Source organism: Ranitomeya imitator, chromosome 5 (genome assembly GCF_032444005.1).
Source record: "Ranitomeya imitator isolate aRanImi1 chromosome 5, aRanImi1.pri, whole genome shotgun sequence".
NCBI lineage: Eukaryota > Metazoa > Chordata > Amphibia > Anura > Dendrobatidae > Ranitomeya > Ranitomeya imitator.
The window spans coordinates 457,022,821-457,311,178 of NC_091286.1; the positions used below are offsets into that span (position 1 = coordinate 457,022,821).

General features: G+C 43.7%; 4 protein-coding genes across 6 annotated transcripts; 2 read left to right on the plus strand and 2 right to left on the minus strand.

Annotated features, from left to right (window-relative positions):
* Positions 1 to 40,059: 40,059 nt before the first annotated feature.
* Positions 40,060 to 194,479, plus strand: CCDC39 (coiled-coil domain 39 molecular ruler complex subunit). 2 transcript variants are annotated; one of them, XM_069727254.1, is made up of 20 exons: positions 40,060 to 40,373; positions 45,844 to 45,963; positions 55,281 to 55,427; positions 66,593 to 66,751; positions 66,991 to 67,083; positions 67,905 to 68,033; positions 75,540 to 75,731; positions 90,315 to 90,418; positions 90,743 to 90,875; positions 93,178 to 93,372; positions 133,718 to 133,882; positions 134,215 to 134,352; positions 135,050 to 135,258; positions 135,531 to 135,654; positions 136,335 to 136,494; positions 149,234 to 149,340; positions 153,897 to 154,037; positions 163,013 to 163,192; positions 171,572 to 171,654; positions 194,326 to 194,479. In XM_069727254.1, the coding sequence occupies exons 1-20, from the start codon at positions 40,284 to 40,286 to the stop codon at positions 194,477 to 194,479; spliced, it is 2,823 nt and encodes a 940-aa protein (XP_069583355.1). In that variant the 5' UTR covers positions 40,060 to 40,283. The 2 variants fall into 2 exon arrangements, with proteins under 2 accessions (XP_069583355.1, XP_069583356.1); XM_069727255.1 differs by lacking the exons at positions 163,013 to 163,192; positions 171,572 to 171,654; positions 194,326 to 194,479 and adding an exon at positions 162,291 to 162,324.
* A 1,204-nt stretch (positions 194,480 to 195,683) lies between these two features.
* Positions 195,684 to 231,760, minus strand: TTC14 (tetratricopeptide repeat domain 14). Of its 2 annotated transcripts, XM_069727256.1 has the most exons (12): positions 231,543 to 231,760; positions 225,692 to 225,816; positions 224,821 to 225,020; positions 224,647 to 224,731; positions 222,518 to 222,647; positions 219,830 to 219,982; positions 211,493 to 211,564; positions 211,285 to 211,404; positions 210,652 to 210,774; positions 200,303 to 200,420; positions 198,956 to 199,065; positions 195,684 to 196,885 (listed from the first exon to the last, which is right to left on the minus strand). In XM_069727256.1, the coding sequence occupies exons 1-12, from the start codon at positions 231,674 to 231,676 to the stop codon at positions 196,114 to 196,116; spliced, it is 2,142 nt and encodes a 713-aa protein (XP_069583357.1). In that variant the 5' UTR covers positions 231,677 to 231,760; the 3' UTR covers positions 195,684 to 196,113. The 2 variants fall into 2 exon arrangements, with proteins under 2 accessions (XP_069583357.1, XP_069583358.1); XM_069727257.1 differs by lacking the exon at positions 195,684 to 196,885 and having other exon boundaries at positions 198,956 to 199,048; positions 231,543 to 231,757.
* Positions 206,147 to 207,677, plus strand: LOC138638176 (uncharacterized). The gene is made up of 6 exons (XM_069727259.1): positions 206,147 to 206,337; positions 206,420 to 206,494; positions 206,622 to 206,729; positions 206,820 to 207,021; positions 207,115 to 207,274; positions 207,380 to 207,677. Exons 1-6 carry the CDS (start codon positions 206,293 to 206,295, stop codon positions 207,654 to 207,656), a joined length of 867 nt encoding a protein of 288 aa, XP_069583360.1. The 5' UTR covers positions 206,147 to 206,292; the 3' UTR covers positions 207,657 to 207,677.
* Positions 208,619 to 210,347, minus strand: LOC138638175 (uncharacterized). Its single transcript, XM_069727258.1, has 2 exons — positions 209,849 to 210,347; positions 208,619 to 209,528 (listed from the first exon to the last, which is right to left on the minus strand). Exons 1-2 carry the CDS (start codon positions 210,202 to 210,204, stop codon positions 208,646 to 208,648), a joined length of 1,239 nt encoding a protein of 412 aa, XP_069583359.1. The 5' UTR covers positions 210,205 to 210,347; the 3' UTR covers positions 208,619 to 208,645.
* Positions 231,761 to 288,358: the final 56,598 nt, after the last annotated feature.

Sequence of the window (288,358 nt, forward strand, 5' to 3'; positions counted from 1 at the left end):
CAGAACGGGGGCGCAGGATGGCAGCAGCACATGACAGAATGGGGGCGCAAGATGGGAGCAGCACATGACAGAACAGGGGCGCAGGATGGGAGCAGCACATGACAGAATGGGGGCGCAAGATGGGAGCAGCACATGACAGAACGGGGGCACATGATGGCAGCAGCACATGACAGAACGGGCGCAGGATGGGAGCAGCACATGACAGAACGGGGGCGCAGGATGGGAGCAGCACATGACAGAACGGGGGCGCAGGATGGCAGCAGCACATGACAGAACGGGCGCAGGATGGGAGCAGCACATGACAGAACAGGGGCGCAGGATGGGAGCAGCACATGACAGAACAGGGGCGCCGGATGGGAGCAGCACATGACAGAACGGGCGCAGGATGGGAGCAGCACAGGACAGAACAGGGGCGCAGGATGGGAGCAGCACATGAAAGAAAGGGGGCACAAGATGGGAGCAGCATATGACAGAACGGGGGCGCAGGATGGGAACAGCACATGACAGAACGGGCGCACGATGGCAGCAGCACATAACAAAACGGGCGCAGGATGGGAGCAGCACATGACAGAATGGGCGCAGGATGGGAGCAGCACATGACAGAATGGGGGCGCCGGATGGGAGCAGCACATGACAGAACGGGGGCGTAGGATGGCAGCAGCACATGACAGAACGGGTGCAGGATGGGAGCAGCACATGACAGAACAGGGGAGCAGGATGGGAGCAGCACATGAAAGAACGGGGGCACAGGATGGGAGCAGCACATGACAGAACGGGGGCACAGGATGGGAGCAGTACATGACAGGATGGGAGCAGCAAATGACAGAATGGAGGCGCAGGATGGGTGCAGAACATGTCAGAATGGAGGCGCAGGATGGGTGCAGCACATGTCACAATGGGGGCGCAGGATGGGAGCAGCACATGACAGAATGGGGGCGCAGGATGGGTGCAACACATGACAGAATGGGGGCGCAAGATGGGTGCAGAACATGTCAGAATGGAGGCACAGGATGGGTGCAGAACATGTCAGAATGGGGGTGCAGGATGGGAGCAGCACATGTCACAATGGGGGCGCAGGATGGAAGCAGCACATGACAGAATGGGGCGCAGGATGGGTGCAACACATGACAGAATGGAGGCGCAAGATGGGTGCAACACATGGCAGGATGGGGGCGCAGGATGGGTGCAGCACATGACAGGATGGGGACGCTGGATGGAGCAGCACATGTCAGAATGGGGGTGCAGGATGGGAGCAGCACATGTCAGAATGGGGGTGCAGGATGGGTGCAGCACATGTCAGGATGGGGACGCAGGATGGAGCAGCTCATGACAGGATGGGGACGCAGGATGGAGCAGCACATACCAGGATGGAGACCATATACCAATATAGATGCTAGCCACCCGGGCGTAGAACGGGTTCAATAGCTAGTATATATATATATATATATATATATATATATATATACATATATATATATATATATATATATATATATATATATATTTAGTGGAAAAAAGGAACAGCACAACATTAGTACTTATCTTCAGGTGCAGGGCCTCAAGCAACCAGTCCAGCGATTGCACCAAGTTTACAGATACCCAAAAAAGAGGCAGCACTCCATAGTTATAGTGAAAAAATGTGGAAGGTTTAATCGACCCACATAGCCGGGCGACGTTTCAGCTCCATCTGAGCCTTTATCAAGCAGTGAGTAACCATTCCAAGTGTCTATTTATACAGTTAGGTCCATATATATTTGGACAGAGACAACATTTTTCTAATTTTGGTTATAGACATCACCACAATGAATTTTAAACAAAACAATTCAGATGCAGTTGAAGTTCAGACTTTCAGCTTTCATTTGAGGGTATCCACATTAAAATTGAATGAAGGCTTTAGGAGTTTCAGCTCCTTAACATGTGCCACCCTGTTTTTAAAGGGACCAAAAGTAATTGGACAGATTCAATAATTTTAAATAAAATGTTCATTTCTAGTACTTGGTTGAAAACCCTTTGTTGGCAATGACTGCCTGAAATCTTGAACACAAGGACATCACCAGACGCTGTGTTTCCTCATTTTTGACGCTCTGCCAGGCCTTCACTGCGGTGGTTTTCAGTTGCTGTTTGTTTGTGGGCCTTTCTGTCTGAAGTTTAGTCTTTAACAAGTGAAATGCATGCTCAATTGGGTGGAGATCAGGTGACTGACTTGGCCAATCAAGAATATTGCACTTCTTTGCTTTAATAAACTCCTGGGTTGCTTTGGCTTTATGTTTTGGGTCATTGTCCATCTGTAGTATGAAACGACGACCAATCAGTTTGGCTGCATTTGGCTGGATCTGAGCACACAGTATGTCTCTGAATACCTCAGAATTCATTCGGCTGCTTCTGTCCTGTGTCACGCCATCAATAAACACTAGTGACAGAGTGCCACCGGCAGCCATGCATGCCCAAGCCATCACACTGCCTCCACCGTGTTTTACAGATGATGTGGTATGCTTTGGATCATGAGCTGTACCACGCCTTCACCATACTTTTCTCTTTCCATCATTCTGGTAGAGGTTGATCTTGGTTTCATCTGTCCAAAGAATGTTCTTCCAGAACTGTGCTGGCTTTTTTAGATGTTTTTTAGCAAAGTCCAGTCTAGCCTTTTTATTCTTGATGCTTATGAGTGGCTTGCACCGTTCAGTGAACCCTCTGTATTTACTTTCATGCAGTCTTCTCTTTATGGTAGATTTGGATATTGATACGCCGACCCCCTGGAGAGTGTTGTTCACTTGGTTGGCTGTTGTGAAGGGGTTTCTCTTCACCATGGAGATTATTCTGCGATCATCCACCACTGTTGCCTTCCGTGGGCGCCCAGGTCTTTTTGCATTGATGAGTTCCCCAGTGCTTTCTTTCTTTCTCAGTATGTATCAAACTGTAGATTTTGCCATTCCTAATATTGTAGCAATTTCTCGGATGGGTTTTTTTCTGTTTTCGCAGCTTAAGGATGGCTTGTTTCACCTGCATGGAGAGCTCCTTTGACCTCATGTTTACTTCACAGCAAAACCTTCCAAATGCAAGCACCACACTTCAAATCAACTCCAAACCTTTTATCTGCTTAATTGAGAATGAAATAACGAAGGGATTGCCCACACGTGTCCATGAAATAGCCTTGGAGTCAATTGTCCAATTACTTTTGGTCCCTTTAAAAACAGGATGGCACGTGTTAAGGAGCTGATACTCCTAAACCCTTCATCCAATTTTAATGTGGATATCCTCAAATGAAAGCTGAACGTCTGAACTTCAACTGCATCTGAATTGTTTTGTTTAAAATTCATTGTGGTAATGTCTATAACCAAAATTAGAAAAATGTTGTCTCTGTCCAAATATATATGGACCTAACTGTATGTGTCTCAACACATGTTACATCATAATTTACATTCAATTAGTGCTCATTATAACTTATACATTATTCATTATTCATTTATATTTGCATCCAGTGCTCATATATAAGGTGCCTTGTGCTTTTGTGCATTAAAACCGAACTACATATTACCCAGCAGACTATCCTGATTTAGTACCCGCGGTCATAATAAAGGTAGATATCTTAATAATAATTGTGTTATGATTATATTACTCTGCACTCACCCCTATCTCCCATGTGGGCTCATGGAGGACGACATGCCTGCAATCGGCGTTCTCTGCCGCTCACTGCACATGTCACAGACGCATCATCATAGTGTATCGCCATATTGGCCAATGGGGTGCTCCGTGTGGCATTTTTCACACTACGCATGCACAGTAGCGCCAAAAACCGCCATATTGGTAGTGGCTTATCATTCACTTATTGTTTATGTCACCAACACTTGTATGTATTTGCATTCGCCGTAGCGCAAAGCAGACACATAATACTGGGGTACTCATTTGTTCATTTTACCTGCGCCTGCTCAGTAGCACATAAGGGGGCCATGTTAATTTAAACTTAGCCTATTAATGTAGATTGCTGTCTGGCTACACAAAGTACACAAAACCGAAACAAGGCGGATCTAACACCGAATCAAATAGGGAGTATGTATCCTTTCATGTTTGATATAGATCTTTAAAGACCATATACATTCTTTTAAGGACTTAAATGGACTATTTAAGATGCATAAATGTACCTTGGCTCCACGGACGACTCCTTATCAAAAACAGCCCCCGTGAGCCAATAGAGTCACTCTGCCCCTCAGTTGTCCCTCCGGACCAAAGTGTTGCAGCCATGACATCTATATGGTATTTGCACCATTGTCCTGGTCCACTTATCTCATATACTAAAGACACTTAACACTTCAGTGGTTTTTACTATTTATTTTACTTCGATGAAAAATCCACCCTGGTCATAGGCACTACAATAGCCAAACAGCAAAGAATACATAGAATACTTGTATATTTTTTAAAGGTGACAGAAAAATGAGAATAAGCAGTGATGAATTGAGATCTTTGTCCTCCATGATGCCACATTCTGTCCAGGTGAGCTTTTTCAGGAATTGACATCTGATGGGTAAAAATAAGATAAAAATTACAGATATGAAGTATCCAACATATCTCTCTTAAAATATCCGGGCCCCAATTATACAAAAAGGAAAAAGGTAAGTACATACCCCCCTATAACACCGTATGAATATTAAAATCCACATTTAATCCTTTTGGTTTGAGTGTTTTCAACTCATAGATCCATTTGAGCTCCCTCTTTTTTAAGATCTGTTCCCTATTACCTCCCCTCCTCTGGACTGGGACCACATCAATAATCCTACATTTCAGATCTTTCTCCTGATGGTTACATTCCACAAAATGTTTGGGGACTGGGAGGTCCATTCTTTTCTTTCTGATGGTATACCTATGTTGATTCATCTGCACTTTGAATGCACATATTGTCTCCCCAATATACCAAAGATTACATGGACAGGTTAAAAGGTATACCACATGGTCTGTATCACATGTCAGGAACTCTTTTATCTGGTAAACTTTACCTGTTTCTGGGTGTTCAAAGGTGGGGCCCTTTAACATATGGGTACAATTGACACAGGACAAACAGGGAAAACAACCCCTTTTCTTTTTGCCCGTTAGTGTCAATTGTTGGTTTCTTATTAGGCCACATTCACACGTTCCTTTTTGTCCCGCGGGTTTTCCGGCAGCGGATTTGATAAATCTGCAGGGCAAACCCGCTGCGGTTATCCCTGCAGATTTATCTCGGTTTGTCCTGCGGGTTCCGCTGCGGGATTTACCCCTACTATTGATGCTGCATATGCAGCAATATGCAGCATCAATAGTAATGTTAAAAATAATAAAATCATGATGATATACTCACCCTCTGACGTCCCGATCTCCTGGGCGCTGCAGGCGGCGGTCCGGTTCCAAAGATGCTGTGCGACCAGGACCTTCGGTGACATCACGGTCACGTGACCGCGACGTCACCGAAGGTCCTGGTCGCATAGCAAACCTGAGACCGGACGGCCGCGTAGACTTCCGAGGGTGAGTATAACATGATTTTTTATTTTAATTCTTTTTTTTTAATACAAATATGGTTCCCGGGGCCTGGAGGAGAGTCTCCTCTCCTCCACCCCAGGTATAACCCGCACATTATCCGCTTACTTCCCGCATGGTGGGCACAGCCCCATGCGGGAAGTAAGCGGATCAATGCATTTCTATTGGTGCAGAATCGCTGCGATTCTGCACAAAGAAGTGACATGGTCCTTCTTTTTTTCCGCAGCAATTCTGCGCGGTTTTTTTCGTGTTTTTCCGCATCATGTGCACTGCTTGTTTCTGTTTTCCATAGGGTAACATTGTACTGTACCCTGCATGGAAAACAGCTGCGGACCCGCAGCGGCAAAATTGCCGCGGTTCCGCAGTAAAAACCGCATAGTGTGAACATGGCCTTAGAGGCCCAATGTCTGATTTTACTAGGTAGTCCCCTATATTTTTGCTTCTTTTGTAGGAGTAAAGTGGTGGCATTGAAAATTCACCTATTTCTGGGTGGCACCTACCAAGCATACCCCAATGCTTTGAGATAATCTTACTCACCTCCCTACTTTCTTCTACATATGTACTCACAAAAGGGACGCAGTTGATTCATTTTTTATCCTTCGTAGCTTTCATGATTAGTGCCTTTCTCTCTTTTTTACATTTTCTTTAACCGACCTCAAAAGCTTTCTAGGGTACCCTCTCTCTGTAAATTTTCTTATTAGTGACTCCAATGCTTCATCCACATCCTCCTCTTTTTTGACTATTCATCGCACCCTCAACAACTGACTCAGTGGTATTGACTCGATCATTTTATGTGGATGTTGACTGTCATATACTAATAAATTGTTTCTATCTGTCTTTTTGACATAGAGTTTTGTAATCAACTCATTGTTCTCTTGTAGGACCAATACATCAAGGAATTGCATTTCTTTAGTTGAAGATACTAATGTGAATTTTATAGTCTCATCTATGATATTGAGGTATTGATGAAATTCATTCAACATATCATTTGTACCAGTCCATAGGAGGAAGACGTCGTCTATGTACCTCCACCACACCTTGACATACTGGAAGTGGTGGGATACATAGACGAAGCCCTCCTCCAGGACCTCCATAACTAGATTCGCATACGAAGGGGCCATATTGGCCCCCATTGACGTACCTCTCTTTTGAGTATAAAATGTATCACCAAATAGAAAATAATTTTTTTTCAGAATTATTTCCAGTAATTTTAGTACAAAAGTATTTCCCTCCTCCATATATCCAGCTGATTCCAATTTATTTTTTATGGCATTTAAACCTCTCTCGTGATCGATAGAAGTGTACAGAGAGGTTACGTCAAAAGACGCCATAATCACCTCTCCGTCTAATTCTATCGCTTCTAGTTTTCTTAGAAAGTCCGTTGTATCTTTTATATATGATTTTGCCTGCTTCACAATGGGGTTGAAAATTCTGTCCAAAAATATGCCCATTTTATTAAAAATTGAGCCCACCCCCGAAATTATAGGGCGCCCTGGTGGGTTATCTAACCCCTTGTGAATTTTAGGAATCATATATAACATTGGTGTCGTTGAAAAGTCCAGCCATAAATATTCATACAATTGTTGGTCTATAGTGTACATTCCCAATGCTTCTTTGAGACAAATCTCAATCTCTTTACTGATATTAAACTTTGGATCTCCATCCATTTTACAATATACTTCCGTATCAGCTAATTGTCTGTATACTTCTGTCATATACATACACCTGTCCATGACGACGACAGCACCCCCTTTATCAGCGGGTTTGATGATGATGTCGCCGTCATGGACAAGCTCCTGCAAAGCCAAAAATTCATCCTTGAGAATATTCGGGTGTCTATATGTTCCCACAGTGTTATTTCTTAATTTTTCAACCTCCATTGTGACCACTTTCTCAAATGCATCTATAGCTGCCGAATTTACAGATGGGACAAAACTACTTTTATTACTAAATTCCATAGCCCCCATGTCAAATTCACTAGTTCTATTTTTAGTGATCATATCCTTTTTATAAAACCATTCTTTCAATCTTATTGTTCTGAAGAAACGCGCTAGGTCAAATTGCAGACCAAACCAATCCATGTGTGAGCATGGACTAAATGACAGTCCTTTGCCAAGTACAGATACCTGCATATCAGTTAGTTCTTTGCAAGAAATGTTCACTATGAGTTCTGCTTCCATTTCCTGAGATTCGGTTGTCTCTATGCTTGTTGTTGTGGTTTGCTTCTCTCGGCTTTTAAGTCCTTAAAAGAATGTAGATAACCCAAGATACTAAACTCCCCCAAGGAAGAAGCTAAACGCGAAATGCGCGTCGGGGTCCGTGCTGCTACAACAGGTCATGTATTGCTGTTCTATTTTAAGCCCTCTCTTTACTAGCTACATTATGCACTATTGCTGATACTGGCGGCGAATATTGCTCTGTCACATGGCACTTTATTTCGCTTTGGTCCCGGTTTGAGGATAGCGTGGTCCCTTGCATATTTGCACCTTATTTATAAATATGGGTTATACATAAAATTATAACTATTGTCACTAGGCACTTTATTTATACTTTATTCAGGACCTGCGCTGCCCACTTTGGGTTCATATATATTTCTCCAGCGTCCATTGAGTGATGATGGTAATGATTTATATTATGTAATACTAGATTTTGACTCTGTGGAATTGTGTGACATTTTTTTTTCTCATTTAATGCACCTGTGAGTTTGGATATTCTTGATATGTACTATACTATGTATTTAGGATAGAACTTATTGCTCCAGGTGCTGACACATTTGATGGTAATATATATGGATATAACTATTACTTCTTGGTAGCTATTATTATTTAAAGCTATAAAGGCTCTTGTTTGTACTGAGGACATGACTCTGTAGAGGCAGCTTTTTGTATTGTTTTTCTCCGTTTTGTTTGTATTGATGTTATAAATAAAGCTTACTATTTTAATCTCTTATTCGGCATATGCTTCCGTGGTTTGTAGGAGTATACTTAAAAGAATGTATATGGTCTTTAAAGATCTATATCAAACATGAAAGGATACATACTCCCTATTTGATTCGGTGTTAGATCCGCCTTGTTTCGGTTTTGTGTACTTTGTGTAGCCAGACAGCAATCTACATTAATAGGCTAAGTTTAAATTAACATGGCCCCCTTATGTGCTACTGAGCAGGCGCAGGTAAAATGAACAAATGAGTACCCCAGTATTATGTGTCTGCTTTGCGCTACGGCGCGTGCATTGATAATACATACAAGTGTTGGTGACATAAACAATAAGTGAATGATAAGCCACTACCAATATGGCGTTTTTTGGCGCTACTGCGCATGCGCGGTGTGAAAAATGCCACACGGAGCGCCCCATTGGTCAATATGGCGTTACACTATGATGATGCGTCTGTGACATGCGCAGTGAGCGGCAGAGAACGCCGACTTGCAGGCATGTCGTCCTCCATGAGCCCACATGGGAGATAGGGGTGAGTGCAGAGTAATATAATCATAACACAATTATTATTACGATATCTACCTTTATTATGACCGCGAGTATTAAATCAGGATAGTCTGCTGGGTAATATGTAGTTCGGTTTTAATGCACATAAGCACAAGGCACCTTATATATGAGCACTGGATGCAAATATAAATGAATAATGTATAAGTTATAATGAGCACTAATTGAATGTAAATTATGATGTAACGTGTTGAGACACATATAAATAGACACTTGGAATGGTTACTCACTGCTTGATAAAGGCTCAGATGGAGCTGAAACGTCGCCCGGCTATGTGAGTCGATTAAACCTTCCACATTTTTTCACTATAACTATGGAGTGCTGCCTCTTTTTTGGGTATCTATCTATCTATCTATCTATCTATCTATCTATCTATCTATCTATCTATCTATCTATCTATCTATATATATATATATATATATATATTTAGGAATTTTTTTTTTTGCACATCTAAATATTTTTTTTTACTTTATAACGTTGTCCCAGGGGGGAACATCACACTATAGGGTCAGGCCGCCGATCTGACACCTTACAGAGCACTGTGTTCGATCAGCGATCTGACAAGCAGGGTTGCAGGCTTCCCGGCGCCTGCTCTGAGCAGGCGCTTGTAAGCCACCTCCCTGCAGGACCCGGAAGTAGCCCCACGGCCATTTTGGATCCGGGGCCTGCAAGGAGGAGACGCTCGGTACAAGATTATACACAGGTGCTGTAATACCAAATAAGACAGACAGCCTCCTACAATCAGGGATTGGCCGCTTGGCACACCAGTGCAAATAAATAATCTGCAGCAGTGTTCACACAGAGGATACACAGCATCTGGATCATAGTCTATTAGTAACTCCCTATGGCGGGCTGCCCAGTGCTAACTGTAATGCGTCCTGTATGAACAAAGGCCACAACTTACAAAGCCATCAGGGCCCAACTGCACCTCAAAAAGTAAAAGTAAAAAAAGTGCAAATGAACATATCAAAATATTTGTTGTTATTATTTAATATTATGGCCACAATATGTAAGCTGTCAACCCACTTCACGGGTTTTTTCCTCCTTTTTTCCTCCTGTTGTGGTTTTTGCTGTTAGAGTAGGACTGGCAATCGTGAGGACCCGTGACATGGTTTGCCAGCTTACGGATGTCTCCCAAATGCTCCCCCACCCTCCTCCTAAACTCCCGGATGGTCTTTCCCACATATGACATGCCACAGCTGCATTTTGCTTTATATATGACTCTCTGGGTAAGCACCGCTTTGGGCAATTCCTGTGCACCCAGTTATGCCAACTTGTTCCTGGGCTGAGCGGTGGGAGGATACCATCGTTTTTTTCAGATACATTATTATATATGAGAAATAATAATTTGCCGGGATTAGCGTCTATATAGTTAAATGGACAGTGACTGTGGGATTTTTGAAGCATCCGTTCCAAGATGCGGTCCATGCGTTCCAAACAGGGCCGCCATCAGGGCATTACTGCCCTGACTGGCATATGGGGCCCGGTGGGCAGAGGGGGCCCGCATCGGGCCCCGTCTCATCTGCTCCCCGGGCCCCTACCGGCAGGCTAAACCGGGCCCTTAGCGGCGAGGCGGCAACGCTATTGACGTGCGGGTGCGGGCCCGCGCGTCAATAGTTAACAGCAGCCAGCCAATCGGAGGCTGGCAGCTGATGTCAACAGCAGCGCACACGTTGCCTGCGTCTGATGTCGGTGTCAGTTGCCGGCAAGTGCGCGCTTCAGCTGAGTGGAGGGAGCTTCGTCTTCACTGAAGGAGCACGGCCAGGTAAGAAGGACTTTTGTTATTATTATTGAGAGCGGTGATCCGGGGGGCCCGGGGCAGAATGCTGGACACACTGGAGGTAGAATGCTGGAGACACTGAGGGCAGAATGTGGGACACACTGGGGGTAGAATGCTGGAGACACTGGAGGCATAATGTTGGACACACTGGGGGCAGAATGCTGGACACACTGGGGGCAGAATGCTGGACACACTGGGGGTAGAATGCTGGAGCACCGGGGGCAGAATGCTGGAGCACTGGGGGCAGAATGCTGAAGCACTGGTGGCAGAATGCTGGACACACTGGGGGCAGAATACTGGAGACATTGGTGCAGAATGCTGGAGACACTGGGGCAGAATGCTGGAGACAAGGTGGGGCAGAATACTGGAGACACTGGGGGTAGAATGCTGGAGACACTGAGGCAGAATGCTGGAGACACTGGGGGCAGAATGCTGGAGACACTGGGAGCAGAATGCTTGAGACACAGGGGGGGTTGAATGCTGGAGACACTGAGGCAGAATGCTGGACACACTGGGGGCAGGACTGGAGACAGTGGGGCAGAATGCTGGACACACTGGGGGCAGAATGCTGGACACACTGGGGGCAGGACTGGAGACACTGGGGGCAGAATGCTGGATACACTGGGGCAGAATGCTGGAGACACTGGGGCCAGAATGCTGGAGCACTGGGGGCAGAATGCTGGAAACACTGGGGCAGAGATGCTGGAGACACTGGGGGCAGAGATGATGGGGACACTGGGGGAAGAATGCTGGAGACACTGGGGGTAGAATGCTGGAGACACTGAGGGCAGAATAATGGAGACACTGGGGGCAAAATGTTGGAGCACTGGGGGCAGAAGGCTGGACACACTGGGGGCAGAGATGCTGGAGACACTGGGGCCAGAGATGCTGGAGCACTGGGGGCAGAATGCTGGAGACACTGGGGGTAGAATGCTGGAGACACTGAGGGTAGAATGCTGGAGAAACTGAGGGCAGAATGCTGGACACACTGGGGGTAGAATGCTGGAGACACTAGGGGCAGAATGCTGGAGACACTGGGGGCAGAATGCTGGACACACTGAGACAGAATGCTGGAGCACTGGGAGCAGAATGCTGGAGACACTGGGGGTAGAATGCTGGGGACACTGGGCTGGGGGTAGAATGCTGGACACACTGGGGGCAGAATGCTCGACACACTGGGGGCAGAATGCTGGAGATACAGGGGCAGAATGCTGGACACACTGGGGGCAGAATGCTGGACAAACTGGGGGCAGAATGCTGGAAACACTGGGGCTAGAATGCTGGAGACACTGGGGCAGAATGGTGGACACACTGGGGGCAGGACTGGAGACACTGGGGGCAGAATGCTGGAGACACTGGGGGCAGAATGCTGGAGACACTGGGGGCAGAATGCTGGACACACTTGGGGCAGGACTGGAGACACTGGTGGCAGAATGCTGGACACACTGCGGCAGGATGCTGGAGACACTGGGGGCAGAATGCTGGAGCACTGGGGGCAGAATGCTGGACACACTGGGGGAAGAGATGCTGGAGAGACCTGGGGTAGAATGCTGGAGACACTGAGGGCAGAATGCTGGAGAGACCTGGGGTAGAATGCCTGAGACACTGAGGGCAGAATGCTGGAGCACTGGGGGCAGAATGCTGGACACACGGAGGCAGAATGCTGGACACTCTGGGGGTAGGACTGGAGACACTGGGGGCAGAATGCTGGAGACACTGGGGGCATAATGTTGGACACACTGGGGGCAGGACTGGAGACACTGAGGGCAGAATGCTGGACACACTGGGGCAAAATGCTGGACACACTGGGGGCAGAGATGCTGGAGACACTGGGGGCAGAGATGCTGGACACACGGAGGTAGAATGCTGTAGACACTGGGGGCAGAATGCTGGAGACACTGGGGACAGAATGCTGGAGTGCTGGGGGCAGAATGCTGGAGACACTGGGGGTAGAATGCTGGAGACACTTGGAGCAGAATGCTGGACACACTGGGGGCAGAATGCTGGAGCACTGGGGGCAGAATGCTGGAGCACTGGGGGCAGAATGCTGGACATTCCGAGGGCAGGACTGGAGACACTGGGGACAAAATGCTGAGGACACTGGGGGCAGAATGTTGGACACACTGGGGGCAGGACTAGAGACCCTGGCGGCAGAATGCTGGACACACTGGGGCAGAATGCTGGAGACACTGGGGGCAGAATGCTGGAGCACTGGGGGCAGAATGCTGGACACACTAGAGGCAGAGATGCTGGAGACACTGGGGGCAGAGATGCTGGAGACACTGCGGGCAGAATGCTGGAGACACTGGGGGTAGAATGCTGGAGACACTGGGGGTAGAATGCTGGAGACACTGGGGGCAGAATGATGGAGACACTGGGGGTAGTGTTATGAACAGGTAATTCAGAACCACAATGGACCTTGAAGTTCAGAGCACACAAAGTGACCTGACAATTACCAAAAACATAGGACGAGCTCTGAGACGCGGGAACTCTGCTGACCGCAATCCCTAATCCTATCCAACCACACTAGAGGTAGCCGTGGAGCGCTCCTGACCAGTCCTATGCACCTCGAGCACAGCCTGAGAAACTAGCTAGCCCTAAGAAAGAAAAATAAGCCTAGCTTGCCTCAGAGAAATACCCCAAAGGAAAAGGCAGCCCCCCACATATAATGACTGTGAGTTGAGATGAAAATACAAACGCAGAGATGAAATAGATTTAGCAAAGTGAGGCCCAACTTACTGAACAGACCGAAGATAGGAAAGATTGCTTTGCGGTCAACACAAAACCCTACAAACAACCACGCAGAGGGGGCAAAAAGACCCTCCGCACCGACTAACGGTACGGAGGTGCTCCCTCTGCGTCCCAGAGCTTCCAGCAAGCAAGAAAAACCAATATAGCAAGCTGGACAGAAAAAATAGCAAACAAAAATAACACAAGCAAAACTTAGCTTATGCAGGAAGACAGGCCACAGGAACGATCCAGGAGAAAGCAAGACCAATACTAGAACATTGACTGGAGGCCAGGATCAAAGCACTAGGTGGAGTTAAATAGAGCAGCACCTAACGACTTAACCTCATCACCTGAGGAAGGAAACTCAGAAGCCGCAGTACCACTCTCATCCACCAAAGGAAGCTCATAGACAGAACCAGCCGAAGTACCACTCACGACCACAGGAGGGAGCTTGGCCACAGAATTCACAACAGTACCCCCCCCCCTTGAGGAGGGGTCACCGAACCCTCACCAGAGCCCCCAGGCCGACCAGGATGAGCCACATGAAAGGCACGAACCAGATCGGCAGCATGGACATCAGAGGCAAAGACCCAGGAATAATCTTCCTGACCATAACCTTTCCACTTAACCAGATACTGGAGTTTCCGTCTCGAAACACGAGAATCCAAAATCTTCTCCACTATATACTCCAACTCCCCTTCAACCAAAACTGGAGCAGGAGGATCAATAGATGGAACCACAGGTGCCACGTATCTCCGCAACAATGACCTATGGAACACGTTATAGATGGAAAAAGAAGCTGGAAGAGTCAAACGAAAAGACACAGGATTAAGAACCTCAGAAATCCTATATGGACCAATGAAACGAGGCTTAAACTTAGGAGAGGAAACCTTCATAGGAATATAACGAGATGACAACCAAACCAAATCCCCAACACGAAGTCGGGGACCCACACAGCGCCTGCGGTTAACAAAACGTTGAGCCTTCTCCTGGGACAAAGTAAAATTGTCCACCACATGAGTCCAAATCTGCTGCAACCTATCCACCACAGTATCCACACCAGGACAGTCCGAAGACTCAACCTGCCCTGAAGAGAAACGAGGGTGGAACCCAGAATTGCAGAAAAACGGCGAAACCAAAGTAGCCGAGCTGGCCCGATTATTAAGGGCGAACTTAGCCAAAGGCAAAAAGGACACCCAATCATCCTGATCAGCAGAAACAAAACATCTCAGATATGTTTCCAAGGTCTGATTGGTTCGTTCAGTCTGGCCATTTGTCTGAGGATGGAAAGCCGAGGAAAAAGACAAATCAATGCCCATCCTAGCACAAAAGGCTCGCCAAAACCTCGAAACAAACTGGGAACCTCTGTCAGAAACGATGTTCTCTGGAATGCCATGTAAACGAACCACATGCTGGAAAAACAATGGCACCAAATCAGAGTAGGAAGGCAATTTAGACAAGGGCACCAAATGGACTATCTTAGAGAAGCGATCACAAACCACCCAAATGACCGACATTCTTTGAGAGACGGGGAGATCCGAAATAAAATCCATAGAGATATGTGTCCAAGGCCTCTTCGGGACAGGCAAGGGCAAAAGCAACCCACTGGCACGAGAACAGCAGGGCTTAGCCCGAGCACAAATCCCACAGGACTGCACGAAAGAACGCACATCCCGCGACAGAGACGACCACCAAAAGGATTTAGCCACCAAATCTCTGGTACCAAAGATTCCAGGATGACCAGCCAACACCGAACAATGAACCTCAGAGATAACTTTATTCGTCCACCTATCAGGGACAAACAGTTTCTCCGCTGGGCAACGGTCAGGTCTATTAGCCTGAAATTTTTGCAGCACCCGCCGCAAATCAGGGGAGATGGCAGACAAAATTACCCCCTCTTTGAGAACACCCGCCGGCTCAGGCAAACCCGGAGAATCGGGCACAAAACTCCTAGACAGGGCATCCGCCTTCACATTTTTAGAGCCCGGAAGGTACGAAACCACAAAGTCAAAACGGGAGAAAAACAGCGACCAACGAGCCTGTCTAGGATTCAACCGTTTGGCAGACTCGAGATAAGTCAAGTTCTTGTGATCAGTCAAGACCACCACGCGATGCTTAGCTCCTTCAAGCCAATGACGCCACTCCTCGAATGCCCACTTCATGGCTAGCAACTCTCGATTGCTAACATCATAATTTCGCTCAGCAGGCGAAAATTTCCTGGAAAAGAAGGCGCATGGTTTCATCACCAAGCAATCAGAACTTCTCTGCGACAAAACAGCCCCTGCTCCAATTTCAGAAGCATCAACCTCGACCTGGAACGGAAGCGAAACATCTGGTTGGCACAACACAGGGGCAGAAGAAAAACGACGCTTCAACTCCTGAAAAGCTTCCACAGCAGCAGAAGACCAATTGACCACATCAGCACCCTTCTTAGTTAAATCAGTCAACGGTTTAGCAATACTAGAAAAATTATTGATGAAGCGACGATAAAAATTAGCAAAGCCCAGGAACTTCTGCAGACTCTTCAGAGATGTTGGCTGAGTCCAATCATAAATGGCCTGAACTTTAACAGGGTCCATCTCGATAGTAGAAGGAGAAAAAATGAACCCCAAAAATGAAACCTTCTGAACACCAAAGAGACACTTTGACCCCTTCACAAACAAAGAATTAGCACGCAGGACCTGGAACACCATTCTGACCTGCTTCACATGAGACTCCCAATCATCCGAGAAGACCAAAATATCATCCAAGTATACAATCAGGAATTTATCCAGGTACTCTCGGAAGATGTCATGCATAAAGGACTGAAACACTGATGGAGCATTAGAAAGCCCGAATGGCATAACCAGGTACTCAAAATGGCCTTTGGGCGTATTAAATGCTGTTTTCCATTCATCGCCCCGTTTAATACGCACAAGATTATATGCACCACGAAGATCTATCTTGGTGAACCAACTAGCCCCCTTAATCCGAGCAAACAAATCAGACAGCAGCGGCAAGGGGTACTGAAATTTGACCGTAATTTTATTTAGAAGGCGGTAATCAATACAAGGTCTCAGCGAACCATCCTTCTTGGCCACAAAAAAGAGCCCCGCTCCCAATGGCGACGATGACGGGCGAATATGACCCTTCTCCAAAGACTCCTTCACGTAACTCCGCATAGCGGCGTGCTCAGGTACAGATAAATTAAACAGTCGACCCTTAGGAAACTTACTACCAGGAATCAAATCGATATCACAATCACAATCCCTATGCGGAGGTAGGGCATTGGACTTGGGCTCATCGAATACATCCCGGTAATCAGACAAGAACTCTGGGACCTCAGAAGGGGTGGATGATGAGATAGACAGAAATAGAACATCACCATGACAACCCCAGCTGGACACAGACATCGATTTCCAATCTAATACTGGGTCATGGACTTGTAGCCATGGCAACCCCAACACGACCACATCATGCAGATTATGCAACACCAGAAAGCGAATATCCTCCTGGTGCGCAGGAGCCATGCACATGGTCAGCTGGGTCCAATACTGAGGCTTATTCTTGGCCAAAGGCGTAGCATCAATTCCTCTCAATGGAATAGGACACTGCAAGGGCTCCAAGACAAACCCACAGCGCCTAGCAAACTCCAAGTCCATCAAATTCAGGGCAGCTCCTGAATCCACAAATGCCATGACAGAATAGGAAGACAAAGAGCAGATCAAAGTAACGGACAAAAGAAATTTCGACTGTACCGTACCAATGGTGGCAGACCTAGCGAACCGCTTAGTGCGCTTAGGACAATCGGAGATAGCATGAGTGGAATCACCACAGTAGAAACACAGCCCATTCTGATGTCTGTGTTCTTGCCTTTCAGCTCTGGTCAAAGTCCTATCGCACTGCATAGGCTCAGGTTTATGCTCAGATAATACCGCCAAATGGTGCACAGATTTACGCTCACGCAAGCGTCGACCGATCTGAATGGCCAAAGACATAGACTCATTCAGACCAGCAGGCATAGGAAATCCCACCATGACATCCTTAAGGGCTTCAGAGAGACCCTTTCTGAAAATAGCTGCCAGCGCACATTCATTCCATTGAGTGAGCACGGACCACTTTCTAAACTTCTGACAATAAATCTCTATCTCATCCTAACCCTGACACAGAGCCAGCAAATTTTTCTCTGCCTGATCCACTGAATTAGGTTCATCGTACAGCAATCCGAGCGCCAGAAAAAACGCATCAATATTACATAATGCAGGATCTCCTGGCGCAAGGGAAAATGCCCAGTCTTGAGGGTCGCCACGTAATAAAGAAATAATGATCTTAACTTGTTGAACTGGGTCACCAGAGGAGCGGGGTTTCAAAGCCAGAAAAAGTTTACAATTATTTTTAAAATTCAAAAACTTAGCTCTATCTCCAGAAAATAACTCAGGAATAGGAATTTTAGGTTCTAACATAGGATTCTGAACCACTAAATCTTGAATATTCTGTACATTTATAGCGAGATTATCCATCAAAGAGAACAGACCCTGAATGTCCATGTCCACACCTGTGATCTGAACCACCCTGATGTAAAGGGGAAAAGAAAGACAGAACACAGTGCAAAGAAAAAAAAATGGTCTCAGAACTTCTCTTTTCCCTCTATTGAGAAGCATTAGTACTTTGGGCCTCCAGTACTGTTATGAACAGGTAATTCAGAACCACAATGGACCTTGAAGTTCAGAGCACACAAAGTGACCTGACAATTACCAAAAACATAGGACGAACTCTGAGACGTGGGAACTCTGCTGACCGCAATCCCTAATCCTATCCAACCACACATATAAAAATAAAGATTATTATTATTATTATTAGAGGTAGCCGTGGAGCGCTCCTGACCAGTCCTATGCACCTCGAGCACAGCCTGAGAAACTAGCTAGCCCTAAGAAAGAAAAATAAGCCTAGCTTGCCTCAGAGAAATACCCCAAAGGAAAAGGCAGCCCCCCACATATAATGACTGTGAGTTGAGATGAAAATACAAACGCAGAGATGAAATAGATTTAGCAAAGTGAGGCCCAACTTACTGAACAGACCGAAGATAGGAAAGATTGCTTTGCGGTCAACACAAAACCCTACAAACAACCACGCAGAGGGGGCAAAAAGACCCTCCGCACCGACTAACGGTACGGAGGTGCTCCCTCTGCGTCCCAGAGCTTCCAGCAAGCAAGAAAAACCAATATAGCAAGCTGGACAGAAAAAATAGCAAACAAAAATAACACAAGCAAAACTTAGCTTATGCAGGAAGACAGGCCACAGGAACGATCCAGGAGAAAGCAAGACCAATACTAGAACATTGACTGGAGGCCAGGATCAAAGCACTAGGTGGAGTTAAATAGAGCAGCACCTAACGACTTAACCTCATCACCTGAGGAAGGAAACTCAGAAGCCGCAGTACCACTCTCATCCACCAAAGGAAGCTCATAGACAGAACCAGCCGAAGTACCACTCACGACCACAGGAGGGAGCTTGGCCACAGAATTCACAACAGGGTAGATTGCTGGACACACTGGGGGCAGAATGTTGGACACACTGGGGGCAGAATGCTGGAGCACTGGGGTCAGAATGCAGGAGCACTGGGGGCAGAATGCTGGACACACTGGGGGCAGAATGCTGGAGACACTGGGGGTAGAATGCTGGACACACTGGGAGCAGAATGCTGGACACACTAGGGGCAGAATGCTGGACACACTGGGGGCAGAATGCTGGACACATTGGGGGAAGAATGCTGGACACACTGGGAGCAGAAAGCTGGAGCGCTGAGTGCAAAATGCTGGACACACTGGGGGCAGAATGCTGGACACTTTGGGGGTAGGACTGGAGACACTGGGGCAGAATGCTGGACACACTGGGGGCAGGACTGGAGACACTGGGGGCAGAATGCTGGGCACACTGGGGCAGAATGCTGGAGACACTGTGGGTCAGAATGCTGGAGCACTGGGGGCAGAATGCTGGACACACTGGAAGCAGAGATGCTGGAGACACTGGGGGCAGAGATGCTGGAGACACTGGGAGCAGAATGCTGTAGACACTTGGGGCAGAATTCTGGAGACACTGAGGGCAGAATGCTGGACACACTGAGGGTAGAATGCTGGAGACACGGGGGGCAGAATGCTGGAGACACTGGGGACAGAATGCTGGAGTACTGGGGGCAGAATGCTGGAGACACTGGGGGTAGAATGCTGGAGACACTGGGAGCAGAATGCTGGACACACTGGGGGAAGAATGCTGGAGCACTGGGGGCAGAATGCTGGAGCACTGGGGACAGAATGCTGGACACACTGGGCACAGAATGCTGGAGATACTGGGGCAGGATGCTGGACACTCTGGAGGCAGAATGCTGGACACACTGGGGGCAGAATGCTGGACACACAGGGGGCAGAATGCTGGAGCACTGGGGCAGAATGTTGGACACACTGGAGGCAGAATGCTGGAGCACTGAGTGCAGAATGCTGGACACACTGAGGCAGAATGCTGGACATACTGGGGCAGAATGCTGGACACACTGAGACAGAATGCTGGACACACTGGGGGCAGGACTGGAGAAACTGGGGCAGAATGCTGGACACACTGGGGCAGGACTGGAGACAGGTGGGGCAAGAATGGAGATACGGGGAATGATTGGAGACACGAGGCAGAATGAAAGACATGGGGGCAGGACTGGTTCATGGGGCAGGATGGATACGAAGGAGACAGATGGGTCAGGATGGGGAGATCATATGGGGCAGGATGGGGAGATCATATGGGGCAGGATGGAAACTCATGAGGGCAGGATTGGAGAACATATGGCTGACGCCAGGAATGAGACACACGGGGGCCAGGATGGGGAATATTATTACCATAGGGGCTAATTAAGAAATATTGCTGCAGTCATGTATTTATTTTATTTTTTGAGGATACTGATTTAAATGAGGGGGCAGGCCTGTTACTGTGTAGAGTGACACTATGTTGCCTCTTTTTCTTCATGTGGTGTAATGTAGAAATTGGGAAAAATTAAGTAATGTGTTCAGCAAGCGGAGCTCGAGATAACTGTTATTTCCTGCAGAGACAAGTCCTGGCTGGAAAAAGTGATGGCGGTCTGTGCTGGATGAAAGATGAAGGATTTCACCTAGAGATGTCACTGGTGAGTCAGCGTGTTAGCTATATGCTGTATACTATATACAGAGCTCCTGCGTATAATATCACCAGTGATCACTGTATTACCTATACATTATATACAGAGCTCCTTTGTATAATACCACCGGTGATCACTGTATTACCTGTACACAGACACTGCATACTAAGTACCGATCTCCTGCGTATAATGGCACTTATAGTGATAGTATTGTATGTTTTTTTATTAATGATCAGTAATGTAGTATTCAGTCACTATGTGGTGGTATTTGTCCCTTGCATGTGCTATTTGGTCACTTTGTGGTGGTAATATGTGGTCTGGTCATGGTGCGGTGGTATTTGCTCCTTGTATGGGATATTATTCGATCACTGTGGCGGTAATATGTGGTCTAGTCATGGTGCGGTGGTATTTGTTCCATGTATGTGCTATTTGGTCACTATGTGGTGGTAATATGGTGTCTGGTCATGTTGCGGTGGTATTTGTTCCTTGTATGTGATATTATTCGGACATTGGTGGTATTATGTGGTCTGGTCATGGTGTTTTGGTATTTGTTCCCTGTATTTGATATTATTCGTTCACTGTGGTGGTAATATGTGGTCTGGACACAGTGTAGTGGTATTTGTTCGTTGTATGTGATATTATTGGTCATTTTAAAAATTGAAAAATAAATAAAAATATACCTAGATTGTATTGCATATTTTAACAAATATTTAGTAGGTTACAGTAGAGTAGGGCCCGGCCAAAAGTTTCTACCGTGTTATGGTGGCAGCTTAAAATTTTTTTGCCCAAATCCAAAGCTGCCGGCTATATGTGTGATCTGGTGATGGGAACTGTAAATGTGTGATAGGTGAGAATTGGAGTTTTTCCAAGAGAGAGCGGTGGGGCTGTGGACAGTTGGAGGGGTGGAGGCGGGGCTGGGGTTGAGCCTGGGTGGAGTCTCAATGGGGACTTGAAAATTTTGCCAGTATGGGCCCTGGTTCTGAATACCGGATGGGAGGTAAGAGCTCCAAGAATTCTGTTCGGTTTGTTACCGGAAGTGAGGGAAGCACTTTGACATGGAAGCGCGGCAGGATCCTCTGTTGAGAGGGGATGTTTGCGTGTCATTGTTGAAACGTAGGGTGCCGGAAGTGAGGGAATCATTTGGTTTCGGCAGTGCCATGTGGAGGTGAGCACTTTTGATTAAACAGTGGAGATGACTTCAGAAACCGGGGCAATTAGGGATAGGGAATGTTAAATATTAATTAATTGAATTATTCTTATTCTCAATTCTGTACTAAGCATATTGCTTCTTGCTGACACTATCAAAAGCTATTTCTGTGTATGTAGCTCAGAGTATAAGTTAACACCATGTACAGAGAACACGTGATCTGTGGGGCATATAAATAACGTCTCTTATGAGGGTGGGGGGCCTTTTGTCACGTGGGGGTTGCCACCTCCTGCCTTCATCATTCATTCTCCATGGACATGAGACAAGTCACAAGAAGAAGCAACAGCTGATAGCCATAAACAGCTGATAGCCATGATGATTTCGGATTTCACACAGACGGTTTTACCATTCAGGACCTTTGGGAAAGATGAGTAACAAGACAAGCGCTGATATTTACACATGGACAATCTGTTCGTAACTCATCTATTTTTATGTTTTGCTGCAATGTGGTTTTTCTGTGGACAATTCAATAAACCACTATACTTTTTATGAGAATACCATGACATTTTTCTTTAAGAGTAAACACCTGGTGAATAGTCCTGATTAAATAAATGTGCAAAATAACCATTTTTAACATTGGCCAAGCCAGCCAGTTTTGATTTTTTGTGCTATTTTTGCGTGAATTTCCTTCTTCTTGCACATGGGGGAAGACAGAAGAGTTCCGCTAGATATTGTGCAAGTATTCAGGAATTTCACTTCAAAACTTCAAGTCACAAAGATCTCATACAAGAGCCTACGAATTACGGAGACTTTAACAGGTGTCAGATGGATTGACAAACACTAGCATTGGAAGTGCTGAAGACAGACGTGCTGAAAATAGCCGTGCTGAAGTCCAGAGTCCAGCGTTGTAAAGACAAGCTGAGATATTTCAAAGGAACTCAAGGTAAGAAATGGATTTGATTAATTCATATGCTAAATCAAGTCAGATAGAATTTGTAAGTTTGTATAAATCTAGCTTAAGGTACCGTCACACTAAGCGACGCTGCAGCGATACCGACAACGATCCGGATCGCTTCAGCGTCGCTGTTTGGTCGCTGGAGAGCTGTCACACAGACCGCTCTCCAGCGACCAACGATGCCGGTAACCAGGGTAAACATCGGGTTAGTAAGCGCGGCCCTGCGCTTAGTAACCCGATGTTTACCCTGGTTACCGGCAAAGACATCGCTGAATCGGTGTCACACACGCCGATTCAGCGATGTCAGCAGGAAGTCCAGCGACAAAATAAAGTGCTGGACTTTCTGCAGTGACCAACGATGTCACAGCAGGATTCTGATCGCTGCTGTGTGTGAAACTGAACGATATCGCTAGCCAGGACGCTGCAACGTCACGGATCACTAGCGATATCGTTTAGTGTGACGGTAACTTTAGAAATATTTTGGCTTAGTTTATTTGCAGAATGCAAGATAGCAAATTTAAAGTTAGATTCTAAGCTAATGTCTAGGAAAAAAGAAACAGAGCAACTGAAAAATATATTACATATGGTTAATGCATTTCAGGAGTTTGTTACAGAAAAGTCCAAAAAAGACTGTGTAGAAAGAATTTCTAAGGAAATGGAAATTAATGATGTTCCCAAGATTGACTGTAATGTGGAGAGTGAGGAAGATGAAGAGGTGACGCACGTGTCTGTTATAACCACCCAAGGTGACTTTGTGACTCATGATGAAAAACAAGATGGAGGAAGCGTAGGAGACATGTCAACTGACAAAGATGATCTACGAGGGACAGATGTATCATTGCCACCAAAAATAGAAGATGACTTATAGGCCCAATTCCAACCTAAATCTAGAAAGATCTTGCAAAGTTATGCAAAGTCATTCCTGCATATGATGATAAAATCCATGTGTGCAGAAATTCAGAGATATTTGAGAGTTTTGCTGATAAGTTTGATTTGGCTAATGAGCAGAAAAATAAATTGTTTAAAATGTGGCTACCAGTAACTTTTATCAGGAGATTTTCATTAAAAATGCAGAATGATGAGTTCCATGAAGACATGACTGATGTAGAAAGATTAAAAATGTTGATATTCTGTGGATTAAAAGAAAATTATCCAGATATTGATATTCTTCTAAAATTGAAGATTGGCCGGAAAGAATGTACTTTTACATTCATGTCCATTTTTTAAAGGGTTTACAAATTGGTCAGTACGAATTTGAATAAACAATCAATGATAAATTGTTTTGTAAGCAAATTTAAATTCTTAAATCCTGCATCTCGTGTTATTGCGTCACAAAAAGATTCTTTATTTGAATGTGCGCAATCCCTTGATTTTTCTAGAAAACACGAGAATCTTGAAAGGAAAATAAATCACACAAAGTTTTTTAAAACATGCAGACTTCAATCTTATCAAAAGCCAAAATCAAAATCTTCAAACCTGATCCAAAATCACATCTATGAAGTACGAAGAAAATTACATATTTGCTACAAACCCTATGAGTCCATTAAAGAAGTTGCTCTGAATGGGTTAAAAGCTGAAGGGCCAGATCTGTCTGTAAAGATGGCGGAAATTGACAGACAGAAGCAGGTGAGTATAGGGGGTGAGCTGAACACTCAATTATCACAGCAGCTCTTCAAAGGTCTCAAACTGACCTTATTAAATAGATGTTTTCAACAAATTATCGACAGAGAGTTGAATTTTGGTTTAGGAATTGGTTAAAAATGTAATTATATTATATGATGAGTTATACAATGTATTATTTATTAATATGTAATTATTTTATTCAATATAATTCTGCAGTTACATATATTAATATAATATACAGTAAATACTGTAGCATATTTGTATAAGTAGAGATTATATTAACTGTATTTTTATATGTATAGTGAAACAATTAAAATCTACTCCAGTAATAATATTTAGAATTACATTAAATACATTTATTAAATATATACATATGTATAACATATTTACATTATTTTGTTTTTAAATAAATATGAAATTAACCCTTATCTTTCATTTTCCCTTAGAATTTTACTTTCAAAGCAAGGATTGAACAAAAAAATAATTGTTTCATGAATTTATGTCTTATTCACACATGAAGTTATATTAACTGCATGATTTTTATATATTTAACACTTAAAATAAATAATATCTAACTAACAACATAAAATTTGTGTATTGTAAGTTTTTCTGTAACATTATGTTTTTTTTTCCACTGCATGGTGCATGGCATGTGACAGCTGTGAGTTAAGGATATCATATAGCCTTGTTTTAGTTTTAGAAACCTCAGCCTTTACATTCAAATGGATCTAGTTGCAGCCCTGTCCTATGTATAGGTTAGAATATTCAACTCGGGTTTCTTGTGAATGGGTCCGGTCCTAGCCATAGGTTAGAACATAGTGTAATTGTAGATAGTGTTAGATAATATTTAGGGAATATTCAAATAAATATTAGAATACTAAATTTAATAGTTACAATGCGCATTGATAATTAGGATACAATATTTTGGGTTAATATACCTGTGTTCTTATTCTTTGTATGTGAAATATGTAGTTTCAACTCCTATGTGTGTCACAGTCTGAGTGACAGATGACAGATGAGAGTATGAGCAGCTGCTGAGAGTGAACCTAATGCTAAGCGTGTAACGTAAGAGTGGAGCGTGGAATGTATGCACTGTTTGACAGAGGCCTTATGATTCATGCCATGTTGGAGAAAAAAAAACACTTGTGTTTATGAGAAAATAAGATTCAGTTAAATTATTAGAATATTAAGATATATTTAAATATTATTTACTCAACATACTGTATATTTCTTTAGTAATTATTATTTCTTGATTTAGTTAATAGTGAATAAGGGCAATCACACATCAATATGGTTTATCAAGAAAATCTACATTTAGAACATTTTTCCTAATGATAATTTTATGATATTCAGTGTTTTTTTAATAGTTACATAGATGAGTACATATCTTCAAACTAATATAAGTCATAAAGCTGATATGACAGTTATAAAAATAATTATTTTTCACTTGGGTTTTACAAATCAATTTTTTCATAAAATAATATTTTTTGATATTAAGGGGGAAATGTGTTTTTGATCTTGATCACATCATCACATTTCATCAATACCTCTTCTTCACACATTTTAATAAAGAAGAAATATTAATAAGATATTATTGGATATAATAACATTAAGTATTATAAAAGTCATTTTATTCTCTAATGAAGGATATTATATGCAAAGCTGCATAATTTCAATATTTTGGTAATCCAAGGTTATAATAACATCTAAATGATGAAAATATTAAGGAAATGTGTTACTGAGACATAACCTCAGCATTTGTCATCAACATATAAAGGCCTCATTTTTATTTTATTTTTAGTTTTATTCTCACTTTTATTTTTCATTTTTAATTTTTTCTTACTTCATTTTTATTCTTAATTTTTCATTTTTAATTCTTTCTTCAATTTTTATTCTTAATTTTATTTTTATCTCAAGAAGAAAAATCAATATTTAATAAAGTAATGTCTATACAAGAATATTGCTTTATTAAATATAATGATCATATGGTTTCATTATATAAGAAATGTTTCAATTCTTTCACTCATTTATTCATTCATTCATTCATTCATTCATTCATTCATTTATTTATTCATATATATTCTTATTTTGGTTCATGGCTATACATATTTACATATTATTGGTTTACTGAACATAAATTAATAAAGTTTTAATAATAAATATCAGCACTTGTTACATAAAAGACACACTGACATCTATGGGTTCAAAAAGAAATTACACCTATGACATAAAAAATGTCCTATCACATAAAGAATATGGTTAATAATGTATTATCATTTATTATCATTTTATTTTTCCAAATATAAATTCCATATCAAAATTTTGATAAAATAATTATATGGATAGTATTGATTGCCATGGTAAGCTATGATATTATAAGTTAGGGAAATTGCCAGATTTGGAATAGAATAGGGAATGAAGACTTCAATCAAGATACTGACGTTAAGTTAATAAAGATTTTTCATATTTTTAAATTCAATTGATTCTTAAAAGTTGCAAGAAGATAAAGCCGTTATCCAGAAGTTCCACAAGGTAACAATGCTATGATTTCTGAGTAATAATAGACTGTGTCTATTAATTTTTTCATAAAATAATATTTTTTGATATTAAGGGGGAAATGTGTTTTTGATCTTGATCACATCATCACATTTCATCAATACCTCTTCTTCACACATTTTAAAAAAGAAGAAATATTAATAAGATATTATTGGATATAATAACATAAAGTATTATAAATTCCATATCAATATTTTGATAAAATAATTATATGGATAGTATTGATTGCCATGGTAAGCTATGATATTATAAGTTAGGGAAATTACCAGATTTGGTATAGAATAGGGAATGAAGACTTCAATCAAGATACTGACGTTAAGTTAATAAAGATTTTTCATATTTTTAAATTCAATTGATTCTTAAAAGTTGCAAGAAGATAAAGCCGTTATCCAGAAGTTCCACAAGGTAACAATGCTATGATTTCTGAGTAATAATAGACTGTGTCAAATACAATTCATGTCACCACTCACAACTACAGCATCCATCACTGACAAATATGAGTACAGTATCAAAGATGAACTGTGTTATTACATTTTTATCACGTACCAGTGGTTTCCTATCACCTATCACCCAAGACTTCCATGAAAGCTGGTGAACAATCAGGTAATTGTCAGGACGCTACAACAACCCTGACATGTGTCCTGTGCACTAAGGACTGGTTATGGTGCTATGTTTAGCATGGAGGAGTCAATGTAACCCTTGCTGTGCTGATCAAAGACGTCACACCTGTTCCAAGACCAGAGAGGGCGATATGGAAGGATTCCAGATGATTTCCAAGGCGAGCCAATGTAAGTCCAGGTTTCTAAAAGTGACACTGCACAGATATTAAAGCTACATTTCATGTATGAACTTTGTTTTCTTATCAACATTTGAATTTATGGACTTTGATTGACACATGACACACAGTCTCTACATATCTACATGCTATCATCTATTTCAAAAGAATTATAATAAAGATTGTTTTAAAAGAACCAAAAAGAAGACATCAAGATGAAGACCAGATGACATCAGATGATATCAGACCTGAGATGCTTCAAGTAGATATAGGGAAGTATAATTATATATTTTATATGAATATTAGTCACGGCTTACCATAACATGAATTTACATATCATTATATTATTGAGAACATACAACAATATTATTATTGATATTATTATTATAAACATTAAATCATTTTGCCAAAGAAGAAGAAAAGAAGAAAGAAAATCTAATATGTTTAATTTGAGGGTTCCAATCAATGTCTGTCACCCTCAAAAGGGGGAATTGTTAAATATTAATTAATTGAATTATTCTTATTCTCAATTCTGTACTAAGCACATTGCTTCTTGCTGACACTATCAAAAGCTATACCAAAGCACGTCAATAGCGTTAAACTGCCGCAGCGCCGGTAGGGGCCCGGTGAGCAGATGAGACGCGGCCCGATGCGGGCCCCCTCTGCCCACCAGGCCCATACGCCAATCAGGGCAGTTATGCCCTGATAGCAGCGGTCAATCTGAGCGGTAGCCCAGGGCCCCCCCACACCACTGGGCCCTGGGCTACCGCACCAGATTGACCTCATTATAATCTGCCACGGCATGTGACCGCTGCAGCCAGTCACTCGGCTCAATAAAACATTTTTTTCTGCTGCATATGGATGGTGTAAAATTTGTTTTATTCCTGGCGCAATAAAGTAATTTTTTAAAAACTTTTTTCAGTAAAAATGAAAATAATTACTTACAGCAGACAGAACAACAGAATTCCTATAACTGTCATAGTTCGTATAATATTGTGCTGGGTGATTTGTGAAAAAAAAATGAAGCCTAATTTTCTTTGCATTATTGACTATATGAGTAAGGTCTCATGCAGCGGTATTTTATTTTCTGTTTCATACAGGGTAAAATATAAGATTGCAACTGAATATCAGGAGTAGGGCCATGAGCTTTCAATTTCATCTTTATCAGTCAGATAATACGAATCTGAGAAGATAATTGTGGCATTTATCGCTTTTGGTATTTTTGATAATATGTGCCACTATAGATCGATCTTAACTCCTTAATGACCTGTGTGTTACATTCATTTTCATCACAGGTCGCGAGCAGGGTGTATGGAGTGGACTCAGTATATACTGAGCAGATGCGGTCTGTCTCACACAGCCGCCATGTTCCTGTAACAGCAGTGTCTGGAGCAAGCTCCAGTCGCCACTGTGTAACTATGAGGAGATGGACTTACTGTCCATGTTCCCCTTTGAAAAACATGTGTACTGTATAATGTGAACTGAGATATGTGTTAATAGTGCTGTTCTCATGTTCTTTCGACAGTACGGAAAGTTAGAGTTAATGATTGGAACTAGCCCAGAGTGGGAGGGGATGAGGTGAAGGAACAGAGACAATTTCCTGTTAGGATGTCAGAGAGAGCGTCAAGAACAGACCTAAAGTCTAGATAATAAGCAGTGTTGCATGACGTGGGTGTCCCAAAGTGAGAAGAGACCAAGGCAGTAGTTTTGATCCTGTGTAAAGAGAGAAAGGTAAAGAGAGAAGTTATTGAAGGACAGAGTAATGTACCGGAGATGGGTACTGGGACAGTATGGCCCCCAGAAAGGTAACGGGCCAGGATGAGACAGCGCGTGAGATGAAGAGAGTGCCCTGAGTGGGCATTCAAAGGCATCGGTAGCAGAGAAGCTAAGGACCGGCCATATTAGCAAACTAGTTCCCTCGAAAGGAAAGAAGACGTGGAACCATGGGTTCAGAATGGAACTCTCACTACCTGGGCTGTACTACTGAGCTGGGTTGTGGAGAATGAAGGTGAAAAAGTGACGGCAGAGAACAAGTCTGTTAGGAGAAAGGAACTGAGACTGTGTGTCTAAATAACAGAAAAGCAGGTGTGTCCAGCGAGTGGTGAAGGTAAAAAAATAACTTTTAATGAAAATAAATTAAAAATATATCCATATACGAGGGTGTCCAGCACTCAGGACACACTGGCTATATAACCTAGTGACTACGCGTTTCGACCTGGTGGTCTTAGTCATGATCTGCATTAGAAGCAAGGTATTACAATTAAGATCAAAACTGAAAAAGAACCTGTAGCGCTCACACTAAATTACAACTGCAGCAAACAGTATAGCGGTACCACCCGCCCGCAAATAAATCAATAAATCTGGTATAAATAAAAAGAAACTGTCTGCGCTGAAAAACCACTAGAGGACCATGAAAGCTGCCAGATAGGTAAATAGATCTAGCCAAAAAATGAAAAAAATAACAAAGAATGAAACCGTATTAACATAAGAGAACAACCTAATACCGCCAAATATATAAAAACAAATAGTAAAAAATATATATTACATCACTACCTGAAGGAATAATCCAAGGAAGATGTGGATTTCTTCAGTGTAGTAAGCTAGAGTCGCCCACGAAGGGGTAAGGCAAAGTCAGTGCCCGATGTAAACTGTGCAGGGAACGATGATGCGGCGTCTTCCAATGTCCTTCACACTTGCGGTACCCATTTTTTGGCTAGATCTATTTACCTATCTGGCAGCTTTCATGGTCCTCTAGTGGTTTTTCAGCGCAGACAGTTTCTTTTTATTTATACCAAAGGTATTACAATTAAGTAGTTTCCTCTGGGACTTTCATTGGTGGATATTTGTTTGGTGATCACACAAGAGGTCAAGATAAAAGACATGGTGAGCTGATTTTTTTTTCTCTACTGTGTGTGAAAATACTCCATATTGTGAAGGAAATGTTAATCAAGCTGTGCAGCTGCTTCTTGTTGTACATAATCCCCACCAAGTTGTCATTCAATAAAAAGTTTATTTTTGACTGGTTGTCTCCATCATTGAAATGTCCAACATCTGGTCCTGGCCAATCCAAGTCATTGGTAGCATGCGGCCTGCAGGGGTGTAGAGCCCTCACAGCACAAGTCCACACACCCAGCCAGGACCCCCAACTTCATGTAACGTGTCGGGGGTAAGAGATGAGTACCTCGCCCACGGCTACTGCCCTGCGCCACGTTACATAACCTTTCAGATTCCGTTGACAATCAATGCCCTGACATGTAAATGGGCAATTGCCGTTGCATTGTACTCTTGTAATCCAGTATCTACTATATAATTGTCTAAGGGTCACTTCCGTCTTTCTGTCCTTCTGTCTTTCTGTCTGTCATGGATATTCATTGGTCGCGGCCTCTGTCTGTCATGGAATCCAAGTCGCTGATTGGTCTCAGCAACTGCCTGTCATGGCTGCCGCGACCAATCAGCGTCGGCCACAGTCCGATTAATCCCTCCTTACTCCCTTGCAGTCAGCGCCCGCTCCATACTCCCCGGAGTCACCACTCACACAGGGTTAATGCCAGCGGTAACCGACCGCGTTATGCCGTGGGTAACTCACTCCGTTACCGCCGCCATTAACCCTGTGTGACCAAGTTTTTACTATTGATGCTGCCTATGCAGCGTCAATAGTAAAAAGATCTAATGTTAAAAATAATAAAAAAATAAAAAATCATCATATTCTCACCCTCTGGCGCCTTTCTCGATCTTCGCGACGTTCCGGTGCTAAGGATGGTATGCGACAAGGACCTTCCATGATGTCACGGTCATGTGACCACGACGTCATCACAGGTCCTGCGCGCCTGCGCGAAAAGGACCTTCTATAACGTCACGGTCATGTGACAGCGACGTCATCACAGGTCCTGCGCGCCTACGCGAGAAGGACCTGCCATGACGTCACGGTCATGTGACCGCGACGTCATCACACCCTGGGACCGGAAGCTGGCGACAGAACTACAATGGGCCCTCGGATTGGAAGGTGAGTATATACAGTGGGGCAAAAAAGTATTTAGTCAGTCAGCAATAGTGCAAGTTCCACCACTTAAAAAGATGAGAGGCATCTGTAATTTACATCATAGGTAGACCTCAACTATGGGAGACAAACTGAGAAAAAAAATCCAGAAAATCACATTGTCTGTTTTTTTATCATTTTTTTTGCATATTATGGTGGAAAATAAGTATTTGGTCAGAAACAAACAATCAAGATTTCTGGCTCTCACAGACCTGTAACTTCTTCTTTAAGAGTCTCCTCTTTCCTCCACTCATTACCTGTAGTAATGGCACCTGTTTAAACTTGTTATCAGTATAAAAAGACACCTGTGCACACCCTCAAACAGTCTGACTCCAAACTCCACTATGGTGAAGACCAAAGAGCTGTCAAAGGACACCAGAAACAAAATTGTAGCCCTGCACCAGGCTGGGAAGACTGAATCTGCAATAGCCAACCAGCTTGGAGTGAAGAAATCAACAGTGGGAGCAATAATTAGAAAATGGAAGACATACAAGACCACTCATAATCGCCCTCGATCTGGGGCTCCACGCAAAATCCCACCCCGTGGGGTCAGAATGATCACAAGAACGGTGAGCAAAAATCCCAGAACCACGCAGGGGGACCTAGTGAATGAACTGCAGAGAGCTGGGACCAATGTAACAAGGCCTACCATAAGTAACACACTACGCCACCATGGACTCAGATCCTGCAGTGCCAGACGTGTCCCACTGCTTAAGCCAGTACATGTCCGGGCCCGTCTGAAGTTTGCTAGAGAGCATTTGGATGATCCAGAGGAGTTTTGGGAGAATGTCCTATGGTCTGATGAAACCAAACTGGAACTGTTTGGTAGAAACACAACTTGGCGTGTTTGGAGGAAAAAGAATACTGAGTTGCATCCATCAAACACCATACCTACTGTAAAGCATGGTGGTGGAAACATCATGCTTTGGGGCTGTTTCTCTGCAAAGGGGCCAGGACGACTGATCCGGGTACATGAAAGAATGAATGGGGCCATGTATCGTGAGATTTTGAGTGCAAATCTCCTTCCATCAGCAAGGGCATTGAAGATGAAATGTGGCTGGGTCTTTCAACATGACAATGATCCAAAGCACACCGCCAGGGCAACGAAGGAGTGGCTTCGTAAGAAGTATTTCAAGGTCCTGGAGTGGCCTAGCCAGTCTCCAGATCTCAACCCTATAGAAAACCTTTGGAGGGAGTTGAAAGTCCGTGTTGCCAAGCGAAAAGCCAAAAACATCACTGCTCTAGAGGAGATCTGCATGGAGGAATGGGCCAACATACAAACAACAGTGTGTGGCAACCTTGTGAAGACTTACAGAAAACGTTTGACCTCTGTCGTTACCAACAAAGGATATATTACAAAGTATTGAGATGAAATTTTGTTTCTGACCAAATACTTATTTTCCACCATAATATGCAAATAAAATGTTAAAAAAACAGACAATGTGATTTTCTGGATTTTTTTTTCTCAGTTTGTCTCCCATAGTTGAGGTCTACCTATGATGTAAATTACAGACGCCTCTCATCTTTTTAAGTGGTGGAACTTGCACTATTGCTGACTGACTAAATACTTTTTTGCCCCACTGTATTTATTTTTTTTAACCTGTGACATACGTGGCTAGGCAATATACTATGTAGATGGGAAATATACTACGTGACTTGCCAATATACTACCTGGCTGGGATATACTACGTGGCTCTGTGCTGTATACTACGTCGCTGTGCAATATACTACATGGCTCTGTGCTGTATACTACGTCGCTGTGCAATATACTACATCACTGTGCAATATACTACGTGGCTCTGTGCTGTATACTACATCACTGGGCAATATACTACGTGGCTGGGCAATATGCTCTGTGCTGGGCAATATACTAAGTGACTGGGCAATATACTACGTGGCTGGGCAATATACTACGTGGCTGAGCAATGTACTACGTGGCCTGTGCAATACACTATGTTACTGGGCAATATACTACGTGACTGGGCAATATACTACGTGGCCTGTGCAATATACTACGTGACTGGGCAATATACTACGTGACTGGGCAATATACTATGTGACTGGGCAATATACTACGCGGGCTGTGCAATATACTTCATGGCTGGGCAATATACTACGTGACTGGGCAATATACTATGTGGCCTGTGCAATATACTACGTGGCTGGGCAATATACTACGTAGCTGAGCAATATACTATGTGGCCTGTGCAATATACTATGTTACTGGGCAATATACTACATGACTGGGCAATATACTACGTGGCCTGTGCAATATACTACGTGGCTGGACAATATACTACGTGACTGGGCAATATACTACGTGGCCTGTGCAATATACTATGTGACTGGGCAAAATACTATGTGACTGGGCAATATACTACGTGACTGGGCAGTATACTACGTGACTGGGCAATATACTATGTGGGCTGTGCAATATACTACGTGGCTCTGTGCTGTATACTACGTCGCTGGGCAATATACTACATGGCTGGGCAATATACTACGTCGCTGGGCAATATACTACATGGCTGGGCAATATACTACGAGGACATGCATATTTCAGAATACCCGATGCGTTAGAATCGGGCCAACACCTAGTATAGAATAAGTGACAAGCAATTGCATATTCCTGTCTGATAGGGGGCTAAGAAATAAAGTCAAAATTTTAAATACATTTTTTTAAAATAAATATCTAAAACTATAAATGTCTTCCTATACACACGTTCAAAAATTAATTAAAAAATAAACATATTTGTTATATCCGTGTCCGTGAAAGCCTGATCTATCAAAATATTAAATTATTTAGACCGCACGTTTAAACGCTGAAAAGAAAAATAAATTGGAACCCCAGAATTGTCCTTTTTTGATCACCGCATTGATACCAAAAGTATAAGGGGAAATAATGCAGCGCCCCAGAGTCCTGGTCGTTGCAGTAATGTCGCTCTGCCGCTAAGGGGAGTGATGTTATTTCTGATTGCACTAAAGGAGTTCACCTGACCAGGTATCACAAGCACACATTACACTTCACACTCTGGCCACTAGGGGGAGCAAAAGGCACTATGTATTAGGCCACTCCTCACACTGGTAAAACTAGGGGTCAGATAGGAAGTTAGGACAGAACGCAGCCTGGGAGAGTCCAGGGAGGACCTGTCAGGGGTGGGTTCCTGACAGAGGCTTAGCAGAACGAATAGAAAGCAACAGAACCGCGCCTGCACTACCTTGCGGCGGTATCCCAAGAAAGGACACGAAGAGAAGGATATTGTGGAAAGTGAGAAACGAGATCAAAGCACAAAGGTGAGCCAGTAGGAGTCGTGCCCCGAGAACGGCAACATCCTACTGAGGCGCGAAGCCGGTGACCGGAACACCGAGGAAGTAACTGACTCTATGCCTTACTTCAAATACCGTACAAAACACGGCACTCTACTGGATGGTGAGATATGGTGCTCAAGTAGGGTCTCCAACCCGTCAATCAATGTATACAATAAACTTGGCACTCAAATTGGTTGTAAGGTGAAATTAATTGTCTTTATTGCACGTCCCAGATACAGTTTCAACAGTTAAACATTTTCGGTCCCACTGGACCTTCTTCAGAACAATTTCCAATTTATCTGATGCAAAATACCAAAAACAAAAGGCATATGGAACAATATTTTAGTCTCTGTCTGGTTACACAATATCACATATTAGGTGTAAAAATTAAAAATAACAAAAGATATGTCTACATAGAAAAACAATGAAACAAATAAAATAAAATAAGGAGAGAAATATCAAAAAATATAAAAAAAAGTATATACAATATACGATGATTATGCGGATGCTACCACAGCCTATGATTAACTCCAAGGACTATACATTTACTGCAGATTTGACATAGAAAAATTTGGATATAGTATACTCTGCTATAAAGAGCCCCTATGAGAAAAGGATATATGTTCAAAGGTCTTTCTTTTTGCCCAGCATACAAGTTCAATTTTTTTTAACTTAATCTGGACCTCCAGAGATTCTTCCACAGTCTAAGACTTCCAGGGTATTCCTGATTCTGTGGTCAGTCATAATGACTCGGCCCCTTTACAACTTAGTAAACTAGGTTTACGGACACCTAGTACATTCATGCCACCCAAAAACTATCCCCCTATCGAGACGTTCATTTCTCTGGTTGAAAAAGATATCAAGACATTTAACCGCGAGGTCAATTTAGGGAAGTTCCACCATCAAACTAACTTAACACAACAAGAGAAATTGGCTCTGGATAAATTATCCACCGATAAACACTGACCATAAAACCTGCCGACAAGGGCGGCGCCATCGTTGTGATGGACAGTACATATTACATGTCCGAAATAATAAGACAATTAAATGACACTCAGGTTTATGAATCTATCCCTCACAATCCAACAAACAGTATAGCTTCTAAAATCAAGTTAGTTGTTAATCATCACTTTGAAGAGGGCACCATAGACAAAAAATTTAGAAATTATCTCATTAAAACCGACCCTATAACACCAATCTTTTATGTACTTCTAAAGATACATAAAAATCTGCATAAACCACCGGGACGTCCCATAGTTTCATCAACTGATTCCATTCTCTCACCTCTAGCCATTACACTAGAAAGAATTTTGACACCATTTACCAAACAAACAAGACAGTGTCGACAACACAGTGTCGACAATACAGTGTCGACAACATCAGTTTCCTTGACACTAGAGTTTGTAAAAATACGGATGGCAGGCTTTCCATTGACCTTCATACCAAACCCACCGACAGAAACAGTCTTCTTCAGTACACTAGCTTTCATCCTACGGCAATAAAAAAATCTATCCCAATATCTCAATTTCAGAGGGTCAAAAGGATAGTTACTGATAATGATACTAGAAACCAGAGACTGAACGAAATGGAGGAGAAATTCTCCAATAGGGGTTATCCCAACAGCCTTTTAACACAAGCCAAACACTCATCCCCTAAGCCCAAAAATTTGGTCCCACGAATTCCATTCGTGAATACTTACTATCCATTTTCAAGACGGGTTCAGGCCTCAATCCACCGTCATTGGAACATTCTAAGCAAGAGCTATCCTAGAGTTCCAGAATTTCAGCAACCTTTCCTGTCTTGTTACCGGCGCCCAACCAACATTAAGGACAAGTTGGTGAGGGCAGATGTAGGTTCTGACCTTCGAGTACCTAGACAGACTTTTCTACGCACTCAAAAACAGGGAACTTTTCCCTGTTTAAACTGTCTGCAGTGTAATAATGTCCAGAAGGGAAACAAGGTCTTCCATCTGCACACTGGAAAAGGCATTCCTATATGAGGCTTCTTCACTTGTGATTCCTCGTATGTAATCTACATCATTAAATGCCCCTGCGGCCTGGCATACGTCGGAGAAACTACTCAAGCCATACGTGATCGTGTATCACAACATAAATCGAACATACGGTGTAACAGGGACCATCTTCTCCTCCCACACCATTTCCGTACTATGGGCCATAGCGTTGCCCAATTACGCTATCAGGTATTGGAACATATCGACCAAGGGAGAAGGGGACAGAGCAGGACAAGGCTGCTCAAGAAACGTGAGGCCTATTGGATTTTCACTCTACAGACTTTGGAACCGAAAGGCCTTAATAGGGATTTTGATACATCTAGTTTCCTCTAAGTTGTACCTTTATATTATGCTTGAACATGTGGTTGACATTTGTTTAATAGGATATGTCATAATTAATCCTGTTTTCTTTATCCTTTTAGAATCGCTAAATCCTCTCCCTTCTTTATGCTTCTCTCGTGGCACCCTCCACTCTTCACGGTATAGTATATAGGACGCCACTCAGTAGACTATTACTGAAGGTTTCTACCCTTAACCTTCTGCTTACATCTTCATAGCACGCACATATATTCCCTTAGCCTTGTTTAAGCACCTTATATCTCTATATTGCGCTCCAGCACGCTACACAGACAGCAGACACATATACAACGCTCCTGCGTCTCATTTTAGAGAAAAAGTACAACGCTCCAACGTTTCGCTTAATAGCGATATCTAACGTCTCATTTTAGAGCAAACTACAACGCTAGAGCGTCTCGCTTTGACCGCACTTAAATCCGGAAGTAATACCCGGGCATTCAGCGCGTCCCTCACTGGTGATCCAGCGCCACGCAGATCAGAGCTCCTCATCCTGGTAAGTCGGGCTGGTCCCCTCATGCAGCGTCCTTAGATAGCGGTCTTATCTGACACGGTGGTCAGGCATTTAACTTATTGTCTGCTTCCTTATCACGCAGATTATGGGCCACAGACTCCATTAGCGGCTTAGTTCGCCTAGAGCCCCTTCGTTTTCCCATTTATTGGTAAGCCCCCTGTCAACCCTCTTTTAAGGACATTTATCCCATATGCTGCATTATTTTCACCACTACTCACATTCTCCCTCTGGTAATTTTTTACATTTTACAGCATTGCTCCACAGTTTCTCGCTAGAAGGTGATTTTTCCTTCCACATGTTTTAATCAGCTAGCCAGGTGATTCAATATTTAGCATTCATCATGTCTCTTCATCTTCACCACACACTTTAATCCACAGCTTCAGTTTTATCTCATACCATTTAGCACCACTACCAGGTACTAATATTCTATTTTCCAGGTATAGGTTTAGTCTGTGTTTAGATCTCAACACCCTATATGCTTTATATCCCTAGGCACGTTATACCATGCACTAAGTTTATCAGGCTATAAAGATGAATAAATATTGTCACTTCATTTCTGATCCACGTGGGAGCTCCACCCCTCACCTATGAACATATATCCTTTTCTCATAGGGGCTCTTTATAGCAGAGTATACTATATCCAAATTTTTCTATGTCAGATCTGCAGTAAATGTATAGTCCGTGGAGTTAATCGTAGACTGCGGTAGCATCCGCATAATCATCATATATTGTATATACCTTTTTTGATATTTTTTGATATTTCTCTCCTTATTTTATTTTGTTTGTTTTTCTATGTAGACATATCTTTTGTTATTTTTATTTTTTTACACCTAATATGTGATATTGTGTAACCAGACAGAGACTAAAATATTGTTCCATATGCCTTTTTGTTTTTGGTATTTTGCATCAGATAAATTGGAAATTGTTCTGAAGAAGGTCCAGTGGGACCGAAAACGTTTAACTGTTGAAACTGTATCTGGGACGTGTAATAAAGACAATTAGATTCACCTTTCAACCAATTTGAGTGCCAAATTTATTGTATACATTACTTCAAATACCGCAGGACAGTTGATTATAGGTTGGCTGTCTACCATACATCACCTAAGAAGACATAGAGGCAAGCGTGGAGAGGGGCGTCTCTAGGGTCCCAGAATAGCTCCGAGCTTTCCCGTCATACGCGTGCGTCCTATCCAGATAAACTTGAGGGGACGGAGAGAGAGAGAAAGAACGAGAACAGAAGTTGTGAGGACTATCTCGAATGCTCAGTAGGGAAGAACTACAACACACAGGCGCTAGTGGTAGGCATTGATTTCCACCTGCAAAGGGATCTCTGGATGTGCCTTCGGACCGGCCGGTCTCAGACAGCCCTGTTAACAGTGCTCTGGATTGCGGATCCCGAAGTCTACAGTAAAAGGTAAAGAGACTGCAACCCTGTGTCCTCGTTATTAACTGCGCCTCACACCATCACCACCTACACTACTGGGAAGCCCTGGGGATATACTTCACCTGTGGGAAGGTATACCATATAGCTGCCATCACACCACCCCAGTGGACCCCAGGCAGCGTCAGTCACCCTGACCGAATACCACAGGTGGCGTCACGAAACCTTAGCCGACTTTCATCACCCCTTTCATTGGACGCCCCTTAGCAGGGTCACGGACCGGGTCCAGCCACCGTGACAACCCTAGAACTGAGACAGAGAGGACCGGTACCGAGTAACCCGCGGCCCTGTGTCTGGGGGCGCTCCAATAACACATAGTATATACCCCAAAAATCATTTCACCCCCTTTGAAATTTTTTAGCCCATTTAGTACACAATATGGCAAAATAAATGGTGACAACAAAAAGAACAACTTGTCTTCCATAAAACACCTCCTCATATAGCGGTCACCGAAAAAATATATAAGTTTTGGCTCCTTTAAGATGAGGAAAAAAAAACAAAAAAGGAAAAATCGCCAGATCTTGAAAGGGTTAAAGTATTTATTATTATTATTATTAATAACATTAATACTGTGATAAAGTAAACAAATGTTATAATTATAATTAATAATAATAATCACAGTAATTCTGAACTATAATACTAATAATGTAATAATCACATAAGGGGCAGTCCCGGAGTGCGGAGACACCCAGTGATATCTCCCCGTGATCTGCAGGGTCCTGCTGGAATAATGCCGGGTGTGACCGGAGCCGCGCTGCCCGGCGGCCGCTGACAACCTCCCGCTTCCTGGAGACCGCGCCGGTTGCTAGGGGCGCTGAGCACAACACACTGCAGCCGGAGGACAGGCCCGAGCTCCAGCACCACAGCCGCGTCCTCGTAGCCTTCTCTCCGTGCTCTGGTCTCTGCTGCTGGGGAAAATGAGCCGGGAGGTGCTGGCTGAGCTGCGCTGGGCCGACGGCTTCGCTATACCGGTGGCCAATACCGAGAATAAAGCGCTGGAGGATGAGGTGAGGACGGACAGTGTGTGCCATCTGTATGTGCCACCTGTGTGTGTGTCATCTGTGTGTGCCACCTCTGTGTGTGTGCCACCTGTGTGTGCGCCATCTGTGTGCGCCATCTGTGTGTGTGCGCCACCTGTCAGTGCCACCTGTCTGTGCCACCTGTGTGTGTGTGTTCCGTGTGTGTGTGCCACCTGTATGTGTGCCATCTGTGTGTGTGCCATCTGTGTGTGTGCCATCTGTGTGTGCCACCTTTGCATGCCATCCTTGTGTGTATCATCTGTGAGTGTGCCATCTGTGTATGCCATCTGTGTGTATGCCATCTGTGTGTGTGCCATCTGTGTGTGTGCCATCTGTGTGTGCCACCTTTGCATGCCATCCTTGTGTGTATCATCTGTGAGTGTGCCATCTGTGTATGCCATCTGTGTATGCCATCTGTGTGTGCCACCTTTGCGTGCCATCCTTGTGTGCCATCCTTGTGTGCCATCTGTGTGTGTGTGCCATCTGTGTGTGTGTGCCATCTGTGTGTGCCATCTGTGTGTGTGCCACCTGTATGTGCCACCTGTGTGTGCCATCTGTGTGTGTGTCACCTGTATGTGTGCCATCTGTGTGTATGCCATCTGTGTGTGTGCCACCTGTGTGTGCCATCTGTGTGTGCCATCTGTCTGTGCCATCCTTGTGTGTATCATCTGTGAGTGTGCCATCTGTGTATGCCATCTGTGTGTGCCACCTTTGCATGCCATCCGTGCCATCTGTGTATCATCTCTGTGTGTGCCATCTGTGTGTGTGTCACCTGAGTGTGCCAGCTGTGTGTGTCAGCTGTGTGCGCTATCCGCTGTTTGTGCTACCCACTGTGTGCCATCTGTGTGTGCCAGCTGTGTGCGGTATCCTGTTTGTGCTATCCTCTGTTTGTGCTACTCGCTGTGTGCCATCTGTGTGTGCCAGCTGTGTGCGGTATCCTGTTTGTGCTATCCTCTGTTTGTGCTACTCGCTGTGTGCCATCTGTGTGTGCCATCACTGTGTGCCATCACTGTGTGCTAGTTATTATTTCATATATTTCAAAACCAGGCCTATTCAATTGACTCTTCCCATAATCATAAGCAAAAACCAAAAAAGAAAATGTAGGAAGCAGATGTCAAAAATATCAAAATATATTTATTACATAAATGTACAAAAAGAAAAAGAAAAAAGTTCATACATATATAACCTAAATCATAATAAACAATACATACTGTCCTCAGCAAGATACACATGCAATATAGGACTGTGCGCATACGGCCATGCAAGGCACCCTTACTATGTCTCCAAAAACAGTCTCGAAGAAAGCACAGAAAAAATCAGAAACTGATAACTCACTCTGGATATACATGACAATGGGTCATATGTAATGGGCAAAATGAGACTAAGTGTCCAGAAAATGCCATAAAGTCTGCCAAAAAAGTAATTTAGTAAAGAGACCCATATACCGTCGTGACAGCTATCCTAATAAGGTGCAAACAGTGCTTAGTATAGCAGCCATCACTAATACCATCTGCCAGAGCCTGCCTGTGCTAGAAGGGCAAATACCCACATACGCACGCACGTTTCGCGTATAGCTTCTTCCGGGGGAGTGTGACACTCCCCCGGAAGAAGCTATACGCGAAACGTGCGTTGGGGCACACAGGACTGCACGTACAGGTCATGTATCACATCCTTCTCTCCTTCTGATATGCTATATGTTATGTGGGTATTTGCCCTTCTAGCACAGGCAGGCTCTGGCAGATGGTATTAGTGATGGCTGCTATACTAAGCACTGTTTGCACCTTATTAGGATAGCTGTCACGATTGTATATGGGTCTCTTTACTAAATTACTTTTTTGGCAGACTTTATGGCATTTTCTGGACACTTAGTCTCATTTTGCCCATTACATATGACCCATTGTCATGTATATCCAGAGTGAGTTATCAGTTTCTGATTTTTTCTGTGCTTTCTTCGAGACTGTTTTTGGAGACATAGTAAGGGTGCCTTGCATGGCCGTATGCGCACAGTCCTATATTGCATGTGTATCTTGCTGAGGACAGTATGTATTGTTTATTATGATTTAGGTTATATATGTATGAACTTTTTTCTTTTTCTTTTTGTACATTTATGTAATAAATATATTTTGATATTTTTGACATCTGCTTCCTACATTTTCTTTTTTGGTTTTTACTGTGTGCTAGTTGTTTGTGATATCCGCTGTTTGTGCTATCCGCTGTTTGTGCTACCCACAGTGTGCCATCTGTGTGTGCCAGCTGTGTGCGGTATCCGCTGTGTGCGCTATCCGCTGTTTGTGCTTTCCGCTGTGTGCCATCTGTGTGTGCCATCTGTGTGTGCCATCTGTGTGTGCCATCTGTGTGTGCCAGCTGTGTGTGCTATCTGCTGTTTGTGCTATCTGCTGATTGTGCTATCCGCTGTGTGCCATCTGTGTGCGCTATCCGCTGTTTGTGCTATCCGCTGTTTGTGCTATCCGCTGTTTGTGCTATCCGCTGTTTGTGCCATCCGTGTGTGCCATCTCTGTGTGCCATCTCTGTGTGCCATCTGTTTGTGCTATCCGCTGTTTGTGCTATCCGCTGTTTGTGCTATCCGCTGTTTGTGCTATCCGCTGTTTGTGCCATCTGTGTGTGCTATCTGCTGTGTGCCATCTGTGTGTGTCATCACTGTGTGCCAGCTATGTGTGCTATCCGCTGTGTGCCATCTGTGTGTGCCATCACTGTGTGCCAGCTGTGTGTGCTATCCGCTGTGTGCCATCTGTGTGTGCCAGCTATGTGTGCTATCAGCTGTGTGCCATCTCTGTGTACCAGCTCTGAACTTGTTATCAGTATAAAAGACACCTGTCTGTCCTTAACCTCAAACAGTCACACTCCAAACTCCACTATGGTGAAGACCAAAGAGCTGTTGAAGGACACCAGAAACAAAATTATAGCCCTGCCCCCATTTTGATCCAACACTCGGATCGATATCGGACCTATTTTGGTGATTTTGCCCTGATCACTCAGACTTCAAAACGACATGGACACGTGAATAACCCCATAGACTGTCATAAGTACGAGCCCTTCCCCCCTTTTTTCTGTGGGGTGTTTATTTTTTTTCCTGTATAACATTGACCAATCATAAGCGACATACAGGAAAAACAAGGCTCCCAGGGAACGTCAGACCTGTCTATCACTGTGTCGGGGCGCTTTGACTCTGCGTTCTGGCAATCGTTCATTGGTCCCCATAGAGCTGAAGTCTGACCCCCCGCGGGCGAACGTGCATCATCTTCGGGCGTGTACGCCTATTGGAGACGGACACCCAGGTACAGTCTACTACGGGGGGTTCAGACATAAGCCCCGGTGGGGCCACCACATGGGCGCCAGAACGCAGTGTGACATGAACTGACGCAGCTCTTTCACAGTAGGCGTCAGCAGTGTGACCTGCAGAGGAGAGCAGAGCTGGGTGTCGTTCCGTGTCAGACCATAGCACACTGAGGAAGCCGGTTCTTCTCTTCTTTTTATGTGGCCAATTTTATTATTATTATTATTATTATTTATTTATATAGCACCATTGATTCCATGGTGCTGTACATGAGAAGGGGTTACATACAAGTTACAAATATCACATACAGTAAACAAACTAACAATGACGGACTGATACAGAGGGGCGAGGACCCTGCCCTTGTGGGCTTACATTCTACAGGATTATGGGGAAGGAGACAGTAGGTTGAGGGTTGCAGGAGCTCCGGTGTTGGTGAGACGGTAGCTCCGGTGTTGGTGAGGCGGTAGCTCCGGTGTTGGTGAGGCGGTAGCTCCGGTGTTGGTGAGGCGGTAGCTTCGATAGTGATGAGGCAGCAGCGGTGTCAGTGCAGGCTGTAGGCTTTCCTGAAGAGATGAGTTTTCAGGTTCCGTCTGAAGGATCCGACTGTGGTTGATAGTCGGACGTGTTGGGGCAGAGAGTTCCAGAGGATGGGGGATATTCGGGAGAAGTCTTGGAGGCGATTGGATGAGGAGCGAATAAGTGTGGAGGAGAGAAGGAGGTCTTGGGAGGACCGGAGATCACGTGAGGGAAGATATCGAGAGATTAGTTCAGAGATATATGGAGGAGACAGGTTGTGGATGGCTTTGTAGGTCAGTATTAGCAATTTGAACTGGATACGCTGAGGGAATGGGAGCCAGTGAAGAGATTTGCAGAGGGGGGAAGCGGAGGAGTAGCGAGGAGAGAGATGGATTAGTCGGGCAGCAGAGTTAAGGATGGACTGGAGAGGTGCAAGGGTGTTAGCAGGGAGGCCACAGAAAAGGATGTTGCAGTAGTCAAGGTGGGAAATGATGAGGGCGTGCACAAGCATTTTAGTAGATTGGGGGTTGAGGAAAGGACGGATCCTGGAGATATTTTTGAGCTGGAGGCGACAGGAGGTGGAAAGAGCTTGGATGTGTGGTTTGAAGGACAGGGCAGAGTCGAAGGTTACTCCGAGGCAGCGGACTTCGGGTACAGGGGAAAGCATGATGTCATTCACTGCGATAGATAGGTCAGGTAAGGAAGATTTGTGGGATATTTAAAAGGAACCTGTCACCACAGAAAATGCCTGCAGATATAGGGTTAATCTACAGGTCAATAGCATGACAATGCTGCTGGGCTACCTTACTGAAAGTGCGGCTACTGGGTGAAAATGAACTTAGTTATTGGGAGAGGCACGGAGCGTCCGCTGACTATACTGATCAGCGACTGTAAGCACGCCCCGGCACTTTGATTGATAGCCGGCTCTGACAAACATCTGTGCAGAGACAGCTGTCAGTGAGACTACCAGGGCGTGCTTACAGCCGCTGCTCACAGTCAGTGGTGACTGTAATTAGTCAGTCCACAGCCCCCATGACTGAACGCTGGCAGTTAATTCTCTCCCTGTAGCCGCCCTTTAAATGCTATTTACCCAGAGATTAACCCTATATGTCTGCAGGTAAATAACATTTTCCAAGGTGGTAGGTTCAGTTTATCGTGTTAAAACTGGTGAAAGGTATCCTTTACAGGCTGCAGCGGTTACATCTTACAGTGCAAGTGACCGCTTCAGGCAATACTGGACTCGGCAGTCTCGTTCCAACTACATCGGCATCACTGCTGAGCCTAGTGATTGGCTGCAGTGGTCATGTATTGTAGTTGTGATGTATCCGCTCATTTGGTTATTTTTCCATAGGGTTAGTCTAGTGAGTCCAGAAAGTTATTCTTTGAAACACCCTTTAAGATATTGTGGAGCTGGATCACACAAGCCAAGACGTCACACTTAAGGCATCTTAAGAGGGTAATAAATAATAAAGACATTCTTTCTCTTTCTTTACCTGTAAGAGTCAATCTGAATATTGCAAAATGTCCAACAAATAACTTTGCGCAGAATGTGTGAGCCAGGCCTGAGGTTCCTAACCACCATACTAACACGCAGCAGTGTCCCTCTTTTCCTCCCTGCTGGCGACAATAATATCATATTTCTTTTAGTTACAAAGAAAACAAAAGGAGAAGATGAATTTGTCAAACCTGATAAAAGAAATGGAAGATCGAATTCAGGCAATGGCTGACCACCTTAAGAACGTCCGACAAGAGCTGAGCTACACACAGGTAATGGAGTATGGCACATTCTGCAAATAAATGGGTCTTAAGAGTATTCCCGTATTGTAATATGATAAAATGTTGCCATGATAATCCACATGATTTTGATTGGTGGGTCCTGAGAATGACGAGACCAATCCTACATTCTAAAAATTAGTGGGTGGGTCCGGCAGGAAGACCGCCATTAAACCTGGTTGGTGGGTCCTGAAATGACGAGACCAAAACTACATTCTAAAAATTAGTGGGTGGGTCCGGCAGGAAGACCGCCATTAAACCTGGTTGGTGGGTCCTGAAATGACGAGACCAATCCTACATTCTAAAAATCAGTGGGTGAGCCCGGCAGGAAGACCGCCATTAAACCTGGTTGGTGGGTCCTGAGAATGACGAGACCAATCCTACATTCTAAAAATCAGTGGGTGGGCCCGGCAGGAAGACCGCCATTAAACCTGGGATATGCCATCACTTTAAGGGCTCGATCACGCGAGTGTAGAAATTGGACAAGTGCAATCCGATAAAAAAAGTCTTGCATTTGGACCAATGTTATTCAGTGGGGCAGTGCAGTTCTCAGCTGTTGTCGGTGTGAGGAAAAATTTTCCGGTCTACAAGTCGCCGGTATGCGATTGACTCCGAAATCGGTTCAATGGGAGAAAAAGAATCACATTTTTATGAATACATTGCAGTTCTGTAAGACGGGAAAATATTAATGGTTAAATGATTAGTAGCTGCTGAATAAAAAAAACAGACTGCACAAGGGTGATCATTAAGAAAAAATCGGCCCACTTGGTGAGTATGGGACTGTTTTTTTTGCTACCCTTGTGTGACCCCAGCCTTATGGTAGGAAGGACCCTTCGAAGTGTGTCATCTGTGGGGTCCTGTATGACTGTAGTACACAATGGGATGTGTGATGAGGGGGCATATTTGCTGCAAAGTCTGTTTTTCATTTGATACAATGACATATACTTCTTAAGGCACGTTCACACGTTCAGTATCTGGTCAGTAATTTACCTCAGTATTTATAACCCTAAACCAGGAGTGGGTGATAAATGCAGAAGTGGTGACGTGTCTGTATTATACTTTTCTCTTCGCCACGACAGCACCCACTTGAGAGAGGGGATCCGCCCCTAGGAACAGGAAATCCTATGGAGAGAATAAAAGGGGCGGTTCCCCTCGCTCCCACAGTTGGTTTCCTGTTCCTACGGGAGACCTGGAGAGAAGAGGATTCCCAGCCTGGACGCCGCTTGCGCGGTTTACCTGGATAGGGACGGCAAGGGCTCCAGAGCTGGAAGCAGCGTCGGGGGTCCTGTCTCAGCTTCCCCCCTCTGCTGGCAGGTACCGTGAGGCCAGGATCGGGGAGGCGCCTGGCTCACGGAGAAGCATCCAGCAGACCTGCAGGCCGGACCACTGGGGTAAGATCCTGTGACGCCAGCCTCGGGTGGCGCACAGGCAGCGTGTGGCCCAGTAATTTCTCCCCCGGAAGTATTACTACAACTTCCGGGGTGATGGAGGAGGAGGATGGCGCCTGCGCGATCGCTGGATAGAAGCGCAGGCGCGCACAGCAGAGCCGCAACCCGGATGTTGTACTCACTTCCGGGTGCGGCAGGAAGAAGATGGCGGCCCCCATAACAAAAGGACGCCGGCGCTGATTCCCGGCGTCCATCATGGCATCTCCTCAAGAGACAACGTTGCCTTCTTCAGAAGTTAACGCTGTTACGCCAGGAAGCCGGACTAGCAGCCGCAGATCATCCTCCAAGAGCGCCAGGGAAAAGAGATCGGACCGGTCGGTTCCTCCATCTGTGCCTCCGTCTCCTCCTCTCCAGCTGGTATTATGACAGCTTCAGGGGTGAGTGTGTGTCTACCCTATTTTAAGCTGATTATACTCCCTCTTTCATCTAATTCCCTAGGTTAAAAGAACAGGGAAATCCAAACATAAGCAATGTGCCTTATGCTCTCAGCCACTCCCAGATACCTATTTTAAAAAGTTATGCCAGTCTTGCATCGAAGCCACCTTATGAGAGGAGTCTTCAGTAAGGTCGGATGATATACGTAGCATGATAAGAGAGGAGTTACGAGCCTTTCGAAATTCGGATAAAATTCCTGGAAGTAGGAAGAAATACAGCTCTCCTATATCTGAACAGTCATCTGAGGTTGAGGATAAGGAGTCGGACAGTTCCCAAGAGGTTATATCCTCGGAGGGTGAACAGGATACATGTTTTCCTACAGACAGCATTGACAATTTAGTCAGATCAGTACGTAACACCATGGGTATGGAAGATACTAAGACCCTTAAAACACCACAGGACATGATGTTTGCTGGCCTGTCCGAGAAAAAGAGACCTTCCTTTCCTATTATTCCAGCAATAAAGGAGTTAGTCAAAAAAGAGTGGGAAAGCCAGGGGCAAAGAGGGTTGCCGTCTTCCTCAAAACGTCGCTATCCCTTTAATGACGAGGATTTCTCCAAATGGGCAAAAGCCCCAAAAGTAGATGCGTCAGTGGCATCCACTTCTAAGAAATCTTTATTGCTTGTTGAAGATTCAGGATCCTTGCAAGACCCGCTCGATCGGAAAGCAGACTCCCTTTTAAAAAGAGCTTGGGAATCCTGTACAGGAGCTTTTAGACCAGCTCTCTCGGCCACATGTACCGCTAGATCCATGATGGTTTGGTTGAATGATCTGGAAGAAGGCTTAAAAGGTGGCCTTTCCCGCAATAAACTCATGTCATCTATTCCGTTAATTAGAGGAGCTACTGCCTTTTTGGCAGATTCTTCAGCTGATTCCATCCGATTAGCAGCCAAATCATCAGGTCTAACCAACGCGGCTCGCCGCGCCTTGTGGCTAAAGGGGTGGAAAGGAGATCCACAAACAAAATCCAAGTTATGTGGTCTGCCCTCCCAGGGTGAGTACCTATTTGGTACTCAGTTAGATGAGATCATTACCAAAGCGGGTGAGAGGAAGAAAGGGTTCCCCAATAACACTTATCTTCCATCTTATAGGAGAGCGTTCCGAAAGCCCATGTTCAACAGAAGACGGGACTATAAAAACCAGGACCGTTGGGCTAATAAGGACTTTAAGCAAAAAGGAGCCTTCTTCGGAAAACGCCCTTTCAAACCTGAGGATAAACCCCGTTAGGACAGATCTACCCGTTGGTGGTAGGTTGTCCTTCTTCTCCACACAATGGCTGGCAATAACCTCTAATTCATGGGCAACTAGCCTTATAACTACAGGCCTAAAATTAAAATTTTCTCAAGTTCCCCCGGACTCGTTTTGTTTGACTTCCTTAGGTTCACCATCACAACAAGAGGCCTTGGAACAGGAAATAATAATTCTCCTGTCCAAAGGAGTATTAGTGGAAGTCCCTTTTCATCAAAAAGGAAGGGGATTTTATTCCCCTTTATTTTTGATTTCAAAACCCGACGGATCATATAGAACAATAATTAACCTCAAGAGACTAAACGTCTTCTTAGAGAACCAAACTTTTAAAATGGAATCCATTCGGTCAACTGTTAAGCTTCTGTTTCCCCATTGCTTCATGGCAGTTCTTGACCTTAAAGATGCATACTATCATCTTCCAATCTTCAGAGAGCATCAACAATATCTACGGGTGGCAGTTATGGTCAAAGGTCAGATACGGCATTATCAATACACATCAATGCCCTTTGGACTATCAATAGCCCCTAGAGTTTTCACAAAACTGATGTCAGAGGTAATGTCATATTTGAGGTTAAAAGATACCCTCATAATACCCTATTTAGATGACCTATTGATAGTCGGGAACTCTTTTTCTCAATGTCATCAACGCTTATCTGATTCAATTTCATCCCTACAGGGGTTAGGGTGGTTAGTAAATTGGGAAAAATCTAGATTGTCCCCCACAACTGAGCAAAAATTTTTAGGAATTATTCTAGACTCTACAAATCAAATGTGCTTTCTTCCCGAGTCAAAACAAATAGCAATCATAAACAAAGTACAATCAGTGATTAACCACCCCCTAATTTCCCTGAGAGAAGGTATGTCCCTTCTTGGTTCCTTCACTTCTTGTATTCCAGCTGTTCCGTGGGCCCAATTCCATAGCAGGAAATTGCAGTATACAATACTTCGTGAGGAAGAAAGGTTACATGGCCGATTAGATACTCGTATTTCCTTAACGACAGATGTGATACAATCTCTCACTTGGTGGTTAAATCCGAATCATTTTTCCAGTGGGGTCCCCTGGGTGGTTAAACCATCAAAAACTGTTTTCACTGACGCCAGTCCTAGTGGTTGGGGAGCACATTTAGAAAACCAAATAGTGCAAGGTCTGTGGTCTCCTAGAGAATCAGATGATTCTTCTAATAAAAAAGAGCTGAAGGCTGTTTATCATGCCTTATCTGAATTTCTTCCGCAGCTACACGGAACACATACAAGAGTCTTCTCAGACAACATGACAGCGGTAGCATATATAAACCACCAAGGAGGAACAAGATCGGAAGGACTCATGTCTATAGCCAACAATATTCTAGCCATGGCAGAGGAACACCTCCTGTCCCTATCAGCGCTACATGTGAGAGGAATCGACAATTCGAGAGCAGATTTCCTCAGTCGCCACACTCTCCACCAAGGAGAATGGGTTCTAAATCGTCGTATCTTTTGTATGATAATAAAAAAGTGGGGCACTCCCGAGATAGATCTCTTTGCGACAAGACAAAACAGGCAAGTCAAAAAATTCGCATCATTGTTCCGATCTGACAATCCAGATATCTTCGACGCCCTACAAGTACCATGGGTATTCAAAAAGGCATATGCCTTTCCCCCGATGATACTACTTCCGACAGTGATCAGGAAGATAAGGGAGGACAGAGCAAACGTGATCTTAATAGCTCCGTTCTGGCCCAAGAGGCCATGGTTTTCTTGGCTGAGAGCTATGTCAATCTCAGACCCATGGATCCTCCCGGAGGATCGGGATCTTCTCTTCCAGGGCCCCTTCAACCACCCTCAGGTGAAGGGTCTACGGTTAACAGCCTGGAACTTGAGAGGCAGCTTCTAAAGATGAGAGGGTTCTCAAACAAAGTGATTGACACTCTGCTGCTAAGTAGGAAAAAGTCCACTACCTCCATCTATGCAAGAGTGTGGAAAAAATTTCTAAACCTCTACCCAACGGCCCTGTCAAACGAAATTCATATTCCTATGATTCTAGAATTTCTTCAAAAAGGGCGCGACCTAGGTCTGGCGGTCAGTACCTTAAAAGTACACATTTCTGCGCTGGGGCCTTTATATGGTCTTGATATCGCAGGTAATAAATGGGTAGCCAGATTTGTTGCAGCATGCCAGAGGTCAGAGACAGTTCGAATTCCCCATGTACCACCTTGGGATGTTAATTTAGTTCTCGAAGCTCTTACAGATCACCCTTTTGAGCCTCTACATTCAGCTCACATAAAACATGTCTCCCTCAAGACAGCTCTTCTTGTTGCCTTAGTATCAGCGAGAAGAGTAAGTGACATACAGGCACTATCGATAGATCCTCCCTTTATGTCTATATTCCCAGATAGAGTTGTCCTTAAGACAGACCCTTCATACTTACCCAAAGTATGCACTAAATTTCACAGATCGCAAGAAATTTTCCTTCCCTCCTTCTATGATAACCCTACAAATCAGGAAGAACAAAGATACCACACATTAGATGTGAGGAGAGCCATATTAGCCTATTTGGATAGGACTTGTGCTTGGAGGAAGAGCAGGGCTCTCTTTGTTTCTTTCATAGAAAAGGAGCCGGAATCACGAAGGGTACTTTATCTCGGTGGATTCGAGATGCAATATGTCTGGCCTATTCATCCAAAGGGGAGAATCCGCCTGAGAACGTAAGAGCACATTCCACCCGGGCGATTGCATCATCCTGGGCTGAGCGAGCGGAGGTTCCGATAGAACAGATATGTAAGGCCGCAACCTGGTCTTCGCCTACTACCTTCTATAATCACTATAGATTAGATCTATCTGCTTCATCTGACTTGTCCTTCGGTAGATCAGTCCTTAACACGGTGATCCCTCCCAAATGACTATCTCTGAAAGTCTCTCAAGTGGGTGCTGTCGTGGCGAAGAGAAAACACCGGATTACGTACCGGTAATGCTCTTTTATAGAGCCACGACAGCACCCCTTCACTACCCACCCTTATAGGTTTTTTATTTAGAAGCACGGTTAAGGGTGTTTGGTTCTTGTAGTTAGCCATACTTAAGTTAACTAGTTATAAACGATGATATTGAATGACCTACTAAAGTCTGGTGGGCGGTTCCTCGCAATCTCTGTAAACCCAACTGTGGGAGCGAGGGGGACCGCCCCTTTTATTCTCTCCATAGGGTTTCCTGTTCCTAGGGGCGGATCCCCTCTCTCAAGTGGGTGCTGTCGTGGCTCTATAAAAGAGCATTACCGGTACGTAATCCGTTGTTTCCCTCAGATTCCTCCACTCCTGACTTTGGCTAATACTAAACGTGTGCACGTGGCCTCATAGGAGTCTATAACTATTTGTAATAATAATAATAAACTTCATTTTTTTGCTTTTTTTTTATTCTGATGCATTAAGTTTTAACTTGATAGTTCTTGATCACAGCTTTGCTGGGATAAAAAAATGAGTTTGATATGTACAGTTATGATTAATGAGTCAGTAAACCATAATCTTTTTTAAATCATTTTGTCCACCATGGAAAGTTATGAAACTGTGGAAATCACTTTAGTAGGGGATTAGTTTCATTCCTGTAAAAAATGCATATAACTGGCTTTGAAACCCTTGCGTTTCCCAACTCATTTCCCTGCCTTCAGCTGCATTGATATCAGAGCATATTTATATATTTATTTGGAGTACAGATGTTGGCAGTGAAAGGGTCAGGCACTGTGCCCTCCTCCGAATATTGTACTTATCAGGACAATCTCCTGAAGCAATTCGGCAATGCTCAATAGATTCTTATCACTGTGACAAGTGTGTTCACAATCTTTGATCAGAAGTAAGGAGCTGGCAAGAGAGTGCACTGTGAAAAGCAGAGGCCACATGGTGGGTATTCTTACAATGCGCACTGACAGTGCGCACTCTTGTCGGCTCCTGATTAGAGCCAGAGCAGGAGACTGGAGAAAAGCAGGGGTATGGAAGTCAATTGTATGCATTTTAATTTACAGGAATGAAGATAAATCCTCTGATAACATGCTTTGAAAAGTTTCAAAACTTCCCATGCTAGACAAAATTATTCACAAAAAAATAAAGTTTACATATGGTTTTCACACAAATTACATTTTAATTACTAGATCTTGGAATAATAAGTTTCACATGTGGATGTGTTAATTTTTCTTGTGCTGAGATTTTTTTTTGCAAACGTATTTTCGCCTAGTAAAACCTTGTAGGGTCCACTAGTGTCTTCAAGACCTCATGTGCACATATCGTAAATGTAAATTTAAAAGACTACAATGTACTTGAATGCTGCAGCCAATCACTGGCCCTAAAGTTCTGTTGTAGCAGGGGAAATACATTTTGAAGTTCTACATGAGTCTGGAAGTGCATTGGTTGTGTAGCAGAGAGCAGGAGAGTGGTGGAGGGGCTGAGGTGGCTGAAGCGAAAAGCAGGAGAGTGGAGGAGGGACCTGGGTGGCTGAAGCGAAGAGCAGGAGAGTGGAGGAGGGACCTGGGTGGCTGAAGTGAAGAGCAGGAGAGTGGAGGAGGGACCGGGGTGGCTGAAGGGAAGAGCAGGAGAGTGGAGGAGGGACCGGGGTGGCTGAAGCGAAGAGCAGGAGAGTGGAGGAGGGACCGGGGTGGCTGAAGGGAAGAGCAGGAGAGTGGAGGAGGGACCGGGGTGGCTGAAGGGAAGAGCAGGAGAGTGGAGGAGGGACCGGGGTGGCTGAAGCGAAGAGCAGGAGAGTGGAGGAGGGACCGGGGTGGCTGAAGCGAAGAGCAGGAGAGTGGAGGAGGGACCGGGGTGGCTGAAGCGAAGAGCAGGAGAGTGGAGGAGGGACCGGGGTGGCTGAAGCGAAGAGCAGGAGAGTGGAGGAGGGACCGGGGTGGCTGAAGCGAAGAGCAGGAGAGTGCAGGAGGGACCGGGGTGACTGAAGGGAAGAGCAGGAGAGTGGAGGAGGGACCGGGGTGGCTGAAGGGAAGAGCAGGAGAGTGGAGGAGGGACCGGGGTGGCTGAAGCGAAGAGCAGGAGAGTGCAGGAGGGACTGGGGTGACTGAAGGGAAGAGCAGGAGAGTGGAGGAGGGACCGGGGTGGCTGAAGGGAAGAGCAGGAGAGTGGAGGAGGGACCGGGGTGGCTGAAGCGAAGAGCAGGAGAGTGGAGGAGGGACCGGGGTGGCTGAAGCGAAGAGCAGGAGAGTGGAGGAGGGACCGTGGTGGCTGAAGGGAAGAGCAGGAGAGTGGAGGAGGGACCGGGGTGGCTGAAGCGAAGAGCAGGAGAGTGGAGGAGGGACCGGGGTGGCTGAAGCGAAGAGCAGGAGAGTGGAGGAGGGACCGGGGTGACTGAAGGGAAGAGCAGGAGAGTGGAGGAGAGACCAGGGAAGCAGAGAACTGAGCAGGCCGAAGTAAATGAGGAGAGGAAGAGAGCGGAGGAGGGGCCAATTGTGTGAAGTGGAAAGCAGGAGAGTGAGGAAGGGGCCTGAGTGACTGAAGAGAGAGCAGGTTAGGTGTCCGGTGACTAAAGCAGAGAGCAGAGGAGGGGCTGGGGTGAGAGAAGTGCTAGGTTATGCAGGAGAGGGAAGTGTTTCAAAGAGCCTTAGCCACCCAATTTAAATACCAGCCTGACTCTGTGTGCAGGAGAAGTCTCATGAGTGGTATTACCATGATGCTTTAAAAAAGAAAACAAAACCTGACACTGCCTGCACAGTCATCTACTCTTATTCAGGTAATATTGTGACATGTGGTCAGCATTTAACTTGAAAATATCTTCTAGGTGTTACATCATTATAAAAACATTTCTTTTAATATAAGTACATTAAAGATGTAGCATTTTTCACAATTTTTCTATAAACGTGATATCCACCTAAATTAATCTGGGGCATCTCACTTTAAGCCATCATCTATCTCATAAACAGATTTTCCTATCCCATTGATACTTTAATTCTTCATTTTGGTCATTTACTGCTGTTTTTCTACTTTGATTCTATCAAGTTTCTGAGAGCAGGTTTTTGTTTTGTGGAAGAAACCGTGAAGCCTTATGTGAGCAGTGATGGCAGCGCTGCTTTGTGAGCTGCGGGAAGCAGTGCCACATCGACAAAACATTGATACAAAATACTACTTTTCTTGCACCGTGTTTATTTTTTTGCAAAATGTGTGTTATTTGGCCAATAACACAGACAGGGGGTCTTTATTATAACTCTTCTTCCAGTCTCTTTGTAGGGCTAGAGAAAAAGAAATTGAAAGTGAAGAACATTTTAAGACTCTATCAGAAAGGGAGATTGGGCGTCTTACGCAAGAAATGCATCGTCTTGAAAATGAGCTGGTATCCTTGAGAGAAAAGAAAAATAGTCAAGAAGTAAGGGTCATTCTTGTATGTTTATTTTTCTTTCCACAGGGTTATGCATTCAATGTGAATACAGAGGTTTTACTTAGCCGTGGACGTTATTTTTATTATGTACAGTATACAACAGACTAATATAAATGAAGGCATTATAACAATAGAACATAATGACTATTTGAATTTGTTACATTTGGATTTCATAGCTTTCAATAACTGAATAATCATATTTAAATTAGAAAATGGAAAATCCTAAATAATAAGAAGGATCATATATGTATACTGTCTATATGTATTTATGTGTTACATATATGCATCGCCCCAGAGTCCTGGTCGTTGCAGTAATGTCGCTCTGCCACTAAGGGGAGTGATGTTATGTCTGATTGCACTAAAGGAGTTCACCTGACCAGGTATCACAGTCAATAACGATGAACTCCGGCACTCAAAGATCAAGTTCATATAATTCTTTAATAAGAGAACAATGATTTTCCATAACAGAGATATTCCATAATCAGCAAGCTTCATACGATGCCATAAAAAATGTGGACATGAGGATTTTTGTTTCACAGACAATTAATACAACGTTTCGGCTATATGCCTGTTTCAAGTTAAGTCTGTGTTCTGAAACATACAAAAAGAAAATACATTATAACAGCTGATATGGTAAAAAAGGAAAAGAAAAAGAAAAAAGGAAAAAGAAGGAAAAAAGGAAAAAAAAGGAAAAAAAGAAGAACTAGACCATCCAGGTCAAAGATATAGGAAACACCAAACGGAGCCAATAATGGCTAATAATGGCTACCACCAAAAGGAATAGGAGGTCAACACTCGGGAAAAGGAAAACCACTCTGGAATATAGCATACATACATGTGAGGGAAGTCATTGCAGACATATGCTATACTCATATGGAGATAGCTCAATAGAAAGAAAAACGAAATCCCCCTGCAAAAAATATATATGTATATACATAAAAAACATGATCGCCACCTAAACTAAGGAAAATGACCAACAGATCTCAGTCTAAGCTATGAAACAAACTACCTGAGGATAACAATCCGACGGCACAGCTTGCGGAGCTGTAGGGCAGCAGGAGCCCAATAGAGTCCGGGACGTGGGGGATCACCGTGATCCGAAACGGGAATGAAGAGAAGGACAAGGAGCGCCCTTTTTATCATGATCGCGCCGGTGCGAGGTACTTCCGGGTGCAGAGTTCAGGAAAAAATGGAAAATGCGCACGCGCGAGTATGGTGCCGGTATGAGCGAAAGTGTGCATGCGTCCAAACTTCAAGAAGAAAACCCCTTTTACTCCAGCGTGTACGTGCGTGGGCTGTGATTCACAGAAAGAAGATGGCTTAGTAAAGGTGCGCAAGTGTCCAAGGAGATCCGGGGACTAAATTTATCGGCTCTCAGCTCCTGCATACTGCGGAATAAAAGAAAAAAGAATCAATGAGTGGGTAAAAAAGAAACTAACCTATAATAAGCAACAGGGGAAAGGGAAAAAAGGGGAGAAAAAAGAAAAGAGAAAAAAAGGGGAAGAAAAGGAAAAAAACAAGGAAATGAGCACACAAATATTAGTATACATGACAGATAACAATATGACCATACTGCCGGAATCCAAAGGAACAGCAACCTGAAGATTAGACCATAGGTTATAGATGTAGTACCCTAATAAAAATGAAGAACCCTAATAAATAATCAGGGGATAATCAGGGAATGATCAAGAGATAGTCAATGTGAAAACTCGTACTCCCTGTTCAGACCCAAGGGAGATAGAGTCTGCAGGGAGTATATCCAGAACGACTCACGTTCTTTTAATTTCTTAATACGGTCACCTCCTCTTCTCATAATGGGCACATGATCGATAATTTGATATCTCAGTTGAGAGATCTGATGTTTACATTCCAAGAAGTGAGCAGGGATAGGGAGTAGGGTACGACCACAGCGTATTGTGGATTTATGCTGGGAAATGCGGTCTCGGATATGTTGGGTAGTCTCACCAACATATCCGAGACCGCAGGGGCACTTAATAAGGTAAACGACATATGTAGAGTCGCAAGTATAGTGGCCTTGTATTGGAAATTTCCTTCCTGATCGAGGGTGTGTAATTTTCAGATTAGTCGCTGTATTTTGAAACATTGGAATGTCTTTCAGAGGGCATATCCCCAGGTTCCTGAATTTCTTAACAAACCAATCAGGTGTTATAAAAGAACACAGAATCTTAGGAATCATTTGGTACGGGCGGATGTGGGTCCCTCCAGAGAACTGAAACAACAATTTCTTTCTACGCCACGGTATGGTACCTTCCCATGCTTAAGCTGCCTCCAATGCTCTAATATCACCAAAGGTGACTTTTTTACACACCCTCAATCAGGAAGGAAATTTCCAATACAAGGCCACTATACTTGCGACTCTACATATGTCGTTTACCTTATTAAGTGCCCCTGCGGTCTCGGATATGTTGGTGAGACTACCCAACATATCCGAGACCGCATTTCCCAGCATAAATCCACAATACGCTGTGGTCGTACCCTACTCCCTATCCCTGCTCACTTCTTGGAATGTAAACATCAGATCTCTCAACTGAGATATCAAATTATCGATCATGTGCCCATTATGAGAAGAGGAGGTGACCGTATTAAGAAATTAAAAGAACGTGAGTCGTTCTGGATATACTCCCTGCAGACTCTATCTCCCTTGGGTCTGAACAGGGAGTACGAGTTTTCACATTGACTATCTCTTGATCATTCCCTGATTATCCCCTGATTATTTATTAGGGTTCTTCATTTTTATTAGGGTACTACATCTATAACCTATGGTCTAATCTTCAGGTTGCTGTTCCTTCGGATTCCGGCAGTATGGTCATATTGTTATCTGTCATGTATACTAATATTTGTGTGCTCATTTCCTTGTTTTTTTCCTTTTCTTCCCCTTTTTTTCTCTTTTTTTTTTTCTCCCCTTTTTTCCCTTTCCCCTGTTGCTTATTATAGGTTAGTTTCTTTTTTACCCACTCATTGATTCTTTTTTCTTTTATTCCGCAGTATGCAGGAGCTGAGAGCCGATAAATTTAGTCCCCGGATCTCCTTGGACACTTGCGCACCTTTACTAAGCCATCTTCTTTCTGTGAATCACAGCCCACGCATGTACACGCTGGAGTAAAAGGGGTTTTCTTCTTGAAGTTTGGACGCATGCGCACTTTCGCTCATACCGGCACCATACTCGCGCGTGCGCATTTTCCATTTTTTCCTGAACTCTGCACCCGGAAGTACCTCGCACCGGCGCGATCATGATAAAAAGGGCGCTCCTTGTCCTTCTCTTCATTCCCGTTTCGGATCACGGTGATCCCCCACGTCCCGGACTCTATTGGGCTCCTGCTGCCCTACAGCTCCGCAAGCTGTGCCGTCGGATTGTTATCCTCAGGTAGTTTGTTTCATAGCTTAGACTGAGATCTGTTGGTCATTTTCCTTAGTTTAGGTGGCGATCATGTTTTTTATGTATATACATATATATTTTTTGCAGGGGGATTTCGTTTTTCTTTCTATTGAGCTATCTCCATATGAGTATAGCATATGTCTGCAGTGACTTCCCTCACATGTATGTATGCTATATTCCAGAGCGGTTTTCCTTTTCCTGAGTGTTGACCTCCTATTCCTTTTGGTTGTAGCCATTATTAGCCATTATTGGCTCCGTTTGGTGTTTCCTATATCTTTGAACAGGATGGTCTAGTTCTTCTTTTTTTCCTGTTTTCCTTCTTTTTCCTTTTTTCTTTTTTCTTTTTCTTTTCCTTTTTTACCATATCAGCTGTTATAATGTATTTTCTTTTTGTATGTTTCAGAACACAGACTTAACTTGAAAAAGGCATATAGCCGAAACGTTGTATTAATTGTCTGTGAAACAAAAATCCTCATGTCCACATTTTTTATGGCATCGTATGAAGCTTGCTGATTATGGAATATCTCTGTTATGGAAAATCATTATTCTCTTATTAAAGAATTATATGAACTTGATCTTTGAGTGCCGGAGTTCATCGTTATAGACTACTTATATTTCTCCAGAGCACCTATATAAACTGTGAGCACCCCATTAGCTACGTGTCAGGTATCACAGTCACACATTACACTTCACACTCCGGCCACCAGGGGGAGCAAAAGGCACTATGTATTAGGCCACTCCTCACACTTTGGTAAAACTGGGGGTTGGATAGGAAGTTAAGAAAGAACGCAGCCTGGGAGAGCTCCAGGGAGGACCTGTCAGGGGTGGGTTCCTGGCAGGAACTTAGCAGAAAGGACAACGTTATGGAGCCACGCCTGCACTACCTTGCGGCGGCATCCTAAGGAAGGACACGAAGCGAAGGATATTGTGGAGAAGTGAGAAACGAAATCGCAGCACAAGGAGATAACCAGTAGGAGTCGTGCCCCGAGATCAGCAACATCTTACTGAGGCGCGTAGCCGGTGGCCGGAACGCCGAGGAAGTAACAGACTTCAAGCATTACTTCAAACAGCGGCAGGACAGTTGATTATAGGTTGGCTGCCTACCTTACATCACCTAAGCAGACATAGGGGGCAAACGTGGAGAGGGGCGTCTCTAGGGTCCCAGAATAGCTCCGAGTCTACCCGTCATACGGGTGTGTCCTAGCCAGATAAACTTGGGGGACGGAGAAGAGAAAGAATGAAGGACACAGGGAAGGACTACAACACACAGGGGCTAGTTGGTAGGCACTGATTTCCACCTGCAAAGGGAACTCTGGATGTGCGTTCGGACTGGCCGGACTCAGCCAGCCCTGTTAACAGTGCTCTGGATTGCAGATCCCGAAGTCTTCAGTAAAAAGGTAAAGAGACTGCAACCCTGTGTCATCGTTATTAACTGCGCCTCACATCATCGCCACCTACACTGCTGGGAAGCCCTGGGGACATACTTCACCTGTGGGAAAGTATACCATCTAGCTGCCATTCCATCACCCCAGCGGACCCCTAAGCAGCGTCGGTCACCCGGACCGAATACCACAGGTGGCGTCACGAACCCTTCACAAACCTTCATCACCCTTTCATTGGACGACCCTTAGCAGGGTCATGGACCGGGTCCAGCCACCGTGACAACCCCAGCACCGAGACAGAGAGGATCGGTACCGAGTACCCCGCGGCCCTGCGTCTGGGGGCGCTCCTTATACATTTGCTTTATTTTTATGAAGAATCCAATAAACTTGTATTTCTGGTAAATATGGGATGAACTGGAAGACCAGAAATATAAAAAAAAAACAGTGGTTGGTTTTGTATTAACCCCTTTCTGACATCGGACGTACTATCCCGTCCATGTGGGGTGGGCCCCTATGACCATGGACGGGATAGTACGTCCAGCGCGATCGGCGGCGCTCACGGGGGGAGCGCCGCCGATCGCGGCCGGGTGTCAGCTGCCTATCGCAGCTGACATCCGGCACTATGTGCCAGGAGCGGTCACGGACCGCCCCCGGCACATTAACCCCTGGCACACCGCGATCAAAGATGATCGCGATGTGCCGGCGGTGCAGAGAAGCACCGCGCAGGGAGGGGGCTCCCTGCGGGCTTCCCTGAGCCCCCCGCAGCAACGCGATGTGATCGCGTTGCTGCGAGGGTCTTACCTCCCTCCCTCCCTGCTCGAGCCCCGGATCCAAGATGGCCGCGGATCCGGGTCCTGCAGGGAGGGAGGTGGCTTCACAGAGCCTGCTCAGAGCAGGCACTGTGAAGGCTGCAGCGCTGCATGTCAGATCAGTGATCTGACAGAGTGCTGTGCACACTGTCAGATCACTGATCTGTGATGTCCCCCCCTGGGACAAAGTAAAAAAGTAAAAAAAAAATTTTCAAATGTGTAAAAAAAATTAAAAAAAATATTCCAAAATAATGAAAAAAAAAAAAAAATATTATTCCCATAAATACATTTCTTTATCTAAATTAAAAACAAACAAACAATAAAAGTACACATATTTAGTATCGCCGCGTCCGTAACGACCCGACCTATAAAACTGGCCCACTAGTTAACCCCTTCAGTAAACACCGTAAGAAAAAAAAAAAAAACCGAGGCAAAAAACAACGCTTAATTAATCATACCGCCGAACAAAAAGTGGAATAACACGCGATCAAAAAGACAGATATAAATAACCATGGTACCGCTGAAAACGTCATCTTGTCCCGCAAAAAACGAGCCGCCATACAGCATCATCAGCAAAAAAATAAAAAAGTTATAGTCCTGAGAATAAAGCGATGCCAAAATAATAATTTTTTCTATAAAATAGTTTTTATCGTATAAAAGCGCCAAAACATAAAAAAATGATATAAATGAGGTGTTGCTGTAATCGTACTGACCCGAAGAATAAAACTGCTTTATCAATTTTACCAAACGCGGAACGGTATAAACGCCTCCCCCAAAAGAAATTCATGAATAGCTGGTTTTTGGTCATTCTGCCTCACAAAAATCGGAATAAAAAGCGATCAAAAAATGTCACGTGCCCGAAAATGTTACCAATAAAAACGTCAACTCGTCCCGCAAAAACAAGACCTCACATTACTCTGTGGACCAAAATATAGAAAAATTATAGCTCTCAAAATGTGGTAACGCAAAAAATATTTTTTGCAATAAAAAGCGTCTTTCAGTGTGTGACGGCTGCCAATCATAAAAATCCGCTAAAAAACCCGCTATAAAAGTAAATCAAACCCCCCTTCATCACCCCCTTAGTTAGGGAAAAATTAAAAAAATGTATTTATTTCCATTTTCCCATTAGGGCTAGGGTTAGAGTTAGGGTTAGGGTTAGGGCTAGGGCTAGGGCTAGGGTTAGGGCTAGGGTTAGGGCTAGGGTTAGGGCTAGGGTTAGGGTTAGGGCTAGGGTTAGGGCTAGGGTTAGGGCTAGGGTTAGGGCTAGGGTTAGGGCTAGGGTTAGGGCTAGGGCTACAGTTTGGGTTGGGGCTAAAGTTACAGTTAGGGTTTAGATTACATTTACGGTTGGGAATAGGGTTGGGATTAGGGTTAGGGGTGTGTCTGGGTTAGAGGTGTGGTTAGGGTTACTGTTGGGATTAGGGTTAGGGATGTGTTTGGATTAGGGTTTCAGTTATAATTGTGGGGTTTCCACTGTTTAGGCACATCAGGGGCTCTCCAAACGCGACATGGCGTCCGATCTCAATTCCAGCCAATTCTGCGTTGAAAAAGTAAAACAGTGCTTCTTCCCTTCCGAGCTCTCCCGTGTGCCCAAACAGGGGTTTACCCCAACATATGGGGTATCAGCGTACTCAGGACAAATAGGACAACAACTTTTGGGGTCCAATTTCTCCTGTTACCCTTGGGAAAATACAAAACTCGGGGCTAAAACATATTTTTTGTGGGAAAAAAAAAGATTTTTTATTTTCACGGCTCTGCGTTATAAACTGTAGTGAAACACTTGGGGGTTCAAAGTTCTCACAACACATCTAGATTAGTTCCCTGGGGGGTCTAGTTTCCAATATGGGGTCACTTGTTGGGGGTTTCTACTGTTTAGGTACATTAGGGGTTCTGCAAACGCAATGTGACGTCTGCAGACCATTCCATCTAAGTCTGCATTCCAAATGGCGCTCCTTCCCTTCCGAGCTCTGCCATGCGCTCAAACGGTGGTTTCCCCCAACATACGGGGTATCAGCGTACTCAGGACAAATTGGACAACAACTTTTGGGGTCGAATTTCTCCTCTTACCCTCGGGAAAATACAAAACTGTGGGCTAAAAAATAATTTTGGGGGGAAAGATTTTTTTTTTAAATTTTCACGGCTCTGCGTTACAAACTGTAGTGAAACACTTGGGGGTTCAAAGCTATCACAACACATCTAGATGAGTTCCTTAGGGGGTCTAGTTTCCAAAATGGTGTCACTTGTGGGAGGTTTCTACTGTTTAGGTACATTAGGGGCTCTGCAAATGCAATGTGACACCTGCAGACCATTCCATCTAAGTCCTTATTCCAAATGGAGCTCCTTCCCTTCCGAGCCCTCCCATGCGCCCAAACAGTGGTTCCCCCCCACATATGGGGTATCAGCGCACTCAGGACAAATTGGACAACAAATTGTGGGGTCGAATTTCTCCTGTTACCCTCGGGAAAATACAAAACTGGGGGCTAAAAAATAATTTTTGTGGGAAAAAATTTTTGTTTTATTTTTACGGCTCTCCATTATAAACTTCTGTGAAGCCCTTGGTGGGTCAAAGCGCTCAGCACACATCTAGATAAGTTCCTAAGGGGGTCTACTTTCCAAAATGGTGTCACTTGTGGGGGGTTTCTACTGTTTAGGTACATTAGGGGCTCTGCAAACGCAATGTGACACCTGCAGACCATTCCATCTAAGTCTGCATTCAAATGGCACTCCTTCCCTTCTGAGCCCTCCCATGTGCCCAAACAGTGGTTCCCCCCACATATGGTGTATCATCGCACTCAGGACAAATTGGGCAACAAATTTTGGGGTCCAATTTCTCCTGTTACCCTCAGGAAAATACAAAACTGGGTGCTAAAAAAATAATTTTTGTGGGAAAAAAATGTTGTTTTATTTTTACGGCTCTGCATTATAAACTTCTGTGAAGCACTTGGTGGGTCAAAGTGCTCACCACACCTCTAGATAAGTTCCTTAGGGGGTCTCCTTTCCAAAATGGTGTCATTTGTGGGGGGTTTCAATGTTTAGGCACATCAGTGGCTCTTCAAACGCAACATGGCGTTCTATCTCAATTCCTGTCAATTTTGCTTTGAAAAGTCAAACGGCGCTCCTTCCCTTCCGAGCTCTCCCATCCGCCCAAACAGTGGTTTACCCCCACATATGGGGTATCAGCGTACTCAGGACAAATTGTACAACAACTTTTGGGGTCCAATTTCTTCTCTTACCCTTGGGAAAATAAAAAATTGGGGGCGAAAAGATAATTTTTGTGAAAAAATATGATTTTTTATTTTTACGGTTCTACATTATAAACTTCTGTGAAGCACTTGGTGGGTCAAAGTGCTCACCACACCTCTAGATAAGTTCCTTAGGGGGTCTACTTTCCAAAATGGTTTCACTTGTGGGGGGTTTCAATGTTTAGCCACATCAGGGGCTCTCCAAACGAAACATGGCATCCCATCTCAATTCCAGTCAATTTTGCATTGAAAAGTCAAATGGCACTCCTTCGCTTCCGAGCTCTGCCATGCGCCCAAACAGTGGTTTACCCCCACATGTGGGGTATTGGCATACTCAGGACAAATTGTACAACAATGTTTGGGGTCCATTTTCTCCTGTTACCCTTGGTAAAATAAAACAAATTGGAGCTGAATTAAATTTTTTGTGAAAAAAAGTTAAATGTTCATTTTTATTTAAACATTCAAAAAATTCCTGTGAAGCACCAGAAGGGTTAATAAACTTCTTGAATATGGTTTTGAGCACCTTGAGGGGTGTAGTTTTTAGAATGGTGTCACACTTGGGTATTTTCTATCATATAGACCCCTCAAAATGACTTCAAATGAGATGTGGTCCCTAAAATAAAATGGTGTTGTAGAAATGAGAAATTGCTGGTCAACTTTTAACCCTTATAACTCCCTAACAAAAAAAAATTTTGGTTCCAAAATTGTGCTGATGTAAAGTAGACATGTGGGAAATGTTACTTATTAAGTATTTTGTGTGACATATCTCTGTGATTTAATTGCATAAAAATTCAAAGTTGGAAAATTGCGAAATTTTCATAATTTTCGCCAAATTTCCGTTTTTTTCACAAATAAACGCAGGTACTATCAAAGAATTTTTACCATTGTCATGAAGTACAATATGTCACGAGAAAACAATGTCAGAATCACCAGGATCCATTGAAGCGTTCCAGAGTTATAACCTCATAAAGGGACAGTGGTCAGAATTGTAAAAATTGGCCCGGTCATTAACGTGCAAACCACCCTTGGGGGTAAAGGGGTTAATATTTAGTTTTGATGACCACGTGACGTTTCAGTTCTAAAAAGGGTTGTCCACTATCTGGGCTCACATGAAAGAGATATATGAAAAGGTGTGAACTATGTGACTTACTAATAAAAACACCTTAACTAAAATTTAACTTTTATTAAGTAATATAAATAAAAAAATATTATTACCCTATAATAAAGTGAAGAGTACAGTGTGCAATATATGAAATAGATAAGCATATACAAAGGGCTAGAAAGGACAGCAATTTGGCTAATGTACAGTAGTATCTATAAATAATATTATGGCTTATGCCTCCTGTCCAATTCAGTAGTATAATAGATAGCAACTACTGGTTATATTCAAGAGTCATCTTGTGAGAACAATAAAAGACAGATCAAAGGAGAGGTATCAGACGACTATAGCAGCCTCATCGCTAGGACATTGATCCTCTGCTTTGTGCCAATATCCTCATGTCGCCTGATGAACCCAGACATGGGTTCTCCAAATCTGACGGATTTGGAGCATGATTCAAGGAAAAGTGGACAAAGATGGCCAATTCTAGATGTGCCATGCCAATAAATTCCTAACAAAAAAGACTGAATGCTGTCATAAATTCAAAGGGTGCTTCAACAAAGCATTAGTTTAGTGGTGTGCATATTTATGCAACTGCTTTGTTTTAGTTCATTATTTTTTCTTTTTCCACCCAAAAGATTTAATTTAGTTTTTCAATTGAATTGTACAGATTATACTTGACAGTAAAGGTGGAAAAAGTTTTAAAATTACTCTTCTTAGTGTGATATTTTTGCATGATAAAACCTGGCATCTTAACAGAGCTGTGTAAGCTTTTTATGTCTACTGTAATTGGTATCACCAAGTCTATGAAAGTCCCATCTCCATCAATACACAATGTGATTTAAAACGTATGTTCAAAGCCAAAAACAAAACAAAAAAAAGAATCAAAATTCTAGATTTGCATTTTTCAGTCTCTGCAGTACCACCCAAAAATGCAGTAATATGTTGTATGTACCCCAAAATAGTGTCAATAAAGATGTCAGATTGGCACATATAGATGAGCTTTTAAACCTTTAGTCAATCAAGAGAAAAATAAAAATGGTACGAGTCTCCAAAATTGGTGACACCATTTTTTTGTAATGAAAAAATTAAGTTGTCCTGATCCAAAGGGGTTGAAGAGTTACCGTAATTAGTTAAATCTAGATTAACCTTGACAGTAAAGAATCGCAATACAGTATTGTTAAGAGACACCAATCTATTCTTTGCATCTTTTATTTCATTTAGAATAACATATTCAAGGCTTCACAAAAACTAGAGAACTTGAAGTGTCAACTTAATTGGGACCAGCAAGCCCTGGAGGCCTGGCTCGAAGAATCTGCTCGTAAAGATGAAGATACTGTTGCCATTCAGAAGTATGCACAGAAAGATGAAGGAAAAATTAAAGTAAGTCATTTTATATAACTAACTGTAGAAAGTAGTGTGATATCACTATGATATGCCATCGGTAAGTGACTGGTGGGAGACCGGACAGTCGGCCCTCCCATTTTGTTTTAGGGCCTTCACATATTTACCGTCATAACTGGCTGTGCAGGGAATTGCAGAACAGCTCTATGCACTTTAATGGTAACCCCATGTATATATTCCATATGTATCTATAATGTAACTCTTATTTCTTGCCATAGGATTTGTCACTGCAGGTTGAAAGACTGACCGTGGAGTCCAACCACAAACGCAAACTTTTGGACAATGAGATGACAGAGACCATCACTACACAGGTTTGTATTTACACAAGAATCTCCCAGTATCCCATCCCATCCCATTATTAATAGGGAGACAGGATGGGCGTACAATTATTGCACTGATTTCAAGTTATTTTCTGTTTTCTATAACATCTATACAATGCTGATTTTACTTGGAAATAGACAATGTATCTGTTAGTCAACCGTATATATTGTATCTTTCTACTCTAAGGCTACTTTGACACTAGCGTCGGAATCTCCCCGTCGCAATGCGTCGGGGAGAAATTCCGACGCTAGCGTTTAACGCTTTGCACAATGGGTGCAGCGGATGCATTTTTCCGGCGCATCCGCTGCCCCATTGTAAGGTGCGGGGAGGTGGGGGCGGAGTTCCGGCCGCGCATGCGCGGTCGGAAAAAGCGGTCCGTCGGGAGAAAAAAACGTTACATGTAGGGGTTTTTTTTCCCGACGGTCCGCCAAAGCACGACGCATCCGTCGCAAGACGGATGCGAAGTGTGCAAATCCGTCGCAAATGCGTCGCCAATAGAAGTCTATGGGGAAAAAACACATCCTGTAAGCACTTTTGCAGGATGCGTTTTTTCTGCAAAATGACGCATTGTGACGGATTTACAAAAAACGCTAGTGTGAAAGTACCCTAAGAGTGGAACTAAAATCACAAAGACGGAATTTAAAAACATAGATGTGAACAGCACCAGATATCTGAACAATTCTTAGAAGATGAGAAATACTGTTTTGTTTTTTTTTTGTCTGTAAATTAGTATTGCTGTATCTCTTAATATGGTTGTGAAAGTAATATTGCGGTAAATATGAGATGCTGCACAGATAGATGTGTCTTACAGATTGAACTGGACAAAGCAGCTGAGGATTTCCGCAAGGCCCACTATGAGCGACAACAGCTGATTCGACAGTGGGAAAACACAATTGATCAGATGCAGAAAAGAGATAGAGAAATTGACCAGTGTGCACTGGTAAGCGAGTACTTTCTCTCCTGTAGTAACTGTTATTCTAATTAAACTGATCACAGAATTATGTGCCAGGTATTTTGGAATACAAGCCAATATAAGATAGGCAAAGAAACTGTTGATTTTAATTTGAATTGATTAAGGGTGCAAGGTCACTCCTGAGTATATTTTATCTGCATAAATGGGAACTGGACTTTCAGCAAAATTTGCATAAATCAAGAGTATAAGCACATATAAAAAAACCTTTCTTACTAGACACAATTTTCCATTTATGAGCCATTTCTTCTTCTCCCGTCTGCTTCCTGAACTCTCTTTCCACTTTGGTAAAATAACCCTACTCTGTCTTTCCCAAGACAAAAACACTGCCAGCACAGTGAGCTGTCAGGTTACACCTCATATTATAGTCTATAAAGAGGGAAGGAAAGAAGAAGAGTGAGGAACAGAGTGGGGAAAAAAGCAGGGATAGACAAGAAAGATTACGCTGAGCTTTCTAACAAGTCCTTTACCTCACCTCAAGAGCTGGATTCACAGCTAGCTTGTTCTGTACTATAATAACTTCCATTATTCTGCTTCTATCTGTGTGCTAAGTAAGGAATGAATGCAATTATTCATCCCTGTCTTTTGAACTCTACATAGGAGACATCATGGCAGGTAGTCTCTTCTTTCACAAGCTCAATTGCAAGGTAAGAGTCTGCAGAGGGGAAAATGCATGATGCGAGTAATATTGTGGCTGGAAATAAAGAAAGCGTATTTTGACAAGTTGCTTGAAAGTACAGTTCCCAATTAAGTAAGACAAAATGACTAATAAGTGCTGACATGATTTTATTTTATCAAGCAGCTTCCTCATTCATACAGTATATGAACTCCATGGGGAGACTTTATTAAGTCTGATGTTTTATATGCCACTCTTGCAGTATAGCTTATTGGAGTAAGGTGATCTAAATTTCTACAAAAGGCGCATCATTAGGATTTCTGCAAGCCAGAAAATTAGATCTATGCCAGCTACAATTTAGTCCAGATTTATGCCTTATATTACACCAAATTTATTGTATGACCATTGAGCAGGCTTCGATTTGCTAAGTCCTGTTAGAAAATTGTAAACATAGTTTTATATGTGTGACTTAAGATTTTGTAAATCAATAAAAATCACTGTTGAGAAATAAGTGGTTAGCTTTTTTGTTTAACCCCTCAACGACCGCCGATACGCCTTTAAATGGCGGTAGTTAAAGGGACACTGTCACCTGAATTTGGAGGGAACAATCTTCAGCCATGGAGGCGGGGTTTTGGGGTTTTTGATTCACCCTTTCCTTACCCGCTGGCTGCATGCTGGCTGCAATATTGGATTGAAGTTCATTCTCTGTCCTCCATAATACACGCCTGCGCAAGGCAAGATTGTCTTGTACAGGCATGTACTACGGAGGACAGAGAATGAACTTCAATCCAATATTGCAGCCAGCATGCAGCCAGCGGGTAAGGAAAGGGTGAATCAAAAACCCAAAAACCCCGCCTCCATGGCTGAAGATTGTTCCCTCCAAATTCAGGTGACAGTGTCCCTTTAAGGGTACTTATTCCTCAGCGCCACTTTTTAACAATGCTGAGAAATAAGTTTATAGCGCCCCCAGTGTTGGAAAATCTCCAGGGTCTCTGCTACCGGGGGTAGCTGAGACCCCGGAGCACATGATTCGGGTCGGTTTTTACCGTCCCCAGTGTTGCGATCGCCGTTATTCACCGAATAACGGTGACAACATAAAAAAGTCCAATTTCCCATTTATTTATCTCCTCTGATATGATTTATACCAGGGGAGAGAGAAATGAGGTTCCCCAAGCCTCCCGATACCTCCGATGTCCCTGGACCCTACGGCTCTGTCCCCCGGCTCTTGATGTCTTCCAGGAAGAAAATGGCGGGCGCATGCGCAGTGTGCCCGCCGAGGTCTGCCGGCCGGCACCTGGCAACAATAGGAGATTTTTCCTATTGGTTCATTTTAGTAACATAGTAACATAGTTAGCAAGGCCGGAAAAAGACATTTGTGCATTCAGTTCAGCCTATATTCCGTCAGAATAAATCCCCAGATCTACGCCCTTCTAAAGAACCTAATAACTTTAAGATACAATATTATTACACTCCAGGAAGACATTCAGAACTCTCTTGAACCCCTCAACTGAGTTTGACATCACCACCTCCTCAGGCAAGGAATTCCAAATTCTCACTGCCCTAACTGTAAAAAATCCTCTTCTATGTTGGTGGAAAAACCTTCTCTCCTCCAGACGCAGAGAATGCTCCCTTGTGTCCGTCACATTCCTTGGTGTAATCAGATCCTCGGAGAGATATTTGTATTGTCCCCTTATATACTTACTAGCTATTGAACACGTTCTACGCCCGGGTGGCGGGCATTTATATTGGTATATGGTCTCCATCCTGGTATGTGCTGCTCCATCCTGCGTCCCCATCCTGTCATGTGCTGCTCCATCCTGTGTCCCCATCCTGTCATGAGCTGCTCCATCCTGCGCCCCCATCCTGTCATGTGCTGCTCCATCTTGCGTCCCCCATCCTGTCATGTGCTGCACCCATCCTGCGCCCCCATCCTGTCATGTGCTGCTCCCATCCTGCGTCCCCATCCTGTCATGTGCTGCTCCCATCCTGCGTCCCCATCCTGTCATGTGCTGCTCCCATCCTGCGCCCCCATCCTGTCATGTGCTGCACCCATCCTGCGTCCCCATCCTGTCATATGCTGCACCCATCCTACATCCTCATCCTGTCATGTGCTGCTCCCATCCTGCGCCCCCATTCTGACATGTGCTGCACCCATCCTGCGCCTCCATTCTGTCATATGCTGCTCCCATCCTGCGCCCCCATCCTGTCATGTGCTGCTCCCATCCTGCGCCCCCGTTCTGTCATGTGCTGCTGCCATCCTGCACCCCCGTTCTGTCATGTGCTGCTGCCATCCTGCACCCCCGTTCTGTCATGTGCTGCCCTATTCTGTCATGTGCTGCTCCCATCCTGCGCCCCCGTTCTGTCTTGTGCTGCTTCCATCCTGCACCCCCGTTCTTTCATGTGCTGCTGCCATCCTGCACCCCCGTTCTGTCATGTGGTGCCCTATTCTGTCATGTGCTGCTCCCATCCTGCGCCCCCGTTCTGTCATGTGCTGCTCCCATCCTGCGTCCCCATCCTGTCATGTGCTGCACCCATCCTGCGTCCCCATCTTGTCATGTGCTGCTTCCAACCTGCGCCCCCATTCTGACATGTGCTGCTCCCATCCTGCGCCCCCATTCTGACATGTGCTGCACCCATCCTGCACCTCTTTTCTGACATGTGCTGCACCCATCCTGCGCCTCCATTCTGTCATTTGCTGCTCCCATCCTGCGCCTCCATTCTGTCATTTGCTGCTCCCATCCTGCACCCCCGATCTGTCATGTGCTGCCCTATTCTGTTATGTGCTGCTCCCATCCTGCGCCCCCGTTCTGTCATGTGCTGCTCCCATCCTGCGCCACCGTTCTTTAATTTGCTGCTCCCATAAAGGTTTATGGCACCCATAAGATACTCCATAGTATATGCCCCGTACACTGCTCCATAAAGGTTTATGGCCCCCATAAGATGCTCCATAGTATATGCCCCCGTACACTGCTCCATAAAGGTTTATGGCCCCCATAACATGCTCCATGGTATTATATGCCCCGTATGCTGCTGCGATATATAAAAAAAAAAAATACCATACTCTCCTATCGTCACTGGGTGCCGAGTGCTGGGGGGCCTGAGCAGGCGGGGACACCGGCGCGCTGTGGGGGTCAGGTGCCGGTATCAACGCTAGCTCAGGCCCCCGACACTTGCTATATTCACCTGGCCCTGATCCAGCGCTGCGTGCCGCTTCTTCCAGGTCCTCTGGCTGTGACTGTTCAGTCAGAGGGCGGCGCCCATTAAGCGCGTCATCGCACCCTCTGAACTGTGAACATCACAGGCAGAGGATCCGGGAGACGGAGACGGAGCTGCACGCAGCGCTGGAATGGGGGACAGGTGAATATAACCGATACTTACCCTCCTGGCGCGTCCCTGCCTCTCCGTTGGAGATTGCGGTGTGCGTTCAGTGTTTACGCATACCGCGATCTTCTGGGAGCGTCACTCTGTGGGGTCCAGACTGCGCCGGCGCTTGCGCTTGCGCAGTCTATAAAGGCTTCGGACAGAGTGACGCTCCCAGGGTTATATTATAGATACATGGTTATTAGGTCGCCCCTCTGTCATCTTTTTTCTAGACTAAGTAATCCTAATTTTGCTAATCTCTCTGGGTATTGTAGTTCTCCCATCCCCTTTATTAATTTTGTTCCCCTCCTTTGTACCTGCTCTAGTTCCATTATGTCCTTCCTGAGCACCAGTGCCCAAAACTGTACACAGTACTCCATGTGCGGTCTATCCTGGGATTTGTACAGAGGCAGTATAATGCTCTCATCATGTGTATCCAGACCTCTTTTAATGCACCCCATGATCCTGTTTGCCTTGGCAGCCACTGCTTGTCACTGGCTGGTCCAGGTAAGTTTATCATTAACTAGGATCCCCAATTTTGATCACTGTGATAAACCCTATCACAGTGATCAAAATAAAAAAGTAAAAGTAATTCAACCCCCCCTTCCTTTTATCACCCCCTTAGTTAGGTAAATATGATAAAATTAAAAAAAAGTATTTATTTCCATTTTTCCATTGGGGTTAGGGTAGGGGCTAGGGTAGGGGTTAGAGTTAGGGTTGGGGCTAGGATTAGGATTGGGATTAAAGCTAGGGTTAGGGTTGGGGCTAGGGTTAGGGTTGTATTGGGGTTATGGTTGGGGTTACGGTTGTGGTGATGGGGGTTACGGTTGTGATGTGATGGTTATGGTTGTGTTAGGGTTACGGTTGTGATGTTGGGGTTACTGATGTGTTGGGGTTAGGGTTGTATTTGGGTTAGGGTTGTGTTGGGGATACAGTTGTGTTAGGGTTACGGTTGGGGTTAGGGTGGTGTTGGGGTTAGGGTGGTGGTTAGGGTTGGGATTAGGGTTAGGGTTGGGATTAGGGTCAGGGGTGGGCTGTGTTAGTATTGGGTTGGAGTTAGAATTGGGGGATTTACAGTGTTTAGGTACATCCAGGGCTCTCCAAACGTGACAAGGTGTCCGCCATTGATTCCAGCTAATTTTGGGTTCTTCTTCTCTTCCGAGCCCTGCCATGCGCCAAAACAGAGGCTTTCCTACATACACAGTGGTCCATTTTCTCTTGTTACCCATGTGAAAATAAAAAAGTTTGGGTCTAAAGTAAATTTTTGGCGAAAAAAGGAAAATGTTCATTTTTTCATTCCACATTGCTTTAGTTATAGTTAAGCGCCTAAAGGGTTTATAAATTTCTTGAATGTGGTTTTTTTCTGTCATAGGCCTCCAAACTAACATCAAGTGGAGGTGGTCCCTAAAAAAATGGTTTTGTAAATTTTGTTGGAAAAATGAGAAATTGCTCGTCAACTTTTAACCCTTATAACATCCTAACAATAAAAAATGTTTCCAAAATTGTCCTGATGTAAAGTTGACTATTTTGTGCGATATGACTCTCTGATTTTAGGGCATAAAAATTACAAGTTTGAAAATTGCAAAATTTTCTACATTTTTGCCAAATTTCAGTTTTTTTCATAAATAAACGCAAGTTATATCAAAGAAATTTTACCATTAACATGAAGTACAATATGTCACAAAAAAACAGAATCTCAGAATCAGTGGGATCCGTTGAAGCGTTCCAGAGATATAACTTCATAAAGTGCCAGTGGTCAGAATTGTAAATATTGGCCTGGTCATTAAGTACAAAATTAGATCTGTCACTAAGGCTAAGTACACATTAGCGTCTTTGTGCGCAGTATATCATCTGCATGGTTATGCTGTGTTTTTTATCCACATCAGCTTATGTATGACGCAAAAAAAAATGCTGCGTTTGCATGCGTTTGTGTGCATTTTAGCCTGGGTTTGCGTTGATTTTGCGCATGCGTTCGATATTTCCAGGAGGGCGTGTCTCAATGGGCGTGTCCTGGACATGCTCAGTCCGAAATAAACAAGAGCATTGAACGCATGCGTACCCATGTCCTTGCGTACCAATGCGTTCACATAGACAGTAATGCGTTGTTTTGACGCACTCATCTGCATGCGTATGTCTGTGCTACATTGACGCCTCAAAAAATGCAACATGTTGCGTTTGCCGCACACCACGAAACAATGCATGCTAACGCATGTCCCTGCATACTCAATGTTAAACATATGTATGCAAAACGCATGTGGATCGGTACACAGGTATACGCTGCGCACACATACGCTAATGTGAACCCGGCCTAACGGGTTAAACGGAACCTGTCACCAGTAAAAAAACTATTAACCTGCAGATATGTGTTACTAAGCTGCCTGCCTCCTGCACATAGCCGAACACTGTTTGTAGAAAATTAAATTTATTCTCCCCATGCAGCGCTCAGGTTTCAGTCACCACCGAGTATACACAGTGGTGGCTGTAACCGTGCCCCAGGCCCTGATCAGCACTGGCTTTGTGCGATTACAGCTTCCACTCTGTTTTTCCAGAGCAATGACTGAACGTGGGCAGTGGGTGAGTTATAGGGAGAAAAGCTGGCAAAGCTGTAAGTGCAAGGTCCACCCCACTGCACTTGCAACTCGTTACCATACAATTTCAATTATGGATTTGTCTAAAACAGCAAAATAGATTTCTAAAAGCAAGGTAAGGATTTACTCAGTATCACAGCACCTTTACATACATGCCATTAGTTTTCTGTATAAAATCACGAGTACTCTTTCTCCTTAAATATAAGCTTCACAAATGTGTTTTATCTAGAATGTAATTGTGACGCTAGTCACTACTAACAGACAAGCCGTGAGGCTGGGTATTTAAGAGGTCAAAACCCAGGAGGTACATCACAGACAGAGGGGTTAGACAAAGGCTTAGTCAGGAAACAGTCCAAGGTCAGAATTCCAAGAAGCTAGCGGATCACGAGAAAAGGGCTAGGCAAACGAATAGTCTAAGGCAAATCCAAGGTTGAGAAGCAAAGATCAGAATACAAGACTAGGAGCACAGAGCTAACACACATCACTTGAGCACAGCTACAATTTGCAGAAATCTAAGGCAGAGAGCCGGCTAAATAGCCAGGTAATTACTCCGAACTGTAGACACATAGAGGACGCCCCAGAACACCCTGGTGCTGATTGGACGGCTAAATGGTCACTCAAGACGCTAACATCTCAGCACGCCCCAGCTCCCGATTGGATGGCTGAACTGTCCATCACTATACTGACATCTCAGCACGCCCCTGCCATATATTGAGCTGCAGAACAGTTATTTACACACAGATAGGTAGAATCGTGACAGTAATTTTATTTATTAAAAGTTTGTCCAAAATCGTAATTATGTGAACGTTAGACTACAAGTGTTCAGCCTTAAACTTCTTCCTTTTTGCTAAGGTTTGTGAACAACACAATAATTGATGTGATATGCCAGATATTCTGTTATTTTTATCCTAGCAACTGGCCCAGGTGAAACAAGAATTACGAGAAAGAGAAAATATTATAAAAGAGAAAATCCAGTTTTTGAACAGCGAAATAGAGAATAATAAGGAATATGAAAAGAAGATTTCAAGTGCAGAACGAAAGGCTGCAAGACTGAGGCAGGACTATCAGGAGCAGGAGAATAGTCAACGTCAACTACAAGATGAGGTATGGTGGAGAAGAAATGTTCTTCATTATCAAGCTTCTAACAGCACATGAGTGAAGAGTTGGTCGCATGTAAACTCGTGGCCTTGGTTCTGCTAGGAAACATGGCAAATCGGTGAAAACCTCGGATATGCATAAACTCAGAAATGTCTGCAGATCATATGGTTGAAAAAAGCATGTAGGAATTAAGCAAATGAATCTGGCAGGACGATAATATGATGCCTGCATAAATGATTTTCTATAGCGGTGTAGGGGTAGTTGTCAAAATCATTAAAGTTTCTAAAGTTTTTAGTTTGTAGGTTTTAGACTGTTTCATCAGATGCTAATGTTAAAGAAATGCTAGAACCCCCTTTATTCAGATGTTTTTAGCTTTGAAAGCAGTCAATTGTACACATTTCAGAAAGCTTTGATATGGGTAAACCTTGACGTTTGGTAGAGCGGCTTAATATACATTTTTTGCAAAAAACGTATCAACCAAATACCCTGTTTTTTCCATCTTTTACTAGCACTTACTGTCCACTGTGATTTTTTTGCAACAGAGTGTTTTTGGTTTTACTGTGCTTTTTTGTGTTTTCAAGTCTCTTGGTGGTGTGAACATGTCTCTACGGGCTTGTTCACTGTGCACGCAGCTAATGTGTTCTGGTTTCACATAATTGTTTTCTTGTGTCCACAAGACTGGGGAGGCCTCCACCCCTCTTTTTTTGAGCTGTGCGCACAGGAGCCGTTCTGTCCAGGGTGTCCACATGGACATTCCTTTTCTGAATCCTGCTCATACAGGTATTGTACATATGACCAGGTTTTAAATACATCAGATAGGGATTATATACATTAGTTAGGACTGCTCTGATATGGGTATACCTTGACGTTTGGTAGAGCGGCTTAATATACATTTTTTGCAAAAAAACGTATCAACCAAATACCCTGTTTTTTCCATCTTTTTACTAACACTTGCTGTCCACTGTGATTTTTTTGCAACATAGTGTTTTTGGTTTTACTGCGCTTTTTTTGTGTTTTCAAAGCTGCACTGCAGAACTCCATTTAATGTGTAGTGGCCGCTGCCTGGTGCTGCAGATCAGCTCCTATTCTCTTGCATTTACTCGGTAATAGCCACTACTACACATTGAATGGAGCTGCAACCATTTTTTTTTATTAGCAACATAATGCCATTAGTAATAGCTATTTAAAAAGGTATAAAATAAGAAGCAATTGCCTAATGGTATTCTTCAAGAGCCGATTCTTTATCTTCAGCCCACCATATTTGACTTCTATTTCAATCTTGAATAAAGCAGAAGAAGTGTAGTAATTATGTAGCCTCACACTGTGTAATTTCCTGACATGCCTTTCTTCTAAGTTGTGATTTTATGGGGCGAAGTAAAAAAAGCAAGGAATATGAGGTTCTCACAGCGAAATGATGTCACATTTTGGCAGAGCAGAAGTCATTCTTGTCATATGAACAGAGTAAAGCAAGTGTGAACAGGTGCAAGCTGCTGTGACTGCATAATATATACTATCAGCTATGGAGAGTTACCATTATTAAAACTTAACCTTTAATGAGGATAGCCTAAAATATATGAACCCAACGAACAAACACATATATACAAAAAGTGCCCAAAATAACCAGTGCTCAAAATATAAAAGAATGGAACAGTCTCACCATTCAGAACGGACACTTGGATCTTTCTCAGCCAATAGGGCTATGATGAATAACGGTCCAGGGGAGAAAAACGTCGGGCTAGGGCATAAGTCCTGTCTACCCTGTAAACCCTGTGTAACTCCTGTCCTTACAAGGACAGGCCCCAAGTGGACCCTGCTATGGACAACCACCAGATGAATGGGTGTAGGTAAATCGGTTTCCTCTTCTCCCTACGCGTTTCATCACCAATGTAGGAGACTCATCAGGGGAGTTTGAAAAAAAATATATAATTATGTGCCACAGGGCCAAGGAGTCCAAGCAAAAGACAGAGTCCATGTGTCAAGAAGGGTCCCGCAGTGGCCGGGTACCCATCAGCAAGGTATGGCTGTCTGTGTTTGCAGTCAAAATGTGTCCTCACTCTAACCCCCACATGAACACCCTTATATAACACTACTAGTCACTGCCCCTCCTATCTTAGTCACCTGTAATGGGCTAATGTAAACCAGATAGGCGTGTGTCATACTCACTCGTACACGGCGTGCAGCGATGTGTGTACCGGATGTGCGGCCGCCATGCTGTGCACGTCACTTCCACACATGCGCCAGAGAGGTGCGTTCCACACTGGAACGCATAGTCGCCATATTGTGGGCGTCACCGAAGATACGCTACAGCGGCGCCAACTGGGTATACGTAACATAGTCACTAGTGCGCTCCATGTCATGTGGGCGTCATAATAATCGTCATATGGGCGTCACAATAGGAACGTCCCAAAGGAGGCGTAGCTGAATATACACCGTAGCGGCACCAAAATGACATGTGTAATATACGTTCCATGTCATGTGGGCGTCACAATAGTCGTCATGTAGGCGTCTCCATGTCATGTGGGCATAGTAACCGCCATGTGGGCGTCACAATAGGAACGTCCCACGGGAGACGTAGCTGAATATGCATCGTAACGGCACCAGAATGACATGTGTAGTATGCGCTCCATATCATGTGGGCGTAACAATAGTCGTCATGTGGGCATCACAGTAGGAACGTCCCACGGGAGGCGTAGCGGATTATGCACCGCGGCGGCGCCAGAATGACGTGCGTAGTATCACTTGTGCTAAGGATGCCCCACATCGTGGAACGCACAGAAGTCACATAAATATGGGCGTCACAGTAAGAACGCTGCATCGATGTCATGGCAACCATAACCTGCCAGGAGAGTATAACCCACACCGTGGGACTCACCTATGGCGGAAGGCCTGATCGCCATATTATCGGTGTCGCTGAACCATACTATATAAGCAAAAATGTGCTCCAAGTCATAAAAAATATATAAGGACACTTTAATCATACTTTGAGCATAACCAAAAATCAATAAATAATACAACACGGCAGGGCCGTAATAGTAAAGACCGCCAGATAACCTGCCTCAGGCATGATTAAAGTGCAATAGTATGGTGACTAATAGGGAAAACACAGTATGACAGTGGGGGGGATGTAGTTGTTTGTATATAGGGGGGGGGGCACTACTTGATAGTCTTGCTAGTGCCACCAAAATACGTAGAGGATACTATAGTTGCATACCCGAAAAAGTATGTAGATATGTAGGGCGGCCTATTAGATAAAAACACAGAAATAGGTGAGGAACCAACATAACTAAATAAAAGTCGGATTCACAAAATGGTGAAGTTACACCCCTTATTCATAGTGCGATACACCCAAATAGGTGAAGCACTAAATTCAGAGACACGGGGTGTCACCAGAAGAGGGGAAAAGACAGTGGTCAAACCCCTAGAGGTCACCTATTATAAACTCTGCTTTATTTGACTGATTAAATAGCTAGCGCCCAGAAAAACGATACATAGTACCCATGATAAACAGTAACCAATGGCCTATAAAGAACATGGCCCAATATAACCAAAGGCACCAGAGAAGGGGGGGGAGAGGGGGAAGGAAATAAAGTGACAAAACCACTAGATTGACCCAACATAAGAGACGTGTTCAAAGGAAACAGCTGAAATTCAGCTGTTCATTCAACCCTTTGGGATCACATGTGTCAAGCAAAAATATCCATTTGGCCTCTCTCTGAAGGAGCATTCTATCTAGATCGCCACCCCTGGGTGACATCCGCACTTTGTCAATGCCCATAAATGAAAGGCCCTTGGTGCTACCCCCATGAGAAGCATTCACATGTCTCGCAATGGGGGTGTCTCTCCGATTGCGTATGTCACCAAGGTGCTCTCCCACCCGTCTCCTAAATTCTCGGATGGTTTTACCAATATATGATTGGCCACAACTGCAGAGTGCCCTATAGATCACCCCAGTGTCTTGCAGTTGATGAATTCCCTGATCTTATACACTCGTTGAGTATTTTCATCAACAAATTCTTTGCCAGGTCTTATAAACTCACAAGCCACACAAGTACCACATTTGTAGCATCCAGCTGGCCTCACTGGCAACCAGGTTTCCTTTTTAGGGGGTTAAAGTGACTATGCACAAGTCTATCCCCCAGGGTTCTGCATCTACGGTATGTGATGCTAGGTGTACCACCCACAAATTCCTTAAGGTCCACGTCCATACCTAGAATGCCCCAGTGCTCTTTCAGGATCTTTCTGACGGAAGTTGCCCCGTTATCAAACGTACAAATGAGTCTTGTCTCGTTGGTAATATTCTCTTCCCTCTCCAAAGGGGTGAGGAGCAACCCTCTGTTCTGTCTGTTGGCATATCGGAAAGCCTCCCTCAACACCAGGGTGGATAAAAATCTTGATTTTTTTAAAAAAAATCAAAAAAATCAGATTTTTTTGATTTAAATCATTTGATTTAAATCAGATTTTTTAATCAAGTTGTACACAAGCAAAACTTTGTCTTTTTGCAAATCTAATTGTTTTACACAAATAAAAATATTAAAACAGTTGATTATGAAACCTAATAATTTTTATTTGCACTATTAAAGACTCAGAATTGAACTACAGAGAGTAAGTACTTTTTAACAATAGCCTATCTCTAACGTTTGAAGTAAGCAAACATCTTCAGTGAATACATCAGTCCTTTAAGCCTACTGTTTATTTAGGACTTTTAATAGGAAAACCAGTTGTCCTGCTTTAGCAGTTCCTAAAAGCGGTTTCGGACTGTTGTGTGCACAAAACCAAATGAAGAAAACAATCTCTCTACTCCTGCGGATGAAACCGATGCAGTCAGTAGCTGAGTAGCTAGATTTATTATCTTTGCTGGAAGAACAAGTGATTGCGACTTCCACCAGTCCAGTGGTTTTAGTTCATTAACGACATTATCTGCAAACATGTATTTTTGAAATGGTGCAGATTCACACTTCAATTTCAGCACAGTTGCCACAATGTCATGGTTAGTATTGGCGAGCCACTCCATTGCAGAGTTGATTTCCGCCTCAGATAATTTTTTCCCTCTGTAGATGGGATGCAAGATATTGGCTAAATAGTGTTCTTCTTTTAATGCTTGGTCCTTGCGGTGCTGTATTGCAACCTTTACATTGTTTGAGAGGTTCAAGCGATCTAGAGAACCTTCTAAATCTTTCCAAACTTCTGTGGCATCAGCTATGGTTGCAGTATCTTTCTGCATTTTATCCAACGCAATCGATATTGGCTTTAACCTTTCCAAAAGGTCCTCGGCATTTCTCTTCACACCAAGATTTAATACTTTGCTTCGTATATTAGCATCAATTTTATCCCGATGTGTTTCGCAAATGGACAGTAATTTTGACCAGTTGTTAATAAACATTTCCAAGCAGTCAGCCAAGGTATTCCATCTAACATCTTGTGGTAGAACCAACTTCAGTCCTCCCATTTCCTTGTAGGTTGCATGTGCAAAATGATTATTGCGGAAATATTTAACAATTTCTACAACATGTTCCTTGACACCCGAAATATGCAGGTCTTTTGCCAAAAGATGCAACAAATGGGCAGAACAACCGTATGTAATGACATTTGTGTCATCCTCATGTGCCAGTTCCGCTCGCATTTTTGCCACATTGCTTGCGTTATCAGTAACTAAGCTCCTTACTTTACATCCAAACTGTTCTTGGCATTGGTGAATTGAGTTCTTAGCAATTTCAAGTAAATATTCAGCAGTATGTGAATTTCCAGATGTGTCGATTGTGTCTGTAAGGTAAGTTTCACCATCTTCTGTTGTGACACAAGTGCAAATTATGGGGTCGTTGTGGATGTTGCTCCAACCATCCAAGCTCATGTTAACAACCTTGTCTTTCAAATATTTTGTACAAGCCGCTCTTTCTATGTCGTATACAGCCTGAAGATGTTTTCCTGAGATATCAAATCTACTTGGTGGTTTGTAGCCTGGTCTAATTCCTTCGATCATTTGTACAAACAATGGGTGCTCAACTAGTCGGAAAGAAGAATTGGTTGCAAATATGAATTTAGCAATTAATTCATCAAAATGTTCTTTCTGGCTCGTCGTAGTCTTTAAGATGAATTTTTCTACACTTTGCACGCAAAGTTTTTTTTTGGGCTGCTTTGTTGAAGTTGTACCCAGATATTGATTGTCACGTGCAGCACAAGCCATATTTGACCCTGAAAGCACAGAAATTAAAAATATAAATCGACTGCGTATTTGAAGAAATATAACGAAAATATTTTGAAACAAACTTTTTGAACAATGTAATGGTCCTCGTCCTATAAGGGCTGTCTCAAAAGTTATGCTACTCAAGTTTTCCGGTGAAGTTGCTGTAATACTGGTAACTAATATCAGAGCAACTGAAAAAAATTATGTCACAAAAGTTTTAAAAATGTTTTTTTTTAAAAATGGTCAATTTGGCAGACTTCAAAAGTGAATTGCAGCCTACAATAAAAAAAAAAATAAGCGTATACACACTTTATTTTTACTTAAAGGACATGTGCACCTTTATTTTTTAAGGTGCAGTGTGCACATGTCCTCCCCCCGCAGCTCTCTTACCTCCGCTGTCAGCGCTGCGGGGATCCGTGGCTTCGTTCTGCCCGTCCGCGAGCGCGCCTCCATTCATTTCAATGGAGCGTGCGGCCCGCTGACGTCACGCCACTGGATCACTGCGAGTAGGCCGCAACCGGAGGACGGGAGGCGGACGGTCAAAACGAAGCCACGGATCTCAGCGCTGCGGGGATCGGAGGTAAGAGCGCTGCGGGGGGGGAGGACATGTGCACCTTAAAAAAATAAAGGTGCACATGTCCTTTAGCGTTAATTTTCTGTGAAATATTGCCTTAACATAAATTTAAATTCTATACTCCAGAACTACTAGTGCTAGAAATTTCTCTTTTCATAGACTTTAACCATCCCAGTAAAATGTCTGTTAAAAAAATAGGTTGTAATCGCCAGACTTATTAGTACTAGGCTCCTGGTGCATAAGAAGCTGTGGGGGTTCATTGACATTAGTTGTATCACTATCAACATCTTCATTTCCCTTCTGGTTGCAGTTTTCATAATGTGATTTCAAACGGCAAACAAGTCCTTGGATATCCTTTTGACAGTATTTGCACTTTGCTCTTGCACCTTTCTTTCCAAGATCTGCTGCTGGCATCTCAACAAAATGAACCCAAATAGGGTCTCTCTTACGACCTGCCATGGCTCACACAGATCACTTATGAAGTTTGATTGTTACTACAGCCAAGTACTGCTGACTATCCAACAAGTTTGGGCATGTCAACTGAATGGAAAAAGAAACTAAACCAAAAGTGAAACCAAGCTAGAAGTGTGGAATTAAAGGGGCAGTATGAACAAAATGTGGAGGCTATTAATAGTTTATACAATTAAGACATGCTGCTTTTAAACACCTACCTATTGCCATATAGTAAAACAAAAAAGATTTTTACTTACTTTGGGGTCCCCCCCTCACCCTGGCGTTAGATCGTTGCCCCTAGTTTCGTCCGTGTAACTATGGGCGCACATGCGCACTGCTCTCACTTCTCATTTTAATCGTGATTTATATTAAAAAAAAACCTTTTGATTTAAATCAGTGATTTAAATCATGATTAAAATCATGATTTAAATCGATCCGATTTAAATAGAAAAAAAATCTTTTGATTTAAATCGTGATTTAAATCATGATTTAAATCGGCGTGATTTAAATCAATCCACCCTGCTCAACACCCGATCGGGGTACCCCCTAGCCAGAAACCTCCATCTGAGATCATCCGCCTTGTCTTTGAAGTCTCTTTGATTAGAACAATTACGACGCAGTCTAAGATACTGGCCCTTAGGGATACCCCTTTTGAGAGGGTAGGGGTGATGACTATCCCATCGCAAAAGAGAGTTGGTTGCGGTGGGTTTACGATAGACTGTGGTCTCCAATGAGTCCCCCCTCTCTGATTTTGAAATCAGGACATCCAGGAAGGGTAACCTGTCCTCCTGTATCACAAACGTAAACCTTAGACCAATGTCATTTTCATTCAAAGATGCGACAAACTGGCAGAAAGTGTCACTCGTGCCCCTCCAGAGTACAAAAATATCATCAATATTCCTGACCCATAGGTCCACATGGGCCAGGTATATTTCATGTCTCTCGGAGAAGGCAATACTGTCCTCCCACCATCCCACCAGCCCAGGAACAAATTTGCGTACGTGGGGGCACAAGGGCTCCCCATTGCGGTGCCCCTGAGCTGGTGGAAGACCTTGCAATCAAAGCAAAAGAAATTATTATGCAACACAAAATCAAGAAGGCTGACAATGAGTTCATTGTGGGCCCTGTATTGGCACCCCCTTGTACCAAGGAAGTGTTGCACACCCCGAATCCCACAATCGTGTGGGATCGAGGAGTACAAAGCCTCGACGTCAATACTAGCCAGGAGGGTGCCAGATTCAAGCGAGATACCATCCAGCCTACGAAGTAAATCCATGGTGTCTCTTATATAGGAGGGAAGAGAAGTGACAAAAGAACTCAACACTTTGTCGATGTACACTCCTACATTCTGCCCAATACCTCCTATGCCCGACACAATGGGTCTGCCCTTAAGAGGGTCAAGACCCTTGTGAACCTTTGGTAGGGCATAGAAGGTTGGCATGATGGGATGGCGGGGTAGCATGAATAGATATTCATCCTCACTAATCAATTTGTCCATTTTGGCTTTCGTGAGGATAGCCCCCAATGACGACAAACATTTGGCAGTTGGATTTTGTGACACCACAGTGTAGGTCGTACGATCATTAAGTAGGGACAAACACATATTTTTATATTTCTCCACCCCCATCACGACCACATTCCCCCCTTATCGGATGGTTTGAAAACTAATGACTCATCCGTTTCCAACCCCTGAAGGGCCACCATCTGTTATCTGCTTAGATTATGTCTGGCTTGATTCTGTGCCATTTCCTTGATGTCATTAGTACATAGATTTAGAAAAACATCAATTGCGGACAGGTCCCCCCCAACAGGTGCCATTTTCCTGCTGCCATTTTTTAACTGGGTAAAGGGTCCCTGTCCTACATTAGTTACAGGTGAGGTTTCCAGATCTGCCAACAATTGTACATCTTGTAATAATTCAGAAGGAATATTAAGTTCATAACATAACCTCTTCTCTCTCTGCTTAAAGAATTTGTGCCATCTTAATTTTCTAATAAATAAATTCAAATCCTTAATCATGTTAAAGGAGGAAAAATCGGAGCTGGGAACAAAAGATAATCCTTTGAAAAGGACCGACATTTCCACCGCAGTAAATTGTCTGTCAGATAGATTTAGAATCTGTGACTCTCCTCCCTGTTGAAGAGATTGCGATTGTGACTGCGGAGCTGGTAGGGTCGGTCTAAAAAACCGGGTCTTGGAATTGGGGTCTGGTACCTATCGCCTCTATGAAATCCCCCTCCTCTTCCCCTTCCCCTACCCCTCGTGCTGGGCCCCCTGCTGTCGTTGTCCGAGTAATGCCCATATGACGATTATTATGACGCCCACATGACATGGAGCGCACTAGTGACTATGTTACGTATACCCAGTTGGCGCCGCTGTAGCGTATCTTCGGTGACGCCCACAATATGGCGACTATGCGTTCCAGTGTGGAACGCACCTCTCTGGCGCATGTGTGGAAGTGACGTGCACAGCATGGCGGCCGCACATCCGGTACACACATCGCTGCACGCCGTGTACGAGTGAGTATGACACACGCCTATCTAGTTTACATTAGCCCATTACAGGTGACTAAGATAGGAGGGGCAGTGACTAGTAGTGTTATATAAGGGTGTTCATGTGGGGGTTAGAGTGAGGACACATTTTGACTGCAAACACAGACAGCCATACCTTGCTGATGGGTACCCGGCCACTGCAGGACCCTTCTTGACACACGGACTCTGTCTTTTGCTTGGACTCCTGTGCCCTGTGGCACATAATTATATATGAGAAGAATGAAATAGATATTACACACGCGCTACCTCAGGCACCAAGAAAAAACCCCCAGCTGCAAGGAAACAAGGCAGGGAGGTGCCACCCCTGTCAAAGAACTATCAAGAATAATGAAAACAATTGAATCCGCGCTGAAAGGGCAAGACAGATGGAACAAACAGACCTATGAAAAGTAAATGTGACACAATAACACGCAAATCACACCATACAAGCCCACACACCCCCACCTATAACAGAACAATCCCACCTTGAATAGACCTAGACCGGAGCCTAAACAAAAAGCCGCACCAGCGCTACCGAACACGTGGAGAGACTCACCAGCAGGGGATGTGCCGACGTGTGTCACGGTGGGTGCAGTCCAGTCAGGAGAAAAGGATCCGGCGTATAGAAACGCTAGCGGGAAGGTGGGCAGGCAGAGGTGATGAGCCGCAATGAAATAAGGTAGTACGGGAGCTACGTAGAGCCAGGGAAAGCCCCGGCCGGTGGCGTCCCTGGATACGAGCGGGGAAGGGGAAAATAGCTGGCACGAGGCTCAGCGTGTGACGTCACAAAGTAAGTACGGGGCAGCGCAGAGACCAAAACCGACGCGTTTCGAAGGAGAGGCGTCCTTCTTCATCAGGGTTACCGGTCTCTCGATGCGCCCGGACATATAAGCCCCAAGGATGTCAATCACAATAGCAAGCCTGCCCATTTAACCCATTGTGTTGGTGACCACTATAGTAATGACAGTTGCAGAGCCACAAAAAACCGCAACACTATGAGTAGAGATGAAAGTAAGAATACTGATGCATGAAATATGTTGCACGGGCAAGTGAAAAATATTAATAAAAAAGACTTATAAATATGTGTAAAAGTATAGATGTACTGTACCAATTCAAATATACCAGATTTATTAAAGTGGAAACAATACCACTAACACTATCTAAATTAACACAAACAATAGAAGCAAACCTTTAATAAATAGCGATAAAAAACAGTAAATCCGGGGTTAAAGTACTAAAAACGTGCTAAAACGGTACTACGGGGGTACTAGAAAAAAGGGGGGGGGAAAGAGATACGGGGAAAAAAAAAATTTTTCATTATATGTCCGGGCGCATCGAGAGACCGGTAACCCTGATGAAGAAGGACGCCTCTCCTTCGAAACGCGTCGGTTTTGGTCTCTGCGCTGCCCCGTACTTACTTTGTGACGTCACACGCTGAGCCTCGTGCCAGCTATTTTCCCCTTCCCCGCTCGTATCCAGGGACGCCACCGGCCGGGGCTTTCCCTGGCTCTACGTAGCTCCCGTACTACCTTATTTCATTGCGGCTCATCACCTCTGCCTGCCCACCTTCCCGCTAGCGTTTCTATACGCCGGATCCTTTTCTCCTGACTGGACTGCACCCACCGTGACACACGTCGGCACATCCCCTGCTGGTGAGTCTCTCCACGTGTTCGGTAGCGCTGGTGCGGCTTTTTGTTTAGGCTCCGGTCTAGGTCTATTCAAGGTGGGATTGTTCTGTTATAGGTGGGGGTGTGTGGGCTTGTATGGTGTGATTTGCATGTTATTGTGTCACATTTACATAATTATATATATTTTTTCAAACTCCCCTGATGAGTCTCCTACATTGGTGATGAAATGTGTAGGGAGAAGAGGAAACCGATTTACCTACACCCATTCATCTGGTGGTTGTCCATAGCAGGGTCCACTTGGGGCCTGTCCTTGTAAGGACAGGAGTTACACATGGTTTACAGGGTAGACAGGACTTATGCCCTAGCCCGACGTTTTTCTCCCCTGGACCGTTACTCATCATAGCCCTATTGGCTGAGAAAGATCCAAGTGTCCGTTCTGAATGGTGAGACTGTTCCATTCTTTTATATTTTGAGCACTGGTTATTTTGGGCACTTTTTGTATATATGTATATGTGTTTGTTCGTTGGGTTCATATATTTTAGGCTATCCTCATTAAAGGTTAAGTTTTAATAATGGTAACTCTCCATAGCTGATAGTATCTGTTTCCCCAGAGGGTGTTATATGGTGCAGATTAGTCTGCACTATTGCTTTTTGCAGACTGCATAATATACAAAGAAAAGAATACAGCAGCACTCTGTAAGCGGTAAATGTATGCAAACCATTGAATATATGGAATCTGGACTTTATTACTGCCATATAGACAATACCTAGAAAATGAGGGTGCTTAGCGCACAATTTGGGCAGTTCATGATTCTGTTAGAAGGTGCTCGTCGGTTTTTTGAAGTTTAATATTGGAGGTGGTGACTGCCTCCTTTTCTGACAGACACTCCTCCAATTAGTTAGTGCTGGATTCTACCTGCCCTTTAAATTTGTAAACTATAAACCTCGGCGAGTCATGTTTTTATTTATTTATTTCACTCACTGATATAGCGCCATTAATTTCACAACGCTTTACAGATACAATCACTGTCCCCATTAGGGCTCACAATCTAATTTTCCTATCAGTAAGTCTTTGGAGTGTGGGAGGAAACCGGAGAACCCAGAGGAAACCCACACAAACACGGGGAGAACATACAAACTTCTTACAGATCGTGTCCTTGGTGGGATTTGAACCCAGGTCCCAGCTCTGCAAAGCAACAGTGCTAACCACTGAGCCACCGTGCTGTCCTAAATATTGAGTTTAGGATCCCAGGGAAGAATGATTTGTCTCGTTGTGGATTTTGGGTTCACATGAATTGGCCAACATGTTCTCTAAGTACCTTTATTTCGAAGTATATTCTATATATTAGTAGTGCAGCTTCCATATGTTCAGTGTTTGCCTACATCTTAGAACTTACAGAGGCTGCTGTATTCTTTTGTTTGTATATTCCCGTTGCGTGAGGCTGACCTCTGATCCGACCATAAGCTCAGGTTTTTGTCTGCGTAACGTCATATGACTGACTTCATGGATCGAAATTGGGGCTGCAGGAGGATATTGGGAAAATAAGTCCTCTATTGATAGCACTATTTAGAGAACAATTTAAAATTAAATTGCCAAAATACTTGACCCTTTCACATCATATCTATTGCTTCATATGTTGGCTACCGGTGTATGGAGTGGGCTCCGTAGGTAAGCCCACACCATAAACAGTTGATACCAGCTGTGATACACAGCAGGCATTTTGCTGTAACATTTATGACCTGAACAAACACAGATTGCCGCTGTTAAACCATTTAAATGTTGCTGTCAATCACTGGCTGGTATTCAAACTGTGATTACCAGCACTTACATGCACCGCTTCCATTGCTCCCCCTACAATGCAATTATGGGGTGCTGATGGGCCGTGATGGCATTTGAGAGCATGCTGAAGGCCCCCATGGCCCTCATCTTTGTCTTAAGGCTACTTTCACACTAGCGTCGGTACGGGGCTGTCGCGCTGCGTCGGCCCGACGTACCGACGCATACTGTGCAAGTGCCACACATCGGGGGCAGCAGATGCATTTTTCCAGCGCATCCGCTGCCCCATTTGCGTTGCGGGGAGGTGGGGGCGGAGTTCCGGCCGCGCATGCGCGGTCGGAAATGGTGGACACAACGCAGCAAAAAACGTTACATGTAACGTTTTTTGCTGCCGACGGTCCGCCACAACACGACGCAACCGTCGCACGACGGTTGCGACGTGTGGCAAAGCGTCGCAATGCGTCGCTAATGTTAGTCAATGGAGAAAAAACGCATCTTGCAAGCAATTTTGCAGGATGCGTTTTTTTTTCCTAAACGACGCATTGCGACGTGCAGTGCACGACGCCAGTGTAAAAGTAGCCTAACTGGGAAGTCCAGCCTGTCGCTGGACTTCATAGAAGAATGTTATTTAGTCTGTATAATCTATATGTATAGACCGTAATTGTATTGCAGTGTTTAGTATAAGCGACTAGACAATCGTAGGTTCAAGTAAAAAATAAAATTTAAAAAAAATATAAAAATTTGAATCACCCCTCTCTTCCCCCATTAATAATAAAGGAAAAGAAAGTCTGACATATAAAAGTCCAATCTATCAAAATAAAATATTAATGAACCGTAATTAGAAAAAAAATAACGAGATGCCAGAATCACTTTCTTTTTGGTCACCACACACCTCTGAAAAAAATTGCAGTAAAACATCTTGTCTACCCTAAAAAGTAACAGTGAAAATGTCAGCATGCCTCACAAAAAACGGTCATGACACAGCTGCATCAATGGAAAAATCATAATTTAACAGGAGTCTCAAAACTCCATATTTTTTTTTTCATCACTTAAGTAAAAAAAAAAAAGTGACATGTTTGGTCTCACCCAAATGATTCTTGGAGAGTGGAGTTGTAAGATCGCAATATTACCGCACTTCAATTTTTTTTCAAGTTTTGCAGCACACAGAGTGGTCAAATATATGGTGTCATTGACCGCTACAACCAATCCTGCAGATGACAAACCCTATCATACAGCTACAGTATATTGACACTGAAATAATAAACTTATGGCTCTTGGAAAAAGGGTAGGAAAAACAGAATCTCAAAAATGAAAAAATGTCCTTTCACCGAGAGGTTAAAGTTTAACATTTTAAACACAAGGTCCATTAAGAACATTGACATATATTGTTATATGGTTATTACTGGGGTAACTGTTATATTTATGACTTGTATCTTTATATATAGCTGGAAACACTTAAAGGGACGGTTGATAGGACAGCGACTGAATTAGAAGTTATGCGGGTTCAAGTTAACAACCTGAAAAAAGAGGTTCGGAAAAAGGATGAAAGGTACTGTATACGTCAGTTGCTTAGCAGAAAGGCGAAGCGTGTAAGAATATTTAACGTGCAGTTTTAAGTAAATAAATAAAATATAAAAGTGGTCATAATTACTTTTCATTAAAGGGGTTATCTGGGACTTTGAAAAAAAAATAAATAATGAGCCTGAGCACTAACAGGCAGGTAGTAACTACTTCTCGTTACATGCTGGGGGTTTAGAGGTGACTGCCCTTGTCTCCAGACTTTTGGGACATGTCACATATGAATCATAGTCAAATTATAATTTGTAATGAATGAGGCTGAGAATTTATTGCTTAATTGGAATTATATTTTTAGATTAAGTCAGGCTAAAGAATATAATGAAGGTTTGTCTGAAAAATTGAAGCTTGTGACAGACTCGGCTCTGAGTATGGAGGAAAGAGCCCAACGTGTAGAGGACATGCTGAAGGAACAGGAGAAAACAATAAAGGTGAGTTTCAACTAATTGTACCTAAGAGTGTTGTGCTGACATGGACCCAAATACAAGTAATAACAAGTTTTAACTGTATACTTCTGTGTTCACTTAGTATTGATCGGAACTTACCGAATATTTAGAATGACATTAAACATGATGCCACCCTCACCCTCTATGCTCATGCTTGTCTGGAATAGTGTGCATCAGTAACAAAAGGAGCGGGCACTTGGGTATCTTGAATCTCTTTGTCAAGGAAAACTTGGCAGGCTCCCTATACACATTAGATGGTTGGCCAGACCCACCAGATTGACAGGTACCAACTATATACATCAAATGTGCATGGCCAGCTTTACAATGCTAGGGCAAAAGAAAAAAAATGACAAAGAAACATAATCGAGAGAGACATGTCAGACAAAATGTCATGTTGATAAGTGTAGAGTGATGCACCTAGGCCGGAGTAATCATATTACTGCATATTCATGGAAATAAAAATGAAGATTACAGAATAGGAGAAGGACTTGGGTATTCTGGTTACAAGTAAGCTGAGCAGCAGCACTCAATGTCAAGCAGCAGCCGCAAAAGGAAGCAAGATTGTAGGTTGTTTAGGTCAACTGATAATGGTTTAAAAGTGGTGACTAAATTACTTAGTAGGATGGAAGGTCTTTCTTATGATGGGAAGCTACAAAAATCAGACATGTTAGAAAATAAATACATGGGAAATATACACGTTGGAAGTGTTCTTGTTATTATGTGTGGTTAATACAGAGAACTGGCACATGATTTTTTTTTTCTCCGAATGACTATACAAAGGACCAGGTAATATTTGTGACTTGTGGGAAAAAAAGACATTTTTCGATTTCAGTATTGAAAAGGATTCTTTTCAGTTAGAGTAGTCCTGACTATGGAATGCCCTTCCACAGAAGGTAAGAGTGATAGTTTCTGAAATATCTGTCCCAATATGTTAATAGGGCGGGGGTCTCTTGGACATCAGGTCTGTGTGGCACTATCAACATAATACAGGTGGCATTTACAGTCCTGTTGTTTTTCATGACAGATCTTAATCATTCTTGTAAAGGCAGCATAATGGAGGGGTGCAAAGAGAATGTTAGAATACTCTCATTTCTTTTTATACAGAGGGTTAACAACGGGGAAGGTCCCCGTCAGGGCTCGCTCACACCACTGTATTTTCTGTCTGAGTATGATCCAACAAAACATTGGATTGCACTTTTACCGATGTTATTTTATGGGGCCGCGTACTGTACATGTCAGATTTTTATTAGATTTTCGGATCACACAGCCATGCAAATGAAACCATCGGACTGCACTTAGATGACACATGAGTGCAGTCCGATTTCCATGCACTAACACAGTGGAGATGATGGAGACATTTTGTTCTCCATCATCTACTCAGTGTGCTCCTGTTTTCTCATCCTGGAGAATCGGAACACAATATGCTGACATTCTGATCAGAGTTTGGCATAATCAGCCCTATTCTCTCAGATGAGAGTCTCGATGCCCGTGTGCACCTGCACTTACTGTTGGACGTTAAAAAAAATACATTTACGGAGGTAGTTGAGTGAGTGCAAAATTAACTCCTTCCCAACTTGTAACATACTATTATGTGGCATTGCCGGGTGCTGGAATATGGAGTGAGATTAAGGGTATGTGCACACGTATCTGTGAGGGCTGCGGAATTTTCCGCAGCGGATTTGATAAATCCGCAGTGCAAAACCGCTGCATTTTTTCCTGCGGATTTATCGCGGTTTCTATTGCAGATTCCGCTGCGGGTTTACACCTGCAGTTTTCTATTGGAGCAGGTGTAAACCCGCAGCGGAATCCACACAAAGAATTGACATGCTGCGGAATGTAAACCGCTGCATTTCCGCGCGTTTTTTTCCGCAGCATGTGCACTGCGGATTTTGTTTCCCATAGGTTTACATTATTCTGTAAATGCATGAGAAACCGCTGCGGACCCGCAGCTGCGGAAACACTGCGGATCTGCAGCGTGTGCACATACCCTTAGAGACGCCGTCTGTCACACAAGCGCTGAGCTCAGTGATTGGCTCACAGTAAGTTGTATTGTCATACTTGGTGCCTGTTATATTGCAGTTAGTCATTTATATTGATCTTTTCGTTTGCATCCGATCGTGACCTAACAGTGAGGCAGACGACATTTATACGTTAAATTATAAATCTAAAATGCGATCAATTAAATGACACTTCCTCCTTAAGACAGACCTTATATGAATAAGACTGAAATGTCTTTTTCAGATATTGTGTAGAACTACCATCATAATATTGTCATTAATCTCCCCAGGATCTTGAAGCCCAGCTGCAACAGATAAGAGAGCAACATTTCAAGAAATCACAGGAGCTGCACGAGCACAAGACAAAAGAAAAGCACATGATATCAGAAATTAATGGAAGTCAAGCCTCGCTGAGAAACCTTAATAGTCAACTGCAAAAACTTGACCTGCATGCTTTAAAGCAACAGGGGATCATTTACAATCAGGTACAAATGCATGCTGGTTTTCAACCATTAAATCCCTTAAATACCATTGCTGTGATTAAGAACAGCTAACCACATGCAGGACATTTTATTGTAATTGAAATATTTTCAAATATAGAAAGACAGCTAGGAAAAAGCTTTGCAAGAACATAACCAACCATCTGAAGGATAACAAAGGGTCAGAAATCACGATTAAGAACAGTGTATTAGCTGAATTACAGTAATTAACGTCTCCTTTAGTATTCGTGTATGTGCATGTATATATCTAATATATAAAGCTGAATCTGTGTGTGTATGTGTGTATGTATGTATGTCTGGGATTGGCATCTGCACCGTCGCAGCTACAGCCACAAAATTTTACACAGTCACACGTCTGGACCCCGAGAGCGTCATAGGCTATGTTGTGAGGCAAAATTTTAACCCCACGCTTTCCAATTCACCAAACAATTTTGCCCCTATCTACATAATGGGGGAAAAGTGAAAGGAAAAGTGTTGGAGGCAAATTGACAGCTGCCAGATGTGAACAAGGGGGACTTAAAGAGTGAGAGCGATGGCGCCAAAGAGTATATACCGTACAGTTGCTAAGGTGGGGCCCCGACATGGGATACTCACCACTCACGGGGATATGAACACACACACAAAATGCGCCACACACTACCACGTGCTTGAACACATATTACCCTCAGTACACATTTCACCACACATACACCAACCTCGCCACATAAAAGTCGAAACACAAAAGTCGCCGCTCAAAACTCGCCATGCGCAAAACTCGCCACATGCAAAAACTAGGCTCACGCAAAACTCGCCACAAGTGCAAAACTCACCTCATGGAAAACTCGCCACACACAAAACTTGCACACGCGGAAAAATTGCCACATGCACAAAAGTTGCAACACATGCAAAAGTTGCCTCACACAAAACTTGCATATACTCAAAAGGCACCACACATAAAACTCACCACGCGCAAAACTCGCCATGCGCAAAACTTGCTGCACACAACTTGCTACACTAACCTGTCACATGCAACTCGACACACAAAAAGTTGCTACACGCATGTTGCCACACAAAACTCATCTCACAAAAGTCGCTACATGCATGTCGCCACACGCAACTCAACACACACAACTTGACAAACGAAACTCGCCCTAAAACACACACAAGTCTGGTATTATCCTTCAAAAATAAAAATCTGATTAATAAGCAGACAAACTACAAGAGCAACAAATGTACCATATAGGAAATACGGCAGCTGTCGGTCACATGACCTGTCTATTATGTGTATATGTGAGCTAATATATACTTCCAGGGGGGAGGGCTTCCTGTTGGCTGGGGATTTAACAGACTGCCAATTTATCTTACAAATACTGAGGTAAAAATACTGACCAAATAACGTGTGAGCACGGCCTAATACAGGAAGAGATGACACACAGATATATACTATATACAGTAGGAGATGACACACAGGTATATACTATATACAGGAGGAGATGACACACAGGTATATACTATATACAGGAGGAGATGACACACAGGTATATACTATATACAGGAGCAGATGACACACAGGTATATACTATATACAGGAGCAGATGACACACAGGTATATACTATATACAGGAGGAGATGACTTACAGGTATATACTATATACAGGAGGAGATGACACAGGTATATACTATATACAGGAGGAGATGACAACCTGGTATATACTATATACAGGGGAGATGACATACAGGTACATACTATATACAGTGGAGATGACACACAGGTATATACTATATACAGGAGGAGATGATAAACAGGTATATACTATATACTGGAGGAGATGACACACAGGTATATACTATATACAGGAGCAGATGATACACAGGTATATACTATATACAGGAGGAGATGACATACAGGTATATACTATATAAAAGAGGAGATGACACATAGGTATATAGAGGAGGAGATGACATACAGCAGGTATATACTATATACAGGGGAGATGACATACAGGTATATACTATATACAGGAGATGACATACAGGTATATAGTATATACAGAAGAGATGACATACAGGTATATAATATATACAGGAGGAGATGACACATGGGTATATACAATATACAGGAGATGACATACAGCAGGTATATACTATTTACAGGGGAGATGACATACAGGTATATACTATATACAAGAGAAGACATACAGGTGTATACTATATATAAGGGAGATGACAAACATGTATATACTGAGGTGAAAATGAGGGGTGTGAGGTGAAAATGAAAAGGTGTGAGTGCAAAATGAGGAGTGAGGGAAAATAGTGGAGTGATTGGAAAATGACAGATGTGAGGTCGAAATGACAAGTGTTAGGAGGGACTGAGAGGAGTGAGGGGGAAAATGAGAGGTGTAAGGGAGAAAATGAGAGGTGTAAGGGAGAAAATGAGAGGCATGATGGGAAAATAAGAGACGTAAGGTGCTATAACTAACCACAGATATTTACTATGCCCAGGTAACACCGGGCTCTTCAGCTAGAATAAATATACATACATACATACATACATACATACATACATGACCACAGCTATATACAGTGCCTTGCGAAAGTATTCGGCTCCCTGGAACTTTTCAACCTTTTCACATATCATCATAAAGATACCAAATATAAATTTTTGGTGAAGAATTAACAAGTGGAACACAATTGTGAAGTTGAACAAAATTTATTGGTTATTTTAAATTGTTGAAATTTTTGAAATTCAAAAACTGAAAAGTGGGGCGTGTAATATTATTCGGCCTCTTTTACTTTCAGTGCAGCAAACTCACTCCAGAAGTTTATTGTGGATCTCTGAATGATCCAATGTTGTCCTAAATGCCTAATGATGATAAATATAATCCACCTGTGTGTAATCAAGTCTCCGTATAAATGCACCTGCTCTGTGATAGTCTCAGGGTTCTGTTTGAAGCACAGAGAGCATCATGAAGACCAAGGAACACAACAGGCAGGTCTGTGATACTGTTGTGGAGAAGTTTAAAGCCGGATTTGGATACAAAATGATTTCCAAAACGTTAAACTTCCCAAGGAGCACTGTGCAAGTGATCATATTGAAATGGAAGGAGTATCATACCACTGCAAATCTACCAAGACCCGGCCGTCCCTCTAAACTTTCATCTCAAACAAGGAGAAGACTGATCAGAGATGCAGCCAAGAGACCCATTATCACTCTGGATGAACTGCAGAGATCCACAGCTGAGGTGGGACAGTCTGTCCATAGGACAACAATCAGTCGTACACTGCAAAAATCTGGCCTTTATGGAAGAGTACCAAGAAGAAAGCCATTTCTCAAAGATATCCATAAAAAGTGTTCAACGTTTGCAACAGGCCACCTGGGAGACACACCAAACATGTAGAAGAAGGTGCTCTGGTCAGATGAAACCAAAATCGAACTTTTTGGCAACAATGCCAAACGATATGTTTGGCGTAAAGACAACACAGCTCATCACCCTGAACACACCATCCCCACTGTCAAACATGGTGGTGGTAGCATCATGGTGTGGGCCTGCTTTTCCTCAGCAGGGACAGGGAAGATGGTTAAAGTTGATGGGAAGATGGATGGAGCCAAATACAGGACCATTCTTGAAGAAAACCTGTTGGAGTCTGCAAAAGACTTAAGACTGGGACGGAGATTTGTCTTCCAACAAGACAATGATCCCAAACATAAAGCAAAATCTACAATGGAATGGTTCACAAATAAACGTATCCAGGTGTTAGAATGGCCAAGTCAAAGTCCAGACCTCAATCCAATCGAGAATCTGTGGAAAGAGCTGAAAACTGCTGTTCACAAACGATCTCCATCAAACCTCACTGAGCTCGAGCTGTTTGTCAAGGAAGAATGGGCAAGAAGTTCAGTCTCTCGATGTACAAAACTGATAGAGACATACTCCAAGCGACTTGCACCTGTAATCGCATCAAAAGGTGGCACAACAAAGTATTAAAGGGAATCTGTCACCCCAAATGTGGCCTATAAACGAAGGCCACCGGTGTTATGATCTGGTGGCCTTGGAGCAGCATGAGACTTACTCTGGAGAAGGTGGAACCTGTACTGACAGCAAACCCTGAACTTAACAGCGCAACTAGAAGTAGCCGTGGGGGGTACCTAACACTCCCTAGACCCCTCGACACAGCCTAAGAACTAACTACCCCTAAAGACAGAAACAGGAAACCTATCTTGCCTCAGAGAAAATCCCCAAAGGAAAGACAGCCCCCCACAAATATTGACTGTGAGAGGAGAGGAAAATAACATACGCAGAAATGAAATCAGGATTTAGCATAGGAGGCCATACTAGCTAAAAAGAAAGAATAGAACAGAGTACTATGAGGTCAGTATTAAAACACTAGAAAATATCCACCACAGAAAACACAAAACACCACATCTGACTAAAGACATGGAGGGTATATCTGCATCTCCAGAGAAATAGCTAGGCAGCAAAAAATCCTTCACAGACTAAGCTGGACAAGACAAAAACATGAAAATGCACAGAACTATAAGGTCCACAGCAGGTGGACAGCAAAAACAAAGCCAGGACTTATCTTTGAAGAAAATCACAGCAAACAGGAGAGACCAGAAGGGATGTGAATCCTCCAAAAACAATGGACAACTGGCACTGACTAAAGGATCAAGCAAGGCTATATAGCCCAGCCCAAATTGCAAAAAATAGATACACCTGATAAATGCTGCGATCCAACTACCGCAGCACTACCACTCTTAACCACCAGAGGGAGCCCAAGAGCAGAATTCACAACAGTACCCCCCGCTTGAGGAGGGGTCACCGAAGCCTCACCAGAGCCCCCAGGCCGATCAGGACGAGCCAAATGAAAGGCACGAACCAAATCGTCAGCATGAACATCGGAGGCAACAACCCAAGAATTATCCTCCTGGCCATAACACTTCCATTTGACCAGATACTGAAGCCTCCGCCTCGAAAAACGAGAATCCAAAATCTTATCAACCACATACTCCAACTCCCCATCAATCAACACCGGGGCCGGAGGATCAACAGAGGGAACAACGGGCACTACATACTTCCGCAACAAAGATCTATGGAACACATTATGGATGGAAAAAGAGGCTGGAAGGGCCAAACGAAAAGACACTGGATTGATAATCTCAGAAATCCTATAAGGACCAATAAACCAAGGCTTGAACTTAGGGGAAGAAACCTTCATAGGAACATGACGGGAAGACAACCAGACCAAATCCCCAACCCGAAGCCGGGAACCAACACACCAACGACGGTTAGCAAAACGTTGAGCCTCCTCCTGAGACAACACCAAATTGTCCACCACATGAGCCCAAATCTGCTGCCTGTCAACCACAGAATCCACACCAGAACAATCAGAAGGCTCAACCTGCCCTGAAGAAAAACGAGGATGAAAACCAAAATTACAAAAAAAAGGCGAAACCAAGGTAGCAGAACTAGCCCGATTATTAAGGGCAAACTCGGCCAATGGCAAGAAAGCCACCCAATCATCCTGGTCAGCAGACACAAAGCATCTCAAATAAGTTTCCAAAGTCTGATTAGTTCGCTCGGTCTGGCCATTTGTCTGAGGATGAAATGCGGAAGAAAAAGACAAATCAATGCCCAGCCTAGCACAAAAGGCCCGCCAAAACCTAGAAACAAACTGGGAACCTCTATCGGACACAATATTCTCCGGAATGCCATGCAAACGAACCACATGCTGAAAAAACAACGGAACCAAATCAGAAGAGGAAGGCAATTTAGGCAAAGGTACCAAATGAACCATCTTAGAAAACCGGTCACAAACCACCCAGATAACCGACATCCTCTGGGAAACCGGAAGATCTGAAATAAAATCCATAGAAATATGCGTCCAAGGTCTCTCAGGGACCGTCAAAGGCAAAAGCAACCCACTAGCGCGGGAACAGCAAGGCTTAGCCCGCGCACAAATCCCACAGGACTTCACAAAAGAACGCACATCCCGCGACAAAGAAGGCCACCAAAAGGACCTACCAACCAAATCTCTGGTACCAAAAATCCCAGGATGGCCAGCCAACACAGAACAATGAACCTCAGAAATCACTTTACTAGTCCATCTATCAGGAACAAACAGTTTCCCCACTGGACAGCGGTCAGGTTTATCAGCCTGAAACTCCTGAATAACCCGTCGTAAATCAGGGGAGATGGCAGAAAGAATCACCCCTTCCTTCAGAATGCCGACCGGCTCAAGAACCCCAGGGGAATCAGGAAAAAAACTCCTAGAGAGGGCATCCGCCTTAACATTCTTAGTATCAGGAATGTACGAGACCACAAACTCAAAACGGGAGAAAAACAGGGACCATCGATCCTGTCTAGGATTCAGCCGTTTGGCAGACTCGAGGTAAATCAGATTCTTATGATCGGTCAGGACCACAATACGGTGCTTGGCCCCCTCAAGCCAATGTCGCCACTCCTCAAATGCCCACTTCATAGCCAACAACTCCCGATTGCCGACATCATAATTGCGTTCCGCAGGCGAAAACTTCCGAGAAAAGAAGGCACACGGTTTCATCAAGAAACCATCAGAATTCCTCTGAGACAAAACGGCCCCTGCTCCAATCTCAGACGCGTCAACCTCAACCTGAAATGGAAGAGAAACATCCGGCTGATGCAACACAGGGGCAGAAGTAAATCGGCGTTTAAGCTCCTGAAAGGCAGAAACAGCCGCAGAGGACCAATTCGTCACATCAGCGCCTTTCTTCGTCAAATCGGTCAGAGGTTTAACCACACTGGAGAAGTTGGCAATGAAACGACGATAAAAATTAGCAAAGCCCAAGAATTTCTGAAGGCTCTTCACAGATGTGGGCTGAATCCAATCATGAATGGCCTGAACCTTAACCGGATCCATTTCTATAGATGCGGGAGAAAAAATGAAGCACAAAAAAGAAACCTTCTGCACTCCAAAGAGGCACTTTGACCCCTTCACAAATAAAGCATTATCACGGAGGATCTGAAATACCATCCTGACCTGTTTCACATGAGACTCCCAATCATCGGAAAAAATCAAAATATCATCCAAATATACAACCATGAATTTATCAAGATAACTCCGAAAGATATCATGCATGAAGGATTGGAACACAGATGGAGCATTAGAGAGTCCGAATGGCATCACAAGGTATTCAAAATGGCCTTCGGGCATATTAAATGCAGTTTTCCATTCGTCACCCTGCTTAATACGAATAAGATTATATGCCCCTCGAAGGTCAATCTTAGTAAACCAGCTAGCCCCCTTAATCCTAGCAAACAAATCAGTAAGCAAAGGCAACGGGTATTGAAATTTGACCGTGATCTTATTCAAGAGGCGATAATCAATACAGGGTCTCGAGCCATCCTTCTTGGCAACAAAAAAAAAACCTGCTCCCAATGGTGAAGAAGATGGCCGAATATGCCCCTTCTCCAAAGACTCCTTAATATAGCTCAGCATGGCGGCATGTTCTGGCACAGACAGGTTGAAAAGTCGGCCCTTAGGGAACTTACAACCTGGAATCAAGTCAATAGCACAATCACAGTCCCTATGAGGTGGAAGGGAACTGGATTTAGGCTCATCAAATACATCCTGGAAATCTGACAAAAACTCAGGAATTTCAAATGAGGGGGAAGAGGAAATTGACATCAAAGGAATGTAACCATGAACCCCCTGACAACCCCAACTAGTCACAGACATAGATCTCCAATCCAACACCGGATTATGTAGCTTCAACCATGGAAAACCCAGCACAATATCATCATGTAAATTATGCAACACCAGAAAATGACAATCTTCCTGATGGGCTGGCGCCATGCGCATGGTCAGCTGTGTCCAAAACTGAGGTTTATTTTTAGCCAACGGTGTAGCATCAATGCCCCTTAAAGGAATAGGGTTCTGCAAAGGCTGCAAGGGGAAACCACAATGTCTGGCAAATTCTAAGTCCATTAAGTTCAGAGCGGCGCCTGAATCCACAAATGCCATAACAGAAAATGATGATAATGAGCAGATCAAGGTCACAGATAACAGAAATTTAGGTTGTACAGTACTGATGGTAACAGAACTAGCGATTCTCTTTGTACGCTTAGGGCAATCAAAAATAATATGAGCAGAATCGCCGCAGTAAAAACACAACCTATTCTGACGCCTGAATCTTTGACGTTCAGCTTTAGACAAAATCCTATCACACGGCATAGGCTCAGGACTCCGCTCAGAGGACGCCACAGTGTGCACAACTCTGCGCTCGCGCAAGCGCCGATCAATCTGAATGGCCAGAGACATAGAATCACTCAGACCAGCAGGCGTGGGGAACCCTGTTATGTCTGCTAATGACAGGTGTTATGAAGGCAATCCAGAAACACAGTGTGCTTAGCGATCAGAGCGCACACAGTGATCTGACAAATACCCAAAAATACAAGAACGAGCTCTGAGACGTGGAAACTCTGTAGACTGCACACCTGATCCTATCCTAAACACAACTAAAAGCGGCTCTGGATTGCGCCTAACAACTACCTAGGCAACTCGGCACAGCCTAAGAAACTAGCTAGCCTGAAGATAGAAAAATAGGCCTGACTTGCCCCAGAGAAATTCCCCAAAGGAAAAGGCAGCCCCCCACATATAATGACTGTGAGTAAGATGAAAAGACAAAACGTAGGGATGAACTAGATTCAGCAAAGTGGGGCCCGATATTCTAGGACAGAGCGAGGACAGTAAAGCGAACTTTGCAGTCTACAAAAAACCCTAAAGCAAAACCACGCAAAGGGGGCAAAAAAAACCCACCGTGCCGAACTAACGGCACGGCGGTACACCCTTTGCGTTTCAGAGCTTCCAGCAAAACAAAAGACAAGCTGGACAGAAAAAAAGCAACAAAAAAGCAAAAAGCACTTAGCTATACAGAGCAGCAGGTCACAGGAACAATCAGGAGAAGCTCAGATCCAACACTGAAACATTGACAAGGAGCAAGGATAGCAGCATCAGGCGGAGTTAAGTAATGAAGCAGTTAACGAGCTCACCAGAACACCTGAGGGAGGAAGCTCAGAAGCTGCAGTACCACTTGTGACCACAGGAGTGAATTCAGCCACAGAATTCACAACAGTACCCCCCCCTTGAGGAGGGGTCACCGAACCCTCACCAGAGCCCCCAGGCCGACCAGGATGAGCCGCATGAAAGGCACGAACAAGATCGGAAGCATGAACATCAGAGGCAAAAACCCAGGAATTATCTTCCTGAGCATAACCCTTCCATTTAACCAGATACTGGAGTTTCCGTCTAGAAACACGAGAATCCAAAATCTTCTCCACAATATACTCCAATTCCCCCTCCACCAAAACCGGGGCAGGAGGCTCAACAGATGGAACCATAGGTGCCACGTATCTCCGCAACAACGACCTATGGAATACATTATGTATGGAAAAGGAGTCTGGGAGGGTCAAACGAAAAGACACAGGATTGAGAACCTCAGAAATCCTATACGGACCAATAAAACGAGGTTTAAATTTAGGAGAGGAAACCTTCATAGGAATATGACGAGAAGATAACCAAACCAGATCCCCAACACGAAGTCGGGGACCCACACGGCGTCTGCGATTAGCGAAAAGTTGAGCTTTCTCCTGGGACAAGATCAAATTGTCCACTACCTGAGTCCAGATCTGCTGCAACCTATCCACCACAGAATCCACACCAGGACAGTCCGAAGACTCAACCTGTCCTGAAGAGAAACGAGGATGGAACCCAGAATTGCAAAAAAATGGAGAAACCAAGGTAGCCGAGCTGGCCCGATTATTAAGGGCGAACTCAGCCAACGGCAAAAAGGACACCCAATCATCCTGGTCTGCAGAAACTAAACATCTCAGATATGTTTCCAAGGTCTGATTGGTTCGTTCGGTCTGGCCATTAGTCTGAGGATGGAAAGCCGAGGAAAAGGATAGGTCAATGCCCATCCTACCACAAAAGGCTCGCCAAAACCTTGAAACAAACTGGGAACCTCTGTCAGAAACAATATTCTCAGGAATGCCATGCAACCGAACCACATGCTGAAAGAACAAAGGTACCAAATCAGAGGAGGAAGGCAATTTAGCCAAGGGCACCAGATGGACCATTTTAGAAAAGCGATCACAGACCACCCAAATGACTGACATCTTTTGAGAAACGGGAAGGTCAGAAATGAAATCCATCGAAATATGTGTCCAAGGCCTCTTTGGGACCGGCAAGGGCAAAAGCAACCCACTGGCACGAGAACAGCAGGGCTTAGCCCTAGCACAAATCCCACAGGACTGCACAAAAGTACGTACATCCCGTGACAGAGATGGCCACCAGAAGGATCTAGCCACTAACTCTCTGGTACCAAAGATTCCAGGATGACCAGCCAACACCGAACAATGAAGTTCAGAGATAAGTTTATTAGTCCACCTATCAGGGACGAACAGTTTCTCTGCTGGACAACGATCAGGTTTATTCGCCTGAAATTTTTGCAGCACCCGCCGCAAATCAGGGGAGATGGCAGACACAATGACTCCTTCCTTGAGGATACCCGCTGGCTCAGATAAACCCGGAGAGTCGGGCACAAAACTCCTAGACAGAGCATCCGCCTTCACATTTTTAGAGCCCGGAAGGTACGAAATCACAAAGTCGAAGCGGGCAAAAAATAACGACCAACGGGCCTGTCTAGGATTCAAGCGCTTGGCAGACTCGAGATAAGTCAAGTTCTTATGATCAGTCAATACCACCACGCGATGCTTAGCTCCTTCAAGCCAATGACGCCTGTTATGGCTGGCAATCAGGCAACACAGCGTGCAGTAATCAGCGCACATACAGAGATCTGGCAATAACCAAAAACAATAGGACGAGCTCTGAGACGTGCAATCTCTGTAGACTGCAGTACCTGATCTATCCTCACACAACTATAAGCAGCAGTGGATTGCGCCTAACAACTACCTATGCAACTCGGCACTGCCTGAGGAGCTGACTAGCCTGAAGATAGAAATACAAGCCTGACTTACCTCAGAGAAATACCCCAAAGGAACAGGCAGCCCCCCACACATAATGACTGTTAGCAAGATGAAAAGACAAACGTAGGAACGAAATAGATTCAGCAAAGTGAGGCCCGATATTCTAGACAGAGCGAGGATAGCAAAGAGAACTATGCAGTCTACAAAAAACCCTAAAACGAAAACCACGCAAAGGGGCAAAAAGACCCACCGTGCCGAACTAACAGCACGGCGGTGCACCCCTCTGCTTCTCAGAGCTTCCAGCAAAAGACAATAGCAAGCTGGACAGAAAAAAACAGAAAACAAACTAGAAGCACTTATCTAGCAGAGCAGCAGGCCCAAGGAAAGATGCAGTAGCTCAGATCCAACACTGGAACATTGACAAGGAGCAAGGAAGACAGACTCAGGTGGAGCTAAATAGCAAGGCAGCCAACGAGCTCACCAAAACACCTGAGGGAGGAAGCCCAGAGACTGCAATACCACTTGTGACCACAGAAGTGAACTCAGCCACAGAATTCACAACAGTACCCCCCCCTTGAGGAGGGGTCACCGAACCCTCACCAGAACCCCCAGGCCGACCAGGATGAGCCACATGAAAGGCACGAACAAGATCTGGGGCATGGACATCAGAGGCAAAAACCCAGGAATTATCTTCCTGAGCATAACCCTTCCATTTGACCAGATACTGGAGTTTCCGTCTAGAGACACGAGAATCCAAAATCTTCTCCACAATATACTCCAATTCCCCCTCCACCAAAACAGGGGCAGGAGGCTCCACAGATGGAACCATAGGTGCCACGTATCTCCTCAACAACGACCTATGGAATACATTATGTATGGAAAAGGAGTCTGGGAGGGTCAGACGAAAAGACACCGGATTGAGAATCTCAGAAATCCTATACGGACCAATAAAACGAGGTTTAAATTTAGGAGAGGAAACCTTCATAGGAATATGACGAGAAGATAACCAAACCAAATCCCCAACACGAAGTCGGGGTCCCACACGGCGTCTGCGATTAGCGAAAAGCTGAGCCTTCTCCTGGGACAAGGTCAAATTGTCCACTACCTGAGTCCAGATCTGCTGCAACCTGTCCACCACAGAATCCACACCAGGACAGTCCGAAGACTCAACCTGTCCTGAAGAGAAACGAGGATGGAACCCAGAATTGCAGAAAAATGGAGAGACCAAGGTAGCCGAGCTGGCCCGATTATTAAGGGCGAACTCAGCCAACGGCAAAAATGACACCCAATCATCCTGGTCAGCGGAAACAAAACATCTCAGATATGTTTCCAAGGTCTGATTGGTTCGTTCGGTCTGGCCATTAGTCTGAGGATGGAAGGCCGAGGAGAAAGATAGGTCAATGCCCATCCTACCACAAAAGGCTCGCCAGAACCTCGAGACAAACTGGGAACCTCTGTCAGAAACAATATTCTCAGGAATGCCATGTAAACGAACCACATGCTGGAAGAACAAAGGCACCAAATCAGAGGAGGAAGGCAATTTAACCAAGGGCACCAGATGGACCATTTTAGAAAAGCGATCACAGACCACCCAAATGACCGACATTTTTTGAGAAACGGGAAGGTCAGAAATGAAATCCATCGAAATATGTGTCCAAGGCCTCTTCGGGACCGGCAAGGGCAAAAGCAACCCACTGGCACGTGAACAGCAGGGCTTAGCCCTAGCACAAATTCCACAGGACTGCACAAAAGCACGCACATCCCGTGACAGAGATGGCCACCAGAAGGATCTAGCAACCAACTCCCTGGTACCAAAGATTCCTGGATGACCGGCCAGCACCGAACAATGAAGTTCAGAGATAACTTTACTAGTCCACCTATCAGGGACGAACAGTTTCTCGGCCGGACAACGATCAGGTTTATTAGCCTGAAATTTCTGCAACACTCTCCGCAAATCAGGGGAGATGGCAGACACAATGACTCCTTCCTTGAGGATACTCGCCGGCTCAGATAACCCCGGAGAGTCGGGCACAAAACTCCTAGACAGAGCATCCGCCTTCACATTTTTAGAGCCCGGAAGGTATGAAATCACAAAATCAAAACGAGCAAAAAATAACGACCAACGGGCCTGTCTAGGATTCAAGCGCTTGGCAGACTCGAGATAAGTCAAGTTCTTATGATCAGTCAATACCACCACGCGATGCTTAGCACCCTCAAGCCAATGACGCCACTCCTCGAATGCCCACTTCATGGCCAGCAACTCTCGGTTGCCCACATCATAATTACGCTCAGCAGCAGAAAATTTCCTGGAAAAGAAAGCACATGGTTTGAACACTGAGCAACCAGAACCTCTCTGTGACAAAACCGCCCCTGCACCAATCTCAGAAGCATCAACCTCGACCTGGAACGGAAGAGAAACATCAGGTTGACACAACACAGGGGCACAGCAAAAACGACGCTTCAACTCCTGAAAAGCTTCCACGGCAGCAGAAGACCAATTAACCAAATCAGCACCCTTCTTGGTCAAATCGGTCAATGGTCTGGCAATGCTAGAAAAATTACAGATGAAGCGACGATAAAAATTAGCAAAGCCCAGGAATTTCTGCAGACTTTTTAGAGATGTCGGCTGAGTCCAATCCTGGATGGCCTGAACCTTAACCGGATCCATCTCGATAGTAGAAGGGGAAAAGATGAACCCCAAAAATGAAACTTTCTGCACACCGAAGAGACACTTTGATCCCTTCACGAACAAGGAATTAGCACGCAGTACCTGGAAAACCATTCTGACTTGCTTCACATGAGACTCCCAATCATCTGAGAAGATCAAAATGTCATCCAAGTAAACAATCAAGAATTTATCCAGATACTCACGGAAAATGTCATGCATAAAAGACTGAAAAACAGATGGAGCATTGGCAAGTCCGAACGGCATCACCAGATACTCAAAATGACCCTCGGGCGTATTAAATGCCGTTTTCCATTCATCTCCCTGCCTGATTCTCACCAGATTATACGCACCACGAAGATCAATCTTAGTAAACCAACTAGCCCCCTTAATCCGAGCAAACAAGTCAGAAATCAATGGCAAGGGATACTGAAACTTAACAGTGATCTTATTAAGAAGGCGGTAATCAATACACGGTCTTAGCGAACCATCCTTCTTGGCTACAAAAAAGAACCCTGCTCCCAATGGTGACGACGATGGGCGAATATGTCCCTTCTCCAGGGACTCCTTCACATAACTGCGCATAGCGGTGTGTTCAGGTACGGACAAATTAAATAAACGACCCTTAGGGAATTTACTACCAGGAATCAAATCGATAGCACAATCACAATTCCTATGCGGAGGTAGGGCATCAGACTTGGACTCTTCAAATACATCCTGAAAGTCCGACAAGAACTCTGGGATGTCAGAAGGAATGGATGACGAAATAGACAAAAATGGAACATCACCATGTACTCCCTGACAACCCCAGCTGGTTACGGACATAGAGTTCCAATCCAATACTGGATTATGGGTTTGTAGCCATGGCAACCCCAACACGACCACATCATGCAAATTATGCAGTACCAGAAAGCGAATAACTTCCTGATGTGCAGGAGCCATGCACATGGTCAGCTGGGCCCAGTACTGAGGCTTATTCTTGGCCAAAGGTGTAGCATCAATTTCTGATCAATAGTATCTTGAATCTTTTGTACATTTACAACGAGATTATCCATTGAGGAGCACAGAGCCTGAATACCCATGTCCACAGCTGTGTCCTGAAGCACTCTAATGTCTAGGGGAAAAAAAAGACTGAAGACAGAGCTAAGAAAAAAAAATGATGTCAGGATTTCTTTTTTCCCTCTATTGGGAATCATTGGTGTGGCTCCTTGTACTGTTATGGCTGGCAATCAGGCAACACAGCGTGCAGTAATCAGCGCACATACAGAGATCTGGCAATAACCAAAAACAATAGGACGAGCTCTGAGACGTGGAATCTCTGTAGACTGCAGTACCTGATCTATCCTCACACAACTATAAGCAGCAGTGGATTGCGCCTAACAACTACCTATGCAACTCGGCACTGCCTGAGGAGCTGACTAGCCTGAAGATAGAAATACAAGCCTGACTTACCTCAGAGAAATACCCCAAAGGAACAGGCAGCCCCCCACACATAATGACTGTTAGCAAGATGAAAAGACAAACGTAGGAACGAAATAGATTCAGCAAAGTGAGGCCCGATATTCTAGACAGAGCGAGGATAGCAAAGAGAACTATGCAGTCTACAAAAAACCCTAAAACGAAAACCACGCAAAGGGGCAAAAAGACCCACCGTGCCGAACTAACAGCACGGCGGTGCACCCCTCTGCTTCTCAGAGCTTCCAGCAAAAGACAATAGCAAGCTGGACAGAAAAAAACAGAAAACAAACTAGAAGCACTTATCTAGCAGAGCAGCAGGCCCAAGGAAAGATGCAGTAGCTCAGATCCAACACTGGAACATTGACAAGGAGCAAGGAAGACAGACTCAGGTGGAGCTAAATAGCAAGGCAGCCAACGAGCTCACCAAAACACCTGAGGGAGGAAGCCCAGAGACTGCAATACCACTTGTGACCACAGAAGTGAACTCAGCCACAGAATTCACAACAGACGCCACTCCTCGAATGCCCACTTCATGGCCAGCAACTCTCGATTGCCCACATCATAATTACGCTCAGCGGGCGAAAACTTCCTGGAAAAGAAAGCACATGGTTTCATCACTGAGCAATCAGAACCTCTCTGTGACAAAACCGCCCCTGCTCCAATCTCAGAAGCATCAACCTCGACCTGGAACGGAAGAGAAACATCTGGCTGACACAACACAGGGGCAGAACAAAAACGACGCTTCAACTCCTGAAAAGCTTCCACAGCAGCAGAAGACCAATTAACCAAATCAGCACCCTTCTTGTTCAAATCGGTCAATGGTTTGGCAATGCTAGAAAAATTACAGATGAAGCGACGATAAAAATTAGCAAAGCCCAGGAACTTTTGCAGACTTTTCAGAGATGTCGGCTGAATCCAATCCTGGATGGCTTGGACCTTAACTGGATCCATCTCGATAGTAGAAGGGGTAAAGATGAACCCCAAAAATGAAACTTTCTGCACACCGAAGAGACACTTTGATCCCTTCACAAACAAAGAGTTAGCACGCAGGACCTGAAAAACCATTCTGACCTGCTTCACATGAGACTCCCAATCATCTGAGAAGATCAAAATGTCATCCAAGTAAACAATCAGGAATTTATCCAGATACTCACGGAAGATGTCATGCATAAAAGACTGAAACACAGATGGAGCATTGGCAAGTCCGAACGGCATCACTAGATACTCAAAATGACCCTCGGGCGTATTGAATGCAGTTTTCCATTCATCTCCTTGCCTGATTCTCACCAGATTATACGCACCACGAAGATCTATCTTAGTGAACCAACTAGCCCCCTTAATCCGAGCAAACAAGTCAGATAACAATGGCAAGGGATACTGAAATTTACCAGTGATCTTATTAAGAAGGCGGTAATCAATACACGGTCTCAGCGAACCATCCTTCTTGGCTACAAAGAAGAACCCTGCTCCCAGTGGTGATGACGATGGGCGAATATGTCCCTTCTCCAGGGACTCCTTCACATAACTGCGCATAGCGGCGTGTTCGGGCACGGATAAATTAAATAATCGACCTTTAGGGAATTTACTACCAGGAATCAAATTGATAGCACAATCACAATCCCTATGCGGAGGTAGAGCATCGGACTTGGGCTCTTCAAATACATCCTGATAATCAAACAAGAACTCTGGGACCTCAGAAGGGGTGGATGACGAAATCGACAAAAATGGAACATCACCATGTACCCCCTGACAACCCCAGCTGGATACCGACATGGAATTCCAATCCAATACTGGATTATGGGTTTGTAGCCATGGCAACCCCAACACGACCACATCATGCAGATTATGCAACACCAGAAAGCGAATAACTTCCTGATGTGCAGGAGCCATGCACATGGTCAGCTGGGCCCAGTATTGAGGTTTATTCTTGGCCAAAGGTGTAGCATCAATTCCTCTCAATGGAATAGGACACCGCAAAGGCTCCAAGAAAAACCCACAACGTTTAGCATAATCCATATCCATCAGATTCAGGGCAGCGCCCGAATCCACAAACGCCATGACAGAAAACGATGACAAAGAGCATATCAAGGTAATGGACAGAAGGAATTTGGACTGTACAGTACCAATGACGGCAGACCTAGCGGACCGCTTAGTGCGCTTAGGACAATCAGAAATAGCATGAGTGGAATCACCACAGTAGAAACACAGACCATTCAGACGTCTGTATTCCTGCCGTTCAACTCTAGTCATAGTCCTATCGCACTGCATAGGCTCAGGTTTAACCTCAGGCAGTACCGCCAAATGGTGCAGAGATTTACGCTCGCGCAAGCGTCGACCGATCTGAATGGCCAAAGACAAAGACTCATTCAAACCAGCAGGCATAGGAAATCCCACCATGACATCCTTAAGAGCCTCAGAGAGACCCTTTCTGAACAAAGCTGCCAGCGCAGATTCATTCCACTGAGTGAGTACTGACCATTTCCTAAATTTCTGACAATATACTTCTATATCATCCTGACCCTGGCACAAAGCCAGCAAATTTTTCTCAGCCTGATCCACTGAATTAGGCTCATCGTACAGCAATCCGAGCGCCAGGAAAAACGCATCGACACTACTCAATGCAGGGTCTCCTGGCGCAAGAGAAAATGCCCAGTCTTGAGGGTCGCCGCGCAAAAAAGAAATAATCAAAACCTGTTGAATAGGATTACCAGAAGAATGAGGTTTCAAGGCCAGAAATAGCTTACAATTATTTTTGAAACTTAGAAACTTAGTTCTATCTCCAAAAAACAAATCAGGAATAGGAATTCTTGGTTCTAACATAGATTTCTGATCAATAGTATCTTGAATTTTTTGTACATTTATAATGAGATTATCCATTGAAGAGCACAGACCCTGAATATCCATGTCCACACCTGTGTCCAGAATCACCCAAATGTCTAGGGAAAAAAAAAAAAGTGAACACAGAGCAGAAAAAAAAAAAAAAAAATGATGTCAGAACTTTTTCTTTCCCTCTATTGAGAATCATTAGTTTGGGCTCCTTGTACTGTTATGTCTGCTAATGACAGGTGTTATGAAGGCAATCCAGAAACACAGTGTGCTTAGCGATCAGAGCGCACACAGTGATCTGACAAATACCCAAAAATACAAGAACGAGCTCTGAGACGTGGAAACTCTGTAGACTGCACACCTGATCCTATCCTAAACACAACTAAAAGCGGCTGTGGATTGCGCCTAACAACTACCTAGGCAACTCGGCACAGCCTAAGAAACTAGCTAGCCTGAAGATAGAAAAATAGGCCTGACTTGCCCCAGAGAAATTCCCCAAAGGAAAAGGCAGCCCCCCACATATAATGACTGTGAGTAAGATGAAAAGACAAAACGTAGGGATGAACTAGATTCAGCAAAGTGGGGCCCGATATTCTAGGACAGAGCGAGGACAGTAAAGCGAACTTTGCAGTCTACAAAAAACCCTAAAGCAAAACCACGCAAAGGGGGCAAAAAAAACCCACCGTGCCGAACTAACGGCACGGCGGTACACCCTTTGCGTTTCAGAGCTTCCAGCAAAACAAAAGACAAGCAGGACAGAAAAAAAGCAACAAAAAAGCAAAAAGCACTTAGCTATACAGAGCAGCAGGTCACAGGAACAATCAGGAGAAGCTCAGATCCAACACTGAAACATTGACAAGGAGCAAGGATAGCAGCATCAGGCGGAGTTAAGTAATGAAGCAGTTAACGAGCTCACCAGAACACCTGAGGGAGGAAGCTCAGAAGCTGCAGTACCACTTGTGACCACAGGAGTGAATTCAGCCACAGAATTCACAACAGAACCCCACCATAACATCTTTAACGGATTCAGAAAGACCCTTTCTGAAAATTGCCGCCAAGGCATCCTCATTCCATTTAGTCAGTACAGACCATTTTCTAAATTTCTGGCAATACGATTCTGCCGCTTCTTGACCTTGACACAGGTCCAGCAAGATTTTCTCAGCTTGATCCACAGAATTAGGCTCATCATACAATAACCCCAATGCTTGAAAGAAAGAATCAACATTAAGCAAAGCAGGATTGCCAGTTTCCAGGGAAAATGCCCAATCCTGTGGGTCACCACGCAGCAGGGATATGATGATTTTAACCTGCTGAATGGGATCACCAGAAGACCGGGGTCTCAATGCAAAAAACAGTTTACAGTTATTTTTGAAACTCAAAAATTTGGATCTGTCACCAAAGAATAAATCAGGAGTGGGAATCCTAGGTTCTAAGGCAGGAGTCTGAACAATATACTCTGAAATACCCTGTACCCTAGCAGCAAGCTGATCCACACGAGAAACTAACTCCTGAACACTCATGTTATTACTAGGTTCCGCAGCCACCCAGAGATTAAGAGGGAGGAACAGACCAAACAGGCTAAGGAAAAAAAAATGGCTCAATCTTTCCTCCCTTCTTCTGAGATGCAATTAACTCATTGTGGGCCAGTTGTACTGTTATGATCTGGTGGCCTTGGAGCAGCATGAGACGTACTCTGGAGAAGGTGGAACCTGTACTGACCGCAAACCCTGAACTTAACAGCGCAACTAGAAGTAGCCGTGGGGGGTACCTAACACTCCCTAGACCCCTAGACACAGCCTAAGAACTAACTACCCCTAAAGACAGAAACAGGAAACCTATCTTGCCTCAGAGAAAATCCCCAAAGGAAAGACAGCCCCCCACAAATATTGACTGTGAGAGGAGAGGGAAATAACATACGCAGAAATGAAATCAGGATTTAGCATAGGAGGCCATACTAGCTAAAAAGAAAGAATAGAACAGAGTACTATGCGGTCAGTATTAAAACACTAGAAAATATCCACCACAGAAAATACAAAACACCACATCTGACTAAAGACATGGAGGGTATATCTGCATCTCCAGAGAAATAGCAAGGCTGCAAAAAATCCTTCACAGACTAAGCTGGACAAGACAAAAACATGAAAATGCACAGAACTATAAGGTCCACAGCAGGTGGACAGCAAAAACAAAGCCAGGACTTATCTTTGAAGAAAAGCACAGCAAACAGGAGAGACCAGAAGGGATGTGAATCCTCCAAAAACAATGGACAACTGGCACTGACGAAAGGATCAAGCAAGGCTATATAGCCCAGCCCAAATTGCAAAAAATAGATACACCTGATAAATGCTGCGATCCAACTACCGCAGCACTACCACTCATAACCACCAGAGGGAGCCCAAGAGCAGAATTCACAACACACCGGCATCAGGGGATTATCTTCAGCATTCTGTAATGCTGTAGATAAGCTCCCGATGTATCCTGAAAGATAAGAAAAACTGGTTATATTATACTCACCCAGGGGCGGTCTGGTCCGATGGGCGTCGTGGTCCAGGTTCGGCGCCGAGTTCATACAATGACGTCCTCTTCTTGTCTTACTGCCTAGGCTCCTGCGCAGGCATACTTTGTTGAGGGCAGAGCACAGTACTGCAGTGTTCAGGTGACGGGCCTCTCTTACCTTTCCCGACACCTGCGCACTGCAGGAGCCGCGGCAGGAAGAAAAGAAGATAACGCCATCGTATGAAGATGGGATGCGCCGGACCCACACTGCGACTCCCATCAGACCCGAACCGCAGCAGGACCGCCCAAGGGTGAGTATAACCTGTTTTTCTTATCTTTCAGGATACATCGGGGGCTTATCTACAGCATTACAGAATGCTGTAGATAAGCCCCTGATGCAGGTGGCCTTAGTTTATAGGCTAATTTTAGGGTGACAGATTTCCTTTAATTTAAAGGGGCCGAATAATATTGCACACCCCACTTTTCAGTTTTTGAATTTCCACAAAAATTTAAAAAAAAACAATAAATTTCGTTCAACTTCATAATTGTGTTCCACTTGTTGATTCTTCACCAAAAATTTACATTTGGTATCTTTACGTTTGAAGCATGATATGTGGGAAAAGGTTGAAAAGTTCCAGGGAGCCGAATACTTTCGCAAGGCACTGTACAATTGCTTCTCAATAAATTAGAATATCATCAAAAAGTTAATTTATTTCAGTTCTTCAATACAAAAAGTCAGACTCATATTATATAGAGTCATTACAGAGTGATCTATTCCTAGTATTTATTTCTGCTTATGTTGATGATTATGGCTTACAGCCAATAAAAACCCAAAAGTCATTATCTCAGTAGATTAGAATAATTAACAAAAACACCTGCAAAGGCTTCCTAAGCATTTAGAAAGGTCCCTTAGGGTACCGTCACACAGTGCAATTTTCATCGCTACAACGGTACGATCCGTGACGCTCCAGCGTCGTAACAATATCGCTCCAGCGTCGTAGACTGCTGTCACACTTTGCAATCTACGACGCTGGAGCGATAATTTCATGACGTGTGTGCGATGTAGAAGCCGTTGGTTACTATGCGCACATCGTATACGATATATGTTACACCATGCAATCATGCCGCCACAGCGGGACACTAGACGACGAAAGAAAGTTTCAAACGATCTGCTACGACGTACGATTCTCAGCGGGGTCCCTGATCGCAGGAGCGTGTCAGACACTGCGAGATCGTAACTATATCGCTCGAACGTCACGAATCGTGCCGTCGTAGCGATCAAAATTGCACTGTGTGACGGTACCCTTAGTCTGTTTCAGTAGGCTCCACAATCATTAGGAAGACTGCTGACTTGACAGATGTCCAGAAGGCAGTCATTAACACACTCCACAAGGAGGGTAAGCCACAACATATCATTGCTAAAGAAGCTGGTTGGTCACAGAGTGCTGTATCCAAGGATAATAATGGAAAGTTGAGTGGAAGGAAAAGGTGTGGTAGAAAAAGATGCACAAACAACAAACATTGAAAGGATTGTTAAGAAAAAGCCATTCAAAAATTTGTGGGAGATTCAAAAGGAGTGGGCTGCTGCTGGAGTCATTGCTTCAAGAGCCACCACACACAGACGTATCCAGGACATAGTAGCATAGTTTTTAAGGTTGATGGAAGACTTTAAGTCCATCTAGTTCAACCCATATCCTAACCTAACTTGCGCTAACATGTTGATCCAGAGGAAGGCAAAAAAAAACCATGTGGCAAAGAGTAAGCTCCACATTGGGGAAAAAATTCCTTCCCGACTCCACATACTAGTTCCCTGGATCAACACCCTATCAAGGAATCTAGTATATATAACCTGTAACATTATACTTTTCAAGAAAGTCATCCAGTCCCCTCTTAAAGGGAAGGTACCGCGTTTGTAGATCATTAATTAATCAATGTAATGTAGCATAACATGCTGTTATAACCCAGATTTGAATGCATGTAAAACAGATTCCGTGTGTTATATGAGTAGAAAGAATGCACTGGGGGCTGACATCTTGGTTTTGCAGCAGTAGCAGGGCACTATCAGTGTCAGATTACGGCACCCCATGGACATAGGAGATAATAGACCGGCTCGGACCCTATCTGTAACATTGCAGCAGCATTAGCAGTGAGCTGGGCACGCCTCTGTGGGCTGCACAATTCACTGCTGCAGGTGTGACTAGCTGCCATTTTATTATAGTCCAGTGCTATTTGTTGAGCTCCACTTACTCTCTATCTCAGGACAGAAGCACTGACTGCTCCTCTGTACTCCAGGCACTGCACGTTCTGGGCAGACATCCTCTGCTCTCACACGCTGCCCTGTGTGCTTCTCCTGCTCTGTCTCCGCCTCCCCACTTGCACACAGTCCCAGTGATCTCCGGTAAACTGCACTCTCCCCCTGTGTCGCTCTCCCTCTCTGTGCGTCTCTACAAGTCCCATCGGACGATGCCTGCTACAATGACAGTGATTGTCACATTAGCCAATTATGGGACAGTAATAGTCCCATCATCTGGCTAATGTGTTGAATGAAAAAAAAAAAAAAAACTTCATATATACTCCATACATGCATGCTACATGCATGCATGCTACATGCATGCATGCTACATACATACATACATACATGCTACATGCATGCTACATACATGCTGCATATATATATACGAGCTGTCACATATACGAGCTGTCACTCTGATGCAGTAACTGCTGGTGACAGCAGGTCACAGGGCAGTCACACACAAAATGGTGCTGCCCTGTGATGCTGTTCTTCATTCTTACTGTTGGAGCAGTAACTGCTGACATCACCATTTCCCTCCCCTTTTGGGTGGTCTAATATCCCTGGGGCAGAGCTGCTAAATCTTACTATAGCTGCTTGGGGTCTAAAACGGAAAATGCTCCCCCTAGTGGTAAATATGTATATTTGTAGAAAAATATATAATATTTTTCATATAGAAATGTTTGCAAACAGTGCAAACATTGCATTAATACATTTTAATTACTATTTTAAGCTTAATTTCACAAAAAAACAAAATACAAGAAAACTGGTGGCACCTTCCCTTTACATTTAAGTAATGAATCACTCATTACAACATCATACGGCAGAGAGTTTCATAGTCTCACTGCTCTTACAGTAAAGAACCCGCGTCTGTTATCATGCCTAAACCTTCTTCCTTCAGACGTAGAGGATGCCCCCTTGTCCCCGTCTCAGGTCTATGAGTAAAAAGATCATTAGAAAGGTCTCTGTACTGCCCCCTTATATATTTATACATTGTAATAAGATCACCCCTCAGCCTTTGTTTTTTCCAAACTAAATAGCCCCAAGTGTAATAACCTATCTTGGTATTGCAGACCCCCCAGTTCTCTAATAACCTTGGCCGCTCTTCTCTGCACCCGCTCTAGTTCAGCTATGTCTTTCTTATACACCGGAGACCAGATCTGTGCACAGTATTCTAAGTGTGGTCGAACTAGTGACTTGTATAAAGGTAAAATTATGTTTTCCTCATGAGAATCTATGCCTCTTTTAATGCATCCCATTATTTTATTTGCCTTTGTATCAGCTGCCTGACACTGGCCACTAAATGTCAGTTTGTCATCCACCCATACACCCAGATCTTTTTCAGTGACCGTTTTGCCCATTGTTTCACAATTAAGCACATAATTATGCATCTTATTTCTTCTGCCCAAGTGCATGACCTTACATTTATCCCCATTAAAGCTCATTTGCCATTTATCAGCCCAAGCTTCTAGTTTACATAAATCCTCCTGTAATATAAAATTGTCCTCCTCTGTATTGATTACTCTGCAGAGTTTAGTGTCATCTGCAAAAATTGAAATTCTACTCTATATGCCCCCTACAAGGTCATTAATAAATATGTAAAAAAGAAGGGGGCCCAATACTGACCTCTGTGGTACCCCACTGCTAACCGCGACCCAGTCCGAGTGTGCTCCATTAATAACCACGCTTTGTTTCCTATCCCTGAGCTAGTTCTTATCCCACTTACACATCATTTTTCCCTATTCCCATTGTTCTAATTTCATGTATCAATGTTTGGTGTGGCACCGTATCATATATGGGCTACAAGTGTCGCATTCCTTGTGTCAAGCCACTCATGACCAATAGACAACACCAGGAGTGTCTTACCTGGGCCAAGGATAAAAAGAACTGGACTGTTGCTCAGTGGTCCAAGGCGTTTTCAGATGAAAATCAGTTTTGCATTTCATTTGGAAATCAAGGTCCCAGACTCTGGAAAAAGAGTGGAGAGGCACACAATCCAAGCTGCTTGAGGTCTAGTGTGAACCTCCTACTCTCTGGACTCCCCTCTAGCACTCTGGCACCACTCCAATCCATCCTACACTCTGCTGCCCGACTAATCTACCTGTCTCCCCGCTATTCCCCAGCCTCTCCCCTATGTCAAGCCCTTCACTGGCTTCCTATCTCCCAGAGACTCAAGTTCAAAACCCTCACAATGACATACAAAGCCATCCACAACCTGTCTCCTCCACACATCTGTGACATGGTCTTCCGGTACCTACCTACACACAACCTCCGATCCTCCCAAGACCTCCTTCTCTACTCCCCTCTCATCTCTTCTTCCCACAACCGCATCCAAGACTTCTCCCGTGCTTCCCTCATACTCTGGAACTCTCTACCCCAACACATCAGACTCTCGCCTACCATAGAAACCTTCAAAAAGAACCTGAAGACTCACCTCTTCCGACAAGCCTACAGCCTGCAGTGATCCTGAAGTTACTGAACCGCCGCACAACCTGCCCTACCCTCTCCTAGTGTTTCATCACCCATCCCTTGCAGACTGTGAGCCCTCGCGGGCAGGGTCCTCCCTCCTTATGTACCCGTGTGCCTTGTTATCTGCTCATGTTTAATGTATTTGTCTATATTTGCCTCGTATTCACATGTAAAGTGCCATGGAATAAATGGCGCTATAAAAATGTATAATAATAATAATAAATAAAAGTTTCCACAATCAGTGATGGTTTTTATGGAGCCATGTCATCTGCTGGTGTAGGTCCACTGTGTTTTATCAAGACCAAAGTCAGCGCAGCCGTCTACCAGGAAATTTTAGAGCACTTCATACTTCTCTCTGCTGACAAACTTTTTGGAGATGGAAATTTCATTCTCTAGCAGGACTTGGCACCTGTCCACGCTGCCAAAAGTACCAATACCTGGTTTAAAAACAACAGTATCAATGTGCTTGATTGGTCAGCAAACTCGCCCGACCTTAACCTCATAGAGAATCTATGGAGTATTGTCAATAGGAAGATGAGAGACACCAGAACCAAACAATGGGCTTCCATAACACCTCAGCAGTTCCACAGGCTGATCACCTCCATGACACGCCGCATTGATGCAGTAAGTGATGCAAAAGGAGCCCCGACCAATTATTGAGTGCATTTACTGGACATACATTTCAGTAGGCCACTATTTTAGATTTTAAAATCATTTTTCAAACTGAGGTTATAAAGTATTCTAATTTACTGAGATAATGACTTTTGGGTTTTCATTGGCTGTAAGCCATAATCATCAACATTAACAGAAATAGATCACTCTTTAATGACTCTATGTAATATATGAGTTTCACTTTTTGTATTGAAGAACTGAATTGATGATATTCTAATTTTGTGATAAGCACCTGTATAATTTACCCCCTACTGTATACATCAGTACAATGGAATTGCGAAAAAAAGGACTCAAAATATAATTGAAGCGAGGACAGTTTTAATCAAGGGGTTTTGCAAAAACCATTTAGGAATTAGAGCAATTTTCTACAAATTCATTCTATTTTCACAGCCTCAAAATTAATTAAATCAGACGACATAATTATAAATGTAATTACACTCCTCAACATTAAAATTGCAACACCGAAAAGGAAAAGTCATGGAATTATGGAAATCACAGGATGGATAGACTTGTTATTGTTATGAAAATTATGAAAAGTATGAAAATAAAATTAGCAAAACATTTCAATTTATTCAGTATTGAGAATGCGTGTCACACACAGAAATACACCCCTTTACATGCCTGGTCTGCTATCCGTGAAGCTTATCAATGGCTGTCTGAGGAATGTTCTGCCACTCTGAATGCACTTGGGCGCACAGATCATCAAGATCTGCTGCTGGCAGATCCCTTTGCATTTGACTTGCGCGCTCAAGTGCATTCAGCATGACAGAACAATTCTCAGACAATCATTAATGTCTCATTGATAGCAGCTGAGGCATCTAATGTTTGTTTCTGCATGTGGTGCTCATACTCAGTACTGATTAAATAGCGATGTTTTGAAAATGATGTTTCCATTTTTTGATCATTTGCATACCATTAACATGTATATCCATCCTATAATTTCCCTAATTTCATGACTTTTCCTTCTTGGTGTAATTTCAATATTGAGAAGTGTAATTATATTCAATAGCTGCAGCAATTCACACCACTACTTTTCCTAAATCCACAGCGTGAAATACCACCCTTCATGCCCATCTTCATCTTGTCATCCCAGCCATGTTACAAAAAACATCCCTGAAGGGGAATTTAATCGCCTAAAGTGCAATTGCTCTAGTTTGTCTGACTATTCCAGGGAAAGTCATGCTCTTCATGAGGAATTACTCACAATGGTCCATAAATAGAGCCAAAAATTGCTGGTAATAGAAATCATAATTCACTATTAAAATATAAAGCTAAAAATATTGAATTTGGACAACACATTATTTTTTCCACCTTGTGTAGAAATGATTTTTTCCAGCATTTGCGATATCCAATGTGTGACATAAGCAGGGTATGGTTGGTTGGAGTGGAACCCATTCCACACCAGTTGGTAGCTGTCTTTTTAGTTCTTGTTATTTCACTTTTTTAATGTCTGTCAATCTCTGACAGCAGCGTTTGTTCCAGGTGGCTCGCTGATTTGGACACAGTACACAGTATCGAAGGATTGGCAAGGCATCTGGGGGTTTGCTGAAGGCCTACATGGTTGTCATCTTGATAGCTCTGCGCTTTATAGGACCATCATTTATACTATATACTGGGATATTGTAGTATATAGAACAATCCTATGAAGTCCAGCAATGCGCAGGAGACCAAAGATAGGCAGAAAACTGATGCCTTCTGTAGGCGTTCAGTTGCAACGGCAAATCATTGGCATCCCACAATTGTATCGTTAGGAGTGTGATGGTTAATGAGCTTACCAGCAAGTAGTCCGAATAAATGCCAATATCATTAATTGAAAGTGGCATCTAAACGGTGAGAAAAAAGCAGTGACCAGAGCTCGCTCTGGTCACTACTTTTAGCCACTGTGTAGCACAACTTTCTATGAATGGTGTGGCTCAGTTCTTGAGCTTGCTTCATGCACCCGATGTAAGATGTGGTATTGTATCCTATATACAGAAGGGGTTGAGCCATAAAATACAATTTGCTTCCTTTTATTTCTTATTTTAAAGAAAACCTGTCAGCAGGATTGACCCATATAAACTAAAGGCATGGTCATAATGACACAGTGATGCTGATTAATATGATATCTGATGTAAAGGGATCTTCTCAGTGGTTGTTTAATACTCACCTTATGAATTTTTCATAAAATGACATCTTCTGTGTGCTTGGGTGCGGGACGCGGCGGCAGGATCTTCTTCTGGTTTTCTCCTCCCCCCCCCCCAGCCTTCTCTGCTTCTTGTTCAGGTCACCTGCCTCCTTTTTAAAATTTTGCACCTCCGCCATCACCTTTGTTTGGGTGGTGCATACACAGTGGGACCCGGAACCAGGCCGAAATTTAGATCTGTACGTATGTCGCCTCCGATGCTATTTTATTGAATTCCTGCACATAGGATGCCAGCTCTTACTGCGCATGTTCTGCACAAACAAAGATGATGGTGGCAGTGGCGTAGAATTTTAAAAAGGAGGCAGGTAACTGAATAATCAGTGACCTGCAGAAGAAGCAGAGGAGGCTGGTTGGGGGACGGAGAACGAGAAGACCCTGCCTCCGCATCCCACCCTAAAGCGCACATGACGTAATTTTATGAAAACTTTATAAGATGAGTATTAAGCAACCACTGAGCAGACCCCTTCACATCAGGTTTCATATTAATCAGCACCACAGCACCATCATGGCCATGCCTTTAGTTTATAGAGCTCAGTCCTGCTGACAGGTTCTCTTTAAGATGAAAAATAACATAAGTAATATATAGTATGATATTCCATATCCACAGTACCAAGTAGAGTAGCACAAAGCAATTATGATCCTGTGTAGGAGATTATCAACATGTGTAGGAGTTGTGTTTTTCAGCAAAGTGTAATCTGTCCTCTCTGTTCTTTTCTGTTACCAGTGGTTAAGTGCTGTATATTGGTGCTATATTAATAAACTTATTATTATTAGTGCTTTTTATCTTGATCTAGTCCTAGAGGATTTACATTCATAAAGTCGTCTCTTGGTTGTAAACAGCTTATTAATCATTAGATGTTGGCCCGATTCTAACACATCGGGTATTCTAGAATATGTATGTAGTTTATTTATGAAGATTTAAGAATAATGCAATGAATACACAGGATTTTCCGGGTAAAATATATACATTATCATTGACGTGTGGCAATTTGTTGTGGTGTCTCCTGTTGGCGACGTTGTCTGTGAGATTCCGCATCCTCGGCTTGTCTGGTGGCAGTTTGTTGAAGTGTCTCTTGCTCTCGACGTTGCCTTGCTGCTGCTTTTCTGTCATCCTCATTGGCGTATTTTCGCTTACGACCCATTGGACGACAGGAAGCGTAAATCGTGATAGCATACAGTAAAGAAGTATCTGTTCAGCGCGCTGTGACTGACAGAACATGTTCAGTGAATGTGACTGAACTATGTCGCACTGTGACTGAACGTGTTCAGTAAACGTGAGTGAACTATGTCGCCGCACTGACAGAGCTTGTTCAGTAAACATGAACTATGTGGCACTGTGACTGAAAGAACTTGTTCAGTAAACGTGACTGAACTACGTGGCACCATGGCTGACAGAACTTGTTCAGTAAACGTAACTGAACAACGTGGCACTGTGACTGACAGAACTTGTTCAGTAAACGTGACTGAACTACATGGCACCATGACTGACAAAATTTGTTTAGTAAACGTAACTGAACTACGTGGCACTGTGACTGACAGAACTTTTTCAGTGAACGTAACTGAACTACGTGGCACTGTGACTGACAGAACTTGTTCAGTAAACGTGAGTGAACTATGTGGCACTGTGACTGACAGAACTTGTTCAGTAAACGTGACTGAACTACATCACACTGTGACTGACAGAACTTGTTCAGTAAACGTGAGAGAACTACGTCGCGCTGTGAGTGGGGGTTAATTCCCGCGCCAATATCGCTGATTAGTAGCGGCCGGCCAGGTGCGACCAATCACCGAAGCAGTGTTTAAATCACGCGCCAATATCGCTGATTGGTCGTGCCCGGCCGGCCGCGACCTATCAGCAAAGCTGTGTTTAAATACCACACCCATATCGCTGATCGGTCGTGCCCAGCGAAGCGTGGTTCAAATCCCGCACAAATTCGCAGCCGGACTGCTCCTGTCGCTGATTGGTCACAGGCGGCTGGCACGACCAATCAGCGACGCGGGATTTCCGTTACAGACAAACAGACAGAATTAGACGATTATATAGTAGAAGATATGCCCAGTTACTTTAGTGCCTATTATCCTGCCGCTTTAGTCCAAAGGTAGATAAAATCTCAATGAGGCAAAAGCTAAAATCCTTATTTTAGGTAAAAAAAAAAATCCATGTCTCCAAAATTTGGATCGTTTGATAGTCTCACTACTTTGACAGTAAAACATCCCCTTTTGTTTTTGCAAATTAGGAATAGCCGTTTCTTTGTTTTATGTGTGGGGCAGTGGTGTAAATGGATTACCAGGGGCTCCAGAGAAAACTTTTTGACTAGACCCCTGCTCATTTTTCTACCCATTAGTTCCTCAATATTTACATCCCCTTCCAACTGCAGTTCTGCCTCATTACTCTGCACAAAAAAAGGAAAAAAATTATAAAACTTTAGTATGAAAGGCCAGCTGCATCACAGTCAATCTCTGGAGTGGAAATGCTGGCTGCCGACACACACAGAGAGGTGACTGGCACTGAGCTGAAAACGTAGGCAGAGGCTGTACACAGAAAGACAAGCGCTGTCTGCTTCTATGCTCGCCCCCAGCGCCTTGAGGAGCTGTCACCATTGGATGTCTTCTGATTGTGAACTTTTAAACCCGGATGTTGATTATAAATAGTATCTATAGTATAATAGATACAGTTGAACCCAGAAGTTTATATACACTATATAAAAGACACATATGCATGTTTTTCTCAATGTCTGACATGAAATCAGAATAAACCGTTACAGTTTAGTCAATTAGGATTACCATAATTATTATTTGCCAAATGCCAGAATAATGAGAGAGAGAGAGAGAGAGAAAATGTTTTAAGCATTTTTATTACTTACTGCAAAGTCAGAAGTTTACATACATTTCATTACTATGTGGTATCTTTGCTCTTAAACTGAAAGACTTGGGTCAAACATTTGGGATATCCTTCCACAAGCTTCTCACAATAGTTGATCGGAATTTTAGCCCATTACTCCTGACAAAAAATCCGCATTTTTTGTGCACATGCTGTGGTTTTTTCTGCAGCGGAATCACATTCTGGAAAAAACGCAGCATGCTCGTTCTTTGTGCGGAATCACCGGGATTCCGCACGCATAGGAATGCATTGATCCGCTTTCTTTCCGCATGTGGCTATGCCCATCATGCGGGAAGTAAGCGGATCATGTGCGGTTGGTACCCAGGGTGGAGGAGAGGAGACTCTCCTCCAGGCCCTGGGAACCATATAATTGTAAAAAAAAAAAAAAAGAATTAAAATAAAAAATCATGATATTCTCACCGTCCGGCGTCCCCCGCTGTCTTCCCGCTCCTCGCGATGCTCCCGTTCTCAATAATGCATTGCGAGAATGACCTGTGATGACGTAGCCGTCTCGCGAGACCACTACATCATCTGGGGTCATTGCCGCTAGGCATTATTGGGAACGGGAGTTGCTGGGAGCATCACGAGGAGCGGGAAGCGTGCGAGGGATGCCGGAAGGTGAGAATATTACGATTCTTTTTTTTTTATTATTATTTTTAACATTAGATCTTTTTACTATTGATGCTCCTCTCCCAACACCTGCTTGTAGTACTTGTATATGTAGACAAATTGGTAAAAACTTAAAAAATGCAGATAAATCTAAAAATTATAAGATTAAACAATTCATCAATTGTCATACAAAAAATGTAGTGTATAAAATAGACTGTACTGAGTGTCAATTATCTTATGTGGGTTGTACCACTAGAAAATTAAAGACCAGAGTAGCGGGACACTTGAGGGACATAGGAAATTATAATGTAAGTAATCGGAGTATCTCAATGGTAGCGAGACATTTTGTTACTCACCAAGGGGGCAATATTTCAGCAATGGCAATTCAAGGTATAGAGCGAGTAACAAATCCCCAGCGAGGAGGTGATATGAAAAGACATAGGCTTCCTGGATTTATAATTTACAAACCAGGTATCCAAATGGCCTTAATAAGAAAAAAAAGATTATGTTCAATTATTGTTGATTATTTTAATACTCAGTGTGTCATTATGACATTTTTTATGACTAACAGCCCGCAAGTAAGCCACCAATGGGAATTTAGAACCTTGAGTGAAATGAGGTGAGAGGAAGAGTTGATGGGAGAGGTTAGTGAACACTAGAAAAAGAACGGTTTAGTGCACTTAAGCTAAGCTATGATGAAGATTTCTATAGATCGAAACGCATCGCTTTAACTTATCTTCCTATATGTTTGTATCCTGCATGGGCAAGGATCTGATGCCAACTAAGAAGTTTTATATGAATTAATAAAGAATTTTCGATTTTAAGGAGCTGGAACAAAGTTTTTCTTCTATTTCCTAATTGGATGCATGGCCTTAGCTTGCCCTTTATGCCTTGGAGGTGCTGGCCTGTCCTGCAGCAATTGTACTGTCGGACCATGTGTTTAGCACAGCAGAGGGTGTCATCACAGACAGGTGCATCTGCTTGTCCACATGTAATGTGGGGAAGCTAACATTCCTTACAATGACCTAGGCTTGGATTCCACAGGACTTGTCTATACCTTTTGGATGACTAGACAACTATATCATCCGAACCCAGACAGTCTTCAACTCTATTTGCCATTCATTTTATTTGGGTGCCTCCTCCCTAAATAAAAAACAAAACAAAACAAAGCTGTTTTGGCCATTTCATCTTCCTCCTCTACCTCTTCCACCTACACCGCTACATCCACCTTCTCCAGTTGGACCTCCGCCTTCTGGTTGTAGCTTGTTAGTTTATGTTGGGTTCATTCTTTGTTCTTTGAAGTCAGGTCCCTAAAAAAAAAAAAAAAACTGGATTACATCGGGAGAACATAGAAACTCCCTGCAGATGTTGTTCTTGGTTGGATTTGAATCCAGGACCCCAGCTCTGCAGTGCTAACCACTGAGCCACTGCGCTGCCTCTTCCACTTAGACAGCCACGTCCACCGCCTCCTCCACTTGACTTTGTTCGCCCTGGTTCAAGATTCTTATTTTTTATTTTTTCTCTGTTTAGCATAGGGACAGGACTTGGTTTTGCATGAGCAGTTTTTGAAAAATACTCGCAGTATACTCTGAACCCATGTCTTTGATAGTACCATGCATAACCAAAAGTTTTTATAATCTTCAACCATGTCATCAAAACATATTTTTCTACTCTTATGCAACCATGTCTGTGAGATTACTGAGCCAAAATCGGCTGTGTGTATTCTTTAACCCATATCTGCGGGAGTACTGTGCTTTTACACTGCTGTGTTTACTCTGCTACTCTGCCCGTGGGTGAAATTTTTAACTGGAATTCCATTAGCAAGACGTGTGGCGGACCGCCAGCTCGATTCAAGATCATACAACTTTTCATCGGTGGCATTTGTAATGAATGCTACTGGAGCTGCCATTTTGAAGCTGTGGAGGTATTCATACTCATACTCTGTGGGTGAAATTTGTTATCAGCTTTACTATAATTTCACTCTATATTTGTGGCTGGGCCTAATGCTCATTAAAAGATTGAACTACTCATTCCAACTACAGAGCCTCTAAGTTGTCATGTATGGCTATTTTGTCTCACTATTTCAACTGCTGACTCAGTTGAGAAGGGGTTAAGTCGCTTGACTGCTTTCTGCCTTCCTTGGATGTGATACCTCTTTCTCAGGCTGCCTCTGCGAGAATAGAACCCCGATTTTGTATTACCCATGTGTACTCTGCAACCCAGCATGTGGGGGGAACTGTCGCTCAAAAGTACAACTCGTCCTGCAAAAAATAAGCTCTCATACGGCCATATTGATGGTAAAATAAAAAAGTTATGGCTCTGTAAAGAAGGGGAGCGAAAAACAAAAACAGCTCCTGGGGTTAAGAGGTTAATCAGCTTCTCTGGGGGAAATGTGAGAACACGCTCGGTGGGTGAACTTTGTTATCACCATCTTTGGGGGAAATATTAAAACCTGCTCTGTGGCTGAAATTTATCAGTTTCTGTGGGGAAAATGTGAAAACATGCTCTGTGGGTGAAATTCTTAATTGGACTGTTGGTAGCAAGCCTCTCTACAGACCGCCAGCTCTAGCCAAGTTCATACTACCTTCGTCTGTCCCCTTCCCCCACCCGAGGAAGAGAGGCGCTACTGTGTACTGCAGTACACCACCCCGACAGACTGGGTAACAAAGACAAGGGTAAACTGAAAACTCCACACACACAAAATATACACTCACATATAACATACGGTAGGTATTCACCAGGGTGTGTAGGGAGGGGGAAGAAAGTAAAGCAGGGAAGGATAAGGAATTTCCAAGCGTCCAAACCAGGCAACAGTCGCTAATAAATTCCTCCAGCACTCATCACAACACCAATTTCTCCCACTCCAAGATCATGTAGCTAATGCTAACTCTGATGATGACTTGCTAATCGAGTCCAGATTTTATATGGAAAAGGAGTGGCTAACCGAGCACAGCTGAATGTAGGCGTTTTCTAATTTGGCCGATTAACCCCTGTTCTGCTGGAAGAAATAAACAAGTTTAATTCACTAGAGTTCTTCTTCTCAGCGTAGTAGGAGTAACCAGATGCTGCGGTCTTCTGGCTCTCTCTGTTGTGGTAACCTCTTGTCAGAACCCCTTTAAGTCATTTCCCTATCCAAATTTGTGTGCAAGGCAATTGTCCTGCTCTTACCCTCATTTTTGTTTCCTTTTGCAGCCCCCTAGCCCTTACTCTGACTATTCTACAGCACTGAAGTTTGAGTCCCCACGGGCTTACTCATCACTAATCTTAAAGAAATTGTCCACTACTTGGACAACTTATTTTCATATCCCACGCTTGGCCGCGATAAAATAAAAAAGCTTATACTCACCTCCCATACAGGTGCCTTTCCAGTAGTGTAGGCACTTGCTCTCCCCGGGGCTCTCATGCGGTTGGTGTGACACATGACCTCGGCGATCAGTCTGCGCTGGCGTCACTGTCCTTGCCTCCTGTTGAATTGAACATATAGAGTAAGTGAGAGAGCAGCTGCAGCCCGGACTTCCTCTTCATGTTCGATTTGTTCAAAGACGGGGACAGTGACACTGGTGCTGATTTGGCGCTGGGGTCACATGTCACAACAACCACACAAGAGCTCCGGGACCGCGATTACTCACACCGTTGGAACTGTGCCAGCACGGGAGAGGAGAATACTTTTTTATTTTATCACAGCCAAAGATTTAGATCAAAAAGGGGTTATCCAAGTAGTGGACAAGACTTTAAAATATGCAGTGAAATATGACATACACTAACTTAATTTTATATGACTTAAAGTGGTTTTCACGGGAACAAAGTCCATTTTAATGAATAGATGTTGAAATAGTTCCATAATTGGATGTGTTCCAAAAAAATGTTCATTTGATGAGATAATCTTATAAATGTGCCCCTGCTATATATACACTGTTATTTTTTGGTTCCAACCATGCAGAACCGTTTCAGTTCATGGTACATAACACAACTCATTGCCAGAGAGAGGAAGCAAAAGTCACCAATGAGATTAGTGAGTATACAGACAAAAAAGCAGGGGCTCACAGCTGCTACTTTCTAAGGTAATACATTTCCCTGCCAGTTTTATCACAGGAGCGAGTATTTCTGCCACGTCTCCAGTGTTCTTACCTCATCATAAATCAAGTCAGTGGCCAGCGGCTGCAAGGCTTTTGTAGAGCCGGCGTCTCTGCCCTCTGCCACCATTCTCCAGCAGATATGCCAACTCACTGACCGCCGCAGTTTTGCACTTCCTCCTCTCCTGCTGCTGATGTCCCGGGTACGCACACTGCGCACAAATCCCCGGGCACTGTGCTTAGGGCGTTCGTGTGTCGCACGCGCACCATCCTAAAGTGTCCTTGCAAATGGCTGAAAGACAAGTACTATTTAAGCCACCTCCATCTGCATGGAGGTGCCCGTGCAACATTGTGTCTATCAAACACGTTTGCTACTTTTCAAGTCTCATTGCTCATATTCCTGTATGCCTGCCTATCAACCGTGCCCCCCCTGCTTGTCCATAAGCCGTGCCCACCTGCCAATCGGCTGCGCTTGGGTGCCTGCCTGTGTTTCAGCCATGCCCTAGTGCTTGCCTGTCTATCAGTCATGCCCGACTGCCTGCCTGCCATTCTGGGCCGTTCCTGCCTCCTGTCTCTTGGGGGTCAGCTGCCATTCACTCAAGGTCAGTCCTGGTATAGCACCTGGTCCTTCCTCCCTTTTCCCTTCTCGGATCATGGTATCGTATTCTGCCGTGCACTCAAGGTCAGACTTGGTGAGCCACCTAGTCATGCCCCTTCATGCTCTCCTCGGATAATGGCGCAGTGCTTCCACCACCTAGTTTGTTACAGTTTGCACAGGCCTTAGACACTTTGACAACTTCTGCCACATCTGCATCTACCCAAGTTGCAACAGTGTTGGATGTGACTCAACAGTCTGCCAGCTACGTACCTGGCTTCAGACCAAGTCTGTCCACTGCTCCAGACAGAAGGGGTTAATCTGGCTCTATGTTGGGGGTTCATTAATCAGTGCAGGCTACACTTCAAACTCTTGGCTCATCAGTTCATCTCAGATCCGGGCAATGTGGCCTTCAGCCTTCATTATGTCCCACCTCACTGGCAAGGCTTTGGCGTGGCTTAACCCTCTATGGGAGAGGGGATCGTTTAGTGTCAAACCTTCAGTCATTTCTTGAGACCTTCCGTAAGATCTTTGACGAACTGGGCCAAGCGTCCTGAGCAGCATCTTCTCTCCTCCAACTGCGCCAGGAAAACCTCTCAGTGGACCAGTACGCTGTACGTTTCCTCACCCTGTCGTCAAACTCACCTGAAATAATAAGGCTTGGTATCCAAAACTGGGAAGGCCTGTGTTGGCGAATCAAAGATAAGCTGGCCTGTCGTGATATTCCCTCCTAACTGGATAACCTGGTATCTCTAGAAACTTGGAGAGACATCAGGTTTAAGGATCGATCCAGGGAGGTGAACCGCGAGAGAAGACCTGTACGCCTGTCTCCAACTTTTCAAAGACTGGTCATGAAGCAAAACTCAACCAAGCATCGTCAGGAGGTCCGCCGGTCTGAGGGAAGGTGCTTCTGTTGTGGCAATCCTGAGCATGTAATCCGCTCCTGCCCTGAGAGAATGGGAAACGCCTGAGCCTAGGGTTTGCTGGAAAGGTCACCCTGGGCGAAAATCACTCCTCTCCATCAAGGACTATTAGTATCTGTGTCAGCATCCATTTTATCAAGTCAGCCTACCTTGACTCCAGTTCCGCCAGTAACCTAATTTAACAGGCCATAGTGGAATTATATCATATTCTTATCTAACATCTTCCCGATCCATTGGTGGCTTCTTCAGTGGACGGAAAATCCTTTTCTGAAACCATCCTATTCGTGACCGAGCCTGTTGTACTCAGAGAAGGAATACTAAACTCGGAGAAGGTTAATCTCTATTTGCTGTGGGGCCTGTCTCACTCTCTGCTTCTAGGTCTGCCATGGCTGTGAAAACATGAACCTGTCTTGGATTGGAGATCCAGAGAAATACTCCGTTGGGGCCAGAAGTGCCATGAGAGATTTCCCTTTCATGCTGCTCGACACCCGGTTTCTCCATCTAATTTACCTGGCTTGCCTGCTGCATACTTGATGTGCGATGACATCATTGATATAAAGGAGGCCGAGACTCTCTTATCTGATAGGCCGTATGACTGTCCTATTGTCCTTCTACCAGGTGCTTCTCCTTCATGAGACCTAAGCGATCCCTTATCGCAAGCTGAGACTCATGCCATGTCCTAGTATATTGAAGAGAACTTTACCAGGGGATTTACCCAGAAATCTTCCTCCCCGGCTGCAGCAGGTTTCTTTTTGAAAAAGGATGGTTCTCTGCGACACTTTATCGATTACAGGGGTCTCAATCAAATTACAAGAATAAGTACCTCATGCTCATCTCCAAGTTATTTGATTTACTTAAGGGTTCCCTATTTTTCACAAAGATCGACTTTTGCGGGGCATACAACCTGATCTGTATATGTCAAGGAGATAAATGGAAGACAGCCTTTAATACCCGAGATAGTGATTATATGTATGGGGTTATGCCCTTCGAACTCTTTAATGCCGCTGCAGTCTGTCAAGAGCTGGTGAATTAAATCTTCCGGGACATTCTCTACTCATGTGTGGTAGTGTAACCTAGACGACATCTTGGTGTTCTCTCCCAATCTGCCTTCACTCCGAAGGGATGTTCGCCAGGTCATGCAGAAGTTAAAGAAGAACTGTCTGTACGCCAAACATGAAAAAATAAACTTGACTACTAACCCATAATTTAAAGAAATCAGAAATAAGGATGACTATCAATGGCAGTACTACATATTCCAGAATGTTATCCTTAGAATTGACCATAAACTTATACAGTACATTGGTACACCAAGACAATCCCTCCCTTTAACCCAACCCAACCAACTTTATCTCCCAGAATTTCATAAACCTACCCTTACACATAAGGGCTGGGGCTCAAACATTTGGTATGCTCTCATGCTGTATAAAAATACAGATAGCAAAGTAACTTGGTATGAGTGCCACTCAAGCAGAACCCTCTCCCCTCATGAAAAATAAATCAATAATTTTGTGCGGAATCTGAACCACACATATAACTTAACAGCGTCTTATTTCCCAGAAAAATCCAGAGCTCCAGATCGAATTACACATTCATCCATTACACGAGGTGACCATGTCCTTTTGAATTATTCCCTCCAAACACACATGATGAGTCAGGCCCTCCAGTCTCTCATACCTTGTTGAATCTGGTTCTCATGCGTGTCCAGCCATCTCGGTGCTTTTTGGGAGACTCAGTGAAGGATGTAGTGCCAAAAGTAGTTTAGCAGGATATATCATAGAATATTGTAAGCTTGCATTCTTCTCTTAATATCCAAGAAATGTGATCTTTTTTGCTTTACTTCTACTGAAAAATCCGGAAAGAATAAAAATCTTTTGCCCTCTAAGCCTAATGTCTTGCCTCTAACGTGCTTTCATTAGTATAATGTTCAGGTCTTTATAGTAGAGGATTTTGATCAATATGGGTTGAGCGTGTCTGTCCACTAGTGGGGACCTTGTGAGCCCTCTCTTTCGCAAACAGAGGAGTGAGTACCTCTTTTCCAAAGGTATCCAGCAACCATTTTTCAAAGTAACTGTCAGTGATTCCTCCTTACACCTTTTCAGGTACCCCAACCAGTCTGATGTTGTTTTGTCTTTGGCAATTCTGCACATGATTCACCTTCACTATCAAGGCCGCCAAAGATTAAACATGGTTTTGAATCTCTCTACGGACTAGGGGTGAGAATCCTTTAGCTCACTCACCAGTTCCTCCACTGCTGTGACACTTTCCTCTCCTTTTTGTACATCATGGCCGATTATAGAGATAGTTACCTGGATGTTCCTCACCTGACCCACTATATTAATAGTCTTATTACATTTGTTCACTGCGTTAAGAACATCCAGCAAAGAAGGTGATTCATCCAGGGATATTTCTTTAGTAGTGCATTCTTTCCCTCTATGGGTCTTCCTCACTTCAGTAAATTCCTGCAAAGTCTGTTCTATGGTTTCATGACAGGAGAGCTTACCTCCTCCACCTCCTGTGCTACAACTGAGTACCAAGACCCCGTAGGGGACTTTCTTTGGGGTCTTTTCATATTTGTTACAGATCTCTGCCTCATGGGGGTTGTAGGATGAGCTATATGAGCATCTTGCTTTAATCTGGCTGTCACATCTCCACTAACATTCCTTTGCCTCCTCCGGCATGACAAACAGGCACCATCTTGATATGCCTGTGATATACCGTTCACCTTCCCCAACTTCTTGCTATGGTTCATTTCACAGCTGAAGCCCAAGATCCTCACTCCCAGCTTCCAGATAGCTACTGTCCCTTTATAGAACCCCCCACACTGCAGTGCTTCTGCTTTTACTGGACCAACACGCCTGGCACTAAGACCCAGGGATGTCCAGCATGTCTGTTCAGCACAAGCACATAGCCATGCCCCCTAGTATGCATTTTTGACCAAAACAAATGTCCCCTCGGAGACGTTGTTACCTACAACTCTAACCCGTGAGCATTTAGACATGCAGCACCAGTAGTGAAAGCCAGAGGGTAAACCATTAGGGTTGGAAACTATCTGTAAGTTGCTGTACAGCCCTTGGTAAGGATGTGTCTAGAATTTAATTATTTGCTAAACAGAATTGTTTCTAAAGAAAATGAGGTGGCTGAAAAGGAAGTTGTACAGTGTCACCACCATGTTATGTACGTGCAGCACATTGTAGTTATTACTTGCTCGTGATACATATTTCTGGTTTTCTTCCTCTGACTATTTTGATTAGGATTTCCAGATACAACAACTGGAGCGCAGACTAGCAAGACTGAAAGGAGAAGTCAATACAGATGAAAAGCATGCGCTGGAAATGAAAGTATCTGATCTCAGTAAAACGTTTGATGAGCGTAAAGTTGCTCTTAATATCCTAAATTCTCAGCACAAGAAGCTTCAGGTAAGAGATTACCTAAATAGATACTATTACCAGCTGATGAAGATGAACGCAGTTGAAACGCGTTGTGGACTTATTATTCAGTGGACTTATGATTCAATAAAGGTTTGCACCTTTAATCCTTCCTGACTCTTATCATCACCAGCCTAGCGCTTCTCAGTAGACCACGTTCACCCTTTCATCATAGATACAAGCAATTAACACCTTGACAACCATTTATTTGCAGCTTTAATGGGACTGGCAGCATTTTTTCCTAGTTTTATCTTTTCATGTAATCTGTTGCATTTATCTTTTTTTTTAACCTATTTTTCTAAATGACATTTGCTTATAAACAGGGAGATGTTCGTAATATCAAACGAGAGCTTGAAAAGACAGGCCAGGAGAAAGAGAACCTAATTAGCAAAATGGAAGAACTGAAACTGTTCAATAGCATGTCTGATAAAGCATTGAAAAAACTCAGGACTTCCAAACAGGTAATTCATTATCTCAAAACCATAGCATGAAAAAAAAAATGTCCGTAAGCAGTAGGTTTTTTTTTTGGCCCTGAAGTACAGTTGTGCCAAAAAATGTACAGGACCCTTTTCCAGCGGCATTGTTATTACTCCATGGTTGCCAGACCGGAGAAGAGTGAAAGTCCTAATTCTATATGCAACATTCCAGGTGACTTTTCTAATTATTAGGCTGCCTCAATGTCAGACCTAGATCATTAATATACGCAGTTCTTCCACCATACAATGAGAAGGTGGTGATGGCGAACTCAGTAGAGGGGTTCAAGAGAGGCCTGGATGTCTTCCTGGAGCAGAACAATATTGTATCATACAATTATTAGGTTCTGTAGAAGGACGTAGGTCTGGGGATTTATTATGATGGAATATAGGATGAACTGGATGGACAAATGTCTTTTTTCGGCCTTACTAACTATGTTACTATGTTACTATGTTACAATCCAAAAGGGGAGTTAATCAAGAGTGCCACTTCTTAATAAATTTAGCACATTTTTGGGCTGTCTTTGCACCACACGCCAAAATGTACACCAGTTATGGAAACAAATTGGTGTTATTCTGTGGCATAGATTATCGGTTGTTGATGATCATAGCCTTCTTTTAAGCCCACTAATTTTTTGTATAATTTAAAACGGATTTTTCTGTGTGTTTCCATTGCAATTTGTAGGATTTAATGGTTGACGACAATATCCTTAAGCTGGAAATCAAGCGCCTGAGGGACATGCTACATAACAAAGCTGATGATGTGTTCTCTTTGGAAAAACGCAAGTTGAATTTGCAGACGGCTATGAAAGAGCGGACACAAGAGATTGCTATACACAAAGAGATGCTGAAATCTCAGCTACGACTTGCAGACCAGGAAAGACAGACTATGAGGTATCTGTGTATAGATTTAATGCTGATGTGTATAATCCTTGCTATATTAAAATTGTACAATTTATTACAATTTTACTAAAGAGAATGTGAAGCTGGCTCTTCCGAGAGGGCTCTAACAAATCACATTCAGTGTCACTAACCGGGATATGTGTGCGGTCTTTTGACAATTCTGCCAACATGGAGCGTAACGTGAACGTACGGTAATCAGGTTTTTATATTTGTGTGATTATTTTTCACTTAGTTTACTGGAAAATTTTTGCTTCTCTCTACAGCCAAGAATTTCATGAAAGACTTGCAAAAGTTGATAAAATGAGAAAAAGATTTGAAATAATTACTGTTGCAATGATGCCACCAGAGGGTGAAGAGGAGAAGTCACAGGCGTATTATATCATAAAGGTAATAAAGCCTCCGGTGCTGTTTCTATGGATGATTATTCTTCTCTTCTGTCTGTGTTTGTGTCATAGGATATCATGCTCATACCAACGAGTCCCAGATTTGAAATATTTTAAGTTTCAAGCTGCGAACTTGTTGGCATCAGCAGCACTAATACCAAGAACTGGAGTTTTGTGCCCCATGCTTGCAGGTATGAAGTGACCACACATGTGCAGTCATTCCCATAGACTACAATGGAGAGTGACTACCTATGTGTTGTCACCTCTGATCTGCCAACTAAGAAAAGCAGGTCAGTTATTATAATCTGCAGTCCTTGGAATGCGTAAAGGGACGATTCTAACGCCCATATAATGTGTTCAGTTGAACAAGATCAGTATCCATTATAATGTAAAATGTCTCTTGTAACTTTTAAAGAGTAGCTAAACTTTTAGCAGTTTTTATTTATATTTTGCATATGCTTTCTATTGAATCCACTCTGTGCGCATGCTCCAGCACGATCTGTGCATTCCTATCTCCCGTGCACTTCTTGGGGGTCTTTTGACTGAATTTAAGTGCTTGCAAAATATAAAAATAAAAATGCTTTAGAGTTTAGTTAGTCTTTACAGAAACAGGGCTCCTATCAACAATTCTTGTGGATATTTTTTGTGAGTAATACGGTTTACTCAATATAATGTGCTTTTAAGGCTGCACAAGAAAAAGAAGAACTTCAGCGAAATGGTGATGAGCTGGATGCTAAAATTCGCAAGGCAGAAAAGGAAATCAATGCTTTAGAAAACACCCTCCAAGTCATAAATGGCTGTAACAATTCCTATAGGAAATCATTCCACAAAGTGACTGAAACAAGTAAGTCTTTTATTACATTATGGGAAACAATCTATATGCAAACCTTCATAAAGCTATATGAAGGTTCATTTTTGTCTTAAGTGCTTACTATATACATGATAAACTTAATGCGTATCTGCAATTTTAGGCGACTTTTTTAAATAAGCTGTCATATGTGTGCATATTAGGAATAACACCATTATATGTCTTGTAATCTTTATATTTCCCCAGTTTTCCCTGTTGTAGGATCTATCTCTAATTTTCAGTTCTCTCTTATCTATTGGGAAGAGTCGACTTACTATGATGTCTCCTATACACAGCACACAGAAACAGATTCCTGCTCTTTCATTGTAGCACATATTTGGAATTAGCAACAGCATGGAAGACAATTTACATTAGCATGGAGGATATTATACATCAGTAGAGATGAGCGGTGTTCGAGTCGAACTGTTCGCCAATCTCAAATTCGAGCTGTTTTGGGCGGTGTTCGAGTCGTTCGACAAACCCAAACAATTTTCTTAAAATTCGGCTGTTCGAGTTTCTGGTCGATAACTGTTCGTTCAGCAAAAGCCTCGCTTGATTTGCACATTAAAACTGTTTATCATTGTTAATAGACTGTTTCAGTGTATAGTGGGCGGGGGATAGATCTGTGCTGAAATAACGCCGATCTCCATTTTTTTTTTCTTTCCCGCATTTACAGTGGGGCAGTGCAGTCTCTCAGCAGTGCGCACACTCACAGCAATGTGCATGTGATGCACACAAGCAAGGGCATGTGTCATTGGCTGTGTATGTCACATGTCCTTGCCCTATAAGAACCAGCCATTTGCCCCGTCGCCACCATTTCCGCTCTGCTGCAGCTTAGTGTTAAACGGCACCGTTGCTGCTGTGGCCGCTATACAGACAAAGTGTTTTTTTGGAGCGAATTGTCAGAGAGATAGGTTTAGGGAGTCGGGAGGAGTCGGGACTAGTTGTAATATCAGCCCTTTTCAGGGTAGGTTACAGCAGTTCATAGCACTGTTTGCCCGGCAGGTCTGTGCCAGTGCTGTGCAAGTGTCTGTCACAGCATTTGGTGTAATCTAGCTCAGCCTATCCTTTTGGGCTAGTAGCATTGTCTGATAGTCATCTGAGTAGCTCGCCTGTGAAACTAACTACACCTCCTGTGTATCTCTATTTTCACTGCATCTAATCCAGTTAACAGTTTAGGGCCTAGGAGCAGTGTCTGCACGTCAGCAGAGTAGCCCGCCTGTGAAACAAACTATACCGCCTGTGTATCTCTATTTTCACTGCATCTAATCCAGTTAATAGTTTAGGGCCTAGGAGCAGTGTCTGCACGTCAGCAGAGTAGCCCGCCTGTCAAACAAACTATACCGCCTGTGTATCTCTATTTTCACTGCATCTAATCCAGTTATTAGTTTAGGGCCTAGGAGCAGTGTCTGCACGTCAGCAGAGTAGTTCGCCTGTGAAACAAACTATACTGCCTGTGTATCTCTATTTTCACTGCATCTACTCCAGTTATTAGTTTAGGGCCTAGGAGCAGCGTCTGCACGTCAGCAGAGTAGCCCGCCTGTGAAACAAACTATACCGCCTGTGTATCTCTATTTTCACTGCATCTAATCCAGTTATTAGTTTTGGGCCTAGTACCACAGTTTGGCCACTCAGTTCTGCTCGGTTTTCATCCATCGGTTGTTGTGCCAACAACTACAGATACAGAGTTGCCAATTAGTTAAGCACTAAAATGAGTGGCAAAAGGCCTGCTGCTGGTGGAAAGGGGAATAGGTGTGTTGGAAAGGGAAATAAAGGTTGTGTCCGTGGGGTAGGTGGTAAAGCAACAGTAACATCTGCAGAAGAAAGACCTCCTTCCAGCCAAAGTAAAGATGTCTACTTCTTTTCGTGGACAATCTGATATGATCCCTTTCTTACGACCATTGCTACAAGCATCGCCAAAAATTCCAGATGAGGCACAAAAACAGCAGGTGCTTGAACGGATATCAAGTGCTCATTCAAGTGGGCTCTCTTCCATGTCAACTTCAACATCACAACTACTCCAGTCCTCAGAGTTGTCACCCCAATCGCACTTGCTTCCTCACAGCTCCCATGTCTCCAGCTGCCCGTCTGAGCATGGGGTAACACACATGGTTAAGTCTGTAGAGCTGTTTATGCATACTTTAGCCTGGGAATCAGAGGTCTGCTCCAGAGCTTCTGTGAATCCAGACGAGGAAATGATCTGCACTGATGCCCAGAATCTTTGCGAGTCGGATCCAGGCCCAGATGAAGGTTCTGAGCATAATGTAGACCCTCGTTCCCAAGCTGTAACTCCTGTTAGTGGAGACAATGAGGAAGATGATGATGAGACTGAGATACCTGATTGGAACGAAAACTTGACTTTCGGTCGGGGCATGAAGAGGTTGGCTCTGAGGATGACGGGTGTGAGAACACACAGGATGATGATGATGAGGTTGTAGACACCACTTACTGTCAATCCCCAGTTCGCCAGTCCATGAGGTCAACAGAGGAGGTGGAGGAGGATGCTAGTGACGAGTCTGACGACGAGGTAACGGTGCGCCTTCCTGGACAGAGACGGAGTACTGGAAGCACGTCAACAACTGCATCCTCAACCCCAACTGTGCCTCAGACCAGAAGTCGTGGTGGCTCTTCAGGTCGCACAGGCTCTAAGCCTTGCATAGCCTGGGTATTTTTAACCCCTTCCCGACCTTTGACGCCACGTAGGCGTCATGAAAGTCGGTGCCAATCCGACCCATGACGCCTATGCGGCGTCATGGAAAGATCGCGTCCCTGCAGATCGGGTGAAAGGGTTAACTCCCATTTCACCCGATCTGCAGGGACAGGGGGAGTGGTAGTTTAGCCCAGGGGGGGTGGCTTCACCCCCTCGTGGCTACGATCGCTCTGATTGGCTGTTGAAAGTGAAACTGCCAATCAGAGCGATTTGTAATATTTCACCCATTATAACGGGTGAAATATTACAATCCAGCCATGGCCGATGCTGAAATATCATCGGCCATGGCTGGAAATACTAGTGTGCCCCCACCCCACCCCTCCGATCGCCCCCCCACCCCCCCGATCTGGCCGGTACACTGCTCCGGCTCCCCTCCGCCCTGTGCTCCGCTCCCCCCCGTGCTCGTGTCCGCTCCCCCCGTGCTCCAATCACCCCCCCGTGCTCCAATCACCCCCCCTGCACTCCGATCCACCCCCCCCCGTGCTCCGTTCCACCCCCCCGTGCTCCATTCCAGCCCCCCCGTGCTCCGTTCCACGCCCCCCGCGCTCCGTTCCACCCCTCCCGCGCTCCGATTCCCCCCCCCGTGCTCCGATCCCCCCCCCGTGCTCCGATCCCCCCCCCCGTGGTCCCCCCCCACCCTATCATACTTACCGATCCAGCCGTGGTCCCGTCCGTCTTCTCCCGGGCGCCGCCATCTTCCAAAATGGCGGGCGCATGTGCAGTGCGCCCGCCGAATCTGCCGGCCGGCAGATTCGTTCCAAAGTGCATTTTGATCACTGAGATATAATCTATCTCAGTGATCAAAATAAAAAAAATAATAAATGACCCCCCCCCTTTGTCACCCCCATAGGTAGGGACAATAAAAAAATAAAGAAATTTTTTTTTTTCCACTAATGTTAGAATAGGGTTAGGGTTAGGGGTAGGGTTAGGGTTAGGGGTAGGGTTAGGGGTAGGGTTAGGGTTAGGGGTAGGGGTAGGGTTAGGGGTAGGGGTAGGGTTAGGGGTAGGGTTAGGGTTAGGGCTAGGGTTAGGGGTAGGGTTAGGGGTAGGGTTAGGGTTAGGAATGTGCACACGTATTCTGGTCCTCTGCGGATTTTTCCGCTGCGGATTTGATAAATCCGCAGTGCTAAACCGCTGCGGATTTATGGCGGATTTACCGCGTTTTTTTCTGCGCATTTCACTGCGGTTTTACAATTGCGATTTTCTATTGGAGCAGTTGTAAAACCGCTGCGGAATCCGCACAAAGAAGTGACATGCTGCGGAATGTAAACCGCTGCGTTTCCGTGCAGTTTTTCCGCAGCATGTGTACAGCGATTTTTGTTTCCCATAGGTTTACATTGAACTGTACACTCATGGGAAACTGCTGCGGATCCGCAGCGTTTTCCGCAGCGTGTGCACATACCTTTAGAATTAGGCTATGTGCACACGGTGCGGATTTGGCTGCGGATTCGCAGCAGTGTTCCATCAGGTTTACAGTACCATGTAAACATATGAAAAACCAAATCCGCTGTGCCCGTGATGCGGAAAATACCGCGCGGGAACGCTGCGTTGTATTTTCCGCAGCATGTGAATTCTTTGTGCGGATTCCGCAGCGTTTTACACCTGTTCCTCAATAGGAATCCGCAGGTGAAATCCGCACAAAAAACACTGGAAATCCGCGGAAAATCCGCAGGTAAAACACAGTGCCTTTTACCCGCAGATTTTTCAAAAATGGTGCGGAAATATCTCACACGAATCCGCAACGTGGGCACATAGCCTTAGGGTTAGGGTTGGAATTAGTGTTGTGGTTAGGGGTGTGTTGGGGTTAGGGTTGTGATTAGGATTATGGCTACAGTTGGGATTAGGGTTAGGGGTGTGTTGGGGTTAGTGTTGGAGTTAGAATTGAGGGGTTACCACTGTTTAGGCACATCAGGGGTCTCCAAACGCAACATGGCGCCACCATTGATTCCAGCCAATCTCGTATTCAAAAAGTCAAATGGTGCTCCCTCACTTCCGAGCCCTGACGTGTGCCCAAACAGTGGTTTACCCCCACATATGGGGTACCAGCATACTCAGGACAAACTGCGCAACAATTACTGGGGTCCAATTTCTCCTGTTACCCTTGTGAATCTAAAAAAATGCTTGCTAAAACATAATTTTTGAGGAAAGAAAAATGATTTTTTATTTTCACGGATCTGTGTTGTAAACGTCTGTGAAGCACTTGGGGGTTCAAAGTGCTCACCACATATCTAGATAAGTTCCTTGGGGGGTCTAGTTTCTAAAATGGGGTCACTTGTGGGGGGTTTCTACTGTTTAGGCACACCAGGGGCTCTGCAAACGCAACGTGACACCCGCAGACCATTCCATCAAAGTCTGCATTTCAAAAGTCACTACTTCCCTTCTGAGCCCCGACGTGTGCCCAAACAGTGGTTTACCCCCACATATGGGGTATCAGCGTACTCAGGAGAAACTGGACAACAACTTTTGGGGTCCAATTTCTCCTGTAACCCTTGGGAAAATAAAAAATTCTGGGCTAAATAATTATTTTTGAGGAAAGAAAACGTATTTATTATTTTCACGGCTCTGCATTATAAACTTCTATGAAGCACTTGGGGGTTCAAAGTGCTCACCACACATCTAGATAAGTTCCTTTCAGGGTCTAGTTTCCAAAATGGGGTCACTTGTGGGGGGTTTCTACTGTTTAGGCACATCAGGGGCTCTGCAAACGCAACGTGACGCCCGCAGAGCATTCCATCAAAGTCTGCATTTCAAAACGTCACTACTTCAATTCCAAGCCCCGGCATGTGCCCAAACAGTAGTTTACCCCCACATATGGGGTATCACCGTACTCAGGAGAAACTGGACAACAAATATTGGGGTCAAATTTCTCCTGTTACCCTTGGGAAAAATAAAAAACTCTGGGCTAAATAATTATTTTTGAGGAAAGAAAACGTATTTATTATTTTCACGGCTCTGCATTATAAACTTCTATGAAGCACTTGGGGGTTCAAAGTGCTCACCACACATCTAGATAAGTTCCTTTGGGGGTCTAGTTTCCAAAATGGGGTCACTTGTGGGGGGTTTCTACTGTTAAGCCACATCAGGGGCTCTGCAAACGCAACGTGACGCCCACAGAGCATTCCATCAAAGTCTGCATTTCAAAACGTCACTACTTCACTTCCGAGCCCCGGCATGTGCCCAAACAGTGATTTACCCCCACATATGGGGTATCAGCGTACTCAGGAGAAACTGGACAACAACTTTTGGGGTCAAATTTCTCCTGTTACCCTTGGGAAAATAAAAAATTGCAGGCTAAAAGATCATTTTTGAGAAAATAATTTTTTTTTTTTTTTTCATGGCTCTGCGTTATAAACTTCTGTGAAGCACTTGGGGGTTCAAAGTCCTCACCACACATCTAGATTAGTTCCTTTGGGGGTCTAGTTTCTAAAATGGTGTCATTTCTGGGGGATCTCCAATGTTTAGGCACACAGGGGCTCTCCAAACGTGACATGGTGTCCGCTAATGATTGGAGCTAATTTTCCATTTAAAAAGCCAAATGGCGTGCCATCCCTTCCGAGCCCTGCCGTGCGCCCAAACAGTGGTTTACCCCCACATATGGGGTATCAGCGTACTCAGGACAAACTGGACAACAATATTTGGGGTCCAATTTCTCCTATTATCCTTGGCAAAATAGGAAATTCCAGGCTAAAAAATCATTTTTGAGGAAAGAAAAATTATTTTTTATTTTCATGGCTCTGCGTTATAAACTTCTGTGAAGCACCTGGGGGTTTAAAGTGCTCAATATGCATCTAGATAAGTTCCTTGGGGGGTCTAGTTTCCAAAATGGGGTCACTTGTGCGGGAGCTCCAATGTTTAGGCACACAGGGGCTCTCCAAACGCGACATGGTGTCCGCTAACAATTGGAGCTAATTTTCCATTCAAAAAGTCAAATGGCGCGCCTTCTCTTCCGAGCCCTGCCGAGTGCCCAAACAGTGGTTTACCCCCACATATGAGGTATCGGCGTACTCGGGAGAAATTGCCCAACAAATTTTATGATCCATTTTATCCTACTGCCCATGTGAAAATGAAAAAATTGAGGCGAAAAGAATTTTTTTGTGAAAAAAAAGTACTTTTTCATTTTTACAGATCAATTTGTGAAGCACCTGAGGGTTTAAAGTGCTCACTAGGCATCTAAATTAGTTCCTTGGGGGGTCTAGTTTCCAAAATGGGGTCACTTGTGGGGGAGCGCCAATGTTTAGGCACACAGGAGCTATCCAAACGCGACATGGTGTCCGCTAACGATGGAAATAATTTTTCATTCAAAAAGTCAAATGGCGCTCCTTCCCTTCCGAGCCTTACCATGTGCCCAAACAGTGGTTTACCTCCACATGTGAGGTATTGGTGTACTCAGGAGAAATTGCCCAACACATTTTAGGATCCATTTTATCCTGTTGCCCATGTGAAAATGAAAAAATTGAGGCTAAAAGAATTTTTTTGTGAAAAAAAAGTACTTTTTCATTTTTACGGATCAATTTGTGAAGCACCTGGGGGTTCAAAGTGCTCACTATGCATCTAGATAAGTTCCTTGGGGCGTCTAGTTTCCAAAATGGGGTCACTTGTGGGGGAGCTCCAATTTTTAGGCACACGGGGGCTCTCCAAACGTGACATGGTGTCCGCTAAAGAGTGGAGCCAATTTTTGATTCAAAAAGTCAAATGGCGCTCCTTCCCTTCCAAGCCCTGCCGTGCGCCAAAACAGTGGTTTACCCCCACATATGAGGTATCAGCGTACTCAGGACAAATTGGACAACAACTTTCGTGGTTCAGTTTCTCCTTTTACCATTGGGAAAATAAAAAAATTGTTGCTAAAAGATAATTTTTGTGACTAAAAAGTTAAATGTTCATTTTTTCCTTCCATGTTGCTTCTGCTGCTGTGAAGCACCTGAAGGGTTAATAAACTTCTTGAATGTGGTTTTGAGTACCTTGAGGGGTGCAGTTTTTAGAATGGTGTCACTTTTGGGTATTTTCAGCCATATAGACCCCTCAAACTGACTTCAAATGTGAGGTGGTCCCTAAAAAAAATGGTTTTGTAAATTTCGTTGTAAAAATGACAAATCGCTGGTCGAATTTTAACCCTTATAACTTCCTAACAAAAAAAAATTTTGTTTCCAAAATTGTGCTGATGTAAAGTAAACATGTGGGAAATGTTATTTATTAACTATTTTGTGTCACATATCTCTCTGGTTTAACAGAATAAAAATTCAAAATGTGAAAATTGCGAAATTTTCAAAATTTTCGCCAAATTTCCGTGTTTATCACAAATAAATGCAGAATTTATTGACCTAAATTTACCACTAACATGAAGCCCAATATGTCACGAAAAAACAATCTCAGAACCGCTAGGATCCGTTGAAGCGTTCCTGAGTTATTACCTCATAAAGGGACACTGGTCAGAATTGCAAAAAACGGCAAGGTCTTTAAGGTCAAAATAGGCTGGGTCTTGAAGGGGTTAACATCGCAAAGGATGACCCAACTCATGTTGTCTGTAAGATTTGTCAACAAAATCTCAGTAGAGGCCAAAAAATCACTAGCTTGAGTACTTCATTCATGAACCGTCACATGGATATGAGGCATAAGTTGCAGTGGGAAGCTCACTGTGCTACAATGCGGCCTAGTGGGCCGGGTCAACCACCGTCTGCCCCATCAAGTGCATCCGCGTCCTCATCATCCTCTGTGACTGTGGGGACAGCAGTCGTACACATGGTTTTGGATGCAGACCTTCCACCTCTTTACCCGCAACAGCCAGTGTGATTGGCAGGTCGTCAGGACATTTGCTAGTGGAAACACCTGCTGGTGTTGAGCACTCTCCGACATCGACACCACATTTGCACCTTCCTCACAGACCAGCAGTTTGCCGGGGACACCCTACTCAACTCTGTCTAAGCACGGCAGCCAACCCTCAGTCCCTCAGATGTGGACAAGTAAAAGACCATTTCCTCCTAGCCATGACAAAGCTAAGAGGTTGAATTTCTCCATCTGCAAGCTGTTGGCTACAGAAATGCTGCCTTTCCGCCTGGTGGACACAGAGGATTTTTGAGACCTTATGTCCGTCACAGTGCCCCAGTACCAGATGCCCAGTCGCCACTACTTCTCAAAGAAAGCTGTGTCTGTGCTACACCAGCATGTCGCACACAACATCACCGCTTCCTTGAGAAACTCTGTGTGTGACAGGGAGCATTTCACCACAGACACTTGGACGAGTAGACATGGACAGGGGCGTTACATGTCGGTGACTGGGCACTGGGTAACTACGGCAATATCAGGAGAAGGGGCTGCTGTCCAAGTCTTGCCGTCGCCACGAGTTGCTTGTCAATCCTCTGTATCTAGAAGTTCCTCCACTGCTTCTGCCTCCTCAACCTCCTCTCGGTCCTCCACCTGCACCCAAAGCCTGTCTGGTAATGCCACCCACATTGTAACTGCGCAGAAGGCATCCTGCACACCTCCTCACTATGCTGTCACCAGGGCTCAACGGCATCAGGCAGTGTTTACATTGAAGTGTCTGGGAAATGTGAGTCACGCAGCAGTGGAGATGTGGTCAGCTCTGGAGACCGAGTTCCATCAATGGTTGTCTCCACTCAACCTGCAGCCAGGGAAGGCTGTGTGCGACACTGCTGCAAACCTGGGTGCGGCCCTTCGCCGGGGCAATGTCACACACGTGCCTTGTATGGCTCACGTTTTGAACATGGTTGTCCAGCAATTTTTATCCCACTATCCCGGACTAGATGGGCTTCTGCAGAGGGCATGGTCGCTGTATGCTCACTTCTGCCGTTTGCATCCCGCAGCTCGACGACTTGCATCTCTACAGAAGTCTTTGGGCCTGCCAGTTCACCGGCTGAAATGCGATGTGCCCACACGGTGGAATTCAACTCTGCACATGTTGCAGCGACTGTGGCAGCACCGACAAGCCCTGGTGCAATACGTTATGACGTATAGCCTGGGCCAACGAGATCAAGAGGTGGGGCAAATCACGCTGCAGGAGTGGTCTCAGATCAGGGACCTATGCACCCTTCTGCACAGTTTTGAAATAGCAACGAAGATGTTTAGTGCTGACGATGCCATTATCAGCATGACCATTCCGGTGATTTACATGCTGGAGCACACCTTACACAGAGTTCGGGTCAGGTGGTGGAACAAGAGGAGGAGGAACAGGAGGAGTCGTATGCGGAAGGGATCATATCTCCAAGGTCAAGAAGGTTGGCAGCACCAAGGCGGCTGGCATTGGAGGCTGGGGAAGAGGGGTTACCGAGGGCGCATGGTAGCAGCCAAACTGTTGAGGAAGGTGCAGGAGGTGAGGAAGAAGTGGAGTACGAACTGGCGCTGGGCATGGAAGACTCATCAGATGAGGGAGACCTTGATCAAATTTCTGTTGTGCGAGGTTGGGGGGAGAGGGCAGACGAAGGAAGCATGATTCTCACCTCGCCACCACCAAGACAACAAGGACTTGGTCCTCCTGGATGCGCAAGACACATGAGTGCCTTCTTGCTGCACTACCTGCAACATGACCCTCGGATTGTCAGAATCCGAAGTAATGCCGACTACTGGGTTGCCACACTCTTAGATCCCCGGTACAAAAGCAAATTTGGCGAAATAATTCCGGCCATAGAAAGGGATTCACGCATGCAGGAGTATCAACAGAGACTGCTACAGAATCTAACATCTGCTTTTCCACAAAACACCAGTGGTGCACGTAGTGAATCTGAGTTCTATCTTGCCAACAGTGGGACTATCGAGTCATCACTCAAACCGTAACAGTAACATCGTATCTGGTGGTAACAGCAATTTTTTCCAATCGTTTCAAGATTTTTTTGGACCATCCTTTGCAAGGCCACAGGAGACAAGAAGTATGACGCACAGCCAACGTCTAGAGAAGATGGTACAAGAGTATCTCCAAGTTAACATCGATGCCATGACTGTGGAACTGGACCCTTGCTCATTTTACGCTTCCAATCTTGAAAAATGGCCTGAGCTCGCCACTCACGCCTTGGAGATCTTGTCGTGCCCAGCAGCCAGCGTTCTCTCTGAACGTGTGTTCAGCGCTGCTGGTGGTGTGCTGACAGAGAAGCGCACGCGGCTGTCTAGTGACAATGTAGATAGACTAACGTTCATCAAGATGAACAAATCCTGGATCCGCAAGGACTTTTCTACCCCTGTGTCATCTTGGGGAGACTAAAAGCTTGATGATTTTTGAAAATCACCTCACCAACCGATTTAAAAAACTCTGGCGAAATTGATGCCACTTAAGTGGTGTCTGTGGCCGAATTTTTGGAAAAAATGGAGACTCTTATATAGTCCACTTGCTGAGTTTTACATGACGTTGCCATCATCAATTCCAGGTGGGTGGGGTCGTCTGCATAGTTGTTTTCTCATACTATGGCCTGGGATTCAGAGGTCTGCTCCAAAGCTTCAGTGTCTGCTAGTCAGCAGAGTAGCCCAGCCACCCACCGCCTGTTTACCTAAGCACTATTTTTAACAGCATCTAGCCCAGGAAATCCGTTTGGGCCTAGTAGAATTTAGTGATACTCAGCATACCCCACCCATGAAGCAAGCTACACCGCCTGTTTACCGAACTACTATTTTGTAACGGCATCTAGCCTAGGAAATTCTTTTGGGCCTAGTAGAATTTAGTGATACTCAGCAGCGTACCCCACCCATGAAGCAAGCTACACCGCCTGTTTAACTAACTACTATTTTGTAACGGCATCTAACCCAGGAAATCCGTTTGGGCCTAGTAGAGTTTAGTGATACTCAGCAGCATACCCCACTCATAAAGCAAGCTACACCACCTGTTTATCTAATTACTAAATTTAAACTGCATCTAGCCCAGGAAATCGTTTTGTACCCAATAGCATTTTGTGCTACTCAGCAGAGTACCCATGAAGCAAGCTACACCGCCTTCTTTCTTTCTCAATCTAACCCCTCGGCTCTGGGGTGTCCACTCTACCTCCAGCTCTCTCCTTCTCACAGGTGGACTACCGCGTGTTTTCACACTGTGGCAAATTTTTTGGGCCCAGGCATAAGAAGTCGTCGAGGTAATGGATAATATGTGCCGCCTTACAAACGTCCATGATGACACATTCGAGGAAGCAACTAAACGCCTCAAATAGTGAGCAGGATATGGAGCACCCCATGGGCAAACAGCGATCTATGTAGTATGCTCCTTCACAGAAGCAGCCCAATGGGAGGACACTATTTGGAGGCACAGGTAGTAACCGGAATGCCCCCTCAATGTCTGTTTTGGCCATTAGGGTGCCCTTTACCAACTTCTTGACCCACCTCATCAAAGGAGGTACAGTACATAGTTTAGATTTTTACTCCAACCTTTCTTGATTTTAGAAGGGCATGACATGCCTATATCTGTGTCTCCTTATCCTTTTACTCCTCCACCTCTTTTCTTTTCGCATGACTATATGTAGTTGTGACTTTTCCATGTTTGTTGTGTCTTCTGAGCAGTTTGTCAGATTTTGGACGCCTTTTAAGGTGTTTTCTATTTGTTTTCCATGTGTTTGTATGTGTTTGTCTGCCATTGGTTTCAATGGGGTTCAACGGTGTTCGTCGAACGTTCGACGAAAAGTTCGGCGAACACCTTCCTGTTCGAAGAACCGAACACTAGGGAGGTGGCTCAACACTATACAGCAGTACTGAGCTGTGTGGCTGGGAATCCAGCACTGTACTGATGTATAGCTGTTTCCTAAAGCTGCAGTCACGCTGTGCAGAGTTTTCCTCATTTCGCTCTGCCTTCTCCCTAATTTCTAAAAGGAGGTGTAACCTGACACTTCAATGTGCCGATTCTCGATCTTGTTTTTACGAAGACAGAATTGAGCTGTTTTTCAGAGTGGTTGATGAGTTCGGGAAAAAAGAATGGACGGGAAGAAGTGACTGATAAGTGGGGAAAGAAGTAGATTTTCTGATGTATTATAATGTTTCTTATATTCATTTGCACTATTGGTTTAAGCCAAGTTTGTTGAAAGGACAGTACCCATTGAATCTTAGGTGAGGAGTATGAAGAAAAAATACAACTAGAAGAGCAAAAGAAAGCAGCTGAGGAAAAATATAGGTACAAGAGGAGACAAATAAAGGAGATTCAGGAAGACACGCAGGTAAGATTTCTTTGTTTTAGCGTGAATTATCTTATACTGACTAAAAGTTACAGCCTGTATTATACACTAGAGTCATTTCCTTTTGGCAGTCATCAAGCTTGACATGCCTAGAAGCTTAGCTGCACTCTCGTATAATTTCTTGTATAAATGAGATTTGCACTGTTTATGAATACTATATAGTCTCTTATACCTCAGGATATAAAGAACCTAGAACCAGGGCCATGTATATTATGTCTGCAGCTCATTGTTCAATATAAGATGCACACAGAGGGTAAAAGAGCTGACAAGTATTTTAGGACTGAAGCATGAAGAATTGTGAATGTAGAACTGCACTTATAGAACATTATTAGCAATTACTTGAATAGATCTAATAATACCAAAATGGTGAAAAAATGAACATAATTCCCTCCAAATATAGGATAGAAAAAGAATGTATAAACTGTCTACATATAGTACGCACTTTTGGTAGCGCTTATTTTCCTGATAACCAAAATATTGCATCAACGTTTCAATACAACTATCGTTAGAGAGTCGGGCAGCCCCTATAGACATTAGATGGTCAGCTCGTGCACAGAAATCTAAAATGTACTCAAAAGTTTACATACCCCAGCAGAATTTTTGCTTTCTTGGAGAGAATATGAATGATAACATCAAAACATTTTCTTCACTAATGGTTAGTGGTTGGGTGAAGCCATTTATTGTCAACCTACTGTGTTTTCTCTTTTTAAATCATATTGACAACCCAAAACATCCAAATGACCCTGATCAAAAGTTTACAAACCCCATTTCTTAATACCGTGTATTGCTTCCTCTAATATCAATGATAGCTTGAAGTCTTTTGTGGTAGTTGTGGATGAGGTTCTTTATTTTCTCAGATGGTAAAGCTGCCCACTATTCTTTGCAAAAAGCCTCCAGTTCCTGTAAATTCCGGGGCTGTCTAGCATGAACTGTGCGCTTGAGATCTCCCCGGAGTTGCTTAGTGATATTGAGGTCAGGAGACTGAAATGTCCACTCCAGAACCTTCACTTTGTTCTGCTGTAGCCAATGACAGGTCGACTTGGCCTTGTGTTTTCAATTGTAGTCATGTTGGAATGTCCAAGTACGTCCCATTGCTCAGCTTCCAGGCTGATTAGTGCAAATTTGCCTCCAGTATTTGCTGATAACGTGCTGCATTCATCTTTCCTTCAACTTTGACCAAGTTTCCTGTGCCTCTGTAGTTCACACATCCCCAAAACATCAGCGATCCACCTTTGTGCTTTACAGTAGAAATGGTTTTCCTTTCATCATAGGCCTTGTTGACCTCTCTCCAAATGTAACATTTATGATTGTGGCCAAAAAGTTCAATGTTGGTCTCATCACTTCAAATTACTTCGTTCCAGAAGTTTTGAGGCTTGTCGCTCTGCTGTTTTGCGTATTGTAGATAAGATACTCTGTGGCATTTGTGCAGTAAAGGCTTTCTCCTGGCGACAATATTTTTGTTGGTTTTGTTTTCAGAGCCCCTGATTTTCCATTAGTTAATCACAGTTTGAACGCTGCTCACCAGCATTATCAATTCCTTGGATATCTTTTTGTATCATGTTATATAGTTCAACTACCTTTTCCCATAGATCCGTTGACAATTATTTTGCTTTCCCCATGACTCACAATCCAGAAATGCCAGTGGCTGGATGAAAGATGCAAGAGTCTGTCTGGATCCCAGAAACTCAGCTTTTATGTACACACACAGATTGCAAGCAGACATGTCACAGGTGAGAATGTTACCTTTAGTAGCCATTCAGACTCATTTGTGTCAACTTCTGTGCACGTTATCAGGCCAAAATCACAAGGGTATGTAAACTTTTGATCAGCATCATTTCGATGTTTTGGGTTGTCATTATGATTTAAAAAGAAAAAACACCGTAGTTTGACAATAAATGGCTTCACCCAACCACTAACCATGAGTGGAGAAAAAGTTTTGGTGTTATCATTCATATTCTCCGAAAAAAGGCTAAGAAAGCAAAAAATCTGCTGGGGTATGTAAACTTTTGAGCACAAGCGTACATGTTTTAGACAGGGGTCCAGTGCAAAGGGGAAGAGGATTGTAATATACAGAATTCTAAGAGGAGTAGAAATGACACTAAAGGTGGCAATACACAGGTGAATAAAACTAGATTGCTGGTTACACAAAAGTTGAACAGATGATTGAATAAATTTTCCTCTATATTGATAATTACAGTTTTTCAAATTGACTATTCAGTTTCAATTAAACTGGTCCAAATTTTCTTTTTGGGGATGTCATGGATTGTTTTTTTTTTCCAGGAAAAGATTGATTTTGGACTAGGACTATTGGCAGAACATTTTAACCCCTTACTGACATTAGACATAGTGTTACTTTCAAAGTCTGGTCCCAGTATATGATGCAGGCTAAGGAGCTGAGCATTCATCATACACGCAAAAAGATACAATAAAAAGGGATAAAAACAAGCCTTCACACAGTTTAATTGATGAAGAAATTAACCCCTATCTGACCTCGGACGGGATAGTACGTCCGAGGTCAGATCCCCTGCTTTGATGCAGGGCTCCGCGGTGAGCCCGCATCAAAGCCGGGACATGTCAGCTGTTTTGAACAGCTGACATGTGCCCGTAATAGGCGCGGGCAGAATCGCGATCTGCCCGCACCTATTAACTAGTTAAATGCCGCTGTCAAACGCTGACAGCGGCATTTAACTACCGCTTCCGGCCGGGTGGCCGGAAATGACGTCATCGCCGACCCCCGTCACATGATCGGGGGTCGGCGATGCATCAGGATGGTAACCATAGAGGTCCTAGAGACCTCTATGGTTACTAATCACCGGTGGCTGTGAGCGCCACCCTGTGGTTGGCGCTCACAGCACACCTCCATTTCTGCTACATAGCAGCGATCAGCAGATCGCTGCTATATAGCAGAGGCGATCGAGTTGTGCCTGCCTCTAGCCTCCCATGGAGGCTATTGAAGCATGGCAAAAGTTAAAAAAAAAAAGTTAAAAAAAATGTGAAAAAAAAATAAAAAAAATATAAAAGTTTAAATCACCCCCCTTTCGCCCCAATCAAAATAAATCAATAAAAAAAAAAATCAAATCTACACATATTTGGTATCGCCGCGCTCAGAATCGCCCGATCTATCAATTAAAAAAAAGCATTAACCTGATCGCTAAACGGCGTAGCGAGAAAAAAATTCGAAACGCCAGAATTACGTTTTTAGGTCGCCGCGACATTGCATTAAAATGCAATAACGGGCGATCAAAAGAACGTATCTGCTATCATTAAAAACGCCAGCTCGGCACGCAAAAAATAAGCCCTCAACCGACCCCAGATCACGAAAAATGGAGACGCTACGAGTATCGGAAAATGCCGCAATTTTTTTTTTTTTTTAGCAAAGTTTGGAATTTTTTTTCACCACTTAGATAAAAAATAACCTAGTCATGTTAGTTGTCTATGAACTCGGACTGACCTGGAGAATCATAATGGCAGGTCAGTTTTAGCATTTAGTGAACCTAGCAAAAAAGCCAAACAAAAAACAAGTGTGGGATTGCTTTTTTTTTGCAATTTCACCGCACTTGGAATTTTTTTCCCGTTTTCTAGTACACGACATGCTAAAACCAATGATGTCGTTCAAAAGTACTACTCGTCCCGCAAAAAATAAGCCCTCACATGGCCAAATTAACGGAAAAATAAAAAAGTTATGGCTCTAGGAAGGAGGGGAGTGAAAAACGAACACGGAAAAACGAAAAATCCCAAGGTCATGAAGGGGTTAAAATGTTACATGTCTTGGAAAATGGCAACACAAGCATAGCGTTTTTTCATGACTTTCCAAATGTTTTTCACATCTGAAGAAAAGTACCAACTGTACTAGCCTGTAGAATTGTTTTGCCAAGTCCTTTTGTTTTACCAAATTTTGTTTTTTTGCAATTTCACTACATTTGGAATTGTTTTCCTGTTTTCAAATGCATCTAATGGTAAAATGAATGATGTCATTTAAAACTACATCTAGTCCCGCACAAACACAGTCATATGCTTTATCAATGGGAAAATGTAAAGAGTTTTTGAATGAAAGTGTAATAATGAAAAATCGCCTGGAAGCGGTTAAGTCAGGCTGCCTACTTTTTAGACAATTATGTTCTGAAATTTCACACAACCAAGGAGGATTTTGATTGAACACGTCCATTTTAATCTACTGTAGACTAATGTGTGAGCAGCATTAGTATTGATCTTCCTCGCAACTATACATTTAAGTAGTACATTGTCTATACAATAGTTAAACACATAATAGTTAACTTTTTTCTGTTCATCCTAAACTTCCCAGCAAATGTAGGGCAATGTTACTTGTCAAGTGGTCACATGTTAGAAGGCAGAAATATATTAATATGAAGCTTGATAAATGCTACCCATCGTCATTACCCATTAGCGCTGTATCCAGCTGTACAGACACACTTTCTGATAAAATGTCTTCTTAGTGTTGAAAGACAAATCAGACTTTGAAAATCATAACAACAGGCTCTATGTATATGATCTAGCAAGAAACTGTTACTTTATTCCAGAGTATGAAAAACACTTTTGATAGCATGATGAAAGAGGAATTGTCGTACCAGGAGAAGGTGAATGATATGCTTCCCTGCATTACACAGCTTCACAAAGAGATGGAGGATCAAAAGAACAAGTTGGAGAGAGTCATAAAACAGGTTAATGTCCACAATTGTGCAGGAGATACATGGCTTATACACTGTACAGAACACAGTGCGAATTTCTTACAAGGATCGGTTTTGTTTCAAGTGATTTTTCTGTTCACAAAAGCTTCAATGTGTAATCTTTTACCTTGGTAACTTTTCATCAAATCTTTAGAAAACACCTTTATCTTCCCAAGTAAAACTTAAACACAAGTCCATATAAAACGAGTACTTAATGGTCCGTTGACAACCCAGTTTCAAAAGAATGTAATTGCAGCAAATTGCTAATTGAAGGTATTGAATGCACCCCTTTTTATAGTACACCCATTACTTTTTATAGGGAAGCACCCCCTTTGTCTCACCTTCACTATATAGGCAACAAACATACAATGTAGCTTCTCTGCGACATCCATAAAAAGGACGCTGCAGGCAAAATACAGTGTTGTGTCTGGTGCTGGGCCTGTTTCAAAGAACAGGAAAGGACTAAATCATGTACTGCCCCCCCCAGTGTGAGGTAGATATATCAAGACAACTTAGTTTGCCTGGAGTGTTATCTTAACCCTTTCTAACCAGCAATCTACTATATAATTGCAATTGTCTAAGGGTAACTTCCATCTTTCTGTCTGTCCTTCTGTCTGTCACGGATATTCATTGGTCGCGGCCTCTGTCTGTCATGGAATTCAAGTCACTGATTGGTCTCGCCAGCTGCCTGTCATGGCTGCCGCGACCAATCAGCGACGGCCACAGTCCGATTAGTCCCTCCTTACTCCCCTGCAGTCAGTGCCCGCCACCCGCTCCATACTCCCCGCAGTCACCGCTCACACAGGGTTAATGCCAACGGTAACGGACCGCGTTATGCCACGGGTAACTCACTCCGTTACCGCCGCTATTAACCCTGTGTGACCAAGTTTTTACTATTGATGCTGCCTATGCATCAATAGTAAAAATATCTAATGTTAAAAATAATAATAATAAAAAAATCATTATATACTCACCTTTCGCGACGCTCCGGCGACCGCTACATGCAAGCGTCAGGTTCCGGTGCCAAGCATGGTATGGGAGAAGGACCTGCCATGACGTCACGGTCATGTGACCGCGACGTCATCACAGGCCCTGCTCGAGAAGGACCTGCCATGACGTCACGGTCATGTGACTGGGCAATATACTACATGACTGGGCAATATACTATGTGGGCTGTGCAATATACTACGTGGCTTGGCAATATACTGCGTGGCTGGGTAATATACTACATGACTGGGCAATATACTACGTGGCTGGTCAATATACTACGTGGCTGGGCAATATACTACATGGCTGGGCAATATACTACGTGGCTGGGCAATATACTACATGGCTGGGCAGTATACTACGTGGCTGGGCAGTATACTATGTGGCTGGGCAATATACTACGTGGCTGGATAATATACTATGTGGCTGGACAATATACTACGTCGTTGGGAAATATAGTACGTGACTGGGCAATATACTACGTGGCTGGGCAATATACAACGTGGACATGCATATTCTAGAATACCCGATGCGTTAGAATCGGGCCACCATCTAGTCAATATATAATGACTGAGTAATGTGCACTATGGCGCATAATCTTATATTAGTTAGGACTGTAGATATATTGTCACGCTTCTGCCAGAAGCAAGACGGCGCACAAAACTGAAGGGTAGGGGAGCTCTGCCACTAGTGAAAGATAAAAGGGGGGCATTCCTGACTCTGCGCAACCCTAAGCTCCCTAGCGTCTCTAGATGTTGTTTTTCACCTTTTGCAGCAATCACATTCCTATCCCTGTCTTATTCTGAGAACGACCCTGACTTATGCTTGGCGTAGCTGGAATGCTTGTCCTGCTCTAACAGACAAGGCTAAGGCCTCTTTCACACTTCCGTTTTTTACAATCAGTCACAATCCGTCAAAATGTTGAAAAGACAGATCCTGTGCAGATTGTAAAAAACTTAAGCACCAGATCCATTTTTTGACGGATCCGTTGAGGCAGTTGTTGCCAGAATTTAAGGCTACGTACACACGTTGTGTATGCGTCTTCGCCGCGTACTTTGGCTGCGAAAACGCATACACAACACAACCCATGTTAAAAATAATAAATTTTCCCAGTGATGCCTTGCGATACAATAACCTGTGATGACGTAGCGGTCTCGCAAGGGTTGTTGTCGCAAGGCATCACTGGGAACGGGAGCTGCCGGGAGCATCGGGAAGGCTGCCGGGGACACCGGAAGGTGAGAATATCACAATTTTATTTTTTTTTATAATTTTTAACATTATATCTTTTTACTATTGATGCTGCATAGCCAGCATCAACAGTAGAGAGAGAGAGAATTTCCCTGACTGGAAATTCTTCCAGGCATGCTCAGTTTCAAAAGATGGCATTCGTCGCTGGATTCCTGCTTTTGACGGTCAGCGAGTGATTTTCTGACGTACGCAAAAAAACGTTTCTATGTGCGTTGTCTCCGCCCGACGGACAGTGATTTTACGATGGATGCAGCGCACGACATGAAACGGAAGGCCATTTGTCACAATCCATCGCTAATACAAGTCTATGAGAGAAAAACGGATTCAGCAGAAACATTTGCTGGATCCGTCTTTTTCTCAAAACGACGGATTTTGACGGAAACAAAAAGACGGAAGTGTGAAAGAGGCCTAAGACACAAAGGGAAACAAACAAGGCTAAAAGAAGCCGAAATCACTCAATGTGCTCCCAGACTACAAACAGATGAAAGGGGAAGGATTAGGTGAGTCAATCCAAATAGGAGATAAGGTAAGGAAAAATCGCTCAAACAAACTTCCAAACAGATATCTCCAGAGACAACTCCAAGACAATGTCTTTTCCCCAAACTCACATCTCCAGCTCCAAACAAGGTTATAGCAAGCTAACACTGACATCTACTCAAGCTAAAAGGTCAGCATTTATACCAGAGGGGAGTGGAAAACTGAGATAACTCAGGAGTTAGAGTTCTAAGAGACAAACAGAACTGTTTAAAGGTACCTTCACACTAAACGATATCGCTAGCGATCCGTGACGTTGCAGCGTCCTCGCTAGCGATATCGTTCAGTTTGACACGCAGCAGCGATCAGAATCCTGCTGTGATGTCGTTGGTCGGGGCTAGAGGGCCAGAACTTTCTTTGGTCGCTGGCTCTCCCGCTGACATCGCTGAATCGGCGTGTGTGACACAGATTCAGCGATGTCTTCGCTGGTAACCAGGGTAAACATCGGGTTACTAAGCGCAGGGCCGCGCTTAGTAACCCGATGTTTACCCTGGTTACCATCCTAAAATTAAAAAAAACAAACGCTTCATACTTACCTTCCGCTGTCTGTCCCCGGCGCTGTGCTTTCCTGCACTCACTGTGAGCACAGCGGCCGGAAAGCAGAGCGGTGACGTCACCGCTCTGCTTTCCGGCCGCTGTGCTCACAGCCAGTACAGAGAAGCAGAGCGCTGAGGACAGACAGCGGAAGGTAAGTATGAAGCGTTTTTTGTTTTTTTTTTACTTTTAGGATGGTAACCAGGGTAAACATCGGGTTACTAAGCGCGGCCCTGCGCTTAGTAACCCGATGTTTACCCTGGTTACCGGGGACCTCGGGATCGTTGGTCGCTGGAGAATTGTCTGTGTGACAGCTCTCCAGCGACCAAACAGCGACGCTGCAGCGATCCGGATCGTTGTCGGTATCGCTGCAGCGTCGTTTAGTGTGAAGGTACCTTAATATCTTAACAACAGAGCAAAAGGGAAATCTGCACAGCTAAGGCTACTTTCACACTAGCGTCGTGCATTGCACGTCGTAATGCGTCGTTTTGCAGAAAAAACGCATCCTGCAAAGTTGTCTGCAGGATGCATTTTTTCTCCATAGGCATGTATTAGCGACGCATTGCAACGCATTGCCACACGTCGCAACCGTCGTGCGACGGATGCGTCGTGTTGTGGCGGACCGTCGGTACCAAAAAACTTTGCTTGTAACGTTTTTTGGTGCGTTGTGTCCGCCATTTCTGACCGCGCACGCCCCCACCTCCCCGCAGCTCAGAATTGGGCAGCGGATGCGTTGTAAAAATACATCCGCTTCCTCCGTTGTGCGGCGCTTCCACAGTATGCGTCGGTACGTCGGCCCGACGCACTGTGAGGGGCCGAGTACAACGCTAGTGTGAAAGTAGCCTAACTGGAAGGCAAAGCAGAGTCATCCAGTGCAGGTTCACGTGTAACCAGACTCAGTGGTCATCTGACCCCTCTGTCGTGGTATCCCCAGGACATATATGCCCTAGCTTGGGGCATAGTCAGCTGGGACATACGGTATATATTATACATAATGTCCCTTGAAGCTAGGGTATATATGTACAGTCCTAAATTTAATGATAAATTATGCTGCATAGTGCTCATTCATTAAAGAGAACAGGCTTAGAACACAATAAAGTGGTCATTTATTAGAATAAATCCCAGTACCAAATAAACGCTTTGGCCTCCTGGCCACTAACTGAACATCAGCAGATTACCTCACTTAAATAAGATGCACCCCAAATTTTGAGGAGGAAAATAGGTAAAAAAAAACTGAATACGTCGAATTAGGTCTGTCTTACAGTCCGAGTTCATTTTACCAGTGGGGAACGGGGGAGTGGTGGATTGTGGTCACAGGAGGTGTTCAGAGGTGCATCGCTGCGTAGTGATGCTGCAAGACCCATCCCAGGCTGGTAGAAGATCTCAATCTGCACATTTTCCCATTTTTAAACCATGGAAGTTTGGGGATCCAGGCTTTCACAAAATGTCAGCAGAGCTCCTGCACCGCCGAGCACTCCCTCCTATCAGCCTGGGACTCACAGTACCTCATCTCCGGACACCCCCTCCTCCCATCCCAGGGCCCGTGGTATCGCCCGGTAAAGCTACATCTGGACTATAAGATGTGCCCCCATTTTATTCCAAATTTGGGGGGAAAAGGTAGGCCTTATAGTCTGAAAAATACGGCATATATATGGCTCTGTATGTAATTACATACTATGCAAAGAAACAAGGTGAATTTATACAGCTACACCTATAAAAATATTAGGTTTGTAATACGTTTTGATAAAAGTATATACCGTATTTTCTGGCGTATAAGACTACTTTTTAACCCCTAAAAATTGTCCCAGAAGTCGGAGGTCATCTTATACGCCGGGTACGGGTGCACGGAGCGATCCTGGATGGTTCCCAGGATCTGAAGGAGAGGAGACTCTCCTTCAGGCCCTGGGATCCATATTCATGTAAAAAATAAAGAATAAAAATAAAAAATATGGATATACTCACCCCTCTGACGGACCCTGGCTCTCAGCGGTGCAAGCGTCTGCCTCCGTTCCTAAGAATGCAGTGAGTGAAACACCTTCGATGACGTCGCGGTCACGTGAGTGGTCGCGTGACCGCGACGTCATCGCAGGTCCTACGCTCAATGCATTCTTAGGAACGGAGGCAGACGCTTGCACCGCTGAGAGCCAGGGTCCTTCGGAGGGGTGAGTATATCCATATTGTTTATTTTTATTCTTTATTTTGTACATGAATATGGATCCCAGGGCCTGAAGGAGAGTCTCCTCTCCTTCAGACCCTGGGAACCACACACCGTATAAGATGACTGGGCATATAAGAGGACCCCCCGTCTTATACGGCGGGTATATCCCAAATTCCATATTTTATATGGAAAAGTTGGGGGTCGTCTTATACACCAGAAAATACGATATATATATATATATATATGCACACAGTCGTGGCTGAAAGTGTTGGCACGCTTGAAATTGTTCCAGAAACTGAAGTATTTCTCCCAGAAAATTATTGCAATTACATGTTTTGTTATACACGTCTATTTCCTTTGTCTGTATTGGAACAACACAAAAGAAACCAGAGGAAAAAAAAGGCAAATTGGACATCATTTCAAACAAAACCTTAAAAACAGGCTGGACAAAATTGTAGGCACCCTCAGCTTAATATTTGGTTGAACTCCCTTTGGAATAAATAACTTATCAATTGCTTCCTATAACCATCAAGAAGCTTCTTACACTTCTCATTTTGGACCACTCTTCTTTTGCAAATTGCTCCAGGTCTCTCATATTTGAAGGTTGCCTTCTCCCAACATCAATTTTAAGATCTCTCCACAGGGATTTAGATCTAGACCCATTGCTGGCCACTTCAGAACTCTCTAGCACCTTGTTTCCATCTATTTCTGGGTGCTTCTTGAAGTATGTTTGAGGCAATTGTCCTGTTGGAACACTCATGACCTAGGACACAAACCCAGCTTTCTGACACTGGACACTGCATTGCAACCTAAAATCATTTGGCAATTTTCAGATTTCATGCTGCCTTGCACACAGTCAAGGCAGCCAGTGACAGAATCAGCAAAACAACTCCAAAACATCTTTGAACCTCCTCCATATTTGACTGTAGCTACTGTGTTCTTTTCTTTGTGGGTGTCATTACATTTTCGGTAAACAAAAATTACTTATAGGAAAATGTAGCATGAGGATATAATTATACAATTTGTTATATATTGTATATATAACATGCAACTGGTTTAATTGGACTCTTTAAACATGATAGAACAAATCGTTAAATGAGGCAAGCAGAAAAAGAAAAAACGACTATCAAATGTATCCAATAATAGTTAAAATGCAAAAATTTATTAAGGAATCAGAAGAAGAGGGGTATACACACAAGAAGAAACAATGGTGTACATACCAAAAAAAAAAAAATCATTAGCATATAAATATATGTCAGACAACACAATAATAAATTTACATGAACCCGACTATGGCTGTGCCGAAACGCACGTCAGGGTGGACGCAAGTCCATTCAGGAGCCTTGATGTATGTAATCAGTACAAGACCCAGGTTAATTATTGCTTTACCCAATGCTTTTTACACTTACAAGTGCAGTTACACTGCTAACCCTGGGCACTGTGTTATGAAAGGTAATTCAGTACCACAATGGACATAGAGGTCAGCGCACATACAGTGACCTGGCAATAACCCAAAAAACAAGAACGAGCTCTGAGACGTGGGAACTCTGTTGACCGCAATCCCTAATCCTCTCCAACCACACTAAAGGCAGCCGTGGATTGCGCCTAACGCTCCCTATGCAACTCGGCACGGCCTGAGAAACTAGCTAGCCTGAAGATAGAAAATAAGCCTACCTTGCCTCAGAGAAATACCCCAAAGGAAAAGGCAGCCCCCACATATAATGACTGTGAGTTAAGATGAAAAGACAAACGTAGAGATGAAATAGATTTAGCAAAGTGAGGCCCAACTTTCTGAACAGAGCGAGGATAGGAAAGGTAACTTTGCGGTCAACACAAAACCCTACAAAAACCACGCAAAGAGGGCAAAAAGACCCTCCGTACCGAACTAACGGCACGGAGGTACACCCTCTGCGTCCCAGAGCTTCCAGCAAGCAGGAAAAAACAAATTGACAAGCTGGACAGAAAAAAACAGCAAACAAATAGCAAAGAGGAACTTGGCTATGCAGAGCAGCAGGCCACAGGAACGATCCAGGAGGAAAACAGGTCCAATACTAGAACATTGACTGGAGGCCAGGATCAAAGCACTAGGTGGAGTTAAATAGAGCAGCACCTAACGACTTCACCACATCACCTGATGAAGGAAACTCAGAAGCCGCAGTACCACTTTCCTCCACCAACGGAAGCTCACAGAGAGAATCAGCCGAAGTACCACTTGTGACCACAGGAGGGAGCTCTGCCACAGAATTCACAACAGCACTGATATACATCTCTCTTACATACAGACTTGGGCTGTGCCATGGTGCATGAACTCATGCATATTTAATATTGGGTTGTCTGACATATTTATACGCTAAAGATTTTTTTGGTATGTGCATCCTTGTTTCCACATGTATATATACCTCCATTCTCCTACTTCTGGTTTCTCAAAAAAAAAAAATTATTTTGACTATTTTTGGGGTAATTTGCTCATTGTTTTTCTTCTTTTTGTTCTTATTTTTGGTAAACAGTAGAATGATGTGCTTTACCAAAAAGCTCTATCTCGGTCTCATCTGTCCACAAGAAGCTTTCCCAGAATGATTTTGGCTTAATCATGTGCATTTTGGCAAACTTAAGTCTAACTTTTTTAGATCCCTGTGTGAGCAGTGGGGTCTCCTGCCATAGCATTTCATTTCACTTAAATGTCAACAGATAGTTCTCTTCTCTTTCTGTTCTCCATGCTTAGTGTGGCACAACAGACACAAAATGCAAAGATTGAATCAACTTCTCCCCTTTTTATCTGGTTTCAGGTGTGATCTTCATATTGCCCACACTTGTTACTTGTCACAGGTGAGTTTGAACGAACATCACATGCTTTAAACAAAGTTGTTTACCCACATTTTTGGAAAGTTGACAACAATTTTGTCCAGACCATTTTTGGTGTTTTGTGTGAAATGATGTCCAGTTTGCCTTTTTATCGTTCTTTTTTTTTTGTATTTTTCCAATACACACAAAGGAAATAAACATGTGTATAACAAAACATGTGGAATTGCAATAATTTTCTGGGAGAAACATTTAATATTCTGGAACAATTTAAAGGGTGTCAACACTTTCGGCCATGTGTGTGTATGTATACATACACACTTCCAAGCTTAAGCAGCAGGATTGAGTCTATGAAAAAAAAAATTGTCCTCCAGACCAATTTACGATATTGCCAAAATAGTTTATGATTTCTTTCAGATCCCCCCCCCCCCATCTCTTGTTAATGTCTTGTCTTGTGTCTGTTTGGTCCCCCTCTTTTGAGTATACTGATTTATGTATACAATGGTTGAACATTCTGCTGGTATATCATTCATTATAATGCCACCTAATATAATGTCAGCAACATCCTACTGGTTCATTGATTTGACAATTTATTGTTTGATACTGTTTTCTATAAGAGAATGTCTATATTCATGTTATATGTTAATCACTTTGGAAATGTTTATTTTCAATAAAAATTGACAATTATATTTATTATGATTTCCATTAGTGTTCAAAGTTGGTAAAAGAAATCCGTTCTGCAAAGAAAAGCAAGGGCGAAACCCAAGATGAATGTGACATTAATATACGCGAGCTGCGAGACTTTAACAAATCCATCAATAAGATGTTGGCCCGAGCAATGGATGAACACCCTGAACTTACTGAACCATTACAAATGTACTTTCAACAGGTCAGTAGACTGTAGTAAAATTACTATGCATTATCTTGTTTATGAAATAGAAATGTTACTCAATTAAAGGAACCTATCACCTTGGAAAACATAATTTAGATGTTGTTAGTCTGCAAGTAAATAGCATTGCGATGCTGCCTGACAACCGCACTGAAAGTTGTTGCCAGCTCGCTCTGCTGTGGAACCAGGTAACAAAGGTCACTGTATAGTTGAGCGGTGAATAATCCCTCTGTGCATGCCCTCATGACTGAAAGCTGGCATCTCTCAGGAGTAAATAAATTAATGTTCTCCTAGTAGACAATTTGAATAAGGCAGCGTTATAGTGCTATTTACCTGCAGATTAACCCTATAATCTCGATACCAACAGAGCAGCTCTTCCTCCTCCAGGCTGCTCTATTGATCGGACTTGACTGCTGACATCATGCTGATTCACAGCCGGCCCCAGAAGTTAGACAGCAGAAAGCCAGTTTTCATTCAGCAAGATATCGGCAGTCGAATCCCGTAAACAGAGCAGAGTGGAAGAGAAGCTGCTGCTTTGTTAACAAGACATCAGCGGAAGCTGCAGAGTCATGGCCAGGAGCAGTCTGTGACTGCTCTGTGCCGACAGAGATCTGCACTGACAGTAACAGGCAGATAGCTAGCGACTAGTGATGAGCAAATATACTCATTACTCGAGATTTCTCGAGCATGCTCGGGGTCCTCCGAGTATTTTTTAGTGCTCGGAGATTTAGTTTTTCTTGCCGCAGCTGAATTATTTACATCTGTTAGCCAGCATAAGTACATGTGGGGATTCCCTAGCAACCCCCACATGTACTTATGCTGGCTAATAGATGTAAATCATTCAGCTACGGCAAGAAAAACTAAATCTCCGAGCACTAAAAAAATACTCGGAGGACCCCCGAGCATGCTTGAGAAATCTCGAGTAACGAGTATATTTGCTTGTCACTAGGGTTGAGCGACTTTTCATTTTTTCAGGTCGAGTCAGGTTTCGTGAAACCCGACTTTCTGAAAAGTCGGGTTGAGTGAAATCGGCCGATCTTATTGAAAAGTCGGGGTCGGGGATCGGCCGAAACACGAAACCCAATGCAAAGTCAATGGGAATTTTTTTTTATATATATTTACTGCAGCGCGATATAGCAGAAAAGCCGGTAATTCAATTGCCGGCTTTTCATTTCTCCTGCCTAAACCCGACATGATATGAGACATGGTTTACATACAGTAAACCATGTAATATTCCCCTTTTTTTTGCATATTCCACACTACTGTTAGTAGTGTGTATGTACAAAATTTCGGCGCTCTAGCTATTAAATTTAAGGGTTAAATTGCGGAAAAAATTGGCGTGGACTCCCGCGCAATTTTCTCCACCAGAGTGGTAAAGCCAGTGACTGAGGGTAGATATTAATAGCCTGGAGAGGGTCCACGGTTTTTGGCCCCCCCCCGGCTAAAAACATCTGCCCCCAGCCACCCCAGAAAAGGCACATCTGGAAGATGCGCCTATTCTGGCACTTGGCCACTCTTCCCACTCCCGTGTAGCGGTGGGATATGGGGTAATGAAGGGTTAATATTACCTTGCTATTGTAAGGTGACATTAAGCCAGATTAATAATGGAGAGGCGTCAATTCTGACACCTATCCATTATTAATCCAATTGTATGAAAGGGTTAAACAAAACACACACATTATTAAAAAGTATTTTAATGAAAAACACACAGGTTGTTGTAATATTTTATTGTACTCTCAATCCACTTGAAGACCCTCGCTCTGTAACAAAGGAAAAATAAAAAAACAACAATATACATACCTTCCGATGATCTGTCACGTCCCACGATGTAAATCCATCTGAAGGGGTTAAAATATTTTACAGGCAGGAGCTCTGCTATAATGCAGCTGTGCTCGTGCCTGTAAAACCCCGGGGAATGAAGGTAATGTAGGTCAATGACCTATAGTTACCTTCAGTCCCGGTGATGCGCCCTCTGGTGGATGTCCTCAAATGACCTCGAGCGTGGGAACTTTCCTGGAAAGCTCCCAGGCTCGAGTTCATATATATATATAGATATATAAAAAACGAAACCTGACTTTGGAGTAAAGACCGCCGACCTGATCCCACAGTGGGATTGGGTCGGGTTTCACGAAACCCGACTTTGCTAAAAGTCGGTGACTTTTGAAAATTGCCGATCTGCTTCGCTCAACCCTTCTCGTCACTACTAGCGACGTATAGAGCAGTGATACCAACCTTTCTTACCTTCAGAGCCACATTCAGTTCTGAGAGATGGCCATATCTAACGCTCTTACCCCCCCCCCCTCCACTGTATTGAGACCCAGAGCCCTAATTACCAGTTTAATGCCAGCCAAATATTCCACATGAAATATATCTTGTGCCACCTTCTCTTACAGGCAGTATACTTACATCCGGGGGTAGAGCACAATTCATAATCTTCGCACCCAGCTTCAAAACTCCTCAAAAAGTATCGTCCTATGTACAGCTTACCATATTTGTCCTTCTCTATATGGAGCCCATTACACTGTATGGAGGACTATGCGGGGCAATTATATTGCATGGAGCACTATATATACTGCTCAAAAAAATAAAGGGAACACTAAAATCCCACATCCTAGATATCACTGGATGAAATATTCCAGTTGTAAATCTGTATTCATTACATAGTGGAATGTGTTGAGAACAATAAAACCTAAAAATTATCAAGGTAAATCACAACTAATATCCCACGGAGGTCTGGAGTTGGAATGATGCTCAAAATCAATGTGGAAAATGAAGTTACAGACTGATCCAACTTCAGTGGAAATGCCTCAAGACAAGGAAATGATGCTCAGTAGTGTATTTGGCCTTTACGTGCCTGTATGACCTCCCTACAATGCCTGAGCATACTCCTGATGAGGCGGCGGATGGTCTCCTGAGGGATCTCCTCCCAGACCTGGACTAAAGCATCCGCGAACTCCTGGACAGTCTTGTAAAACGTGACGTTGGTGGAGTGTGAGAGATATGATGTCCCAGATGTGTTCAATCGGATTCAGGTCTGGGGAACGGGCGGGCCAGTCCATAGCTTCAATGCCTTCATCTTGCAGGAACTGCTGACACACTCCAGCCACATGAGGTCTGGCATTGTCCTGCATTAGGAGGAACCCAGGGCCAACCGCACCAGCATATGGTCTCACAAGGGGTCGGAGGATCTCATCTTGGTGCCTAATGGCAGTCAGGCTACCTCTGGCGAGCACATGCCACCCCACATCAATACTGACCTACTGCCAAACCTGTCATGCTGAAAGATGTTGCAGGCAGATCACTCTCCACAGCATCTCCAGACTGTCACATCTGCCGCGTATGATCCTGCTTTCATCTGTGAAGAGCACAGGGCGCCAGTGGCGAATTTGCCAATCCTGGTGTTCTGTGGCAAATGCCAAGCGTCCTGCACGGTGTGGGGCTGTGAGCACAACCCCCATCTGTGGACATCGGGCACTCAGACCATCCCCATGGAGACAGGTTCTAACCGTTTGTGCAGACACATGTACATGTCCTGCTGGAGGTCATTTTGCAGGGCTCTGGCAGTGCTCCTCCTGTTCTTCCTTGCACAAAGGCTGAGGTAGCGGACCTGCTGCTGGGTTGTTGCCCTCCTACGGCCCCCTCCATGTCTACTGGTGTACTCGCCTGTCTCCTGGTAGCGCCTCCAGCCTCTGCACACTACGCTGACAGACACGGCAAACATTCTTGCCCCAGCTCACATTGATGTGTCATCCTGGATGAGCTGCACTACCTGAGTCACTTGTGTGGGTTGTAGAGTCCGTCTCATGCTACCACGAGTGTGATAGCACAACCAACATTCAAAAGTGACCAAAACATCAGCCAGAAAGCATTGGTACTGAGATGTGGTCTGTGGTCCCCACCTGCAGAACCACTTCTTTATTGAGTGTGTCTTGATAATTGCCAATAATTTCCCTCTGTTGTCTATTCTATTTGCACAACAGCATGTGAAATTGATTGTCAAACAGTGTTGCTTCCTAAGTGGACAGTTTGATTTCACAGAAGATTGATTTCATTGGAGTTATATTCTGTTACATAGTAACATAGTAACATAGTTAGTAAGGCCGAAAAAAGACATTTGTCCATCCAGTTCAGCCTATATTCCATCATAATAAATACCCAGATCTACGTCCTTCTACAGAACCTAATAATTGTATGATACAATATTGTTCTGCTCCAGGAAGACATCCAGGCCTCTCTTGAACCCCTCGACTGAGTTCGCCATCACCACCTCCTCAGGCAAGCAATTCCAGATTCTCACTGCCCTAACAGTAAAGAATCCTCTTCTATGTTGGTGGAAAAACCTTCTCTCCTCCAGACGCAAAGAATGCCCCCTTGTGCCCGTCACCTTCCTTGGTATAAACAGATCCTCAGCGAGATATTTGTATTGTCCCCTTATATACTTATACATGGTTATTAGATCGCCCCTCAGTCGTCTTTTTTCTAGACTAAATAATCCTAATTTCGCTAATCTATCTGGGTATTGTAGTTCTCCCATCCCCTTTATTAATTTTGTTGCCCTCCTTTGTACTCTCTCTAGTTCCATTATATCCTTCCTGAGCACCGGTGCCCAAAACTGGACACAGTACTCCATGTGCGGTCTAACTAGGGATTTGTACAGAGGCAGTATAATGCTCTCATCATGTGTATCCAGACCTCTTTTAATGCACCCCATGATCCTGTTTGCCTTGGCAGCTGCTGCCTGGCACTGGCTGCTCCAGGTAAGTTTATCATTAACTAGGATCCCCAAGTCCTTCTCCCTGTCAGATTTACCCAGTGGTTTCCCGTTCAGTGTGTAATGGTGATATTGATTCCCTCTTCCCATGTGTATAACCTTACATTTATCATTGTTAAACCTCATCTGCCACCTTTCAGCCCAAGTTTCCAACTTATCCAGATCCATCTGTAGCAGAATACTATCTTCTCTTGTATTAACTGCTTTACATAGTTTTGTATCATCTGCAAATATCGATATTTTACTGTGTAAACCTTCTACCAGATCATTAATGAATATGTTGAAGAGAACAGGTCCCAATACTGACCCCTGCGGTACCCCACTGGTCACAGCGACCCAGTTAGAGACTATACCATTTATAACCACCCTCTGCTTTCTATCACTAAGCCAGTTACTAACCCATTTACACACATTTTCCCCCAGACCAAGCATTCTCATTTTGTGTACCAACCTCTTGTGCGGCACGGTATCAAACGCTTTGGAAAAATCGAGATATACCACGTCCAATGACTCACCGTGGTCCAGTCTATAGCTTACCTCTTCATAAAAACTGATTAGATTGGTTTGACAGGAGCGATTTCTCATAAACCCATGCTGGTATGGAGTTAAACAGTTATTCTCATTGAGATAATCCAGAATAACATCCCTCAGAAACCCTTCAAATATTTTACCAACAATAGAGGTTAGACTTACTGGCCTATAATTTCCAGGTTCACTTTTAGAGCCCTTTTTGAATATTGGCACCACATTTGCTATGCGCCAGTCCTGCGGAACAGACCCTGTCGCTATAGAGTCACTAAAAATAAGAAATAATGGTTTATCTATTACATTACTTAGTTCTCTTAGTACTCGTGGGTGTATGCCATCCGGACCCGAAGATTTATCTATTTTAATCTTATTTAGCCGGTTTCGCACCTCTTCTTGGGTTAGATTGGTGACCCTTAATATAGGGTTTTCATTGTTTCTTGGGATTTCACCTAGCATTTCATTTTCCACCGTGAATACCGTGGAGAAGAAGGTGTTTAATATGTTAGCTTTTTCCTCGTCATCTACAACCATTCTTTCCTCACTATTTTTTAAGGGGCCTACATTTTCAGTTTTTATTCTTTTACTATTGATATAGTTGAAGAACAGTTTGGGATTAGTTTTACTCTCCTTAGCAATGTGCTTCTCTGTTTCCTTTTTGGCAGCTTTAATTAGTTTTTTAGATAAAGTATTTTTCTCCCTATAGTTTTTTAGAGCTTCAATGGTGCCATCCTGCTTTAGTAGTGCAAATGCTTTCTTTTTGCTGTTAATTGCCTGTCTTACTTCTTTGTTTAGCCACATTGAGTTTTTCCTATTTCTAGTCCTTTTATTCCCACAAGGTATAAACCGCTTACAGTGCCTATTTAGGATGTTCTTAAACATTTCCCATTTATTATCTGTATTCTTATTTCTGAGGATATTGTCCCAGTCTACCAGATTAAGGGCATCTCTAAGCTGGTCAAACTTTGCCTTCCTAAAGTTCAGTGTTTTTGTGACTCCCTGACAAGTCCCCCTAGTGAAAGACAGGTGAAACTGTACAATATTGTGGTCGCTATTTCCTAGATGCCCAACCACCTGCAGATTTGTTATTCTGTCAGGTCTATTAGATAGTATTAGGTCTAAAAGTGCTGCTCCTCTGGTTGGATTCTGCACCAATTGTGAAAGATAATTTTTCTTGGTTATTAGCAGAAACCTGTTGCCTTTATGGGTTTCACAGGTTTCTGTTTCCCAGTTAATATCCGGGTAGTTAAAGTCCCCCATAACCAGGACCTCATTATGGGTTGCAGCTTCATCTATCTGCTTTAGAAGTAGACTTTCCATGCTTTCTGTTATATTTGGGGGTTTGTAACAGACCCCAATGAGAATTTTGTTACCATTTTTCCCTCCATGAATTTCAACCCATATGGACTCGACATCTTCATTCCCTTCGCTAATATCCTCCCTTAAAGTGGACTTTAGACAAGACTTTACATAGAGACAAACCCCTCCTCCTCTCCGATTTTTACGATCCTTTCTAAACAGACTGTAACCCTGTAAGTTAACTGCCCAGTCATAGCTTTCATCTAACCATGTCTCGGTTATTCCCACTATGTCAAAGTTACCTGTAGATATTTCTGCTTCTAGTTCTTCCATCTTGTTTGTCAGGCTTCTGGCGTTTGCGAGCATGCAGTTTAGAGGATTTTGTTTTGTTCCAATCTCCTCACTGTGGATTGTTTTAGAAATGTTCTTACCTCCCTTCTGAGTATGTTTTCCTGGGTCGTCTTTGTACGAGTCTAATGTTTTTCTTCCCGTCCCCTCTTCTGTTGTTTAAGTGCTCCCTTTATTTTTTGAGCAATATATATATATATATATATATATATATATATATATATTAATTTCCAAATTGGGAAGAACCCCAAATAAACCCTCACTAGAAGACCGTAAAATGTAACTTTTATTTCTATTAATTAAAGTATATAAGAGGGCTATAAAACATTTTGTCCTTAATCTGTCTCAGAAGACTGCAGTTATTTTATATTTATAAAGTGTATAGCACCAGGTATGCTAATACATATTGGCAGGATAGGACAGAAAAGTTTAGTACCAGTGTCTCCAACATGTTTGACTGTGCTAGCGGCGTCATCTGGGGATGGGACATAGGCTTGATCTCCATTTAAGTGCAACTGTCATAGATCGACAGTGTCACATAAATGATTAACTGCACTGATTGGAGCTCAGCTTCGGTTGTTGCGGTTAAGAGATAGTAGATGTAACATAGCCGGCATCCATCATGTGTAGAGCAAGCCGGCTACTGTGCCCATCCTCATAGTGTGACCCCAGCACTGAAGTACATGTGAGTTTGCACTAAGGTGTTCTTCAGGAAGAAAATGTAGCCTTTTTAGGTGCCTTAACACTTCAGATTTGCACTATGTTTATTCAAGCACAATTGTATTTTGATTGGGGAAAATGGCAACAGCTGCTGCTGGACACCTGACAGCGCCTTATCTTCCTTGAAACGAAAGGATCAGTCACGTTGAAATTCAACAATCTGGTTATTCTTTCCCCAGCATCTTTCAAAAGTCAGACACCGTCATATTTGGTTAGCTGGTTCAGCCAACACAAATGTGTATGGCCATTTTAAGTTATTCATACCAGTTTTAAGCTAAATTCACACGTTCAGTATTTGGTCAGTATTTTACATCAGTATTCGGAAGTAAAAACCAGGAGTGGCACAAACAGAGAAAAAGTATAATAGAAACACATCACCCCTTCTGTATTATAACCCACTCCTGGTTTTGGCTTTTAAATACTGATGTGAAATACTGACCAAATACTGAACGTGTGAATGTGGCCTAAAAGCAATCAAACATGCGATTAACAAATTTCATTATTTATGGGTTGCTTTCTATTAAGTAACCGGATTATTTATAGGGATTGTCAAGGAAGCATTGATTGCGGTAAGTTAAATCTGGCCAATTTTTTTAGAGAAATACTGTATACACTATAAGCATTTTAGCCTAGGAAGCAATATAGTCAGATTAGATATAGGACTTTGAATTTACAGCTCTTTAAAGTTAATTTACATTTACAATGCTTTGTTTTAGTTTGGATTACAAATACCATCCGGGTCTTCAACACCAGGAAGTTCAAGATCAGGTTCTGGACAAAGTTCAATATCCTCTATCCGGTAAGTAAACCGTTAATCGGTGGTTACTTTATAGTCTACGGTATATCTTTCTAGTACTGGGTAGGACAGCACTATAGCCTCAAATCAACTTAAAGGAGTTGTCCACTACAAGACTATGGCACTCCCATACAAGAATGTCAAGTTAGTGCTGGCATCAGAGGAAAATATGTAGTCTTTTTATTTTATATAAGTCAGTCTTGCATTTAAGAAGGGGTTGTCCATGTAGTGGACAACATGGACAACCCTTTTAACGTTTATCAGTGAACATCCAACACGTTATCTAGGTAGGCCTAGCAATTGATGGTCCACCTAATCCAGATGTTACCCCATGTAGTGTGCCGAGACCCTCTTCACCTCTGTATAACAGAATTGTTTAGCACTTTAATCAATTTTTTTCAAGTGGTTTGCAGAGGCAGAGCTCAAATCAAATTACACCGCACACTACCTTCACTTCAAATACCCCATTCCTAATTCTGCCTTGAAAATGGTCTTTGAGTTTAAAGGAAAATGTCACTTTGCTCTTATTTTGGACTGAATAACTTTTCTTTTGCTATGTAGACTTCAGATGAGTAAAGTAATGTGGTTTCCACAACTCATAACTCACGTAAAAAAATGCTGAACAGTAATGCACTTGTTCCGTCTTTGTGGCTGTGAGTGATCTAAGCAATGTCTCCTACTCCATCATAGGCCTCCTGAAAAGCTTTTGCTAACTTGGACTCTCTTCACTCAGCAACCGCAAGGCATAGCCTGAGAAAGGATCAAGGCCAACCACAGTCCAAGCCCTTCTCACCTCCACCGATGGTGTGTGTGTGTCCGTTCATGCCCAAATAAGAATCTGAGATTTCACCACCTAAGCCCACTATGTTGTCTTGTATTGTGGACATCATTTTGATGCAACTAGCAACACTTCCCTGATCAAGGAAATAGTCTTCACCCAGCCAAGATTGATTGCAATTTCACCGTCCCAACTATTCACTTTATAGTAGTAGTTTTTTGGTTATTTTTGTTTTTAATTAATCCTGTCACTAGCCGCCCAGCCAAATACATATCATTCCGCTTGTATTACTTTATATAGGTGTTCTTTTCCATCTGAAAATTCAATCTGTACTTCTTCTTCTTCTCAGTTAGGTTATGTGATCTCATGTTTAATCCCTCCCCCCCCGCATCACCCAGAAATTGCATACTTTTATTCGATGAAGGGGTCACTAGAACTCCCTGTATGATGAAACTGCATCAAATGTTCCACTGAATTACTTCACAGGGAGTAGAGGTGTAATGGTACCGTCACACTCAGCGACGCTGCAGCGATATAGACAACGAGCCGACCTAAACTAGGTCGCTGTTTAATGTAATGTGAAATCCACCGCACACCCTTGCGTGGAATATCTTTGAGCAGAAATATCTTTGAGCAGAAATGTTACATTTCTGCTCAAAGATATTCCACGCAAGGGTGTGCGGTGGATTTCACATTACATTTGACATTAGACCTCTGGTCTGTTGCACCAGCACCCCGACCCAATACAGAGTGCAGGCCAATATCTTTATATTTAGGTCGCTGTTTAGGTCGCTGTAGAGACGTCAAACACAGCAACTCCAGAACGATGCAGGCGCGATCCACTGACGTAACGTCGACTCACTTCTTGTTCTCGCTGGTTTAGCTCCATGTCAATTAGCCGGAGTGTACCGATCCGACACACATCTAGGGGCCCTATGCTCGTTGCTGGCGTCGTTGCTTTTGATGTCAAACATGACGATACACGCCGACCTGGCGACAAAATAAAGTTCTGGACTTCTAGCTCCGACCAGCGATGGCACAGCGGGATCCAGATCGCTGCTGCGTGTCAAACACAACAAGATCGCTATCCAGGACGCTGCAACGTCACGGATTGTTGTCGTTCTCGTTGCAAAGTTGCTGAGTGTGACGGTACCTTTAGACAGGAGCTGTCACAGATAATGATGATGACTACATGGCTCTTTCCATGCCGATAAAATGAAGATTTGCAGTGTAGTTTTCCTGTCCATGTATGCTCATAAATAAACTAAAGCTAAACACACAATAAGCTAAACAAAATGTCATCCCAGCAGACAGAGATGGGGCTGGCTGTAATCATGGGTTTGATAGAGGAATAAAATGCTGATTAAGCATTACTAATCAGGAGTACTTCTTTAAGGCTTTTCCTCCCTGCACAGAATTTGAGTATCAAAAGAATAGCAGCACTAATATAAAAAGTTTATATACTCTTTCCCAGAACAGTTTCTCTCCAAGTGGTATAAGTCCCTAACAATGAATAGTCCAGTCGCTTGTCTAGCCAAGACAACTATCATACCCATGACAGATGCAGCCACCTTTCGTAATCTGATACCTCTTCAACAAATCCATTTCCAGGTCCTCCTTTAAGGCAGTGCACTCTTCTTAGGCTAGTTTATGCTTCTGCTAGGATAATGAGGGTTTTAAGTGCCGTAATATCTACGAAGCTCTTAAGGGAAAACTGGTGGAACTGATCCACCAGCTCTTTTGGGAGATGCTGGGAATTAACTTTTGGGTGCCCCCCCCTGGATCACCGGAGACTTATCTTCTTTGTCTTGGCCTCTTTTGTACCTGTCTGCATAAGGGTACTTTCACACTGGCGTTTTTTTTAATACGTCGCAATGCGTCGTTTAGGGGAAAAAACGCATCCTGCAAAGTTGTTTGCAGGATGCGTTTTTGCCCCATAGAGTAACATTACCGACGCATTGCGACGTATTAACACACGTCGCAACCGTCGTGCAACGGTTACGCCGTGTTGTGGCGGACCGCCGGGAGCAAAAAACGTTAAATGTAACGTTTTTTGCTCCAGACGGACCGCTTTTTCCGACCGCACATGCGCGTCCGGAACTCCGCCCCCACCTCACAATGGGGCAGCGGATGCGCCGGAGAATGCATCCGCTGTACCCGTTGTGCGGCACTAACATCGCTAGCGTCGGAATCTCGGCCCGACGCAATGCGACGGGCCGAATTCCAACGCTAGTGTGAAAGTAGCCTAACAGATTCATTGGTGAGTGGATCAATTTCTCAGTGTTCATAACAGCTTTACCTTTTGCAGTCTCCCTACTTTTTGGTGTCTGATTATACGAAATGATATCCAGAGCCACAAGGGGTAAAAACGGTCATTTGCCCTGTCCCAGGACTTGTCTCCTATCCTTCAAAAAGAATATCAATACACTATAATGCACACAATCACAGAACTTTCCTAAGAGGATACAGTGTTCTCTCCGAAAGTGAATGAGTCAACTTCCAGATTGTATTCACACTCCCAACATAATGTCTGGAAACAGATTGTCAAGTCTTTCATTTACCCACACAGTGCCTCCCATCTGAGCCATTACAAAATGATATAGAAGTAGGACAGGTCTTTCTGATGGTGAAACTCCATGCGATGAATCTTTTATGACAATCCTGTGTTACAACACACATAGTGTCACCACCACAGCATCTACCCAGTATTTCTAAGTCAGGTGGAAGACCTTACCACTTGTATTTCTGTGTGCATTCTATCGAAACACAAGTAGGAGTGTTAATACCATCTAACAATTGACTCATTCGCTAGGAAGAGAATACTTGGAATCTAAGATATGTTCTGTGATTGCACACATTGTGAATTGATGGTTTAAAGGGGTGGTCTGGTCTGAAATTACAAGTTTGCGAGCGGTGAGGATTCTCCAGTGTCAGTGCTGGGAACGGGATCGTGACTGCAAGTATGCGATATGCATACTCTCTGCCAGAAGTCTGGCACATTACCAGAACATATGGACCAAATATTCCCCTTCTTCACTACATCTTGGACATTGGTCATCCAATCTGAGGTTCATTTTTAGCATAATTTTTGGAGTTCTGTATGCTCCATAAATAAGAAATAATTGGGATCTTCAGTGCACAACATTAATAGACACCTTTGCAGGGGATTCCAATATACCTTCTCTTCCTTCTGGTGAAATGTGCCCTATATCACTTTCCCATCTAAACCATAGGATACCCTAAAATATTGGATAGCAAATATTTGAACAATAATTAAATCGGACCTTTAGTTGCTTTTGCTTGTACAATATAGTCCAAAAGCACATTGGAAGAAATCGAAAGATCATTATTTTCCAGGGCTCCTATAATTTGCCTTAACTGTGGATATTTGTAGAAGTCAAGAGTTTCATAACTAGAACATCTGTTCTAGGTGAACAAACACACAGAAGTGTCCATCCAAATAGAACTGACAAATATTTCAGCCCTTGTTTCCTCCATTCTCCAAACCATTCCAGATGACAGAGCTCCCTCATCTAGATTATTCAAAATAAGAGTATATTTAGAATAGGCCCTCATACACCACAGCTTTTAACAGGTCCACCACACTTTATGTATAAGAGCAAGGATCGGGACATTACTGGATTTTTCTTGGAGTATATTTGACTCTAGGAGTTCCAAAGTATTATTCCCTCCCACCAAGTATTTAAGTACCTTCCCCTGCATCCATAGTCTTCTCCAATGCCCAGCTCTCGATATGTTGTAGCTTTGAGTCCAGAAAATACTCCCATGTGTTAAGAAGGGCCAAGGGGTCTAATTTCTTCTCTTACCCTTGGGAAAATAAAAAATTGGGGGCGACAAGATCATTTGTGAAAAAATAAGATTTTTTATTTTTACGGCTCTGCATTATAAACTTCTGTGAAGCACTTGTTGGGTCAAAGTGCTCACCACACATCTAGATAAGTTCCTTAAGGGGTCTACTTTTCAAAATGGTGTCACTTGTGAGGGGTTCCAATGTTTAGGCACATCAGGGGCTCTCCAAACGCAACATGGCGTCCCATCTCAATTCCAGTCAATTTTGCATTGAAAAGTCAAATGGCGCTCCTTTCCTTCCGAGCTCTGTCATGCGCCCAAACAGTGGTTTACCCCCACATATGGGGTATCAGCGTACTCAGTACAGATTGTACAACAACGTTTGGCATCCATTTTATCCTATTACCCTTGGTAAAATAAAACAAATTGGAGCTGAAATAAATTTTGTGTGAAAAAAAGTTAAATATTAATTTTTATTTAAACATTCCAAAAATTCCTGTGAAACCCCTGAAGGGTTAATAAACTTCTTGAATGTGGTTTTGAGCACCTTGAGGGGTGCAGTTTTTAGAATGGTGTCACACTTGGGTATTTTCTATCATATAGACCCCTCAAAATGACTTCAAATGAGATGTGGTCCCTAAAAAAAAATGGTGGTGTAAAAATGAGAAATTGCTGGTCAACTTTTAATCCTTATAACTCCCTAACAAAAAAAAATTTTGGTTCCAAAATTGTGCTGATGTAAAGTAGACATGTGGGAAATGTTACTTATTAAGTATTTTGCGTGACATATCTCTGTGATTTAAGGGCATAAAAATTTAAAGTTGGAAAATTGCGAAATTTTCTAAATTTTCGCCAAATTTCCGTTTTTTTCACAAATAAACGCAAGTTATATCGAATAAATGTTACCACTAAAATGAAGTACAATATGTCACGAGAAAACATGTCAAGAATCGCCAAGATCCGTTGAAGCGTTCCAGAGTTATAACCTCATAAAGGGACAGTGGTCAGAATTGTAAAAATTGGCCCGGTCATTAACGTGCAAACCACCCTCGGGGCTTAAGGGGTTAAAAGTTGACCAGCGATTCCTCATTTTTACAACAAAATTTACAAAACCATTTTTTTAGGGACCATCTCACATTTAGGCCGGCGTCACACACAGCGTAAAACAATACGGTCCGTATATTACGGCCGTAATACGCTGAAAAGTCCCCAAAATAGTGGTCCGTAGCTCCTCCGTAGGCAGGGTGTGTCAGCGTTTTTTGCGCATGGCATCCTCCGTATGTAATCCGTATGGCATCCGTACTGCGTGTTTTTCTCGCAGACTTGCAAAACCAACATACCGCTATAGAAGGGATCCATGTGTCACCAAAAAAAAAAAAAAAAAAAATTATATATATGTGTATATGTATATATATATATATATATATATATATATATATATGTATATACATACATACATATGTATATACATACACACATATATATATATATATACACATATATACATATATATATATACACATATATATATATACATATATATATATATATATATACATATATATATATACATATACATATACATATATATATACATATACATATATATATACATATACATACATACATATATATATATATATATATATATATATATATATATATATATATATATATATATATATATACATATACACATATATATATATATATATATATATATATATATATATATATATACATATACACATATATATATATATATATATATATATATATATATATATACATATACACATATATATATATATATATATATATATATATATACATATACACATATATATATATATATATATATATATATATATATATATATACATATACACATATATATATATATATATATATATATACATATACATATACATATACATATACATATACATATATACATATATATATATATATATATATATATATAATATATATATATATATATATATATATATATATATATATATATATATATATATATATATATATATATATATATATATTTCTTCCAGCGCGAGATAGCAAAAGCCGGCAATTCAATTACCGTCTTTAAAGCTATCTCCTTCCTAAACCCGACATGATATGAGACATGGTTTACATACAGTAAACCATGTCATATCCCCCTTTTTTTTTGCATATTCCACACTACTAATGTTAGTAGTATGTATATGCAAAATTTGGCCGTTCTACCTACTAAATTAAAGGGTTAAATGGCGGAAAAAAATTGGCGTGGGCTCCCTCGCAATTTTCTCCGCCAGAGTAGTAAAGCCAGTGACTGAGGGCAGATATTAATAGCCTGGAGAGGGACCATGGTTATTGCCCCCCCCCCCCCCTGGCTAAAAACATCTGCCCCCAGCCACCCCAGAAAAGGCACATCTGGAAGATGTGCCTATTTTGGCACTTGGCCACTCTCTTCCCATTCCCGTGTAGCGGTGGGATATGGGGTAATGAAGGGTTAATGCCACCTTGCTATTGTAAGGTGACATCAAGCCAAATTAATAATGGAGTATTTCTTGCGCAGTACGGTGACAAACGCAGCATGCTGCGATTTTCTACGGCCGTAGAAAGCCGTATAATACGGATCAGTAAAATACGGCAGATAGGAGCAGGGGCATAGAGAATAATTGTGCCGTTTGTTTTGCGAGTTTTACGGACGTATTTTCTGCGTTCATACATCCGTAAAACTCGCAAGTGTGATGGCGGCCTTAAAGTCACTTTGAGGGGTGTACATGACAGAAAATACCCAAACTTGACACCATTCTAAAAACTACACCCCTCAAGGTGCTCAAAACCACATTCAAGAAGTTTATTAACCCTTTACGTGCTTCACAGGAATTGAAACAATGTGGAAGGAAAAAATGAACATTTAACTTTTTTTTGCAAACATTTTACTTCAGAACCAATTGTTTTTAATTTTCACAAGTGTAAAAAGAGAAAATGAACCACAAAATTTGTTGTGCAATTTCTCCTGAATACGCCGATACCTCATATGTGGGGGTAAACTACTGTTTAGGCGCACGGCATGGAAGAGAAGGAGCACCGTTTGACTTTTTCAATGCAGAATTCGCTGGAATTGAGATCGGACGCCATGTCGCGTTTGGAGAGCCCCTGATGTGCCTAAACAGTGGAAACCCCCCACAAATGACCCCATTTTGGTAACTAGACCCATTATGGAATTTATCTAGATGTGCGGTGAGCACTTTGAACCACCAAGTGCTTCACAGAAATTTATAACGTAGAGCCGTGAAAATAAACAATTTTTTTTCCTCAAAAATGATTTTTTAGCTCGCAATTTTTTTATTTTCTCAAGGGTAACATGAGAAATTGGACCACAAAATTTATTGGGCAATTTATCCTGAGTACGCTGATACCCTATATTGGGGGGACCACTATTTGGGCACATGGCAGAGCTTGGAAGGGAAGGAGCGCCGTTTTGGAATGCAGACTTTTTTACAGAATGGTCTGCGGAAGTTATGTTGCGTTTGCAGAGCCCCTGATGTACCTAAACAGTAGAAACCCCCTACAAGTGACCCCATTTTGGAAACAAGGAACTTATGTAGATGTGTGGTGAGCACTTTGAATGCACAAGTGCTTCACAGAAGTTTATAATGCAGAGTTGTGAAAATAAATTTTTCCTACAAAAATTAATTTTTTTAGCCCCTAATTTTTTATTTTGCAAGGGTAACAGGAGAAATTGGACCCCAAAAATTGTGTGGGGGGGCACTGTTTGGGCACACATCGGGGCTCGGAAAGGAAGTAGTGACGTTTTAAAGGGACTCTGTCACCTGAATTTGGAGGGAACAATCTTCAGCCTTGCACAGGCGTGTACTATGGAGGACAGAGAATGAACTTCAATCCAATATTGCAGCCAGCGGGTAAGGAAAGGGTGAATCAAACACCCGAAAACCCCGCCCCTATGGCTGAAGATTGTTCCCTCCAAATTCAGGTGACCGAGTCCCTTTAAAATGCAGACTTTGATGGAATGGTCTGCAGGCGTCATGTTGCATTTGCAGAGCTCCTGATGTACCTTAACAGTAGAAACCCCCACAAGTGACCCCATTTTGGAAACTAGACCCCCCCCAAGGAGCTTATCTAGATGTGTTGTGAGAACTTAGATCCCCCAAGTGTTTCACTAGTTTATAATGCAGAGCCGTGAAAATTAAAAAAAAACATTTTTTTTCCACAAAAATTATCTTTTCACCCCCAAATTTTTGGTTAACGGGATAAATTTCCCAATAAATTTTGGGGGCCAATTTCTCCTCAGTACGCTGAAAGCCCACATGTGGGGGGGAACACTGTTTGGACGCATGGCAAAGCTCGGAAGGGAAGGAGCGCCGTTTGAGAATGCAGACTTTGATAGAATGGTCTGCGGGCGTTATGTTGCATTTGCAGAGCCCCTGATGTACCTAAACAGTAGAAACCCCCTACAAGTGACCCCATTTTGGCAACTAGACCCCCCCAAGGAACTTGTCTATATGTGTGGTGAGCATTTTGAACAACCAAGTGCTTCACAGAAGTTTGACGCAGAGCCGTGAAAATAAAAAATAATTTTTTTTCCCACAAAAATGATTTTTTAGCCCACAATTTTTATTTTCTTCCCAAGGGTAACAGGAGAAACTGGACCCCAAAAGTTGTTGTCCAACTAGTACTTAGTATGCTGATGCCCCATATGTGGGGGTAAACCACTGGGCGCACGGCAGATCTCAGACGGGAGAGAGCACCATTTGACTTTTTGAGCGCAAAATTGGCTGTCTCGTTTGGAGACCCCCTGATGTACCTAAACAGTTGAAACCTCCCAATTCTAACTCCAACCCTAACCCCAACACACCCCTAACCCAATCCATAATCCTAATCGCAACCCTAACCCCCAAAACACCCCTAACCCCAACACTAATCAAAAACCTAAACCCAACACACCCCTAATCCTAATCTCAACACTAACCTCAAACCTAACCCCAATACACCCCTAATCCCAACTATAACCTTAACCCTAATCCCAAACCTAACCTTAATCCCAAACGTAACCCTAATCCCAACTCTAACCCTAACTTTAGCCCCAACCCTAGCCCTAACCCTAACTTTAGCCCCAACCCTAACCGGGAAAATGGAAATACATAGATTTTTTATATTTTATTTTTTCCTAACTAAGGGGGTGATAAAGGGTGGGTTATTTACTATTTTTTTTATTTTGATCACTGTGATAGGATCTCAAAGTGACCAAAATAAAACAAGAGGAAGAATCTTCCTCTGCCGCCCATCAAATCACGGCGGGCACACTGCGCATGCGCCCGCCATTTTCTTCCCGGAGGAACATGCTGGCAGCCAGGAGAAGCAGGAGGACCCAGGGGCACCGGCAGGGTGGATAAAAATCAATGTTTTAAAAAAAAAAAAAAAAAAAAAAACGGATTTTTTTTATTTAAATCGGATTTTTTTCAATAAACTGCTTTTTGAGGAAAATATTTTACCATCCAAAGGTTCTTCCATCATGAGATAAAGCTGAGTTGTTTAACTCAGTAGAATAAAGGCTGTATATGTGTAACATTCACAATGCCATGCTCTTCCAGAGGTTTCTGTAGGATTAGTGGGCAGTTTCTCTCCTATATTATCACAGACGCTCGCTTTACTTACGCAGTTCTCAAAACTGAATTTGACTCCGCAGAGGTCCCAGCAAAAATGTTACAACATGAACAGAGTTGAGAAAAAGACCTTAATCCTATTGTTCTACAAACCTATGAATACAGAATCAACCCCTTCAGTGCCAAGTCCAAGAAGTTAGACAATATGTTTCTGATTGTTTGGAGTGGAATAGATCTGCACAACACAAGAAGAATGTGAATCTAAGTGTGAGGAGGAGGAAGGGCAAGCAGACAAGAAAATGAAAGTGAAACTTTGAGCACAATACTGCAGCATAGCCACAGACAGACAAGTCTGGATCTGTTTGTGTGTACGATCTGAGGTTTATTACATTCTTTCCTTATAATGGCAGCAGGCCGTAAAAGAGACCCAGTTTGGGAATATTTTAATGAAGCTCATCTTCATCACCGCACTTCTCATGATGTTGCCTCATTCGCGCCACCAGGCCTTGCATCTCTTTGTTGCATCGTTTGCATTTTGCACGCATGCCTGCCTTACCGATAGGCGAAGGAGCTTCATTAAAATATTCCCAAACTGGGTCTCTTTTACGGCCTGCTGCCATTATAAGGAAAGAATGTAATAAACCTCAGATCTTACACACAAACAGATCCAGACTTGTCTGTCTGTGGCTATGCTGCAGTATTGTGCTCAAAGTTTCACTTACATTTTCTTGTCTGCTTGCCCTTCCTCCTCCTCACACGTAGATTCACATTCTTCTTGTGTTGTGCAGATCTATTCCACTCCAAACAATCAGAAACATATTGTCTAACTTCTTGGACTTGGCACTGAAGGGGTTGATTCTGTATTCATAGGTTTGTAGAACAATAGGATTAAGGTCTTTTTCTCAACTCTGTTCATGTTGTAACATTTTTGCCGTGAAGAAGAGGCTGGGACCTCTGTGGAGTCAAATTCAGTTAGGTAGAAACTTTGATTTAAATCAAGCCTTACTGACTAGTGATTTAAATCGTGATTTAAATCAGTTAGATTTAAATCAAATCAAAACCACCCTGTATAACAAGGTCCCCAATCCCCCTATTTCTCTGTTCTGATGTGCGATCACATCAGAGGACAGAGAATAACACACAGCATTTTTTTTGTTTTGGCGGTCGCCGGTAAACAGTTATTGACCGGCGATCACAAAACAGGGGTCGGTAAAAACCGACCCCGATCATGTTCTTTGCGGTCTGGCTACCCCGGGCAGCCGAGACCCCAAAGACCTTCCGGGTGCCGGCCGGCGGGCGCACTGCACATGTGCACGCCATTTTTTTGCCGGAAGATGACGGTGCCCATGGGGAATCACGAGGAGCACCAGGGAAAACGGGTAAGCATCGGGGGCCCCATTTCTCTGTCCTCTGATGTGCGATCACATCGGAGGACAGAGAAATTAAATGGCAAATCGCTTTTTTTTGCGACCGCCGGTAAACGGTTAATTACCGGCGATCGCAACTCAGAGTTTGGTAAAAACTGACCCGAATCATGTTCTCTGGGGTCTCTGTTACCCCTGGCAACCGAGACCCCAGATAAAATCCTACTCTGGGGGGGCGCTATACACTTTTTCCACAGCGCCGTTAATTAACGGCGCTGTGGTTTATGTACCCTTAACTGCCGCCGTTAAAAGGCGTATCGGCGGTCGTTAAGGGGTTAATCCTCCCCTATCTTGAACTAGTGTATAAAAGCATTTTTTCTCGTTGAGCTTTGGCCATTTTAGCCAATAAGCAGCCAGTGGTTTCTCCCACTGCATAAAACTGATGGTTCAAAAACATTTTTTTGTCAGCTTGTTCTATGTGAACTAATCTTAGTTCTTTCTGGGCCTCTTTCCGAAGCATTCTATTCACAGGGCTATTATCCTAGGTAAACAATGTTTCGGTTTCTCAACCCCTACTTTCCAATTTTTGTGAATTATCTTTTATCAGTTTAATCTTTGATCAGTATCCCACTTAAAAAGGCCTTTGTAGCATCCTGAACTACATTATTAGTTTCGCCCTAATAGAATTGTTGATAAACCCACAAATATTCCAAGAAATAAAAATCATAGTACCTAACTTTAAGAACGCCCATGAAAGAAGGCGACCCTTGTGAACTAGCCGTTTTTAAAAGTATCCAAATTTTGATGCAGAAGCATTCCAACCCCTCCTCCATCTCCACCAACTATGAACCAATGAAACCCCTCCCATTTATGTTGTAAACCTGCCCTTACTAGTAAGGGATGGGGCTCAAGCAAACGTTTAACCATTAGGTGCATTCATCTGCAAAGGAAGAAACGTGATAAACAGTATACCATTCTATTATTGCCTTGGCGGAAGATCTGCCACTCTAATATCGAAATTAAAGTAAGACAGAGGATTTGACCATAAATACCAGCCATATAATATACCAATAATACTAAATATCATATAGTAACATTAAATGAGGCCTCAGTCGTACAACGGAGAGACCTGCTGGAGTTAATAACCGCTAGTGAGAAAAAGGACTTTCAGCGAAAGTCACATGACGGCAGATGCGCGTCTCCGCGATAGACATTACGCAACCGCAGCTACACGGTGCAAGCGCGGGATTCCAGTGACATCGGCGCAACCAGGGAAATCAAATCGGGGTGGGGGGCGTCAAAGCCTGTGACTGAACAGAAAATGAACCACACATCTATGACTAAAGGAGCAGGTATGATGTAACTATATTATGTGCTTTTTGGACATCATTACAGCACCAGTTTTAATGATAAAAATGTGTTAGTGATGCACATTACATCACCACAACTCACTGGGGACAGTTTTCCTTTTTTTAATTTAAAAATAACAAAGTGTGTTTTCTTTTTATTTCAAATAAAGGACTTTATTCTGGTTGTGTGTTTATTCACAACTATAGGATTAGTAATACAATAGTACTCCTTCCCTTCAGAGTCTCGCCATGTGGTTAAACAGTACTGTACAGCCACATATGGGGTATTGCCTTATTTAGTAGAAATTGTGACAAATTTTGGTGCCATTTTACCAATTTTCCTGTGTGAAAATTAAAAAAATCTGGGGCTTAACCAAAATGTGTGATAAAAATGTACTGTGACGCCCAGGAGACCGGGATACCCAGCACCGGACCAATGGAGTCTGTCTCTTGAGGGGGATGTCACGGGTGGCTTGACCCGGTGCTGTGGCCTCAGGCAATGCACAGTGTAAGGGGTATCATGAGGGGACAGGCACTTACTTGATCAGCAGCAGGTTCTCCCAGCGGTGACGATCCTGATCCTGGATAGATGGCTATTGTCCAAATGAAAGACTGAGGCACTGAAACGTTTAACCAGTTTACTTTAACATAAAAGGATTTACAACCAGTCCTGTCACCGGAGTCTGTATGGGAACTCTGAGTTACTTTGACCCTGCCGGGGTCTTCGCCTCTTATTGTGCGCAATTTCTGTGTGGCCCTGCTGCTGTATGTGAACTGGCTGCCGGCCCAATCTGTCCCCTCCGGGTCCTGGTTCGACGGGCAACCCGAGTCCTTTTATCGGTTTACCCCCTCTGGGAGTACCGCTGAACTCTGTGTCTGTTGCTGCATCCGACCCTAGTGAAGCTGATATCACCTCACGTTTTTCCGGTTGCTGTATTATATATAATGAATACAGCCACGGATCCGGTATCCGTCTTTGCGCCTGTTCTGGGTAGTGATTAATGCTACCCGGTTCTCACAATGTCCTTTTTCTCTGTCCCTCTTCTCCTCAGGCCGGTGATTTAGGCCTGGTAACAGTCACAGGGCTGTTAGAGATTCAACTGTATGACCTCTCACTATCAGCTCCTTGGCCCAACTGCCAGTTCTTCTCTCAGACCAGAATGGATCAAGGGGAGTCTCTGGAGCTCCCCCTTCTGGCCGGAGGTGGTAGTGCAGTCTTGCTATTTTAGTATTTGCATTTACTGTCAGTAACTATTTTTGTGGCAAATACCCCTAGGGGTGCCACAGTACCATAATTATTTTCTCTTTGACCAATAGTATAACATTCTGGGACACATATCTGGTGTCAATATGATCATTGCACTTTTAGAATAATTTATTGAACAGTGTAGTTTGTAAAATGGAGTCACTTATGGGGGTTCTGCTGTTCTGGCACCTCAGGGGCTCTGCCAATGTGACATGGCACCCTCAAACCGTTCCTGGAAAATCTGAACTCCAATGTAGTGCTCCTTCCCATCTAAGCTTTGCACTGTGCCTCAAAAGTAGTTTTTCGACCACATGGAGTGTAGGGGAACTCCTGAGTTCGCCAATACTCCATGTGGTCGAAAAACTACTTTGTTTGGCTGTACAGTACTGTTTAACCACACGGCGATACTCTGGAGGGAAGGAGTCCTATTTGACTATTGGAGAACAAATTTTCATAGATTAGTTTGCGCACTCCATATGCAGGACCCTAAGTGCCAGAAAAGCAAAAAAAATAAACACAAGTGACGCCCATTTTGGCAATTAAACCCCTTTGAGAATTTATATACAGGTGTAGTGGCAATTTTGACTCCATGGGTGTTTTCCAGAAAAAAGCAGCAATGGAAGTTGCAGAGTAAAGATTATAAATCTGCCATTGTAGTGCCCAGTACATTATAGTGCCCATACATTGTGTCCAGCTCATGTTTCTGGAAAAATGCACCCTGTAAATTAAGTGGACTATCACTACATACATGGAAAACATTTGAAGCTAAATGTCGTTTAGGCTCAGAAGGGAGAGGGATATTTTGATTTGGGAACCCAGACTTCTGTTTGTTTTTTTTTTGGTGAGGAGTGGTTGGGGTATAGCACTTTTCCAGAGCCTTTGTGCTACCAGCAAGGTGGAAGCCCCCTATCTTTCCAATTACAGATGACGGACTCGACTGAGGACTTTTTTTTTTAAATTCATTTGAAGCGTTTGTTGGGAACATTTTGGATCATATTTATCTTGTGTTCTCTGCTGAGCACATACATCGAGTTTCCATCTAAATCTCCAAATGACGCGAGTCAGATGAAACCCCCAAAGTATCCTTTCACTATAATGAAGCAGCAGAGTTTCTCTGGACTCAGTCTGGTCTCTGTTCAGCGGTGTCCTTTACAGACGTACACAGAACTGTGGCTGAACACATTTTTGTGCACACCTAAAAGGATTCTTAAAAAGATGGACAACACTGGATCATAGGGCAGAGTCCAAAGTGTTTCCATCTGCTTCATTATTGGGACTCTTCAGCAAGGGGTTCTGTCTGAATCACGTATTTCAGACATTTACATGGAAACCCAGGTGTAAGCGCTCAGCGTAGAGCGCAGGATAAATGTGCAGAGTCTTACTAGTGATCTTTGGGAGTCAGAATAAATAAATCAACAGCAGGTTAAGAATTGGTTTTATATATTTTTTGCGGCATAAGCGATAACGAGGCTTATTCTTCGGGTCACCAAAATTACAGTGCTACCACATTTTTTTTTTCATGTGTGGCTACAGCTATAATTTTTCTGTTTCTTCCGACAGTCAAGTGACTACTTGTATTTTACAGGACGAGTTGATGTTTTTACTATTACCATTTTCAGGCACATCATTTGTGATCGCTTTCTATTCCGATTTTTGGGTGGCAGAATGAAGAAAAAACAGCAATTCAGGAATTATTTGTATTTTTATGCCGATCACCGAGTGGTAAAAGTGATAAAACGGCTTTAATCTTTTGGTCAGCTTGATTACAGCGATATCACATCTATATCATTTTTTTTTTGTTTTGCTGCTTTTACATAACCAAATCAATTTTACATTAAAAAAATTGCTTTTGCATCGCTATATTCATAGAGCTAAAGCTTCTTTCTCAGCTGATGGAGCTGTATGGCAGCTTGTTTTTTGCAGAAGATTATATTTTCAGTGACATTTTTATTTACATTCAAGTTTTTGATTGCGTTTTATTACACTTTGTGTTTGGTCGTATGTTTAACCCCTTCCCGACCCATGACGCCACGTAGGCGTCATGAAAGTCGGTGCTAATCCGACCCATGACGCCTATGTGGCGTCATGGAAAGATCGCGTCCCTGCAGATCGGGTGAAAGGGTTAACTCCCATTTCACCCGATCTGCAGGGACAGGGGGAGTGGTAGTTTAGCCCAGGGGGGTGGCTTCACCCCCTCGTGGCTACGATCGCTCTGATTGGCTGTTGAAAGTGAAACTGCCAATCAGAGCGATTTGTAATATTTCACCTATTATAACGGGTGAAATATTACAATCCAGCCATGGCCGATGCTGCAATATCATCGGCCATGGCTGGAAATACTAATGTGCCCCCACCCCACCGATCTGGCCGGTACACTGCTCCGGCTCCCCTCCATCCAGTGCTCCGCTCCCCCCCCGTGCTCTTGTCCGCTCCCCCCGTGCTCCAATCACCCCCCCGTGCTCCAATCACCCCCCCTGCATTCTGATCAACCCCCCCGTGCTCTGTTCCACCCCCCGTGCTCCGTTCCAGCCCCCCCGTGCTCCGTTCCATGCCCCCCGTGCTCCGATTCCCCCCCCCGTGCTCCGATTATCATACTTACCGATCCTACAGGGGTCCCGTCAGTCTTCTCCCTGGGCGCCGCCATCTTCCAAAATGGCGGGCGCATGCGCAGTGCGCCCGCCGAATCTGCCGGCCGGCAGATTCGTTCCAAAGAGCATTTTGATCACTGAGATATAATCTATCTCAGTGATCAAAATAAAAAAAATAATAAATGACCCCCCCCCCCCCCCTTTGTCACCCCCATAGGTAGGGACAATAAAAAAAATAAAGAAATTTTTTTTTCCACTGTTAGAATAGGGTTAGGGTTAGGGCTAGGGTTTCGGTATGTGCACACGTATTCTGGTCCTCTGCGGATTTTTCCGCTGCAGATTTGATAAATCCGCAGTGCTAAACCGCTGCGGATTTACCGCGTTTTTTTCTGCGCATTTCACTGCAGTTTTACAATTGCGATTTTCTATTTGAGCAGTTGTAAAACCGCTGCGGAATCCGCACAAAGAAGTGACATGCTGCGGAATGTAAACCGCTGCGTTTCCGTGCAGTTTTTCCGCAGCATGTGTACAGCGATTTTTGTTTCCCATAGGTTTACATTGAACTGTAAACTCATGGGAAACTGCTGCGGATCTGCAGTGTTTTCCGCAGTGTGCACATACCTTTAGAATTAGGCGATGTGCACACGGTGCGGATTTGGCTGCGGATCCGCAGCGGATTGGCCGCTGCGGATTCGCAGCAGTGTTCCATCAGGTTTACAGTACCATGTAAACATATGAAAAACCAAATCCGCTGTGCCCATGGTGCAGAAAATACCGCGCGGAAACGCTGCGTTGTATTTTCCGCAGCATGTCAATTCTTTGTGCGGATTCCGCGGCGTTTTACACCTGTTCCTCAATAGGAATCCGCAGGTGAAATCCGCACAAAAAACACTGGAAATCCGCGGAAAATCCGCAGGTAAAACGCAGTGCCTTTTACCCGCGGATTTTTCAAAAATGGTGCGGAAATATCTCACACGAATCCGCAACGTGGGCACATAGCCTTAGGGTTAGGGTTGGAATTAGGGTTGTGGTTAGGGTTGTGATTAGGGTTATGGCTACAGTTGGGATTAGGGTTAGGGGTGTGTTGGGGTTAGTGTTGGAGGTAGAATTGAGGGGTTACCACTGTTTAGGCACATCAGGGGTCTCCAAACGCAACATGGCGCCACCATTGATTCCAGCCAATCTCGTATTCAAAAAGTCAAATGGTGCTCCCTCACTTCCGAGCCCTGACGTGTGCCCAAACAGTGGTTTACCCCCACATATGGGGTATCAGTGTACTCAGGATAAACTGCGCAACAATTACTGGGGTCCAATTTCTCCTGTTACCCTTGTGAATCTAAAAAAATGCTTGCTAAAACATCATTTTTGAGGAAAGAAAAATTATTTTTTATTTTCACAGCTCTGCGTTGTAAACGTCTGTGAAGCACTTGGGGGTTCAAAGTGCTCACCACATATCTAGATAAGTTCCTTGGGGGGTCTAGTTTCTAAAATGTGGTCACTTGTGGGGGGTTTCTACTGTTTAGGCACACCAGGGGCTCTGCAAACGCAATGTGACGCCCGCAGACCATTCCATCAAAGTCTGCATTTCAAAAGTCACTACTTCCCTTCTGAGCCCCGACGTGTGCCCAAACAGTGGTTTACCCCCACACATGGGGTATCAGCGTACTCAGGAGAAACTGGACAACAACTATTGGGGTCCAATTTCTCCTGTTACCCTTGGGAAAATAAAAAATTCTGGGCTAAATAATTATTTTTGAGGAAAGAAAACGTATTTATTATTTTCACGGCTCTGCATTATAAACTTCTATGAAGCACTTGGGGGTTCAAAGTGCTCACCACACATCTACATAAGTTCCTTTCGGGGTCTAGTTTCCAAAATGGGGTCACTTGTGGGGGGTTTCTACTGTTTAGGCACATCAGGGGCTCTGCAAACGCAACGTGACGCCCGCAGAGCATTCCATCAAAGTCTGCCTTTCAAAACGTCACTACTTCCCTTCTGAGCCCCGACGTGTGCCCAAACAGTGGTTTACCCCCACATATGGGGTATCAGCGTACTCAGGACAAACTGGACAACAATATTTGGGGTCCAATTTCTCCTATGGACAAAATAGGAAATTCCAGGCTAAAAAATCATTTTTGAGGAAAGAAAAATTTTTTATTTTCATGGCTCTGCGTTATAAACTTCTGTGAAGCACCTGGGGGTTTATAGTGCTCAATATGCATCTAGATAAGTTCCTTGGGGGGTCTAGTTTCCAAAATGGGGTCACTTGTGGGGGAGCTCCAATGTTTAGGCACACAGGGGCTCTCCAAACGCGACATGGTGTCCGCTAACAATTGGAGCTAATTTTCCATTAAAAAGTCAAATGGCGCGCCTTCCCTTCCGAGCCCTGCCGAGTGCCCAAACAGTGGTTTACCCCCACATATGAGGTATCGGCGTACTCGGGAGAAATTGCCCAACAAATTTTATGATCCATTTTATCCTACTGCCCATGTGAAAATGAAAAAATTGAGGCGAAAAGAATTTTTTTGTGTAAAAAAAAAGGAATTTTTTCATTTTTACAGATCAATTTGTGAAGCACCTGAGGGTTTAAAGTGCTCACTAGGCATCTAAATAAGTTCCTTGGGGGGTCTAGTTTCCAAAATGGGGTCACTTGTGGGGGAGCGCCAATGTTTAGGCACACAGGAGCTATCCAAACGCGACATGGTGTCCGCTAACGATGGAAATAATTTTTCATTCAAAAAGTCAAATGGCGCTCCTTCCGAGCCTTACCATGTGCCCAAACAGTGGTTTACCCCCACATGTGAGGTATTGGTGTACTTAGGAGAAATTGCCCAACACATTTTAGGATCCATTTTATCCTGTTGCCCATGTGAAAATGAAAAAATTGAGGCTAAAAGAATTTTTTTGTGAAAAAAAAAGTACTTTTTCATTTTTACGGATCAATTTGTGAAGCACCTGGGGGTTCAAAGTGCTCACTATGCATCTAGATAAGTTCCTTGGGGCGTCTAGTTTCCAAAATGGGGTCACTTGTGGGGGAGCTCCAATTTTTAGGCACACGGGTGCTCTCCAAACGTGACATGGTGTCCGCTAAAGAGTGGAGCCAATTTTTGATTCAAAAAGTCAAATGGCGCTCCTTCCCTTCCAAGCCCTGCCGTGCGCCCAAACAGTGGTTTACCCCCACATATGAGGTATCAGCGTACTCAGGACAAATTGGACAACAACTTTCGTGGTTCAGTTTCTCCTTTTACCATTGGGAAAATAAAAAAAATTGTTGCTAAAAGATAATTTTTGTGACTAAAAAAGTTAAATGTTCATTTGTTCCTTCCATGTTGCTTCTGCTGCTGTGAAGCACCTGAAGGGTTAATAAACTTCTTGAATGTGGTTTTGAGTACCTTGAGGGGTGCAGTTTTTAGAATGGTGTCGCTTTTGGGTATTTTCAGCCATATAGACCCCTCAAACTGACTTCAAATGTGAGGTGGTCCCTAAAAAAAATGGTTTTGTAAATTTCGTTGTAAAAATGACAAATCGCTGGTCAAATTTTAACCCTTATAACTTCCTAACAAAAAAAAATTTTGTTTCCAAAATTGTGCTGATGTAAAGTAAACATGTGGGAAATGTTATTTATTAACTATTTTGTGTCACATATCTCTCTGGTTTAACAGAATAAAAATTCAAAATGTGAAAATTGCGAAATTTTCAAAATTTTCGCCAAATTTCCGTTTTTATCACAAATAAACGCAGAATTTATTGACCTAAATTTACCACTAACATGAAGCCCAATATGTCACGAAAAAACAATCTCAGAACCGCTAGGATCCGTTGAAGCGTTCCTGAGTTATTACCTCATAAAGGGACACTGGTCAGAATTGCAAAAAACGGCAAGGTCTTTAAGGTCAAAATAGGCTGGGTCATGAAGGGGTTAAAAAGCAGTATTTTTGCCACTTTTTTTTTTTACTGTGTTCACTGAATGGGTTAACTAGCGTTATTTTTGTAGGTTTGGTTGTTCCATATGCGGTGATCCCAAATAGGTGTACAGTTTTTGTGAACACGTAAATATAAGCCTTTATTTTTTTTTTTTTTGTATTTTTAGCTATTTTTACTGAGTGCATCTGTGGGATTTTAACTTATTACTCTGATCACTGGTATAATGCCTAGCAATACACATATACTGCAATGCATTATATCAGTCAGTGCGACACTAGCAGAATGTCTTTTAGACCATGCTCCTGGTCATCCTAGCTGGCAGACCCAGAGGTCATCATTTGACCTCCAATTGCTTTGACTACTATCGAAAGCCCTGCCTTTCCTAGCCTCCTAAATGCTGCGCTCGCTATTGATTGCAGCATTTAGGGGGTTAAACAGGCTAGGGCCAGTGCAAGCACCGTTTCTGGCAGTGACAGCCAGAGGTCGGCCTATCCCATAAGCTGAACTCCTAGCGGCGATTGTGCAGACAATACTTACGTGGCTGGATGATGGCCATAACGTTTGTGTATCATTTTGTGGGGACCCCCACCCTGATCATCATGTATAGTTACAGCAAATGTCGTGTCGGGCAGCACTGGGGTCCTGGGTTCAAATCCCATCAAGAACAACATCTCAAAGGGGTTTGTTTGTACACCTCGTGTTTGTGTGGGTTTCCTTCAGGTTTTCCTTTTTACTCCCAAAGACATACTTATAGGGAATCTGGATTGTGAGACCCAATGAGGGCAGTGCCGGTAATGTCTGTAAAGTGCTGTGGAATTAATGGTGCTATATAAGTGGGTAAAATAAATCAATCTAATTGAATATCTTAAAGTCTGACTTGGGAAGAGCAATCTGCCTTTTGTTAGCACAATTCATGGGATCCGTACCAGGTTTCGTTATGAGTAATGCAACATTGAGGATGGAATAAGTTCATCAATCAAGGAGGTACTAAAGATCCTAGGAGGGACAAGTAAAAACTAAACGTCTGCATTACAAGTGTAAGAGCCCATCTGGGCCTGGTGTTTTTTCTTTTGGAAAATCTTTAAAAAACTCCCCCTATATAATGGCATTAAGAGAGGTGATACAGCATTCTGGGCAATGTATTTAATGCATAAGGAATTGAAAACATTTATTAACGCCTTACAAGGGAATTATTTGCAAAATAATTGGGTGTTAAGTTTAAATTTAGAAAAATAATCCCTAAATGCTTGTGAAATAGCAGTGGGGTCATATATAAGGGTATCTTCATTTTTTTCAAATTACGGTACATGTAGTGTCCGCAGTTCTGTACGTTCCTCAAGTTGTCAGACAAGGATGGTGTGGGCCGTGTTGCCCTGTTCATGTTACCTCTGTCTGGTATAAAAGGTTTAGCCTCTCAACTTTATGCATTTTCAGATCTAGTAGGGCAAGTCCGTATCGTTACTTCTAAAGTGCATAACTGAGATGATTAGGAGATGATTTGTTGTATATAATCGGATTGTCAAACTTATCAGAGGGCATTGCATCTCTCTAACCGCCTTTTCAGCTTCCCATAGACTACAAAGAGTTAACACTGAAATCAGCATTAGTATCAAAATAGATAAATATTGTGAAACTAATTCACCCATATTCAGAAGCATTTTGAGTAACGCTTCATTCAAATCTCCAATGCGAACATCATGTATGGATATGGGCTGTTTCAAACTTTAAGTTGCACTCCTTGCCTAGGAAACTGGCCATATGTCAGACTAACAGTGGCTGGTAACCTGGTTAAAAGAAGTACATTACACAACTAAAAATTCATGTTTCAAAGCAAAGGGGATTTTTATGAAGAGGTACAGTAAATGGTGAAATTGTTTACAAGCACTTTTATACGTTTTTGATGAGGAAGTGTGATTTAATAATTTGAACTGTTCATAATAAACACTGATAATGTTCATATACTTATTTACTACATTTGCAGATCAACTTCAAGAGATTCAACAAGCTCACTTCCGTCATCGAGAGTAAACGTAGTCCAACTTGGTCTTCCTATAGCCTCTCCGCCATCAAGCGCATCAACAGCTCGCAGCTCCAAGTCATCGAGCAGAGGAAGCACCCAAAGAAGCCCAAAGTAGCAGCGCTATGGAAAATATGGATCGTAGTTTTCAGATTGCTTGATCTTATTGATTTGTGTACTGTGGAATAGGCCAATTAGGTTTTTTTTTCCAGATTCTCTATTTTCCCCCAATTTGTCATCATTTTGGATAAGAAAAGTAACAGTCTTGTGGCTTTAAAGTTAGTCACAGTGCAGAAGTATTATAAGGAAGAGCAAAATATTTAGACTCAATTTCTCACTAAATTATAAAAGCGGTCACAAAACAAGCAGCTAAAACAAGGAGAGCCATTGAATAAATCCATTGTGCACTAGCTAATTACATTGCTTTCTGCTTCCATTAGCTGAACTTCATTTTTCTGGGTAGCTAACAATTAAGAAGGTGTTGTATTACTGTGAAATGTCACCTCCAATTACAACTGACTATACAGTCAGCAAAACGTAACGTTCAACATGCTTGTGAAGGTTTTAGGATTTACTTACTAAAAGGTATTAATTTAATGTAACATCACCATTATCACCATGCCTTTACTTTCCATTGCTAAATCATGCAGACAGGTTCTCATTAATAACAGTTTTAACTTGCAACAAGGAAGCAGTTAAAGGGAATCTGTCAGCAGGATATGCTACGGAATCAGACAGCAATGGAGCCCTTACTGGGCTGCTTAGTTCTGAAAAAACAAAATGCTTTCTCTGCTGTAGATGTAGCAGTGGTCAGTATGCTGAGCGCTGTATAATCCCACGCACTTCACAAATGCTGTGATTACTGTACATGGTTAGCAAGCTGCCATTCGGTGGGTGGGGGCAGGGTTACATAGATTAGCTGAGCTATGTGGCACGCATAGTCCTGAGATGATCATTTCCTGCTGATAAAATACTGATCGTATTGAACCTACAGTGTTAGGTTCCATGCCCCCTAGATTATGCTGCTTTCAGATTACATAGCAAACGCATGCTGACAGGTTCCCTCTAAGATCAGCTTGAGCAAGAGCTACCCCAAAATTAAGTCCATAATTTAGTTCAATCATTTTATGTCACTGTCACTTCTCAATGGCTGACCAGGATAAGACTGATTACCACTATAGAAAAGCAATGAGCAGGTTCTGCTCTGTTAGGGACCAGAACCCTAGCCTCACATGCATCTCGGCAGTTCTACCACCTAGTAGGCACTCTCCTGTATAAGACTGCATGACCAGTAGATGGACAAGCTGACAAACACCTTCAACTTGTATAGATGTTATGAGTTTATTAAGACGTGTGAAACAATACTGCACCACACAGGATGCACATTCGATACACACCTTTGTACTGTCTGAAGACAACAGGGAATGCACAAAAGATACAAAAGGCAGTTGGACGATCGTGTAGTTCTTTTCCAATGGTTGTCAATAACTCGGCAGCTCACTTCTGGGTTGTGCTGCAACTTATTCCTCTTCTATCCATGTAAAGCAGCCTTGTGCACAGACACATAATGAAGGCAGAACATTACAAATAAAGAATACCTACAGTACAGGCAGTGTCTTTGTACAAAAGAAACAGTTTATCCATAAATCAAGAAAATGTAGATATAAATCATCTGAATTGTTCCATTATAAACCCATAAAATAGATTTCTCCTTCAGAATAAAAGTCCATTTTAACACGGAGAACATTTTAGTTATATTTTTGTTTGACCCCCTTTTTCCTTCTTAAACTCAGCAATTTGGTTGAGAATATTAAGTAGGTTTCCAGGTACATCCTTACTGGTGGCTGCGTTACCGTTTGGGGCCTCTTTGCGAGATGTATTTGCACTCCTGTGAAGAGACTGTTCGCGTGATCTACTACCACCATCACAAGGCTTTCTTTCATTGGCTCCACAGTCAGACATGGAATACTTCCTGTGATATGAGTCTGACTTCCGGCTGAATGAGGTTTTGCTGTCTTTGTGACGGTCTTTAGGATCATCTCTGTATTTCCCCTCTGCTCTTGTGCTGCTCGAAGCTGTAGAATCTCTTCTACTAGGTCTATACTTACTGGCTGAAGCTGCACTTTTTGATGTGCTACCGCTCGCATGAGTTTTTGCGCTACTGTAAGAATCTCTTGAATCTTCAGACCTACCTCCAGCAGGATCGATTAACTCCAAAGACGAAGACGACAGGGATCGATTCCTGCTTTTAAATTCTATGGATTTTCTGTGAGATCTATCCAAGCTGTCATATATTCTGCAATCGCCTTGTTTGAGAAAAGAGGCCGAAGTGTCTGCAGGTGGGGTAAGCTGTTCATCTTCACGAGCTGGTGCACTAGATGAATGCCTTCGTGAACGGCTTGACGATACGGAATGCTTTCTACTCCTCTTTTTCTTATGTTTTTTATGGCTAGAAGAAGATGAAGAGCTCTCTGAAGATGAAGTACTTGATGAAGAAGATGAAGATTTTTTGTGTTTCTTCTTTCTATCATAATAAATAGTAATTGACAAGCAGTTTAGTAGACATGTTATCACATAAAGCTGTAACCTGACAGTGGAAGTGTTAAATGCAAGATAAACTTCAATGATGAAGAGAAAACATGACTGATATAATTTAGTATGCACAGCCAACACACTAGACCAGAGGTGTCAAACTGCATTCCTCGAGGGCCGCAAACAGGTCATGTTTTCAGGATTTCCTTGTATTGCACAGGTGATTATTTAATCACCTGCACAGAATGATTCCAGCACCTTGTGCAATACAAGGAAATCCTGAAAACATGACCTGTTTGCAGCCCTCGAGGAATGCAGTTTGACACCTCTGCACCAGACTACCACTAATGCATGTCCTATGGAGAAGAAAGGTTATTTAGTAAATGTATGGTCATCTAAAGAGCTAAAAGTTTAGAATTGTATGTGCAAATGTTGTCCTCAAATGGACAGTCCTGTGTAAAAGTTCAGACAGGTGTGGAAGAAATATCTAAATAAGAATGCTTTAAAAAATAAATGTTTAATTTTATCAATTAATAAACTCCAAAGTGAATTAACAAGAGAAGTCTAAATCAAACCAATATTTGGTATGACCGCTCTTTGATTTCAAAACATCATCAATTCTTCTAGGTAATCTTGCACAGTATTTAAGGTTGCGATCAGGGATCTGTGGGGCCATATCATCTCTTCCAGGACTCCTTTTTATACTTAAGAAAGATCTTAATGGCATTGGCAGTATGTTTGGGGTCATTGTCCTGCTGTGGAACAAATTTGGAACTTATCAGACACCTCCCTGATGATGCACTCACTGAGGTCTCTTACACCTAATCTAGTGATCTGTTCTTCAGAACAAATTTTGTAGACTTTAAAACGCATTTTTAAGCAAGAAATAAAAAATCTTGCCAGTAAGAGTTTGCGTCTTATACTCTGGAGGCAGCTTCATCTCATGAGACCGCCGGCATAGCTCCCTTCATGATCAGAGGACTGTCCTCTCTCCTCCTGCTGGACACTGATCTATCTGATTGATTGAGGCAGGAGAGAAAGCTACTGGGACCTGCAGAAGGACTTTTCACCTAAGTAGCAGGAGGATTTTTCAGGTCGTGTGATCAGTCACAAGCCTTGTAGGACCATCAAACCATGGTAGTTGAGCCAAGCGTGTTGTAATTATGCAATGTGCATGTACTGTCCATGGAGCAGTGTTGTGTGAGCCGCCTAGAGAAACAATAGGTCTTTTACCTCCCTATTCTATTATTAGTGATACTAACCCCACCACTTATTTACAATGCTCGGGAAGTTCTAATTAGTGGAAAATGTTATTCCCCATTTTATGGTGTGCAAACTATGGGTGTATGTCCTATAATCTGAAAAATGTGGTATTTTACAAAGTTTGGTTACCCTTTCCCGTTCTTTGAGTGGCAAAATTTACCAGTCAACATGACTCTCCAGGTCCGTACGATTGCAGTGATGCAAAACTTGATTTTTTTTTTTCCTTTTTGTATGTGAGGAAGAAAAAAATTGTAAACAAAAATTTAGTTTGGGTCATCATTTTCTGAAACCAGTAACTTATATTTTTCATTCAACTGAACCGAGAGAGGGCTTTTTTTGAGTGGGGAGCTGAAGTTTTCATTGATACTATCTTTGTGGTAAGCAAGACGTTTTGATCACTTTTCATTGCATTTTTGGGGTGGGAGTGTTCGATGAAAATTTTGCTTTATGGAATTTGTCATACAGGTTAAAAAAAATAAAATGTGATTTTGATAAATCAAACTTTTACAGGTGTGGCAGAGCCGAATGTGTTTAATTTTTTTAACTGGGAAAAAGGGTGGGTTTGGTGATTCAAATTTTAATTTTCTTTAAAACTCTAATCACAGCAATTAAAGGCATGTGTAATAATGTGGCATCTGCCGAATATGGTGTGGGCTCAGCTCCTGTGCCCGGCTCCATACACCCGGGAAGGGTGTAAATCTACAGAGACTAAAACCACTTTAATACTCAGCAGCTGCATTAAATACTGGCAATAAAGCTGGTTTATCAGGATCCCTAAAAGATGATGGAATCTCTGTACCTTTTCTCTTCTTTTAGAAGTTTACGCAATTTCTCTGCACTGGTTTCTATTTTCTTTTCTTTAGCTTTTTCTTCCTTTTCTTCATGTTTCTCTCTTTTTTCGAAAGATTTCTTTTTATCAAGTTATCAAAAAGATATTGTTATAACACATTTGATGAGAATCAACAGACCCACCACCCACATTATATATGACAATAAGCCATATGTATGGTTTTAGAAGATCCAAGATTTATGCAAAGGATCAATGGGCATAAAAAGTGGAAAAATAGCAACGTCCACATTAAACCCATAATAATATAATTTGCCATAAATCACAATATACATGGGCATAAAATTCACAAAGTATGGAATTTACGTCAAGGCGTTTGTAGTACAGCCATCAGAACACGGAGGTACACAGCCCAAAATGGTAATCAGTAACATAGAAGTATTGACAATATGTTCATACAAACCAGTTGACATGGACCCGAATCCGTTTTAGTGGTAGTTTAGGAATTAATCCATTTTCAACGCATTAGGAGAAGTGATGGATATTCACAGCCACAGCACCAAGAGTTCAAGGCAGGAGGAGACACAGAGAGACACATCATCAGTATTACAGGACACAGTATACAAGAGGGAAACAATTAAGTGGCTAATAAGTGATCAGACGGCTTATGGTGACCACTGATCTGACCTGTGAAGGCCCAGTTTACCTACATTACCCCATGTCCTGAAAAGATTAGTCCTCCAGTCAACTGATCTTAGTCACAAGCTCCCCTTCCCCTCCCCCCAAAAAAGGCTCTGCAAATATCCGTAGTATATAGACAGCAGTTAGTGGTTTACTAAACAGAATTCCAAATACGGATCTCAAGGAATGCAGAGCTGAAGTCCAATCATTTATTGATCCGTTATAAGTTGTTTTTTTTAAGAAAAAAATCCTGAGAACATTATAATGCAAGTAATTAAGAAATAATAAAAATTATATAGTCCTATGCACCTTACTGATCATTCTATAGCTGATAACTTGAAGGCTAACCACATGATGTTTGCACTCTGATCTCTGGCGACTCACTGCAGCGGTCATGCGGGCAGATGGCACATGATCGGCTGCAGGCATGTACAGAGACTGTTGTGGGACTAAAGAGTGGCAAAATCGGAGCAGCAAGAATTTGGATGGCAACTATTAATTTTTATAATATTCTAAGCTATTCTCATTCTTTTTATGGCTGGAGAACCCCTTTAGTATAATATATGGAGAGAAAACAGCTTCCATTTAAGTATTTATAGAAGCCCAACAATATCAGTATATAGGGTAGCATGCTGCTTGGTTGTCCCAGCTCATAGCATAGAGAAAATAAAGAATCACCTGTATACATTGGCGCACTTTATTCAGAGCTTCCTCAGCCTCCATGAAGGATTTGTCAATGGTTAAAGCCTTATTGTAGTAACTTTCCGCATTCAGTAGTTTATCCTCCTCCTCCAGCCTGCAATTAGGTCACCATGTTAGTTTCGACAAAACAGACTTAGGCTACTTTCACACTTGCGTCGTTTTGGGAAAAAAAATGCATCCTGCAAATGTGCTCGCAGGATGCGTTTTTTCCCCTTAGACTTGTATTGCCGACGGATCGTGACGTATGGCCACACGTCGCGTCCGTCGTGCACTGGATGCGTCGGGTTTTGGCGGACAGTCGTCACAAAAAAAAAAAAAAAAACGTTCAAGGGAACGTTTTTTCGTACGTTGGATCCTGCATTTTCTACCGCACATGCGCCGCTGGAACTCCGCCCCCTCCTCCTCGGGACTTAGAATGGGCAGCGGATGCGTTGAAAAACTGCATCCACTGCCCACATTGTGCTGAATTTTCACAACATCCGTCGGTACGTCGCGCCGACGCTTAGCAACGGCCGCGTACCGACGCAAGTGTGAAAGAAGCCTTAAGCTGCATCAACAATGAAATATTATAGAGAGCAAGCGATGTTATGAACACTTGTTTCACAATACTCTATCAGTATACACAGGCTGCCGATCACCCGATGAACTAACAGCATGCTTTGTTCATCGGGTGCAGTAATGTATAAAGCAAGCTTAAAAATGATCGTTCTCAACAGCACATTGGCCAGTGTTAACAGGACTTGTGCTGCAGAGAACAATGAAAGCCTAAGCGCACAGAACAATCTATTACTGATCGCTCAGTGCACCGAGCGGTCTGCCTGTGTAAAACAGGCTAATAAATGACCGCCAATCAGCAAATATTTCATAGTCATTTAGTGCCAATCGGACAGCCCATGTAAACGGATCTTAAGGCTATGTCCCCACTATGAGCTTTTGGTGAATTTTTGATGCTGCAGAATCTCTGAAGCATTTCTGCACCTATTAAGTAAATTCTGTTACTTGCGGTTTTTCATTCGACACTTTCTGGTATTAGGCTTTGACAAAACATTATTGACACAGTCATGTGTAGTTTGCATGCATTTCTAATGCGTTTCTGCAGCAAAAAATGTACTAAAAATGTATTTCATGGGGAAAATCCGCACGTAATGCTTAGTGTACCCGCAAGAGAAAATGATATGTTGCGGATTTCCGACTCGTCCATTTACACGGAGTTTAAAAAAGAAAAAAAAAAAAAAAAAAAATGGGCGAGAGATTTTGATAAATACCGTCCATATTCTTTGCATAGTGAAGATACTCAGCTTCAAAAACTCATTCTGGGCACACAGCCTAAGGCCCCTTTGACACATTAGCTTTTTGCTATTCGTCGCAATCCGTCGAATTTTGAAAAAAACGGATCCTGCGACTGATTCTGCCAGATCTGCTTTTTTTCTCATAGACTTGTATTAGTGACGGATCGCCTCATGTCTCATCAGTCGTTCGCCGCATCCATCGAAAATTGTTGATCCGGCGGCCGGAGATGACGGACAAAGTAACGTTTCTGTCTGTCAAAAAACCGGACAGCGCCGGGTCCGTCGCCATCTGTCGTTTGTTAACATGGAAGCCTAGGGGCTTTTTTTGCTTTAGGATCCTTTAGCCAGCCCCTCTAGTCAAATCCGGCAAAAAAGGGATCCGTCGCATCAGTTTTTCACAATCTGTGACGGATCCATAGAGCCAACGGATTGTGACTGACGGCAAAAAACTGATGTGTGAAAGGGGCCTAATAGGGATGTGTACTCTCTGCAAGATTTCAGAATGAATGGACAGATTACAACTGGGAAAATAGTTATATTAATAAACATGTAAGGCTACTTTCACACTAGCGTTAACTGCAATACGTTAAAATGCGTCGTTTTGCAGAAAAAACGTATGCAGCAAAATATTTTGCTGCATACGTTTTTTCCCCATAGACTTGTATTGGCGACGTATTGCGACGGATTTGCATTCGTCGGTATACGTCTTTCGACGGATGCGTCGAAAAGAGGCGACACGTCGTCTGGAAAAAAGAAGATTGTAACGTTTTTTGTCTCCGCCAATAAAACGTGTCTCGGCGCATTCGTCGGCATGCGTCTTTTGCTAGAATGAAAGTCTATGAGCGACGGATGCGTCGAGACACGTCGTACGACGCAATGCAGCGCTGCAATACGTTTTTTTCTACTGAGCATGCTCAGAAACAGGTGTTTTTATCTAAATGGCCAGACATCCCCAAATCTATATAAACCTGGTCTGGGCCTTCAACCCCCACATATGCCAGCAAGACTCAGAGAGAAGAAGAAGCCTCCAGCCAGCCGGACACCAAGAGCCCAGCCTGGACACCAAGAGCCCAGCCGGACCCCAAGAGCCCAGCCTGGACCCCAAGAGCCCTGCCGGACCCCAAGAGCCCAGCCTGGACCCCAAGAGCCCTGCCGGACACCAAGAGCCCAGCCGGACCCCAAGAGCCCAGCCTGGACCCCAAGAGCCCTGCCGGACACCAAGAGCCCAGCCGGACACCAAGAGCCCAGCCTGGCAGCAAGGACCAGACACACTACAACAGTGTGAGTATATTGCCATTTGTGTGTGTGTGTGTGTGTGCGCATTTGTGTATGACGTACTGACTATAGCAAGAGCTTATAAAACCTGAATCCAACCTGAGGCCTGCCGTCATCCTGCAACAGCCATTGCCATGCTACAGTCCAGATCCACCGTGAGGCCTGCCACTGTGAAGATATCACTGGCCGTGTGTGTGTGTGTGTGTGTGGGTGTGTGTGTTTATTTTTGTACTGCTGTGTGCTTTTGTATGTATGTGTTCACGTGCCTGCACCTTATTATGCCTTCGTCAATATTGCGACTGTTCATGTGTTATGCTTGCGTTATGACTCGGCTTGCAGGTATGTTTGTGTGCGTCTTGTTGGTTGCATGTGCATTTGTCAATGCCATATTGGTTAATATTGATTTTTGATGTATTTACTAATTAAGGTACCGTCACACTGAGTGACGCTGCAGCAATACCGACAATAATCCGGATCACTGCAGCGTCGCTGTTTGGTCGCTGGAGAGCTGTTACACAGACAGCTCTCCAGCAACCAACGATGCCAGTAACCAGGGTAAACATGGGGTTACTAAGTGCATAGCCGCGCTTAGTAACCCGATGTTTACCATGGTTACCAGTGTAAAAGTAAAAAAAAAAAAAAGGTAAAAAAAAAAATATCCGCTGTCTGTCCCCGTGCTGTGCTTCTCTGCATTGTGAGCGCCAGCCAGCCGTAAAGCAGAGCAGAGCGGTGACGTCACCACTCTGCTTTCCGGCCGCTGTGCTTATACAGGGCAGAGAAGCAGAACGCCGAGGGACAGACAGCGGAACATAAGTATGAAGTGTTTGTGTTTTTTCTTACTTTTACACTGTTAACCAGGGTAAACATCGGGTTAATAAGTGCAGAGCCGCGCTTAGTAACCTGATGTTTACCCTAGTTACCAGTGAACAAATCGCTTAATTGGCGTCACACACGGCGATTCAGCGATGTCTACATAAAGTCCAGCAACGAAATAAAGTTCTGGACTTTCTGCAGCGACCAATGACATCACAGCAGGATTCTGATCGCCGCTGTGTGTCAAACTGAACGATATCGCTAACCAGGACGCTGCAACGTCACGGTTTGCTAGCGATATCGTTCAGTGTGACGGTACCTTTAAGGTACCGTCACACTTAGCGACGCTGCAGCGATACCGACAACGATCCGGATCGCTGCAGCGTCGCTGTTTGGTCGCTGGAGAGCTGTCACAAAGACCGCTCTCCAGCGACCAACGATCCAGAGGTCCCCGGTAAACCAGGGTAAACATCGGGTAACTAAGCGCAAAAAAACAAACAGTACATACTTACATTCAGCTGTCTGTCCCCTGCCGTCTGGTTACTGCACTGAATGCTGGCCGTAAAGTGAAAGCAGAGCACAGCCACAGCGGTGAGTCATCGCTGTGTGACTCACCGCTGTGCTGTGCTTTCACTTTCACTTTCCGGCCAGCAGTCAGTGCAGGAACCAGACGGCAGGGGACAGACAGCTGAATGTAAGTATGTACTGTTTGTTTTTTTACGCTGGTAACCAGGGTAAACATCGGGTTACTAAGCGCGGCCCTGCGCTTAGTTACCCGATGTTTACCCTGGTTACCAGCAAAGACATCGCTGAATCGGTGTCACACACGCCGATTCAGCGATGTCTGCGGGGAGTCCAGCGACCAAATAAAGTTCTGGACTTTATTCCCCGACCAGCGACATCACAGCAGGGGCCTGATCGCTGCTGCGTGTCACACTGGACGATATCGCTAGTGAGGACGCTGCAACGTCACAGATCGCTAGCGATATCGTCTAGTGTGACAGTACCTTTAGTATAGTGTTTTGTGCACCTTTTTTTTTTTTTTTGTTTATTAAAATGGATGTATTATTGCAAAGTCTAATGGTCTGCAGCTTGAGGTTATATTTTTTTTTTTTAAATTTACTTAACCATTCCCATTCGATGTACTTGTATTTTAAAATAAAGAGCATTTCTGCTCCATTGTGATTTAAAAAAAAAAAAAAAGAAATAAATTATATATTAATAAAATGTTTCTTAAAAAATTGTCCGTAGTATAATTTCTTAAAGGTAAATTTAAATCAGGTGTATGTACCAATGGTTACACATGCAATACAGAGTTGTTTGAGTGGTCATTTTTTAATAAAGGTTATCCTTTGAAATTTTATTTCGGGGAGGTAATTGTTTTTTTTTTTTTTAAAACATAAAAATATTTTTAAAGGTGTCTCACAGTTTACCTTTTTTTGTTTTTGGGACATGGAAAAGAATGGTATAACGTGCACCAGTTTTTGGGTTTGGGTGTTCACATATTTTTCTCATTTTAACATGGTGTTTAGTGGTAAACATTACCTATTTCTGCTTTGGTCTAACTTTCAATCCATTATACTTATTATATTGCAGATAGAGTAGGGACCACACTGACCGGCATAAGCCACCTGGACCACAGCCACCTGGCCCACATCCAGAAAATCTGAAAAGTAAGTTTTGAAGACCCCAAATCTGCTACTTCAATGTGTAGAGCAGATTGCAAGTGTCTTTTAACTTACAGACCTACCAGGACCACAGCCACCTGGACCACAGCCACCTTGACCACAGCCACCTGGACCACAGCCACCTGGACCACAGCCACCTGGACCACAGCCACCTGGCCCACATCCAGAAAATCTGAAAAGTAAGTTTTGAAGACCCCAAATCTGCTACTTCAATGTGTAGAGCAGATTGCAAGTGTCTTTTAACTTACAGACCTACCAGGACCACAGCCACCTGGACCACAGCCACCTGGACCACAGCCACCTGGACCACAGCCACCTGGCCCACATCCAGAAAATCTGAAAAGTAAGTTTTGAAGACCCCAAATCTGCTACTTCAATGTGTAGAGCAGATTGCAAGTGTCTTTTAACTTACAGACCTACCAGGACCACAGCCACCTGGACCACAGCCACCTGGACCACAGCCACCTGGACCACAGCCACCTTGACCACAGCCACCTTGACCACAGCCACCTGGACCACAGCCACCTGGCCCACATCCAGAAAATCTGAAAAGTAAGTTTTGAAGACTCCAAATCTGCTACTTCAATGTGTAGAGCAGATTGCAAGTGTCTTTTAACTTACAGACCTACCAGGACCACAGCCACCTGGACCACAGCCACCTGGACCACAGCCACCTGGACCACAGCCACCTGGACCACAGCCACCTGGACCACAGCCACCTGGACCACAGCCACCTGGACCACAGCCACCTGGACCACAGCCACCTGGACCACATCCAGAAAATCTGAAAAGTAAGTTTTGAAGACTCCAAATCTGCTACTTCAATGTGTAGAGCAGATTGCAAGTGTCTTTTAACTTACAGACCTACCAGGACCACAGCCACCTGGACCACAGCCACACAATGTCCTCTTCCGGCAGCCCTCCTCCACAGCAACAGCAGGTATCGGTAAGTAAAAAAAATTTTTTTGGTTTTTTTTTTAAATTTACATCATTTTGAGTCACTACATGCATTTATTATGTTTAAACAGGAATCAGAATCCGATGAGGAGCTGTCGGAAGGGACCGAGACGGGTGGAGACATCGAAGTGGAGGAGGAACCAAGTGTAAGTAGTGGTGAAACACTTGCTTCACACATCACACTGCACCGTACACAAAACAGAATTTCATATATAACGTAACACAGAAAACATATACATACATTAAAGCTAATTTTTTTATCCTTTATTTCAGTCTCCTGCTGCTGCTGCTGCTGCTGGTGCTGCTGAACGTCCAGCACAGCATGAAGGTTCTCCCAGGCGCTCCCAGAGTCGGCGGACTCGACGCCGCGGTCGGCCATCAGTGAGTCGGTTTTTTGTGGGGCTTCAATTGTTAATTTTTTGCTTTCAGTCTACTAATTTTTAATTCTTTCTTTTTTTTTTGTTCTAACAGGCTTCACAGTGTGCTCCCGAATACGATTCAGATATCGATATTGAAGCCCTCATCGAGGAGGTTCGTGAACGGGAGCCACTGTGGAACATGGCTGACCGCAGGCATGCTGATACCAGTGTCACCCGTCGGCTCTGGTTGGAAGTATGCCGGAACATCTTTGCGAGGTGGGAGGACCTTCTTCCACAGCAGCAGAGCAAACTATGTAAGTATTCACTTTTCAGTGATGTTTTGAGCTGAATGTAATGTCTTGCATTTACGAATATTTTTTTTTTTTTCTTCATTCCTGTCTTCACAGGTACCAAGGTTAGGAAGCGGTGGCGGTCATTGAGGGATCGCTTTAAGAGGGAGTTTAACGAGGAGATGCAGGCCCCGAGTGGCTCAGCAGCAAGGAAGAAGAGGAGGTACAGATATGGCCCGAACCTCTCCTTCCTGAGGGAAACCATGCTGAGTAGAGTGTAAGTATTCAACATCACAGTAAGAACCTGTCTAATCACAAAACTTTTGTTTCAGTCCGGCCTTTTTCATATCAATATATTAACTTATTTTTTTTTCTTTCACAGCACCTACTCCAGCCACCGTGCGCCTGCATCTACCTCTGCACCCTCTGAAGCGATCCCTCCTGAGTCCGCCACCGGGGACCACGTCGGTAGGCCCCACACCTCTCACCCCTCTGTCCCCTCCACTTCATCCGCCTCTACCAGTGGAGTGCAGCCTTCCTTACTCGCATCTGATGGTCAACAGATAGCGTTCCCTTTACCCCACCCCTCTGACCCTGCCACCTCTACACCACCGGTAGGTTCATGGCGGCAGCGTCAGAGGGGTCAGGAAAGGAGCTAAGCTCCTGAGTTCTTGCATCTAAATGCAGGCTTCCAAAATTCATTTAAAATTTTGGGAGAACAAGTGACTGCTGGTTTCAGCATGATGCAATCACGCATGAGTGAAAACCACCATGAAATCAGCAGTCGCTTGGATAGACTGCATTTAGATGTAAGTCAAGCTCCAGCCAATCTTTTTTTTCAGTCCATGCTCAGGAGCATGGAAAAGCTTTCTTTTGATCAGCAGATGCGGGTAATGAATAGCTGCCATAACGCTCTGCTGAAGGTAATTAACGAACCCCAATCTACCCCCACACCTCCCCACACATCCCAGTCCCAATTTCAACACCATGCCCCACAATATCACCGCCAGTCCCAATATCCACATCACTCTCAATATCAACATCACTACCAATACCCAACCCGGCCCACAACCCAAATGTATTCACCCGTGTTTTCTTCATCTTTGCCCAGCTTTACTTCCCCAGTAAGTTTTCCACCTACCCCAACACAACACCCCTCTGGTCAGCCTCCTGTTTCCCCCCCCCCCTTCCACTACAGACGCAACAGGTAGGGTTTCCCCAATCCCACCTACCGACGTGGTCCAACCTTCCAGCCCCTCCTCCCATAGTTACTCCACCCAACAATACCAGGACCTGTGAACCTGGAATGTACTTGTACATAGTTTTTTTTTGCCAAAAAAAAAAAGGTTCTTTAAATTACCAAAAAAAAAATTGTGTGGGAAAATTACCCACAAAAAATATATTTTTTGAAATAAACATAATTCTGGTTTACAATCTACTGTGTGTGTGTGTTCATTAATTAAGGTAAATATGAAAGGTTAAGTGAAAAGAAACACCAGACGTTTTCAAGGTTTAACAAAATGGTTTTATATTATATTAGCAAGCAAACCACACACACTCTTTTTTTTTTTTTTTTTTTTTTTTTTTTTTTGTGGCAGTTGCTACCAAAAAATTTTGGAAAAAAAAAAGAAAAAAAATTTAAAAAAAGTCACACAATTATGTCTTGCCATGGAATCCGCCCAACAGGTGACAAAAAATATTCAGCAAACTGTTCCCTCATCCTAGTAACAGAACCGGTGGAGCGAACAGAGGCACTTCGGTAATCCCACAAGGATGTCTCCAATTGTTCGTCATCCAAGGTAACGGGCTCCTTTGAAATAACAAAATTATGGAGCACCACACATGCCTTGACAACATCGTCTACAGTTTTTGTATCCAGTTTTATTGCCGTCAGCAGAACTCTCCACTTTGCTGTCAAAATACCGAAAGAGCACTCTACCACTCTTCTTGCTCTGGTAAGACGGTAATTAAATACCCGCTTGGTGCGGTGTAATTCACGGCTGCTGTATGGTTTCAGTAGGTGCGGCGACAGTTGAAAGGCTTCATCACCTACACACACATAGGGCAAGGCTGGTTCACTGGTTCCTGGGAGCGGTCTTGCTGGCGGGAAATTGTATGTATCTCCATACAGGCAGCGACCCATCGGAGAGTTTTTAAACACTTGTGAGTCGTTGGACCGGCCATACGCTCCTATATCCACAGCAAGGAATCGGCAGTTGGCGTCAGCAATAGCCATGAGTACAATTGAGAAGTATTTTTTATAGTTATAGTACTCGGATCCTGTTCCTGCCGGTTTTGCAATCCTAATGTGTTTGCCGTCCACAGCACCAACACAATTTGGAAAATTACACATTCGCTCAAATTGTTCGGAACTTCTCATCCAGATTTCCATTGTTGGTTGTGGGATATACTCCAGCTGTAAAGTGTCCCAAATCGCACGACATGTGTCCTTCACAATTCCGCCAATAGTGGAAATCCCCAGCCGGAATTGGAAATGGAGTGAAGTCAAAGACTCACCCGTAGCTAGGAAGCTGCAGGGAAAAATAAAAAAAAATGTAAAAAAAAATTGCACAGACCATCAACCAAGAAAAACAAGTGGAATGGCCTCAAATAAACCAACAAATTACATGCTACAGTAAATGCGGCGCAATGTGTCAGCGCAGTATTCTCTGCAGCATGTAATAACATTCAATATGACCAATGACACAAGAAAAAAAAACAAGTGGAATGGCCTCACATAAACCAACAAATGACATGCTACAGTAAATGCGGCGCAATGTGTCAGCGCAGTATTCTCTGCAGCATGTACTCACATTCAATATGAGCAATGACATAAAGAAAAAATGCTTACCGCAGTGTCACCATGAGCCGCTCCGCCGGTGTGATGGCAAGCCTCATCCTTGTGTCCTGCCTTTGGATGACATCCTCTATTTTTCCAACCAAATAATCGAAATGTTCCATCCTCATCCGTACATAACTAAAGAATTTTTGGGGGTTGCACCGCAACTCCAGATAGAGAGTGGACTGGACACCCCTGGTCATCCGCAGCTCATTGATTGGATGTATCCAGAATCGTCGCCTTCTCCGTTGCATCATCCGTCTTTCTGCTGCCGCCTCCTTCTCCCGCACTATGATATCCAGGCGATTCGTCTCAAATATAACTTCAGTAACCAAACTCGAAATCCTCCCAATTACACCATCCATCATTGCCACTAAACTAAAACCCTCAAAGATGTGCTGTAAATACAGTCAGTATATAGATTTCCCTAGTTTCCAGTAGCCAATCAAATTTTGGTGCCTCCCATTTTAAAAACGGATCCGTCGTAAAAACGTATGCAACGGATGGAAAAAACGTATGCAACGTATGCAACGCATCCAGCATTTCAACGGAACAGTTTATCGGATTTGCGACGGTTTTGCGACGGATCCGTCGAAATGCTGTATTCGTTGCATACGTTTTGCAGTTTTTTGACGCATCCGTTTTTTCGGGAAAAAGACGTTTTTGGGACGGATTGCAGTTAACGCTAGTGTGAAAGTAGCCTTAGCCGTTTTATCCTGGAGACTGAACAATACAAGTAGTTAGGAGGGAAGACATGTACTGTACAGATGGTAAAGGATCACGAGACAAAGCAATTCTGTATAAAATGAACTCACTGGCCACCTCTCTCCACGAGCGTTTGGCAAAGGTACTTTCTTGCATTCTTATGAGTTGGGCAGTTTTCTAAGGCAATTTCAAAATCATCAATTGCTTTATTTAAGCTGCCTTTTGTAGCATATCTAGGAAAAATAATAAAAAATAGTAAAAAATAATAGAAGCACATTACATTTCATCAGCAAGTCTGTGACACCCCAAGTCCTTGCCACTATGGCCAATTTTGTTCTATGCAAGACCGGGCTTCACAGCAACACCAGCATGGCTGCTTTGGGGGCTTTCAGCAGGCATAGCAACCCATCAGCATGCTTTAAATGCTTGATGGGCACCCAAAACTGTGCACCATGGGAATTTACAGTGCAGTGATGGTTCAGCTCCTAAGCCAGCTCCACACACCCAAACTTGTCATGTTCTGTACATATACTACAAGATGTCTGGAAGGGGTTAAAGAAGCAGCTGAATTTTTTCCTAAATTAATCCCAGTATAATGGTATATTTAAATTAAAAAAAAAAAAAAAAAAATCAAGACATTATATATAATGTATAATGAAGATTCATTACGCCCCAATATTACCTTCTTGTTACACCCTAATAGTACATTTATCATTAGGCTATAGCAATTAGAGGATACTCACAAGGCACCTCGTGCTACCAGAGCTTCAACATTTTTGGGATCAATTTCCAATGCTTTGTTGTATTCATTCATGGCATCAACATGGCGTCCCAGCTTGAAGTAATCAACTCCCATCTTCACACTGTAAAAAATAAAATTAGTCTTAAAAGGGTATTTTAATATTTAACAGAAATCAGATTTTACCACTCTACAAAAACAGACGAACTTACCACTTTAATGCCCATGAGGAGGACTGCTTTCTTCTTAAAAAAGGAGCATAATCTTGATCACAAAAATTCTCCCTGTGGAAAGAAAAGTATTTTTCTTTTAATTTCTTGCCGTCTGATGGCTGAAAAGACATACACACAAATAATATAACAATTAAAGGTTTAACCCAGATTTCATTTTCAAGAGCACAACCTTCCCCAGCTTACTGCTTGCTGGGGAGCAGTATGGAGAGTCCGGATCATTGCACCACCATGCCGCCACCTGGTCTGTGCAGCATCAGAGGAGCGCTGAAGCTGGACACAATGTGGAGGTAGCGCTGCCCTCCAGCCATCCTGGACAGCTTTAGTGCAATACTTGCAAGCTCAACAGTAAAGAGCTTGTTAGCACTATATATGTTCAGCCACCGCTGATAGACAAGAGCGCTGGCCAGTAACCTGAGCAATGAATAATGCAATGAAAAAAATTAGAGGGGGGAGTTCTATTGAATGTTCACACAGTGCGTTTTGCTGCTTTTTTGTTTCTGCAGCAAAACCTGATCTTCTTGGCAGGAAAGAAGCTGCGCCAAAAACGCAGGTTTAGGGTATGTTCACACGTTCCTGATTTCCATCCTTTTTTTTTCAGGACTGTTTTTTAAAAAACTGCAGCTCTTGGCAGAAAACGCAGGTCCTTTTTTTGGTCCTTTTTTGGTCCTTTTTTTATGCGTTTTTTGATGCAGTTTTCTAGGAATTTTTTTAGGGTTAAAATGGCTGAAAATACCCTAACCCTACCCCTATTCTAACCTTAGTGAAAAAAAAAAAAAAAAAATTCTTTATTTTTTTTATTGTCCCTACCTATGGGGGTGACAAAGGGGGGGGGGGGGGGGGGTCATTTACTATTTTTTTTATTTTGATCACTGAGATATAACCTATCTCAGTGATCAAAATGCACTTTGTAACGAATCTGCCGGCCGGCAGATTCGGCGGGCGCACTGCGCATGCGCCCGCCATTTTGCAAGATGGCGGCGCCCAGGGAGAAGACGGTCGGACGGACACCGGGAGGCCAGGTAAGTATAAGGGGGGGAGATTAGGGCACGGGGGGGGGGGGGGGGGCATCGGAGCACGGGGGGGGGGGGCATCGGAGCACGGGGGGGTGACATCGGAGCACGGGGGAGGGGCATCGGAGCATGGGGGAGGGGGATCGGGGCAGCCACACTCCACCCACGCACTTCCGCCCGCTTCCCCGCACTTCCTGCTGCAGCGGTTCTGCACCACGAACCGCAATAAAACCCGCAGATCTATTTTTGATCTGCGGGTTTTACTGCGGGTTTGACCTCACAATGGAGGTCTATGGGTGCAGAACCGCTGCTGTTTTACAAAAAGAAGTGACATGGTACTTCTTTTTTACCGCAGCTAATCAGTGCGGTTTTTTTTTTTTCAATTCAGGACCATGTGCACAGTGGGTCCTGTTTTCCATAGGGTACAGTGTACTGTACCCTGCATGGAAAACAGCCGCGGAACCGCAGCGGCAAAACCGCTGCGTTTCCGCGGTAAAAAACGCACTGTGTGAACATGGCCTTAGGTGTGTTTTTTTGTCACTTTTTGGTGCGTTTCTTTTTTTCTTTGTGCATGCCAATGAAGAGTGCCCACAGAGAAAAAAAACAACAACTTCCTGTAGATAGATTACCTGCGGTAACTAGTGATGAGCGAATATACTCGTTATTTGAGATTTCTCGAGCACGCTCGGGGGTCCTCCGAGTATTTTTTAGTGCTCAGAGATTTCGTTTTTCTTGCTGCAGCTGAATGATTTACATCTGTTAGCCAGGCTGAGTACATGTGGGGGTTGCCTGGTTGCTAGGGAACCCCCACATGTACTTATGCTGGCTAACAGATGTAAATCATTCAGCTGCGGCGCTGAAAACTAAATCTCCGAGTACTTACAAATACTCGGAGGACACCCGAGCGTGCTCGGGAAATCTCGAGTAACGAGTATACTCGCTGATCACTAGCTGTAACCTCTTCACTGGCATTTTCCCACGGTCCAGAGGTTACCTCCGGTCAGGCGGTGAAGGAGCGCAGGCTCAGTGATGTCACCTCCGATCACAGGAAGCATCTCCTCATTCCCCAGTAGTTTACAGCCTGGAGCGGTTGCATTAGCCGCGCTCCTGGTTGTAAGCTTTATCTCCCCCTAGATATGGATTACTGCGTGGGACACTCGTTATATTGGACTGCGTCGGAACAGGGAGTACTTGTGTTAGTTTCTTATTTTTAATTCAGGAGATCGATGGCTTCGCTTGGAATGGCAGACTAATAAAGATGGCAAAACTGTGTGGTGTTTTATTTCATTAACCCCTTCCTGACCTCCACCGTACTAGTACTGCGCTGCGGGAACTGCATTTCTGCCCGGAGCAGTACGAGTATGGCGGCACGATCACTACAACGTCACGCTGAGCGCCGCTGTGATCGTGTGCGGGTCTCAGCTGTATGTCACAGCCGACAAACCCGCCAAAATGCCCACGATCTGTGCTAGCACAGATTGCGGGTATTTAACCCCTCAACGGCAGAGAGGACAATCGCAAAGGGACGGGGACTCCCTGCGCTCTCCCACCGGGACAACGCGATCACCGCGTTGTTCCTGTGGTCTCCATGGAGACCCCGGCTCCAAGATGGCCACGCAGCAAGCCTCCTACACTGCCTGTCAGATCGCTGATCTGACACAGTGCTATGCAAAGTGTCAGATCAGCGATCTGACCTTATATAGTGTTGTCCCAACCTGGGACAATGTAATAAAGTTAAAAAAAAAAAAAAAATTATGATGAGTAAAAATATTTAAAAAAAATCCCTAACTAAAAAAATATAAATATTTTACCAATAAATCCATTTATGTAAATAAAAATAAACGTACACATATTTGATATCGCCGCTTCCGTAACGACCCGAACTATAAAACTGTCCCACTAATTAACCACTTTAGTGACCATAAAAAAAAAAAAAAAAAAAAGCAAAAAAACAATGCTTCATCATCATACCGCCGAACAAAAAGTGGAACACGCGATCAAAAAGACACATATAAATAAACATGGTACCGCTGAAAACGTCATCTTGTCCTGCAAAAAAACGAGCCATGACACAGCATCATCAGCAAAAAAATTAAAAAAAGTTATAGCTCTCAGAATAAAGCTATACAAAAATAATTATTTTTTCTATAAAATAGTTTTTATTGTATAAAAGCACCAAAACAAAAAAAAAAATGATATAAATGAGGTATCGCTGTTATCGTACTGACCCGAAGAATAAGACTGCTTTACCAATTTTACCAAACGCGGAACGGTATAAACGCAGCCCCCAAAAAGAAATTCATGAATTGTTAATTTTTGTTCATTCTAACTCACAAAAATCGGAATAAAAAGCAATCAAAAAATGTCATGTGCCCGAAAATGTTACCAATAAAAACGTCAACTCGTCCCGTAAAAAACAAGACCTCACACGACACTCTGGACCAAAATATGGAAATATTATAGCTCTCAAAATGTGGTGATGCAAAAACTATTTTTTGAAATAAAGATTCTTTTAATGAGTGACAGCTGCCAAACATAAAAACCCGCTATAAATAGTAAATCAAACCCCCCTGTTACGGTTAGGGTTTGGATTACTTTTACGGTTGGGATTGGTTAGGGGTGTGTCAGGGCTAGGGATGTGGTTAGTGTTATGGTTGGGATTAGGGTTAGGGGTGTGTTGGGGTTAGGGTTGTGGTTAAGGTTGGGATTAGGGGTGTGTTCGGGTTACGGGTGTGGTTAGGGTTTTGGTTAGGACTAGGGTTAGGGGTGTGTTGGGGTTAGGGTCAGAGTTAGAATTTGGGGTTTCCACTGTTTAGGCACATCAGGGGGTCTCCAAACGCGACATGGCGTCCGATCTCAATTCCAGCCAATTCTGCGTTGAAAAAGTAAAACTGTGCTCCTTCCCTTTCGAGCTCTGCCATGCGCCCAAACGGTGGTTTACCCCCACATATGGGGTATCATTGTACTCAGGACAAATTGGACAAGTAGTGAAAAATCATTTTTGTGGGAAAAAAAAATGATTTTTTACTTTCACGGCTTTCCATATAAATTTTAGTGAAACGCTTGGGTGTTCAAAGTTCTCACAACACATCTAGATAAGTTCCTTGGGGGGGTCTAGTTTCAAAAAATGGGGTCACTTGTGGGGGGTTTCCACTGTTTAGGTACATCAGGGGGTCTGCAAATGCAACGTGACGCCCGCAGACCATTCCATCAAAGTCTGCATTCCAAACTGTGCTCTTTCCCTTCTGAGCTCTGCCATGAGCCCTGCCATGAGCCCAAACTGTGGTTCCCCCCACATATGGGGTATCAGCGTACTCAGGACAACTTGTACAACAACTTTTGGGGTCCAATTTCTCCTGTTACCCTTGAGAAAATAAAACAAATTGGATCTGAAGTAAATTTTTTTGTAAAAAAAAAAAAAAAAATTAACTTTTTTTTCAAACATTCCAAAAATTCCTGTGAAGCACCAGAAGGGTTAATAAACTTCTTGAATGTGGTTTTGTGCACCTTGAGGGGTGCAGTTTTTAGAATGGTGTCACTTTAGGGTATTTTCTATCATATAGACCCCTTAAAGTGACTTCAAATGTGATGTGGTCCCTAAAAAAATGGTTTTGTAAAATTTGTTGAAAACATGAGAAATCGCTGGTCAACTTTTAACTCTTATAACTTCCTAACAAAAAAAAAAAAATTTGGTTCCAAAATTGTGCTGATGTAAAGTAGACATGTGGGAAATGTTATTTATTAACTATTTTGTGCGCTATAACTTTCTGATTTAAGGGCATAAAAATTAAAAGTTGGAAAATTGCGAAATTTTCGCTTAATTTGTGTTATTTCACAAAAAAACGCAAGTCATATCGAGGAACTTTTACTGCTATCATAAAGTACAATATATCACGAGAAAACTCTCTCAGAATCGGTGGGATTCATTGAAGTGTTCCAGAGTTATTACTTCATAAAGGGACAGTGGTCAGAATTGTAAAAATTGGCCGGGTCAGAAAGGTGAAAACAGGCTGGGTCTTGAAGGGGTTAAAAGACTTGTGTGTTTATTTAACCCTTTAACTACTATAGGATTACTAATGGATAGGTGTCTTTGTTGACACCTCTCCATTACTAAGCTAGCTTAATGTCACCTTACAATAGGAACATGACATTAACCACTCATTACCCCACTTGCCAAAGCTACAGGGCAAGTGGGAAGAGATGGGAAAAACGCCAGAATTGGCGCATATAATAGATGCGCCTTTTCTGGGCAGCTGCGGGCTGCTATTTTTTTTTTTGGAAGGGGAGCTATATCAATGGCCCCTTACCAGCCTGAGAATACCAGCCCCCAGCTGTGAGCTTTAGCAAGGCTGGTTGTCAAAAAAATAAGGGGGACCCCAAGCCGTTTTTTTTAAATTATTTATTTACATTTAAAAGAAAAAAAAAAAAAGTGAGGACCCCTCTATTCTTGATAACTAGCCTTGCTGAAGCTGACAGCTGGGGATTGCAGCTATGAGTTGTCTGTCTGATTAATTTAAAAAAAAAAAAAACGGTACGGGTTCCCCCCTATTTTTGATATTTATTTATAGCGCAGGAGCGGCAGATGAAAACTCCCATCCGCCGCTCCTGCTCTCACTGTAATTAGCGGTGGCAGGTGTCGGATGATGGGAGCAGTAGTCCCATCAGCTGACACCAGTTGGAGGTGAAGTTTACACCTCCGATCACAGCTGAGCGCTCCCTGCTGTCTTCTGACAGCGTGGGTACCGCAACTCTGACCGGTGGGATGATTTCCCCACCGATCAGAAGCGGTGCATATGACAGCGTGTCAAACACTGTAATGAAGTGAATGGGGATCAGGTCCGCTCTGCTGGATGATAGGCTGTATGGACGCACCATGTAGCCTGCCATCTAGATGTAGCAGAGCCGAATGTGATGTCACATCTGGCTGTCCTTGACTTTTCTGCAGCAAATACGCTGCAAGAAAAGTCAACCTGAGTATTTGCAGCGTTTTTTCACCATCCAATCAAGTCAATGGGTGGAAAACGCTGAAAGAAGTGACGTGCCCCATGTCCAAAAACTGCAGCAAAGCACAAAATACTGATCACACAAAAAAAAAACAATGTGTGTATGAGATTTCTGAAATCTCATAGGCTTTGCTGGTACTGTAATAAACAGCTGAAAATTAGCATAAGTGTGAACTTACCCTTTAATGTTGTTACAAATACTTTCCAATTATAATCATCAAGATGGTAATAACTAGTGTGCTCAGATATGGTGTTATCCCAGCATGCTCGTGTGCTAATACAGTTTCTTCGGCTTCCCCGTATAATATGTTCGAGTCGCCTTGGCTGCACGTTTCGCACCTGTTCAACAGCCGCATGGATAGTATTTGAGATTGCCGAAAATACTTTATAAGCACACCATCACGCTCACTCATCACTAGTAAGAACCCTTTAAGACCTCTTTGGACTATAGATCCATCACATGTATGTGTACATGCACTTGAAAAGGTGCAGAAGAAACTTACAAAATGGCTGAAAATACTGTGTTTTTGCATTGTGGTAGTGGAAACGTTTTGGTGGCAAACACAGTAAAACATACAAATGATAGGATATACTGCAGTTTATAAATGTGTGAATATGGATTTAATGTCACACTGAAAAACACAGCCAAAAGAATATCTGGAATAAATATAGGTAAGTGGATGTTGTCTGCTTTATGGTTGGAAAACCATGCAACAGGAGTGATGTGTTTTCATATGACCATTGCATTAGTAAGGAACACAAAAACAATCAAAAGCAAACTCTCCCTATTAGCAGAGATAAATACACATATGCACAGTAATAGGCACTGTGGCACATAGTTTTATTATCAGCCTATGTAACAACTCATACTGCTCAGGTACAGGTGTCTCAAGGTGAACAGAATGCTCTAAGTATAATGTGCACGGCCGTCTCAGAAACCTCTGAGAAGCTAAAGAGTGCAAATGACAAGAAGTATAATAGAAAAACTAGGTCAACATGTGTCATACGCTGTAATGGTATCAAAATGTCCAAACACAAACTAGAAAAATAAATTGAGCCAAAAAATAACACATTAAGCAAACAATTCGTATGGTCAGAGGATGAAGATATCCTACAAAAGGTAAAAAGGCATGTATGGATGTAATGAATGCAAATACTAAATAATGAAATCCGGCGCATAAGTGCCAATAATATGGATAGCTGCAAGGGGAGAGAGCCCCCACACGTATCGCTGCAACAAAAGCAGCTGCTTCATTTCTTTCCCCCTGAAGAAGCTGCTTATGTTGCAGCGATACACATGGGGGCGCTCTCCCCTCCCTCCGCATGCATATTAGCAAATGTGACACAAGTCAATATGTAGCAGCATCTTCTGTAACCCATGGCGGCATCATTTTACAGCTTGTTTTTGTTATGTAACATTACCTCTGAAGTGAAATGATCCAGCAGGAATAGAGCCTCTCTTTTAGGCCGGGATCACACATGTGAGAAACATGCCCGTGTCTCGCATGTGAAATCTAAGCTCTGGCACCGGCACTCCAGAGCTTGGATTTCACATGCGAGACACGGATGTGTTTCTCGCATGTGTGATCCTGGCCTTAAAAGTAAAACTTCACATTTATTCAAGTATAAAAAATGCGAAAAATACAGGCAATGTAGTATAAAATACTGGTAGCAAAACCCACTAACTAGTTTCAACAAATCTGTCTTCCTAACAGTAATACATTGTCAAAACTAATAGGTCCTCTTAACAGTATTGTATACTACATTGCCTGTATTTTTGGCGGTTTTTATACTAGAATAAATACTAAGTTTTACTTTAAAGGGAACCTGTCACCTGAATTTGGCGGGACTGGTTTTGGGTCATATGGGCGGAGTTTTCGGGTGTTTGATTCACCCTTTCCTTACCCGCTGGCTGCATGCTGGCTGCAATATTGGATTGAAGTTCATTCTCTGTCCTCCGTAGTACACGCCAGCGCAAAGTAATCTTGCCTTGCGCAGGCGTGTACTATGGAAGACAGAGAATGAACTTCAATCCAATATTTCGGCCAGCATGCAGCCAGCAGGTAAGGAAAGGGTGAATCAAACACCCGAAAACTCCGCCCATATGACCCAAAACCAGTCCCGCCAAATTCAGGTGACAGGTTCCCTTTAAAAAGAAATTCTCTATTCCGGCTGGATCGGTTCTCCCTTCAGTTTTGTACATGTGCAGCTGCCCCGTCAGGATCTGTGCGTGCCTTTTCACAACTCCACTTCTACTACGCCCAACTAGTTGGTGAGCTGATCTACCCGTTTTCATCCATTACCTCTGAAGGCCTCGTATTAAAGATGGTGGCTTAGATTCATCAATTCCAAGAGTACTGAGGAGGAATTCAACAGTAGATGGGTTGGAAAATGCCACAGATTGTCGCAGGACCTTTTCATAAGTGTCGCTGCTGCTGGAGAAGGCAGTGCTGTGTCTTGATGGAAACAAAATTCATCCAGTGCTTAATATACATCTATCAATACAGGAAAAAGGCTGTGCAATACTTTTTTTTTACCTTATGCTAGCACACATTGATTGGCTGATCTTTTCATTAAATTTCACGTTTGCACTTTTAAGGGAAAAACAAAGATCTACTTGTACAACTACGACCGCAAACCCCACAATTGGCTGTCCCATGAAGTCTCTTACCCTCTAACAGCCAAGGTGAAGAGCTGAAGAAAAACTAAGAATTCAACACCGCATCTTTTTTTAATGGATCCCGTTCCAAGCAATAAAAAAGGAAACGGAATTTGGATTTTTTTTAATGGATGTCAAAATATATTTACATTCATGTATTGGTCATTCCAAAAAAAAAAAAAAAACTAAAACCCGGGCAAGATTTCATCCATATATCCATTAGACATACAGATGCCGTACGCTGGTATTAAGCAAATCAATCTGTAAACAAATTGTGTGATCGCGGATATCCCTTACACTGGGCAACTGGGAAGCTTGGCATAATGTATTGACATGAAAAAGAGGCTGCATCAGGATCAAGAAATATTTTCTGCACCAGTAGAATAGTACATGGATGTTGCAAAGTAAAAGCTTCATGAATGGGTAGGGTATATATTTATGTTAAGGTGTGGAAACATGCTGGAAATTACAAAATGTTTGAATAAATAGAAATGTTAGATTATTTTTATCAATTCGCAACTCTCTGCCTTCAAAACAGCATCAATTCTTCTAGGTAAATTTGCAGACAACCTAAAAAAATAAAAATTAATCTGCAGTAGGACAACAACCCCAAACATACAGCCAATGTCATTAAGAACTAACGTCGGTGTAAAGAACAAGGAGTTCTGGAAGGGATGATACAGCCTTGCAGGGGTCCTGGGTTCAAATCCCACCAAGGACAACATCTGCACAGGGTTTGTATGTTCGCCCCATATTTGTGTGGGTTTCCTCCGAGTACTCTAAAGACATACTAATAGGAAAATTAAGATTGTGCGCGCCATTGGGGATAGGGAGGATAATCTATGTAAAGCGCTGCGGAATATGATGGTGCTACAGCCACAGAGTTCGGATCTCAACATCGAGTCTGTGTGGGATTTACATGAAAAGACAGGAGGATCTACACAAGTGATATCAACAGAAGATCTGTAGTTCGTTCTCCAAGATGTTTGGAACAACCTCCCTGTGGAGCATCTTCAAAACTTATTTCTAGAAGAATTGATGCTTTGATGATGTTTTGAATGCAAAGGGTGGACACACCACCAAATAATGATTTGATTTGCATATCTCTTGTTTAGTAACTTAGCACGAGAAAATGACCTGTACATAAATAGTTGCCTGGTTCAAATCGATAAGTCTGCAGTCACTATGTGATTGCAGACTTATGAAACCCCCCCTAGGGCACACACTTTGCACTGCTGGAATTTGCCGTTTTTTGATCCGGGATGAGTTATACATACTCCTGGCCAGTGGGCGTGGCCTCGCTTCCATACACCTGTAGTGAGCGAGGCCAGGCTCTCCAGTCTGCCATGCCCACTGGTCTGCCATGTCAGTAGACGGGGTGCAGCCTCATTCAATACAAGTGTATGGAGGCAGGCCAAGCATATAAGACGGGCTCTGGCCTGGAGTATGTATAGCTCATACATACCCTCCATTCCGGGAGCAGAAACGGGCGAATCTCCGCCGTCACATGACTGGAAGTGCAAGATCTGCTTTAGTCTCTTAACACTAGGGCCCAGAATTTCCTTTGTAACTGACAATAGCTATGTGACATTGGTTTTCAGCAGGATTACAGTAAGTCTTCAAGGTGTTCATTAGCTTTAATAGGGTCTGTTAAAATATGAAACCAGGCAAGCATAGAACCACAAAATGAGGTACTGCAGTAAAAGACCCCATTATGCCAATGAAAGATTAAATAAATATCTGAGAGAAGATATCTATGGTTAGAGAAAATAAAAAAAATTTCCTTTCTAGGAGCTTCCGGAAGACAAGGATAATTTGAAGGTTGAGATAATTTGCTCAGTACCAAATTTATTAGGACACTTTAATAAGAACAAAACAACGCGTTTCAGCCCACAACGGCCTTCATCAGGTAAAATATGTGTAAAAAGCACATATAATACCTGATGAAGGCCGTTGTGGGCTGAAACGCGTTGTTTTGTTCTTATTAAAGTGTCCTAATAAATTTGGTACTGAGCAAATTATCTCAACCTTCAAATTATCCTTGTCTTCCGGAAGCGCCTAGAAAGGAAATTTTTTTTTCTCTAACCATTGTATTCACATGCAATCCTTGGATCAAGGCTGGCATAGTTCCTGCAATAGTGCTGCATACCGGAATATTATAAGACGTGGATCCATCATACGGATCAATTGAATGTACATACAAGACATCCAAAGGGTGAGTGCAACAATATATATTTCTTGCTGTGAATATACATCTACACTTAGACTCTGCGCCCCTTGTCTCCCTTTTTATATCTCCTTCCGATATCCTAGAGAAGATATCTAATCATACTTATAGTATTCAGGCATATCTTCTGAGCTGATAACTCCAAGCTTTAGATGAGACAGATGACTTGGAAGTGAAGACTTATGCAAGGACAGAGTGATCTTTTCATGGTAACGGTCAATATCCTTTACAGCAGCTAGAAGAGATCAACATAAATGAAATTACATCTAAAAACTGCAAACAGAACACGATATAAGCAGCTCATCCTCTATGAGATACCAGAACATCTGACTCCAGGTTGTAAACTATTTAACCCCTTGAGATGGATTGCAGTGTGGGACTTGACTGTACAGCGGACAGGTATGGGATTCTGTTGATTTTTTATTTGGATTTTCTACAGAAGAATGAGGGCTTTGCTTGGATTTAGAGCATAATAAAGATGGAAAACCTGTGTGTTTAATTATTTCATTAAAAGACTTAATTCTTAATGTGTATTTTTTTTTAACTCATTCATACTATTGGATTAATAATGGAAAGGTGTCTTATTGACACCTCTCCATTATTAACCAGGCTTATTGTCACCTTACAATAGCAAGGTGACATTATCCCCTTATTACCCCATATGCCACTGCTACAGGGCAATGGGAAGAGAGAGGCTAAGTGCCGGAATAGGCGCATCCCTTTTCTGGGGTAGATATTTTTAGCCAGGGGGGGGGCAATAACCATGGTCCCTCTCTAGGCTATTAATATCTGCCCTCAGTCACTGGCTTTCCCTCTTGCAGAGAAAATTGCACGGGAGCCCACGCCAGTTTTTTCCGTGAATTAATCCTTTAATTTAACACCTACAGCGCCAAAATTTTACACACACACACACCACTCACCACAAGCAGTATACCAAGTTCCCACAATACCCCCCATTCAGTATTCTCCCAACACACTGTCTCATCCATCTTCAAGCACCTCCTCTGAAAGGTAGTATCATACTGTCTCCAGCCTAACATACTTAAAATCTCTCTAAACCCCTAAGACCAGTATATGAGCTTCCAGATCTGCTCTTCTGTGTAGGGTTACAAACAAAATTTACCATTTTGAAATTTGCTCTTCATAGTTGTTTGATAGACCTGGAATTAATGCAGCGGGCTCACAGAGCCACGAACCACAATTCATGAGACCGCGAGCCACATGTGGCTCTCCAGCTACAGGTTGGGGCCCCTGCTCTAGACGGATGTTATCCAGTGAATCAATAAAAAGCTTTAAGAAGTCACTAGCTGGACAATCCCCTTTTAAATAAAAGTAGTTCTATGTATAAAAGAAAAAAGAACAAACTCCATTCCCAAATTGATGTCGTTGGAGCGGTTTCTCCTGGGTTTTGGGTGGAATTAAAGCTGCTACTAGGTTGCTGCAATTACTGTTACCGCTGATATGATGTTTGTCTGATGTAAGGGTGCAGGAGCCCAATAGCAGCCATTTTTATGCCTGCAGGGCTCACGTGGCATAATAATGCCACACAAACCCCAGCGCCATCCTTGCTGGAAAGGCGCTTGTGTGGTAGGTGTGGGAGAGGAGTATATTTTTTAAAATTATTTTACAGGGGGGGGTTTCTACGTCATTTAGAAGTGAAGAACCCCTTAAATAACAGACCAACCATAATATGAAAAGCAGGGAAGGAGGACGACTATCACAAAAAGGAGGAGCCGGACCAAGACCTGAGAGGCCCATCGGACCGGACTGCCCATCTGTAAGTGTTATAAAAGTTCTTTTTTCGGATCTGCAGACTGCATTGGGGACTTTTTTTTATATAGCATTCTAGTATGCTGTTATAAAGTCCCTAATGGTGAATTTACTTTGTATAGGAAAAACCTGGTGACAGGTTCCCTTTAAAATTATGATAAAGGATGGATTCCCATGATAGAATCAGATGCAGTTTTGCTGCACACAGAGCTGCAATATATCGATATCAAAGCGTCACTGTGTTATACATGCAATTGTGAGTTATTCTCCACATAGTAACATAGTTGTTCATAGTAACATAGTTAGTAAGGCCGAAAAAAGACATTTGTCCATCCAGTTCAGCCTATATTCCATCATAATAAATACCCAGATCTACGTCCTTCTACAGAACCTAATAATTGTATGATACAATATTGAAGCATACGTGGCACATGAAGCACATGAAGCATACGTTGTGACATTACCTTGAATTAGGTCTCCAATTTGATAATATGACAAAGGATCACCATGGTTACTTTGGGAAGGCACATCTCTAATAGGACACAAAGCCTGATTAAGAAAATAAATAAACATTAAAGTACTTTATTGGCAACCACATCCAGATCATGAACCCAATTTGAGGCAGCATAAATACCTACACTTATCTCTAATGACTCGAGAGCTCTCAATATGCCACTGCCCATTGAGATCAGCACCATGAAAAATCCAAAGTCACGAATCGAAGTAATTCTTCCAATAACGACATCACCGCGCTCAACATCTCTGCAAAACAACTCCCTTTTCTGAGTGCTAGGGACCTCCATGAATTGTTCCAAAGGGGGCATGACTGCATAGCAACCTACAATATAAAAATTCAATGCAGATTAAAGAGGTTGTCCACTACTTTAGCATTGATGACCTATCTTTAGGATAGGTCATCAATGTCTGATCGGTCGGGGTACAACACCCGCCATCCCCACCGATCAGCTGTTATCGGTGTCAGCCGCCGTTGGCTGGAAATACTTGTGGAGCTGGCCATTTTTTGGTAGTGACCCCCACAGGGTACTACACATCCGTATCCTATAGATTTGAATAGTAGGCGGATATGTAGTACCATGTCTCGCCTTCTACCAGAAGACTGCCAGATCCGCTAGTGAGCGTTACCGGCCGGTGGCAGGGGCCACCACAGGCACTGATAACAGCTGACCAGCAGAGGTGCCGGGTGTCGGACCCCGACCGATCAGACATTGATGACCTATCCTAAGGTGCTATGAGCATTGTAGTATGCAAGATGACCTCAACTCTCAGACCATGACTTGAACAGTGGTAACAGAAACCAAATTTTTGGGATAGGTGGGGGTCTCAGTTGGACTCATACTATACATTACTAATGCAAGGGAAAAGTGATAGATTATTGGTGGGGTAACCACTTTAAAAACATCATATGACTAACCTGTAGCAAGACTTTCTTCGTTACCAAAAGGCTAAAAGAACACAAAGCAGTTTCATCAAACATGAAATGTAGCATACCTTCCGACGATTCTTGCGACTCTGCATTCTCCCGGACATTAGACTTCCATGACAGGGCAAAGAGCAGATCTGCTTTCCTGGCAATGAACTGCTGAATTTCAATGGTGTCGAGATTCCTCTCTTTCCTGCCAGGAAATAAAATGAAAAGAGAAGTCTTTGCCGATCTGTCAGTGTAAGTGTACAGATAGCCAAGGTCCTGCTCGCAGCAGCTTCTGTTATTGCTATCCTGGCTGCACTAAGAAATCCCAGCAGCCCATAATCCCGACGCTGCAGACTACACTGTGTTCTTCGTTACCAAAACACTAATGGAAACATTGGAAAAAGGATAACGCAACCTAAAGTCTCAGATTCAATAACTCATGCAGTATTAGGCTATGTTCACATGTTGCCTTTTTTTGATGCATTTTTATGCAAATCTACAGTATACCTGTGTTTTACAGTACCAGCAAAGTTATGAAATTTCAGAAATCTCACGCACAGTTTGTTTTTTTGCCCTCAGTGTTTTGTGCAAAACCTGAGGTTTTGGACAATTTAGCATGTCACTTTCAGCGTTTTTCACCCACTGGGGTGGTGAAAAAAAAAAGCTGAAAAAAAAACACAGGCATCAGTTTTTGCTGCACTTTTTGGGCCAAAACCTGATGAAGTCTAATCAGATTTATTTTTTGCACTAAACTTTAATCAGCATGCACAAGAGACAAAAACCGCTGCAAACAAAAAAAAAAAGAGGGGGAAAAAAAAGAAACCCACAAGATATGTCCAATTAAATAGCCCGACAAATTCTATGATATAAAGCTGTCTATGTCAAGAACAAAGTTCATATTAAAATGAATGAAATATACGGTAGCTCTCATATTGAAACACTTAAAAGGAAGTTGTGTTGGGTCAAAAATCCCATGTTTCGTCATGTGATGGTAAAACATCAACATTTGAGATGTGTCTGAACACGGCTTGATTAAATCATAGGTAGTTTTAGAACAAGGTTAAAAATAAAAAAAGTCTCCAAAACTCCATATATCAAAAAGGAGAGACTATATGATTTAGTTATTGCCAACACCTGTTAGGTGCCACAGGTAAGTTACAGGTGCTGTTAATTACACAAATTAGAGAAGCATCACATGATTTTTTGAACAGTGCCAATACTTTTGTCCACCCCCTTTTTTATGTTTGGTGTGGAATTATATCCAATTTGGCTTAAGGACAATTCTTTTTGTGTTTTTTCATTTAAGACAAATTAAATGAAGATAATAATACCAAAGAATTTGTGTTTGCAATCATTTTCAGGAAGAAAATAAGTATTATCTGACAGAATTGCAGGGGTGTCAATACTTTTGGCCATGACTGTACGTAGCTCTGTTATATACTACGTCACTGCGCAATATAGTACGTAGCCTGTGCTATATACTACCTACATATTCTAGAATACTCGATACGTTAGAGGGGTGTCAATACTTTTGGCCATGACTGTAGTATGTAACAGCGTACGTAGTATATAGCAGAGCTACGTAGTATATAACACAGCCACGTAGTATATTGCACAGCCACGTAGTGTATTGGTCAGCCACGTAGTATGTAGCAGTGGCACGTAGTATATTGCAGCCACGTATTATATAACAGAGCCACGTAGTATATTGCAGTTGACGTAGTATACAACAGAACCGACACAGACACATAGTATATTGCACAGCTATGTAGTCTATAACACAGAAACAGAGCACGTAGTATATTGGACAGTCACGTTGTACCGTATATTGCCCAGCTACATAGTATATGGCACAGAGATGTAGTATATAACAGAGCCCACGCAGTATGTAACACAGCCCACGTAGTATATAGCAAAGTGGGCACTATGTGCGTGGTTAAAAAATACTTAAAATAAAAAATAAACATATACTCACCTTCCGAAGGCCCCTTGAAGTCCTGGCGCCTGTGTGCGGTGCACGCGGCAGCTTCCGGTCCCAGGGTTGGTATGAGCACAGGACCTGTGATGACGTCGCGGTCACATGACCGTGACGTCATGGCAGGTCCTTCTCGCATAGCATCTTTGGCACCTGAACCTGCCGCTTGCACTGCCGGGGACAGCGCGCGGCGTCGGATGGTGATAATAACCTTTTGTTTTTATTATTATTTGTAACAGTAGATCTTTTTACTATTGATGCTGCATATGCAGCATCAATAGTAAAAAGTTGGTCACACAGGGTTAATAGCTGCGTTAACTGAGTGCGTTACACCGCGGTCCGTTAACGCTGGCATTAACCCTGTGTGAGCGCTCAGTGCTGACTGCAGGGCAGTAAAGCAGCGGCCATTTAGCTGCCAGACTATGGCCGTCGCTGATTGGTCATGGGCGTTTTGCCACGACCAATCAGCGACTTGGATTTCCATGACAGACAGAGGCCGCGACCAATGAATATCCGTGACAGACAGACAGAAAGAAAGAGACAGACGGAAGTGACCCTTAGACAATTATATAGTAGATACATACACACCGCCTGTGTGAGCCTAGTCTGTGTCTGCTTGTCCATATGTATACATACCGCATATGCCCCTACTTGTCCATATGTATACATACACACCGCATGTGAGCCCAGTCTGCCTGTGCTTGTCCATATGTATACATACACACCGCATGTGAGCCCAGTCTGCCTGTGCTTGTCCATATGTATACATACACACCGCATGTGAGCCCAGTCTACCTGTGCTTGTCCATATGTATACATACACACCGCATGTGAGCCCAGTCTGCCTGTGCTTGTCCATATGTATACATACACACCGCATGTGAGCCCAGTCTGCCTCTGCTTGTCCATATGTATACATACACACCGCATGTGAGCCCAGTCTGCCTCTGCTTGTCCATATGTATACCGTATATACTCAAGTATAAGCCGAGATTTTCAGCCCAATTTTTGGGCTGAAAGTCCCCCTCTCGGCTTATACTCAAGTCATATACCGGGAGGTCGGCAGGGGAGGGGGAGCGGGTTGTTGTGAATTCTGCTCTTGGGCTCCCTCCGGTGGTTATGAGTGGTAGTGCGGCTGTCTGTGGATCGCAGCATCTATCAGGTGTGTTCACTTTTTGCAATTTGAGCTCAGCTATTTAAGTCCTGCTTGATCCTTTAGTCAGTGCCAGTTGTCCATTGTTTTTGGAAGATTCACATCCTTTTCTGGTCTCTCCTGTTTGCTGTGCTTTTCTTCAAAGATAAGTCCTGGCTTTGTTTTTGCTGTCCACATGCTGTGGGCCTTATAGTTCTGTGCATTTTCATGTATTGTCTTGTCCAGCTTGTCTGTGAAAGGATTTTTTGCAGTCAAGCGGTATCTCTGGAGATGCAGATATACCCTCCATGTCTTTAGTCAGATGTGGAGTTTTGTATTTTCTGTGGTGGATATTTTCTAGTGTTTTAATACTGAACGCATAGTTCTCTGTACTATACTTTCTATTTAGCTAGAATGGCCTCCTCTGCTAAATTATGATTTCAGTCTGCGCATGTCTTTTCCCTCTCCTTTCACAGTCAATATTTGTAGGGGACTGTCTTTCCTTTGGGGATTTTCTCTGAGGCAAGATAGTTTTCCGTTTCTATCTTTAGGGGTATTTAGTCCTCAGGCTGTGTCGAGGTGTCTAGGGAGCGTTAGGTACATCCCACGGCTACATCTAGTTGTGTTAAGTTCAGGGTCTGCGTTCAGTACAGGTACCACCTTCTCCAGAGTACGTCTCATGCTGCTCCTAGGCCACCAGATCATAACAGCGGGGGCTGTGTAGTTATACTTACCTGCTGCGGTGCGGTCCCTGCAGTCCCTGGCTTCCCCGGCGCTGCAGATTCTTCCTGTACTGAGTGGTCACATGGCACCGCTCATTACAGAAATGAATATGCGGCTCCACCTCCCATAGGGGAGGAGCCACATATTCATTGCTGTAAATAATCGTTAACTGTGATCGCTCAATTACAGGAAGAAGCTGCAGCACCGGGGAAGCCAGGGACTGCAGGGACCGCGCCAGGAGCAGGTAAGTATACGGGGAGCGCAGTGCTATATTTACCTGCTCCTTGTTCCGGTGCGGCTCCGTCTGCAGCGTCCTCTAGCAGTGACGCTCAGGTTAGAGGGCGCGGTGACGTAGTCAGTGCGTGCCCTCTGCTGAGCGTCAGTGCTTGAGACGGAGACGCACGAGGAGCAGGTAAATATTGAAAGCGCTGGCGTCCTGAGCAAGAGAGGTGAGTATGTGATTTTTTTTTTATTGCAGCACCAGCAGCATTCTATATGGCACAGCTTTATAAGGAGCATCTATGGGGCCATAATCAACGGTGCAGAGCTATATATCTGGGGCACAGCTTTATAAGGAGCATCTATGGGGCCATAATCAAAGGTGCAAAGCAATATATATGGGGCACAGCTTTATATGGAGCATCTATGGGGCCATAATCAACGGTGCAGAGCATTCTATATGGCACAGCTTTATATGGAGCATCTATGGGGCAATAATGAACAGTGCAGAGCATTCTATATAGCACAGTTGTATATGGAGCATCTATGGGGCAATAATGAACGGTATGGAGCATCTATTTTTATTTTTTAAATTTACCAGTAGCTGCTGCATTTCCTACCCTAGGCTTATACTCGAGTCAATAAGTTTTCCCAGTTTTTTGTGGCAAAATTAGGGGGGTCGGCTTATACTCGAGTATATACGGTACATACACACTGCATATGTAAGTCTAGTCTGCCTCTGCTTGTGTATATATATATATATATATATATATATATATATATATATATATATACACACACACCGCCTGTGTGAGCCTAGTCTGCCTCTGCTTGTCCATATGTATACATACACAATGCATATGTAGGTCTAGTCTGCCTCTGCTTGTCTATAAGTACACATACACACCGTATGTGAGCCTAGTTTGCCTCTGCTTGTCTATAAGTACACATACACACCGTATGTGAGCCTAGTTTGCCTCTGCTTGTCCATATGTATATATACACACTGCATATGTAAGTCTAGTCTGCCTCTGCTTGTCTATAGGCATATATATACACACACACCGCCTGTGTGAGCCTAGTCTGCCTGTGCTTGTTCATATGTATACATACACACCGCATATATGCCCCTAGCCTGCATCTGCTTGTCCATATGTATACATACAAACCACCTGTGACCCTAGCCTGCATCTGCTTGTCCATATATATATACACACATGCACACCACCTGTGACCCTAGCCTGCCTCTGCTTGTCCATATGTATACATGCACACCACCTGTAACCCTAGCCTGCCTCTGCTTGTCCATATGTATACATACACACCACCTGTGCCCCTAGCCTGCCTCTGCTTGTCCATATGTATACATGCACACCACCTGTGACCCTAGCCTGCCTCTGCTTGTCTATATGTATACATGCACACCACCTGTGCCCCTAGCCTGCCTTTGCTTGTCTATATGTATACATGCACACCACCTGTGCCCCTAGCCTGCCTCTGCTTGTCCATATGTATACATGCACACCACCTGTGCCCCTAGCCTGCCTCTGCTTGTCCATATGTATACATGCACACCACCTGTGCCCCTAGCCTGCCTCTGCTTGTCCATATGTATACATGCACACCACCTGTGCCCCTAGCCTGCCTCTGCTTGTCCATATGTATACATGCACACCACCTGTGCCCCTAGCCTGCCTCTGCTTGTCCATATGTATACATACACACCGCATATGCCCCTAGCCTGCCTCTGCTTGTCCATATGTATACATACACACCGCATATGCCCCTAGCCTGCCTCTGCTTGTCCATATGTATACATACACACCGCATATGCCCCTAGCCTGCCTCTGCTTGTCTATAAGCCCAGCGTTACGTGCATTACCTGTATTGCGGCCACTTGGACAGTTCTCCCAGCAGCTGCCTGAAGCCGGCGTGGTCATGCTGCTCACACTTTACCAGTGAGAGCAGAGTGGGGCCGTGGTAGCTGAAGCTCTGCCGCACCAGGTCCTTATCCATGATAGACGAGCTCCTCACCGCACAGCGACCACCATCACCGTCCTGTCTACAATGGATGCTGCTGCCAGTGATGACGTCACGGGAAGGGGCGTGGCATCCCAGTACTGTGCACAGCGCTCAGACCAGGAAGCTGTGGAGTGTGTGACTGACTGTGCACGGTGTGACTGACTGTACACACGGTGTTCAGTTCTAGGGGCTGGCTGCTGGAGGGGGCAATTATTTTACATGGGGCTGTGTGCTGAAGTTGGGCTACAAAAGGGGAAATATGTTTTAAATTGAGGGGTCTGAGAAGGGGGAAATATGTTTTTTCTTGTCTCTTGGTATGTTCGAGGGGTCAGAAAGGCAGAATAAGGGTATGTTCACACGTTCAGGATTTCCATCCTTTTTTTTTCCTGACTGTTTTTTAAAAAACTGCAGCTCTTGGCAGAAAACGCAGGTCCTTTTTTTGGTCCGTTTTTGATGCGTTTTTTGATGCGTTTTTTTGATGCAGTTTTCTAGCCAGAGTCTGTGTGTTTTCTAGGAATTTTTTTAGGGTTAAAATGGCTGAAAATACCCTAACCCTACCCCTAACCCTACCCCTAACCCTAACCCTACCCCTAACCCTACCCCTAACCCTACCCCTAACCCTACCCCTAACCCTAACCCTACCCCTAACCCTACCCCTAACCCTAACCCTACCCCTAACCCTAACCCTACCCCTAACCCTACCCCTAACCCTACCCCTACCCCTATTCTAACCTTAGTGAAAAAAAAAAAAATTCTTTATTTTTTTTATTGTCCCTACCTATGGGGGTGACAAAGGGGGGGGGGTGTCATTTACTATTTTTTTATTTTGATCACTGAGATAGGTTATATCTCAGTGATCAAAATGCACTTTGGAACGAATCTGCCGGCCGGCAGATTCGGCGGGCGCACTGCGCATGCGCCCGCCATTTTGCAAGATGGCGGCGCCCAGGGAGAAGACGGCCGGACGGACACCGGGACGCCGGGTGAGTATAAGGGGGGGAGATTAGGGCACGGGGGGGGCATCAGAGCACTGGGGGGGGGCATCGGAGCACTGGGGGGGGGGCATCGGAGCACGGGGGGGCGGGATCGGAACACGGGGGGGGCAGCCACACTCCGCCCACGCACTTCCGCCCGCTCCCCGCACTTCCTGCTGCAGCGGTTCTGCACATCAAACCGCAGTAAAACCCGCAGATATATTTTTGATCTGCGGGTTTTACTGCGGTTTGGACCTCACAATGGAGGTCTATGGGTGCAGAACCGCTGCGGCTCCGGAAAAAGAATTGACATGCTCCTTCTTTTTTCCGGGAGCTATTCAGCGCGTCTTTTTTTTTTACAATTTCCGGACCATGTGCACAGTGTGTCCTGTTTTCCATAGGGTACAGTGTACTGTACCCTGCATGGAAAACAGCTGCGGAACCGCAGCGGCAAAACCGCCGCGGTTCCGCGGTAAAAAACGCACTGTGTGAACATGGCCTAATGGTTTTCATGGGTCTGTATGTTGGAGGGGAGAGAAAGTGAGAATAAAGGTTTAAATAGGAATATGTTCGGTCAAAAAGGGAGAATAATAGTGTACATGGAACTGTTGGAGAGGTCAGAAAAGTAGAATAATGGTTTACATGTGAATATGTTGGGTCAGAAAGTGAGAATAATGGTTTACATGGGGCTGTATGCTAGAGGGTTCAGCAAGGGATAATGGTTTACATGGGACTGCATGCTGGAGGGTTCAGAAAGGGAGAATAATAGTGTACATGGAACTGTTGGAGAGGTCGGAAAAGGAGAATAATGGTTTACATGTGAATATGTTGGGTCAGAAAGTGAGAATAATGGTTTACATGGGGCTGTATGTTGGAGGGGTCAGAAAAGAAGAATGATTGTTTTACACGGGGCTGCATATTGGGGCTGAAAATGGATCATTTTGTTTTACATGGGACTGTATGGAAGGGATTATATATATTTATGTGGGATTATATGCTCAAAGGAGGGCTGGTTATTTACGCGGGACTGTCTCTTTGAAGAGGCTAACAATAGGGTGTAATGTTATTTACATGGGGCTGCGTGTTGGGACGGAAGGAAGTGGGCATGGATAGCCTGAGTGGGTTAGAGTCAGAGGCGCAGCTAGGTGTTCATCTTTGTAACCATTTTGAGTGGGCCCCTAACCCTTGATTACAACTATGACACAGTTGACCATTACCTATTATTACAGACCCTCTCATCCCTTGGCATCACAGACTTGGCCCTATCCTGGATCTCATCATACCTAACAGACCGGACATTCAGCGTCTCCCACTCACACACCACCTCCTCACCTCGCCCCCTATCTGTCGGAGTCCTGCAAGGTTCAGTTCTAGGGCCCCTGCTCTTCTCCATTTACACCTTTGGCCTGGGACAGCTCATAGAATCTCATGGCTTTCAGTATCACCTCTATGCTGATGACACACAGATCTACATCTCTACACCTCCCTACTAACCAGAATCCCTCAATGTCTGTTCACTATTTCATCCTTCTTCTCCACTAGATTTCTGAAACTTAACATGGACAAAACAGAATTCATCATCTTTCCCCCATCTCACGTGACCCCCCCCCAACGAACCTATCCATTACAGTAAATGGCTGCCCACTTTCCCCAGTCCCACAAGCTTGCTGCCTCGGGGTAATCCTTGATGCTGATCTCTCCTTCAAACCACATATCCAAGCCCTTTCCACTTCCTGCCGACTTCAACTCAAAAATATTTCACAAATCCGTTCATTCCTCAACCAAGAATCTGCAAAAACCCTAGTCCATGCCCTCATCATCTCTCGCCTTGACTACTGCAACCTCCTGCTCTGTGGCCTCCCCTCTAACACTCTCGCACCCCTCCAATCTATTCTAAACTCTGCTGCCCGACTAATCCACCTGTCCCCCCGCTATTCCCTGGCCTCGCCCCTCTGTCAATCCCTTCACTGGCTCCCCATTGCCCAGAGACTCCAGTACAAAACCCTAACCATGACATACAAGGCCATCCACGACCTGTCTCCTCCATACATCTGTGACCTCATCTCCCGGTACTTACCTACACGCAACCTCCGATCCTCTCAAGACTTCCTCTACTCCCCTCTTATCTCCTCTTCCCACAATCGTTTACAAGATTTCTCTCGCGCATCCCCCTACTCTGGAACCCTCTACCACAACACATCAGACTCTCGCCTACCATCGAAACCTTCAAAAAGAACCTGAAGACCGACCTCTTCCAACAAGCCTACAACCTGCAGTAACCACCGATCGACCAAACCGATGCACGACCAGCTCTACCCTCACCTACTGTATTCTCACCCATCGATTGTAGATTGTGAGCCTTCGCGGGCAGGGTCCTCTCTCCTTCTGTACCAGTTATGACTTGTATTGTTTATGATTATTATACTTGTTTTTATTATGTATACCCCTCCTCACATGTACAGCGCCATGGAATAAATGGCGCTATAACAATAAATAATAATAACTATGGTGGCACAGTTTAATCATGGGAATAGGGGAAACTCTGCAGATGATCCTGCTGTAACTGAAAATAAATCAGTATTCAAACACCAACCCTACCACCATATGGTGACCATACAGTGGGTACGGAAAGTATTCAGACCCCTATAAATTTTCCACTCTTTGTTTCATTGCAGCCATTTGGTCAATTTAAAAAAGTTCATTTTTTCACATTAATGTACACTCTGCACCCATATTGACTAAAAAAAAACAAATGTAGAAATTTTTGCAAATTTAATAAACAAGAAAAACTGAAATATCACATGGTTATAAGTATTCAGCCTCTTTGCTCAGACACATTTAACCCCTTAGTGACAGAGCCAATTTGGTACTTAATGACCGAGCCAATTTTTGCAATTCTGACCACTGTCACTTTATGAGGTTATAACTCTGGAACGCTTCAACGGATCCCGCTGATTCTGAGATTGTTTTTTCGTGACATATTGTACTTCATGTTAGTGGTAACATTTCTTCGATATTACTTGCGATTATTTATGAAAAAAATGGAAATATGGCAAAAAAATTTAAAATTTTGCAATTTTCAAACTTTGTATTTTTATGCCCTTAAATCAGAGAGATATGTCACGAAAAATAGTTAATAAATAACATTTCCCACATGTCTACTTTACATCAGCACAATTTTGGAAACAACATTTTTTTTTATTAGGGAGTTATAAGGGTTAAAAGTTGACCAGCAATTTCTCATTTTTACAACACCATTTTTTTTTAGGGACCACATCACATTTGAAGTCATTTTGAGGTGTCTATATGATAGAAAATAACGAAGTTTGATACCATTCTAAAAACTACACCCCTCAAGGTTCTCAAAACCACATTCAAGAAGTTTATTAACCCTTTACGTGCTTCACAGGAACTGAAAATGTGGAAGGAAAAAATGAACATTTAACTTTTTTTTGCAAACATCTTAATTCAGAACCATTTTTTTTATTTTCACATGTGTAAAAACAGAAATGTAACCATAAATTTTGTTATGCAATTTCTCCTGAATACGCCAATACCCCATATGTGGGGGTAAACCACTTTTTGGATGCATCGCAGAACTTAGAAGTGAAGGAGCGCCGTTTGACTTTTTCAATGCAGAATTGGCTGGAATTGAGATGGGACGCCATGTCACGTTTAGAGAGCCCCTGATGTGCCTAAACAGTGGAAACTCCCCACAAGTGACACCATTTTGGAAACTAGACCCCTTAAGGAACTTATCTAGATGTGTGGTGAGCACTTTGAACCCCCAAGTGCTTCACAGAAGTTTATAACGTAGAGCCGTGAAAATAAAAAATCGCTTTTGTTTACACAAAAATGATCTTTTTGCCCACAAATTTTTATTTTCACAAGGGTAACAGGAGAAATTAGACCACAAAAGTTGTTGTGCGATTTCTCCTGAATACGTCGATACCCCATATGTGAGGGTAAACCACTGTTTGGGTGCACCGCAGAGCTTGGAAGTCAAGGAGCGCCGTTTTACTTTTTCAATGTAGAATTGGCTGGAATTGAGATTAGACGCCATGTCGTGTTTGGAGAGCCCCTGATGTGCCTAAACAGTGGAAACCCCCGACAAGTGACACCATTTTGGAAACTAGACCCCTTAAGGAACTTATCTAGATGTGTGGTGAGCACTTTGAACCCCCAAGTGCTTCACAGAAGTTTATAACGTAGAGCCCTGAAAAAAAAAAAATCGCATTTTTTCTACAAAAATGATCTTTTTGCCCACAAATTTTAATTTTCACAAGGGTAACAGGAGAAATCAGACCACCAATGTTGTTGTGCAATTTCTCCTGAGTACGTTGATACCCAATATGTGGAGGTAAACCACTGTTTGGGCGCACCGCAGAGCTTGGAAGAGAAGGAGTGCCGTTTTACTTTTTCAATGTAGAATTGGCTGGAATTGAGATTGGACGCCATGTCGCGTTTGGAGAGCCCCTGATGTGCCTAAACAGTGGAAACCCCCCACAAGTGACACCATTTTGGAAACTAGACCCCTTAAGGAACTTATCTAGATGTGTGTTGAGCACTTTGAACCCCCATGTGCTTCACAGAAGTTTATAACGTAGAGCCGTGAAAATAAAAAATATTTTTTTTTCCACAAAAAAGATTTTTTAGCCCCCAAGTTTTTATTTTCACAAGGGTAACAAGAGAAATTGGACCCCAAAAGTTGTTGTCCAATTTGTCCTGAGTATGCTATGTGGGGGTAAACCACTGTTTAGGTGCACGGCAGAGCTCGGAAGGAAGGAGCGCCATTTTGGAATGCAGACTTTGATAGAATGGTCTGCGAGCATTATGTTGCGTTTGCAGAGCCCCTGATGTACCTAACCAGTAGAAACCCTCCATAAGTGACCCCATTTTGGAAACTAGACCCCCCAAGGAACTTATCTAGATGTGTGGTGAGAACTTTGAATGCCCAAGTGCTTCACAGAAGTTTAGAATGCAGAGTCGTGAAAATAAAAAATATTTTTTTTTCCACAAAAAAGATATTGTAGCCCCCAAGTTTTTATTTTCACAAGGGTAACAGGAGAAATTGGACTGCAATAGTTGTCCAATTTATCCCAAGTACGCTGATGCGCCATATGTGGGGGTAAACCACTGTTTGGGCGCACGGCAGAGCTCGGAAGGGAAGGAGCGCTGTTTTGGAATGCAGACTTTTATAGAATGGTCTGTGGGCGTTATGTTGCGTTTGCAGAGCCCCTGATGTACCTAAACAGTAATAACCCCCCACAAGTGACCCCGTTTTGGAAACTAGACCCCCCAAGGAACTTATATAGATGTGTGGTGAGAACTTTGAATGCCCAAGTGCTTCACAGAAGTTTATAATGCAGAGTCATAAAAAAATATATATATATTTTTCCACAAAAAAGATTTTGTAGCCCCCAAGTTTTTATTTTCACAAGGGTAACAAGAGAAATTGGACCCCAGAAGTTGTTGTCCAATTTATCCCGAGTATGCTGATGCCCCATATGTGGGGGTAACCCACTGTTTGGGCGCACGGCAGAGCTCAGAAGGGAGGGAGCACCATTTGACTTTTTGAGCGCAAAATTGGCTGTCGTGTTTGGATACCCCCTGATGTACCTAAACAGTGGAAACCCCCCAATTCTAGTTCCAACCCAACTCCAACACACCCCTAACCCTAATCCCAACCTGATCCATAATCCTAATCACTAACACTAACGATAATCACAACCCTTACCCCAAAACAACCCTAATGTCAACCCTAACCATAACCCTAATCAAAACCCTAAATCCAACACACCCCTAATCCTAATCTCAACCCTAACCTCAAACCTAACCCTAATCCCAATACACCCCTAATCACAACCCTAACCTTAACCCTAATCCCAAACCTAACCCTAATCCCAAGCGTAACCCTAATGCCAACCCTAGTCCCAACTCTAACCCTAACTTTAGCCCCAACCCTAGCCCTAACTTTAGCCCCAACCCTAACCCTAGCCCTAAGGCTACTTTCACACTTGCGTCGTTTGGCATCCGTCGCAATCCATAGTTTTGGACAAGAAACGGATCCTGCAAATGTGCCCGCAGGATGCGTTTTTTTCCCATAGACTTGTATTGCCGACGGATCGTGACTGATGGCCACACGTCGCGTCCGTCGTGCACTGGATCAGTTGTGTTTTGGCGGACCGTCGGCACAAAAAAAGTCCAATGAAACGTTTTTTTGTCCGTCGCATCCGCCATTTCTGACAGCGCATGCGTTGCCGTAACTCCGCCCCCTCCTCCCCAGGACATAGATTGGACAGCGGCTGCGTTGAAAAACTACATCCGCTGCCCACGTTGTGCACAATTTTCACAACGTGCGTCGGTATGTCGGGCCGACGCATTGCGACGGCCCCGTACCGACGTAAGTGTGAAAGAAGCCTAACTCTAAATTTAGCCCCAACCCTAACCCTAAATTTAGCCCTAACCCTAGCCCTAACCCTAGCCCTAATCCTAGCCCTAACCCTACCCCTAACCCTACCCCTAACCCTAGCCCTAACCCTACCCCTAATCCTAGCCCTAATCCTAGCCCTAACCCTAGCCCTAACCCTAACCCTAGCCCTACCCCTAACCCTACCCCTAACCCTAATTTTAGCCCCAACTGCTGTTCTCCTGCTGGCCAGCAGATGGAGACAGATGGCGGGCGCACTGCGCATGCGCCCGCCATTTTCTTTTCCCCGGCAGCCAGGAGGAGCAGCAGGAGGACACAGGTGAGTATGCTAGGGTCCCCGAATCCCCCTATTTCTCTGTCCTCTGATGTGCGATCACATCAGAGGACAGAGAATTACACTTTACTTTTTTTTTTTTTTTTTTTTGCGGTCGACGGTAAACAGTTAATTACCGACGATCACAAAACATGGGTCGGTAAAACCGACCCCGATCATGTTCTTTGGGGTCTCGGCTACCCCCGGCAGCCGATACCCCAAAGATTCTCCCGGGGTATTTTGAAGATGGCGGCGCCCACCGGGAGACACGAGGAGCATCGGGGGAGATAGGTGAGTATTGGGGGGCTACCTGGGACCCCTTTTCTCTGTCCTCCGATGTGCGATCACATCGGAGGACAGAGAAATTAAAAAGAGATAGCGTTTTTGTTTTTTTTTTGCGATCGCCGGTAAACGGTTAATTACCGGCGATCGCAAATGCGGGGTCGGTTAAAAACCCCCCGAATCATGTTCTCTGGGGTCTCGGCTACCCCCGGCAGCCGAGACCCCGGAGAAAATCCGACTCTGGGGGGCGTTATTCACTTTTTCCACAGCGCCGTTAATGAACGGCACTGTGGTTTAAGTACCCTTAGCGGCCGCCGTTAAAAGGCGTATCGGCGGTCGCTAAGGGGTTAAGGCTACTTTCACACTAGCGTTGTTTGCGCTGCATTTTCATCGCATCCGCTGCCCCATTGTGAGGTGCGGGGAGGTGGGGGAGAAGCTGTCCGTCGGCAGCAAAAAATGTTACATGTAGCGTTTTTTGCTCCCGACGGTCCGCCACAACACGGCGCAACCGTCGCACGACGGATGCGACGTGTGGCAATGCGTCGCTAATGTTAATCTATGGGGCAAAAACGCATCCTGCAAACAACTTTGCAGGATGCGTTTTTTCCCATAAACGACGCATTGCGACGTATTGCAAAAAACACTAGTGTGAAAGTAGCCTAAGTCACATGCTGTCCATTTCCTTGTGAGATGGTTCTACTCCTTCATTGGAGTCCAGCTGTGTTTAATTAAACTGATAGGACTTGATTTGTTACGGCACACACCTGTCTATAGCAGACCTTACAGCTAAGGCTATGTGCACACGTATTCTTGTCCACAGCGGATTTGATATATTTGCATGGCAAAAACGCTGCGTTTTTGCTGCAGATTTATCGCGGATATAGGGTATGTGCACACGTTGCAGATTCTCTGCGGATAAGCAGCGTTTTTTGAGGTGCAGAAACGCTGCAGATCTGCAAATGATTTACAGTACAATGTAAATCGATGAGAAAAAAAAATGCTGTGCACACTTTGCGGAAAATCCGCTGCGGAAACGCTGCGGTTTAAAAGAAGCCGCATGTCACTTCTTTTTTGTGAATCTGCAGCGTTTTTGTACCCATTCCATTATAGAAAACCGCAGAGATAAAAAATGCAGAGGCAAATCCGCAAGAAAACCGCAGCAAAAACGCACAAAAAACGCGACAAATCCGCAGGTGCGTTTTCTGCCAGGAGAGGCAGAATTCGCACCAGAAATTCCTAAGGCTAATCCGCAACGTGTGCACATTGCCTGACCGTGGTTATTCTGCGGTTTTCACTACGGTTTTACAACTTCGGTTTTCCATAGGAGCAGCTGTAAAACCGCAGCAGAATCCGCAGAAAGAAGTGACATGCTGCGGAATGTAAACCGCTGCATTTCCGCGCGTTTGTTTCCGCAGCATGTGCACAGCGTTTTTTGCTTCCTATAGGTTTACATTGTAATGTAAACTCATGGGAAACTGCTGCGGAAACGTTGCGGATTCGCAGCGTTTTCCGCATCGTGTGCACATACCCTCACAGTGCATGTTATTAGACCAAAGCAGAATCATGAGGTCAAAGGAACTGGCCAAGTAGCTCAGAGACAGAATTGTGGCAAGGCCCAGATCTGGCCAAGGTTACAAAAGAATTTCTGCAGTACTCAAGGTTCCTAAGAGCACAGTGATCTCCATAATCCTTAATGAAATAAGTTTGGGACCACCAGAAGTCTTCTTAGACCTGGACGCACGGCCGCCATCAGGGCATTACTGCCCTGACTGGCGTATGGCATCGTGCCCCTTCTCATCTGCCCATCGGGTCCGGGCCCAGGCCCAAGCGGCAGTCGTCTGACAGTACACTGAACCTGCGTCTGAGATGCAGGTTCAGTGTCCTCTGTTGCCTTGCGGGCCCAGACGGCAACAGTTAAAGCCGCCAGCCAATCGGAGGCTGGCAGCTGACGTCAGCGCGCACGTCGCCGGCGAATGACGTCATCGTCATTTGCCGGCGAGTCCGCGCTGAAATGCCCCGGATGGATGTCGGCGCTAGACAGCGGCCAGGTAAGGTGTTTGTTTTTTTTTTTTACTGAATGCGGCAAGCCTGGGGCATGATAAAGACAGGAGGGAAGGTTGGGGGACACGGACAGGAAAGAAAAGAACACGGGGCAGGAATTAAATCGGGGGCAGGAATGCAATCAGGGGGGCAGCAATGAAAACAACAGTGGGCAGGAATGAAAACAACACAGGGGGACAGAATGTGTGACACGGGGCAGAATGTGAGACACGGGGCAGGTATGGAAACTACACAGGGGGCAGAATGTGTGACAGGTGGCAGGATGTGAGACACGGGCAGAATTTGTGACGGGGCAGGATGTGAGACACAGGGGGCAGAATTTGTGACAGGGGGCAGGATATAAGATACGTGGCAGGATGTGAGACGGAGCAGGATGTGAGACATGGGGGCAGAATTTGTGACGGGGCAGAATGTGAGACACGGGGCAGGATGTGAGACAGGGAGGCAGGATGTGAGATGGGGGCATGATGTGAGACGGGGGCAGGATGTGAGACAAGGGGGCAGAATGTGAGACATGGGGGCAGAATGTGAGACACGGGGCAGAATGTGAGACATGGGCAGAATGTGAGACACAGAGGGGGCAGAATATGAGACAGGATGGAGACAGATGGGGCAGAATCACGGGGCAGGACGGATACGATGGAGACAGATTGGGCGGCAGGATAATGGGACAGATGGGTCAGGATCATGGGACAGATGGGGCAGGTTAGGGAGATCATATGGGGGCAGAATGGATACTCATGAGGGCAGGATAAGAGAACATATGGCTGGAGCCAGGAATGAGATACACAGGGCCAGGATGCGGATATTATTACCTGTGACCAGAAAAATGCCCACAGGAAAATTGCCCATAGGAAAATTGCCCACACGGAAAATTGCCCACACGGAAAATTGCCCACACTGAAAATTGCCCACACAGAAAATTGCCAATTGCAGCAACACAAAGTTTCAGATCCATGATATTTGAGGTTCAAGGTGAAGAATGCCCACCGAAAATTGCCCATAGGCTGAATTATAGGTTAAATGCTCTGTAGGACTGGGGGATAGTATATGCATGTATACATGAGATGCTCGGCAGGGCAGAAGAATAATGAATAATTATAGGTGAGATGCTCTGCAGGACAGAGAATAGCGAAGAGATATAAGTGAAATGCTCTGCAGTACAGGGGGATAGTATTCAGGTATACGTGAGATGCTCTGCAGGGCAGAAGAATAATATAGAATTATAGGTGAGATGCTCTGCACAACAGAGAATAGCAAAGAGATATAGGTTAAATGCTCTGCAGGACAGGGGGATAGTATGCAGGTATATGTGAGATGCTCTGCAGGGCAGAAGAATAATATAGAATTATAGGTGAGATGCTCTGCAGGACAGAAGAATAATATAGAATTATAGGTGAGATACTCTGCAGGACAGGGAATAGCAAAGATATATAGGTTAAATGCTCTGCAGGACAGGGGGATAGTATGCAGGTATATGTGAGATGCTCTGCAGGGCAGAATAATAATATAGAATTATAGGTGAGATGCTCTGCAGGACAGAGAATAGCAAAGAGATATAAGTTAAATGCTCTGCAGGACAGGGGGATAGTATGCAGGTATACGTGAGATACTCTGCAGGGCAGAAGAATAATATAGAATTATAGGTGAGATGCTTTGCAGGACAGAGAATAGCAAAGAGATATAGGTTAAATGCTCGGCAGGACAGGGGGATAGTATGCAGGTATACGTGAGATGCTCTGCAGAACAGAGACTAGTATAGAATTATAGGTGAGAAGCTCTGCAGCACGAAGTATGTCTGCGAAAATTGCCCACATAAAAAACTACCGACAAGTTTATTAAGAACAGTTTATTAAGGAGGTCTAATAACAACAATAACTTAAGTTTATTAAACAATCATTGCACACCTGCAAATAATTAGCTGCCGGGTGATTGTCCTTGATTTCCATGGGCTCCATTGAAATACAATACAGCACAACACAGGCAGCAAAGAAAATGCAGAATGGATTTCAACAAAGGTCTCTGGGCCCTGTTTACTTCTCCAGGTTCTACAGGTTCGGTTCACTCATCCCTAGTCCCAGAGTACGGATTCTGTTCTTGTCATTCCACTGTGCTAACAATAATTCCACTCTCATTGTGGTGTGTCTGGGCTTAGAGACCCTTATTTCACTCTCATTGTGGTGTGTCTGGGCCTACAGACCCTTATTCCACTCTCATTGTAGTGTGTGTGGGCCTAGAGACCCTTATTCCACTCTCATTGTGGTGTGTGTGGGCCTAGAGACCCTTATTCCACTCTCATTGTAGTGTGTGTGGGCCTAGAGACCCTTATTCCACTCTCATTGTGGTGTGTGTGGGCCTAGAGACCCTTATTCCATTCTGTGTGGTGTGTCTGGGCCTAGAGACCCTTATTACACTCTCATTATAGTGTGTGTGGGCCTAGAGACCCTTATTCCACTCTCATTGTGGTGTGTCTGGGCCTAGAGACCCTTATTCCACTCTCATTGTGGTGTGTCTGGGCCTAGAGACCCTAATTCCACTCTCATTGTGGTGTGTCTGGGCTTAGAGACCCTTATTCCACTCTCTCTAAGCCCAGACACACCACAATGAGAGTGGAATACTCTCATTGTGGTGTGTCTGGGCCAAAATACCCTAATTCCACTCTCATTGTGGTGTGTCTGGGCTTAGAGACCCTTATTCCACTCTCTCTAAGCCCAGACACACCACAATGAGAGTGGAATACTCTCATTGTGGTGTGTCTGGGCCAAAAGACTCTAATTCCACTCTCATTGTGGTGTGTCTGGGCTTAGAGACCCTAATTCCACTCTCATTGTGGTGTGTCTGGGCCTAGAGACCCTTATTCCACTTTCATTGTGGTGTGTCTGGGCCTAGAAACCCTTATTCCACTCTCATTGTGGTGTGTCTGGGCCTAGAGACCCTTATTCCACTTTCATTGTGGTGTGTCTGGGCCTAGAGACCCTTATTCCACTCTCTTTGTGGTGTGTCTGGGCCTAGAGACCCTTATTCAAATCCACTCTGCATTTCCTTCCATCCTATGCCTGCCTGCACCTGCAGTATATGTATATAACATCCGAAAAAAGGAGTCACGAAACTGCCACTTAAAATATATAAAAGTAACACCATTTATTAATAACCATTAAAAAAGCTCAATAAACATACACAAATATATCATAAATAGGGTAATTATTGTGAATCACGGATAAGGTAACAGAACCAACAGGCACAACAAAATCTACGGCTTGAGGTCACAGGTTCAGTAAAAGCACATGTGTAGTGAGTAATATTCTATGACTAGTCCAGCTTTGGACCCGTAAACACATACAAATCTAAATCAACATATAGGACTGGACCTCACCCATGTCAGCCGAGTTGTGTATGTGGTCACGCCAGCCCCTACGCGCGTTTCGCGTAGGCTTCTTCGGGGGGCTGTACAGCGTGTGTCCCTAGCGAAATATATATAGAACCACCGCACCTGAAGCTCATAATGGGACTTAGACGACGGCGCATGCGCATATGGTGTCGGCGCCGGAACTAGCATCACCGCCCGGCCTTCCGGGCAGAGCGACGAGCCAGGGAGCCATAACCATGGCAACCATGACTCACACGCCGACCCAATGGAAGCCGGCGGCGATGCACCGTCACGCCGACGCCACAGTCATGCGCACAAGCCCCAGCCAGGAGAACGATGAAAGCGGATACAAGTAAGTAGTGCACAATGTAGGGGAATACAGAGAATGACTGTGCTAAAGTGCAAAGTGCTGTGCAAGATTAATGCATACCTCCCTGGCAAATAATGCAGTATACAAAAGATATAAGTGAACATGACAAAAAAACAATCAAAATACAAGTAATAATAATATGAAAGTGACATAAAGGAGTCCATAGCTTGATGAAATTCTCCAGAGAATTGTGATGGGTAATAGATAGATATATGGTTCCCGCTTTCAATGTCTCATAAAAAGGTGCCGTGGTCATCGAGAGCAATAATAATTCCATCATAAGAAACTAAAAATAAAATATAAAAAACCAACAAATGAATAAAATATGACAAGACACACGAAGACATATAAAATCTAAATCCAGATACTGATATATATAATCTTAGAGGAACGAAGCAAAGCTATTCTGCTCGTTAAGACCAAAGGGGACTATTGTGTTGAGGACGTTAATCCACCTGCACTCGCGCTGGAACAGCAGACGTTTAGAGTCACCGCCTCTGATGCCAGTGTGGATCCTGTCAATACCCCACACTTTCAAATCATTTGGATTGCAGTTGTGTTTTTCCCGAAAGTGTCTAGGGATAGTCTTTAGGATACCCACATCACTAACATCCTTAGCAGCAATAATCTCTCTCACATGCTCCCGGGTTCTCACACGCAGTTCCCGAGAGGTAAGCCCTATATATATAAGGTCACACGTGCATTTTGCATAGTAAATGACAAACATGCTTTTACAAGAGATAAATTCTCTGATTTTAAATTCATGTGACCCATCCGAGGACGTGAATGATGTGGCTCGCTGATGGTTCTTACACGCCATGCAATGCATGCATGGGAAGAAACCCACCCTTGGTTTGTTAGCTCCAAAGATGGAGGGGGATTTCGCCACATAGTGACTTCTAACGAGTATGTCACGCAAATTTCGGCTACGCCTAGCCGTCATCATTGGATTCACCGATAGATGCTGATTGAGGACAGGATCCATCCTCAGAACAGACCAATGTCTTGATAGGATAGATCGTATCTCATCCCAGTTTGAATTGAAGGTCGTGATAAACCTAGTCACCCCTTGTTGTCCGTTCTTTTCCCCTTTCTTTTTACCAGACACATGATCATATTGGTCCTGAGATAGTAGAGAGGTCCTATCGGTATGTTTGGCCCTCTTGTAACCTTTTTTAACGCATCTTCTACTATAGCCACGTTCACTAAATCTCTCCCCAAGGTCCACTGTGTTTAAAGATAAATGGGCGAGATTCAGTGGAGAGATGGATGCTGATTTGGAGAGATGGGAGAATGATATCTCCAGAAAAACTAAAAAGTACCAGCGGGATTTGACTGATTTGAAAAATAATAGGATATATAAGTGGAGGAGAACTACCCCCATAACGAATCCTCAAACACGTGGGAGATCAGTATCTTTCTCCTCCATATCATCGAATGAGGATAGGAATCAATTGGTTGAGACAGGGAGACCCTCAGTGGAGAGGAGGGATCCTCCGAGAGAGAATTGGCTGAGAAGTGGAAAAGATATAACAAACGGAAAGCCTTTAACTCTCCCCAGAGGGAGAAAAAGGCGAAAACTAATAACCTTGAGGTAATAAACCTGTCTACTCAGCCGCTGACCGTAGATCAAATTTCTGTTCTACAACTTGGGCTCTCTTTTGTTCCCACTAATTCTTTTGATTTTTTTTACAGTCCTAAAAGATTTAACTCTATTTTCAAAGAAGTTGGTACTTAACCCCTTCACCCCGAAGCCTGTTTTCACCTAAGTGACAAGGCCAATTTTTACAATTCTGACCACTGTCACTTTATGAGGTAATAACTCTGAAACGCTTCAACGGATCCTGGCGATTCTGACATTGTTTTCTCGTGACATATTGTACTTCATGATAGTGGTAAAATTTATTTGATATTACCTTCGTTTCTTTGTGAAAAAAACGGAAATTTGGCGAAAATTTTGGAAATTTTGCAATTTTCAAACTTTGAATTTTTATACCCTTGCATTAGAGACTCATATCGCACAAATTAGTTAATAAATAACATTTCCCACATGTCTACTTTACATCAGCAACATTTTGGAACCAATTTTTTTTTCCTTAGGGAGTTATAAGGGTTAAAAGTAAAACAGCGATTTCTCATTTTTTCAACAACTTTTATAAAACCATTTTTTGTAGGGACCACATCATATTTGAAGTCACTTTGAGAGGCTTATAGGATTTAAAATACCCAAAAGTGACACCATTCTAAAAACTATACCCCCCGAGGTACTCAAAACCACATTCAAGAAGTTTATTAACCCTTCAGGTGCTTCACAGGAATTAACGGACTGTGGAAGGAAAAAAATAACATTTAACTTTTTTTTCCACATAATGATCTTTTAGCAACATTTTTTTTATTTTCACAAGGGTAAAAGAAGAAAATGGACCACGAAAGTTGTTGTGCAATTCCTTCTGAATACACTGTTACCCCATATGTGGGAGAAAACCACTGTCTGGGCGCACGGCAGGGCTCGGAAGGGAAGGAGCGCCGTTTGACTATTTCAAACCAAAATTGGCTGGAATTGAGATCGGACACCATGTCCCGTTTGGAGAGCCCCTGATGTGCCTAAACAGTGGAAAACCGCCACAAGTGACCCCATTTTGGAAACTAGACCCTTCAAGGAACTTATCTAGCTATGTGGTGAGCACATTGAACCCCCAGGTGCTTCACAGAAGTTTAGAACGTAGAGGCGTGAAAATAAAAATTCACATTTTTTCCCCAAAAATGATATTTTAACAACAATTTTTTTATCTTCACAAGTGTAAAAGGAGAAAATGGACCACTAAAGTTGTTGACCAATTCATCCTGAATACACTGATACCCCATATGTGGGGGAAAACCACTGTTTGGGCACACGGCAGGGCTCGGAAGGGAAGGAGCGCCTTTTGACTTTTACAAACCAAAATTGGCTGGAATTGAGATCGGACACCATGTCCCGTTTGGAGAGCCCCTGATGTGCCTAAACAGTGGAAAACCGCCACAAGTGACCCCATTTTGGAAACTAGACCCTTCAAGTAACTTATCTAGCTATGTGGTGAGCACTTTGAACCCCCAGGTGCTTCACAGAAGTTTAGAACGTAGAGGCGTGAAAATAAAAATTCACATTTTTTCCCCAAAAATGATCTTTTAACAACAATTTTTTTATCTTCACAAGTGTAAAAGGAGAAAATGGACAACTAAAGTTGTTGACCAATTTATCCTGAATACACTGATACCCCATATGTGGGGGAAAACCACTGTTTGGGCACACGGCAGGGCTCGGAAGGGAAGGAGCACCTTTTGACTTTTACAAACCAAAATTGGCTGGAATTGAGATCAGACACCATGTCCCGTTTGGAGAGCCCCTGATGTGCCTAAACAGTGGAAAACCGCCACAAGTGACCCCATTTTGGAAACTAGACCCTTCAAGGAACTTATCTAGCTATGTGGTGAGCACTTTGAACCCCCAGATGCTTCACAGAAGTTTAGAACGTAGAGGCGTGAAAATAAAAATTCACATTTTTTCCCCAAAAATGATCTTTTAACAACAATTTTTTTATCTTCACAAGTGTAAAAGGAGAAAATGGACAACTAAAGTTGTTGACCAATTTATCCTGAATACACTGATACCCCATATGTGGGGGAAAACCACTGTTTGGGCACACGGCAGGGCTCGGAAGGGAAGGAGCGCCTTTTGACTTTTACAAACCAAAATTGGCTGGAATTGAGATCGGACACCATGTCCCGTTTGGAGAGCCCCTGATGTGCCTAAACAGTGGAAAACCGCCACAAGTGACCCCATTTTGGAAACTAGACCCTTCAAGGAACTTATCTAGCTATGTGATGAGCACCGTGAACCTCCAAGTGCCTCACCAAAAATTATAATGATGAGTCGTAAAAAAAAAATAGAACACATTTTTTCCACAAAAATGATCTTTAGCAAGGTTTTTTTTGTTTTCCCAAGGGTTATAGGACAAAATAGAAAGAAAAAAATGTTGTGCAATTTTTCACGAGTACGCCGATACCCCATATGTGGGGAAAAACCACTGTTTGTGCGCATGGCAGAGCTCGGAAGGGAAGGAGCACCATTTGGAATGCAGACTTAGATGGATTGGTCTGCAGGCGTCACGTTGCATTTGCAGAGCCCCTGATGTACCTAAACAGTGGAAATCCTCCACAAGTGACCCCATTTTGAAAACTGGACCTCCCAAGGAATTTATTTAGATATGTGGTGAGCACCGTAAACCTCCAAGTGCCTCACTCCACAAGTGACCCCATTTTGAAAACTGGACCTCCCAAGGAATTTATTTAGATATGTGGTGAGCACCGTAAACCTCCAAGTGCCTCACTCCACAAGTGACACCATTTTGAAAACTGGACCTACCAAGGAATTTATTTAGATATGTGGTGAGCACCGTAAACCTCCAAGTGCCTCACTCCACAAGTGACCCCATGTTGGAAACTACAGTGTGTTGTGTCAACAGGGTATAAACTAATTTTTATTAATTTGTGGACGTGTGGTATGCTTTGAAGCAATCCTTAATGCAAAGGCCAGGTTTCTCAGGGCAGGTTTCACAATGGTAAATTGTGTCCTTTCGGATTCCCCTCTTGGAACATACTCTACACCGTTTTTGTGATCGTCCTGTCCTCGCTGTTTGGGGAACCTGTCCTGGGAAATGTTGACCTTGGACAATACGGGCACTATCAGATTCAGAAGTACTGGGACCCTCACCTCCCTGAGTGCCAAACATTAGGGCCTTGATGACTACCTCCTGAAACTGAAGGAAGGTCCCCGTATTGCCTGCAGATCGGGACAGCACAAAAGCATTGTACAGTGCCATCTGTACAATGTGCACGGCCAAATTTTTGTACCATACGTAAGCTTTTCGCATGGCACTGTATGGTTGGAGGACCTGATCTGAGAGATCCACACCCCCCATGTACCGATTGTAATCCAGGATACAATCTGGCTTTGGGACTTGTGTTGTGGTCCCACGAACAGTGACAAGGGTGCTGTTGTCACGGTGTATGGTGGTCAGGATAAGGACATCCCTTTTGTCCTTATACTTGACCACCAGCATGTTGTCGCTGCATTTGGCTCTGCTTTCCCCTTTTCTCAGCGTTTGCCCAATTAGCGGCTTAGGGAGGCCTCGCTGATTTTTTCGCACAGTGCCACATGCAGCTGTACCTCTGGCACAGAGGGCCTTGAAGAGTGGGATGCTGGTGTAAAAGTTGTCAATATAAAGGTGATAACCCTTATCCAGCAGTGGGTGCAGCAATTCCCACACAATTTTCCCACTCACCCCCAGGATGGGGGGGCATTCAGGGGGGTTAATCTGGGTGTCCTTACCCTCGTAGACCCTAAATCTGTGGGTGTACCCTGAGGTACTCTCGCACAGTTTGTACAGCTTTATTCCGTACCTGGACCTCTTACTGGGCAGGTACTGTCGGAATTTTAGCCTCCCTTTGAAATGAACGAGAGATTCATCAATAGCGATGTCCCTCTGGGGTGTGTACGCCTCAGCAAATTTTCTGCTGAAGAGTTCAACCACTGGACGAATTTTATATAGACGATCAAAGTTTGGATCGTCTCGGGGAGGACACTGCGCATTATCACTGAAATTTTTGGATCGCTTCAAATCGTGTCCTTTTCATGGCCATGCGGAATACCGGTGTACTGTAGAGAATGTCAGTACTCCAGTATTGCCAAAGCTTTGGCTTTTTGATTAGGCCCATATGCAGCACAATTCCCCAAAATGTCATCATCTCTGCTGCATTTACGGGGGTCCATCTGGCATAAGATGACGTGGGATTTTGGGTAAAAAATTGTTGGGCATACAGGTTCGTCTGGGCCACCATAATATTTATTATTTCATCACTGAAAAAGAATTTGAAGAAGTCAATTTCAGTGAGGCCAGTCGTGTCAAACTGGATTCCTGAGCTGCTGCTGAAATCCGGAATGACGGGCTGAAAATTTTCCGGGGGTGCAATCCATACGGGATCGATTGCTGCAAGAGTTGCCTGGGTCCTACGGCGCCGTGTTAGGGGTCTTTCCTCACCAGATGAGGAGGAGGAGGAGGAGGAGGAATAGAGGAATGTGGGATCTTCCTCACTGGGTGAATCCGTGTCGGACGCAAGGATGGCGTAAGCCTCCTCTGGTGAATAGCGCCTTGTTGACGAATGGGCCATTTTTTTTTTTCCCAAACCCTGGGTGTGTGTGTAAGTGGTGCTTTTACACGTGTAATGTGTGGGGCTTGTGTATAGGGTACTCTTTATTAAAACCAATCAGAGAGAAAAAACAAGTAGTGAGAAAAAATGTAGAAGAAACAAGAAAAAAAGATGAAAAGAAAAATCAATGTAAAAAAATAAGTTTGTATAAAAAAAAAAGTATAAATTTACCCTACGCAACTAAATATTTTTTTTACAAAAGAAAAGCGAACGCCACTAACACTGTGACGTACACTCCCCTAATGCACTAGAGATAATCCGGCGATAGCAGATTTTTTTTATGCACAAGACGCTACCTCCCTACCTATAAAACTCAGTACGATTTTTTTTTCTTCTAAAAGATGATCGGTCGTCACTAACGCTGTGACGCTGGCTACACTAACACGCTACCACTAAACTACTCTGTACAATTTTTTTTTTCTCCAAAAAAAAAAAAAAGACCGGTCGTCACGAACGCTGTGACACCACCTAATCTACGTCTAAGACTACACTGTACTAACTACTATTATATTTTTGTAAAAGAAAAAAAAAATCGGACGTTGCTTAGACTGCAATGTCCGCTACACTAACTAAAAAAAAAAAGTCTTGTAGCGCAGTCTCTGATCAGCAGCGATACTGATCAGAGTGCTGCAGACACAGGAAGAGCACGAATGCTCTGCGCGGGAAGCCGCGCACAGGAAAAAAAACGCAAAAAAGTGCGCAAAAAATTGAATTGGAGGGGGGTACTTGAACAGGGATGGAGGGACGTCACCAAACACTGACGCCGGCTACGCTACCTTGTTACGTCTAAAACTACACTGTACTAACTACAATTTTTTTTCTAAAAAAAAAAAAAACAGACGTCGCTTAGACTGCAATGTCCGCTACACTAACTAAAAAAAAAAAGTCCTGTGGCGCAGTCTCTGATCAGCAGCGATACTGATCAGAGCGCTGCGGACACAGGAAGAGCACGAATGCTCTGCGCGGGACGCCGCGCACAGGAAAAAAAGCGCAAAAAAAGTGCGCAAAAAATTTCAATTGGAGGGTGGGGGAGGGAGGGGGTACTGGAACAGGAATGGGGGGATGGGAAAGGGGTGGGGGAGGTGCTGCTGCTGCTGTGATCACAGGAGTCACACAGCAGACAGATGGCAGCAGAGAGCACACAGCACGGAGCACAAGCTGAAGCAGGAGCACAAGCTGGAGGCAGGAGATCCCAGGGAGGATCGCACTGGCCACCAATGGATTCCTTCACTAAGGTGACACAGAGGGGCTTAGACCACCGCTCTGCACGCCAAATCTGAGAGAAAGATGGCGTGCAGGGCGGTGATCGGTATTTTAAATTAACCCCTTTGGCTCTGATTGGCTAGAAGCTATTGTTCAGCCAATCAGCGCCATAGGGGTTAATCAGGTGAGGTGACGTGGCGATCACCCCACCTACAGTGACGGCTGTGATTGGTGCGACGTCACACAGCATCAATCACAGCCTGTCACATGCTTTTTTTTTTTTTTTGAAACTTTATTGTCACATCGCTGTGATTGGCTGGTCAGAATTGACCAGCCAATCACAGCGATCGCTGATGCGGGGGGGCGGTGCAGGCACCCGGGGCTGCGTGCAGGGATTGTCTGCTGTCAGGAACAGCAGACACCGGAACCCGATCACCGCGCGATGCCGCGCGGTGACCGGAAAATGGCGGCGCCGTACTAGTACTGCGGCTGGCACTTATGCAGTGCCGGCAGCGCAGTACTAGTACGGCGCATGGCGCGAAGGGGTTAAACGTTTATTCTCTAAGCATGGGTCCCCCTCAGATTCGACATTGATTACGGAACAAGAGACACTCCACATCCTGGAGGAATTGGAAGCTGAGGCACTTCCGGATTATTCAGGTATTTCTCCTCCACCTATTGCCCCCAGGTCTGCCACATTTCCTCCCTTGTCACTGGTACCACAGGTGGACATTTTCACCAGACTGGTAACGGAGGACTTGAAAAAACTAAGTGGAATGAAGAGAGAAAATAATCTTACTTATAACCAGAAACAGGCCCTTATACAATTACAAGCTAGGAGCGATGTGGTTATTAAACCGGCAGACAAGAGGGGAAATGTGGTAGTCTGGCCGGTTGAGAAATACGAGAGGGAGGTTTTTAAACAGCTTAGAGACAAAGAAACCTATGTCTTGCTTAAGGAGAACCCTATAATAAATTTCCAGGCACAGGTGAATAACATTCTTGAAATGGCATTTGAGAGAGGGGTCATCACTAAAAAGCTACGGGATGGCCTGACTGTACAATTCCCACGTATACCCACTTATTATCTTCTCCCCAGGGTCCACAAAGATGCTCAAAACCCTCCTGGGCGTCCGACTGTCTCTGGCATAGGGGGGCTAAATGAACCACTATGTAAATACATTGATTACTATCTAAGATCACAGGTGGAGACCTTGCCCTCCTATGTCAGGGACACTATGGACGTCCTGAGACGTTTGGACGGCCTGCAGATTGAACCTGACATGCTCCTCGTGACGGCTGACGTGGAAACACTGTACTCGTGTATCGATCACGAGGATGGCATGAGGGCTGCAGGCTTCTTCCTGGAATCCAGTAATGTGGATCCGGATGTCAGAGATCTGGTGTTGGACTTATTGCGGTTCATCCTGGAACATAATTTCTTTACGTTTAAAGACCGTTTTTTCCTGCAGAAGCGGGGGACCGCGATGGGGGCGGCATGTGCGCCCTCGTATGCAAATTTATTTTTGGGGTTTTGGGAGAGGGAAATTTTTCCAGAGGACGCACATACCGCCCCCCAGATCCTCGGATGGTACCGCTTCATAGATGACATCTTCTTTATTTGGCAGGGATCGGTCAGTGAACTGGATTTGTTCATATCCATGTTGAACCGCAATGACTTCAACATCAGACTCACTCATTCCTGGCATCCTAAGGAAATTTTGTTTCTTGACCTGAAGATACAGGTACAGCCTGATGGTACATTGGGGACGGATGTGTACAGGAAAGAAACTTCTGTAAACGCATTACTTCATGCGTCCTCCGCACATACCGGATCTACCATCAGAGCTGTACCTGTTGGCCAATTTCTCCGGATGAGGAGAATATGTACTACGGATGAGGCTTTTGAGCGTCAGGCAGTGGACCTTGGGGAGAGATTTAGTGAACGTGGCTATAGTAGAAGATGCGTTAAAAAAGGTTACAAGAGGGCCAAACATACCGATAGGACCTCTCTACTATCTCAGGACCAATATGATCATGTGTCTGGTAAAAAGAAAGGGGGAATGAACGGACAACAAGGGGTGACTAGGTTTATCACGACCTTCAATTCAAACTGGGATGAGATACGATCTATCCTATCAAGACATTGGTCTATTCTGAGGATGAATCCTGTCCTCAATCAGCATCTATCGGTGAATCCAATGATGACGGCTAGGCGTAGCCGAAATTTGCGTGACATACTCGTTAGAAGTCACTATGTGGCGAAATCCCCCTCCATCTTTGGAGCTAAGAAACCAAGGGTGGGTTTCTTCCCATGCATGGATTGCATGGCGTGTAAGAACCATCAGCGAGCCACATCATTCACGTCCTCGGATGGGTCACATGAATTTAAAATCAGAGAATTTATCTCTTTTAAAAGCATGTTTGTCATTTACTATGCAAAATGCACGTGTGACCTTATATATATAGGGCTTACCTCTCGGGAACTGCGTGTGAGAACCCGGGAGCACGTGAGAGAGATTTTTGCTGCTAAGGATGTTAGTGATGTGGGTATCCTAAAGACTATCACTAGACACTTTCGGGAAAAACACAATTGCAATCCAAATGATTTGAAAGTGTGGGGTATTGACAGGATCCACACTGGCATCAGAGGCGGTGACTCTAAACGTCTGCTGTTCCAGCGCGAGTGCAGGTGGATTAACGTCCTCAACACAATAGTCCCCTTTGGTCTTAACGAGCAGAATAGCTTTGCTTCGTTCCTCTAAGATTATATATATCAGTATCTGGATTTAGATTTTATATGTCTTCGTGTGTCTTGTCATATTTTATTCATTTGTTGTTTTTTTATATTTTATTTTTAGTTTCTTATGATGGAATTATTATTGCTCTCGATGACCATGGCACCTTTTTATGAGACATTGAAAGCGGGAACCATATATCTATCTATTACCCATCACAATTCTCTGGAGAATTTCATCAAGCTATGGACTCCTTTATGTCACTTTCATATTATTATTACTTGTATTTTGATACTGCATTATTTGCCAGGGAGGTATGCATTAATCTTTCACAGCACTTTGCACTTTAGCACGGTCATTCTCTGTATTCCCCTACATTGTGCACTACTTACTTGTATCCGCTTTCATCGTTCTCCTGGCTGGGGCTTGTGCGCATGACTGTGGCGTCGGCGTGACGGTGCATCGCCGCCGGCTTCCATTGGGTCGGCGTGTGAGTCATGGTTGCCATGGTTATGGCTCCCTGGCTCGTCGCTCTGCCCGGAAGGCCGGGCGGTGATGCTAGTTCCGGCGCCGACACCATATGCGCATGCGCCGTCGTCTAAGTCCCATTATGAGCTTCAGGTGCGGTGGTTCTATATATATTTCGCTAGGGACACACGCTGTACAGCCCCCCGAAGAAGCCTACGCGAAACGCGCGTAGGGGCTGGCGTGACCACATACACAACTCGGCTGACATGGGTGAGGTCCAGTCCTATATGTTGATTTAGATTTGTATGTGTTTACGGGTCCAAAGCTGGACTAGTCATAGAATATTACTCACTACACATGTGCTTTTAGTGAACCTGTGACCTCAAGCCGTAGATTTTGTTGTGCCTGTTGGTTCTGTTACCTTATCCGTGATTCACAATAATTACCCTATTTATGATATATTTGTGTATGTTTATTGAGCTTTTTTAATGGTTATTAATATATGGTGTTACTTTTATATATTTGAAGTGGCAGTTTCGTGACTCCTTTTTTCGGATGTTATATACTATTTTGGAGTGTTGTTCTGTCCGTCTGAGGACTTATATATGTGTCTCGGATCTAATTATTTATTTACCTGCAGTATATGTGTATGATACATAACTAGGTAGGGTCTGTTCACTCTTACTCTTGGTAGTCATAAGTGGACAGGGAAGGAAGTGCAGGCCCCAGATTCAGTGCCACTGAAGTCAATGGAAGAGCGGAGCTGCTATGGCACTTCCGCTCCTCTGACAGATTCTGACAGAATCTCACCTTTTTGCGGTGCCTTCTGGGCTTCCAGGACCATCTATCCCAGCCAGCAGCACCCTGCTTTTGGTGGGCACCCACTGAGATGATAATGTATTAGATCTGACCTGCAGTCCCATGTAACTCCACAGATAATACAGTGATTCTTTTGTGGGTACTGATAGCAGTGATGGCTCCTCTGGATCACACTGCTGTTGTTTCTGCATGTGCTGCTGTTCTGGGCTGGTGGGAGGAGTAAGGCAGAATCAGTGAGAGATGAGAGCAGACTAGATCTATCTCTTGCTGATAATGACAGACTGCTACAAACCACAGATCTTCAGCATGTTTGCCGTTTTGCACTAGGTCAGCTGTAAATCACAAGTTGATCACACATCATGTGAACATCCTCACCTTTCACCTCAAATATCATAGATCTGAAACTTTGTGATGCTGCAATTGGCAATTTTCCATGTGGGCAATTTTCCGTGTGGGCAAATTTCCGTGTGGGCAATTTTCCGTGTGGGCAATTTTCCGTGTGGGCAATTTTCCTTTGGGCATTTTTCATGTGGGCAATTTTCCTGTGGGCATTTTTCAGGGAACCGGAGAGAGCAGGAGTTGCTTTGTCCCCAGAGACCCAGTCAGTTTTGTTATGCAGCTGGAGGCCAGATTTTCTCTGTAATTTGGGATAATAAGAAAATATCAATAGTTACAGGGAAATTCAAAAATATAAAATTATGTATTAATATATTAAAATGCCTCCCCTCCCTTAAAAGGTACAGTTGTGATCAAATGTTTACATACCCCAGCAGGATTTTTGATTTCTTGGCCTTTTTTCAGGTAATATAAATTATAACGCCAAAACTTTTTCTCATGGCTGGTGGTTGTCAAACTATTGTGTTTTTTCTTTTTAAATCAAAATTACAACCCAAAACATCCAAAGGACCCTGATCAAAAGATCGCATACCCCATTTCTTAATGCCATGTATTGGCTCCTCTAACATCAATGACAGCTTGAAGTCTTTTGTGGTAGTTGTGGATGAGGTTCTTTATTTTCTCAGATGGTAAAGCTGCCCAATCTTCTTGGAAAAAAGCCTCCAGTTCCTGTAAATTCCTGGGCTGTCTAGCATTAACTGCATGCTTATGATCTCCCCAGAGTGGCTCAATGATATTGAGGTCAAGAGACAGAGATGGACACTCCAGAACCTTCACTTTTATCTAAAATAAAATTCCTTGGAGATCTTTTTGTATCCCTTTCCTGTTTTACACACTTCAACTACCTTTTCCCTTAGATCCATTGACAATTCTTTTGCTTTCCCCATGACTCCCAATCCAGAAACGTCAGTGGTTGGATGAAAGATGCAAGAGTCTGTCTGGATCCCAATCTGGATCAATCAGCTCTTATGCACACACACTGATTACAAGCAAACAGGTCACAGGTGAGGATGTTACCTTTAGTAGTCATTCAAACCCATTTGTGTCAACTTCTGTGCATGTTATCAGGCCACAATCACCAGGGTACGTAAACTTTTGATCAGGGTCATTTGGATGTTTTGAGTTGTCATTATGATTTAAAAAGAGAAAACACAGTAGTTTGACAATAAATGGTTTCACCCAACCACTAACCATGAGTGGAGAAAAAATGTTGGTGTTATCATTCATATTCTCTGAAAAAAGGCCAAGAAAGCAAAAATTCTCCTCGGGCATGTAAACTTTTGAGCACAACTGTATATCAATACCATATAGGGGGGCACAGCATGTGAAATAATTTAAGAATCATAACTAAAAAAAGAGAAACCCCACCTGTCAAAATCGCTGTTTCTTGCCCCACCCCATCAAAAAATGTATCTACTGTCCTGAATGAACACTGCACACATGACCTAGATGTGGCTGTAAAGGGGAACACTGTTTCTCAAATTAACTCGTCATCTCGCCTATCATAATAGGCTGACAATGCGCTAAGGCTACGTTCAGACTAGCGTTGTGCGCCGCTGCGTCGGCGACGCGACGCACAACGCACCGAAAAACGCGGCAAAACGCACGCAAAAACGCTGAGTTTTGCGACGCGTGCGTCGTTTTTTGCCGAAAATCGGACGCAAGAAAAATGCAACTTGTTGCGTTTTCTTGGTCCGACGCTTGCGGCAAAAAAGACGCACGCGTCGCAAAACGCAACAAGCAAAAACGCATGCGTCCCCCATGTTAAACATAGGGGCGCATGACGCGTGCGTCGCCGCTGCGTCGCCCGACGCGGCGCCGACGCAGACTAGCACAACGCTAGTCTGAACGTAGCCTAAGCGCACCCTGCAGCCAATTTACCCATCCACACCACACATTTTTCTGCCACTACCCAGTCATTTACAAGGCCAGCGATACATATGCACTGAATAATACACTAGCAAACATGCCTCCCAACCTTCTCAAGCACAAGTACAGCTCTCTGACAATGACATTCATAGGGTAACAATACCAGACTATACTTTCCCGCTTTAAGGAAACTTATTACATTTTAAATAAAATTACAAAGTTACAAAAAGGTGAAATAACAAAAAGACATACAGTACATAAAGCAAAAAAATCACAAGCATAAAAAGGATAAATACAGTAATGTCTTACGAATTGGATCTCTGAGCCCTTCAGGCAGGGAGATCACCACAGAAATTTGGACAGATGTATAGTATGAAGTCTCTCCTGGGATCTAACAAGGAGTTTCTCTAGATGAGATTTTATTAAGGTCTCTTTCCCACCCATCACCCATCCTCCATAGGCCACTCCTGACATGTGTCACAGGCGATGATGTTACTGACATCATCGCTCATGAGACATAACCGCGAGTAACCTATGAAGCGTCCCCAGAACAACGCTCCATAGTTTGCAGGAGAGAATAGCTGGACGTCGTGGGAACCCCAATGGATTACGTTGGAGCTGCTGGGATTAATTTTGAGTAATAAATATGGTTTATCAGGGAACGTGTGGCGGAGTGATTATTCAAATAAACTTTTTTTCCTGTCTCTGTGTCTTTATTTTTAAATACTGGGTTAGTAATGTGGGTGTCCGATAGACGCCTCTGCATTACTAACCCCTGTGCTTGATGCCAGCTGACATCAACCCCAAAAACTATTACCCCAATTGCCACTGCACCAGGACATTATTATTTTTTACATCTATGTGACAATTCCCTCTTCTGATAAATTGATTTCCTTTTTTTACCAACGATACCGATTTTTTTGTCTGTAATTGTCAGTTATAATCATGGGACTGGACTGATTTTTATTTACCACCTCAGATACAGTCATTTTTCACCATTTTACTTACCTGATGCTGGTTCAGAACTATATTGTTATTATATACATTGATTTTGGACCCACCTTCTGTCCATTTTTTATCCTTTTTTGTCTTGTTGAGTTGTTTCTCCTTTTATCTATTTTTGCGGTAATTGATATTTTGTGATTTAATTAATAAAATTTCAATAGTTTTCACAATATGCGTTGTGTGTAGTGATGGAAGTAAGGATAGTGTGTTGTCCTTGTAGTGGGGATCCAGCAGGGTGGCCAGTAATCAGCAGTGGTAACGATTCGGGCAACTTAGCAGTCGTTGTACAGGCACAGCAGCATGTATTGGGTCATGTGTGCCAGGCTGCCCAGAGGCAACAACAAACTGTCCTTGGTGGGAGGTATATCGTCTGGGTGCTCTGTATCCCCCCAGCCACGCTCCAGTGATGCCCGTGAGCTGCTTTGAGTGCCACCCTGCTGTGAGCACAGTTCCTCATTTTCCAAAACTGTCCCCTGGCTGGACAGTTGTGTACCTTGCCACTGTTGGTATAGGAACCCACCTTCCGATCCATGTGTGGATGACAGGCCTGATAATGATGTGAATGGTCCTGGTTCCTCCTGATCCTCTTCCTCCTGTGCCAGCACATCCATCATCACCTGAAGCATTTTTTCAAGCAGGCTTAGAAGTGGTATTATAACACTCATGATGGCATCATCATCGCTGGCCATGTTGGTGGAGTATTTGAAGTAGTGCAATACGGCACACAAGTCTTGCATGAAGGCCCTCTCATTAGTGGCAAAGTAGAGTAATTACTGTACACAGAGCGACTCACTCATGCATGCTGCAGCTGAATCTCCCCTATTACCTGCTGCTCACACAGTCTTTCCAGCATATGCAAGTTGGAATTCCACCTTGTTGGTAGGTCGCTTATGAGGCGGTGAGCGAGAAGGCAGGAGTGATTCTGCAGGTCAGACAAGCAGCAGCTGGGTGAGAACGCCAAAAGTGCTTACCCTGCCCACATTTTCATCAGCAGCTCTGACATGTGGGAAATTTTTAAGGAAGGTCTGCACCACAAAATTCAGCACAAGCGCCATGCAAGCGATGTGCATCAAACCGGCTAGGCCCAGAGCAAGTATGAGATTTCGCCTGTTATCGCACACCACCAGGCAGATCTTGAGGTTCACCGGCACCAACCACTCATCCATCTTCTGTTTGAGCCCAGTCCATAGCTCCTGCATGGTGTGGGATTTGTCCCCCCAGACAGATGAGTTTCAAAACAGCCTGCTGTCGTTACCCCTCGGCTGTGCTGAAGTTGGTGATGCAGGTCTTACTGTAACCGGATGAGGAGGTGGTGGAGGAATTGGAATAGGAAGAGGAGGTAACATGGTCAGAGAAAGATCCAGCAATTCTCGGTGGTGGTAGGATTTCTCTAAAGAGTTTGAGGGATGAAGATCCGAACAATTAAATGGGACGGTGTGGAGTTGCTCGACACTGATGGTGGTGCTGTCACATCCTCTTTTTTGTGTTGAGCCAAGTGGCCCTGTTGATTGGGGGCGGGAGGAAGAGGCCAAGACCTCAGAAGAGGGAGCAGGAGGAGCCTCAGATCTATCCTGGTTCTTCAGGTGTGTATGCCACTGCACCTCCTTCTTGAAAGTCAGATGCCTTGTCATGCAGGTGGTGTTCAGGTTCAGAACATTTATGCCTTGCTTCAGGCTCTGACAGCACAGCATGCAAACCACCCATTGCTTATTGTCAGCACTTTGCATGAAGAAATGCCTCACCAGGAAGCTCCTTAGAGCTGGCTTCGGTGTGCTCATTTTGTCAGAGCGGCGGGCAGTAGCAGCCGGCATACTGACTAGGGGCCGCCTGCTGTGCTTTTGCACCCTGCACCCTCTTTTGCTGTGCTGCTGGGGCAGTGTGACAAACTCTTGTTTTTCCGAACTGTGCACGTCACTAAGATGGCCTTTGCTGCATGTGGAGTCCTGGACCTCATCATTGCCCTGGCCTCAGGGCAATGATAATGACCATGTGATTGTAAGTAAACAACAGCACACAGCCTGAAAAGTGACTCATCCTTGGAATCTGTGTTTCAGCCTCTATCTCCTGCTGTCTTCAGATTACATAGCAAAAACCTGCTGACAAATTCCTTTTAAAGCTGCATTTACTCTGAAAGATAATCGTGAACAAGCATTCCTAAAAATGCTCATTGCACAATTATCTTGCTGTGTAAAACAGGCTGACAATCACCAGATGAACAAGCAAAATGCACAGTGCAAATAATCATGGTGCTCAGCAGTGCAGCTGTTGACTCTGCTGCAGCCACTCAGTGTTCTCAGCGGCTCTGTGCTGGCAGAGCATCTGATCTCACTGATTCTATGCAGTAATGTCGATGTGTTGTTACCACTGCACAGAGACACGGCATTGGACCCCGGGAGGTTGAGTAAAGCTCAGCTTGTTTTCTTTCTACAAGGGACTGTAGAAACTACAAGTTTTCGGAAAGAAGACAACCCATTTAAATGCATAGTGTACTGAGAAAGTGTACTTACAGAAATTTAGAATAGCTAGTTGTTCAGAAATTGCGTTCCAATAAGTATATTTTACGATGGTGTGGAAAAAGCATATTACCATATTACCACAGTAATTTTACTAATTATTGCCCAGAGTGTGATAAAGTAGAAGAAACAGAGTTGGAACCTTACTTGTATGTATGTATGTATTGGAGATTTTAATGTGATCTATTATATATTCTTCAAGGGATTAAAAAGCGATCTGTCCTCCTATTTGTTTGGGCTACCACTAGAGGGTGCTCTGACACTTTTCAATAAAGTTTCCAAAAAGTCATTCTGCAAAAACCCATTTTTCGCCACCGTCAGCTAGAGAAGTATGAACTAGTTTTCCAAATTAAAACTTTTGTGGGAAACCTGTTTGTGTCATATTATTGAATAAGTAAAGTGTTTTAAGGCAACGGTATAATTTGGTAAAAGTGTTTCTGGTACTGTATGTTAGCTGACACTCAGGCATTTTCTGTAATGAAACAGTTAAAATAAAAATGGAAATAAACATATAATATATATATAAATATAGAAAATAATGAATGCTACTGTTTATGACCGGATGAGAATGCGGAATTGCTGATGCTTGCACTTTCTAGGTCCTATGTAGAAAGAAGTTAGCGGTTTGTAGAGCTTATGTGTCTCACCTATATTATTGTAATCATTAACCCCTTAGTGACAGAGCCAATTTGGTACTTAAAGGGAAGGTGCCACCAGTTTTCTTGTATTTTGTTTTTTTGTGAAATTAAGCTTAAAATAGTAATTAAAATGTATTAATGCAATGTTTGCACTGTTTGCAAACATTTCTATATGAAAAATATTATATATTTTTCTACAAATATACATATTTACCACTAGGGGGAGCATTTTCCGTTTTAGACCTCAAGCAGCTATAGTAAGATTTAGCAGCTCTGCCCCAGGGATATTAGACCACCCAAAAGGGGAGGGAAATGAAGAGCAGCATCACAGGGCAGCACCATTTTGTGTGTGACTGCCCTGTGACCTGCTATCACCAGCAGTTACTGCATCAGAGTCAGAGCTTGTTTACAGAGGAGCAGAACACAGTGGGCTCAGCAGAATCTGGACCCAAGAAGAGTGAAGACATGTGGTGTGCATGGAGCAGCATTAGGAGCTGTGTGGGAGCTCCAGCTCTGCAGTGAATAGCCAGGCATTATGGAGGGAGGGGAGAGATGCATTGTATGGCTAAGGCCGGGGTCACACTAGACCGTAATACGGACGAGTGCAATGCGATAAAAAAATCGCATAGCGCTCGTCCCAATGTTAATCTATGGGGCAGCTCCCATCATCCGATATTTTCTCGGCCAATTTTTGCAATTCTGACCACTGTCACTTTATGAGGTTATAACTCTGGAACGCTTCAACGGATCCCGCTGATTCTGAGATTGTTTTTTCATGACATATTGTACTTCATGTTAGTGGTAACATTTCTTCAATATTACTTGCGATTATTTATGAAAAAAACGGAAATATGGCGAAAATTTTTAAAATTTTGCAATTTTCAAACTTTGTATTTTTATGCCCTTAAATCAGATAGATATGTCACGAAAAATAGTTAATAAATAACATTTCCCACATGTCTACTTTACATCAGCACAATTTTGGAAACAAAATTTTTTTTTGTTAGGGAGTTATAAGGGTTAAAAGTTGACCAGCAATTTCTCATTTTTACAACACCATTTTTTTTTAGGGACCACATCACATTTGAAGTCATTTTGAGGGGTCTATATGATAGAAAATAATGAAGTGTGACACCATTCTAAAAACTACACCCCTCAAGGTTCTCAAAACCACATTCAAGAAGTTTATTAACCCTTTACGTGCTTCACAGGAACTGAAACAATGTGGAAGGAAAAAATGAACATTTAACTTTTTTTTGCAAACATCTTAATTCAGAACCATTTTTTTTATTTTCACAAGTGTAAAAACAGAAATGTAACCATAAATTTTGTTATGCAATTTCTCCTGAATACGCCAATACCCCATATGTGGGGGTAAACCACTGTTAGGGCGCACCGCAGAACTTAGAAGTGAAGGAGCGCCGTTTGACTTTTTCAATGCAGAATTGGCTGGAATTGAGATCGGACGCCATGTCACGTTTAGAGAGCCCCTGATGTGCCTAAACAGTGGAAACTCCCCACAAGTGACACCATTTTGGAAACTAGACCCCTTAAGGAACTTATCTAGATGTGTGGTGAGCACTTTGAACCCCCAAGTGCTTCACAGAAGTTTATAACGTAGAGCCGTGAAAATAAAAAATCGCTTTTGTTTACACAAAAATGATTTTTCGCCCACAAATTCTTATTTTCACAAGGGTAACAGGAGAAATTAGACCACAAAAGTTGTTGTGCAATTTCTCCTGAGTACGCTGATACCCAATATGTGGGGATAAACAACTGTTAGGGCGCACCGCAGAGCTTGGAAGAGAAGGAGTGCCGTTTTACTTTTTCAATGTAGAATTGGCTGGAATTGAGATTGGACGCCATGTCGCGTTTGGAGAGCCCCTGATGTGCCTAAACAGTGGAAACCCCCCACAAGTGACACCATTTTGGAAACTAGACCCCTTAAGGAACTTATCTAGATGTGTGGCGAGCACTTTGAACCCCCATGTGCTTCACAGAAGTTTATAACGTAGAGCCGTGAAAAAGAAAATTGAATTTTTTCTACAAAAATGATCTTTTTGCCCACAAATTTTTATTTTCACAAGGGTAACAGAAGAAATTAGACCACTAAAGTTGTTGTGCAATTTCTCCTGAGTACGTCGATACCCAATATGTGAGGGTAAACCACTGTTTGGGCGCACCGCAGAGCTTGGAAGAGAAAGAGTGCCGTTTTACTTTTTCAATGTAGAATTGGCTGGAATTGAGATCGGACACCATGTCGCGTTTGGAGAGCCCCTGATGTGCCTAAACAGTAGAAATCCCCCACAAGTGACCCCATTTTGGAAACTAGACCCCCCATGGAACTTATCTAGATGTGTGGTGAGAACCTTGAATGCCCAAGTGCTTCACAGAAGTTTATAATGCAGAGCCGTGAAAATAAAAAATATTTTTTTTTTCCACAAAAAAGATATTTTAGCCCCCAAGTTTTTATTTTCACAAGGGTAACAAGAGAAATTGGACCCCAAAAGTTGTTGTCCAATTTGTCCTGAGTATGCTGGTACCCCATATGTGGGGGTAAACCACTGTTTGGGCGCACGGCAGAGCTCGGAAGGAAGGAGCGCCGTTTTGGAATGCAGACTTTGATAGAATGGTCTGCGGGTATTATGTTGCGTTTGCAGAGCCCCTGATGTACCTAACCAGTAGAAACCCTCCACAAGTGACCCCATTTTGGAAACTAGACCCCCCCAAGGAACTTATCTAGATGTGTGGTGAGAACTTTGAATGCCCAAGTGCTTCACAGAAGTTTAGAATGCAGAGTCGTGAAAATAAAAAATATTTTTTTTTCCACAAAAAAGATATTGTAGCCCCCAAGTTTTTATTTTCACAAGGGTAACAGGAGAAATTGGACTGCAATAGTTGTTGTCCAATTTATCCCGAGTACGCTGATGCGCCATATGTGGGGGTAAACCACTGTTTGGGCGCACGGCAGAGCTCGGAAGGGAAGGAGCGCCTTTTTGGAATGCAGACTTTGATAGAATGGTCTGTGGGCATTATGTTGCGATTGCAGAGCCCCTGATGTACCTAAACTGTAGTAACCCCCCACAAGTGACCCCATTTTGGAAACTAGACCCCCCAAGGAACTTATCTAGATGTGTGGTGAGAACTTTGAATGCCCAAGTGCTTCACAGAAGTTTAGAATGCAGAGTCGTGAAAATAAAAAATATTTTTTTTTGCACAAAAAAGATTTTGTAGCCCCCAAGTTTTTATTTTCACAAGGGTAACAAGAGAAATTGGACCCCAGAAGTTGTTGTCCAATTTATCCCGAGTACGCTGATGCCCCATATGTGGGGGTAACCCACTGTTTGGGCGCACGGCAGAGCTCAGAAGGGAGGGAGCACCATTTGACTTTTTGAGCGCAAAATTGGCTGTCGTGTTTGGAGACCCCCTGATGTACCTAAACAGTGGAAACCCCCCAATTCTAGCTCCAACCCTAACCCCAACACACCCCTAACCCTAATCCCAACCTGATCCATAATCCTAATCACTAACCCTAACCATAGTCACAACCCTTACCCCAAAACAACCCTAATGTCAACCCTAACCATAACCCTAATCAAAACCCTAAATCCAACACACCCCTAATCCTAATCTCAACCCTAACCTCAAACCTAACCCTAATCCCAATACACCCCTAATCACAACCCTAACCTTAACCCTAATCCCAAACCTAACCCTAATCCCAAGCGTAACCCTAATGCCAACCCTAACCCTAATACCAACCCTAATCCAAACCCTAACCCTAATCCCAGCTCTAACCCTAACTTTAGCCCCAACCCTAGCCCTAACTTTAGCCCCAACCCTAACCCTAGCCCTAAGGCTACTTTCACACTTGCGTCGTTTGGCATTCCGTCGCAATCCGTCGTTTTGGACAAGAAACGGATCCTGCAAATGTGCCCGCAGGATGCGTTTTTTGCCCTTAGACTTGTATTGCCGACGGATCGTGACGGATGGCCACACGTCGCGTCCGTCGTGCACTGGATCAGTTGTGTTTTGGTGGAGCGTCGGCACAAAAAAACGTTCAAAACGTTTTGTACGTCGCATCCGCCATTTCTGACCGCGCATGCGTGGCCGTAACTCCGCCCCCTCCTCCCCAGGACATAGATTGGGCAGCGGATGCGTTGAAAAACTACAGCTGCTGCCCACGTTGTGCACAATTTTCACAACGTGCGTCGGTATGTCGGGCCGACGCATTGCGACGGCCCCGTACCGACGTAAGTGTGAAAGAAGCCTAACCCTAAATTTAGCCCCAACCCTAACCCTAAATTTAGCCCCAACCCTAACCCTAAATTTAGCCCCAACCCTAGCCCTAACCCTAGCCCTAACCCTACCCCTAGCCCTAGCCCTACCCCTAACCCTGACCCTAACCCTACCCCTAACCCTACCCCTAACCCTACCCCTAACCCTACGCCTAACCCTTCCCCTTAACCCTAACCCTACCCCTAACCCTACCCCTAACCCTACCCCTAACCCTACCCCTAATTTTAGCCCCAACTGCTGTTCTCCTGCCGGCCGGCAGATGGAGACAGATGGCGGGCGCACTGGGCATGCGTCCGCCATGTTCTTCTGCCGGCGGCCAGGAGGAGCAGCAAGAGGATCCAGGGACCTAGGTGAGTATGCTAGGGTCCCCGAATCCCCCTATTTCTCTGTCCTCTGTGCGATGTGCGATCACATCAGAGGACAGAGAATTACACTTTACATAGTAACATAGTTAGTAAGGCCGAAAAAAGACATTTGTCCATCCAGTTCAGCCTATATTCCATCATATTAAATCCCCAGATCTACGTCCTTCTACAGAACCTAATAATTGTATGATACAATATTGTTCTGCTCCAGGAAGACATCCAGGCCTCTCTTGAACCCCTCGACTGAGTTCGCCATCACCACCTCCTCAGGCAAGCAATTCCAGATTCTCACTGCCCTAACAGTAAAGAATCCTCTTCTATGTTGGTGGAAAAACCTTCTCTCCTCCAGACGCAAAGAATGCCCCCTTGTGCCCGTCACCTTCCTTGGTATAAACAGATCCTCAGCGAGATATTTGTATTGTCCCCTTATATACTTATACATGGTTATTAGATCGCCCCTCAGTCGTCTTTTTTCTAGACTAAATAATCCTAATTTCGCTAATCTATCTGGGTATTGTAGTTCTCCCATCCCCTTTATTAATTTTGTTGCCCTCCTTTTTTTTTCTTTTTTTTTTTTTTTTTGCGGTCGCCGGTAAACAGTTAATTACCGGCGATCGCAAAACAGGGGTCGGTAATACCGACCCCAATCATGCTCATTGGGGTCTCGGCTACCCCCGGCAGCCGAGACCCCAAAGATTCTCCCGGTGCCGGCCGGCGGGCGCACTGCGCATGCGCCCGCCATTTTGAAGATGGCGGCGCCCACCGGGAGACACGAGGAGCATCGGGGGAGCTAGGTGAGTATTGGGGGGTCACCTGGGACCCCTTTTCTCTGTCCTCCGATGTGCGATCACATCGGAGGACAGAGAAATTAAAAAGAGATCTCTTTTTTTTTTTTTTTTTGCGATCGCCGGTAAACGGTTAATTACCGGCGATCGCAAATGCGGGGTGGGTTAAAAAAACCCTGAATCATGTTCTCTGGGGTCTCGGCTACCCTCGGCAGCCGAGACCCCGGAGAAAATCGGCCTCTGGGGGGCGCTATGGACTTTTTCCACAGCGCCGTTAATTAACGGCGCTGTGGTTTAAGTACCCTTAGCGGCCGCCGTTAAAAGGCGTATCGGCGGTCGCTAAGGGGTTAAAACCTGATAGTGAACCATATTCTCTTTTTTAATCTATTTTTGTTCTTTTAACTGTAGATTTTTTGTTTTATATCCTTTACATGATTATGGAGGACACTATCTTGCCCGAGCTTCTGATTACAGCATCTATATGATTTATGGCAGGTACAGCAATATAATCGCTTTGAATCATTGACTTCAATAGGAGCCAGAACCAGTCTATTGTTGTTTATGTATGTTCTCTAATCTGCGCAGAGGTAATTGTAAAGCGAGGTAAGAAGTTGATCTGTGACCATCATGGTGGATCCTGTGTTCTCTGTAATAGTAATCCTGCCTGTAATAACAATTCTATGACTTCTGAAAAGTCATCTGTACAGAGCAGGTAATATGAGTATTGTATTAATCCCTTCACGACATATGACGTGCATTTATGTCATATGTTGTGTCTAACTTTGATGCAGGCTTGCACGCCGAACCCGCACCTTTCCCCGATGATGATGGCTGAATTATTCAGATCTGTAACTTTTTGTATTTTCCCATTAATGGAGCTCTGTGAGGGCCTGTTTTTTAATGCTGAATTAAGGTTTTTATTAATACAATTTTTTCCATCATACATGACGGCACCACGAGAGAGGGGATCACCCCATCAAGGACAGGAAACCTTCAAGATAAAAGGGGCGGCTCCTCTCTCCACATCAGTTGGTTTCCTGTCCTTGACGGGGAACCCTCAAGATGGAATCGTCTGATGAAGACAGAAGAGGATGCCGGGGCCTGGGTCGGGTGGATTTGGGCGGACGCTGTCTGCTGCACCCGTCACCAGGTACCCGTAGTCGCCTCGGGGGTCAATGTATACCATGCCCCCCCTGAGCGAAGCATGGCCACAGCCCGCGAGGCGAACGCCCGGGTGAAGATACTCCACGGGGGCCGCAGGCGCGCTCCCCCCCTGTCGAGTTGGGAAAATCCTGCCTGTCCACGGGGGTCACTTTCTATGGTGCCCCCCCTGTTGACCAGAGGTGGCCATGCAGCCCGTATAGCACATCGGTGCCCGGGCTAGGTAAGCTCCTCGGAGGTATTGAGGCCCTCCCTGTCGAGTGCAGGTCTCCCCCTTCCCCCTCCTCCCTGACGGTACCTGAGGGCATCTGGACGCTGAGGCTGCCTGTCTGTAGCGTGGACAGGGGAAGCTCCGGGAGGTCTCCTTCATCCGGCACCAGGTACTCAGGATGGGAGGTACGTGGCGGCGCTGAAGCGGCGGCAGCACTCGGAACCCTTGTGCAGGAGCCAAGGGGCGGGGGGACCGAAAGAGGCGGCGCGCACCGGAAGTGGTGACCGGATGCGCGCCTGGAGCACGGTACAGCGGCGCGCACCGGTAGTGAGGTCCGGGTGCGCGCACGCTGCTCTGATAGAGGCAGGATCAACCAGGTAAATGGGGGATATGAAAGCGCGCACCGGAAGTAAGGTCTGGGTGCGCGCGCGCTGCTCTGATAGAGGCAGGATCAACCAGGTAAATGGTGGATATTAAAGCGCGCACAGGATGTGGTTGCCAGGTGCGCGCTTGGACATATGCATATAGCGCAGGGTCGCGCTGACAGCTGACAGGCGCAGGATCAACCAGGTAGTTGATTGCTTCACGTGCACCGGAAGTGGTGCAGGCACGATCAGCCAGGTAATCATTCATGATTAATGAAGCGACCAATGGTAGCAGGATCAACCAGGTGATTCATAAAAAAAAAAAAAAAGTGAATCTATTTAAACAAGCCAGCTGCGCTGCCCTGTGTCACTAAACCAGGCCAGGTTGAAGGTGACTACTCTTGTTGCGTGCGGGTGCGTATAATGGAGAGTTTCTCGCCAGAGCATTTGATGCCACAGCAGGAGGTGCAGGAGAGGCGGTCTCGCTCAAGCGAAAAGAGCCAGACCCGCCATGGCAGCAGCAGAAGCCGCTCGGACAGTATACGGTATACCAAGGAGGGGTCCCTAGTCTCATTAGGAGACATGGAGAAAACCAGCCAACCTCCAGATCCGGTACCCGTACTTTGAAAACGTCCGAGTGGTGAGTGAACTACGAGAAAGTCCAGCACGCTAATGTCTGTTCTTTTCTCTTCTCTTATCTCCGTCTCTCCCCTCTTTTCTTACATACATTGCGGGGTGGAGTATAGGTGGTCCCCAAAAAATATAAAGCGAAGACTAAAAATAGAGAATGTCCCTTATGTAAAAAGCCTTTAATATCATCTTGGGGTAAAAGACTGTGTTAGGACTGTATTAACCAGACTGTGGCGGAGGAAACACCCTCCTTTATGGACAGCTTAAGATCTCTGATCCAGTCCGAAGTCTCTAAATCCGTAAGAGCATTACAGACACCTGACACAGATGCCAGATCTAGGGACAGATCCAGCCCCTCTATAGCATCCCAAAGGGATTCCTCGGGGTCAGAACAGGATTCAGATACGGCCCGCTGTTCTGATAGTAGCTCGGAGGAGGAAGACACTTTTCCAGCTGAAGCTACAGATAAACTTATTAAAGCCGTTCGCTCTACCATGGGGCTGGTAGATGAGAAGGCCAAAAAGACAGCCCAAGAACTCATGTTCAGTGGCCTACAAAAGAAAAAACGGAGGTCATTCCCTGTTAACGATCAAATACAAGAACTGATCAAAAGGGAATGGCAAAAGCCAGAAAAAAGGTCCCAGATAACTACCTCCCTAAAAAGAAGGTATCCCTTTGAAGAGGAAGCATCCTCATCTTGGGACAGAGCCCCAAAAATCGATGTGGCGGTCTCAAAAGTGGCCAGGAAGTCCTCCCTGCCGTTCGAGGACCTAGGTTCTCTAAAAGAACCTCTGGACAGGAAGGTGGACAGTTCCCTGAAGACAGCTTGGGAAGCCTCAGCAGGAGCACTAAGGCCAGCTATCGCGGCCACTTGTGTCGCCAGATCTCTTAAAATCTGGATAGACAAACTGGAGGAACAGGTGGAGCAAAAAGTTCCCAGGGAAGCTACTCTAGAGTCTCTTCCAACCATGAGGGCAGCGGCTATGTTTCTGGCTGAAGCATCAGCAGACTCTGCTAGGCTGGCAGCAAAATCAGCAGCGTTAGCTAACACTGGACGCCGTGCCGTATGGCTTAAATGCTGGCCAGGGGACACTCAGGCCAAAATGAAGCTTTGTTCTTTGCCTTGTGAGGGAAACTTCCTGTTCGGACCGGCATTAGATGAGGTACTGGAGAAGGCCGGCGATAAAAAGAAGAACTTTCCAAGACAGCCGTTTCAGCCCTTTCGTCGCTCCTTTCGGAGAGGCCAAAGATTCCGAAGACAGCAGTACAGGGACCGAGACAGAAGCAACCTGGACAAGCGACCCAGGGGAGGAAAGGGCTTCTATTTCGGCAAGTCCCCCAGAGACACCAAAAAACCCTCCCAGTGACGGTCCTTCTCAGGTGGGAGGGAGGCTCTCTCACTTCCTTCCAGCCTGGGAGAGGATCTCCTCCAGCATATGGATCCGGCAGATCGTAGGATCAGGCCTAAAACTAAAATTTCACCACTGGCCTCCAAGAAGGTATATGCAGACCCCGGTACAGTCCTCCCAAGAGAAGCAAGACAGTCTGGAGGGGGAAGTAACATCACTCCTAGACAAGCACGTCTTGGAAGAAGTTCCTATAGACGAAAGGAGGGAAGGATTTTATTCCCCTCTTTTTCTCATAAAAAAACCGGACAACTCTTGGAGGACAATTATAAATCTAAAAGGCCTCAACAAATTTCTTGTAGTACCATCATTCAAGATGGAAACCATAAAATCGGCGGTGAAACTTCTCTATCCCCAGTGCTACATGTCCGTCCTCGACCTCAAGGACGCTTATTATCACGTCCCAATCAGACAACAAGATCGTCAGTTCCTCAGAGTGGCAGTTCAGATGGGGTCCCAGCTGCGTCACTTCCAGTACAGGGCTCTGCCCTTTGGGATAGCAACCGCCCCACGCGTATTTACGAAGCTGATTGCAGAGGTCACAGCTCATCTCAGGGAAAAAGACACTCTAATAATTTCCTACTTGGACGACTTCCTGATAGTGGGAAAGAACTTTTCTCACTGTCAGGAGCAGGTCAGGATAGTGATGGACACTCTTCAGACACTGGGATGGCAACTAAATCTCAAGAAGTCCAAGTTAGAGCCGGCAATGGTCCAGAATTTCCTGGGGATAACGGTGGACTCCGTGGCACAGGAGTGCCGCCTCCCAGAAGAAAGAGAAGAAAAAATCAAACAGATGATTATGGCCACATTAAAAAAGCCGGAAATGACCTTAAGAAGGGCCATGTCGGTGTTAGGGTCCCTAACCTCCTGCATACCGGCAGTAAAATGGGTCAGTTCTATGCAAGAGGACTGCAATGGTGTGTGCTGCAGAACGACCGAGAACTTCAGGGACAGTTAGAGCAGAAGCTCACTCTCCCACTCTCTGTGCTCCAATCTCTCAGATGGTGGTTACAGATAGAGTTATCCCCCAGAGGAGTTCCCTGGACATTCACAGCCTCCAGGATAATCACAACGGACGCCAGTCCATGGGGATGGGGAGCTCACTCAGACACACTATGGGTCCAAGACCCCTGGGCGCAAGAGGAGAAAGATCTATCCTCAAACGAGTGGGAGCTCCTAGCAATAAAAAAGGCGCTAGAGAGATTACTTCCACACTTGGCAGGGCATCATGTGAGAGTCCTATCGGACAACCGAACAGCGGTCGCATACGTGAACCATCAGGGAGGCACCCGCTCTCGAGCACTGATGCACATAACCACAAGACTCATGTCTCTAGCCGAAAAGCACTTCCTGTCATTATCGGCCCTGCATATCCGAGGTGTGGACAACATAAAGGCAGACTTTTTAAGCAGGAACCACTTGAGGCAAGGGGAATGGTCCCTAAAAAAGTCCGTTTTTCAACGGATAGTGCACATGTGAGGAAAACCCAGGGTGGACCTCTTTGCCTCAAAAGTCAACAAGAAAGTCCAAAAGTTCTGCTCCCTGAACCGAGCAGACAGGCCTTTGGCAGTAGACGCCTTCAGCATAGAATGGACGTCTGGACTCCTGTATGCCTTCCCACCGATATGTCTAATCCCAGCAGTTCTGAGGAAGATCAGGGAAGACAAGGCCAGAGTAATTATGATCGCTCCCTTCTGGCCGAAAAGACCATGGTTTTACTGGCTGAGAGTGATGTCAGTGACGGACCCGTGGGTTCTCCTGGAAGACCAGGACCTTCTAACTCAGGGTCCCTTCAACCACCCGCAGAACTCCGGGCTTCATTTGACAGCCTGGCATTTGAGCGGTCATTACTAGAGAAAGAAGGTTTCTCAGCTGGGTTAATATCCACCTTGCTCAGCAGCAGAAAACCAGTAACGACCAAGATCTATGGGAGGATATGGAAGAAATTCCTGTCCAGCTCAGGGCCAATACGGGAAGGGGAGGTCCCGATAGTGGCAATACTGGATTCCTGCAGAAGGGCTTAGATCTGGGGTTAGCTGTTAGTACCCTCAAAGTACACATTTCAGCCTTAGAAGCCCTATTCAACTGTGACCTGGCAAGTAATAGGTGGGTGGTGAGGTTTATCCGAGCCTGTAGTAGAGCTGACTCTGTTCCATCTCCTACTCCTCCACCATGGGATCTAAATCTAGTGTTAACAGCCCTGACGGAAAGCCCCTTTGAGCCGTTAAATGCAGCTTCAGATAAAATACTAACATTAAAAACAGCTTTGTTAGTGGCACTTACATCGGCCCGTAGCGTGGGGGATTTACACGCGTTGTCAGCTGACCCCCCTTACACACAAATTATGGACGATAGGGTTGTATTAAAATTAGATCCGGCATATCTCCCCAAAGTGGTATCGAGATTCCATAGAGCTCAGGATATAACCCTACCCTCTTTTTGTCCCAACCCTAGTAACAAAAAAGAGGAGAGACTCCATTGCCTAGATGTTAGGAGATGTATCCTACAGTATCTAGAGAGTACAAAATCCTGGAGGAAGCAGAGGGCTTTATTTGTTTCGTTCCAGGGGTCAAGGAAGGGCCTTAAAGCCTCAAAACAGACTATAGCTAGATGGGTGAGAGAGGCCATTATTCTAGCATATAGTAGTGCAGGCAGTGTTGTTCCACAGGGTCTGAAAGCCCACTCCACGAGGGCCATGGCGACGTCATGGGCGGAGAGAGCTGATGCTACCATCGACCAAATCTGTAAGGCGGCCACTTGGTCCTCTCCGTCTACTTTCTTTAAACATTATAGGCTAGACCTATCTGTACCTCTGATCTCACATTTGGGAGAAGAGTGTTACAAGCAGTGATCCCTCCCTAAAGAGAATACAAATCTCTGTAACTCTCTTGTGGTGCCGTCATGTATGATGGAAAAACACGGGTATTACATACCTGGTAATGTGTTTTTTCATGAGACATGACGGCACCCTTATATTCCCACCCTTTTGATCACGTCATTAGTTGGGTGCATTATTAGCATTTTTTGTATTATACACTCCCTGGGGTATCGGTGAATAGAACCGTATAGGATGTATTATTTATGTGTACACTAACCAGCGGAGTTCCTCTCGTACTCTGTAAAACAACTGATGTGGAGAGAGGAGCCGCCCCTTTTATCTTGAAGGTTTCCTGTCCTTGATGGGCGGATCCCCTCTCTCATGGTGCCGTCATGTCTCATGAAAAAACACATTACCAGGTATGTAATACCCGTGTTTTCTGTACATACCTTGTTTTCAGAATTCTGAAAAAAAATATATATATAAGTAACTAAAATTGATACGTTGGTCTATGGCTCCATTTTCTAAGACCTGTAGCTTTTTTTTCCCCTTTGCTCCTCTTGAGTAGACCCGTGTGAGGGTTTGTGTTTTTGCATGCCCAGTTTACCTAGTTAAACCTGTATATACTGTATTTTGTGTTAACTAATACTGTATTTTGTAAAAAATATAAAGAAATACTTTGTAGTAATCCTCTTATGAGACTTGAAGCCAGGATCTCTTGATTACCTTTAAAATATACTGCAATTCTGCAGTATTGCAGTGTATTGTATAATTACTCGTCTCACATGAAGCCCAGCCATGTGCTGGGCTTCATCGGTTTTACACCATTGCAAACACAGAGTATATCAGAAAGCCCTCAGCTACCATGGCAAGCCCTCGACAATTCGTATGTTGAGCAGGATGTTGATGGGCTCCATAGTGACAACGGCCATGTCGGGTCCTGTTTAAATGCTTGACTTTGCATTGAAGAGGTTAAACTTATGTGATCAGTGCTAGCCCTGACTGCACCAGTTAGTGCCGGGTGCCAGATATGTAACACAGCTAGAAATTTCACTGTACGAAGTGGGCTCTCGGCTACTGAAACCACTCCATAGAGTGGTGGCGCATGACCTCCATATGTAAACGACAGCTGACGGCAAGAGTTAAACCAATATATAGAACTAGGCAAGGGTACTTGACAATTGTCTAGATTTTCTATGCAGGTATGTATTAACCCCTACCTCCGCAGCCAATTTTAATTTTTGCACTGTTTTTTTTTTCTCCTCTTATTCCAAGATGCATAACTTTTTTTATTTTCCATCGAAAAAGCCATATGAGCGCTTGATTTTTGCAATTTTTAAATGATACCATCCATTTTTATATAATGTACTAAACAATGTGAAAAAATTTCTAAGAGGATGAAATGGTGAAAGAAAAATTCTATTCCGTCATTGTTTTTGGGCTTTGTTCTTTACAGCATTCATTATATGGTGAAAATGACCTAGAAACATGGCTTTCCAGTTCAATACAATTACGGCCATCGCATCTTGTATTTTTTTTTTTTTTTACTTAAGTGGTCAAATACAATTTTGAAATTTGAAATAAAGTGTTGGTTTCCAAGACCTGTAACCTTTTTATTTTTCTGTTGACTGAGCTGTGTGAGATCTTATTTCTGCATGGCAAATTGATTTTTTTCCTGATACCAATTATAGTGTACAGTGTTTAGTGATCTTTTTTATTGCATATTTTATCGAGGTTTGGTGACCGAAAAAATGCAATTCTGATATTTTGATTTTTTTTTTCCTTTTTTGGCTTCATCTGTATGATTATTGAATTTTATATTTTCATAGATTGGACTTTTATGGATGCGTCAATACCAAATATGTTTTTTTTTGTAGAATGTAAGGATCCTCTTCCCTCTGTACCAGTCTATCATTGTTAGTATGTTTACTGTAAGTGACATCTGTATTTTGTATGCTACCCCTTCTCATGGAATCATTGGAATCAAGGAATTAATGGTGTTATATAAATAAATAATAATAATTTTTTAGACACATGTGGACAGAACTTAGCTCTTGAGCCCTTTGCATACGCGGTTACCCCCATAATGATGCAATTATGCGTCATTCTTTTGTTAAGTGGTCTATATATATATGCAATATACAGTGTGTACACCCATCAGCTGTAAAATTTAACAAGGTGTCAGGAAAAATTAATAATATTGATTTTCTCAATGACCTCTGTCAAGTAGTGGTATTTATCAGGCAGCAAGTGAACAGTCGTTCTTGAACTTGAAGTTCTGCAGGCAGGTTCAATTGGCATTTGTAAAAATCTGTTCAATGACAGGGAACACATTTTGATGAGTAGACGACTAAGTCAGAGCATCTCTAAGGCCGGGGTCACACTTGCGTGTGCAATGTGAAAAACGTGCGCAAATCTCTTCAATCAATACCCAGCACTGCTGCCGGCTCTCGGGACTGTAGCATTCAGCTGCATAGAAATACATGCAGCCACACGCTCTGTTCCTGAGTGCCGACGGCTGTGCCGGGTATTGATTGCAAGTTTCTCGCATTGCACACGCAAGTGTGACCCCGGCCTAAGACAGCAAGTCTAGTGGGGTGTTGTGATGTGAAGAAATTACCCTAGAACACAGGCTACAAATACACAAACACCATTAACTCTAGAATGCGTAACCCGGGGGTAGCTTACTTTTTTGCTATTTTCTGCAAAAATTACTTTAGTGCATTTATCATATCTCACTTTGCAATTTTGAAATAAACTTGTAAAAGTTATTTATTTGAGTTTCTCCATTTTTGGTACCGTGTTAGCCAGTTAGAAAAATAATGCTCTCAGTGTGAAAAACAAGATAATCTTGTAGTTCTGATACTTTTTAATGGCTAACAAAAAACAATGTTACAAAGCAAGCTTTCGGGACTTCGTAGGGCCCTTCCACAGGCATGATATAACAAAGTTTCTGAAGAAACACAAATATATACACATAAAAAGCATGGATACTCAGTTGTGATTTCTTTACCGGCTGCTAACAATATATCTGTTAGACCTCAAACAAACGAGAATACAGCTTGCCATGTTCACTAGCACTATGTCCAAGTTGCTCACTTTCTACCTTCCACTGTGATGGCTATCATAGTCAACGTCGTTATTGTTATGCTTAATATCACACTGACTGTCAGCCATTTCCCCTGCCTGTGCCAAGAATAATTCAATGTCCCCCTCCACAGGGGTGAACCTAGCCTCTCTGCTGCCTGAGGCGAACTGCAAAATGCCCCCCCCCCCGTCGTAAAATCAGTACAAATAAATCTGCTTTACTCTTTACTAGCCTAAACTGACGCACATGTACAATACATACACTTTTAAATAGGAATATATTTAGGAAATAGGAAAGATTTTTTAAGCCTCCACCATGACAAGGCAGACTCTTTTGGCCCAGCTCTACTCTACTCTAACGTATTAAGAATTTGTTAAAATATCCAATACAATTTAGGTACGTATATACTCGAGTATATGCCGACCCGAATATAAGCCAACCCCCTAATTTTGCCACAAAAAACTGGGAAAACTTAATGACTCGAGTATAAGCCTAGGGTAGGAAATGCAGCAGCTACTGGTAAATATCAAAAGTAAAAATAGATACCAATAAAAGAAAAATTAATTGAGACATCAGTAGGTTAAGTGTTTTTGAATATCCATATTGAATCAGGAGTCCCATATAATGCTCCATACAGTTTATGATGGGCCCCATAAGATGCTCCATATTAAAATATGCCCCATATAATCCTGCATAAAGGTTAATAATATCCCCATAAGATGCTCCATAGACACATTTGCCCAATATAATGCTGCACAAATGCTGATTATGGCCCCATAAGATGCTCCATAAAGATATTTTCCCCATATAGTGCTGCACAAACCTTGATTATGGCCCTATAAGATGCTCTATACAGACATTTGCCCCATATAGTGCTGCACAAACGTTATGGCCCCATATAGTGCTGCACAAACGTTATGGCCCCATACAGTGCTGCACAAACGTTATTGCCCCTTATATTGCTGCACAAACGTTATGGCCCCATATAGTGCTGCACAAACGTTATGGCCCCTTATATTGCTGCACAAACGTTATGGCCCCATATAGTGCTACACAAACGTTATGGCCCCATATTGTGCTGCACATATGTTATGACACCATATAGTGCTGCACAAACGTTATGGCCCCTTATAGTGCTGCACAAACGTTATGGCCCTATATAGTGCTGCACATATGTTATGGCCCCATATAGTGCTGCACAAACGTTATGGCCCCATATAGTGCTGCACAAATGTTATGGCCCCATATAGTGCTGCACAAATGTTCTGGCCCCATATAGTGCTGCACAAAACGTTATGGCCCCATATAGTGCTGCACAAATGTTATGGCCCTATATAGTGCTGCACAAATGTTATGGCCCCATATAGTGCTGCATAAATGTTATGGCCCCATATAGTGCTGCACAAATGTTCTGGCCCCATATAGTGCTGCACAAAATGTTATGGCCCCATATAGTGCTGCACAAATGTTATGGCCCCATATAGTGCTGCACAAATGTTATGGTTCCATATAGTGCTGCACAAATGTTATGGCCCCATATAGTGCTGCACAAATGTTATGGCCCCATATAGTGCTGCACAAACCTTATGGCCCCATAGATGCTCCATACAGACACTTGCCCCATTTGCTGCGATAAAAAAAAATAAGTCACATACTCACCTCTCCGTCGCTCAGGCCCCCGGCACTTTCAATATTCACGTGCTCCTTGTTCCAGCACTGCTCCATCTTTAGCACTTACGTTCAGGCAGTGGACGCGCACTAACCACGTCACCGCGCCCTCTGACCTGAGCGTCACTGCTGAAGACAGAGCGACGCCCGGAATGAGGAAAGGTGACTATCGCGCAGCGCTCCCCCTCCCCATATACTCACCTGGTCCTCGTGCGGTGCAGTCCCTGCTTCCCCGACGCCGCAGCTTCATCCTGTACTGAACGGTCACCTTTACCGCTCATTACAGTAATGAATATGCGGCTCCACCCCTATGGGAGGTGGAGCCGCATATTCATTACTGTAATGAGCGGTACCATGTGACCGCTCAGTACAGGAAGAACCTGCTGCTGCCGGCGCCGGGGAAGCCAGGGACCTGCAGGGACCGCGCTAGGAGTAGGTGAGTATAATTTAACAGCCCCCGCTCCCCCTCCCCTGCTGACCCCTGCATACGACTCGAGTATAAGCCGAGAGGGGGACTTTCAGCCCAAAAACGTGGTCTGAAAATCTCGGCTTATACTCGAGTATATACGGTATATTGATATGTTTATTTTTGCACGTTGTATTTTTTTCGGGGTGCAGTTGGGCCCAAATGGTTCTGTACACTGTGGCCTCTATTCACACAGGATGCATTATAGTTAGCACTGGGCAGCCCGCCATAGGGCGTCATTAATAGGCTGAGAACCAGATGCTCTGCATTCCTTGTGTGAACACGCCACATACAGAGTATATATTTTAGTGCATTGGTGTACCACACGGCCAATCCCTGATTGAAGGTTGGCTGTTTCATTTGGTATTGCACCTGGGCAGTTGCCATTTTACTTGGGTCCGCTGCACCCTGTCAGTGCAATTGCATTGAGGCCTATTTAGACAGGTAAGCACCTCTGCCTGTTTTTGGTTTGTTTTCTTGAATATTGGAGGATTTTTCCTCTTTTTGTGGTTTTCATGTTAGAGTAGGACTGGCAAACGTAAAGACCCTTGACACAGGTTGCCAGCTTACATATTTTGGCCAGAATATCAACCAATACCTTACATATATTGATATGGGTTTTTTTTTGCACGTTGTATTTTTTTGGGGGTGCAGTTGGGCCCAAATGGTTCTGTACACTGTGGCCTCTGTTCACACAGGATGCATTATAGTTAGCACTGGGCAGCCCGCCATAGGGCGTCATTAATAGGCTGAGAACCAGATGTTCTGCATTCCTTGTATGAACACGCCACATACAGAGTATATATTTTAGTGCATTGGTGTGCCACACGGCCAATCCCTGATTGAAGGTTGGCTGTTTCATTTGGTATTGGACCTGTGCATTTGACATTTTACTTGGGTCCGCTGCTCCCTGTCAGTGCAATTGAACTGAGGCCTATTTAGACAGGTAAGCATCTCTGCCTGTTTTTGGTTTGTTTTCTTGAATATTGGAGGATTTTTCCTCTTTTTGTGGTTTTCATAATTTGCAGGTTAACAGCATTACCAACCTGCCCGGCGCCTGTATGCAGACAAATGCAATGGGGAGAAAAGGAACTTTTCTCCCTGGCAGCATTTGGTTTCAATCACGGCTGCAGCACAAGAGCTTGTTGAGTCACCATTCTCATTAGAACTAAAATATTGCTTTCGACTTTAACCTTCGTCAGGCTGCATATTTTTACAACGTTAACAGGCTGCAGAGGTACAATTGTACCTTCATATATATTTTATTGAAATTTGGCCAATATATTCTGGACCAAAACTGCAGAGATGTCACGAAATGTCAGCCCTCTACGGCTTTTCGAAAAAAGTTATTGCAATTTTAAAACGGAATAGTTACAATTGTACCTACTCAGCCGTACGAAGGTTAAGAGTGCTGTATTCTGTTTTTTAATTGAATGTGTGAAGTGGTATCCTATCCAGGCACCATGTCTCTATAGGGAGTGACGTTTATTCCAGTTGGATTTCTATGGCTTAGTTTTAAGCTTTGATATCCAGTCACTATCCAGATTCACCGCAAAATGACTTCTGTATTCCCTGCCTCTGCTTTTATATAAACTATGATAGTCTCTCTTGATTGGCTGTCATACCATGTGATGAGATAGCTGAAGGGCATTATGGGGAAGCCCACCCAGCTTCTCTCCAGGTCACATGAGCCCCCCTCTGGCTGATGCAATCTTCTGCAATGTATAAAATGGTGGCATACATTTTTGGCGTTTTCAGCAAAGCAGTCTGTTATTTTTCAATTTTTATTATTTTCTATTATTTTTAGTGGGTTTTATCAAGTAACAATAGCATAAAAAAATATTAACAAGAAGTGGAAAGAAAAACACACACAAACATCAGATTTACCGAATGGTAAATGGCATATTCAAGTCATTGACACATCATTAAGATATACCCTTGGTGTAAGTTACATTAATCAGTGGATCAAGCAAAGTAATCATAAATTGTTCTAATTTGCCAGGTTTAGTGAATTACTAAAAATTCTACACAAATTTATTCAGCATCAAATAGATTTGCTCATCCTTAGTGAAAACCTTTTTTGTGCATGACATGATGGCTTTGTTAGATATTGCTCTGAAGGAGAAAGTTCAGAATCTAATCAATGTATTACTAAATATGGTATTAATCCATGGAGGGAAACAAGGACCCTTCACATTCTGGTTTTCATGGTTTACACTCTACTGAGACTGCCCTTTCTAAAGTCTTTAATGATCTAGTAACGGCTAAATCTAATGGTCACTGCTCCCTGCATATTACCCTAGAGCTCTATGCAGCATTCAACACTGTGGATCACCAGCTCCTCCTCACTATGCTCCGAGCTCTCGGCCTCAAGGACATCATTCTTTCCTGGTTCACCTCCTACTTCTATGCTCGCTCTTCCACTTTTTCTGGCTCCTCCTCTCCTTTCCCCCTTACTGTAGGAGTTCCTCAAGGATCAGTCCTAGGCTCCATACTCTTTTCCTTGTACAGCATGTAAATGGACAGCATGTGACTTAAATATGAGCGTCTGAGCAAAAGGTCTGAATACTTATGACCATGTGATATTTCAGTTTTTCTTTTATAATAAAAAATTTCTACATTTCTGTTTTTTTCCGTCAAGATGGGGTGCAGAGTGTACATTAATGAGAAAAAAAATAACTTTTTTGAATTTACCTAATGGCAGCAATGAAACAAAGAGTCAAAAATTTAAAGGGGTCTGTATACTTTCCTTGCCCACTGTATACTGGCCCTATTGGACAAACAATCAGTAAATTCTGTTTTCAGTACTATCTATATGCTGACAACACCAAATTATGCACATCATTTCCGTATATCACCCCTGCATTACTACAAAATACCAGTGATGGTCTTTCTACTGTCTCTAACATTATGTACTCCCTTTGCATAAAATTGAATCCTTTTATACACATTTATGTGACTTAGTTGAAAATTGACCCAACTGTTTTTATTAGTAACACTTTTACAGCCTTTTCTTAACCCTGTCCCAACTTTTTGAGATGTGTTGCTTCCATTAATTTCTAAATGAGTTAATTTTTTCAATTGAAGTGGAAAAATATTCAACTTTCAACTTCTGATATGTGTTTTATGCTTTCTTGTAAATTAAATATGGCTATAAGAGACTTTCAAATCATTGCATTCTTGTTTCCATTGCATTTTACATAGCGTCCCAAAAGTTTTTGAAATTTGGGTTGTGTATTTTAATTTTTTTTTATTACCGTAGTTCTTTTAAGGAACTTGAACCTATGATCTCTTTATTACCCATACCTTTGGTCTTCAATAGTGATGAGCGAATTACTCAGTAATGAGGTATCACCTTTGTATATTTGAGTGATGCACCCAGCATGTTTGGCTCTTTATTTGCAGCCAATAAACATGCTGGGCTGGCTTGCCAATCAGAGTAATACTGGCACCATCTTTGACGTGGCATTACTGTGATTGACTGGCCTTCCAGTATCATAGGGGATATTTAAAGGCTGCCGGCGCCATCTTGCGCACATGGCAGCTGGAAACAGCATAGGGAGAGCGTAGTTTAAGCGTAGGAAGAGTGAAAGGAGCATAGGGAGAGTGGTAGGAGCTTATAGTAAGCGTTATTCATTCCAAAAAGCTTTTTTAAGACCTGAAGATTGTCAATATTAGTTGTCTGTTAAGTGGAAATTTAGTAGGGAGATAATTAAAAGGAGGGAGGGTGAAAGGCAGGCACCTGGGTGTTCTCATCATTGCAAGTACTTGCTATAGATCTCTGCTATTTTCCACTGTGTTGTATAGTAATAGTATTAGGAACAGACTGTGGGATTAGAGTGAAATAGGGTTGGTTTCATCCACTGCCAAAATATAAACATCAGCTATTTGTAGAGGGTAATATTAAATAGTACCAGCATATACAAAACCATTTTCTTGGGCGCTACATAATATTCCTGTGTAGCAGCCTATATATTTTTTACCACAAAATAATATTCTTCTGTGCCAGCATATAGTAGCATCCATTTTAAAATCTATTTGCTAAATAATATTCCTTGTCAATTGCTTAAATACATAATATTTGTATAGCAGTTGTACGACTGGAGCAAAATCCCTTGAGCTACAAAAATGTTACAGTTTACCATAAATTTCCAAGAGTGTGCTGTTGGTGTGACTCAAAGTCAATGAAAAAAAATCCCCCCAAAAATATATTTGTTTAAAAAATAGGGTATCTTTATCTGGCAGTTGTGCGACTGTCGCAATCTGGATAGAGATAATATTGCGTGACAATTTTACAGTGGCAATAATCTTCATTACTCCACATTTGAAGACACAAAAGAGAATGGTAAAACCAAAAACACTCAGTTTGAAAAAATGTTTGCAGTAATCCGCAAGTGCTAGTAAAAGATGTAAATAACAGGGTATTTGGTTGATACGTTTTTTGCAAAAAATGTATACTAAGCTGCTCTACCAATCTTCACGGTATACCCATATCAGAGCAGTCCTAACTAATGTATGCAATCCCTATCTGATGTATTTAAAAACCTGATCATCTGTACATTACCTGTGTGAACAGGGTTCAGAGAGGAAAAATCCATACCGTGAAGATTGGTAGAGCAGCTTAGTATACATTTTTTGCAAAAAACGTATCAACCAAATACCCTGTTATTTACATCTTTTACTAGCACTTGCGGATTACTGCAAACATTTTTTCAAACTGAGTGTTTTTGGTTTTACTATTCTCTTTTGTGTCTTCAGGTTTCTTGGTGGTGTGTGAACATGTTCTTACAGACTTGTTCTCTGTGCAGGTAGCCCATGTGTCCCTGTTTCCATTACTCCACATTTGTAGTGTGTCAGCAAAACAATCTAAAAAAATCATAATTTTATATTGATTTAAAAAAATAGCGTATCTTTATATAGCAGTTGTGCAACTGGTGCAATCCGGGTACAGATAATCTTACGTGACAATATAGCAGTTGCAATAATCTTCATTACTCTGCATTTGGAGTGTGTCAACAAGTCGATCTAAAAAAATCACAATTTCCTATTGGTTTAAAAAATAGTGTATTTTTATCTAGCAGTTGTGCGACTGGCGCAAAGCCTGCAGAGATGCACAAACATGACTATTTACCTGCAATTTACATCAGTCTGCTGTTGCCATGTATAATCAAGCTGCAATCTCCAAAAAAATAGCCACACTTTGCTAGATACAGTGAATTTGTACATAAGACCTTTGTAAAGGTACGTGCGAAAAATAAAGACAATATTTTTTGTTTCATAAGCATACTGCTTTCAAGATGAGAAAGGGTGATGTTAAGGGACATGGATGTGGTGGTGCCCGCCAAGGTCATGTGACAGATCCGAAGGTGACTGTATCTTGTTCTAGGTACCTGTCAAAATTTGGTCAGTGCTAGTGTTGAGCGATACCTTCCGATATCGGAAAGTATCGGTATCGGATTGGATCGGCCGATATTCAAAAAATATCGGCTATCGCCGATACCGATACCCGATCCCAATACAAGTCAATGGGACGAAAATATCGGAATTAAAATAAACCCTTTCTTTCCTTGTAGGTTCATTCTACATGAAGGAAAACAACTAAGAATAATGCAGGATGTATTTGGGGAGGTGGCGGAGACATTAAAGGCACAGAGGTTTAGCCCAATCAAATAGAATAGCATGATTTTTTTTTTTAAAGACGTTCGGAGTGACAAAGATATTGACTATGTAAATTTTTTTTTATTTTGTCAGATATTGATGTTTCACTATTCCACGCCCTTCCCCTTCTTTTTTTTTAGTTTTCCCACACTTTCATCTTCATCATCATCAGCATCTTTGACATCAACTTCTTCTTCACCTTATTCATCTTCTTCTTCATCTTCTACATTTTTTTTATTACATTCTTCATATTCATTTTATTCAACTATTATTATTCTTCCTATTCTACATATTCATTTTATTCAACTATTATTATTCTTCCTATTCTACTTCTTCATCATATTCTCATTTGTGACAGGCATTCCCATAGTTGTTATCTATAAAAGTTTGAAGATTACACCTTCCGTTCTGCCTGTCACAAAAGTTACATTTGTCCGCGTTCAGTTTGGCCTGCAGCATCAGGCTTTATGCAGGGTCACCACGAGGAGGAACGGACTCACCCCCATACACTGCTTAGTCTTCTTCTGCATATAATTTAGATAATATCTTTTGCTCTGATATTAAGTGTTATGCTTAATGTTCTTCTGCTCTTTGTTCTGCAGCCTCTTGTTCTTCTGCTTCTCGGTCTTCCATGTCGTCATCTCCAGGGTCGTCGTCTCCGCCGTCGTCGTCTCCGCCGTCGTCGTCTCCGCCGTCGTCGTCGTCATCGGGGTGGTCTTCAGGGTCGTCGTCATCTCACTGGTTGTCGTCTCTGGTGTCGTCGTCATCTTAGGGTGGTCTTCCGGGTCGTCATCTTTAGGGTCTTCAACTTGGAAATGTAGCAGAAGGTACAAGAAGGCTGAGAAAATGCCAAGAACCAGCTGATGGAACTGGAACTCGGATGGCTACCCGAAAGTTCAAGAGCCTATGGAACTACCAAGGACCAGGTGATGTTACTGGAACCCGGTTACTAAGCAGGAGGTACCCATGCTAAAAAGCACTACCAAGGACCACCTGATGTTGGCGGAACTCGGAAACCCGGAAGGAGACACCTAAGCCAAAGGCTCTGCCCAGAACCAGCTGACGTTACTGGAACCAGGATGGGGAGCAGAAGGTACAAGAGCAAAAGACACTGCCAAGAACCAGCTGATGGTACTGGAACCCGGATGGGTAGCCGAAGGTTCAAGAGCCAATGGAACTACCGAGGACCAGCTGACGTTACTGGAACCCGGTTACTAAGCAGGAGGTACCCGTGCCTGAAAGCACTACCAAGGACCACCTGACGTTGGTGGAACTCGGATACCCAGAAGGAGGCACCTAAGCCAAAGGCTCTGCCCGGAACCAGCTGACGGTACTGGAACCAGGATGGGGAGCAGAAGGTACAAGAGCAAAAGACACTGCCGAGAACCAGCTGACGGTGCTGGAACCAGGATGTGGACCAGAAGGTCCACAGAAGAGGAGAGAACAGCTAGGCCGCGAGGCAGCCGCAGTTACCGAACCCCAACAGTCCTACAGGGGGAGCTTGGCCTACTGGCACTACAGAACCAGCCTTGACTGCCAATTCACGAAGCCCACATAGGAAGCTCCTAAACTGGAGGCACCCTGGAGTTGGCTAACCTGACCGCAACACGACAGGGCAAAGCATAGGCGTCTCAGTGAGCTTGACACTACCCGGAAACAGCTGAAGGTGCTGGAACCAGGCTGGGCACGAGGGAGTACCCGTGACAAAAACACTGCCGAGAACCAGCTGGCGGTGCTGGAACACGGATGCGTTGCCCCAGTGTGCAAGAGCCAATGGCACCGAGGACCAGCTGACGGTGCTGGAACCCGGTTACTAAGCTGTAGGTGCCCGCGCTTAAAAGCACTACCAAGGACCGCCTGGCATTGGCGAAACTCGGATACCCAGGAAGAGGCAACTAAGCCAAAGGCTCTGCCCGGAACCAGCTGACGGAGCTGGAACCAGGATGTGGACCAGAAGGTCCACAGGAGAGGAGAGAACAGCTAGGCCGCGAGGCAGCCGCAGTTACCGAACCCCAACAGTCCTACAGGGGGAGCTTGGCCTACTGGCACTACAGAACCAGC

Excerpts from the sequence above, each read along its gene's own strand:
- TTC14 (XM_069727256.1), bottom strand. The coding sequence starts at position 231,676 with ATGGATAAGGACCTGGTGCGGCAGAGCTTCAGCTACCACGGCCCCACT. Across the intron at positions 225,817-231,542 it reads TCCAAGTGGCCGCAATACAG|GAAAGAGAGGAATCTCGACA; the intron begins GTAATGCACGTA and ends ATTTCCTGGCAG. Across the intron at positions 199,066-200,302 it reads AAGTGCGCCAATGTATACAG|AAATCTTTCGAAAAAAGAGA; the intron begins GTGATTCTTTAT and ends CTTGATAAAAAG.
- CCDC39 (XM_069727254.1), top strand. The coding sequence starts at position 40,284 with ATGAGCCGGGAGGTGCTGGCTGAGCTGCGCTGGGCCGACGGCTTCGCT. Across the intron at positions 75,732-90,314 it reads AACGTCAACTACAAGATGAG|CTGGAAACACTTAAAGGGAC; the intron begins GTATGGTGGAGA and ends CTTTATATATAG. Across the intron at positions 134,353-135,049 it reads AACTCAGGACTTCCAAACAG|GATTTAATGGTTGACGACAA; the intron begins GTAATTCATTAT and ends TGCAATTTGTAG.
- LOC138638175 (XM_069727258.1), bottom strand. The coding sequence starts at position 210,204 with ATGATGGATGGTGTAATTGGGAGGATTTCGAGTTTGGTTACTGAAGTT. Across the intron at positions 209,529-209,848 it reads CGGCTCATGGTGACACTGCG|CTTCCTAGCTACGGGTGAGT; the intron begins GTAAGCATTTTT and ends TTTTCCCTGCAG.
- LOC138638176 (XM_069727259.1), top strand. The coding sequence starts at position 206,293 with ATGTCCTCTTCCGGCAGCCCTCCTCCACAGCAACAGCAGGTATCG. Across the intron at positions 206,338-206,419 it reads CACAGCAACAGCAGGTATCG|GAATCAGAATCCGATGAGGA; the intron begins GTAAGTAAAAAA and ends ATGTTTAAACAG. Across the intron at positions 206,730-206,819 it reads GACGCCGCGGTCGGCCATCA|GCTTCACAGTGTGCTCCCGA; the intron begins GTGAGTCGGTTT and ends TTGTTCTAACAG.